We start from the raw sequence: 255,200 nt of genomic DNA, 5'->3' as shown, positions 1-255,200 counted from the left end.
CTGGGATGCCTCAGGACACTTGCAGGGGTGCCTCAGATTGGGGGTCCAGCACCAAATCAAATTATTTATGGTCAATGTAATGTAAATATGTGAACAAACAGTGTAAACCTGTCCACCACCTCATAACTGAACCTAAGGATGACAGGACAGCACAATTTACTTCACATTACTACTTTACTACATTTTTTTCTGACTTACTCAATAACAAACTTAAACTTAGGGGTGCCGTGAAAACAATGCTAATACTCCTAGGGTGCCGTGATTCAAACAAGTTTGGGAACCATTGGTATAAACTATTGTATATTCTGAAATAACTTTGCTTTGTAGTCCATGACCCTTATGGTAGATCTGACTTGGTAGAAGGACCTGCGACATCAGGAGTAGGGGCAAGGCCGGTGGTGACGTGCAGTGAGGTAAATGGCTGGGGAGGCACACGTATAAAAACACAGTTTTTATATCAAAACTCTGGAGCATAACAGGGTGTATGATAGGGGGGGAGGGGAGTATGACAGGGGAGGCTCTGCCTCCCCTGCCTATCCTGACTGCACATCCCTGAAGGCCGGTGAGCTTGCAGTTTTACTATCCACGTGGACATAGAGTGGGAATAGTAACTGTGCCCGAAGCATGGCGAGCGAAGCAAATCCCAGAGGGCACACTTTGGATTCCAATCTGAACCTTGCTCCTCCCCTTACCAACGCGGATCACGTGGTTGTGACGTCAGAGGTCCCTCAGCCCAGTTCACATTAGACCTAACCTTATGATAAAGGCGGTGTTGTGCCTGCATTCAAGTTGGCAGTACAAAGAGGATACAGGATAAATAAAGTCACATTTTGTCCTACACTGCTCTCTTCTGGTGGATACAATATTTTGCATAACTATATTTGCATTCTCCAGGTTTCCAAAGTTGAAACATAATAGTATTTACTAATGTATTAATATACACTTATACTTATTTGGTCTAAAACACAGTAACAATTTATATAGATTTACATGTTTTACTAATGCTCATTGGGTTATTTTGTATATCTGTGGTGAGAGCAGGGAGAGGAACATAGGGCCTAACAATACTGACTTTAAACCTCTGAACAATCCTGCCTATACCTTCTAAACCTTTATACGCTCCTGCCTATACCTTCTAAGTTGACGCTATTTGCGTATGCAGTCATACAGTAAAATAAAAACCTTCAGACATTGAAATGTGTTTCCAACGCACAAAGTGTAATATTCAACATAAAAACAGTAGGTTACACGCTGTGATCTATAGACAATTTAGCGCAAAGAAATTATACAGACCCAAGGTACAGTTATACATACGCACGCGCCCTGGAACCAGTTACCGGCATCAGCAAGAAACCTCTGTCTACAGCATCAGCAAGAAGACTCGAGATTGAAGTCTGTACGCACATTTATACCATTGAAGGGATTGGGAATACAATAGATAAGTTTGGCGTGATTCCATTGGTTCTTCTTAAAGTTGTCTTAGTTACAGGATCATTTATTGGACAATTTCAAGTGTATACAAATGGTCTCCAACCTCCCTTTGTATCCTTTTTCCCACTGCATGCAAATCTAAGCTGCTAACATTACACAGTACATTTTAGTGTTTTAACTCTCTACAGTCCATAAGTTGAGAATGCATGTCTTCTCACCGATGATACCGGAAAGTTGTTGAGACAGAGTAGATCAGTACGACACTAAACACGGTTTACTTATCATGTACTAAACCTTAGTTGTAGAAAACAGTCATTTCTTTACATGCTGGCAATGTGATTGAATTGAATAATAATAACCCTTTTGCGCTACGGAACTATTGCTTTAAGTGTATGTACGCATGGGGGAACGACACTAAATAGCGTTGTGCGTCTGGGGGTCTGTGGGGTACTTAGTGAGCAACACTAAGCTGGAAAGGTTTCTCTGAGTGTATGGGACTAAGTCGGTATTGGTTGTGTAGGAATCGTTAAAAAGCTGAACATGCTAATAATTAGCTATTATGCATTGTGCACTGTTTAACCGCGTGTATGTGTTAATGTGAATGCAGGGAAAACACCACTAATTTGCTACTTTTTAGTGCTGTTCATTATTTAAGTTTGTGGTGATTTTAATGTGTTGGAAAGTCATTTTTATGTATGTCAGACACCGTCGGTATGTGTTTGGGGAAGATTGTTAAAAAGCTCACCGTGCTACTTATTAGCAATTTTGCGTTGTGTTTTGTGTACTATGTGGTTTTGACAAAATGGCGCTTTTGACCTATTTCTAAGATGGAGTCTTGTCGCCATTCGCAAGATGGCGTCGCTCCGATCTAATTTTAAAACTGATTCTGTCAGTTATCCAGCTTCGACAGGCCTGATTCACTACAGATCGCTATTCTGCTTATACGCATGTAACACAGTTGCTGATATCAGCAGTGTTATTTAAATGTTTGCATTCGCATTGCAATCGCAGCCTGACATAAGGACGCCCACTTCCCCTTACTCACATCCGGATACTAGGAAAATATAGAGAAACAATCGGTAACATCGAGTAACATCGGACAGTTAAGGAAGCCCAGACCTTACTCAGGAATTGCTTACTTCAGCGCACACTATGAGACCTCAGTCGGCATCTGGTATCACAGTGGCTAATTTATGCACGCCCATGGAACAGCGTTGAAACGCACTGGCACGCCTGCATTCGCCTGACCCCCACCTCGACACCACCCCCAAATGGCACTTCCTGTCAATCACTCTGCCATGGGTCTGCGTATCCTCTGTGATCGCAGTCCTGAGTGCAGTGGCTAGATCGTGCACGCACACTGTTGTGCATACGTATGCGCAGTGCGCAACAATCGATTGTGTGCGCATAAGCAACTGCGTTCCCTGCAGAATCAGGCCCATAGAATCTTGCCCGATACTGCTGTAAATACTTTGTATTGTGACTTGTTTTTATGTAATTTAAGGGTTATGTATTGAGTTTCTTAAATGTTGCCAGGTGAGTTCTATACATTCTGCTATAGATGCGTCCGCATTCGCCGTTGCAGCAATTGCGCCAAATAGCCTCACTTGGTGTTCCACTGACTTTGTGTCCGTGACTGCACTGGCTACACTGTGACTGGAGGTGGCTTCCCATTGGAGCGCCTCCTGCCAGTCACGCACAAGCAGTCCCAGAGGGTGGTGTCCCCTCCACCTGGGACTGCCAGTTCGGGCTGCCTGTCGGGCAGCCCTACACGACCCCCAGAAGCCAGTGTTATGCGCATGCATGGTCCCCCGCCGCGCATGCCAGATCTATTGCGCAGGCGCCGGACCCGGCCAGCCACAGCAAGACTAGCAGCAGCCCCCCTCAGGTAAGAGGGCTGGAGCCGCTGCTGATGAGGACACATCTGTACCTTCTGCAATGACTCCTAAAAGAGCTATTAACACCTGGGATTATTAGGGCAATAATCATCCAGAGGCACCATGCGAATTTGCACCAACCGCTAGTTAAAGACTTTAACGATCTTCCTCCTCTAGTGAACGGCAATGTTGTTTCAGAAGTGCTGGTCAGCTGGAGAACCACTTTTAAGCAGAAAGACCATCATAGGTTATTCTGGGAAGTGACATGAAATTAAGTGGACTATACTTTATGATCTGACAAGTGGTTGCTCTTTGTGCTTGGGCATTTTAGTGCCCTCCTCCTCCTCCGCTAATGTTGATATTAGTGACTTCTTCTCCACCTCTTCTCAAATAATACAAATTTAAGAAAAATTTAAAAGTGGCAATAAAGTTATAGTCCACATATGCTTTAAGTATTGGAGGGTCTTTAACTCAAATACCAATTTCCACAATTAGAGGCGATTTAAGAGAGAAGAGGGCCCATCTGCAGGTTCCGTGCGGGCCCCCTCCTCTCAGGCAGTGCAGTGGAATCTGGCTTTGTGCGCAGGTCTCCAGGAACATGGAGCCCATTCCACGTACTCGGAGACACCTCTTTTGCGCATGCGTAAAACACAGAGAAATGGTCACCACGCCATTTTCCCAGTGATTTCTGCAATATCGCAGTGCAGACTGACTCTGGACTCCGGAGAAGCAAGTATATTTATGGGTGCAGGGTGTGCAGTATGGGCACCCCTGGACCTAGGGGTCCGTGTGCACCACACACCCCGCACCTATTATAGATACGTCAATGTCCACAACACTTTGAAATCTGCTGGTGACTGTAAATGCTGGTAATCTGGGTCACACCTGAGCCGTTGTGTGCACGTTGGTGCCCTTATAGTGTCTACACAACTAGGAGTTAGCAATATTGCAACGCTGATCTGTATACTGTATAAATGTATAACAAGCTATGCCTGCACCACAACAATGAATGCTAATGGATATATCAATGGTTTTATTTCCCCAGTGTAGTATACTGAGTCAGGATGCTACTTCCCCTCCCAGAGGTAAGTACATACAGCTCTCACTTCAGCGGGAGTCTCTGCATGGAACTACAAGTCTCTCTTTGCAGTCTCTCCCTCTCAGCTGCTGATCTCTTTACAGTATCTGCCTCAGTGGTGCCCCCCAGCTCTCCTCTCTCCACTGCTCCAACTGTCACCCCTCCAGCTGCTCTTTTGTTTTATTTTTAAATCTACTTTGTTTAAAATGGCACTGACCTTGTGCCCTTTTCCAAAATGGCCTAATTAATAGTAATTAATAATAGTAATTAGTAATAGGATCTCACTAGTTATGTAATGGCTGTCATCAGAACTGCTTGTAAAGTAACAGTTTGTGACGGAAGCATATTATCTGTAGGTGGAACAGGTCTTCAAGTGAAACCTCACAACTGCAGGGTATCACACATGGTCCCAATCCTACCATTAAATAATGCCATCACCCCAATATTTGTATAAAATTTCCGGCTCTATCTTCAATTACCCCCCTCAATACCCCTAAATTTCAATATGTTTTCCCATGGAAAAATCCCAAAAACTAAAATTTCCTTCTCAAACACCGTGGCAGCCGTAAACAATGGGTTAACTCTGATCTTTACTGTTATCCCCCCACCACTATTCCTGTTATCTCCCCGCCACTATTCCTGAGTAGGTCACATGAGAAGTGTCAGTGGGGGAGAGCCAGTGACAGTTGGAAGTGACTGGCAGTTGGTCAGGGCAGAGTCTCTGAGGTTCCCTGAGAGCCAGAGAGGAACCTGCACTGCTGCTGCTGAGGGCTCCTGTGAGGAGATAATTCCTCAGTCATACTACAGAGACAGTTTTCTTTTACCTCAGAGACAGTTTCAGTATAGAGTCAGTCGTTTGTTCCTATAACCCATCTCCGTAATGAATTTCCTTGATTTATCGACAACGGTTAAAGTGCTTGATTCACTACGGTTGGCTATTGCGATCGCAGCTGCGATTACGCGTGCAGGTCTGCTGCGAAAATATGCTAATAACTGCAATCGTAAAGCTAGTATAAAGTCACTCAAAGCCAGCATAGAGATGTCCACTACCGGTTTCGCACATACGTAATACCTTGCAGTCCTGCATATACATCGGAAACAGTGAGTAACATTGGCCCCTCACGCACAATTACAACAGGTCCATAGGCAAATGCAGGGGGGGTTTCCTTCTGCCTGCAAACCCCCCTCCCCAGCCCACACCATGACCACAATAGAAATAGTAATATAACAGAATTTTACTAGTGCTGCTTGTTCTTCTCAGTATCACAAATGAAATAATTAGCACCACCCATGGATCTTTCGACATCTATCAGCCAGTGATAAATAACCTGTGCACCAACTAGGGGATCTGGAAAACTTTCACTGTTAGAGATGCACTGCTATAGAGCCCAATATGTACATATATGTCCAGGGCAGTGCTAGGTTATTCTGCTGCTCCCCTATACTCCCAGACTTGCTCTAATACTCTGGAATGGTGCCCACATCTAAAATAAAAACATTCAACTCAGGCAGGATGGCCCTACTGCGATCACTGGTCCTGTATATGCTGGAATTATGACACACAATATACATTGTATGATGCATATTAAAGCTGGATAAGTGCTACGGTAATTCTACCCTACTTATGGACTGGCCACACACACTCTAAAATCAAGCATTTGGAAACCCCCCTCTAGAAATCCTGCGTTTGCCACTGAGGTCTGACCTAACTCAGAAATTGCTAACCTCGTCACACGCAGCGGCGTTCAGATGGACAGGCACGCCTGCGTTTCTCCGACCACTCCCCTGTCACTACCCCCAAACGCTGACCTGATGTCACTCACTTTGTGATGGCTTTATATCTGCGTAGGTGATCGCAATGCTGACGCACGTATGCGCACTGCAGTGCATACGCACCATTGACCGATCTGCGAATGCCGTTGCAATTTGCAATCCATGCTGAATCAGGCCCAAAAAACGAGAAATGGCAATACGCCTCTTACAACTAAAAGGAGTTTTACATGTGCAAAGAAATTCCTCCTCAGGTCATGAGAGGACATTGGGATTAACAGGATGGAGATGTTCTAAACAAGGATGACGAGAAGAACTAGCTTTACATTCTTTGCTTACACAGTTTGTAACAGTATGTTGCTCGGGAATAGTGGCAGGCAAACAGGAAAGATCCGTTAACTCGGTAGTCAGCTGAGTAGAATGGAAAGGATACCATAAGGTACGTAGTGTGACTTCACTGGGTTCTAGGCAAGGCAGATGTATGTATTTGAGTGTAGGCTGTTTTTGGTAAGTCCAGTAGGTCCTACAATGCACCTTCATAGCATATTCAGGGTCTGGAGCCTTTGTCTTCCTCTTATATAGAAGGTGAACACCAGTGATGTGCTGTGAGGTAAATGGCTGGGGAGACACTGGCTAGTATCAGAGCCAGATTTACAGATACCAATATGAACCTGAGAGTTCATGTGGGTATTATACAAAGGTGCAGCAGTTTATAGTGCTGGAAATTTGGTGTGTTCTGATCAGGGATGTGCGGAAAAGGTAGACAGGGGAGGCAGTGCCTCACCTGCCATACACTTTTTACTCCAGAGTTTTGACTATAAAAATTATTAAAATAATACAAAGAAGGGAATCAGTATGAATTACCGCCGGCCCTAAGCCCGGCGGATGAAATACAGACGACGGAAGGCCGCATATGAAGATCCTGTCTGAGGTGAGTAAGACCCCTAACCCCCCCTCTCCCCTCCTAACCCTCCCTTAGGGGTGCCAAGCCCTAACCTCCCCCCAGGGGTGCCTAAACCTAACTCCCCCTCCCCGCACCCTAAACCTAACCCTCCCGGGGGGGTGCCTGAACCTAACCCCCCGGTGGTGCCTGATGCTAACTCCCCTTCCCCCTAACCTAACCCTAACCCTCACGATGGGGGTGCCTAACCCTAAATCCCCATGAGAGTCCCTAAATCTAAACCTCCTCCCCCCATTGTTATCAGCTCCCGATGCCCGGCATACCTATATTCAGTATGCCGGGCGTCGGGATTTCAGCGTGGGGTTTATGATAGGCGTCAGTATGTAGACTCCTATCATTATGCCAGGATTTCACTATCGGGAAGCCGGCGGTTGGCATTTCGAACGCCGGCTTCCTGACTACATCCCCAAAGAAGATATTTATAATATTTTCTTATAATTTTTCTTATCATTTTTACAGTAAAAACTGTAGAGTATACCTAAGCATGACAGGAAAGGCTCTGCCTCACCTCACCGCACATCCCTGGTGCATACATGCTGTCACTTCTGGGTCACTCACTATGTAGACCGGTGGTGAAGCTGGTTACAGCGTGAGGAATCTGAATTGCTCTGCTGATAAAGATTATGGGGGAGATTTATCAAAGCTTGGAGAGAGATAAAGTGGAGAGAGATAAATTACCAACCAATCAGCTCCTAACTGTCATTTTTTCAAACATATCATGTAAAGTGACAGTTAGGAGCTGATTGGTTGGTACTTTATCTCTCTCCACTTTCTCTCTTTCCAAGGTTTGATCAATCTTGCCCTATATTACACAGCCTACTGTATCATCATGGAGTCTAAACCCACCTCCAATAAGACAAGGAGCATCTGTTCTAGGTAAGCTCCACTAATACCTCTTTCACATCGCAAAAATAACCCGGGATATTGCCCGGTCGACCTCGGTCGAGGTGCAGTGTGAACGCGCCAACCAAAAAAATTTCCGTGTCAAGCGCATTTCAACTCTGCAATCGAGCAGGGTTGAACACGAGAATAAGCCGGGTTGAAGTGCAGTATAAATGGGCCCTACCCAGATTATGCTACCCGGAATTCAGCAAACAGCGGTGATTGGATGTTCCTGTGTCTCCCTTGACGATGTCAGCAGCCAGAGCCCTAGACACACGTGCAGCACACTGCAGACAACAAGAAGCTGCATTCCTGCAGTAAAGAGGTTTACTACCATTTTCACCACTACAGCCATATCCATTTGGAGTAATGAAGAGGTGAGGGAGCTGCTGGTCATAAGGGACGTGGAGGAAATTAGAGGACAGATGACAGGCTTAGTCAAAGATGCTGTTGTTTACAAAAATATAGCAAAGATGCTGGAATCCTACGGCTTCCACAGGACAGTGCAGCAGGTGGTTAATAAACTTAAGGCACTACAGAAACATTTTATGAAAGTGCATGACCACAATAGAAATAAAAGTGTAGTTGCCTGCTTAGATTGGCAATACTATGACCTGTGTGCCAGTGGTTTTGGACACACAGCGTGCCAGCCTCACAAGCATGCCCATCCTCATCACTGTTACTACCGGATGACCCAGCTGACAGCATTCACCAAAATTCTGCGGCCCATGATGACAACATTTCTGCAAGCATTGAGGAGGTTGTTGAGACACAGGGCCTGATTCAGAGCCGAACGCTCTGACCAGAGCGCTCGCTCTGAGGGCCTGATTCAGAGTTGAACGCTCTGACCAGAGCGCTCGCTCTGAATCAGGCCCCTCCTACCTTTTTTTGGAGCGTCCTCATGGACGCTCGCATAGCTGTGGGTTACGACCCACAGCGATAGCGAGCGTCCATGATGATGGTCGCGATGGTCTTGACCATCGCGACCATCGGGCTTGCGACGGAGACCCTGCAGTAGGGTCTCGCTGCCGCAAGCCCTGGAGTGATTTTGGCTCTATCAGAGCCAAAATCACTCCCACTGACATCACTAGTGTCTCTCCCACTGACATCACTCGCTGCCGCAAGCCCTGGAGTGATTTTGGCTCTATCAGAGCCAAAATCACTCCCACTGACATCACTACTGATGTCAGTGGGGCCGGCTTCAGACGGTAGGTGTTCCCATGGGAACGCCTCCGTCTGGCAGCCACGCCCCCGGCACGCCCACCAAAGGGGGGGTGCTGTCAATCAACATCGACAGCACGCCCCCTTTTGTGCGAGACCCGGAGCGACGGGTCTCGCGCATGCGCACGACGGAGCTCCCTCCATGCGCAGTGGGGCAACATCGACCCGCTTGCGAGCGTCCTACGCTCGCTCGCGAGTCTGAATGACCCCCACAGGCCGGTGCCAGTTGGACGCCCCCAAATACCCAAAACCCAAGCTTCACGTAGGAACAGTAAGTATTAAATTAAAACACAACACACATAACACACTGGATTACATGTATGAAGCAGTGAAAAAGGTGGAGTGGTGTGCCAGTGGAGAAGTTGCCCATGGTAACCAACTAGTTCTCATGGCTAACTACTCCACTGGCACTGTTCTCCACACTAAATTCTTTTTTAAAACACAAACATCAATAAATATAGTTCAAATTAAATTTTTAAAAAGCAAAATGATATCTGTTGCAGAGTGTAGCTTGTGTGCAGGTGGGAGAAGGCCACAAACACATGTTTGCTAACACCACTGCTATTTTATATTTGGTCACTGATTACTCTAATTTTTTTTTGTTTCTTCCCTCCACAGTATATACGGTATCGCCAAGAGAAAAAGACCCAATAAAACCGAACAAGCCGTCCGAGTTATGATTGCAGCCCTGGTTGAAAAATGACAGGAAATGGACGCTGCAATGTCTGCACAGGAAGACGCTCATCTAGACAGGTTTCTGCAGGCAGAGCGTGATATACAAAATTAATTTATTTCCCAGCTCATGAGCATCTCAGTAGGGAATCGTACGCCAAAAGGAATCCCAGAAATTCTAGATGGCGTTTCTAGAGCGAATGTTGACTTGCAGTCAAGGCCAAGCCACAGTCCCACTACATGTCAGTGGGAGAGCTTTCGGCTCTGTTAGAGCCGAAAGCTCTCTGGGGCTTGCGGCAATGAGACCCTACCACAAGGGTCTCGTCGCAAGCCCGATGGTCACCCACAGCTATGCGAGCGGCCAGGAGGCCGCTCTAAAAAACAAGAAAGCCGGCCCTGATTCAGAGCGTCCGGCTCTGAATCAGGGCCTCAGTGTGAGAGGCTGGCCGCAGCTGGCAGGTAGGGGGAGCTGCTTTTAGCAGCTCCTCTCAGGCTGCTCTGTCATGTGGGATAAGCGGCGCATGTTCTGTGTCCTCCAAGGTGGCTAGTTGTTCACGCCTGTATGGGGTCAGCGGGCGGGCGCCGGTAAAAGCCATTCATCAGCTTGATAGTGGGGAGGCAGGGAGGGAAGCAGGGGGGAGGGGAGAAGGAGGGAGGGACAAGGCAGATAATGATGGTGGTAGTGCTGTCTTTTGATGGGTGGTGCTGGGGTGGGAATGGACATGGTGGCTGTGGTGTCTGTGTATGGGGGGCTGGGGGTGCCATCTGTCTATGGAGGGGGGGATTAAGCCACATACTTTAATTTCTGATGGCAGCTCTGGTTAATGCATTTAATTTTTCTAGCGTTTGCCTTCAGCTTTGCTCATTGTACTATGACCGTAGTCAACCTCCTGAAAGCCAAGAAAATCCAGAGTATCCTGTTTACAGGAATTTACCATAACTCTGCATTTTGGTTTTAAATATTTTGCATATTTTTTACATATTTATGGAGATTTTATACTTGTTATAACATGTACATATCATGTTAGTAGGCAATGTTTTTGCTACAAATATGCTATTTTGAATGTTATATTTTTGTGCATTTTTCCAAAAATCGCTCCAAAATTGTTTTTTTTATGAGTGAATTAGGTGAGGAAAATCCATTTTAACATATGGTTTCATAAAAAAAAAAGTTTTTGTTATTTTTTAGATTTGTAAAAAAAAAAAAATAGTTTTTTAAAATAACTGAACATTGGAACAACCATTGGAACATCGGTAACATCGCGACCATCGCGACGTTCAACATGAGACCAGATACAGGAACCAGGTATGTCAGGACATGAGGGGGCAGGGCCGGTGCAAGGTTTCCGGGCGCCCTAGGTAACATTTCACCAACCGCTCCCTCCAATTCATAATATGCCATGCATCAGTCTCCCCAGTTTAATGACATGCCACACAGCAGTGTTCCAAATTCATAATATACTATATAGAGTATTATACACAGCAGAGCGCCAAAATCATAATGTATCTTATAACACTGCCGCAAATTCATAATATGCCACACAGCTGTGCCACAAATTCATTATATGCCACTCAGCCATGAATTATGTGATTCATTTTTTTTTTTGTGGACTCAGCGGCACCCTCCAGTGGCTGGCGCCCTTAGGCGGCCGCCTAAGGTTGCCTAACGGTAGCTCCGGCCCTGTGAGGGGGGAGGTTAACTTAGTTTTCCTGAGCGACTGCTCAGTTCTGCAGGCGCTGGGTAGGGGGGTCCTGCTTTGCTGACCAATCAGCAGTGAACGGCAGCACTGCAGACAGAGGGGGAGAGGGAGCTGACAAGCAGAAGGACCGGAAGGTCCCTCTGAGAGAAGCAGCTGTGGGAAGATTCTCTTCCTGCAGCCGCCCTAATGTTTATGTGACTGGATGAAATTTTACGTCCAGTACAGATAAAGAACTGCCTGGTGTGGTCAGAAAAGTGCGTCCATGCCAGGCAAGTGGTTAAAATGTATATGCAAAACCCTTTTGAACAATATAACACACACATTGTAATGTGTGTTGAAGTACATAATTAAAAACAGATACACTGGTTGAACCAAAAAACAAACCAGTTTTATATTTTCAACAACAAATTTGCCTTTCTTTAGCTAACTAGTGAAGGAAGGATGGCTGGTAGAGCTGCTCGGATCTGTTCTGCAGCACAGCTATGGTCCCCAACATAGGCCATAGATTCACGGTCAGGGAAATCAAAATCTGACTCCTGCACAGTCCACTCTGGCAGAAAATGCTCCTTCCTAAGCTCATATATGTTGTGCAATAGACAACACGCAGCTACAATGTCAGGCATGATCATGAGATCCACATAATTGCGCTTCATCAGACAGCGTTAACGTTTAAGCATTCAAATGCATTCCCCGCGGCCATCCTTGCTGAACTCAGGGTGTGAAAAATTGTAATTTGTTCTGGGCTCAAATGTACAGTACATGTTATGTGAAGCCCTTCATCAGCCAGCGCTGTACAGGGTAGGCTGCATGCCCAGTGATGTGAACCGGGATCTTCACCCCATCAACTGTAGGCGGGGCGGTGGGTGGTTTCACAAACAGAGGAGTTCCTTAAGGAACACCAACTGGTTTGTGGGCGGCCACACTGACATCAGCTGTCTTGACACACAGCTTAGCTAGCGACCAGGGGGCCTCACTAGAAAAAGCAAGCGGCCGCCCTCATTCAGAGCGAGCGGTCGCTTCTTGCCACCGCCTCTGAATGAGGGCCATAGTCTGGAGCACGTAGCACAGCATATTTGTGCCATTTAAAATTGTTGATACATCAGGGCAGCATCCAATAATATTTGTGTCTATTAGGTCCTCAATCTACACATGCTGGTTGTTTTTAGCACATGACATAATTGTAATAGAAATTATTTAGGATTAGAAATCACAGTATGTACCATTGATAAATTGGTGGGTAAGTTTGAGCTGGGCAGTGGATGTAATGCTAACCATCACATACACCGTGCTGCCACAGCTGACAACTACAGATAAAAAATAAGTATAACAGCGGCTGTCCACAAATTGCATGCTATGACAGATGGGTTGAATCATACGTGCCTACTCTCCCAATTTGGCCAGGATCCTCCCGAAAATCGAGTGGCGCTCCTGGCCCCCCAGAAAAGTAGGCAAGACTCCCGCCCGGCCGTCAACCCCATGGACCCCTCGCAATTCCCAGACAAACTCCCGCAGTAGGGGGGCAGATGATGCAATCTGAACCACATCATCATTACCCCACCCTCTGCTTCACAATGCCGGTCATTTCTGCATTGTGTAGTAGGGGTGGGGCCAAAATAATGTGATCGTGTGGCCACAACCTCCCCGCTCTGCCCCTATTGCCACCGGGTAATATCCCCGCCAGTGCCCCCCTATGCTGAGCCACGCCTCCTGCTTGGCTGACCTGGCTGCCCCCTCCCAGAGGGGACTGCCAGAATGTCGGCAATCCAGGTTGAATATGACACAATCTGAAAATGAATTATATTTTATTACCTCTCTTGGGAATAGCCCTCTGCCTCAAATTGGTACATATGCACACATTATAAAACACACACTGGTCAAAAAATGCTTACCAAGACTTGTGGTCCACTATGGCCTATAAGACGATGGAATGCCAGCCCTTACTATTATAATAGTCTGCCGGGTTATCACGGGGAGCAACGATGGGGATATGTGTTCCCTCTATGGCACCTGCGCACTTTGGATACCCACGCCTCAGGAAACTTTGGATTGTATCCTCTAAGCGCTCTCCTTGCAGCGTGTAGATGAACCGCTGGTAGACAGTATATAGCAATGCCTGCGTCACCTGGTAGACTATGTTGCAGACTGTGGATATCCCAACTCCAAACAAGCAGGAGAGTGTACGGTACTCTCCAGGGGTAGAATACCACCACAATACAATGGCTCGCATCCTGCTTGGCTCTGTGGGTCTCCTGAAGTTGGTGGACTGCCTAAAAAGTGCTGGGGTCAGTAGGTCCAGCAGGTAATAGAACTTCTGAAAGTGGGGCACTTTCCACTGCACATCCTGAAAAGCTTCTACAGTCACCATGAAAGCTTTTCCGTGATTGCGGTCTCTATGCCGCACAGTGTCAGAAGCTGCATCATGCTCTCACTGGCTGGATAAAATAGTAGTAAAGCACAAACACTCATGAACTCAGGGCTACACACAGGAACTCAATCGGCCATGATTGCTGCAATGCTGTGAGCAGTCCCCACACCTCCCTTTTGTTCCCTTTTGTGACCTCATCTATGTGAGCCTGAAAAAGTTATTTTTTAATTACATCCATAGGGTTTTACAGGGCTGACCCTGGTTCAGTGTGAACGGGGCCGACCCGAGAATAAAGGTTGGAACTGGCATCAAAATCCCGAGTCCGAGCTGGGTTTGCGATGTGAAAGGGGTATTAGAGTAGCTTTCATAATATTTTAATGGGTAGTTAGCAGCTCTCACTTATACCCTTTTCACACTGCCAGCAATAACCCAGGTTATTTCACGTGAAAGTGCAGCAAACAGGGATATTGCTTAGTGTGAAAGGGCCCAGTTTAAATAACCCTTGGTCGAGTGACCCAGCATTTCAATCCTGGTTACAAGAAGGGTTGAACAAGGGTTCAACCTGGCTCGCGGTGCAGTTTAAACGAGTAACCCTTGTCAATGCGACCTGGGACCCGTTCACAGCATAGGAAGAGCCAGCGCTTAGAGAGGATCTAATCTCCAAGCGCCAGCTTGGCATGTGATGACAGTGAAATCATCAACCCGGCAATAAGCCAGGTAGGGCCGCCAGTTTGACAGGCATCTTACACTGGTCACTTGGACAGATGGACTCGTGCAGGGGCGGATTGGGATTGAAAACCATCCCAGGAAATTTTTGAAAGCAGCCCTGATGGGGGCGGGGTCTGCTGAGGGAATGGGGGGCTCCCTCATTCTGATTCTAAGTTGGACGCAGTCGCGGCTGCTACTAACCCCTTGCATGGTGCACAGCCATGAGTCCGAAAGTGAAAGGACTGAGACACCCACTTTTGCATTTAGACATTACCATTAGATGCACCATCTGCTAGATTATCCATCTAAGTATGGCCTATGGTCTACAATGTGAGTGACTCAGCGCCTCTGCACGCACCTACTTTCAGCAACAGTCCTGTGTGTCACTCTAATAACAAACCCATCATTGCAATTATATATATATATATATATATATATACCCATACACAGTATATATACACACACTATATATATATATATGGAACAAATTCCAGCGATGCTCCCATATGAAGAACATCAAGAAACTTTAAAACTTTTAGATTCCAGTAATGCCCCTCTAGAAAATGAAGAACTGAAAGAGTCTTTTACATTCCAGAAGCAAAAGAGAAAATGACACAAAACTGACATTGTGGTTTATTATTAGAGACCCAATATTCTATATATTTATTGTTGATACTTCTTAACCTTCCACTTAACTTGGATATATATATTTAATTGGTTATACCAATTATAGTTTATGATTTTTTACATGCCTGGTTTTAGATCTATTATTCATATTGTGATTTATGATAACTTAGTAGTTAATTTTTCGAATAAATAATATGAAGAAGGGGATGGTTTTATCTAAATATCTATAATAGGACCATATCCTAATATTGTATATTTCTATTTCTAAAGTCTAGATTAAATTGAAGAAACTATGAATTTAAGCCCGTTTTAAGTGTGGGCAGAAATGATCCCCACGATGTATAGAAGAAGGACGGAAGTTTCGCCTTACTAAATAATAGAAGGGCGGAATAACAACATAGGAGAATGCGGAGGAAGGGCGGAAGTGACGCCTCACAATGCGGTCAGCTGAGAGGCCGGTTTGTGATGATTAAACACGTGCATAGAGACGGAGATGACGCACACCGCTATGGATGATGGAGGTCACGTGGACACAGTCTCCGCGCGCCCTAAACCTACGTGGAGATACAATGACCGTATATGATGCGCCTGAGTGAGGGCGGAAGTAACGTAAATAAGGGCGGAAGTAGCCCTATTAACAATTTGAAGAAAAGGTGTTTAAAACTATGAACGAGCTTAATATTTGAAGAACGATTACTGTAAAACATTAGTTACAAACTGAAGAATCAAAGGGCTATAGCTGTACTGCTAAAAGGACATGTATAGACGCACCTCTGTATACAGGAAGTGACGCAGATGTCTGACCTTAGTTGAACTCTTAATGCGATATAAGTACCTGATCTTTTCAGTTACACACTATCCCCTTGATGAAGTCATAGGACGAAACGCGTTGGGAGTGACTGCTACTTGCCTCATGAACTATTGAGAAAACTAACTTTTCTACATACTCAGATAAGCTGCTACCATCTACTACCCATTTCTCTTTTAACTATTTATATTGCACTTTGTTTTACTTCTATTATGTTTCATACATTTTGCCTAGCTATGGGCATTTTTTATTCTTTGTTTTGGTAAATAAATTTCCCTTGTTTTTATATTACTGCATTTGCACATTATTTCCTAAAGTGATCTTAGGTTATAGGTTCTATTTCCCATAGAACGTCGATTGTTTACATACCTATTTATTTATTTATATATTTATTGATAACGCACAGGCACTTTTTATCTCATTGATTATATACATTTATTGGTTGGTTCACCAGATTATTGATTGCATGTTTTGAATTTTTAGTGATTGCACTAGACACTTTATATTTGCTGTTTGTCACTTTATTCATAAAAATATCCATTTCACTGAGTATACCTGTCGCTTAAGGGTTAATTCCAATTTTGTTTATATATATATAAATATATATATATACACACACATATACACACAACAAGAAAAAATATCCGGCACTCAAAAAGCACTGATAATACCCCATTGCCCTCCGCAATTAGTGTAAGCATACACTGCACATATCATCCCCTCTAACGGCAACACTCAGGGATTTTTGATCTCCTGATGATGGCTGTGTCGTCTTTTTTAAAAAAATCCCTGAGTGCCGCCGTTAGAGGGGATGATATATATTTATATATATATATATATATATATATACACATATATCTATATATCTATATATATATATAGCAAGTGGATGGGCGGCACTTTGGAAGCACTGTATGTGTGTGTGTGTGTGTGTGTATATATATATATATATATATAATATAGTAAAGACTGCGGCACTCAAAGACTGTTGTAGAATGAATATATTAACATGTGTCACAAATATAAACCAACGTTTCGAAGCTCTAAGCTCCTTTGTCAAGGTGTGAATTCTACAACAATCTTCAAGTGCCACAGTCTTTATTATATTTCGGATCTACCTCTCACTGAGAGCACTGAAGCAAATTTGTTTGGAAGTTAGAGGAGTGCCGGACACACACATATACATATATATATATATATATATATATATATACTGTATATTCAAAAAAGAGAGCACTCACCAATCTCCATAAAGTAGGCAGGCAACTTTAATAACTCACGTCATCAGGATAACAATTCAGAAAGTCGGATGGATATTTGTGGCTGCCTATGGATGGACTCCGTCGGGTGACCTGAGATCTGCACCCCAACAAGTTGGTTATCTGCTATCTGTGAGTGCCATTCTTACATTGGATTTAAATATATATATATATATATATATATATATATATATACACACACTGTATATATATATATATATATATATACACATACACACACTGTGTATACATATATATATATACATACACACACACTGTATATATGTATATATGTACACACACACGGTATATATATATATATATATATATATATATATATATATATATATAAAGTCCAGTATTAGTCCACACTCACGTCTGAAAATCCAATTGCTGGGGTAGCCACCCAAAAGGGATCACCTGTATCCCTGCATACAAAAAATGAACAAAGGGGGTGCACTCACCAGTCTTCTAAAATTAGTTTTTATTTCATCTTTTTAAAAAAAAATTTACAGCATCATAGTAAAGCTCCGACGTTTCGGTCCTAGCCATGGACCTTTGTCAAGGTACAATTCCAAGTAGTACTTTGCATCAATATATACCTGAGTCCAATTAAGAGACTCCTCCCTCACAATCATGTGAGTACAAACAATACAAACATATAGAGACATTTGTAATTGTGCAATAATACCAATCAAAGACTAACTAAAAAATGAAAAGTAATGAAAAAAAAAACATGTTAACAGACACATATATAAAAACAAACCTTACAGGTATAATCGAGCTGCATCCCCTGCTAGCGTGCGTGTCAATTCCCCAAACTTCCTGCCAAGTGGAACGCAAGTCGGTACCATTTCCTGTCAAGTGGCACGCAAGCTAATACAGCAGTCATGACAACCGCTGTTAAGGCTTCCTGCACTTCATCCGTCGATGCTAGCGCCCGGATCAATCAAATCACAAAGTAATATACAAGAACACTAGGGACCCGGTGACGCAGACAAACAAGTATACGTCACCATATAACCCATTAATTTAAATGAAGATGTAACTAACAGAGTTTTCATATATTGACTCATCAAGCTAATATCAATCGGGCAGTCGACACGCACGTCCATCAAAAAGACGCAGCCTGTAAGCAAACCAATATTAAACACCTCCTCATAGATAATATAATGATAGGACAATGTCTATCCATCTGGATTGAATTACATATGCCTAAATTATAATGTATACAAAAACATGGTTTGTCAACATATGTGTCGACATTTTTTAAAAAATTTCAATTATAAACAACCAAATTTAGACACATTAAATAATTAAAAATAAATAACAAATAAACAAACTCCATAGGAAACCCACATTGCCACAACACTCGAAAAAACAAAAAATAAAAAATAAAAAGAATTGTATCATTACAAAATCTGATGATGCACCCCCACTTGAGATCCAAAAATACTTTAATCCAAAAACATCCCAAGGTGTATAGCTTCATTAAGGCCGCGAGGGTGGACCGTATCCAATTTATGTATCCACATCGCTTCTCTCTGGAGCAAGAGTTTGGCCCGATCGCCTCCTCTCTTGGGTGGAGGCACCCAATCGATAATCATGCATCTCAATGTTGCTAAAGCATGCTGTGTTTCAAGGAAATGTCTTGCTACAGGTTTATCAGAAGAACCATTAACAAGCGCGGCTCTAATAGAGGATCGATGGTTAGCCATCCTCTCACGAAGTGGACGTATCGTCTTGCCAACATAGACCAGAGAGCACGGGCACACCAATAAGTAAACCACATGGTCGGAGGTACAGGTGACTCGATGTCGAATGTAGATCTTGGTACCTGTGTGTGGGTGATGAAAAAATTGACCCACCATCATACTCCTGCATGTAATACAATTTACGCATCGAAAGCATCCTGGCTTCACTTGGTTCATCCAAGTTTGAACAGCCACAGCCTTTGTTCTATCAGGACGCATTAGTCTGTCCTTTAAATTCTGGCCACGCTTGAAGCTCATCAATGGTCGTTTAGGTATACAATTTTTTAAAACAGGATCTGTAGCAATAATATCCCAGTGCTTAACCACTGCATTACGGACAATCGAACCAGCAGAGTCAAATGTTGTAGTAATTACAAAAGGATCCTCAATTTTAGATCGCTTTTTCGCATTATAACCTTCACAAAATGTCTTTTTGGCCTTTTGTAAACATATATTCAGGGTGATATCTCAGAGCAGTGGATTGATAAATTAAATAAATTGATAAATTAAAAGTACAACTAGATAAATATCAGAAAGATTTGATAGCCTTCAAGCGGGTTAAACTTGAAAAAGTTAGTAGGGACTATCAGGAACATCGTGTCTATCGATGGTTGACAGGTACTGATAACCAGACCTATAGATTTAGAAATATAAGATCTAGAAATCCCCATTTTCAACTTGATAGCTATACTTCCTCTGATAGGGACTCCTCTGACACGCAAACCAACACTAAACCACCCTTACCATGGGTTAATACTCGCTCCCAGTTTGACATTGCTTTAAACGCAGAAGGCCCCACCCGAGGCGGGGCAAATACAAAGGGAGGGAGAAAACCGACGAAAACGCAAAAAATTCGGTCATAAATTTGTCTTCTTATAAATTGAATATAGATGAGATGAACCTTCTATCGAAGGGTTTATCGTTTGTCCCCACCACCAATCATAACGATTTTAGGTGGAGTATTGACAAATATAAAATGAACCGGAAATTAAGATTGAAGGAGAGATTTAATGAGAATACTAGTACACAATGTAATGTATTTAAAAGGAAGAGCACGTTCGATCCACCATCGCAAAACCCTAGCATTAAAACGTTTTCTAGGTTATTGGATCAAAGTATACAAGATTCTCTCAGTGTACAACAAAGAGTGAGACACAATCTGCCTTTAGCTGAAAGAATCGCTTTACGCGATCTCAGTAAAAATTAGCAAATTACGATTAGAACAGCGGATAAAGGCGGGGCAGTGGTTGTGCTTAACACTACTGATTATGACGCTGAAGTAAGGAGACAGTTGTCAGATACTGGTACTTATCGATTGTTAATTGGTGACCCGATAGTGGGTTTTAAAAACAGATTGGATTTGGTCTTGGATGGTGCGTTAAGAATGATTGGATTAATGAAGCTGTTTTTGGCTTTTTGACAACGGAATATCCGATATGTCCGATTTTGTATTTACTGCCCAAGATCCATAAATCCCTTGATCATCCGCCTGGACATCCGATAATTTCGGCACGCAATTCTTTGTTTTCTCCAATTGCCCAGTATCTTGACAGCTTTCTCCAGAAATGTGTCATTAGGACTGACAGCTACCTTAGGGATACACAAGATCTGATTACTAAATTGAGGTCTTTACCTTTAATACATAATGGTTTTTTGGCCAGTCTCGATGTATCGTTGTTGTATACTGTGATTCCCCACACGGAGGGAATGATGGCAGTTAGGATGGCTCTCTTGAATACACATGTGGGATCTCCACCCATTGAGTTTCTAATGGAGTTATTGGAGATGACGTTAACATGTAATTATTTTCGATATGGTGACCAATACTATCTCCAGATGGCGGGGACGGCGATGGGCAGTAATATCGCGCCAGCCTATGCAAACATCTATATGGATTCGTACGAAAAAAATTACCTGATTCCGCCGTTTGGAGATAGTATCGGTTTTTACCGTCGATTTATCGATGATATTATTTTGATCTGGAAGGATTCTGAGGATTCTTTATTGAAAATGTTGGAATGTCTTAATCACCTAGATTCGCCAATACGATTTACCATGACTTATGATAGTGTCAAAATTAATTTTTTGGACATTACTATTTTTGTCACTGATGCTGGCTATGGCTACAAACTCTATAGGAAACCCACCGACCGTAATACGCTTTTAAACTACAAAAGTCATCATCCAGTTGCTCTTAAGAGAAATTTGCCAATTTCACAATTCTTACGAGTTTTTCGGAACAAAAATCCGAGATGGCAGATGTCCAGATCGGTGAGATGCGACGTTTCCTTCAAAGAGGATATAACTTGAAAAATTTGAATATATGTTTACAAAAGGCCAAAAAGATTTTTTGTGAAGGTTATAATGCGAAAAAGCGATCTAAAATTGAGGATCCTTTTGTAATTACTACAACATTTGACTCTGCTGGTTCGATTGTCCGTAATGCAGTGGTTAAGCACTGGGATATTATTGCTACAGATCCTGTTTTAAAAAATTGTATACCTAAACGACCATTGATGAGCTTCAAGCGTGGCCAGAATTTAAAGGACAGACTAATGCGTCCTGATAGAACAAAGGCTGTGGCTGTTCAAACTTGGATGAACCAAGTGAAGCCAGGATGCTTTCGATGCGTAAATTGTATTACATGCAGGAGTATGATGGTGGGTCAATTTTTTCATCACCCACACACAGGTACCAAGATCTACATTCGACATCGAGTCACCTGTACCTCCGACCATGTGGTTTACTTATTGGTGTGCCCGTGCTCTCTGGTCTATGTTGGCAAGACGATACGTCCACTTCGTGAGAGGATGGCTAACCATCGATCCTCTATTAGAGCCGCGCTTGTTAATGGTTCTTCTGATAAACCTGTAGCAAGACATTTCCTTGAAACACAGCATGCTTTAGCAACATTGAGATGCATGATTATCGATTGGGTGCCTCCACCCAAGAGAGGAGGCGATCGGGCCAAACTCTTGCTCCAGAGAGAAGCGATGTGGATACATAAATTGGATACGGTCCACCCTCGCGGCCTTAATGAAGCTATACACCTTGGGATGTTTTTGGATTAAAGTATTTTTGGATCTCAAGTGGGGGTGCATCATCAGATTTTGTAATGATACAATTCTTTTTATTTTTTATTTTTTGTTTTTTCGAGTGTTGTGGCAATGTGGGTTTCCTATGGAGTTTGTTTATTTGTTATTTATTTTTAATTATTTAATGTGTCTAAATTTGGTTGTTTATAATTGAAATTTTTTAAAAAATGTCGACACATATGTTGACAAACCATGTTTTTGTATACATTATAATTTAGGCATATGTAATTCAATCCAGATGGATAGACATTGTCCTATCATTATATTATCTATGAGGAGGTGTTTATCATTGGTTTGCTTACAGGCTGCGTCTTTTTGATGGACGTGCGTGTCGACTGCCCGATTGATATTAGCTTGATGAGTCAATATATGAAAACTCTGTTAGTTACATCTTCATTTAAATTAATGGGTTATATGGTGACGTATACTTGTTTGTCTGCGTCACCGGGTCCCTAGTGTTCTTGTATATTACTTTGTGATTTGATTGATCCGGGTGCTAGCATCGACGGATGAAGTGCAGGAAGCCTTAACAGCGGTTGTCATGACTGCTGTATTAGCTTGCGTGCCACTTGACAGGAAATGGTACCGACTTGCGTTCCACTTGGCAGGAAGTTTGGGGAATTGACACGCACGCTAGCGGGGGATGCAGCTCGATTATACCTGTAAGGTTTGTTTTTATATATGTGTCTGTTAACATGTTTTTTTTCATTACTTTTCATTTTTTAGTTAGTCTTTGATTGGTATTATTACACAATTACAAATGATGTCTTCATGTCTCTATATGTTTGTATTGTTTGTACTCACATGATTGTGAGGGAGGAGTCTCTTAATTGGACTCAGGTATATATTGATGCAAAGTACTACTTGGAATTGTACCTTGACAAAGGTCCATGGCTAGGACCGAAACGTCGGAGCTTTACTATGATGCTGTAAAAAATTTTTTAAAAAGATGAAATAAAAACTCATTTTAGAAGACTGGTGAGTGCACCCCCTTTGTTCATTTTTTATATATATATATATATATATATATATATATATTCAGGTGGGCTGATATATGTTGGCTATAAATAGGAGAGGGAAAGGCGGCCGCCGGCCCCTAAAAGGCATAAAAAGGGGCCGGCCCAGCGGGACACGGCCCAGCGTCCCAATCCGCCCCTGGACTCGTGTACAAAATCCCGGGTGCAACCTGGCAATGGCAATGCGGTGTGAAGTGGGTATTACAGCACACCCTCAGATCCTGTTAAAGCAGCAAGTCACATCGTCGTGTTGGGTGAGCATGTGATAATATTTTGTTTGAGGATTATTTGAGGACTTTTTATGTGGATTGTATTCCTCAAATCAAATAAGCCACAGCACAGCCTCCTGAACAGTTTAAACAGTTGTTTCCTGGATGAAAGATTGATGAAAGATCCTTCTGTCACTAAAGATGATTTCTACGCTAAGCACTGGCTGAAGAGACCTATATCAAAGATTAGTGTGGACCTGGATGATATAGGGGCCTATTCATCATCACTTAATTTTCACAAAAGCAGGTGAAAATGCTCATTATCACCTGCAATTGTGAAAATTAAGTTATTGGGCTATTCATCAAGAAGGTAAAGCAGGAGATATCACAGATATCTCCCACTTACCTTCGACTTGCAGAATGGCCCGCTGTCCCCATACACTAGTATCACAGATATCTCTTGGTTACCTTCCTCTTGCAGAATGGCCCACTGTCCCCATACACTAGTATCACAGATATCTCTTGGTTACCTTCCTCTTGCGGAATGGCCCGCTGTCCCCATACACTAGTATCACAGATATCTCTTGGTTACCTTCCTCTTGCAGAATGGCCCACTGTCCCCATACACTAGTATCACAGATATCTCCTGCTTACCTTCCTCTGGCAGAATGGCCCGCTGTCCCCATACACTAGTATCACAGATATCTCTTGGTTACCTTCCTCTTGCGGAATGGCCCGCTGTCCCTATACACTAGTATCACAGATATCTCTTGGTTACCTTCCTCTTGCGGAATGGCCCACTGTCCCCATACACTAGTATCACAGATATCTCCTGCTTACCTTCTTCTTGCAGAATGGCCCGCTGTCCCCATACACTAGTATAACAGATATCTCTTGGTTACCTTCCTCTGGCAGAATGGCCTGCTGTCCCCATATACTAGTATCACAGATATCTCCTGCTTACCTTCCTCTGGCAGAATGGCCCGCTGTCCCCATACACTAGTATGACAGATATCTCTTGGTTACCTTCCTCTTGCAGAATGGCCCGCTGTCCCCATACACTAGTATCACAGATATCTCCTGCTTACCTTCCTCTGGCAGAATGGCCCGCTGTCCCCATACACTAGTATCACAGATATCTCTTGGTTACCTTCCTCTTGCAGAATGGCCTGCTGTCCCCATACACTAGTATCACAGATATCTCCTGCTTACCTTCCTCTGGCAGAATGGCCCGCTGTCCCCATACACTAGTATCACAGATATCTCTTGGTTACCTTCCTCTTGCGGAATGGCCCGCTGTCCCCATACACTAGTATCACAGATATCTCCTGCTTACCTTCCTCTTGCGGAATGGCCCGCTGTCCCCATACACTAGTATCACAGATATCTCTTGGTTACCTTCCTCTTGCAGAATGGCCTGCTGTCCCCATACACTAGTATCACAGATATCTCCTGCTTACCTTCTTCTTGCAGAATGGCCCGCTGTCCCCATACACTAGTATCACAGATATCTCTTGGTTACCTTCCTCTTGCAGAATGGCCTGCTGTCCCCATACACTAGTATCACAGATATCTCCTGCTTACCTTCCTCTTGCAGAATGGCCTGCTGTCCCCATACACTAGTATCACAGATATCTCCTGCTTACCTTCCTCTTGCAGAATGGCCTGCTGTCCCCATACACTAGTATCACAGATATCTCTTGGTTACCTTCCTCGGGCAGAATGGCCTGCATGGCCCCATACACTAGTATCACAGATATCTCCTGCTTACCTTCCTCTGGCAGAATGGCCCGCTGTCCCCATGCACTAGTATCACAGATATCTCTTGGTTACCTTCCTCTTGCAGAATGGCACGCTGTCCCCATACACTAGTATCACAGATATCTCCTGCTTACCTTCCTCTGGCAGAATGGCCCACTGTCCCCATACACTAGTATCACAGATATCTCTTGGTTACCTTCCTCTTGCAGAATGGCCCGCTGTCCACATACACTAGTATGGGGACAGTATTCATCAAGCTCTGAAAATATAATATATTTGGAGCTTGACTGCGGGAGCATTTGCCATCTTCAGATGACAAATGCTCCTGCTCTGGCATCGCAACCCGCTCTTTCCCTATGGGAAGAAGGTCTGGGTTGCGAAGAGGAATGCCCGGCTCTTTCCGCCGGACGTCGGGTGCGCATGCGTGACCTGTAGGTCGTGCATGCGCACTCCTGTCACTGCTCCGAAAGGAGCAGTGAAAGGATTCACTGCTCCAAACAGGAGCAGTGAAGCCGCTCGAGGGGGCAGCTGATATCGCATCAACTGTCACCACGCCAAAGCAATGATGAATTACTCTAATAGCAGCGGCGAGTTAGAATGTTAATTATCGCGGTCTGATGAATAGGCCCCATCCGTCTGCCTGTGTGTTTATCCCAACCTGGTCTGGCAAAGATTGGAAGAGTGTGCACAGGGACACAATCCTTTCAGCAGATTGTTTCAAAAGACATAAATCTGAGATCTGCTGCAAAATTGGACAGGTGTGTAGGCATATATTGGGTGTTGAATCTGTGACCAGGACTCATGTAGGATTATGTCAGCAGTCTCGTCTGGAATTGGATCCCCGGAGGATTGGACAAGTGTGTACCCATCTTATGTCATGCAGTGTCACACTAGATGAATAATTTGCTTTATCCATTGTTTCTACATTAAAAACTTCAGATAAAACTTAGGGAGATGTCTGAAGGGGTAAGTGTGATATGCCACAAGTTGTTATATAGGCCTTACCTAAAGATGTTCTTAAGATTTTTTTTCTGAAGCTGTTGTTGTTTAGGACCTTATTGGAAGATGTAATCCAAAGTCCTTATCAGTAGTCGTTATCCAAAGTCACTTAAATAAAGCAGGAACTACTCAGAGAGTATCAATCTAGGACAAAATGTCACCACAAAATGGCTGCCAGTAGCTGGGCATCCTTTATATAGGGCTGTGACCTGCATTGTGACATCACAATGCATGCAGGCAGCAGCTAGAGATGGCTGTAGCTGAGATCAGCTCTGGGCCCTAACTACCACATGTATATAACATCAGTAAATGTTTGTGAAGGCTGGTGCTTCCTTGGTATCTGCAGTTGCTGCTACTCATGGGATACATAAATCCTAGATCTGTATCCCACAACCAGAAGAGGATGGAGAGTCAGTTATTATAAATGCAGAGGACTGTTATGACTATTTTAAGGTTTCTACAAGGCCTGGTTCTTGTTTTGTGTTTTATTGTGTCACCCATGTTGCAGCATCCGTTGCAGCACAGGTAAGACATTCACCAAGGATAAAGCTACTGCCTTATAATAACAAATCGCTTTCACGTTCATCTGCTTCCATTGTTATAAATAAATAGCAATATAAATCCCTTCATTGTGTATCAGGAGTTTCCCAATCCCTGAGACTGTAAACTCATTGGGGCAGAGCCGGATTTATCTTTTATTTTAAGTTGTTTGTAATTTGTTTATGTCAAAATATCTTCAGTGTAGAGTATGTCAGTACATTATAAATAAAAGATAATAATATAAACTCCTATATAGGGCTTGTTTATTTGATTAATGGACTTATAAAGGTAGGGACTCTGATGTGGTATTATTGTCTTTGTAGCTTGATTGGAGGACCTATGCTCTGCTCAGGGACAGATTAAGGACTGTAGGGAACGCTAGCTGAAAGCTTCAGGAGCTCTCCAGACTGCTCCCACAGAGAGTTAACTGGCCCCATAAATGGGAATGTTATCCTTATATAGGCCCACTTATTACACTTTAGAAATAAATGTTTTTGTCACCCTGGTGGAATTGAGAAAAGGAGAAATTATTGGTTTTGATTATTCTTTTGAATGTACACTCATTTGTAGGTATTCCTCATTTGCTATAATACTTTTAGATTTTGTGTTATTGTTTTTATAGCATAATACATATTTATATACTATAAAGAACTCTCCATTCTTTACAACCTTCTAACCCCAGCTCCACTAAATACATAACATGGGGGGGTGGCCTGGACGACAGCTTGGACAGACATGGCTTTTTGCAACCCCTGCCTTACCTGTCCCTTTTAGTGCCCAATCTGCTCTATATTGTGTCCCTCTGACCCCAGTTGGAGACCTTGGGATATCGGGACCACCCAGGCTCATTTTCCAGAACTCTTGGGCAGATTTGGAATCTCCCCCTGACTGAGGTCTACCTCACCCTCTGAAGCCGCGGTCTGGAGTACAGGACGCCCGCAGACCGGCGATTCCGCTCCCTCTCCCGCTTGCCTCTACTACTGACAGGGCAGTACTGCTACCTCTCCCTGTGGGACTTCTCTGGTGCCTGGCCAAGCTGCAGAAAGCGGCTCTATAACAAGCTGCCCCTCCATCGCGGTGGTGGCCGCGGTTCTCTGCTGCATTGCGGGAGGTGCCACTACCACTCATCGTGGGTTCCCTCCTAGTAGCTCCCCTGCTGCCTCATTAAGAGTGTATGGTTTTCAGCTTCCTCTACACCCTGCACTGTTACTGCTACCTAGCTCTCCCCTCTGAGACCTCTGAGAAATTGACAGCAAGAACCTGCTTCATGCCTGTGGTGAGGAGATAGTAAATACAGCTCTCCTTGTCTGGCACACTTATTGCCACTTGCAGCAGTGTGGCTTCTCCTGTGCTCTTTACTGCATAGCCCACTATACCATTATTTTACAAAAGCAGATAATCCATGCTGGATCCAGCAGTTGCCTTTCCTCAACATTGCTGAGTGTATCCTACACTTCAGGCATCCTGGAACTCCACCCTGTGGTAATAGCTTCTATTGCAGGAATAAAGGCATTTGATTTCAATTTCTCATATTTATTGCCGACTCCTTTGAGCGATATTCATGTAATGGTTGCACATAACCACACCGACTGTCCCTACCATGCTACCATGAAACTAGGCTTCATACATCCATGATGGATGCATAATAATTTTCTGGCCTCTGGGGGTTAGTGCTCGATTGCCTCACTTCTCCATATGACATCGTAACACTACTACGTACGTTTCCAACCCATTATTAACCTACTTTTACTGATTCCTACATGCCATGGGCAAAACTGGGAAATCTGCTCATAAGAAAGAAAATCCTCATCCTAGAAAAGAGTCATCTCAATCGGGTCTACGTCCATTTCTATTGCCAACCCCTGTTAAACAAGACTCTACCCCTGACTCGGTAGCTTCTTCACCAGATCCATTGAATCCTTCAAGCCCTTTGCCAATGGAGACTTCAGCTCCTCAACCCTCTGCAAAATCCAGCAACGACATACAGGAACTCCAGGCATACGTTAAGACCCTACCAACAAAATCAGGTATCCAAACACTCTTCGACAGGAACTGACTTCTGTTAAACAGGAACTCTCCTTACTTTCGGACAGTCTCGCATCCCTAGAAGATGATCGGGAACCCATAGATACCATTGTGTCTAAGCTGACAACTATAGTATCTCAACAATCTATGGAATTACTCTCGCTTAAAACTAGAATGGAAGATTTGGACAATCGTGGCCGTAGAAACAACATACGCATAAGGGGTGTGCCTGAAGATGTCCTCTCTTCGAACTTAATCGATGCTTTAACAAAGATTTTTAACGAGATACTCGGCAATGACCCAAATGACAAGCTACAATTTGACCGAGCCCATCGAGCTCTGCGGCCGCGTAGTTCCTCCTCCGATCGCCCAAGAGATGTAATCTGCCGACTACACTACTTTGCCCAAAAAGAGGAAATAATGCGGAAAGTCAGGCAACTGGATGGAGTGGACTTTAATGGCGATGTAATTCATATTTTCCATGACTTATATTGGCACACTCTGCAACAACGCTCTATGTCCACTAACTGATGAATTGCGTAAACGCCAATTAAAGTACAGATGGGGTTTTCCTTTCCAGTTGCAAGTGACTTTCTCGGGCAATACTCACACACTTTGCAAACCACCTGACCTACCATCCTTCTGCTCCTCTCTGGGTCTTCCGAAAATTGAGACTCCTGACTGGAAGGAACCATTAGCACAATGGGATTTGCCCTCAACTGCGCCCTGTCCTTCCTCTTGGCAGACGGTCCGGAATCCCCAACGCCGACTCAGGTCTTCCCCAGCTCAATCCGAAACAGATGTTACCTGATTGTTTAACTCTTTTCTTTTCTTCTAGGATATTGTTCACTATATTCAGCTACTTTATACTTAATATTACTACTGTTACATTTCCCATAATGTAATGATTGCTAATCTTATTGTGTATTGATGTCTATATTTAGATTTTATATCTTGCTAATTGTTTGAGGTTAAAGTTGTATCAAAGTCAGATTTATATTAAATACAAAAATAATGTCTTATATCCAAAAATCTTATGCAATAACTAGCCTAGTATTACAGATTTCAAAGTAATAGATAATTATAGTTTAGCCAGTAACCCCCAAGGAGATATAAAATCAATGTTTGCTGGCCCAGGTTGGAACAAAGAACAATGGTGTCATAAAATGTGCAATTTCTATTCACCAACATTCCCTGTGTTTGTGGTACAAATAAGCTGACCCTAACTGGACAATGGATGAACTAGTTTATGATCACCCCAGGTCTTAAGTATACGTATTGCCTACACACACACCTGTGTATACGAGTGGCCAGTCCAGTGTCTTACGAGATAAGCAGGGAAACTTGTTTACTAACCATGGTCAAACTAGTAAGAGATATGCATCTACTATATATGTGTATTGAAATATATATGTATATTATATTTATATATATATATATATATATATATATATGATAAATGACCAGATTGCCGGCACTCCCGTCCTAAACTTGTTCAATTGCGTCCGGTGCCCTCCGTTTAAGCTCCCATACAGGTGGGAGAAAAATGTATACAGTCACTGTAGGCGGCACTCAGGGTGACTAATAAATAAAACACACAGACCGCAGGTCTAGCAAATCGACGTTTCAATGCGTCAGCATTTTCTTCAGGATACAAAGGTATAAGTGAAAACCATCTTACCTTTATACAAGACAAACACCCGGTGCACGAAGTCCCCCGGAAGACAGCGCTGTGCGGGGATCTGGTGACGTCACAACAGTAATGACCCTCCACCAATACAAAAGTTACTACGGAAGCCTGGACAAGGCAAACTATGGAAAAAAGCAAAGTCAGTAATACAGTATTAAGCATGAATGCTCAGTACCAGCATGCATTATAAAGGCAATAAAGCAAGAAGGAACTCTGTAATGCTGAAACATTATAGAGGCTGTAAAACAAAGAGAAACTCTGAACTGCTGAGACATTAGAGAAACATATAAGATGGATATCTTGCAATACTGAAACTCTAATAAAGATTACAATCCTTTTACATGGTACAAAAAATTATACAACTAAAAGAAAAATTGAATTATATACTACACTAAAGCAATTACTTATAAGAAACATTGTATGCCTAATTGTTCATTCAGCCCTTTTGGGGCAAGTGTATCAAGCTTATAAATCCAACGGGATTCCAGTTGGAGCAACTTTAATGATCTATTGCCTCCTCTGACCAAGGGCGGCACATGATCAATGATCCTGTATTTGAGAGAGGCCAGGCTATATTTGGCTGTTAAAAAATGCTTGGCCACTGGTTGTTCAGCATGACCCTTATCGAGCGCCGCACGAATTGCGCTTCTGTGAAGGGCCATGCGTTCTTTAAACATTCTATCAGTCTTGCCGATATAATATTTACTGCAGGGGCATGTTATCATGTACACCACAAACTTTGTGTTACATGTTACAAAATGCTTTATCACCATTCTTTTTCCTGTTTGAGGGTGATGGAAACTTTCCCCACTGACCATATATGTACACGTCGTGCAGTAGGCACATTTGAAACACCCTGGTTTCAAAGGTCTAATGTGAGATTTAGCCTTGTCCTGATGTTTAGGAGTTATACCGGGTTTGACCAGTAAATCCTTCAAATTTTTGCCACGAGAATGACAATGTAAGATGGATTGCTGACGCAAGCCAGGGAGATCTATATCTGAGGTGATTAATGGCCAATACTGACGTACTTGTTGTTTTATCTTAGAACTGCCAGTGTTAAAATTAGTAACCCATGGAATGCGATTAGTCGTGTTAGTTTTTTTAGTAATTTCCAATAACCTGGCCCGTGGCTGAGATAAAGCTTTAATTTTTTGTTTTTGCATCGTCTGGCGATCATAGCCTCTTTTCTCAAATTTAGAGATCATTTGATCTATCTGTGTTGCTATTAATTCTGCAACATCTAACAAACTGGGAATAAGGTAGACTGTTTTTTAGACTGGGGGGATGGAAACTTGTACCATGTAGGAGATTATTGCGATCTGTGGGTTTTGAGTAAAGTGTAGTTTTTAAACCTGAACCATCTTTAAATATTAGGACATCCAAATAATGGATCGACTCCTGACTAATCTCAAAGGTAAACTTAACTGGGTGTGAAGTGTTGTTATGAATTTCTAATAACTGCACTAATTTATCATAAGGACCTGACCAGAGTAAAAGAAGGTCGTCTATATACCGGACGAACAAAAGAATGTCTTTGGCAAGATCTTGGTTGGAAAAAAATATATCGTTCTCAACCATAAACATATAACTATTGGCCAGGGAAGGGGCCACAGCTGACCCCATGGCACACCCTGTAAGTTGAAGATAGTATTCCCCGTTGAAATAGAAATAGTTATTCTTCAACGTTAATTCCAATAATGTCAAAAAAAGGTTAATGTCTGGCCCTTGGTATGCGGTATTGTTTGTAATTAATAATCGAACCGCTGCCAGGCCAGCCGAATGCGGAATGCAGGTATACAAATTTCTAACGTCAATAATACAAAGAAAAGTCTCCGATGTCAATGATGTAATTATGTTCAAAATTATTAATAAGGACGTAGTGTCCTTCAAATGAGTTTTTTCTTTTTGTACACATAGTATATATATATATGCAGTGATTTTAAAATAGCAATTAGAGATGTGTTGTTTCTAGCGATGTCTCTCAATCCTCAGATTCCTAGAGATGTATCCAATTTTTTGCAAGTAATATACCAGCTAGCTGCAGTACCAAGGTTTTCCTTGAGAGATTGGTTAACTTAGATATATCCAAATGCATTTTGAGGCATTTCGAGTAAAACTAATCTTTCCTTTATCTTACCCTTTAGAAATTTCAGTATATGTATATAGGAAGAAGTAGACATATATATTACATGTCCAATGTATTATTATATATCCCAGTGTTTATGGTTCACAAAATACATTATAGTTCAGGGATAAAACCATATATTAATATCATGTCTGGGGTCAAAATGTGCAGAATTATGCTAGCAATAATCCAGTGTTTGCAAATAGATTATCACACATTGTGGCAAACAGATATTAGCAATGCCGGATTTATGTTTAAATATAGCTTAAAACAATAGGTTGATTTGAACTCATTATTGGAGGGAATCCAGTGGTGAATTCCGGTAACAACACCCTGAGCCTAGGCATCACCCACTGCTTGAATCAGTCAATGACCCCCAGTGAACTGGAAACATCTCGCCCCTGGACCAATGTAAGGAGATACAACTTGTCATTAGGCACACCCATATTTTAACAGTATAAGAATGCGCTCCCCTGATCCAGGAACCAGTAGCTGAAATTCTACTAGTTATCTGGTGACGACTGTACTTTCTGGAACCGGGGACGCGCATGCGAACGTATGTAAACTGGTTTGTAACTCTGACTCTTTCTTGAACTGTATTGTACCACTGAATTGCTTGTAATATTAATGTTATATATTCTTTCAATACAATATTTACTTTTGTGCTTTGGACCACAGAAATTGGTGTGTGTGTGTGTGTGTGTTTTTCACTTGCTTTCACATAAGGTTAATATATTGTGATTTATTTTACACTGTAATTCACATTGTATTTATGAAATAAGATAGAGACTGTTGTGCATACTGTTAGAGTTACAGTAAAGGAGGGTATTGTGCATACATCACACGTTGTGTACACTGTTCATCCTCAATTGCGTGTCACCATACGCTAGGTGCGTCCACATAGTGTCAACAGCCGTAGAGAGATATATATAGGATTTCATAGTTGACATTACCCCCCCTGTACCCCCATGCCCGCTTGATGTATACTACTACTGAGACCTAGGACCATCATTTTTGTTCCGTGATCTGAGACGCAGGTTTTTCATTATTGTCTATTTTACATATCTTGTTAAATGTTTGTATTTTACTGCTTCTTTACCCCTTTTATTTTCTTTTTTCTCCCTCCTTCCTCTCCTAGGGTCTTTGATTGCTACTATTCTTCTGCCCTCCCTAATGTCCCTACCAACTAAGCTTTTAGTCTCCTCCGTAAATGCCCGGGGACTAAACACACCCAAAAAGCGATCTCAACTGTTACGTTCTCTATGGGCAAACTGAGTAGATGTAGCACCGGTCCAGGAAACCCATTTTAAAATATCTGCTCACCCCCAGTCTTTGTGTGATAGGCATTATCCTACTGCCTTCTATAATAATAACCCTGATGGGAAATCTAAAGGTGTGGCAATCCTTTTCTCAAGGAAGCTCCCCATCTCTGATGTAACCATACACAGATTGATTCCAGGTAGACTCTACTTACTTACATGCCACATATATAATCAGGTCTTCACATTCATCAATATGTATGCCCCCAACCAAGGCCACTATAACTTCCTTAGATCCGCCCTGGACATGCTTGACCCATTACTTAAAGGTATCATACTTTTGGGAGGGGATCTCAACTGCTCTTTAAACCCTTCACTAGATATATCTAATAGGGTACCTAGATACCCTCCCACAAAATATAAACAAGTCAAGACACTGCTTCACAACTATCTGTTGTCAGACTCCTGGAGGACTTTATATTTATATCCCACAGGCCGCAACTAATGTTTTTACTCTCATCCACACAACACCTACTCTCGCTTAGACTACCTATTCCTCAGTCATAGACACCTTCTTATGCTCGCTGAAGCTGATATTGGGCCAATAACATGGTCGGATCACGCTCTGGTCTCCCTGACTTTGATTCTCCCACATTTTTCCTCTAAGCAATGGACATGGCAACTTAATGAGTCCCTTCTACAAGACGCACACTGTAAATCTGAATTTGATACCGCTCTGTCTGACTACATTACCCATAATGTCATCCCAGAAACTGCCCCAAATTCAGTATGGGAAACGCATCCGAGGTAAGCTTATTCAATTGGGCTCATATGTTAAAAAACAAAAATCTGCACAGATTGCGGCCCTTTTACAACAAATTCAGTTGCTGGAGGCATCTCATAAGTGGACCATGTCCAAAGAGGACTATCGTAAGCTTTTGGAAAAGCGCAATGCTCTTAGTAAATCACTTTCAGACAACATCCAATCATCTTTCAAAAAGTGTAGAAGTCGCTTTTACCAATGGGGGAACAAGCTGGGAAGACTTCTGGCTAGAGTGCTGAGAGCCCAGCGAGCATCTGGATTTATACACACACTTAAGGATGACCGGGGAACATCCCATGTAGAGACCTCCAAGCTTGCAGCTTGGTTCTAACAATATTATTCTACCCTCTATAACCTACCTGACCTTAACCTGTCTCGTCTAATCTCCTTACTTCACAAATTGTTCTTGACTATCTCGCCTCTATTTCCTTCCCTACTATCTCACCTTCCGATAAACTCGCTTCTTCACCTGCAGGTAAACGCCCTAGACCTGACGGCCTAACTGTAGGCTACTACAAGATTTTTAAGGATAAACTAGCCCCTATGATGCTTAATGCTTTCAATAATGTCTCAGTGGAATCTCAATTCTCTAAGCAGTTTCTGGAGGCACACATCTCAGTCATCCCCAAAGCAGGTAAGGACCCCTCCCTGTGCCCAAGCTACAGACCCATCTCGTTATTGAATGTGGATCTTAAATTATATGCAAAATTAATAGCCAAAAGACTAAGGACCTCATTCAGAGTCGGTCGAAGCGGCCGCACGGTCGTACGCCACCGATGTTCGCTATACTGCGCATGCGTAAAGTTTGCAATGCGCGTGCGCAAACTAGCCGCTACTATCAGAAATATCTCTCTCCTTGAACACAGCCAGGTCGGTAGTTTGAGTGACAGAATGAGGCGTTTGTGGGTGGTAACAGGGGAAGGTGCTTGAAAACAGGGGAGTGGAGAGCCGAACACAGGCGTGCCTAATTATGCGAACAGTGTTTTGTGGGAGTGCATACGGTTTATGGGAGTGCATAATTAACAAAGTAGCGTCATGGCACATGTGATATGGGAGGTTTTTACACTGACATGATCGTAGAGCTTAAGAGAGGGTATGGTCAACCTTAAGCTCTATGACCAGTTTCGATGGTTCCCGATGGTCTCGATTAATCCTTATATGCCCAGAGATGACGTACAATGCGTACGAGAAGTGGGCGTATTTTTTTGTCTTCTGACCGCTTCCTCCCCTTGGTCGGCCAGCTGCCGATCTGAACTTAGGGACGCAACTTGCGAGGGAATCATTTGCATATCCGGCCCCTTTTCCCGTACGACCGTGCGGCCGCTTCGACCAACTCTGAATGAGGTCCTAAATCCCCTCATTCCTCAGTTGATCCATAATGACCAAATTGGATTTGTCAAAGGGCATGAGGCACGTCATAATACCACGAAAGTCCTTAACCTGGTGCATCTTGCTACTTCTCAATTAAAGACCCCAATTATCTTACTCTCCACCGATGCTGAAAAAGTGTTTGATAGAATTAGTTGGTCTTTTATGAAGTATGTGCTTGTTCACATGGGATTGGGTCCTTTAGCCCTTCATAGGATTCTGTCCCTTTATTCCTGTTCTTCAGCGAGGGTGAGGGTTAATGGTGAATTATCTGGATTTTTCCATACACAATGGCACGCGACAAGGCTGCCCTCTGTTGCCATTGATTTTCATCCTTTGCATGGAGGCATTGGCAAGATCTATACGAGCTAACCCCCATATTTCTGGGATTCTAGCAGGCGAGCAGGAACACAAACTGGCCCTATTCGCAGATGACCTACTAGCTATAGTTTCACATCCTGTGACGTCTTTGCCTCATTTGATGCATGAATTTGAACGTTTTGGACAGTAGTCCAACTTCAAGGTTAATTTCTCAAAATCATGGGCTTTAAATCTGTTTGCTCAAACCTCCACAATCTCAGGTCTACAGTCCGCATTACCATTCCCTTGGCATCCTTCCCATATCACATATCTAGGGGTTAATTAAAATGACTAAAAACATGTCGCAACTCTTTGCTACCAATTTCTCCCCCCTCCTTTCCTCCATTCGAATGGATTATTCCCACAAATGAAGCATATTTCTTGGTTAGGGAGAATTAATGTAGTAAAGATGAATACGCTTCCCAAGTTGCTTTACCTCTTTCAATCTCTACCCATTCAGATCCCAGATTCTTGGTTTCATTCGCTAAATACCTTAATACAACAATTTATTTGGTCTAGGAAAAAACCTCGGATTGAACGCAATCTTTTAGTTCAGCCAAAACAATTGGGTGGTCTCCAACTTCCAGACATCAAATCATACTACCACACTGTCCATCTTAATAGAATCCTTGAGTGGACCAGATATAGAGAGGTAAAGCAATGGGTCGCCCTCGAAGGGTGCTTCATGAAACTCCCCCCTGATATTACACCTTGGATTCCTTCTATTCCTAAATTAGATGTCCCCCATACAACAATTTCTCCTTCTCTCTCCATTTGGAAATCTTTAGGAAACCTACCCCACATTTCTTCACACTTTGGCCCTCTCACTTCATTTCTGGCTAACCCTGATTTCCCCCCTGGTATTAATTTCACTCATTTCCGTCATTGGGTGCAAGAAGGTCTTTTTCGGACTGGCCAGCTGGTGACTGCGTCAGGCCTTAAAGCATTTACTGAACTCCAGGAAAAGTGGTCAATACCTCAGTCTGACTTCTGGATGTTTCTACAGGTTTGCCATTTCCTGTCCTCCGTGGGTAGACTGAAAATTTCCAGTAGAGATCTCACTGCATTTGAAAAACTTTGTATCTCACCAACTCACCCCTCCCACACAATTTCTGCCATATACCAGATACTCTTAACGAACCCTTCCTCTTCCTTACCTCCTTGAGCAAAAAAATGGGAATTAGATTTGGGTATGTCCCTCACAGAGCAAGAATGACAAACTGTATTTCTCAAGACACACTGTAGCTCAGCTTGCACAACTATCAAGGAAACTCAATATAAGATTTTAATGAGATGGTATAGGCACCCTACTCTACTCCATGCCATGTTCCCAACAAAATCCGGCTCTTGCTGGAGATGCCTCAAAGCCCCAGGATCATTACGGCATATATGGTGGAATTGTTCCAAGTTATCTAAATTCTGGTCAGAGATCATCTCCATCTCACAACAAATTTTAGGTGCTCCTGTCACTATTGATCCATCATTCTGGCTACTTAACTATTCACATTCTTCATTGGGATGCTACAAGAAATCCTTACTGTGCCATTTAAGTAATGCAGCTAGGGCCATCATTCCAACATTTTGGAACTCCTGCAACCCACCCACTCATAAACATTGGTTCCAGAGACTTGATTACTATATGTAAATGGAGGACCAGTTAATTCTTTCCACCAATAGCCCTTCTACTTTCACTAATACCTGGTTTCCATGGTTAGAGTACAAAACCTCTGTGGAGTATAAAAACCACATGTATCCAAACATCCTTATCCCGTAATATATATTCTGGCTTACTTACATCTGGCTAAATTTACTATTTTAATATGAAACGACCCTCCCCTGTGCTTGATACTCCTTCTGTATTTTTCTTCCTCTATTCTATTTTTTTTTTTTTGTTATTCGAGATAATTATTGTTTTTATATAAATTTGTTCTACTGAGTTCCAATTTGTATACATTTTGAAATGTATACGCTGATATTTTTATGCTTTTGTAACCTGTACGTTTTCTCTTTTGAAACCTTTAATAAAAACAGATTGCACAAAAAATATATACATAATATGGTGTAGCCAGGGGGTATTTGTGTTTCTATGTTTGTATCCTTTTTATTTGCCTTTTAAAGTAATTATGAAATTGGGAAAATCATTTATAGTTTTTGAAGAGCTGGCCATCAAATCTGTCTAATAGTACAGCAGGTTGCAAATGTGCAACGGGGGTCCTTTTGCTCTGCAATAATCCTCTACATGTTATCAATTACTTCAAAAGAATCCCTTCCCTCCACACTCCCTCCCTCTCACGGTTTTCTCCAATATACTGTTATACGGGTATATATAATTTGCCACCTTGCACATTTTCTAAAAACAATAACAAAATCTAAAAATATTCCTTATTTGCTGTAATATTTTTAGATTTTGTTATTGTTTTTATGGCATAATGTAGGACGGAGAGCATGGAGGTAATTAAACATCCGAGCCTGTCCGTGTCGGCCTCTGGACAAGAAGGTGCTAGTTGTTTAGTGAGGTAGTGTTGTGGGGTGGGGTTAGGTTTGGTTAGCCTATATGATTGGCAGGGGATGGGTTTTTCAGTGCTATTTCAGAGTTGCTGGTCAGCTGTGTTAGCAGGTGCTGTGCTAGGTACAGGAATACTTTAATTTATGTGAATTACTGTATACTACTATGTATTATCTCTGCCTACTTTTATTTCTTCTCTCTTTTCATCTCCTTCTCTCTGCCCCTCTGCCTGTTTTAACTGTTCTTATACCTTGTATTTTGCCTTTTTCTCTTTCCATTTATTTCTATATCTACCTTCAAATCTGTCCTGTATTCCTTATTTCCATTGTATATATATATTTAGTCATTTTACTGAGGTAATCACTGATGGTATACACACTGCTATGTATAATAGTACAGAGTATACACAGCAGGGTTGCCTACCTTTAATATTCTCTTCCCGGGAGAAGCCCGGGTAAGAGAAGCAGCAGGGGGCTGACGGGGGCGGGGATTGGCGATTCGCGTCATTAAGCCCCGCCCCCTCGTGGTAAAATTGTCGCGATTGGGCACAATTTACATAGGGGGCGGGGCCAAATGCTGTGATTCATGCAGAATCACAGCTTAAGCCCCGCCCCTTCACGGAGACCCGCGATTGCCGCCCACTTCACTAGGAAGTGGGCAGAATGCGGGAGAAATGCCTACCCTTCCGGGGGTGCGGGGGGTTACCCGAAAAATCGGGAGCCTCCCGCGAAAACCGGGAGGGTAGGCATGTATGATACACAGTGTATAGTGATAACAATGAGGTGAGCACACTGCTCTCTATAATAGTACCAAGTATACACAGTGTATAGTGATAACACTGAGGTAAGCACTGAGTATACACAGCAGGGTTGCCTACCCTCCCATTTTGGCCGCAAGCCTCCCAATAAACGCGTACAGCTCCTGGCCCTCCGGAAAGGCAGGCAAGCATCCCGACTGCTGCTGATCTCCCCCGGTCCCCCCTTTCCCCCTGCGAATACATGTTAAACCCCCACAGCGGTGATGCAATTCACACTGAATTGCGTCCTTTAGACCCTGCCCCCTGCTTGAAAAAGCTACCAGGTGGTAGTGAAACGCGTTGGTGGTTCTTCCTATCAGGCACTCATCATTTGGACACTATTCAGGAACTGCATTGGAGTTTTCTCAACTTGGGACGCCATCCCTGGTTCCAGCATCAATCTTTCAGAGGTCTTTCCGTGCGTTGGATGTTCGCCGGTGTGATACCATCGCTAATTTTGGGACCCTCGTTTCATCTGGACATAAGCTGGTAAAATCTTTCCCATTGTTGGATTTACAACTATATCCCAAGTTACCTTGCGAGACATTACATCAGTGCCCATCCAGTATATTGCTGCAGCAATAGTGCCTATAGGATATTATGCATGCTTTATGAGGTTGTTATTTGGACCTCCATCTACTATCGCAGTGGATCCACAATATTACCACACAAAAATACATTTTGATATGTTTTTATTTCTATGATTGTATTGTTTTTATATTTATATTAAACTGCATCTATTATCAGCGCTGCATATTTTCTTTTCTATATTGTCATATAGGAGGCTGACTACCTCCCCTTTTTTGCAGCTGCTGGGAAGACTCCTCACCACAGCGCCCTATTTACTATCTTTATAGTTCTATTCTTGCCCCTGCTTCACAATGCCTGTTTTATCAGCATTGTGTTGCGGGGGCAGAGCCAAAATGACATGATCGCGTGGCCCCACCCCCCATCATGTCTGCAAATGACATCTGCCCACCTGGTCATGCCCCCTTTTGCCAGCCACACCGCATGCCCTGCTGATCTGGCTGCTCCCTCCCGGAAGGTGCAGTCAGATAGTCGGCAAGTATAGTGATAACACTGAGGTGAGCACACTGCTATGTATAATATTACTGAGCATACAGAGCATATAGTGATAACACTGAGGTGAGCACACTGCTATGTATAAGTGTGCTTATACACAGCATATAGTGATAACACTGAGGTGAGTACTCTGTATATAACACTGAGTATACACAGTGTATAGTGATATAGAGCACATTGCTATGTATAATAGTACAGAGTTTGCATAGTGTATAGTGATAACACTGAGGTGAGCACACTGCTATTTATAATAGTACAGAGTATGCACAGTGTATAGTGATAACACTGAGGTGAGCATACTGCTATTTATAATAGTACAGAGTATGCACAGTGTATAGTGATAACACTGAGGTGAGCACTCTGTATAATAGTGCAGAGTATACACCGCGTATAATGATAACACTGAGGTGGGCACTCTGTATTATAGTGCTGAGTATACACAGTGTATAGTGATAACACTGAGTTGAACACTGTATAATAGCATTGAGTATGCACAGTGTATAGTGATAACACTGAGGTGAGCATACTGCTATTTATAATAGTACAGAGTATGCACAGTGTATAGTGATAACACTGAGGTGAGCACTCTGTATAATAGTGCAGAGTATACACCGCGTATAATGATAACACTGAGGTGGGCTCTCTGTATTATAGTGCTGAGTATACACAGTGTATAGTGATAACACTGAGTTGAACACTGTATAATAGCATTGAGTATGCACAGTTTATAGTGATAAAATTGATAATAATATTAAGTATACACAGTGTATATTATAACACTGAGGTGAGCACACTGCTCTGTGTAATAATGCTGAGTATACACAATGTATAGTGATAACACTAAGGTGAGCTCACTGCTCTGTATAATAGTACTGAGTATAGATAGACAGTGTATAGTTATAACACTAAGGTGAACACACTGCTCTGTATAGTAGTACTGAGTATACACAGTATATGGTTGTAACACTGAGATGTACACACTGCTGTGTATAATAGCACTGAGTATACACAGTTCAGTGCTCTGTATAATAATGCTGAGTACACACAGTGTATAGTTATAACACTTAGGTAAACACACTGCTCTGTATAATAATACTGGGTATATACAGTATATAGTTATAACACTGATGATGAACACAGTGCTTTGTATAATAGTACTGAGTATGCACAGTGTATAGTAATAACACTGATGATGAACACACCACTCTCTATAGAAATACTGAGTATGCACAGTTTAGTGATAACACTGATGCTGAATATACCACTCTGTATATTAATACTGTGTACACACAGTTTATAGTGATAATACTGATGATGAACACACCACTCTCTATACACCACACTCTGTATAATAATACTCAGCATACACAGTGTATAGTTATAACACTAAGGTGAACACACTGCTCTGTATAATAATACTGGGTATATACAGTATATAGTGATAATACTGATGACGAATACACCACTCTGTAGAGTAATAATGAGTACGTACAGTTTATAGTGATAATACTGATGATGAACACACCACTCTCTATACACCACACTCTGTATAATAATACTCAGCATACACAGTGTATAGTTATAACACTAAGGTGAACACACTGCTCTGTATAATAATACTGGGTATATACAGTGTATAGTGATAACACTGATGATGAACACACCACTCTGTATAGTAATACTGAGCACGCACAGTTTATAGTGATAATACTGATGATGAACACACCACTCTCTATACACCACACTCTGTATAATAATACTCAGCATACACAGTGTATAAATATAACACTAAGGTGAACACACTGCTCTGTATAATAATACTGGGTATATACAGTGTATAGTGATAACACTAATGATGAACACACCACTCTGTATAGTAATACTGAGCACGCACAGTTTATCGTGATAACACTGGTGATGAACACACTCTCTATACACCAGACTATGTATAATAATACTCAGTATGCACAGTTTACAGTTATAACACTGAGGTGAACACTGATGGTGAGCACACCACTCTGTATAGTAATACTGAGTATGCACAGTTTATGGTTATAACACTGAGGTGAACACTCTGCTCTGTATAATAATAATAATGAGTATACACGGTTAATAGTCACTCCAAGGGCTATTTTTCAGCAGGAACAAGCAGGACCTCATTTCATGAACTTCTCATTAACTATAATGTAAAAGATAATAAATGTAAAAGATAATAAAGTCCCTTTTGAGTGCCTTCTTGTCTAGATTCTGTTTGTGAATATGGTATGTATGTGGATATGTGTGTGTGTGTGTGTATGACTATGTATGTGTGTAACTGCAAACGCCCCCCCTCCCACACACTTTGCATTTATGGGTGCCATGGCTAATGCTGTGGCACCTTTGTTAACAATACCCCAAGTGGCGCCTGTGAAGGCACACTATTGATTCGCAGCATTTGGGGGCTCCTTTGATTGTGCAGTTTTGTTTTCCAGATTTTGGTGTTCAGCTCTGACGAGTCAATTTTCGCGCTTTATGCTGATTGGGTGGCTTACTTGGTCAAAGCAACGGCGAAGGCGTAATTCTTCCAAATTTGAGGATCCGGATGAAGCCTTACATTGTGCTAACATTCTATTTAGAGCCAGGCATGCCCCTGGTGTTAGAACGTGCTTGCGTATGCCTTGTCGCATTTTGATTAGCTGCATTTTTGCGATTTGGCCCTGCTAGCCTGTCAGATCAGTGTTTTTTGCCCTTCTGCTCTACAGCATGTTATCGAGCCTGCATGGAGGGGATAGCGTATCGGTCCTTAGCTCCCGGCACCTTGCAATTTATCAGGTTGCTTGGTTAGCATGGAGATGATTTTCTGCCCATGGAGGGAACCGAGGTAAGACCAGTAGAAAGTTTATTCTTGCTTTTGTGTAGAGCTTGTTTGCATTGGGACAAGTCCAGTGCTATAGTGGTAATGATTTTAGCAGGCCTGTCCCAATTTTTTCTGTGCCTTGGGCCTGGATGACCTTGCAAAGTGTTTCTTGGTCAAGAGAGCTTTGAAGGGGTATGCCAAGTTGGTCCCTGCTCCTCCTGTCGGTCGGTGCCAAATCTATTTGCGTCTTCCTGTGTGGTTATTACAAGTTTTTTTCGCAGTTTTTCGGTTTTTAGAGTCCAGATCAGTGCAGCTGCATTGACTGGCATCAGGTTTTTTCCATTGATCAGAGTAAGGCCATGGGCCGATGGAAGTCTAGTGCTTTTAAATGTACCTTAGACTTCGGCAAAATGTTGCTTTGCATCCTAACTTGAGGACTAGCTACTCGTCATATTTGGGGGTCCTGAGGAATTTTGTTTTACCACTAGTTTTTAACTTAGGCTGCATGCCAGTTGGTGGATGTTTTGTGTTTTGCCTCAGGTCAAGTTAGGATGCCCCCTCCATGCCCCCCTCTGTCCCTGTATTAGGCTTCTGTCTTTGCTACTCTTTTCTTTCCTATATGTGTTTTTGTTGCGTATTTATTTTATATACAGGATTTATTCACAGTTTTGGAGAGGGTTAGATTGTTTAGGGGTTTTGGGGTGTTCCATTTCAGCTCATTTGGAGACAATCATTGCCATGTGCCCCCTATTGTTTAGTTTTGTGGTTTGATATCATCAGGGTGGTTCCGGTGGAGCATGAGCTCCGGGCGCTAAAATGGACAGAGGGCACCATCCAGGGTTTGGGAATTCATGGGGCCCTGCATAGTATGACGGCCACCTGTTAGTTTTATCTCGGTTTGTTTGCTCTATATGCTAAATAAATTACGGTTCTAAGATCTGTTTCTACATTTTATGCTCCCTCGAGCTACCCAGATTGTCTCCCCTCCGGCCCTCCCTTCTCTGTGATCATTTTCTGTCACCTCCCCTTTCCTGTCAGATTGATTACATTCACTTCTCACCTCTTTAATTCCCTCCCCTCTCTACCCTGTGATCGGCAATTTCCCCCTGTCCACTCCTTTCTTATTGGTTTCTGTCACCACTACTCTCTGATTGACTCTTCTGTCCCCCCCTGCTTTCTTATTGGCTTCTGTCACCTCCCCTCTCTGATCGACTCTTTGCTCTCGCCTCTCCTCTTTGATCCCTCTCTCCTTCTCTCCTCATTCATTCATTTTGCTTCAATAGATTTAAAAGTGACACATCGGAGGTAAAGTCCTAAACTTCAATTATAAGATATGAGATTAAACAAAGTCACTGATTTGCTATTTAAAGTAATGGAGGTGTTCCCAGGCATGACCACACAGTGTTGTTTGAAAGGTCTTTTAAAAAATATTAGGAGAGCTGAAATAATAATAATGGTGGTAGACAGAACATGATTAGTAGTACTCACATTAATATAGGTGCAATGTATATTTGTGAAGTAGGAGCATAGCTGAGAAGGGAGCTTCCCATAGATCAGGGGTCTTCAACCTTTGGCCCTCCAGCTATTATGGAACTACACATCCCAGCATGCTCTGCCACCATTTTGATATAACAGCATGCTGAAACTGTGGCATCCTGGGATCTGTAGTTCCACAGCAGCTGGAGGGCCATAGGTTAAGGACCAATGCCATAGGTGTTCCCACTCCAGTAAAAGCTGCTCGGGGCAGTAATTGCAGTAATAAGCTGTGCACCCTGTGGAATCTCACTCTAGCACATGTTTTCTGTCAATTTCAATTAAATGATCACAATATATAATACAAACTCATGTATTGACTAATAACAATGATTCAAATGATATAAAAGTCAGATCCTAGGTGCTATACATAAATAAAGCAGTGCCAAAGGAGCTACCCCTTAATGTCAGATAGTGCATCACTGAAGCAATCTATTCCCCCAATGACACCTCCATGCCCAACATGATACTGCCACTGCTGTTTTTCTCTTCACTGCAATATTCCCACGCAGGCTTGCCATACCTCACTGGCACAGTTCAGTACAGGGGGGAAGGGGGTGCTAAGGCATGCACTTTCTCTGGGTGCCATGGTTCCATGCTACTCCTCTGGATATCATTCCACAGCGGGTCTGGAGAGCTGGTTTTGTTTCCTGGGGCCCTGGAGGTGGTCAGAAGATAACTAAACTTGGTTGTGAGTTGCAGTGTTCAGGAGTTTTGGAGGAGTGGTCCTTTTACATCCTTTGATTACTGTAGGTCCAGGGATGTTCATCTTCAAAGAATGGATGGTGCATTGGAATGTCAAACAGAGGCAGATCCAGGGGGGGTGATTGGAGCGATCTCCCCCCCTAGCACAGTTTGTCCAACCTTTATCATCTCTCTCCTCTGCATCATTCTGTCACCCGGGAGGCGGGGAGGAAGAGATCACAGCCGGCTCTTCACAGCCTGTGATCAGCTGTGTGGTCTAAACAGAGCACATGCTGATCACTGCTAAAGAAATAAAAAACAACTTACCTCTGTCCAGGGACCAAAGATTGGGGCTCCGGTGATGTCCTCCCTCTAGTAAGCTGGTCTCCCGGCTCCTGAAATGTGACCCTGCAGGATGGGAGAGCAGCTGAACGAAGTCCAGAGGGAGAACATCACCGGAGTAGCGGTGGTAAGTGAAAGTAAAAGGGGGGTGGAGGGGTCACATGGGTGCCGCGAGGGGGGGGGGTCGCAGGGGGGAGGGGGGGTGCCGTGAGGGGGGGTCACGGGGGGTACTTAAACATATATTGATTGTAAAAATCAATGTGGCCAGCAAAAAAAAACCATGAAGGGGAGGAGCTGGGACCAAAAAGGGGAGGTGACAGTACAGGAAAGAGGAGGAGTTGGAATTCATCATTAACTCACCCCCCCCTAATAGAACAGTCTAGATCCACCCCTGATCGGTGTGAGTATGCAGTTGGTGATCTTGCATTGTGGGGCTGTTCTTTCTGCGCCACCATACTTTATCTGTCTTTCTTTCTTCTTCTATTAGTTAGTTCAGTTATACCTTAAATAGTTTAATTAGTTTAAAAATAAATAAAGCTGACCTTCCTTTCCCCTTACACAACTCTCTGTGTTGTTATTTCATTATGATTGTGGTTGATAGTTTACTCTGCACTGTTAGGAGGGAACACTACTCAGGCGATGGGGAGTTTAATATATTTATATACTATAAAGACCCTCCATTCTTTACAACCTTCTACTAACCCCAGCTCCTCTAAATACGTAACATGGTGTAGGCGGGAGGTATTTGTGTTTCTATGTTTGTATCCTCTGTAAATGCCTTTTAAAAAAATTATATAATTGGTAAAATCATTGACAGTTTTTTTAAGAACTGAAAACAGAAAAAATTGGTGCACTCTGTATAGACTTCACAGACCACTAAATTAGGTAGCCGCTATCACAATGGGGTCTGCTCCTCACAATAACATATATAAAGAAAAAGTGAAGCGCTTGTCCCAGATTTAGTTGATGAATCAATTAAAACATTAATTTAATTAAAATAAGCGACAAATGACAGTTCTGATGTAAATATATTAGTATTGACGCGTTTCTCCGGGTATTTCTTACCTTCTGATGAAACCGGGGGTCATAATACCTGGAGAAACGTGTTAAGGATACAATAACTACACTGCACAGTGATCTTGTTTGTCAGCAGACCGATTGGGCACTTTGGATTGTGCCTCCATTTTGGTCCACTCAGCCGCTTGCCCCAGGACAGCTGTTACTGGCAAAACCCTCTCTGGAATCCCATGAGGACTATCAGTACTACGGGGAACCATAAAGGATAGAGCCGACATCCAGGAGTGGCAGGTGGCCGCGTAAGTGCTGCACACAAGATATACAATATAGTGCATACACCAGAGTTATTTGGATTTCTGGACTCACAGATTTCATTTCAAAATGACTGTTATTGCTTTATGCCGGAGTGTCAATACTAATATATTTACATCTGAACTTTCATTTGTCGCTTATCCACATAGGAACACTGTTACCAAAGCTAAAAAGGATAATTCCTCTATTCCCTTACCAAAGGGTACATGTTTGCAAATACTATATACATTGTATCAGTGTGTTTATGCTGCAATTGAAAGTATACATTGTTGCAATATACCGAACGCAGTGCAATGTTTATCTGAATTTATTTTAATATTCAGAGATTGTTTTATATGAAAGTTTTACTATACAGAGTGTATTTATACATGCTTTTCTACCTCAGGGTCCTTAGGGATCCACAGGGATACCTTGGGGTATAGGTCTTGGTATAGGAGGCTGGGGCCTCCCTGGGGATGGCAGTATAGTGGAGCCAGGCGGATGCCTGCGCTCTCCACTAGACCACCAGGGATACGGGGCAGGAGTGTTGCGGAACACGCTCCAGCATCCCGGGGGGTTAATGGCCTGCCAGGGGAGGATGCCTTCCCTGTAGCGCACAGGAGGCTCCTCCCCATCACTGCTGTCGGCGCCTTACATTAAGGTTTTGGCGGGCTGAGGCAGTGATCCTCCTCAGGCCCGCCTCCCTTCATCCTCCGGCAGCCATTTTATGTGTCCCAAGATGCTGTGGTGACAGGGTGGGGAGCCTGGGGTGCCCCTTACATACCTCTCCTCCAGTAAAGATCAGCGTATGTAGCGCTATCACTACCAGACTGTAAGTCTGTGTATGTGATAGTGCACTTAGTGCAGGGTTTTCTGCATGGTATGTGACTTTATGCTAGCTCTGTGTGCCTGATTTTTCTCCTGTCAGCCATTTTAGCTATCCCTATTTCTTCCTCCTGACCAGCCCTCTCAGTGCCAGTACTGTCAGGGTAGGAATTTACCTCACAGTTTATGATTTATTTCTGTGAGAGGAGAGTCACATACCACTATGTCCAGTGAGGACTCTGTTAGAGGAGCACCTCTCCTATTTTCCTGCTCCAGATGTAAAGCAGGTGTGGGGGAGGGGGCGGTACTCCAGGATGGGCTATGTGCTGCATGTTTGGCCGTCCCTGGTAACTCTGCTGTACCCAGCACCTCTCAGGAACCACCTTGGGCTTGTTTTGCACAAGCCCTAACTTTTCTTGTAAATAGGCTTGCAGCCCCTCCTACGTTTCCACAATTGGGGTTTGCACAGCAGGCGGTAGTCCCGCCTCCTGTTCTGGGAGTTCCGGGACCGATAGTAATGCAGTGCCCCCCGCAACAGGTCCTTAATCAGGCTGACCCAGGTTTGTCTGATTCTGGGGTGCGGAGCACACAGCAGGATCAATCCAGACCTGCTAAAAGGACCGTTATTGTCATATCCATCCGCTGAGGATGATGACGATGACGGGTCGTCTGATGAGGGCGAAATTCTAGATTTGTCGGACACTGACACTCCTCAAGCAGAGGCTAAGTCTAGTATTTACATTCCAGGCCTCATACGGGCAGTCCGTGCGGCCATGGTAATTACTGACGACAACTTACCTGCAGCGCCTACTCATGCTTATTTTAAAGAGGTTAAAGGAGCTGCAGCAGTTTTCCCCCTATCTGGTCAGCTAGTTGATCACATGGAGGAGGTCTGGAAATCTCCAGGAAAAGATTTCAACCTCACAAGCATCTGGCACGTACTTATCCCTTTGCGAAAGATTATTTCACTAAATGGGAGTCTCCTCCTCAGGTGGATTCTCACGTTACGCGCTTAGTAAAGAGCGCAACTTTGCCTATGCCGTCTATGTTTTCTCTGATGGATACTACAGACCGTAAGGTGGAGGTGTGTCTTAAGTCCATCTATTCCCTTGCTGGAGGAGCATCTAGACCAGCTATGGCTGTCTGCTGGGTGGCCCAGGCTATGGAAAGGTGGGCGGACGCTTTGGAGACATCATTCGCTTCTGAGGGTACCAGCGAACAGGTTATGTTAGTGGGTAACCTTCGGGATTCCGCTACGTACATTAACGAAGCAGCTTTGGATTTGAGCCTGCTTACTTCTAGGATTTCTGCGGCGGCTGTGGCCGCTCGACGCTCCTTGTGGTTACGTTCGTGGAGGGCGGACGCTGAATCCAAGAAAGGCTTGGAATGCTTACCCTACAATGGACAGGTCCTGTTTGGACCAGCCTTGGACAAAATAGTAGACACGTTGGTGGCTGCCAAATCTGCGTGTCTACCCTCAGCCCCGACTCCGTCTGGGTCTAAAAATCCGTCCTTTCGGCCCTATCGCCCTCCGGAAAACCTAGGGTTCAGTCCTTTCCGAGACCTTCAGGTCCCAAAAAGACCACTAAGACCAAGAAGCAAGCATGGAGTACCAGACGTCCAGCTGCCAAACCGGACGACAAACCCTCAGCCTGACGGGTTGGGCCTCCCCTTGGGGGATCCCAGGGTGGGAGGCCGACTTCTGCAATACGCCCAGTGTTGGTTCAAAACCACCACAGACACTTGGGTACGGGAGGTGGTATCTCAAGGATATGCCCTCTCCTTCCGCAGAAGGCCTCCTCATCAGTTCTTTGTAACAGCAGGTCCTTCAGATCCAACGAAGGCTCTAGCGATCCAAGAGTCGGTGCGTTCTATCCTTCAAATGGGAGTAATAGAACCTGTTCCGTTATCCCTGAGAGGGACCGGATATTACTCCAACCATTTTCTGGTTCAAAAACCAAATGGATCATACCGACCTATACTCAACCTCAAGTCCCTGAACAAGTTTTTAAGGGTCCCTCGGTTCCGGATGGAGACTCTGCATTCTATTGTTTTAGCTATGCAGCCTGGGGATTTTATGGTGTCCCTGGATATTCAGGATGCTTACCTGCATATCCCCATTGCCAGGGTTCATCAGCGCTACCTCAGATTTACAGTGTTGGACCTCCATTACCAGTTTCAGGCCCTACCGTTTGGCCTTTCCACGGCTCCTCGGGTGTTCACAAAAGTAATGGCGACCATGGCGGCACACCTGCGGTTGCAGGGAGTTCGCCTGTTACCTTACTTGGACGACCTTCTGTTGTTGGCAGGGTCGCCACAAGTCCTTTGCAGCCATCTACAACTGACAATATCGGTATTGCAGGCTCACGGCTGGATAGTGAACTGGAAGAAGTCCTCTCTAATTCCTTCTCAGAGAATGGTCCATCTCGGGGCATTGTTGGACTCTCAGCAACAGAGGATCTTTTTGACGGAGGAAAAGATAGCCCTGTTGCAGTCCAAGATACGCAATGTTCTAAGCAGTCGCCGAGTGTCTCTTCTCTCGGCGATGAAGTTACTGGGATCCATGGTGTCAACGTTCGACATGGTGGAGTATGCCCAGTTCCACTCCAGGACTCTACAAATGTTGATCCTGTCCAGATGGGACAGAAATCCCCGTCGAATAAAGACGCAGATGATCAAGCTCACTCCGGAAGTGCGCCTGTCTTTGACGTGGTGGTTACAAAAGTCTCATCTCAGCAGGGGACGTCCGTTTTGGATTTCGGATTGGGTCCTTCTAACAACGGATGCTTGCCTTTGGGGCTGGGGCGCTGTGACAGGCCCACATGTCTTCCAGGGCCGGTGGACGTCGGAGGAATCGAACCTGCCAATCAATATATTGGAAATTCGAGCAGTGTTCAGGGCGCTGCAACATGCAAGACCATTCCTGCTAGGGAAACCTGTGCAGGTTCAGTCAGACAATGCCACCACGGTGGCTTACCTAAATCGTCAGGGAGGAACTCGAAGCCAAGCGGCTCTAAAGGAGGTGTCCCGCATTCTAACTTGAGCAAAAGGCAATCTGCCGGCCATTTCGGCCGTCTTCATTCCGGGTGTGCTGAACTGGGAGGCGGACTTCCTCAGCCGCCACGATGTACACCCGGGGGAATGGTCTCTTCACCAGGAGGTGTTCCAACTCCTGGTGGACAAGTGGGGTCTTCCCGAAATAGACCTCACAGCCTCCAGACACAACCACAAGCTGTGGGCGTACGGATCCCGAACAAGAGACACGGGAGCTCTCCTGGTGGACGCTCTGTCGGCACGGTGGAACTTCCAATTCGCGTACCTGTTTCCTCCATTCTCCCTGCTGCCTCGAGTAATTTGAAAGTTCAGGCAGGAAGGAGGCAAGAATCTGCTGGTGGCCCCGGCGTGGCCCAGAAGGAGTTGTTGGTACTCGGATCTCCAGTGTCTATCCATCGACACTCCTTGGCTGTTACCTCAGAGGCCGGACCTATTGTCTCAGGGTCCTTGTCTCTACCCGGACCTGAGTCGGCTATCTTTGACGGCGTGGCTCTTGAGGCTTCCCTCTTGAGGTCCAAGGGTTTCTCTAGAGCGGTGGTCAATACCATGTTACATGCTCGTAAGCCGGCTTCAGCTAGAATTTACCACAGGGTGTGGCATACCTATTTTGAGTGGTGTCGCCCTAAAGCATACGATCCTCGCGAGTTTAGAATATCAAGAGTGTTGGCTTTCCTTCAGGCAGGCTTGGATTTAGGTCTACGCCTTGCTTCACTGAAGGTGCATGTTTCTGCCCTGTCGGTTTTGTTTCAACGAAGGATTGCCACGCGGCCTGATATCCGTACCTTTATGCAGGGTGTCCTTCGCATCCAGCCTCCCTATGTCCATCCGGTAGCTCCATGGGATCTGGCTGTGGTCCTGAAGGCGCTACAGGATCCTCCATTTGAACCTCTGGGTTCTGTGGATCTGAAATGGCTTACGGCAAAAACAGTGTTCCTTCTGGCTATTGCTTCAGCCAGAAGGGTGTCGGATTTGGGGGCTCTTTCGTGTCGTCCCCCATTTCTAATTTTTCATTCGGACAGGGCGGTACTTCGTACCCGTCCCAAATTCCTTCCTAAAGTAGTGTCTAGTTTCCACATTAACGAGGAAATTGTGGTCCCAGCCTTTAATTCATCTGATCTCTCAGCTGGTGAGGCTTCTTTGGATGTGGTACGGGCTCTGCGGATTTACGTGGACCGTACCAGTTCTTTGAGAAAATCGGACTCTTTGTTCGTCCTATATGGATTTCATAGGAGGGGTTGGCCTGCCAATAAACAGACTTTGGCACGCTGGATCTGCATGGCGATCTCTGAGGCATACACTCACGAGGGACTCCCAGTGCCACCCTCTGTGAAAGCTCATTCTACAAGATCGGTGGGACCTTCGTGGGCAGCTCGACGTGGCGCCTCAGCTCTTCAGCTTTGTAAGGCGGCCACGTGGTCCTCTGTCCATACTTTCGTCAAGCATTACGCCTTTGACACATTTGCTTCTCAGGATGCTTCCTTCGGGTGGCGGATTCTCCTCTCAGCACAGGAGCGTCCCCTCCCTTAAAGGATACTGCTTTGGGACATCCCCAAGGTATCCCTGTGGATCCCTAAGGACCCTGAGGTAGAAAACAGGAGATATGGTAAGAACTTACCTTTGTTATCTCCGTTTCTACGAAGTCCTTATGGTCCACAGGGCGCCCGCCCTGACGCCCTGTGCTTCTGTAGGGGGGTGTTCTGGTCACCAGTTTCTGTCTCCCTTTTCTATGAGAATGTGAATCTTATGTGTTCCAGACTTTCTTCTTCCTTTTTCCTCTATCCCGGCCTATGGCTTGATACTAAAACTGAGGTGCCTTGGCCTGGGGGCGGGGTATAGGAGGGGGCCCAGTGCATCCTGGGAGGACATCTTTAACTCTGTGGTGCCCATGGCTGTGGAGCCAAGACCTATACCCCAAGGTATCCCTGTGGACCCTAAGGACTTCGTAGAAACGGAGATAACAAAGGTAAGTTCTTACCATATCTCCTGTTTTTTGCACTACATGTGAATTTTGTGCATTTGATTACAATTATTATTGAGACCTTTGATAAATGTTTTCATTAAATTAATGTTTTAACTGATTTATCAACTAAATCTGGGACAAGCGCTTCACTTTTTCTTTCTTTTTAAGAACTGGCCATCAAATTTGTCTAATAGTACAGCAGATTGCAAATGTGCAATTGGGTTCCTTTTGCTCTGTAATAATCCTCTACATGTTACCTCAACAGAATCCCCCCCCCCCACGGTTTTCTCCAATGTACTATTATACGGGTACATATAATTTGCCACCTTGCTCATTTTGTGCTCCCCCCCGCCCTTCTCCATCATGCTATAATTTTTGGAGTTGTTTTAGGCATGGTCCTATCTGCCTACCATCCCTATATAGTTATTTAATTTGGACCTGGTACTCTCTCTCTCCCCCTCACCCCCCTAATATTTTTATTTATTTGTGTCTGTACCTCTCTACTGTTTTCTCCTATGTATTTTTTCATTTGGGCCCGGTTTTCTTTGCCTCCCGCCCCTTATATATATTTTATTTTCATTGCTTTAATGTTATCAATGGAGAGCAGAGGATTTTAGATGTATGGAGGATTAGCTTGGTATTGTAAATATTCCTACTAATTCATCCCTGTGTTATCAGTGTTTACCCAATTCATCCCTGTGAGAGGCAGCTGGTCTGCCAAAGATTGGAAGAGTGTACACAGGGACACAATCCTTTCAGCAGATTGTTTCAACAGACATAGATCTGAGATTTGCTGCAAAATTGGACAGGTGTGTAGGCATATATTGGGTGTCGAATCTGTGACAGGACTCCAGGAGGATTGTGTCAGCAGTCTGGTCTAGAATTGGATCACCGGAGAATTGGACAAGTGTGTACCCATCTTATGTCATACATTAGATGAATAATTTGCTTTATCCTTTGTTTGAAAGTTAAAAACTTCAAATAAAACTTAGGGAGATGTCTGAAGGGGTAAGTGTGATATGTCACAAGTTGTTATATAGGCCTTACCTGAAGATGTTCTTAAGATTTGTTTCCTGAAGATGTTGTTGTTTAGGACCTTATTGGAAGATGTAATCCAAAGTCCTTATCAGTAGTCGTTATCCAAAGTCACTTAAATAAAGCAGGAACTACTCAGAGAGTATCAATCTAGGATAAAATGTCACCACAAAATGGCTGCCAATAGCTGGGCATCCTTGATATAGGGCTGTGACCTCCATTGTGACATCACAATGCATGCAGGCAGCAGCTAGAGATGGCTGTAGCTGAGATCAGCTCTGGGCCCTACAGGCCACATGTATATAACATCAGTAAATGTTTGTGAAGGCTGGTGCTTCCTTGGTATCTGCAGTTGCTGCTACTCATGGGATACATAAATCCTAGCTCTGTATCCCACAACAAGAAGAGGATGGAGAGTCAGCTATTATAAATGCAGAGGACTGTTAAGACTATTTTTAAGGTTTCTACAAGGCCTGGTTCTTGTATTGTGTTTCATTGTGTCACCTATATCATACCATCCGTTGCAGCACAGATAAGACATTCACCAAGGATAAACCTACTGCCGTATAATAACAAAACACTTTCACATCCATCTGCTGCATGCATCTAAGTTGCACTCTGCATGCACCAAGGTACATTTATGTGGTCGCTTGCAGGTAACTAGGAGGAGTGGCAAAGAACCCAGTCATAGCGTGACCACTTAGGGGGCATTTTACATACTGCATCTGTGATCCCGTACCCAAGAACGAAATGTCTCTGGTGTCTCAGTTCCCGTGCCCATTATTCGTGAAAATAGGATTACTTAGAAGACTGATAACTAAATTAATTTCAACTGATGCTGAGTGTTTGTACTCTAATGCTTGGATTTGCAAAACCGCAGGTGGGCATATATATACATTTTTCAGCATCTGCAACATTTGCACATTTTCGCACACACATGCAGCAGCAGCATTAGTGTACAATACAGTCAGGACCAGGTGCGCTGACAAATCAAAAAGGTACCCCCTTGAAATACCAGCAGCTCACACAGCAGGTTCAGCACCTGCTAAAAATCAAGACAATATAAGAGAAAAAATGGGAGCGCTAGTAAGATGAAGTGGCCACACTAATTAGTATATAAAAAAACATTTATTTCAAAGCAGTAAAAATTAACCACATATCTATAAATGCACACAACTGGGGAATAAAACAGGGACTGATGGAAATGAAGCACAGGACCACTTGACGGTCTTTGTCCTATGAATGTCCGCAAATATTGTTACATATAATTCCACTGTATATTCAAGTATTCCTCTTTAATAGAGCGTAGCTGATGGAGCAGCGGTAATATAATATGTAGATAGCCCACAAGTAACGGAGTGCAAAAGTCACCTGTATAGTTCTGCCAGTAATTACGATTGTAATGAGTCAGACTGCTACTGCTACAACGGGAAGGAGGTAGCCGGGACAACGGCTGTCCCCTCGGTAAGTAACCGAGGGGACAGCTGCTTTTCGGAGCAGTTATCCCCGCATCAGAGCAATGATGAATTGCTCCGCTGTCATGTTTTCCCCGCTGCAAGTTGGATACTTAAGTTCAATACTTCATCATCGGAGGCCATATGGAGGCCAATCTCTTTCAGCTGGCCCAATAATTGTGTGTACTTTTAACTTGGATATAACTGTATGCAAGCCAAATAAATTAAAATAATGGATAAACCAATGCTTTAGTTAAACCAGGATTGGCATGGATCTCTGCAGGACCAGGCCACATGACAAACATTTGATAGTCAAGGTTGCCCAATCCTTCACCCATGCGGCAGCTATGGAGGGTATCATTGCTTTTGCTAGATCATGGTTGGGCATGTTGCAAGGGCATAACTACTATAGGTGCAAGGGGTGCAGCTGCTATTGGTCTCATACTGAGGGGGGCTCATTTAACTTATCAAAGTTACATGTGTTATTTAAATTTTTCACCATTGGGTGGTACCAGGGGCGTATTATAATGGGTCCAGGGGGGGCCCACACCTGCACACATATTATGTAATACTTACCTCTCTGAAGTCCCATGTCGGCTGGAGCAGCGCTAATCAAAACGCCTGGAAAATGGCCACCGTGGTCGGAGTCTACTACTGCTGTCAGTGCTCTGGTGGCTGCTGGGGAGAGAGGAGGGGCCCCGGATGGGGAATGCACATGGGCCTCCTCCCTTGGGTGCTACATAGGGGCCCTTACAAGCTTTTGCTATGAGACCTTCAAATGCCTAGATGTGCCCCTGGCATGTTGTGTGTGTGTGGTCACTGCTGGTTATAATTTGTGTTGACTAAGAACATGAGATTTTAGAGTGCAATATAAATATCATGGTTACACTCAAATATTCTTTATTTCTGGTGTGCACAAGCTATTCCAGCTTAACTTTGGTTCAGCCTTTAATTTTTAAGACTAATCTTGGGCTATATAGCAACAAGTCATATGTAACCGATCGTTACTCAAAATTGGCTGTGTGGCCATAGCCTTAAGCAGCAGTGTGTTCTCACAGAACACAACCTGAGAGGAATAGGTCATATTGAATAATTGAACCTTCTTCAAAGTTGTATTCTTAACCCTGCGTCAGGCTTAGCTGGCCTGATAGGCTCCACAAAGCTGTTCTCGCTCACCTCTCCGCTGAAAGGGGGAACAGGGGCCTGCCCCTCCTAGTACCTTCCTATCTCTAGGTGCTGTTTGAAACCCCCCTAGTCAGTTTTCCCATCGCCTGCGTGGAGTGCAGTAGTGACCTTTCTGGCCTCTCAGGCTCATTGCGCCCGAACTCGTCCGACTTTTGAAGGTACGTATTTCTTTTTATTTTCTTAACAATTTTGTGTATTTTGCTCATTTTATGAATGAAAATTACAAAGGTTGTGGGTATTTTGCGGAAATATGTAGGTTTGTCCAGGGTGGCCTCTTAGGCACACTGCGCCTCTTAATATTTAGTATGTTTTGTTTTACTTGCTTTAAGGTTAATAAATGTGATTTTGTGAATCAGATTATCATATATTCTCTCTTTGTACATCCTAATGAAGGTCACTGATCACTTTAAGAACATTAGAATTCAGTTAATTAGGTGCTAATGATGATTTTAGAACAGGCGCTAGTCAGACGCACTGTGCCTGACTAGCGCCTGTTCTAAAATCATCATTAGCACCTAATTGACCAGGGAGTCCCAGAGGTGCACCTGACGCAGGGTTAAAGTTGGAGTGGCTTTTTTGTGTAAAGCAGGGCATCCACTATACAATTTTCTGTCAGATATCTGTCCAATCTGGCTGGTTGGAATGAAAACCTGGTAATGTATGGGCGCTAAAGATAATCGCCCATTTGCTCACAAACACTGGAAAATAGCCAAAAATGGTTGTTCAGACAAATTGGTTAAAACTAGGGGTGAGCGGCTTTGGATTTCTGAAATCCGAACCCTCCCGAGCCCCCTCGATCCGAGGCAGATCCGAGTCAGGCTCGACTTTTCCCACCTGACTCGGATCTGAAATCGAGGCAAAACGTCATCATCCCGCCTTCCAGGTCTCGCGGGTTTGGGTTCCTATATAAGGTACCCGCGTCGGCGCCATTTTCTCACTCGGCTGTGGACAGTGAAGAGGGAGGGTGGGAGTTAGGGCTGGCTGGGCTGTGTAGTGTAGTGTAGTGTAGTGCAGAGTAGTGTTGTGCTGTGCTGCGCTGTGCTGCTGTTGTCCATAGGGGCTGTGTCCACTACTTCAAAGTCCATAGGGGCTGGCTGTGTTGTGCTGTGCTGCTGTTATCAATAGGGGCTGTGTCCACTACTTCAAAGTCCATAGGGGCTGGCTGGACTGTGTTGTGCAGTCAGTTGTCCATAGGGGCCACTCCAAAGTCCTGTGCAGTGTCCCAGTCCTAAAGGGGTGCTGTAGTGTTGTCCAGGGGGTGCTCTGTTCGTCAGGGGTGCTCCCCCCAAGTGCTAAAAAAAAAATATTTTTTCTGTGTTTGTGAATTGTGTGCGCAGTAGCCGCACGTGCATCAACAAAGTAGTGCCAAGTGTGCGCCTGTGTCATAAGTAAAGGGCCGGCTGGCTTGACCGTTAAAGGGTGCTGTAACCCCCAAAGTACACTCCAAACCAAATAAAAAAATATTTTCTGTGTTTGTGAATTGTGTGGGCAGTAGCCGCACGTGCATCAACAAAGTAGTGCCAAGCGTGCGCCTGTGTCATAAGTAAAGGGCCGGCTGGCTTGACTGTTAAAGGGTGCTGTAACCCCCAAAGTACACTCCAAACCAAATAAAAAATATTTTCTGTGTTTGTGAATTGTGTGCGCAGTAGCCACACGTGCATCAACAAGGTAGTGCCAAGCGTGCGCCTGTGTCATAAGTAAAGGGCCAGCTGGCTTGACCGTTAAAGGGTGCTGTAACCCCCAAAGTACACTCCAAACCAAATAAAAAAATATTTTCTGTGTTTGTGAATTGTGTGCGCAGTAGCCGCACGTGCATCAACAAAGGAGCAGCGCCAAGCGTGCGCCTGTGTCATAAGTAAAGGGCCGGCTGGCTTGACCGTTAAAGGGTGCTGTAACCCCCAAAGTACACTCCAAACCAAATAAAAAAATATTTTCTGTGTTTGTGAATTGTGTGCGCAGTAGCCGCACATGCATCAACAAAGGAGCAGTGCCAAGTGTGCGCCTGTGTCCCATAAGTAAAGAGCCAGCTGGCTCATTTCTTAAAGGGTGGTGTAACCCACAAAGTGCACTACTCTCCAGCAAAAATAAAAAAATATTTTCTGTGTTTGTGTGCGCCTTAGCCGCACGTATATATCAAATCGATATAACATAAATGGAGGACCAAACTTTCTCCGATAAAAATAAAATAGAGAAAGATCAAGAACCACTTCCTCCTAGAGCTGCAGCTGCTGCCACTAGTCATGACATAGACGATAACATGCCATCAACGTCGTCTGCCAAGGCCGATGCCCAATGTCATAGTAGAAGCCACATACAATCCCAAATGACAAAGTTCAGGAAAATGACCTTAAAAAAACCATTTAAATCATCTGAAGAGAAACGTAAACTTGCCAATATGCCATTTATGACACGGAGTGGCAAGGAACGGCTAAGGTCTTTCCCTATGACTAGTGTGTGTCATACTAGTATGACTAGTATGTTCATGACTAGTAGTTCAGCTTCACATGACGATGGAAGCCCTCCTCCCGCTAAAAAAATCAAACGAGATAAGCTGGCAAAAGCACAGCAAAGAACTGTGCGTTCTAAGAAGATATCACAAATCCCCAAGGAGAGTCCAAGTGTGGTGGCGGTTGCGATGCCTGACCTTCCCAGCACTGGACGGGAAGAGGTGGCTCTTTCCACCATTTGCACGCCCCCTGCAAGTGCTGAAAGGAGCACCCACAGTCCACTTGCTGATATACAAATTGAAGATGTCACTGTTGAAGTACAACAGGATGAGGATACTGGTGTAGCTGGCGCTGAGGAGGAAGTTGGCGAGGGGGATTCTGATGGCGATGTGGTTTGTTTAAATCAGGCTCCGGGGGAGACAGTTGTTGTCCGTGGGATGAAAAAGCCCATCACGGTCATGCCTGGGCAGAAGACCAAACATTCCACCTCTTTGGTCTGGCAATATTTCTATCCAAATCCGAACAACAACTGTCTTGCCATATGTACCATATGTAAAGGTGGAATAAGTAGGGGTAGGGACGTTAACCACCTAGGAACATCCTCCCTTATACGGCACCTGCAGCGCGTTCATAATAAGTTACTGTCAAGTTCAGAAACTTTGGCTAAGACCGTAAGCAGTCCAGGGACACCTAAATCCCGTTGTCCTGTTGTATCCAAGCGCCTGCAAACTACACCGTCAACTCCCTCCTCGTCAATTTCCTCCTTAGTCAGGATCGGAAGTAGTCCTGCAGGCCATGTCACTGGCATGACTGACTTTCCTATCCGGGATTCCTCCGGAGGATCCTGCATTGCTACGCCTCCTGCTGCCGCTGCTGCTGTTGCTGCTGCTGGGAGTCGTTCATCATCCCAGAGAGGAAGTAGGAACACCACTACTTTTACTAAACAATTGACCCTCCAACAGTCCTTAGCGAGGAGGATGAAGTACAACAGCAGTCATCCTGAAGCAAAACGTATAACTGAGGCCTTGACTGCTATGTTGGTGTTAGACGTGCGTCCGGTATCCGCCATTAGTGCAGTGGGATTTAGACAATTGATGGAGGTAGTGTGTCCCCGGTTCCAAATCCCGTCTAGATTCCACTTCACTAGGCAGGCGATACCGAGACTGTACAGAAACATCAGAAAAAGTGTCCTCAGTGTCCTGAAAAATGCCGTTGTACCCAATGTCCACTTAACCACGGACATGTGGACAAGTGGAACAGGACAGACTAAGGACTATATGACTGTAACAGCCCACTGGGTAGATGTATCACCTTACGCAGCAACAGCAGCAGCGTCACCAGTAGCAGCATCTCAGAAACACCAGCTCGTTCCAAGGCAGGCTACGCTGTGTATCACCGGTTTCAGTAAGAGGCACACCGCCGACAACCTCTTAGAGAAACTGAGGGAAATCATCGCCCAGTGGCTTACCCCACTTAGACTCTCCTGTGGATTTGTGATATCTGACAACGCCACCAATATTGTGCGGGCATTACATCTGGGCAAATTCCAGCACGTCCCATGTTTTGCTCACACAATAAACTTGGTGGTGCAGAATTTTCTGAAAAGCGACAGGGGCGTGCAGGAGACCCTTTGGGTGGCCCGAAAAATTTCTGGCCACTTTCGCCATTCAGCAACTGCGTGCCGAAGACTGGAGCACCAGCAAACACTCTTAAACCTGCCCCGCCATCACCTGAAGCAAGAGGTTGTGACGCGGTGGAACTCAACCCTCTATATGCTTCAGAGGATGGAGGAGCAGCAAAAGGCCATACAAGCCTATACATCCACCTATGACATAGGCAAAAGAGGGGGTATGCACCTGACTCAAGCGCAGTGGAGAATGATTTCCGTGTTGTGCAAGATTCTCCAGCCCTTCGAACTTGCCACACGTGAAGTCAGTTCAGACACTGCCAGCTTGAGTCAGGTCATTCCCCTCATCAGGCTTTTGCAGAAGCAGCTGGAGAAAGTGAAGGAGGAGCTAAGACGGAGCGATTCCGCTCGGCATGTGGGACTTGTGGATGAAGCCCTTCATTCGCTTTGCCAGGATTCCAGGGTGGTCAATCTGTTGAAATCAGACCACTACATTTTGGCCACCGTGCTCGATCCTAGGTTTAAAGCCTATGTGGTGTCTCTCTTTCCGGCCGACACAAGCCTGCAGAGGTGCAAAGACCTGCTGGTGAACACACTGTCAGCTGAAGCGGAACGTGACATGTCAACAGCTCCTTCTTCATTTTCTCCCGCTACTGGGGCTGCCAGGAAAAAACTTAGCTATCCTAAGCAACCCGCTGGCGGTGATGCAGGGCAGGCAGGACCAAGTTTGGACATCTGGTCTGGACTGAAGGACCTGGCAACAATTTCTGACATGTCTACTGTCACTACATATGATACTGTCACCATTGACAGAATGGTGGAGGATTACATCGGTGACAGCATCCAAGTAGGCATGTCAGACAGTCCATACCTGTACTGGCAGGAAAAAGAGGCAATTTGGAGGCCCCTGTACAAACTGGCTCTATTTTACCTGAGTTGCCCCCCTCCAGTGTGTACTCCGAAAGAGTGTTTAGTGCAGCCGGGAACCTTGTCAGCGAAAGGCGTAGGAGGTTGCTTCCACAAAATGTGGAGAAGATGATGTTCATCAAAATGAATTATCAACTCTTCCAGGGAGACCAGCCTCCAGAACGTAAAGAGGGATCTGTGGTGGTGGATTCCAGTGGGGACGAGTTAATACTCTGTGAGGATGAGGATGTACACAACACCGAAGAGGGTGAGGAATCGGTGGATGAGGAGGATGAGGACGACATCTTGCCTCCGTAGAGCCAGTTTGTGCAGGGACAGATTAATTGCCAGCTTGTTTTGTGGGGGCCCAAACGAACCAATCATTTCAGCCACAGTCGTGTGGCAGACCCTGGCGCTGAAATTATTGCTTTGTTAAAGTGTGCATGTCCTGTTTATACAACATAAGGGTGGGTGGGAGGGCCCAAGGACAATTACATCTTGCACCTCTTTTTTTTCTTTGCATTATGTACTGTTTGGGGCCTAGTTTTTCAAACTGCCATCCTGTCTGCCACTGCAGTGTCACTCCTAGATGGGTCACGTGTTTGTGCCGCCCACTCGTGTCGCTTAGCATAGTCATCCAGCTACCTTGGTGCAGCCTTTTGGACATAAAAACACTATTGTGAGGTGTGAGGTGTTCAGAATAGACTGGAAATTAGTGGAAATTAAGGTTATTGAGGTTAATAATAGCATAGGAGCAGAAAAACCAACACATTCTGTGATTTTAGCTGTTTTTATGCTTTTTTAAAAAAAAATACAGATCCAAAACACAAAACCCAGAACCCAAAACACGGAAGGGTGGTTTTGGCAAAACCAATCCAGATCCAAAACACGAAGAAAGATCCAGATCCAAAATCAAAACACGAAAAGTGGCCGATGCACACCCCTAGTTAAAACACACAAATTTAACCAATTTGAACAATTTTTTTCGTCCCTTTTTCAGTGTTTAAAACCATATGATCGACTGTCATTTGCTCCCATATATTACCAGGTTTTCATTCCAACCAGCCAGATTGGACAGATATCTGACAGAAAATTGTATAATGGATGCCCTGCTATAGTGTGAGTGGACTACCTACCTAACACTATGTGGATTTGATCTTAAAGGTGATCTTAAAGAGCTTTTTACTTTAGATATTAATATCCAGTTTTCATTCATAATATATATCACTGTAATACCTTTTATTTGTGAACACTTGTTTTTGTTATTATCACTTATCTGCAGGCCCTTTGGGTGGTGTGTTAGAGCTGCACTGGGTTTTTTATGTCACAGATATTCTTTTTTTTTTCACCGATGTTTCAGCCCAATAGAGCGATCTTATAGAAATAGTCCTCTTTGGGGGAAATTCCATTCTTTGCTCACATATCTGCCAGTAGTGCTAGTGCCGACATTGCTAGTTTTCCCTCAAACCACTACAGGGTGCAAGGGAAAACGTACAATGCCAGGTGGCGCAATGTGCCATTCCATAACATCGCCATTCCATAACAGCATAGTGTGCTGATGCTGGGGAATTAAATTCCCCACATTGTGTTCCGGAGTGTTTAGAAGTGAAACACAATTGCATTGTGTATGCGAGCTAAGTTCATCCCAACTTACTCTTCTTATTCAATCATCGATATAGCATATTTAGTAGCTTTCTCCGAGAGCACCATAGGAACCTAAAACTTATGCTTATGGTCCTCTGCTTCCAAATGTAGATTATATAGCTATGATGAAAGAATTAAAAGATATGTTCACCGACCTAATTTGAATATTTTTGTTGTAATATTAAACCGTCAAGTCACCTGCTGTCATTTATCTTTTACCAGATTGAATCAAGTTTATTAGTTGCTGTAGGTTACTGCATATTCATTCTTAGCTCATACATGGCTGGCAGTGACTCTAAAGATGGAGAATATTCAACGCAAGTCACAAATGATTTATAGTAGAGGATCATTGACATTGGAGTGAATTGCAATGGATGTTTTCATGCTCTAAAGAACAGTCCTATATTCCAGGAAACCTCTCAGAAATATATATATATATCCTGATGATAGGAAGCTGCAATCATCTCCTTTGTATGGTATGAAATTATGTAGCAGGTGAAGTGTCTAGTAACATTGCATATGGGCTTGTGTGCAATTATTGCTGCAATTTACTGTGTTGTACACGCTATTGTGTTATTTAACTGCCGTGCCTCATTTGGATTTTGAGTGTTATATCCCCTGTAATTCTGCTTACATTATTTCCAATATGAAAGGCTTAATGCAACTAGGCTGCTGTGTTTCAACTATGTCTTTTATTCCACATGTTGCGTCATTAAAACGCCTTTATTAAATGTTCATCAATAGCATGTGCTGCTTTTTAGATCTTAATTTGTATTGTTTTTTTGTTTTTTATATTTGTTTGGCTGCTTTAAGTGCTGTGTTCATATACTGTATCTAAATTCTTAATATTTTTGAATCTGTTTATGTTCTCTATTTTATGATTTGAAAGAAATTGTTATCCTTTGATGTTTTGTTGTATGTTCAGATCCTTGTTGTGAAGATAAAATACATCAGCAGATATTTTGGTGTATTTCTGATTTCTTTGAACAAATATGGGCAGCACGAGGAGGGACTGGGTACATTTATAATTGTATTTTTTATATATATTTTGGCCCAATGCACCTAATTATGGAAACATCCTATAGAAATCTCAAAACTGCATTTCAAATAATGGAGTCTATTTACTAAGCAGTGTTAGGAGACAGAGGGCCTGATTCAGAGACAGACGCTCTGAAAGAGCGCTCGCACTGAATCAGGGCGTTTTTGTTTTTTTTGTGCGGCCTCCTGGCCGCTCGCATAGCTGTGGGTGACCACCCACAGCTATTGCGAGCGGCCAGGATGATGGTCACGATGGTCAAGCTCCAGAGAGCTTCTGGCTCTAATAGAACCGTAAGCTCTCCCACTGAAATCACTTGTGATGTCAGTGGGGCCGCCCACAAACGGCAGGCGTTCGCATGGGAACGCCTCCGTTTGTGAAGCCACCCCCCCGCCACGCCTACAAAATGGGACGAGCTGTCGATCAACATCGACAGCCGCCCCTTTTGTAGTGAGCCACAGAGCAAGAGCACACCATCAACCCGCTCGCGAGCGCTCAAGCACTCGCGTGCGGGTTTGAATCAGGCCCAGAGTGAAAAGTGATAAGGTGCCAGCCAATCAGCACCCAACTGTCATTTTTCAAACACACCCTGTGAGATGGCAGTTAGGAGATGATTGGCTGGCACCTTATCACTTTTCACTCTGTCTCCAGTCCTAACACTGCACTGCTTAGTAAATAGACCCCAGTATGTTATCTCTAACTACTTTCCTGAATGCCCATAACATGTCATTACAATGTACTACAATACAGTGACTGTTTTCGACTGGAGCGTTTCTAAAGGAAAAAAGACAATACTCGTAACAATAAGATAAAAATGACTGGTTTATTTGATTCTCCTTTTTAATGTGATTAACTTCAAGATACCATGGGTGTTTACTTGTGCAGGTCACACACTTGTACTGTAATTGCAACTGTCAGCAATTCTGAGTAAAATTTACATTATATAGCACGCTGTACAGATAATATGTATAACTCGAGTTTTCAAAAATGTAGTGCTTTAATTGAAGCATCAAGTAAATAAATAGTTTAACTGTAAACCACCTGTGCTATGCGTTGATGCAAAATGGCTGCCGAGGAAAAAAAAAGAAGCCATGGTATGTTATTGGAAAGCATTTAATCCTAACTTTTAATAGATTGAGTCAATGTAAATAAATGAAAGTTAATATAATACACTTTGTTTTCATGAATGAGTTAATAGTGGTAGTTCATGACACCTTTTCATTGTTGACAAGTAACCTTGCATTTGGTCCCCTCTGCCACTGAAAGGTCCCTTGTATACATAGTCACTGCTACATGGTAGGGTCCTGTTGGCAAGTAGAGCCTTTGCTAACATTAACTGGCTCCATGAGTGTGTGACACAGAGAGAGGGGGGACTGTGTGTTGGCGACCAAGCCCAGTTGGCCATAATTATTACAACGTCGCTCCAAGATTTCCGCAGCTCGTTTTCCCATGGTGAGAATGCCTGCAGCCTGGTTCCCTGAGCCTTGCAATAATCTCTGAAGGCGTGTTTGTAGCATCTGGGAATTGCTCTTCCGCTTTCCCACGGTCAAAATCCCAGCAGCATGGTTGCCTGAGCCGTGGAGTCGATCGTATATACGGCATGAGCAGGTTTTCTGCCGGCAGCAGTCCGGTGCGCTGTCTGATATCAAAGCTAGTGAGCAGAGAAGAGCCAGGACCAGCACACAACAAGTCTTCTTGACCTACAGAAATCAAAAAGACTCATTAACACCCAGGCTTCTGTATAATCTGTTTTAGGGAACTGCTTGCTTAACTTTCAGTCATGCAACTAAACTGTAAGTGGTATATTTACTAATTTGCAGTTTTGCATTTTCAGCAGTTTCACTGTAGTATTGCACCCCATTGATTTACTAAAAGCCCTTTACTAAACCCCTGAGAAGCAAGACTTTAGAATACAATTGAACATTGGGTCACCATCAATGTTTTAACATTAGCGGTATAGAAACCCCCTCATTTACTAAGCGGTGGTTTTAGAAACCGCTGCAAATCTGTCCCAAAACCTGCCCAAATAAATGACCTGCCACAGGCAGACATGTTTGTAGAAAGTGACAAATGCACCCGCCACACACACACACACCACACCTCACAACTTTTGAAGCCTAGGCTGTTAGTAGAAAAATGGAAACATTAGTGGGTCAAAGAAAGTGGTGTACAACCCAAAAAAAATTTTTTCACTAACCAACACTAGACTTAACCAGCCAGGACTGTTTCACTAGCCAACACTAGACTTAACCAGCCAGGGCTGCTTCACTAACCAGCACTAGACTTAACCAGCCAGGACTGTTTCACTAACCAGCACTAGACTTAACCAGCCAGAACTGTTTCACTAACCAGCACTAGACTTAACCAGCCAGGACTGCTTCACTAACCAGCACTAGACTTGACCAGCCAGGACTGCTTCACTAACCAGCACTAGACTTGGCCAGCCAGGAATGGTGGAACCATAGAGGTGAGATGCAAAGTGTGATGGTCCCACCGTCATGATTCTACCAGCTCTAAACCAATTGGCACCACGGGAGTGGGGTCTGCAAAAAAAAGTGTGAGCCCCCAAATTGGATACAATTATCTCTAGTGCCAATAACATTAGGACTCTTCTCTGTACTCCAGGGCAGTGGGTACAGAGGTAATGAGAGTTAATAGTATTAATAATATTGTCCTTTGATGGCACGCTACAGGTCCCAGGAAGCCCAGTTTTACCCAGTTTTAGGGCTGCTGCCAGCACTTGGAGAACCAAAAGTGCCAGCATGCCCTTGGAAGACAGGGCCCACTGGCACCTGTAGTGCACATGTAAAGGAAATATTATAAATTAAAATTTTCCATTATTCACATTTTTTACAATATAGCCTTCACAGATCATAAGGATCTGTGCGGTGCTTGGGAAACATAGTGGATTTATGGCAGTTTTACGTCAGGTTTCCGTGGGATAGTGGCTTAGAAACTGCTGGACTTCGACAGCAGTTTTCAAATGACTGCCAAAACAATTAGTAAATACTGCATTTAATTTTTTACTACTTCCAGAAATGTCCTGGAAACTGGCCAGCTACATCTCCTTTCTGGGCTTCTACAAGACAGGAGTTACAAAAAGTTGGCAAGTGTGCTGCACTTTGAAGCTCAAAGCTGCCAGCAATGCCCACCGGTTTTGAATTGACGGCAAAGTTGCTGCTTAGTATATTTAAGGGGTATATTTACTAAAGTGAGAGTTTTTAGAAGCAGAGATGTTGCCCAGAGCAACCAATCAGATTTAACTTAACATTTAATTAGCATCTTCTAGAAGATAATAGCTAGAATCTGATTGGTTGCTATGGGCAACATCTCCACTTCTAAAACTCTCACTTTAGTAAATATACCCCCAATAATTTGGAGCCCCATGCATACAATATACTCAGTTCAATTAAAAAAATAAGCTTTTTGACCAGCAGCAGTACTGCTTATTCTAGATTTATTAAATTGTTTAGCAGTGACTATGAAGAAATTGTCATTGATTTTAACTGCATTATTATTTTTTGTTACTTTTCTGTCTTTATAATCTTCACAATTGTCTCCACTTTGCCAATTATCTAAACAGTTTTGCAACATTTTTATTTTCAATTTCCCTATTTAACGTATTTTTTTTTTTTAAACATGAATGGTCCCTATTGAGCGCAGGCATTAAGTCTGCACATGACCAGCCATAGCTTTAATAACATACTGTAATCAGGTAGCGCAGGCATTAAGTCTGCACATGCCCAGCCATAGCTTTAATAACATACTGTAATCAGGTAGCGCAGGCATTAAGTCTGCACATGCCCAGCCATAGCTTTAATAACATACTGTAATCAGGTAGCACAGGCATATATGTACATGTACAGTAGTTATGTAGCAATCACAGCACGGAAGGATGTTTTTTTGTGCATAGAGAAATCTGATTTTTATTGCCCTATCTTGTCAAGAATATGCCATAAAAATTGACTCAAAGACCTGTCCATGTGATGAATGGGATACCATAATTCTGATATAGTTTTTTGTGTTGTAAGCAGGGGCACCGTGAGGGGTGCTAGAGAGGGCGGTTTGTAATTACACATGCTCGGGCTTGTTGGTGTGGCCCGGTGGGGGCCCAGGTCCACTGCAATCCCCCTTCCGCTTACCTGTCAGCTGCCTCTCTCTCTAGCTCAATACACGCTGCTGTGTGCTGGGCTGCAATGGGGTCAGGGAGGCCACTGGGCAGCAGTCTCCTCTGCCTGTACGGGGGTGAGGGGGTGAGATCGCACTTATCACGCCCCCCTCCCTACCCCTGGATTTGCCCCTGGCTGACGGGATCACAGCACCCGCATGCAAATACTTTTTGTATCTGTTTTTTTTTCTAAGGGGATCGTGGCCACACCTTCCAGCTCTCTACGGACCTGGTTGTATGTATATGGTTACATTACACTCTGTTATATATAAACAGTGCAAAGTCGTAGCAACCTATCAAATATTTGCCGTCATAGACTGTCTTGTACTAAGTGGATCAAAGCTAATGTTTGATTTGCTTCTGCCAATTTGCACATTGTTAGTAAATAACCCTCTTTTCTAAGGAAAACACAGTAGAAGACCATGTGCCAGGTGAGTCTGGGTTAAGACATTTATGGGCATATTTATTAATTATTGCAGCAATATGAAATTACGTATCATTGAGCTGTAACATTATTTACATGGAGAGACAGATGTTCTAGTAGGACCCCATCTCTGTGATGTGTTAGAAGTAAAGCAATCGTTAATGCAATCACTTTAATTCTGGATCAGGGAAATGTAGCCCATGTAACTTTACATGACAAGAAGTTTACATTTGTGTATAAATGGAGAACTCTGCATTATAGTATGATCACTGGATATTTAAAAAAAAAAAAAAACAACAGTGGAAAGACTGTCATTCAGGATGGGAAAACATTTCAATGGGCAAGTGCCAAAGGGGGTCATTCAGACCCGCTCGCGAGCGCAGGACGCTCGCAAATGGGTCGATGTTCCCCCACTGCGCATGCGCGAGACCCAGCGAGTGACGAGGAATACGTCGCTCGGGGTCTCGCATCAAAGGGGGCGTGTTGTCGATGTTGATTGACAGCACGCCCCCTTTGGTGGGCGTGCCGGGGGTGTGCCTGCCAGACGGAGGCGTTCCCATGGGAACGCCTACCGTCTGAAGCCGGCCCCACTGACATCACTAGTGATGTCAGTGGGAGTGATTTTGGCTCTGATAGAGCCAAAATCACTCCAGGGCTTGCGGCAGCAAGACCCTACCGCAGGGTCTCCGTCGCAAGCCCGATGGTCGCGATGGTCAAGACCATCGCGACCATCATCATGGACGCTCGCATATGCTGTGGGTGGTCACCCACAGCTATGCGAGCGTCCAGGAGGACGCTCCATTTTCATGGAGGAGGGCCCTGATTCAGAGCGAGCGCTCTGGTCAGAGCGTTCAGCTCTGAATCAGGCCCAAAGTCCTCTCTCTTTTTTATGTTCTGTTCCTATATTTGCACATGGTTTTAACATGTAAAGACGACACTTAATGGAGGGAAAAATTGAGCTACAGTATTTGGAGGAGCTGATCAGACATGGGTAACCAGGTTGTTTAAGCATCCAAGTACAAAAAGTGAGATTTGTCTTTTGAGGGGCAAAATACTTAAGGGGCACCAGTGCTATTGCACTATATGCAAATACCGCTTGCTGACAAGTGCCAGAGTCATGGTCAGTCCTGTATGGCCTATATCTCACACCTTCCCTGCATAGTGATCTCAGGGACTGTGTAAAACATACTTTTTCATTAATTTGACAGTCTCTAATAAAGGCGTGTTTCTGCAAACCAGAACTTGCAGCACTCACATCTTTTCTGTATATGGAATTTACATTTAAGTTTGCTATCTTATTAAACCCCTTAGTAATATGTGTTTAGCAAATACTGTTGATGTATGCTGATAATGATCATGTTCCCATTTTTAACTCTACAGCATTGCTCAGTGCCTTATTTCATAATAGGCTGGGAAGGCGAATAAAAAATTAGATTTTTATGAACTACATATGATATTTTTTCATTTGACCTGGCAGAGGAGAAAATTAAGTACGGCCCGCACAAACGTTAGTCTTTTCCTATACTCTGTGAAACAAACAGTTTGAAATAAGTGATATACCAATAAATAATTATCTCCACTGATTATTTTATATTACATTATATAATACAAGTGGCTGTAGCTTTTAATTGAAAATGAACAGAATCTGGTTCCTGTTTTGGACAAAACAAGGGGTGAAGTCAATTACGCTGCACTTATGGTAACTCTAGATCCAACCATTTTTATTTACAGCCCACGGAGCAAGATCGGCCACGAAGGGGGCAGTGTTTTCACGCTATCATAATGGCAACTCGCCCCCCTCGCTGGTAATTAATTGACCCCTATGTGATTTCGGGTTGGGTATGAAATCCCAGTTATCAGGATGCCGCTGTTCAGAATACCGACAGCGGCAACCGACACCCATAGGAAGGCACGGAAGTATTTTCCCTTCCCCTACCCTAACCCTCCCTCCCCGGTGCCTAAACCTAACCCCCCCCTTTCTAGTGCCTAAACCTAACCTCCCCCTCCCCGCACCCTAAACCTAAGAAAGCCTCCCTGGTGCCTAAACCTAACCTTCCCCCTAATGCCTAAACCTAACCTCCCCGCACCCTAATCCTAATACCCCTAATGCCTAACCCTAACCCCGCTAGCTAACGCTAACCTCCCCATAACACCCCAATAATTACCTTCGGGATGCCGATGGTCGGGATACTGGTGCCGGGATCCCGACCAGTCGGGATTTCGGCGCCGGTATTTGGACCGCCGGCATCTCGCATGCCAGGATGCCGACTACATCCCGTGATTTCAACTGAAACAAAAGGTTTGCACTCAAATAGTAAAATGCAAAAAGGTGATTCTCAATATTCTGCAATTTTTTTCAGTATGATAACTTTCAAGCAACACCCTCTTACCTCTCTGAGGGTAATTCAATTAGGGCCCTTCATTTAACAGAGGTGAAAAAGGGATGTAGCCGGAGGCTTATCAATTAGACCCTTTTTCACCCGATACCTTTATCAACGCCTGTTAAAATGAGTGTTAACGGGTGTTAACATGGGTTAATGGGCGTTAACACACAGATCTGTAAAAAAGTTCACGGATTCGTGCGTTAACAGGGTTGTGGAACCCATTAACCACCTAATTATCAGGGTTTTTTTTTCACTGCCTGTGCAGTCGTGACAGGAAAATCCCCTATAAGTGCTGCACTTCGAAGCAAATAGAATAGCCCCGGGGGATCAATAAGCCCACGGTAATTTACAGTGGATAATTAAATTCCCCCCTTTGCCTGTTAATACCATGGGCCTATGTATTAAGCATTTTAGTCATAAAATTATGTAGAAACTGTAGTTTTTGTATTATTTTATGAATTGTTCCTAACTTCCTACGTAATTACCAATAGTACAATACAGGAGGTTTTACAGAATTCTCCGGGAGAGTGCTAATTAGTACTGCAGATTACAGTCCCCATTATTATGAATTGTTCCTAACTTCCTACGTATGTACTAATAGCACAATGCAGGAGGTTTTACAGAAATCTCCGGGAGAGTGCTAATCAGCACTGCTGATCGCATTATTATCAATGGGGAATACGATCTCAGTCCTATGTATCAAACTACAAAAAGTGAAGCTTTTTGGAGTTTGTCCCTGGTAGTTTACACCATCTTCAGATGGTGTAAACTGCTTTAAGCTTATGGAGACTTACAAGCAGGAGAGAGATCTTTGGATCTTTGGAACTCTCTCCTGCAGCCTCTGGTCGGCTTCGGAAGCTGGCGCTGTGCGCATACCTCCCTTGAAGCTGTCGCTGTGCGCAGTGTCAGCCTTCCCCCGAGAAGTCTTTCACAAAAGTGAAAGACTTCTACGTATCAACAGTGATATGACTTGCAGTGATAGCGGTTGTAGGGACAGAGGTTCCATCTGCTGTCCTTGCAAGTTTACCATAGTATAGAGTGGGGGTATTTTCATTAATAATTAAAATATCACCCGCGATATGGAACCTTAATAATGGCACCAGTTCCATAATTATTAATAAGTAGATCCCACAGTCTATATATAATTACTGTGTACAAAATATGCTGCCACTACATAAATAAAAGTTAATAAATAACTATATATTGGGGCAGTTTCAATTAAACGTGCTACTGCTACCACACTTGGCAGTGAGCAGGATTAAGGAAGACAGGGGGGGACAGCTGAATCATTTACACTGGCAAAAGTCAGCTGTCACAGATATCGTCAGATTTTGATGTCAGAATGTGCTGAATATCGAAGTCTCAGTTACTTTAGACTTTTAATTCCTAGTAAAATTCTCCACTGAGTAGACAGCCTATAAGTATTTAATATATACAGAAGTACCACATGAAACTAAACAGATCTATTCTACAGTTTGATCTCCTATCAGGTGTTCCCATATACAGTATGCTATGATCACTAAGAGAAGATTTTTACCTTGTTGTTGAGAAACTCCATGTCTTTTACCCTTTTGTAGGGACTGCAACTGGTTCTGTGCGCACCGCAATCAAAATCCAAATCTTCTTCAAACTGAGAAGCAAATCTCACTTTATTATATAGATGATGACCGTCATTCCGTTATTTCAATGACAATGGTGCAAGGTCTATTTTTGCTCTGACATTCTCTACAAATTTGTCCGTATCCCAAAAAAACCCTGATTATTTGTCGTGCTCCTAGGAAGGAATGGTGGACAAAGGAAAGGTACGATTATAATTACATCGCTAGATTTGGTCAAAAGGCGTCTCCAGGATACTTGAGGAACGTTTTAAAGCGTAGGATGTAGTTTTCATTGTGAATAATCTCTTAATAGACATTTCTTAAGAGTAACCTAGAGTTAGAAGGATTTTATGATGGATGGAATGCAGGATATGGTTTTATGATGCTCTTGTTTAGGTCAGACTTGAAAAATGGTCATAATGACTAGAAAATATTTTTTTTGTGGGGTGTTTTGTTATTATGCCTATAATCAAGTTATTGACCACACCAATGGACATGACCATCAGGCACCCTATTACACTAATGAGTTTCTTTTCTGGAATGTTTCTCACCGAAACCCTGATTATAGCTGATTTTGCTGCTCCAGGCAACTATTGCATTGTACTTCTGTAATGCCAGTAGACTTTTTTCTAATAATGAATTGTCATAGCCCCGGATGATGTAGAATTATCTCTGCAATCATTTTATAGTATACAGATTAGGGTTTTTTTAAAAATAAAATAATACTTTCTGGCATGTATTTTTGTATTTCTTTGATACACTTTCTAAAATGTTTTTTGTATAATTAAGTTCCGAAACATTATTTAAGTTCCTAATTAAGTTCCTAAACATTAGTCTAGTATGAGCCACAGTCTCATTAACCAATGATACCCATGCTCCTATAGTTGGTCCCTCAGGGGCCATCCATGATCTGGCTATGCATACTTTTGCAACCATGCAGAAATGAATAACATATTGCTTAGTGAGTCCAGTTTATCCTCCTCAATAACAGCCAGTGTACATACTATAGGAGTTAGCACATCACAAGGGACACCCGTGGATACCATTGTACAAATTACTTCCTCCCAGAAGGAACTAATAATGGGACAAGCCCATAATAATAATAATTTACTGTGTTCTGATGACATTTAGTACATTTTGAATCAGCTCTACCATCAATTCAGAACAAACGTCCGGGCGTTAGATAAACCCTGTGAATGAGAAATATTTTGATTTGTTGATATACAATTGCTGTAGAAGACACACGTGGACAACCCAGAGCTTCCTTCCATATTTCATCAGACTGTTTTGCCAGGTCTACTTCCCACTTTTGCTTAATACGCTGTAAATCTGTATTATGATGCGCTCGCAACATGGTTGAATATAGTACAGATACCAGATGCTGAGGACCAACAGAATGCAGTAATTGTTTGACAGATTGCTTGCTTAACTAGTGAAGTCCCTACCCCCTTCACAATGTCACTCAATAGCATTTGTAGAGGGGTGTGTTCCGGGGGTACCTGCATCACCATAAGAGCAGGTAAAGTGTCTACACCCGAATCTTGCAACCATAACCACAAATGTGCCAATTCCGATGCATAAATAATAAAACTGAAAGTGAGGAAGTGCAAGTCCCCCGCTGTCACAAGACCTGGTAATTGTATCCAGCTGAATACAGGCTCTACGATTAACCCAGATCAGGGAGGATATTAGACCATCTATTTGCCTGAATACTTTTTGTGGAATATAAATTGGGGAACGCTGAACTACATACAGAAGTTTAAGTTGTAGCACTATTTTAATTAGATTCACCCTGCCAGTAATTGTTAATGGTAGTTTCCCCCATACTGTTACCTGGGACCTTAAATAGTCTATCTGTGGTTTGATATTTAATCAGTGTCGGAACCATAGGCGTCTTTATAATGGGTGCAAGGTGTGCTGTGCACACAGGCCCCTGGGTCCAGGGGGGCCCACACTGCACACCCTGCACCCATAGGTAATTATACTTACCTCTCCGCCGATCCCGAAGTGCTGCTCCGCAGCACTGGAACGGCACTGCAGAGCAGCAAACACTCTGATCTGCGCATGCGTAAAAAAGATGTCCCCGGGAAAGTAGGCGGGGGTGCCTATTTCCTGGAGACCCACGCATGTGCAGTAGATTCTGGCATGAAGCGAGAATCTACAGCGCTAAGTGCGCCGAGCTGAGCCGCTGACAGAGAGGAGGGTGCCCAAATGGAGGCTGCACACGGGCCCCTCTTCTCTTAAAACACCCCTGGTCGGAACTGTGGGAGACAATGGAGTCAGTTGCCGCCGGGCGCCAACCCTGAAGGGGGCACCTCCTCCTCTATTGTCCCCCGTTCCATTGTCCCCAGTTCTATTGTCCGCTGCGGCCATTCCATCTTCCTGTAACAGAGAGGAGGCACTGAGCTAAAGCTAATCGGCGCTCCTCCGTGACCTGCCTGTGTGCTCTGGTCTGCCTGACTGAGTAGCCGGGTCGGGAGACAGCGCAGCCGGGACCAAGTGTATATACAAACTGCGCTGCGGCTGTCACTGGGGAGTGGACGGAACTAGGAGTCAGCGCGGCACCGGCTGCTGTCACCGGGCAGTGGAAGGGAGTCAGGAGAGCAGATAAACCAGCGGATTAGGATAAGCAGCAGTGGCTGGAAAACATAGAAAGTGTACACTGCAACCCCAATGGGGGTGGGGTAAGTGCTTGGGGAGGGGAAGGGGGAGCACTCCATATTCACATTTAAAGAGCAAGATAGTGCAAATATAGCGTAATAATATCTTTAAAATAGATCAGATGCACCTTCAGTGCTGTTTGTTTTAAGTCAGGTTTTAAATTGGGGGGGGACACAACATTTGTCTTGCCTCCGAGCAACTGGGATTAAGTTATGCCACTGTATTTAATGAAACATAACTGTGTGGATAATTAGATATCCACACACCTAAATATTTAAATGAATCCACCCATTTCATCGGGAGAGGAATAAGTGGATTATTAGGACATGCACCTCTGAGAGGGAGTATACAGGATTATCCCAGTAAATCAGTAAGCCCGAGAAACTGCCAAAAGGATTAATGATTTTAAGGGTACTGGGCCTAGAAGTGTCATAGTCAGAAACAAAAAGCAAACTATTGTCAGCGTAAAGTGCTATTTTATCGTTCTATGTTCCAGTTGGAATCCCTGCACTGCAGAACTAGCTCTAATCAAACATGCTAAAGGCTCTATACCCATGGCAAAGATAATAGGTGATAGGGGTCAACCTTGATGAGTACCCTTATATATATATCCATTCACCGATACTCTAGCAACAGGTGCTGAGTAAAGCAATTTGACCCATTTGATAAATCCAGAGCCTATCCCAACAGACCATAGCCTCCCACAAAAATAACCATTACACTGAATCAAACGCCTTAGCGGCATCTAACGAAACATTAATAAATGTGGAGGTATCTTCATGAGAGACCTGTAACTGCGTAAAGAAGCGTCTGCGATTAATTGATGTTTACTTGCCCAGCATAAATCCAGTCTGATCAGCTGGGTAATCACCTGGCTTAGCCTATTGGCCAATACTTTAGCAAGTATTTTAATATCTGTGGGAAGAAGAGATATAGGTCGATATGAGTCTGTCAGTTTGGGGTCTTTACCTGGTTTCGGTAAAACAATTAGTAATGCCTCAGACATGGAATGAGGGAGAGAATTACACTCATAAATTTGATTGAAAAGATCGAGCAAGCGGGGAATCTAAAATTTATTGTGTTTTTTTTACAATTCCGTGGGGATCCCATCTAACCCCAGAGTCTTTCCACCTGGACAGGATCATAGTGACGTGCGGTGAGGAAAATGGCTGGGGAGGCACTGGCTAGTATCAGAGACAGATTTACACATACATATATGAACCCGAGGGTTCATGTGGGCATTATACAAAGGTGCAGCAGTATATAGTTCTGGAAATTTGGTGTGTTTTGATCAGGGTTATGTGGAAATGGTAGACAGGGGAGGCAGTGCCTCCCCTGTCATACACTTTTACTCCAGAGTTTTGACTATAAAAAATATTAGAATAATACAAAGAAGAGATTTATAATATTATCTTTACATTTTTCATATAATTTTTATAGCAAAAATTTTGGAGTATACCTAAGTATGACAGGAAAGACTCACCTGACCGCACATCACTGAAGGGTCGTACAGCTACACCTATTTCTTCCACAGTCAGTGGGGAGTCTAAATATTCCTTTGCCTCAGAGGACAAAGTGGGAAGAGTTATGGCATTAATCGGGAACTATACAATTGCTGATAATAACGAACAAACTCCAATGCAATGGCCGGAGTCTGGACATTTGTTGCATCACATGGACCATTAATCTCCACTATTGTTATCGAGGGGCACTCCGACCTCGTTAAATAGCTCAGTGGTCTGTCACCCGTGGCATATCTAGAATGTGCATTGAACATCAATTTGTATTGAGTTTTATCCAGCAAACAATCTTTCCATGCCTTCTGGGCAGATAGCCATGCTGTTCTGGATAATTCCAGCCCATCAGTTAGGAAGGTTAACTCTAAGGATCAAGATGATGTCTCTAATTCCAGATCCTGTTTTTTATAGAAAGCATTTAAGTCTGCAACATGTTTCATCAAAGACCCCCTAAGAAATGTCTTAAGGGCATCCCAAACTACCGGTACCCTTAAAAAGTGGGAGGCACATATAGAAACCGTTGTAATTCCTACACCGTTCACCTGATTTGGATGTAACTACCCTCAAATTAAATCTGAAAGCCTGCAGTTAAAGCACATCTTGTCCGTTTCATTTCAAAGCCATTGTGGTGGTGAATAGAGGCCAAAATATGACAATTCTGTCAATGCCCCAATATTTATGCACCTGACTGTATATATATATATATATATATATATATATATATCACAGTCTTCATACACATAAGGAGAGAAGAGACAATCTAATATAAAAGAAAAAATAGTAAAAACATACAAAACACAGTCAAAATAAATCACAACAGAACAAGATCAAGAAATCCTCATAGTACTGTTAAAACTAAAAGGGAAGCAAAAAACTTAAGTTAAAGAATAGAAGGAAAGAGAGACAGAACTGCAGAAAGAAAAAGAGGGGTGGGGAGGAAGAGGAAAAAGAAAGAACAGCTCAGGTCCTACAAATACAGATGAGGAGTGAGTTCCGCACAATCAATTCGAAATGCCAGACCTAGTGTAAGAAGACCAAATCAGTATCGAAACAAGGGGACCAAGGACCCAGAAGGTCCCGCAGAAAATAAGGAGGTTTAAGAGGGGTGAGATGCAACAATATCCTTAAAGATTTTTGAGTCCTTGAAGTCCATCCAGCAAAACCATGTATCCCTGAAGGCTGTATTGGTACCTTCCGCAGAAGACAATATATCTTAATTTTCCACCTTTCCGAGATAACTGAATTATAGCAGCGTTATTCAAGTGACACCATAGGAATTTTTTATATCTCGACATAAGAGCTGGGGACAGGTGAAACAACCAAAACGATGGATCAGAAGGAATCGGTTCTCCTATATTGATAGTGGAGAGTTTAAGAACTTTCGACCAAAACGGATGGAGGCGGGTGCATTGCCACCATATGTGAAATGGGTTTCCAGGGGTTTTTGAGCACTGCCAACAAGTATTGGACACACCAATCCCCATCTTGGAAAGGACACCTGGACACCTATACCAACAAGATAATAACTTCTATTGGTTCTCCCGAACACCAATACTAGGAGAGCAAGCATGTGCCAAGCAAAATATTTTAACCGAGTTGGCCTCCCTCACTTCCTTACCCAATTCTAGGTCCCATGTTTTAGTAAAATATGGAAGAAGGAGACTCACGTCCTCCAAAAGAAGATTATAAATCAAAGAAATAGTATGCGAAGGGGCCGAAGGACCAGCACATAGGAGTTCAAAAGGCCTTAGGGCGCCATGCAGGGTGCCAGAGGGACCAAGAGAGTGGAGGAAGTGGCACACCTGTAAGTATTGCCAATATTCTCCCTGAGCTAAATTCCAGTTACCCTGTATGTCAGCAATTTGGATGCAATTTTGCTCCCACTCACCAGCTGACCGGCGCGAGAGAGGCTCAAACCATATTTTTTTAAGCTGCTGCAGAACCAAAGAACGCTTAATTTTCATCATTAATACCTCTCACGTTCCAAGAAAGGATATTCATTTTGGCGGCTGTTACCATTACTTAACACTATATGGAAAAAAATTGACATCCACCATTGCACATGTACCCCCAGAAATTACAAAAGGAGACCAGACCACTTAAGATCTATACCCAACGAAAACCCCCACCCTGTATATCTAACACCAACTATACCTATACCCAAACCAACTTACGAAAAGAAAAAGAAAATATAAATATAAAGGGCCAAATGTAATAGGGTGAGAGTTTAGAAAATGTGAGAGTTTAGCAGTAAATCTCTCACATTAATACATTGATCGAGTTGTAGCTTCAAAACAGGAAACATCTTGATGAGAGTTTAAATCTTGAGAGTTTTTTGAGTCTGAAAAACATGCAAGTTTGTTTGTTCTGTGATTTTATTACATTGGCTGAGTTTAAAAATGTGACAGTTTTCTCTCACATTTTCTAAACACTCACCCAATTACATTTGGCCCAAGGTGTACAGTACACCCTCCTAACTACGTGGGGGCAAAGTATATGATGACCCCTAAACACATGAGGCCCTCCAGTACTATGTACCCCCAGAACAAAAAACAGAATACCAATGTATACATAGAAAGGCACAGAGTTATCAGGTTAGAGAATGGGAAACCCACATAGAATAAAAAAGACCCACAGAACAAACTTATGCCACATTCCTACTAAACAGCAAAAATATGAACATATTGCATAATTAGGGCCATGGCATATGCAAACATAAAACATACAAAAATGCTACCTAACGTAGTGATGACACATATAAAGAACACTATAAAGAACTCAGAAAGGGAGGGTTAGTTTTAGGTTAGGTTTAGGCACTAACATGTGGGATTAGGGTTAAGCTGCGGCGAGGTGGGGTTAGGATGCAGGGGGGGCTGGGGGTGAAGGGGGGAGGGTTAGCATATTTACTGAGCCAGTCGGGATTCTGAGCATTAGGATACCGCTGTTGGTCTCCCATATGTAGTCCCTTATCATTAGATAGGTCCATTGGGATGTATGATAATTTAGAATTTATAAATATCGATAAAAGTGTTAGGTCTGACAATTGGGGAATTTACTTTGAATGGGTTAACAAATCTGCCACCACCTCCATGGAGCAGATAATGAGGAGTTGAGGCCTTCAGTAAACATATGGGGCCTGATTCAGAGCCGCTCGTAAGCGGGCGCTCGTTCGCTTCAAACGATGTTTGCCCAACTGTGCATGCGTACGGATTGTTATACGCATGCGCGAACCAGTCAGTGCGGTCGAAATTCATGTACTCGCAAAATAGCGAATGCCTGCTATTTTGAGTGACAGGAGGAGGCATATGTGGGTGGTAACTGGGGAAGGTGCTTGAAAACGGGGAGTGGAGATCCGAACGCAGGCGTGCTTAAAGGTCAAAACGGGCGTTTTATGGGTGTGCATAATTAAAACAGCAGCGTCATTGACCACGTCACTGGGTTATTTTATAGCCAGAACTGCTCGCAAGATTGTGGTAGCAAAAACCAACCACAAGAATAGCGAGCAGTTCATACGCTGGTCGATGTACTCGATTAATCTAATAAATAGCGGACATGACGTAGGATGCGAGCGGCCAGGGGGCGTATTTATCAAAAAAACGACCGCAAGTTTTGTTCGCTCGTTCAGACCTAGAGGCGTGAACAGACCGCAAAGAGCGAACGGTTCATTTGAATAGCCACCCCTATTTTCTGGACGAGCGAGCGCTAATTGCATCCGGCTCTGAATCAGGCCCATGGTTGGGAATAAGCTGAAAAGGATCTTGCTGGGTTGTGGTACCCATAAAAGGGAAAAAATGTAAGGTTTGGGTGGCTGTATTCCACTGGACACATTGGGCTGCCACTGGCATTGTGCCTTTTGAAAATTGGGTCACTAATCCCACCACCTTGGACCAGGGCCATTGAGAGCTCTTGGGGGTGTGGCCAAATCCAGAAGAAATGGCCACGCACCTTCCAATAAAAATCTTGAGAAAGTAGTAGACAAGGTGCCTTTAAGCACAGGAGGGAGATCGCCCCCGCTTGTAACACTTCTCCTCTCTGCCCACTACTACTGTTTTTATTTTTTGGTGATGGGTTTAGTGATGCAGGCACAGTTTCAGGATACTAAATGACATAATGCAACATGGAGAGGTTGTATCTATTACCCAATCTATTAGTAAAGGATGAGACCTTCAATGTCCACAGCCACTTGCTGAAAAGGTCCCCCATCTGTTGGCAAATATGTCAGAAGAGTGGAATAATTTGAGTGCCAAAGTTGCTGCCAAGTGCCATGGAACTAAAGAATGCATGTGATTTCTCCAGGCCAGAATACAATTCTGTGTAAAATGCTTATTTTTTTGCTCCATGACATCTGTTGGCCGGCTCCCAGCCTCACTGCAGCTCGCCCATGCACTCTGACCCCTGCTTTATCATATATACTGTTTGATTTTGGTTTTCTTTTTTTTTTGCAGCCTTTCAAAAATAATTGTGCTTCAATGTCATCCTCCTCCAGTACACATGCAGCCTAACATCTACCATCTAATTTCCTGGCTAACATGTAATCTTGGCCTCTTCACATCCCCGTCCATGCATCCATAAAAGGCCACTGGCAGTTGTGTTATCCAGTAAGCTTGCCCTCAAAATGGGAGATGTATCAAGCCTCAACAACCACTTTGTAACTCAGCAACCATTTTTTTTGTAAACTAATCTACATATAAATAATTTTATGCCCTATAAATCCTCTAACTTCATGTGGAATAATCCATTTGATCAATCTGAATCTATTCACTTTGTGGTCCAATTAAATAGGCTCTCACATCATATTTGTGCAGTAAGTTGCTGCTATTCTACTCTGGACTCGAAGCAGATCTCCAGCTATAACTACACATATTATACAAAATATAGTCCAAACAATCTCTAGACCCAATGCTGGAGGTTGGAGCATATATATATATATATATATATATATATATATAGCTTCTGTATCTGTATATAAAAATGTCATGTTTGGCTACAGTAATTCTTGTTTTTTTTCTATGCGCCTGATTCAGCACACAGTCCAGTAGCAGACTGTCAGTGATTGACAGACTGCCGCTGATTCATTGCGGGGAAGGGGCGGCGACGGCATCCGTTTTTCGAAATGGAGGCATTTTGCTGCCATTGGGGGGAGTGGAGAGGCCAGGTTCTCCGTCGGCTGACGGAGATTTCCTGGCCTCTTTTAAGCACAAAAGAACCAGCGCTAAAAAGATGGACGGTGATCTTTAAATAATGAAAATAACCTTTATTATAAAAGACCAAAAGTGAAACAGTTCATGCCACACATGATAATTAAATGAATGAATGACCAGCACTCTTAATGCGGAATTCCAATGAAAAATATGAACACAGTGTTAAAATATATCTCTGATCCTGTGTATTGAACAAAATGTATAGGACCTAGGACTCCTTCCACTATATCCAAGGTTTGAGATTTCAAGCAGTCATATGAATAGTCGGTACAATTGGTTTCAACACAGTATTTAGCATTCAAAGTGCAATTGAATAGGCTGTTAATAATCCACCTGTATTATGTTCCGGCGCTGCACTCAGGGTCCAATGTTTGCAGGATTCCCAGAGCAATCACCTCAATGTGTTTCACTAGACAAGAGGCACCCAGCTTCCTCAGGAGTGTGTGTTGGTTCATATTGTTGGGGTAGTTAAATACCCAAGAATAATTAGTTAATTGAAAACACATGTAGTGGCAATAAAAGTGATAAATGAAAAGAAAAAACATCCATCATACACATTTTAAAAAAGCCTAAACAAGGCTTAGAGTTTTTGGATGATGACCTGGGGGAACAATATAGAACATTTCTGTTAGCTGTATTTCCTTCATACTTTCTCACAAATATATTTATTTTTCTTGGCACTTATTATCTTCAGGTGATGGATGATGGGAACCAGATTTGTGCCCAGTTACGCCAACCTCTATATGGGAGACTTTGAGGAGACCCATATTTGGAGGGGCTGGGCGGCAAATCTGGTTTTCTATGGCCATTATATAGATCTATTTTTTTGGGGGGATGGGGATCTATCGTCAGCTTCATCTTTTGTCACTTTTCTCAACACTAATTCTTATAATATTCACTTTACTTACACTTACCATAAGAGCCATATTGATTTTCTGGATATAACTCTCGAAACAATAGATGATGTAATCATCACGTCTAATTTCATGAAGCCAGTAAACACAAATGCGCATTTACATTTTGATAGTGCACACTACGCACACCTTGGAAACATAACATACCAAAAGGCCAATTCATGCGCCTATGCCGTAACTGTACAAACGTAGAGATGTTTTCTAGACAGGCTTCTGATATGATTGATACTTTAAAAAACTGGGGTTACCCAGATACTCTATTAGAAAAATCTTATCGAGATGTACTTCAGATGGATAGACAGAAATTGCTGAAACCTAAAGATTTATCTGGATACCAGACTAATGATAAAAATCAGAATAGGGATCTATCCTTTAAATGCAAGTATAACAACAGTTTTATAGAAATTAGAGATATTGTAAAAATAAATTATAGGGTATTAAAACAAGACAACATCTTGAGAGACATCCTAGAATCAGAACTTAAAATTACATATTGAAAAAATAAATCATTAAAAAAACATTCTTGCACCTAGTCATCCGAAAAATATGAAATCTATTGAGAACAACAGGAGTGGATCTGCTGAGAACTGGAATACCAGCTAGCTATCTACAAAACCTAGATGCATCATGTGTTACCACACGGCGAGACGTACCACTGAAATAGACAAACCGGTATCCAGAGATTATCATATATTTGGTACTTTTATGAATTGCAATTCCAAATTCATCATCTATTTACTGAGTTGTGATTGCAATATTTTGTATGTGGGTCGCACAACTAGATCATTAAGAACAAGGTTTATGGAACATCGTAGGAATATTATTAATAAAAGTACCAAACATAGTGTCCAACGTCATTTCAATGACAAACATAATGGTGATCTATCCTGTTTGAGAATTGTAGGATTAGAAATGATACCATCAACAGCCAGAGGGGACAATAGATTTAATAAACTCTGTATTAGAGAAGTGTACTGGATGTTGAGATTTAACTCTCTGTATCCCGATGGCCTCAACGAGTCCATTGAACTTAATTCTGTTATCAATTAATATGATCTAATGTCTCCAGTCACTTTTCCTTTTCATGGATTCCCCATATATACATTAAGTTAATCTTCTTTTGCTTTTTGGTCACTGATATTTTGATTAAATGAACTAATATATTCTTTCTACTTATTGCTTTTATCTAAAAAATTTTTTTTCTTCTTTGTTATACTATTAATTATTTATTGTATAACTATTACGGATATGAAGATTTATCTATTAGCATATTTGTACTATTGTAAGTATTCAGTCTCTAGTCTGTATATAATATTAGCTTTTCCCTCTAAGGATCTCAATGATGATAAGCTAATTGTTAAGTGGCTAACTATATATCTCTATGTTATGATGTAATTTTGAGGTCCCGATCATGTGATTAGCCTCATCACGTGATCGGTCTATTTACTATTGGCACTAACACGTAAATTCCTGGGGTGAGTCCACATGCTCCATCCTATCCGGCTGGGAATTGCAGTCCATGGTGCAAACCGTGGTGACAGGTCCATTTGCGACCATGTGACCTGGTTGACGCGACCGGAGGGTGGCCGGCTTCCTGTGAGAATGTGTGCGATCTTTCCCATCCGGCAACGTGACTCGTTACATGGTCGGATGGGAGATTGCTGGGTCTCGCAGTCTACAGCTCAAGCCACGGTGATTGGCCCTTTGTGGCCATGTGGTCCAGTTATGGCATGCAATGTGACGTGACCTAACACAGGGCCTATGGAGATCCTCATCCCTTGCTGGTGTCCCGCTGACGTGATTCTGGGCCAATATCCGGAACACGTTACTGTATTGGTGGGGATATATACTATATGATGGAGCCCAGGAACTTGATAATATGTTATGTATGGGTGCTACTCCTACCTAACCAATGAGAGTATGGCATGCGATCATGTGACACTAGGATGTCACATGATCTCATTGCCATCTATTGTACAATATAGATTTTGATTAAGATAAACATTTCTTAGATTATTTTATTATTGCCTACTCTAGTTTAACTACCCCAACAATATGAACCAACACACACACTCCTAAGGAAGCTAGGTGCCTCTTCCCAAGTGAAACGCGTTGAGGCGATTGCTCTGGGAATCCTGCAAACATTGGACCCCCACAATCTTTCCAGAACTGAGTGCAGCGCCAGAACATAATACAGATAAACATTTCTTATATTATTTTAAGGGTAAGTGGGATTGCCTACTCTTTAACTACCCTAACAATATGAGGCACCCAGCTTTCTGAGGAAGCTGGGTGCCTCTTGCCTAGTGAAACACGTTGATGTGATTGCTCTGGGAATCCTGCAAACATTGGATCCTAACTTTGGACCCCCACTATCTTTCCAGGACTGAGTGCAGCGCTGGAACATAATACAGGTGGATTATTAACAGCCTATTCAATTTGCACTTTGGATGCTAAAGACTGTGTTGAAACCAACTGTACCGACTATTCATATGACTGCTTGAAATCTCAAAACCTTGGATATAGTGGAAGGAGTACTAGGTCTTATACATTTTGTTCAATACAAAGGATCAGAGATATATTTTAACATTGTGTTCATATTTTTCATTGGAATTCCGCATTAAGAGTGCTGGTCATTCATTCATTTAATTATCATGTGTGGCATTAACTGTTTCACTTTTGGTCTTTTATAATAAATGTTATTCTCATTATTTAAAGATCACTATCCATCTTTTTAGCGCTGGTTCTTTTGTGTTTTACTGTGTTTGATTGCAGGGTGTGACTACCCCTGCACCAGCTACTTTTGTGTTAGCGCATCCCAACAGATTTGTTTTCTGGCCTCTTTTACTCGTCTGCGGTGGCCGGCTTGTGTGACCCCCATGGTCACTCAGCCGGAATATGGTAGTGCAGATGAATCGATGCTGCGTCCAAAGACACAGCTCGGATCAGTAATCAATGCAGAAAGCCTGGCGCCTCCTGCTGCATTACCATATTAGTGCAATCGCAACTGCTACTATGTTAGCAGCTGCAATACCAAATCCGTCCACTGCTGAATCAGGCTCTGTATCTGGAGTTAATGTCTGAAATCTAAAATAATAGTAAAATGTCTCTATATATAGAACAAGCACTGTTATATGACAGCCTTCTTGAAGGATTGCAACAAAAGACCTGGAACATTTCTTCCTACCCAGCAATTAAGTCCTTGCTACAGTACATGCTCTTAAAACAGTGGTCAGTCACCTTGTCAGTTGCATCCCTGAGTTATTTAATGAATACACATGCCTGACAGTGTGTGCCATAGTGCTAACTGACACATATGTATTTCTCCCATGCGTGTTCTATTTCCTTCTGGATGAGCATTAATCCATATGTGCATGCATTTTCTGATTACGCAGCCTGTATTTTCATCCTAGTCTAATCTATGCAGGTTCCATGTGGAATGCAGTGGATCACGTTGGAGACACAAGACTGTGAGAATAAGCGTATGATCTACTGGGTTACAGAAATTGGGTGCCTATGCTGGCTGCTAGTGCACAAGAAAATAAAGGATCTGACGCGTGGTTGAACGCAAGTCACTTATAATCGTTCCCACATTGTGTGCACGGAACTAAATGTAATATTTGCTCATATGCAGATTTGTACGTATCTTTGTCAGTAAGCTGCCATTATCTATATGTTTACTTTGATCATCACTGTGGCGCACTTGTACACGCCTATAAGTGATGCAAATGATACACCTGGAAATGTGTATATTTGCTTCCGCCCAGCTCTGCATTTCTTTGACATGCCCTCTCCGAACATTGTCTACATGACAATACCACGTTAGACCTATTTAGTCGCAAGTAGAGAGGCGCATCACTCATACTTGCACACGGTTGGTTCCGCAATATGGGCAGTGCAAAAACATGTTAAGATATGCTCCGCAAACAGTTATACATTCTACTCTGCATCAGGCCCAAAGTGTGTAAGTGCTGAGGGCCTGATTCAGAGATGAATGCTATGCCAATGTTTTCGCAGTTGGGTGATAATTGGCCATTTGCGCATGCGTCTGAGTCATACTGCGCATGTGTGAAGGTACATTACCGTAGTCGCTCACAGCGAGTATGTATTCTCAGGGAAGTGTCACATCCTGCATCTGCGATCCCGTATGCAGTAAACATGGCTGATCTCAGTTCCTGCAGCCATTCTGCGTGACCATAGACTTACTCATGGCTGCTAACATCGAAAGATCTGCGGCCGATGCGGATGCTTGGATTTGGAAAGACGCCGGTGGGTGTCTGAATACATATGTCGGCATATTTTCGCACAGCAGTTATGTATGGGATCGCAGCTGCGGTGGAAATAGCGTACAGCTGTGTATCAGGACCTGAGTTCATCTGTTTAAATTATGCAGCCGCACAAATAGCTTTTATGACATTAGGCTTAAGGTAGAGTGTGAGAACGTAGAATGACTTGTCAGAGATTAGTCAGGGCCAGTGATCCAGGAATGTAATAAACCTTACTGAGAAGAAGGGATGGAGCTGTGTATGTATTCCGTGACTTCATATTATCAGTGAACCATTTTGTCTCACAGCCCAGTTTTTGCTAACGCTATATGGTAACACAATTGTCTTAAACATCATTAACACCAGTAAGTATAGAAGACAGACACTACTGTAGATCTAAACAATTGTATTTAAACCACAAGTTATTTTTTTTACAATAAATGGAGAAAGGGGGCAAGGAGAAAGTGAACAGAGGTAGCAATACCATCCTCCCCTCCCAACCCCAAATTTTCACGTTTTAGGGAAGGGTTCAGATAGTGGGAAAGTGAGGCTGGTCTCAAAGTGCACAAAAATAAAATATATGTATTTCCACTACACATCTGTCCTGCATTCCTGTATTATAGGATCATCCTTCAGATATTCACAGGTCAAGTTCATACTCCTCAAGAGAGGGAGGTTCTGGTGTCAGTATACAGGGAGATCCTATCATTTACTCTGTAGCCATTGGGACACGTCTGCAACACATTGCATGGCAATATTTGACCTAAGTGTCTGCTATGCAAGGGGTTAAGTTCTGGGCTATGCTGGCATCTGAATGTATCTTCATGAGGCAGTTCTGCCTCCACTGTCTGCTTCAGGGATGGGTTCCAGGGCCCCTCGCGGCCTGAAGACATCCAGGGAAGGGGAATGGCAGCTGGTACGGCTTATGCCACAGGACTGGCCTGAATGGTGGATCTGCCTCACGTGGTCCACAGCTTCGTTCTTGGCATGTTTGAGGAGGTCAGCTTGGCCCTGAGGGATTATAGAGAGAATCAGTGAGAAAGCTGAGTGAAGTTTATGTACAAGTAACTGAAGTTCTAGAGAGAGATTAAAGGAAACACTGACTGCAAAATGTGAATTTTAGAAGAGCCTATCTATGAGGTGACATGGAAGTCAGTTACTATTCTGTATGGTGCTATTAAGCTCTATAATAGCAGAATAGCAGATAACATTGAACATCAATAATTAAATATAATGATATAATGTAACTTTTGAAGATATAGAATGTGTGTCAGTGATAAATACAGTACTGTGCAAAAGTTTTAGGCAGGTGTGAAAAAAAAATGCTGCAAAGTAAGAATGCTTTCAAGAATAGAAGTGTCTATATTTTATTTTTATCAAGTAACAAAATGCAAAGTGAATGAACAGAAGAGAAATCTAAATCAAATCAACGATAAAAACCAAAAGATTAGCCCTTGAAAACTCTTGGGGCTGCGGTTACAGATAACTGTTATGTACATGACAGATTTTTGAGAATGACGAACGATATTGCATGACATCATTCAGGGGGTGGATTTTTTTTAATGTTTCTGTGAATTTTCATAAAAAATATCGTTCGTCGTTTACTGCTTATAAACTGCCAGATATTTCTAATATTTGGCATCGATAAGCGATAATTGACCAACATGTTTTAGAGACGAAAGACACAATTTATCGGCCCGTGGGAGTGCGCATCTGTCATCGTTCAGGGCCTATCCATTAGCAAATAAATTCAACAACTGAACGATATATCGTTCAGTCGTTCAATTTATCTGCTAATGGATAGGCCCCTTAACTCTTAGCTTCAATTTGGATACAACTGTGACTTTCTCATAGAATCTTTAATATGCTTATAGTTCATCAGAGGTGCATTTATTAGATCTAATAGCACATATTCATCATTGCCGTTCCGTGTGTAAATTCCCCAGGCCACCTTCTATGTCTCCCTAAACATCGCTGGCCAGGTGATCTCTGCTATCAGTACTGTGCAGGTATCTTGCATTCACATCTATAGACCTGCTTTGCCTGTAATACAGCATGCATTCTGCACAGCCCACATTCACAACGTGGTGACATCACAGGCTGCTGAAAATAACAGCTGTCAGGGTGTAATGAGAGGTTTAGAGAAATAAGGTACTGATGTCATAGTTGACGCAGGATTGCCCACTAGCACCATAATTACATTTAAAATGATGTGGGTATGCAATTTATCTATAGAACTATAGTTGCATAGACAGAGATAGTAATAATCTGCTATTGAGCAATGACAAATTACACTTTACCTTCAACATGACAGGTACACGTTACCTCACTTACTGCGCAGTTAACGTAAAAGACTGGTAAATGCAAGAAATAAAAACCATAATGGGAAAAGTGCACAATTAGAAAACAGCAACTGTCAATGTCTAGGTTATCTACACACCTAAATGCAGAAAAGTCATGATGAAAGTGGCTCATTGAGGTTACCATAGGGATTTAAAAAAAACATTATCCATTTAGTATACATCTGGTCAGAATACTGGGACTACACTGTATGAATAATGCATTAAATCATGGTGTAAACATGTAATTATGATGTTACTGTATGCAGTCTGTGTGCTTCTGGCACTTATGCCAGCCTGCATTTGGAGAGGCTGGACGGGGGAGGGAATGGCGCTCTAGCATAGGTCCAGTATGGTAAGAGCGTGTTTACAGTATTGCAAACAAATGCAGAAGAATATGTGTCTGAGAAAGCCGTGTTATTGACATACTGTGCCATATCAGAACACCACCTATACTGATTCTGCTAAAATCATGTTACCACCACATATTGACTTTCCTTCATAACATGCCCCTCGGTAATGATGCACTACCATACCTCGCTGCACCCCTGTATTCATGTACCCCCATATCAGGCCCTACTCTGTTAATGTTCCCTCACATTTGCCCATCTGTATTGATGATAACTCATATTTCCCTGCTTTATTGATTCTACACCTGCCCTCGGCAGTGGCTCCTGTAGATCGAGTACAGAATAGATGTTGTTTGTAGCCTTGCAAGATGGGATTTACAAGACTGAGTGCTCTTTGGTCTGTACTGAGAGACTGTGTGGCAACAAACCAGAATACATCTGACTTGTTGCCAGCCTGACGGTCATTGGCTGTTCACAAACTGTAACATGAGTCTACTTGTATTTACAAGCTGAAAAAAATGTGCTTACTTGGATAGAGCATCCCATTTTAAGCCCTGCCTACATGTTTTGGATAGCCAATAAAATAGATTTGAACTTGAGCTAATTTGGCTAAACGAACGGAGTAGCACTGAACCGCTCATCTCATATTTATATGTTAATCTAATTATATTTGTATTTTTATTTTGACATTGCTAGCCATTTGTAAATAAAGCAAGGAAGGGGACCTAATTACCATTACCAGCAAATTGGTGACAAGGGATATAAGCAACCATTCGATCTCAACAGCACATACCTCTGAGGAAGATGTGGGTTGAGCCATGGAGAAATGCATGAGGTGCATGCTGCTTGCGGTCTGCTCTGCAGGAAGGTCGCTCATACCAGACCATATACTTTACACCACTCTCCACAATTACACAGTATATAAGATATAAATATGTACTGGAACTCAGGGCCTGATTCAGACCCGCAAGCGAGCGCTGAGCGCTCGCAAGCGGGTCGATGGTGCCCTAGTGCGCATGCGCACGACGGAGGGAGCTCCGTCGTGCGCATGCGTGAGACCCTCATAGCGACAGCCAAGCTGTCGCTCCGGGTCTTGCACCAAAGGGGGCGTGCTGTCGATGGTGAGTGACAGCACGCCCCCTTTGGTGGGCGTGCCGGGGGCGTGGGAACACCCACCGTCTGGGTCCGGCCCCACTGACATCACTAGTGATGTCACTGGGAGTGATTTTGGCACTGATAGAGCCAAAATCACTCCAGGGCTTGCGGTCACCGAGACCCTACCGCAGGGTCTCGTCGCAAGCCCGATGGTCGCGATGGTCTTGACCATCGCGACCATCATCATGGACACTCGCATAAGCTGTGGGTGGTAACCCACAGCTATGCGAGCGTCCAGGAGGACGCACCCAAAAAAAAAAACGCCCTTATTCAGAGCGGGCGCTCGTTCAGAGCGTCCGGCTCTGAATCAGGCCCTGAGTTCCTATAACCCGAGCTTTAGCTAGGAGCCGTGATGCCCGGAGCAAGGGAATGTTGTGGCGCCACCTTTGTCTGTACAGAATTGGGGGAATGGAAAAAAAGAATCCTAAATTTATGAAAGAGCCTGTTCTGTTGTATTATTCATAAATACAATAGATAAAGATAGTTAGGTGTTGTAGTCTAAATTAATATATATATATATATATATATATATACACATACACAACAATTAATTAGCAGAAGCAGCCAGCGCGCACCTCTTTGTCTTTCTTTTTTTTATTGCGGGAACCGGCACATTCACGGCTCCTCTCTCAGTGCTTGTACTGCACCCGATGGCCCGGCGGCTCTGGGCGTAAGCTTCGCTCCCGTACTTAAGCCCCGCCACCCGTTGCCACAGGACTTAAGCCCCACTTCACGGCGACGTCAGACGTCAGTCTCCGGTAAGGCAGGGAGAGGGCTGGATAGGTGGAGAGGTAGTGACGTGGACTAGATGCATCACTGCAAGGGCGCATGGTTTCCTGCATGCGGATGTATTATAATCCATTGGGACCTAAGTCTATAAAGACTCAGGGCTCGATTCAGACCCGATCGCTAGATGCGTACGCTCGTTCCCAGCATATGCAAATTCGTCTAAGTGACAGCAAGGCAGGCAATCGCACGGCAAGGCATAAGCACGCTCACTATGTCCTGGCGTGCGATCGCTTTGTGTATGCAGATGCCTACCAGCCTGTCTTAAGACGACCACTTGCGCATGTCATCTCCAGGAAGTGCATGCTACCATCGGTACATCGGGTACCATTGGATGCATTCACAGCACTTGAGGTTGAATATACCCTTCCACAAACACTGCGAGCACTTCAGTGTAAAATTCAACCAGGTGACGTGTACTATGACGCTGATTATTAATTATGTACACCTCTGAAACGGCATTAAGACGCTCAGGTATGCCTGCGTTCTCACCTCTGCTCCCCGTTTCTAGTGGCCTGCCCCTGTTACCACCCACAAACGGCTTGTCCTGTCACTCATTCAGCTGGGCAGTCTCTGCTCGGCGAAGGTACGCTTCCCGATCGCTTGGACTAGTTTGCGCACTGCGATGCATACGCACCATGCGAACCATCGGCAGCTACGAGCGAACGCTTACTAGCAACCGGGTCTGAATCAGGTGCTCAGGTCCGAGGTCTGCCCGAGTCCGACTTGGGTTAATCTAGCTCCCTCTGAACTTTTCAGCACCCGGAGCTCAAACTCCGCTGTAGCCGGCCTCCCTACTCCCCTGCCTATAACAGACAATTACTAATTTAATAAAACAAAATAAAATACATTTAACTAGGCTGCAGGCACTAAAAAGTCAGATAATAAATACAAACACTTAAAAACGTGAATCAACTGAAAGATTAAAAAAACAAAATAAGAAAAGCAGAATCGGGTCAATCAAATTAGTTTTGAGTTGCTGATTTCTCTTTGAATTCGCATAGCGAGTTCATTTTGCAATCCAATAAGCAACTTGCACTGAACCAGTCAGAGTGAATTTGCATCTTTCAATCCGCACCTCCCTGAGGGTGAGGGATGTAAAGGAAAATCTTTATTTTAAGGTTAAAATGTCGGGACACTGTGCTGAACTCCTTGGATAGGGCCGGCTCTAGGGGTATTCGACCAGTGCAGTCGAACAGGGGCGTGACCCATAGAGGGCGCACCCCTCCCCAACATCCCGAAGTGGCCCGCGGGTGTTGAAATCGGGAGGTTGGGGACCCCCACCACCGCAGCTGTGTGGCGATGCCGGACCCCCGGAGTGTGAATGGATGCTGCGCGCATGCGTGCGGCATCCATTCACAGACGGGAGAGGGCTGGGGGAAGCCCAGCCAGTGACGGAGGGCTGGACTTTACCCCTAGCCTGACGTTACTTGGAGGCGTGCCATGCGGGCACGCCTCCAAATAACGTCACATAGGGGGCGTGGCCTATGGCAATGAGGCCACGCCCCAGTTTAGGTCGCGCGCTGCAATAGAAGGGCGCAGCGTACCGGGCCGGCACAGGGTGCTCAGACCCCTGGAGCCAGTCCTGCCCTTGGACACCCCCCTAATGATTAATTAGGCAATTGGAAGTTTCCAATTAGCTTAATTAGTCCAATAATTACATGTCATTTATTGGGGTTAAAAAAATGGCCTCAAATTACCCCAAAATCATATTTTCCGTTAGTTTAGGTACCCAAAATTTTATTGCAGTATTTTTTAATTGATAATAGATTTTTTTAATCATTTTGAACAATTTTTCAATGCGCCCTCAAAATAATTTTTATTACTTTTTTGTATTTTTCGTTTATTTTTAGATTTAACGAAAAAAGTTAGTTTTCTTAAATTTTTTTGCATTTAAAAAAAAAAGCACAAATCAGCTATTTGACACCATTTAAAAACCTACAGTACTTCCTAATGCCCACAAACAGCCTTCCATACGGTCCTGCTAATGAAATTATCAATTTTGGGGGGTCCAGGAGGGTCTCCCCACTTATTTATGCACATGTCTCACATCGCATTTGTCAGTCATTTCGCAAACCTCCGTGGCGAGTACCGCAAATAGGTAAATTTAATTGGATTGGAGAATTCTCGGGTGTTTGCATTCGTGCGAAGTCCTCGAGTTTCATGAAACAAACTTGCTACTCGCATTATTTGGAATCTTACAACATATTTCACAACTCTGCCTGAGGAAGCGGTTGAGCCGTAAAACATGTTGCAAGATTCCAAATAAGTAAGACTTATTCTGTTTTTTTTTCATTCAATTGACTTTCATTTTTAAGTGTTTATTATCTGACTTTTTGTGCCTGCAGCCTAGTTAAATTTATTTAATTTTTATTAAATTAGTAATTGCTGTTATAGGATCTGAGGCCTCGATTCAGACCCACTCGCTAAATACGTTCGCAAGCTAGATGCGTATGCAAATTTCGGCAAAGCAAGCGGTCGCACTGCAAGGCATTAGCACGCCCACTATGTCTTAGCGTGCGATCGCATTGTGTATGTAGACGCCCACCAGCCAGTCTTAAGATGCCCATTTGCGCACGTCATCTCCAGGAAGTGTGGGCAACCATTGGTACCATCAATAACCATCGGATTCATACGCAGCGCTTGTGGTTGACTATACCCTACCGCAAGCACTGTGAGCACTTCAGTGTGAAATACAACCAAGTGACGTGTACTGTGACGCTGCCTGTTAATTATGTACGCCTCTGAAATGGCGTTAGGACGCTCAGGCACACCTGTGTTCGCACCTCTACTCCCCCGTTTCTAGTGGCCTGCCCCTGTCACCACCCACAAACGGCTTCTCCTGTCACGCTTCCCGATCGCTTGCACTGGTCCGCGAACGTGCATTCCTATGCGTTCACATGCGCAGAATGCATACAATCGGCTGGCTGCGTGCGAACGCATCCAAGCGAGCGGGTCTGAATGAGGTCCTGAGTTCCAAGACAGATATATATTTTATATACTGTGTAATTTAGAATAAAATACATTTCTTTCACACCTAAACTACTGAAGTGGAAATGTGCACAGCTCATATATTGTGAGTAAAGAAGGAGGTTCTTCATTTGACAAAGTCCTGGTCATACAGGGAACTAATTCTCCACATTTAAAAGGTATTCAAAGTTACATTCACATACACAAAAGCCAGAACCAGAGATGATCTTGTATAGTACCTTGTATTGTATATACGTCTTTGGAAGCCATTTAGGAAGCTTGTGTTCATCTCCTTGGCTGTGGTCTTTAGATGCTGTGGCACCAGCCATTTCTGCTCTGACAACTATATGCAGTCATAATACCCAAAAAAGCAGCGCTGCCTGAACCCAAATGTCTGGCATCCTTGCTGGCATTGGGGCAGAGATGATGGTATATGTGAGGGAGGGAAAAGCACATGAGGAAGGAAGGCCCTGCTTGTTAGACCTTACAATATCACTATTTCTGAAAATGGCTACCTCCATTAGATTTACATATTCACAGTTAGGTCACATGCCTTTGGCAAGTATCTGTGATATCAGTATGTAAAATTGTAATCACAAATTGTATTTTGATTTTCTACCAGTGGATGGCAGCAGTGGATCACAGTGTTGCCAATTAGGTGTCCGCTACATACCTTCAGAACAGTAATATTCCAGGCAAAGCTTTCCATGGCTTTCTGAAGCTTCCTGCCCTTCAATCCTTCTTTGGCACCAATCCGATGGAGGTCTTCATGAAATCCCATTCCTAAATCAGCAACAAAGCAATAAATAAACTGAAGAATACACTTTACAAATATATAGATACAGAAATATATCAAGTATGAGTTTGCAGTCTCTAATTTTCATAGATGTTTTTTTCTCCTGGAAACACACAGGGGTGTACACAATATAGGACTTTTGCGTCATCTTTTTTGTTTACATTCTGTGGTGGCAAAATGTATAAGCTTGGTGGATTCCAGTCTCACGCAATCAAACCCCCCCCTGTCATGCCATTGCAGTATGTGTGGCAAGTTTATCGAAAGCCAATTAGATTTATCCGATATTAGAAAAAAAATTGCCCACGCACATCCCCAGCAGTCTAGATCAGCATGGGCATGTAATAGCGATACAACGTACAGAAGCCAGATCACAACGCACATTTCTAACTCATGGGTGGTCATCGTTCAATGCAGTTTTCTATTATAATGAATTAATTCTGACTGGATTTCAGTCGGCAAAATGTGAGGTTGGCAACACCTGCAGCAGATATATTATATACTGGTACCTAAGGCACAGGCTTGGAAATTTTATTGTGGATACAGTCTGGCAATATGAGCCCATGCATATTTGGTCTGTTTGTGACGAATTTACAATCCACGATTTAAATGTGTGTGGACGCGCCTTACACTATTAAAACAGGTCTCTAAGGCTATGGGTCATTTACTAAGTGCGAACTTGTTGCACGAGTACCTTGTACATGGCTGAGACTACTGCTTTTCCCTATAGTGTTCCAGCTTATAACAATTGCAGATACAGATTTACTGTATTAGGGATTTCCATCGGGCACAAAATCCATCTATGGTGAACCATCAATGGTTTGCAACCCTCAATGGCCACCGCTGCTGGAGGCACAGCGGACGGAGGCCAATCAAAAAAAGAGGTGGGGCTTAGTGGCTACTAGGGTGCGGGGCTAAGCTCTATCCCATCAAGACAACAAAAAACATTGGCTCCCACTCATCCATTGATGTCGGAGAACCATTGCCTCTCTGCCATCGATGACAAATCCATCGGTCATCGACAGTTAACCATCGATGATTGCTAGCTATTGATGGCCGATGGCCATCCCTATGCTATATGATAAGACTTTGTAGTGCACACAATACATCATCACTGCTGTGTTGCAGGTGACTATGGGCCTGATTTAGCAAGGATTGCAATTGCAAAGCTGCACGCAGGCAGCTTTGCAATTGCGATGACACCCCCTGCTCCATTTGCGCTTCCGGCACTGTGACGGAGGTCGCGGGCTGGGATCACCATCGGTGGCCAGCTGGCCAACTGAGTAAGCCTCAGCTTACTCGGGCTGGCCGGCTTGCGAGCCCAGCAGACTGTGTACATCTACGCAGTCCCTGGGCTGTCCACTCCTGGAAAACGGGGCGGAGACGCCCTGTTTCCGGGAATGACGGCCGACCCTGCCCCCACCCTGACCCTTAAAATCCTCTGCCTGTCAATCAGGCAGAAGTATTCAAGGACTTGCATGCGTCTTAGAAGGACCCATTCTGCACACGCGCAGATTCCCGATAATCATGAATCTGCGTTCAGCAGTGCTGTATCAGGCTCTCTGTCTGACACAGGCATTTCTTATTAACAAAAAAAAATGTGTCACTGAGCAAAATGTTATTTATTATTTTATTGTGTACATTTTCCCTATTGTGAGCAATGGTTTGCAGAGATAATAATAATAATAATAATAATAATAATAATAATAATAATAATAATAATAATAATAATAATAATAATACAAATAGCACAGACATTTTTGTAACAACTTTTATATTGAAACTGTATGAATGCATGTTCTCTTTAGGAGGAATTCACTTGTTTTTAGAGCGTCTGTAAGCCATGGGGGCCCAATCGCGCTATTCTTTTGCTGATCAAGCACCCATTATTTCTGCTCGCACCCTCCTGAGAAGACAAGCAGAAATGTGTAAAAAGTTGGGCTTTTGGGTATGCCCAATAGCTTAGAGGGGTTAAGCTGCTTTACACATCTAAAACCGGTGCATTTCAGCGTGACATGCGCAATAATTAATGGGCACCCAGTTACTCACGCCCGCCGGCACAAGCAATTGAATATCGTCCCGTCACTTTAGGCGGGAGATCGATCCCGAGAAGGCACGCAAATACAATTCAATTCCTCCCTTTGAGTCTTGTACTTTTCACAAAAGTATATTCCCATCTGTATGAATGCAGTGTATCAAATATAGACTCTATCAAATGAGCAGTTTAAATATTTATATTGAATTCATTTAATGTAGTTTGTGATGTCAGGAGACCACTAGACATGCATGCTCACAAATAATGTCGTCCTACCACCCTGAATTGCTATTTATGGTAGGGCATACTTCTTTTCATTTCAGACGGGTGCATAGTTGAGCATGCAAGTGCCTTGTAAATTAGTATCTTTTAAGTCAAGACCTATATAAAAGACATGTTATACCATGCACATCATTACAAACAGTATAGTCCAGTGAGCAGCAATATTTTTGAGACCGAATGTAAAATTGATTGTCCTATAATTTTCCGGTATCAAGTTTGTTAGTGACAATCAACTAATTTATTTGCCAACTTCAATGACCATTCCAAGCCTACCTAATCCTTCCAGCCACTCAGGTCTAGCAAGTTTACATTAATGGGAGTCCTTACTATTGAATAATTGTAGTTTGGTTTTTTTAGGGTGGGTGTTGGGGGGGGGGGTTGTTTGCTGATCAGAAAAAAATTAACTGCAGTAAATTACTTGTATATGTGAACAATACCACCTAACAAGGAACTGCAACAAAACACAGGATGTCAGAGACTGAAAGGAGAACTGGGAACAAGGGCTACTTCCTAGGAAGATTTTTGTAGTGGCCTGATCAGACATACAATATTTTATCTAATATACTATATTCAAGTAATGAATGGATTGCTGCACCAGTGGACCTCCTAATGTATCGGTTAAGGGAATTTTCAAGATTTTCTAGCACCATGCCTAACACTACACATTTAAAAACGATCTTTCAGCACTGCACTGCCCCCCATTCTCCTCATTAGATTATATTGTTTGGCAATTCTCCTCACAGTGACAGAAAGAAGAGGCACTTGGTTATTATGCTTGCACCAGGGATGGTCATACGCCAGTGATTTGATATAAAAATGATTAGAATAATACAAAGAAGATATTTATAACATCTTCATTGTTTATTGTAATAATTTTTATAGTTAACACCTACCAGCTTTGTGTGGAGCTCCCTGGGACTGCAGGGAGATGAGAGATGAGGCAGCAACAGCTCAGCCTCACTTCTGTATAGTCAGACACTGCTTGCAGAGCTGGGGGAGGGCACTCACCACGGGCAATAAACTGCACAGAAAGAGATCTAATAGAGGCATGCCGCTGAGTCTGGGGGGGGAGTGCCTTGAGAACTGATGGACACCTTGGATGTGTCATGTGGCCAGGAAGTGCACTGCAGTGTATAGAGATCAGAGCTCAGTCAGAGGAAGCATAAGAAGACACAGTTATGCAGATAGGAGAATCAATGGACACTGAAGCTTAGTGTAGTGAGGGGAGAGTTACAGTGAGCAGGGGGTGAGAAGGCTCCTAGCACTCAGACCCATCTCCATGTGTGCCTCCCCAGCCATTGACTTCACCGCATGTCACTGGCTTGCACATATGACATTATCACTGAGCAGCATTACTTATTTACATACTGTTTTTGGTACACTCCAGACACCAGTCTGGATAAATAAGCCTTGGAGAGAGTTAAAGAGGACAGAGCTAAAGTACCAACCAATCAGCTCCCAGCTGTCATTTTTCAAACACAGTCTGTAAAGTAATAGGAGCTGATTGGTTTATCTCCGTCAACTTTCTCTCTCTCCAAGGCTTAACAGATAGACCCCTTAATGCTTAAAGAAGGATATAAACAATAGGAAAATATGATTCTATTAATATATTTTAAAATAAGCTCCACAAGTTGTAAGATTCAGATAAATGGGCATGAGCTATCAGAAGGTTCATTATTAACTAACTTTACTTATTTTGTAACAGTTATCTATATAGTGTAATGTGCATTCTAGCACCCTGCAACTGTCACAACCTGTGCAGGTTGTCTTTCCTGACTGGGAGTGTCGCTCTCTGCTCTAGTGCTTCTAGCATAGTTGGCTAAGGCAACAAACAGCTGAGATACAGACCAGAGTGTGCTAGAAGCACCAGAGTAGAGAGCGACACCCAACAGGAAAGATGAACTGCACAGGTTGTGACAAATGCAGGGTGCTAGCATGCATTTTCCACAGAATTTTGTAGCCATTCAAATCAGTCCTTGCCCCAATGCAGCGTACAATCGATATTCTCTATCACATGGACACACTAGAGTGTAGCCAATTAACCTACCAGTATGTGTTTGGAGTGTAGGAGGAGACCCACACAAACACTGAGAACATACAAAGGGCTTGATTCAGCTGCAGCTCCATAATCACATTATTATTATTATTATTATTATTATTATTATCATTTATTTATATGGCGCCACAAGTGATCCGCAGCGCCTTACAAAGTACAAAAACAAATTGTATACAAGTGACTTACAGAACAGTACAATACAGGACATGGATAATATATATTGCTACATTAGCGACCATATAACCCAGATAAGCAACAGAACATAAACAACCAAGTGTTGGGTGCCCTAGTGGTGAGTAAGAAGTAAATGACACTATAGTAAGGAGAAGCACAAGAGGGTAGAGGGCCCTGCTCGTGAGAGCTTACAATCTAAATGCAGGTCTGTTGCGAAAATATGCTAGTGATTGCAATTGCAATCATGGAGACGCCCACTGTCTCTCACTACCGCTATCTCACATCCGTAATACTTTGCAAACCTCCATAAACATCGGTGACATCGAGTACCATTGCCCCTCACACAGAATAACAACAGTCCTGACCTTAAACTGCAATCCTCGTTGCACGCAGCGGGCTCTCAAGCTGTGTATGCAATCGCAGTGGCTAATTTATGCACGCCCATACAACGGCATTCAAACGGACAGACACGCCTGAGTTTCTCCGACCACTCCCCCGTCACCACCCCTAAACGCTCAGTGCCTGTCAATCACTCTGTGATGGCTCTCCGTGGCCTGTGTGATCGTAGTGGTGCTTTCGCGCACAGCGACGCAAGCGCAGTACGCAATAATCGGCCACCTGCGTAAGCTTTAGAAATAGCGATCCTTAATAAATCAGGCCCAATGTCCGCACAGAAAGGGAACTCATGACCTCAGTGCTGTGAGGCAGTAATGCTAACCATTATACAAACTTAAAACCAAAAATAGTAACCCTGTGTTAGTGTCCATCGTAAAGCCAGACTACGCAGAGTAATGACGCTGCTCTTTGCCTGGCGCTCTGGCTGTGTTAGAGCAATGAGACTTGGCAAGGAAACAAAATCTTTCATGCAACAGGTCTGTGGGAATTACATGGAGCTGCACTAAAAATAGATGGATGGATGGGTGGATGTGATTAACTGGAAGAGACAATAGTGGGGGCGGTGTTAGATTCTTAACCCCTCACCACAGGAGAGTGCAGTGGTGTGTCATAAGGCATACAGTACTTCTTATTAGTAGACTGTTCTTCAAAGGGAAAAACAGACTGATCTCATCATTATACCCTGTTATGTATATGCTTATACAAACATCTATTAAAAAAAAGAAAAAATAACACACAAAAAAATGAAAGGTAATAACAGTAGCTCACAGGTTTTATTTTATGCCATTGCCTTTTCCTGTATATCTTATTAAGTAATGCTTTTGTTTCCTCAAAGAATCATAAAATAGGATAAAAATTATCTTTTAAAACCTGTCCCACCGTAAACGGGGATTAACCAAGATGAAACGTACTTCGTGCTGTCTGTTTCAGAGAACATCCCACTCAACAGGCAATCGTGTTCCAAAGCTGTTAAATGTACAAAGCTTCTGCAACTTTTGCCAAAAAAACTGTAAAACTGTAGCATTCGTTTTTCAACAAATTAACTACACTTGTTTTTTTGTTTTTTCAGTGTTTTCCATATTTTTTCTGACGCATACCTTGCTAAGCATACCTCCCAACAGGATGTGGTCTCAATCCCGACGCTGGAATCTCGACAAGGGAGTTCAGATAGGCGTCAAAATACCGACGCCTATCTTAATCACGACGCCGGAATCCAGGAGGATGCGTGCCCGAACGAAGGTAAGCCGGGGGAGCCCTTAGTGTTAGCGGCAGGAGGCGAGGGTAGGTTTAGGTAAGTTAGCGTTAGGTTTGGGGGGGGGTTTAGGATTAGGCACCTCTAGGGAGGAGGGTTAGGGTCAGGCACCTCTGGGGGGGTTTAAGGTTAGGCACTAAGGGGGAAGGGTTAGGTTTAGGCACGAAGGGGGGAAACTTAGGTTTAGGCACAAACAGGGAGGGTTAGGGTGCAAGGTGGGGAGGGTTAGGCTACAAGAAGGGAGGGTTAGGCGGAGAAGGGTAAGTATACTTACCCAACCCCTATCGGGACATCAACCATCGGGTTGTCGCTGTCAGTATTGTGACAGGAGGCATCCTGACAGCCGGCATTATATACCCATTCCCTCCCAACTTTCCTTACTTTAGTGGGACAGACCCTATATGCCTATATGAGGAAACCACCCCACAGGAAGTTGGGAGCATACTTGTCTATTTTTGAAAAAGCATTTCAGGGAGATTGTGAAAGCAACACCTATGAGCACGGCGGTAAAGTGGACGTATACTGGTCCTTCTGATGAGAGGTGTGTCATAAAATTGCCACAAAATTGACTTACATCCAAATGTACACAAGCCCCAAAGCAGTTAGTAAGATCTATATGTTGATGAAAACACATTGATACTTTTCAGGGCTTGCTCATGTATTGTGTTTTAGGGTTCCATATGAATGGCCACGAGAAACCTTATATGAAAATGCATGTAGCCATAAGGATCACCGTGCCTTACTGTATAACCAATGCAGGGAATGGCACTGATTATACCATATGAATGTATATATCTCAGATTTCTGTTTCTTTCCAAGTATATAACAGCTACATAATAGGGGAAAGGTGCAATAAGGGAGATTGCTATACTATTCAGGGAGACAGGGAGATTGCTACTGTTTCAGGGAGTCTCTCTGACAATCAGGGAGAGTTGCAGGGTTGGGAGGTATCATTGACAGGTGCCTCCGAATGCATGGTGCAAATCAATGGGCCTTGAAGAGAAGACAAGGAGCACTGGTAGCAAGGATAGTGCTAGGGTTGGAGATGGAGTGTCTAGCTAGAGGGCAGCATAGCATTTCAAAAGTGCTTAACATGGCCCCTGTGGGACATGGCTACAAACAATGTGGTGCAGAAAGGCCCATAACATGCCGTGGCCAATTCCCTACAGTATGTTCCAATGTTGACTGTAAATGTTAGGTGGTATGTGATAATAGCAGCAGCAGCTATACCTCTGGATTGAATGGACTGTTGCAATATTGAACACCATGGGGTACATTTATTAAAGGCATTTAAGTTAAACTTTCTACTTTTCTACTACAGGGTTACCACTATTGCCGGTTATAGACCATGACAGAAACTATTAAATGGACTTCTAAAGCTTGGATTTAGCAAAGCATGGAGAAGTCGGATTGCCCACTACAATCCTCTTATTACTATCGCCATTTTAGGGTGGTGGTAACGAGGGCAGCCTACTGGGGAAAAGAAAGATACAGATAATTTCTTTTCTTTTCTATTTTTTTAGCTATTTAATTTATGTTTAAACAAAGTGGACCTAGACCCCAAGTCCCGGGTTTCCAGTCCACTGCACATGTGTGAACCAGGTCATGCAAGCACAGATACAGTACAGGCAGGACTGGTTGGTGAACCTACCACTGCCAGCCAATATCATTCTACTGCCATTTTAGAAATTGTGGTGATAAGTGATTTTCTCCTTCATTCACCTTGGCAAACCTAACAGAGTTAAAGCAACATGGTGTCAAGCTGTGGCTACGTCTGGAGGATGTTCAGGTATTGGATAAACCAAAACAGGCAATAAACAAATCAGAACATCACAAGTGATAACATTTTTGCAGATGGTCAGCTCATTCCAACACAACACAACAGATATTATGAGCATTAGGATAAATAATATTCAAAGCAAAGTAAATGTATCAGTATGTCTCAAGATATTGGACCTCATTCAGAGTCGGTCGTTGCGGCCGCACGGTCGTACGCCACCGATGTTCACTAAACTGCGCATGCGTAAAGTTCGCAATGCGTGTGCGCAAACTAGCGGCTACGATCAGAAATTTCTCTCTCCTTGAACACAGCCAGGTCGGTAGTTTGAGTGACAGATGGAGGCGTTTGTGGGTGGTAACAGGGGAAGGTGCTTGAAAACAGGGGAGTGGAGATCCGAACGCAGGTGTGCCTAATTATGCGAACGGCGTTTTATGGGAGTGCATAATTAACAAAGTAGTGTCATGGCACACGTGACATGGGTGGTTTGTACACTGACCTGATCGTAGTGCTTAAGAGAGGGTATGGTCAACCTTAAGCTCTACGACCAGTTCCAATGGTTACCGATGGTCTCGATTAATCCTTATATGGCCGGAGATGACGTGTAATGCGTACAAGAAGGGGGCGTATTTTTTGTCTTATGGCCGCATCCTCCCCTTGGTCGGCCAGCTAACGATCCGATCTTAAGGACGCAACTTGCGAGTGCATCATTTGCATATCCGGCCCCTTTTCCCTTACGACCGTGCGGCCGCAACGACCGACTCTGAATGAGGTCTACAGTGCCTAGCACAGATTGAACAATGTCCAACTGTGAGGAAATGCCTGACATGATTGTGAATGCTATCTTCTACTGTAGGAGGACATGGTGGCACAAACTACAGTCAGAACTAATAAGACTGAGGGATCAGAAACAGACTTCTCTGGGATCACAACTTCAAGTTATCCATGAGCACCAAGAAATCTGATCTGGTGGCAGTAACCAATAATAAAGACACAATGTAGACCTCTATTACACCCAGACTGGCTAATTGTAGTAACAACAGATTCCCGTGCTCCAGGATGAGGAACCCATCTCCTCTAAGATATAGCACAGGGAACATGATCAACAAAAGAGAGGAACCCTCACTTAAATATGCTACAAATGAGGGCAGTGTGGAAGTCACTCAAGCAGTCTCACCTACAGAGGAGGGAAAGCATGTCAGAATATTCTCAGACAACAGAAAGGGGGTGGCCTTCATAAATCACTAAGAGAGCACGTGAGGCATAACAATGAAGGAGGAAGTAATACAACTGTTATTTTTGGTCAGAAATAAACCATGTCGCAGGCAATAAAAAAATGATTATCTGAGCTGCAGACAAGTGATTCCATGAGAATGATCACTACATCAAGAACTCCTGGTAACAACAGTCAGTCTTCCATAAATGTATCTTCCAACGGAGGTTCCCATTAGCTGATCCGTTTCCTTCCATTTTCTCTTTTCTCCCACATGCAGAGAAAACAAAATAATAGTAATCCTTCCATTTTGGCAACGGTGTCCATGATTCTTGGTAGTCTTGGAGATGCTTCAGGAAGAAACCCAGCCTCAATTACTTCCTCCAGGTCAAATATAGAGCAGCTACAATTAATGGCATGGAAACTGAATGGAAAGTGCTCAGAGACAAGGGACTGTCAGAGTCAGTAATTAGCACCCTCATGCAAGCAAGACAAGAGGAACTCTTTCATACCTTATTACAGAGTTTGGAGAAAGTTTATTTGCTGCTTAAGTTTCTATGGCATACACACTTTATAATTTGGACTCAGTGTGTGTTGCTTTTATCAATACTCAATGCTCAGATATCAGCATTGAGTGTCTTTCTGGGGGAGTTTGATTCAGAAGGCTCAATCCATTTATTTCCGAAGCAGTAAAAATACCTTGACCTTCTATCGAGCTGTTTGTGGCTACATGGGACATCAATACATTAAGCACTCACTAAAGGCCCATTTGAACCACTGAATGAGGTTCTTTTGAGATGACACTGACAGTCGTGTTTAAAGGTGATGATTACTTCTGACAGCAGAGTGGGTGAATTACATGCACTATGGTGCAAAGATTTATTTTAAATATTTTTGAAGATAAAGTGGCCTTGGGAGCCAAGCCAACACATCTGTCATAGGTTGTATCAACATTTCATATTATCAGGAGATTGTATAATCATCCTTTTATCCACTGCCGGGGAATGACAAAGAAAATTCATACATTGAATGGTATATATTAATCAGAGACAGCTTGGGAAGTCAATTGAAACACAGAGGAAGAGTAGATGCTCTATTATATACCATATATATACTGTACTACCAGTCTATACCTATCTTGAATGGACTCATACCCAATGTAAGGGCTGCCATAGAGTATTTAGTAGAAAATGAATTATCCGTAAATTAGAATTAGAATGAGCAGCAACAGAAAATCTTTGTTGTTGTCGCAACATGATAAAAACTCGTATTTCTATATAACACTCAAACATGAGCATATTGGAAGATATGTAAAGAAAATTCAACATTTTGTGGTTTTAAAATAAGCAAAATATACCTCAGAAACACGCAAACAATAAATTGCAATGCAAATGTAAATCCAGAGAAGTACCCTTTTGTCACGGTCAAAATCTATGATTGTCTTGGACACTTAGGGCCATATTCAATTTGAGGTGAAAAAGTCTGTTGCCGCACTTTTCGCCATCATCAGTAAAAACTTATAACGGTCATCCCCGCTATTCCCCGTATTCAATTTAATTTCAGCGAAAATGGGACCTGGCGAAAGGAGATCGGCTAAAAGTCCTGTCATTTTAGGGGAAATCAGCCTAACACCCCCAAAAAGATGCTCTGACATGGGGGATCACTATGGGTACCCCCGAATAGCCCTGCTAAAGGTATGTGGTGTCTTTAAACAGTCTCAATAGGTGCTGTATAGCATCTTTGGGAAAGTGGTGAAGAATAGCATTTAGCAACTTTTGGGGGGGAAAATAAGGTGTCCCATCAAATTTGAGGTACATGAAAATGGGTACTAGCATATTTTAAAGTGGCTAATGTGAAGTTTTAAAAATCATGAAAAATCCACCATCAAAAAAACACCTGCCACATACTTAGGGACCCCCCTGAGTCTATTTTGCTAGTTTAGAAGTTTGTCCCCCAATTTTTTTTTCACCCCCAAAATGAAAGTACCTTTTTTTGGGGTGTCCTGTGGTCCTTTTTAAAAAAAAAATTTGACACAGAATAACTTTCCAAGGGGTGAAGGGTGGTTTTTGGAAGTCTGCACCAAAAAAACCCAATTCTGCACATGTTCTCGCCACCTATTCAATGGTGATACTTTTTCGCAGGTCCCAATGCATAGACTTTTCACTCCGGCAAAAAGTCGGGAAAATTGAATACGGGAATAACTCAAACCTGGGAAAATGACGTGTTTTCGCAGCCTAATTGGATATGGCCCTTACTGTAAAACATTGTTGACAAAACTACTAGCTGGCTCTATTATACAAAAAAAGGTTAGTTTTATAATTGGGTGCACTGACAACAGATGTACAGGGGTGAGTAATGCACAGTGCCATACTGACTTCACACTAGGAACTCTACCCACTTCACAAGGAAACTAACACCCGTTCTATATTTCATTTTTCCTGTACTGAGACGCCATCTGGTCATTCATTTATCTCCAGTCCCCAAAGGTAAAGGTATAATTAAATACTAAATGGCAATAGATCAAAAATGTTAAATAATTTAACATTTTAATGTAAAAGAATAACTCAATGATGTCAAAATATCAAATTTATTCCATAGAGTGACATCTACATAATTGTGATTGATTTGATAATAATGATGATGATAATAATAATAGACCAGCCATATTTATAAATTGCTACCTGCATATAAGACAGTGTCAACATATCTTGTGGAATCATACATACATACAAACTGTACATACATACATACATAATCCCAGTTAAACCCTTACAGCACTTTATGGACTCAGGCTCACGACATCACTGTTGAATTTGGCCAAAGGCATAGGGTAAGCAGATGGGCCGCTTCAGGTTCAGGGCCTGTTACTATTGTCAAAATATTAACTCACACTCACATAGGCTAATACAGCATTTTGTACACACCCAGTTATAATGCTGTCAATAAGAATTGGATTATTGTCATGGATAACACCCATATTGGGGTTGCACTCTGTAATATGAGGCCAATTGCACTATGGCACAGCCGCACGGGTGACACTGCAGTGTATGGCCAGTTTACTTATCTCCCTCTTTGTCTGCCTTCATCTACTTTACCTAGATTTATCAAATATAATATAATCTTCTAACTGTACTAAAGGTGTGTGTGGAATTTTCCAAGTATTTGTCCCCATTAAAGGTGCTACTTTATTGGATTTAGTGTACATAGGTTGTACAAACCCAACCCATTAGAGTAGATGTCTATTGCTGGGTTTGACAGTGACTGGTGGAAAAAGTTTGAAACAGCGGGCAATGTTTAGTGGTACAAAGAGTGGTTCAGAACCAACAGATGATGCCACAGTATCCGTATTAAGCAGTCAGGAAGCCGGCGGTCGGGATTACGTCCGTCGGCTTCCCGACTGCTTCCCATCCGCATAACCTTTTATACTTCTTTCTTACAATTGCTGCTAATACTGCTTTGATACTCTTATCTTTAACAAAATGATTGCTGAATTCCAATAATGCCGACACAGTAAGGCCCTATGGAATCTTACACATGGCTCTGGAATACAACAGCTGTACCTGGCCCTCCCAGATGTCCTCTCTGCCTATATAATTATAAAGCATTATTTATAGAAGTTCTTTCCATAGAAAGCAAACCTGTGTTGTATATTATTACTGTGATTTTCCCCATTTAAACTAAAACACATTGGCCCTCATTCAGAGCCGTTCGCTATTTGCGGTCGTTCATTCAAAAACAAGGGGTGGCTATTCAAATGATCCGTTCGCAAATTGCAGTCTGTTCACACCTCTAAGTCTGAACGAGCGAGCAAAACATACGCTCGTTTATTTGTTCAAAAAGCCCCCTGGCCGCTCGCACCATACGTCATGTCCGCTATTTATTAGATTAATCGAGTACATCGACCAGCGTATGAACTGCTCGCTATTCTTGTGGTTGGTGTTTGCTACCACAAATTTGCGAGCAGTTCTGGCTATAAAATAACCCAGTGACGTGGTCAATGACGCTGCTGTATTAATTATGCACACCCATAATACGCCCGTTTTGACCTTTAAGCACGCCTGCGTTCGGATCTCCACTCCCCGTTTTCAAGCACCTTCCCCTGTTACCACCCACATACGCCTCATTCTGTCACTCAAAATAGCAGGCACTCGCTATATAGCGTACAAACGATTTTTGTTCGCACTGACTGGTTCGCGCATGCGTACTAAAAACCGTACGCATGCGCAGATGTGCAAACATCGCTCGGAACGAGCGTACTGCCGCTAACGAGCGGCTCTGAATGAGGGCCATTGTTCCCTAGTTTTAGCACACACAGTGACAAATTACTGTATGCATGGGATGTATTTCTATTTAACTGCATTCCCTAATAAACTTCCTTACTGCACCGAATTAGAGGGACTAGCCCAAAACTTCTGCTCAGTTACGTCGCCCTTGTGCACAACTCCATTTCACCAACTGCAGCAAATGCCAGGGTCATTAATCGGTAGAACTTTTGAAAAGCATACCTAGACACAAATACAAATATAGGGCATCCGGTTTTACTATTACGGCAACATGCCCAAATAAAAATAACAGCATTTATAAAGTACAAACTGAATGTTCTTTTAAATGGAATGTGCAATATGTATATACTTTATATATATATATTGTTCTCTACAAGGTTGAACTTCAGGGAGCAAGCAGTAACCTTGTCAAAAACATTTTCTCTAATGTCATTCTTTTAGAAACAGAGAATGCCCATGGCAGATAATGACTACTGACCCATCAAGTCTTAAGATGTGCTATTCTTGGGATAGATCTGTGCCAAGGCACATTATATGTATTCACTATTGTGTTGTCCACTACACCTGCATCTACTACCCCTTTAGTAAACAAAAAACATTTTCTATTATTACTCCGGAGTGGTGTTCTTTATTAATTTGTGACAACATCTTCTAGCATTAAATTGGTTTAGAATTAAATTGTCGGAACAATTTATATTTGTAATTTTTTTTTTTACTTTTTTTTATCATTTTTAAATATTGGACATAAATTTGCTCCATTAATCTTTAATGGTAAGCTTTGTGGTTAAGACCCAGCACCATTTTTGTAGTTCCTACTCAAGTTTATCAAAAGCAAGTGATGTCTGTCTAACGAAAGCTTTCTGCAATGCAACTGACACAGGACCTGATTCAGAGATGTACGGTATTCTCATCGCTGCTGCGTCTTTGGACACAGCAACAATGAGAACATCTTTTAATGTAGCAGGAGGCGCTTGAGGACAAAAGATGCCCCCTGACAGCATTGCAGATCCGAGTGCTGCGTCTGGCCATCAGCCATCTGAGTAAGCCTAAAGGTGCGTACACACTAGACGATATGCTCCCTGAGCGATATCGTCTAGTGTGTCCCCGGCAGGCTGTGCTCAATGTCGTTCATGACATTGAGCACAGCCGCTGAACGATATCATTAACGATATCGTTCAGCGCCGGGCTCTCTCCCCCATTCCCTGACATGCAGCAACCTGATGAGATCGTCAGGTTGGCCTGCATGTCAGCCCGATGAACGATGATGACGAACGACCCGCGGGAACGCGCGTCGTCGTCATCGTTCATCTTTTTGGGCTTAAAAATGGACGATAAAGTGGACGACTGAACGATAACGATATCGTTATCGTTCAGTCGTCCACTTTATCTCCCAGTGTGTACGCACCTTAAGTCGGAACTGCTCAGCCGGGGCCAGAAAATCTACTTCGGAAGACACAGACCTTGTCACTCCCAGAAAATGGGGACAACACACCCCCATTTTTGGGAAAGCTGACTGTACCCTGCCTATTCCCTGCCCTAAATGTCCACAGCATGTCAATCATGCCACAGCTTAGGGCGTACTCGCATATAGAGACATGAACAGACCTCTGTCGCACTTGTACACAAGTCATTCAGTTTGCGTACAGGATGGAATCAGGCCCATTGTTCTACTGATAATCCTTCTGGTTACACAGCCAGGTATTCTACTAGCCTGCAGCCTGGCCGTACAGTTCATTTATCTCACAGTTGTCTATTTGTCCTTTTAAAACTACACACACACACAATATTACAACATATTGAAATACAATAGTAATTTTCCGAACTGACGGCACAAGACACGGAGGCAGTACAATCACGTTCATGCTTCTGTTTTCCCTCACAAATATAGTATCCATCACAAATAAAAATGTTGGCTTTTAGTGAGGTATCAAATATTCATAACAAAAGTATTGTTGTTCGCCTCCATAGTACACTGGTTTCCTATTACATAAGCCACAATATGAGAACCAGCAATTGCGGAATTGTTCATCTCACCCAGGGTGGGATGTACTAAGCATCTCATCCGTGATGCTGTACATTCCGCCACTTATCGGGTACATACCGGTGATATCACCGGTATGTACTTAGAAAGTCGCAAAGGACAGCTTTCCAGTTAAGAGCTGTCCTTTACGATTCAGGGGCTTCCAGGTGTATGACCCAAAAGTCACTCTGGTATCCTTCTGCACATGCATAAAATAACACGAACACAGCTGGGCATACTGGTAGGGATCCCTGTCAGTGCAGTACGCAGAACGAAGCCCATAGGCTTCTATTGCGTAACACCATCAAATGGCATTACCCACTGAGTCGAAGCTCCAGAATTTTCGGGGGTTTGACCACATTTCTGCCCTTTGTACATCCCATCCCCAATGTTCTTGCTCAACGTTCTCAGCTCCTTTACTAATGAATATAGCATGACCTAGTCCTTGTTGCTTTCCCCCTTTGCGATTGTATGGCCTGACTACCACTAACCTATCTGGAAAATAGTTTGGTAGTTAACTAGCAAGAATGCAGCAGCCTTCTGTTTTCTAGGTTGGGCATTTGTATATAGAAGTGGAGGTAATGATGACTGCTGGGTAAGACATGCTATAGTTGAAAGAAACTGTAAAATGTACTAACAAAAGGATCAGGGTTCGGATGGTAGACCTAAGTCTTGTTCCCTTCTCATCTGCAAATCTCCATACATGACTGCTATGGTAATGCTAGGCACAGTGGTGTTGTGTAATAAGAATTGCAGGACATTAGTAGAGTAGTGTAGGACAATTTATGTAGTGGTGAACTTGATAAGATAGGGAGGGGGGAGAGGGCTGCTCAGACTGGATCCAAAGATTTGAACTGCCAGGCAAATTTTTGCTTTACATCGAGGCTAATTCCTTAGTTGAAAAGTAAAAGAATAACAACTTAGAGACTTACTAAATTACTATGCTCTTACATTCTTACTCCTGAACTTTCACTCTGGGGGAAACTGCTACCATACGTTATAGAACTGCCATTCTGGAGCTAGACACTTAGTGGGGTAACAAATTCAAAGTCCCCTCTATAACTCATCCTTACTGGATATACAGTTTCAACTAAGTGTCCAAGGAGTTTTGGTAATTTTCTTTAATAGGCTTTTTATTTTGCTGCTCTTCCAGCATGGATCCCTTCCCTTCCTCCTTCCAATTCTCTATGGGAAGGAGGGGAGCCAGTTTCCAGCTATAGCTCCCCTGCCCCCATGTATCGGATGCAGAATCCCACACTTTTCATGGAGAGGGATAGCACACATTGTATTGGATCTGGTGAGAGAAGGAGCCTATCCCTGAATGTAGGTTACTCCTCCTTGGCAGCCTTCACCTCAAAATGGCAAAGCTTGTTGGAATTCAACTTCACTGACATTCCCGTCAGGATATAAGAGAATATCCCATGTTTCTCCATTCAGGCTTTGCTGAAGACCCTCTCCTCCTCCAGATGACCCCCGTGACTTGCCTTTTGTGGCAAAGTACCTTTTTTTTTGCCTTGCAATTTGAAAGATTGTGTGTGTGAGAGAGACTTATGGGTAATATCAAATAATTTGTATCTGCCAGTGTATTCTGAATATTATTGTTCTTGTTTATATGTGTACTTGTATATGTTTATTCATTCTATGTGTCAGTTTTCTCCAATTTCATTTTTTTTTCTTTTTTCTCTGTGTCCCTTCTACAGTGTCGGATAAAAAGATTAGTTCCAAATCTAAACCTGGTGGAAGGAAATTTAGCTAATTATTTAAATTAGTCCAGGTGCCAGACAATATTTCTTAATGGAACAGTTATTTGGTGTGCGGATTGCAAAGTGGAGGACTGAAGGGCCACGTATGCCGCTAAGATGGCTGAGCATGCTTGGACAATATCAATATCCCTGTCTTTGTAATCCTAAATTAGTTCAACTTGATGCATGTCCTAAGACGGTGAGTGGAAATTCTTCTTCAGTCTCCTAGGGGACGTCCACCCATAATTTGTCAGAATCTGCCTCAGTAATACAAATTGAACCACCCTGGGAAAAAGCTTTAGAAAAATCTGTTATTTTTCATGTAAAAGCTGATGCTCCCTCACATCAAATCGCCTGCAGCCCAAGTTCAGTTCAAGGAGGATTATGATTCAGAGTTCTCCTCACATGAAGAGGGTGAACTAATCGAATATTCTAATTTGGATAACTCATGAACTGACAAACTAATTATTGCAGTTTGCCAAGCACTTAGTATGGTAGACATGGAGGAGTCCCTAATAATGCTTTATTCTAAAGAAAAAAAAGAAGTAATATTTCCATCCTCAGACCAACTGTCTGAAATTTGGTTGTCGCTTTAAGGCCCCCATACATCAGATATTGCCACAATCGATTGAAAAAGGGAAAGATTTTTATATACAATCGATTGCAAATTGCACGATTGCTGCAATCAGTCTCTGATGTATGGGGGCCTTTAGTCTAACTTGTTAAAGGATTGCAATTTGACTGACCAAAGGCAGATTGCAGTCGTTGATTGAACATATTACAGAGGCATCAGAGTGGCTCTGAAAGCTTCTTTATTTTTGTTCTAGGATCTCAGGGCCTAATTCAGCAAGGAACGCAGTTGTGAATACGCACGCAATCGGTCAATTATTTTCGCATGAGTATGCATCGCAGTGCGCGAACTAGCAATTGCAATGTGAACTGCGTCTGCAGAGGCTACACAGGTCCAGAGCAGAGTGATTGACAGGAAGTGCCGTTTGTGGGTGCTGATGGGGGGGTGGTCGGGTGAACGCAGGCGTGCCAGTGAGTCTCAACGCCGTTGCAGGGGCGTGCATAAATTATTTACTGCGCTACCAGATGCAGCCTGAGGCCTCATAGCGTGACCTACGATAGCAATTCCCGTGTGAGGTCAGACCTGCCTTAACTGTGCGTATGGGTCCGATGTTACCGATTAATTCGCTATGTTGCCCAAGTATATGGATGTGAGTAAGGGGAACTGAGCGTCCTTATGTTAGGCTGTGATCGCAATACGATTGCAAACATTTGCATTTCACCGCTGATATTAGCAACTGCGTAGCATGCGTATTAGCAGAATAGCGATCCTTGCTGAATCAGGCGCCCTCAGTCTTACCAGTAGTCACTAGACATTGTGGCTTACATCATGGGATGCAGATGTAGAATCTAAAAAGCCTTTGGAGTCTCTGCCTTTTGGGGGTAGAATACTTTTTGGACCTAAACTTGACATAATCATCTGCCAAGTCATGATGGGGCAGTTCCTGCCTACCTGTAAAAACATCCAGAATAAAAGGTCTGACATTTTGGGCGGGATGTAAATGACTTGCCTTGTAAATGACTGCAACTTTAAAAAAAGATTGAGATCAGTCTGCATCCCGCACCTCCAGCAGACTCGATCTACATTACATCCCACCCTAAGTCTCTTCTCTTCCCTGTTGAGTCAAATTGTTCTGGGTCAACATAGCAGAAGACAGGCATGGGATGAATACCTTGTGAAGAACAAACTTAATCATTGCGACTTGGACAATCATTTCCTCAAATCATACTTGTCTTCTTCAATCTCACCTGCTGTCACAGTGCACTGGACCCTGGCTATTACTTACCGGGTCCAGCAGCACTGGAAACTACATCAGCGGCGGGCAGCGGACAGGGAGTCCCCGGCGGCCGCTGCTGAGGCATCCTCCCCCTTGCTGTGCAGCTGCATGTGCAGGAGGCTGCAGCTCTCCTAGGAGCAAGCACGCCGACCTGCAGAGGAATTTAAAGGGACGAGATTTGAACTCCACCCTATAAGATGGAGTCTCTGGCAACAAGCAGGTGCCAGAGTATAGGCTACAATACCTTATTCCAGCGTTTTTGTGCATTTCTCATTACCTGTTGCTGACCTTGACTTTGTCCGTGACTCCGATTTCGTCTGATCCCTGGTACTGCGTTGATAATCCGGTTCTGACCTTGGCCCTGATTCAGACCCACTCGCAAGCGGCTGTCCGCTCGCAAGTGGGTCGATGGTCTGCACTGAGCATGCGCACGACGGAGGGAGCTCCGTCGTGCGCATGCGCCAGACGCGACGGGCGAAGGAAAGTCCTTCGCTCGTTGTGTCTGATCAAAGGGGGAGTGCTGTCGATGTTGATTGACAGCACGCCCCCTTTGGTGGGCGTGCCGGGGGCGTGCCTCCCTGACGGGGGTGTTCCCAAGGGAACGCCTCCCGTCAGAAGCCGGCCCACTGACATCACTAGTGATGTCAGTGGGAGTGATTTTGGCTCTGATAGAGCCAAAATCACTCCGGGCCTTGCGGTTGAAAACCTCAACCGCAGGCTCCGGCTCGCAGTTTCGATGGTCGCGATGGTCACGACCATCGCGGCCATCAAACTGCACGCTCGTATAGGCTGTGGGTGGTGACCCACAGCTATACGAGCGTCCAGGAGGACGCTCCATTTTTATGGAGGGCGGCCCTCATTCAGAGCGTGCGCTCTGCTCAGAGCGTACGGCTCTGAATGAGGGCCCTTGTCTATCCTCTGTGACCTGCAGACGTCTGCTTCCTGGTACTGTCTTGTCTGTTTGGTTCTGACTCGGCCTTTCGACTATGCTGAAAGTCTTCTCCGCTACATCCGGAGTTCAGCGCGACCTGTGTGTTGGACGCAGACAAGTCCATATCTTCGTCCAAGAGTCCCTTGTGTACACCGCCGGCACATTACACTCTACGCCTCAGAAATAGGTCACGTCAATCCCTAAATATGGGTGGCATCCATTATCCACCTGAGAGCTGTGACACCTGCACATCATTGTTCAATTATTGGAGTCTAATAAATAGCTCATAAATTGTCTAAAATCAAGGATTCCACCCAAACGATAGGATGTTCATTGGCTTGTTGTTCATCATCTAAATACAGTGAAGGACAAGATCCTTGGATTACAAAGTCATTTTTTGCAAGATTTCTGTTCAATGGTCCTCTTGTGGATTCTTTGGCCTTCATTGGGCAATGATATCTACAGTAACCAAAGCTAAAGATCTTGGACCTTTTTCTGAGACGAACAGCTGCATCTATTGGTTGTAACCCATCTGCGACTTTATGCAAACACATATGCAAATACTCACATGCTCACCATTAGCTTCTGTATGCGCTGTAATACCGATAGGTGCATCCTTATACCCCATTGGTCGCACCATCAAAACTTGCACAAGGCCTATGGCAGGTGCAGCTTTTGACTATGGCCTTGCATGCAGGTCTGCCATCAGGGGGGACTCCCGGGACCGGAGTCCCAGGCCCAGACACTTGAAGGTCCTATCCGGCACCTGCTACATACTGCCCGCCCGCTACTAAGCCCCTGGCTGAAGGTAGCAGACAGTGACAGACCCGGCTGCGCCCAGCACACACTACTATCCACACGGCCCTTTCCACCGCCGCACATTAGACTAAGTAAGTGACCAGTGTTGAGTCACTTCTCAGCCGCTTTCCCGCTCCGCCTCCTACCTTACTGCATTGGCCAATCACCAGTGTGCCCACTGCCCTCAATAAAGTTTTTCTACACTGAAGCCGGCATGCGTGACGTCATGCTGCGCCACTGAATGACAGAGGACCTGCGGCGGGCGGGTGGTGTGAGGAGTCTGAGGGGCTGCCCGTCGCAAGGAGAGTGAGACAGTGACAGAAGAAGGATGCAGCGAGCGAGGTAAGGTAAAGTGTGTGAGGACCTCTAGGAAGCAATGCCTTAGACTATGGGTCTCCTGCTACCTTTCTTAACTAAAACATACACAGAATATATATATTCTAGTGTTATAAGCTCCCTCCAAGGAAGAGGAAAACAAGATCGCCACATTTTACACCTACAATAGAAGTTTGGAATTCTGGGTTTTCTGAGCTGCCCAGCTTAAACTGTAAATAAAGAATTCCGGGTTTTCCAGGTCGCACAGAGCCAACAGGAAGTCAGCAGCACAGGAAGGGTTTAAAACTCACACACACCTAATGCGTTTGCTCCTTGCTCCTGATGCCGGACCAGCTGGCCAGGCATTTACCTTTATGTTTACTTGCAAATTTTCTGTTATGTGCCTGTGTGTATTCAGGCCTATGCTCACGTATGCTAAGATGCAGTGTTTGCTGCCATTAAAAGCCACTGCTTTACCAAGTACCTGCCTGTCTGGAGTCCTCATTTCTATACCCCGTCTTACAATATTATATATATAATTATATATATTTTGTTTATGAGTAAGATAGCAGGGGAAAGGGGGTGTGGGAGGGGGGGTTGCAAGGGGGGGTTTGTGCAGGTTGAGGGGGGGAGACGGCCCTGCCTATTTTGACAGTCCTGGGCCCCACAATTTCTGATGGCAGCCCTGCTTGCTTGTACGTTTGTGAATGCAGCCACTTGCATAGACACGCCCACTGAATGGACCATTTGTGCGCATATCAAACCACCTCCCAGTCACCATCCCAGAATGCCCATCACATGTCCACAAAAATTCTGATACTGTCTTGATTGCAACAGTGCCTTTGTGCACACGATCTGTGTAACAGATGCAATGTCTGAGTTTTTCAAAAATGTTCAACAGTTGCAAAAAATTTCTAGACTACGTGAACATCGGCATTGCGTGTGGATTGTGTGCAGCTCTGAATCAGGCCCCTTTTCTCTTAGATAGAGATGTATCAAGCCTTGGAGAGAGATAAAGTACCAACTAATGGGCTCCTAACTGTCATTTTGCAAACACCTGCAACATCATCATAATTTGTTGTATTGACTATCTCAGTGTAAATATTTTTGGGGAAATGTATCAAGCTTTGGAGAGAGATAAAGGGGATGGAGATGAAGTACCAACCAATCAGCTCCTAACTGACATTTTCCAAACACAGTCTATAATTACATAAGTCTATAATTATAAGTACATCACCCCTTAATTGTATTGTCTGTGAATTGAATGGAATGTCAACGCTAGTGCAAAGCTTTGTATGAAATGTACTACTAATAATAGTAGTGACCATGTAGTCACCCATAAAGCCCTGTATTTTTTTCTGTAAAATTTGCACCAAAAAATGCTACATTTCCAGGCAGTTGATGGAGTTAATTTCCTGCGACTTATGTCTGAGGGAACATACTGAAATCTGCTGTACACTTGATACTTTCATTTTCAGAACACACAGTAATTAGGGTAATCAGCGTAATTACTGGCTGGCAGAAGTCTGCTGCAGAGGAGAAGGTAAGAGGGATAAACGAAGACGAAGAGAAAGTAATTGTGTAATGACGGGCAAGCTATTAACTGTTAAATAGATATTGATCTAGGCTGCTATAAACATCTGCATCTTCCATATAAATGAAAACAATTGTGCTTTTCCAGCTAGAGAAGAACAGCATTTGTTCTGTGGTATAGGGGGAACAAACCTCTTCAGTCACATAGTAATAAAAATAGGTGGATGCTTCTTGCATTAATTTCACAGCTGAATCACTGTTTTGTGACTAATCACCAAAGGACACTCCAGCACTTTTGAACATTGCACTTTTCTAGTTTTCTCCATGCAAGTGCTGCCATGTGACACCACACTAACCAAAGGCAGGGTAAGTATGTATGAGAGAGGAACAAGGAAAATATTGCAGATGAGTAAAGACCCAATTGCTCGTCGTTTTGATGTATACCCACCATAAGAGAAAGTGGAGTGAGGTATGTGGGAGAGTAAAGAAAGGAAGGTGAGTAATGCTGGGTACACACTATAAGATTTTGCCCAACAATGCTAACGACTAGACCGACCAAAGTGATCCCGAAAACAGTAGATATACACCATACACACTACCCAATAATGGTTTTGTTCTAAATGATCCCTTAGATTCCAAATCATCTCTCGCCTTCAGAGGGGAACGCTGATTAATTAGCAGACATCAGCCAAGGTCCATACACACTGCACTTTCTGAACAATACCAACAGGTCCGACATAATGTGTGCAGCACTCGCTGTATCAGGAGCCGATCCAATGGGTTTTAGACTGACCATCAGGCCCAGGGCCAGATTAACAATGGGGCGGATGGAGCTACAGCTCCAGGCCTTCACATAAAAATAGGCCCATTGTCATGACAACATGATGTTGACTGACCATCTGCTCTCCACACAGTCAGCCATAAATCATAAGTATAAAAATTGTATTTCTATTTACCTAAAAAAATAAACCTTTTTTTTCTTTTATATATTTAGGGAGACATTGGGTCTGAGAGTATAGGGGGTACACGCCCACATGGCAATGGCCACACCCACACAGCACTGGTCACACCTCCTCTCTTCTCATAATAGGCCCTTGGTCATTTTCAGCTCCAGGCCCATGTGGCCCTCAATCCGGCCCTGATCAGGCCCTGGAGCTGCGTACACACTACACAATTATGGTCCCTATCTGGAATGAGAGTGGAGTGAAAGAAAAGAATAGAGTAATGCTGGGCATACAGATAAAATGTCTGTCAGACCAAGATACCTTTTATCTGACAGCCTGACAGCCAGCAGTTATCGTGGCCATACACTGTGAGATATATGCAGGGTATGGCCGCACTATATCTGCTTTCCTGGGTAGGAAACATTTCCCCCTTCCTCCCCTAACAAGGAATAGGGTAAATGTCAGACGGGCAGCCACAGCAACGCATACACTGCCAGATGTGCCCAACTAATGATCGGATCAGCGTGTTGGAAGATTTCAGCATGCCCGACCATTTGGTCATCACTGATAGGTCGCCCCAATACACTATGCAATTATCGGCCTGGTCCTCCGATAACCCATGGATCAGGCCATAATTGCATAATGTATGCCCAGTTAAGGCATGTAAGAGAGTAAAGAAAGGGAGGTAAGTTATTGTGAAAGAGAAAATAAGGTGGGAATATGAGAAAGGAAAGAGAGTTAGATATAATAGAGGAAAGATAGTAAGACAAGGAAAAAAAAATGAGAATAAGGTATAACACAGAAGTGAAAGAAGAGTAAGGTATGTGAGGGTAAATAAATGAAGCTGAGTTCGCTGACAACAGCCAGGGAGAGAGGAGGGGGTCCCACACGGGTAGTGAACACGGGCCCCCTCCTCTCTTATAATGCCCTTGTCCATACGCACAACTCAGAACTGCATGGAGCTTTAAATACACTCCTATCACCTTCCCATGAATCTTCCATGGCATCCCCAGAAGTAAGGTTGGGTACACGCAATCACATTGTCACTGCCCAGTTCCCACCCCAAAACACCCTATTTCACCACAGTTCTGTCTGACTCAGAATAGGACGGACATATGCAAAAATACATAAATCTGCTTCTGCACATGCGCTGGATGCAAAACTCGCTGTTTGCATCCGTGAACAGAAGGCCTGATTCATACCCACTCGCAAGCGCTATGCACTCGCGAGCGGGTCGATGTTAGGCCACTGCGCATGCGCATGCCGGAGCCGGCTCGGACGTGCGCATGCGCGAGACCCAGCTAGCGACGGGCGCTCCGTCGCTCCGGGTCTCGCACGAAAAAGGGGGAGGCTGTCGATTTTGATCGACAGCTCGCACCGTTTTGGTGGCGTGGCATGGAGGTGGCTTCACAAACGGAGGCGTTCCCATGCGAACGCCTGCCGTTTGTGGGCGGCCCCACTGACATCACCAGTGATGTTAGTGGGAGAGCTTCCGGCTCTATTAGAGCCAGAAGCTCTCTGGGGCTTGCGGCCACGAGACCCTACCACAAGGGTCTCGTCGCAAGCCCGATGGTCGCAATGGTCTTGACCATCGCGACCATCATCCTGGCCGCTTGCAATGGTCAACCACAGCTATGCGAGCGGCCAGGAGGCCGCTCCAAAAAAAAACAAAAAACGCCCTGATTCAGAGCGAGCGCTCTTTCAGAGCGTCCGGCTCTGAATCAGGGCCAGAGATCCATACAGCTCAGAATCAGCCCCATAGAGTTTGCCTTATAACCAAAATGTATCCGCTCCTGTATTGGACAGTTTTCCTTTTAATTTTACTGTTTTAATAAATGACTGTATGATTAGATACATAGATAGATGGTGGGAATCCATGTTGTTTGAAATGTATATAGCCTAGGAGGAAAATGTATTTGCTAAATTAATAGTGGCAAACTCACCAGTGACTGTTTAAGGGGGGTTTTATCCTTCACCATAAACTCTTTGAGTAGCACAGTCAGGTTGTAAATCCCCAGTCTGGCGTTCGCTTGTGACTGTCAGTCACCATATATAAGTAGGATGCTTGTGACAGTTTACAATGAAATAATGGCACAGATTGAATGCAGCACAGTAATATTTGAAGGACTTAAACTAAATCCACAGAAACAAAATGTCTAACTGTAGGGATAGTGAATCGTTATATCACTGCAATTCCCTTCTGTAAAGTCCAGCAGAGGCAACAACATTACTTCACTGATATAAGTGCTGCTGCTTATTATTATTATTATTATTATCCTTTATTTATATGGCGCCACAAGTGTTCCGCAGCGCCTTACATAGTACATAGAACTAATAAGTGAACAAGAAACAAGTAACTTACAGTACATTACAGTGCAGGACAGGGACACAACTTATATACATTGCTGAAATAGTGATTAAAGCACTCACAATAAGCTGCCGGGAGTTGGCGGTCCCGTGTTAGGTGCCCTAATGGGGAGTAGAGAGTAGAAGAAAATGTAAAGAGAAGCACATGAGGGAAGAGGTCCCTGCTCATGAGAGCTTACACAGGTCTCTGTGAATGTGACAGTATCTTCAAGAAAACATTGCACTTTTCTTTACAATATCAAATCAGAAAACGAAAAACTAAAAAGTGAAGTTGTGTTCAGAGCTATATGAATACTTACAGCCAGAGGTGTAGCTAGGTGCCATGGTGCCCGGAGCAAGGGTATGTTTGGCGACCCCCCCATACTGAATTGGGGGCGAGGCCAATATGTGGGGGCATGTTACATTTGAAAATAGAAAATAATATGAGATATGGTAAGAACTTACCCTTGTTATCTCTATTTCTACGAAGTCCATAGGGTTCCACAGGATACCTTGGGGTATAGGTGTGACGTCAGTCGCAGGGCACCAAAGAGTTAAGCTTTCAGCCTCCCAGGATGCACTAGGTCCCCCTCCTATACCCCGCCCCCGGGCCAAGGCACCTCAGTTAGTTACCAAGCCATAGGCCGGAGGAGGAGAAGGAAGAGAGAGAACAAAGATCTGGACACATACAAGAATCACATTCTCACCAGAGGGAGACGGAAAACCGGTGACCAGAGCAAAGCCCATCTGCAGCACAGGTGCGACAGGGCGGGAGTCCTGTGGAACCCTATGGACTTCGTAGAAATAGAGATAACAAGGGTAAGTTCTTACCATATCTCATATTTTCTACTTCAGGGTCCATAGGGTATCCACAGGATACCTTGGGGATGTCCCAAAGCAGTATCCTTTAAGGGTGGGGACGCTCCTGTGCAGAAAGGAGAATCCGCCGCCCGAAGGAAGCATCCTGAGAGGCGAAGGTGTCAAACCTGTAATACCTCACGAAGGTATGGACAGAAGACCACGTAGCAGCCTTGCAGATCTGAACTGCCGAGGCACCACGTCGAGCTGCCCACGAAGGACCCACAGACCTAGTGGAATGAGCCTTCAGAGAAGGAGGGACCGGTAGGCCTTCATGAAGATAAGCTTCAGAAATAGCCATACGGATCCAGGCTGCCAAAGTTTGCTTTGAAGCAGGCCAACCCTTTTTACGGAAGCCATAGAGGACAAACAAAGCGTCCGACTTCCTAAACGAAGAAGTGCGGTCAACATAAGTCCTTAAGGCCCGCACAACATCCAAAGAGGCCTCACCCACGGAAAGACCCGGTGAGTTAAAGGCCGGAACAACTATTTCCTCGTTAACATGAAACTGGGAAACAACTTTGGGAAGAAACTCGGGCCGAGTGCGGAGCACTGCCCTGTTCCCATGAAAAACCAAGAAAGGGCCCCTAACTCAGAAACACGTCTGGCCGAAGCAATGGCGAGAAGGAGAACAGTCTTAGCTGTTAGCCATTTAATATCCACTGAGCCCAGTGGTTCAAACGGCGGTCCTTGGAGAGCCCTCAGGACCACAGCCAAATCCCAAGGCGCCACAGGTGGAACAAAGGGCGGCTGAATACGGAGAACACCTTGCATAAAGGTGCGCACATCCGGGATTGTAGCAATCCTACGGTGAAACCAGACAGATAGGGCCGAAACCTGTACCTTCAAAGAAGCAAGGCGAAGCCCATGATCTAGTCCCGCTTGCAGGAAGGCGAGAATCCGAGACAGACGAAACTCCCGCGGTGCATAACCTCTCGGTCGACACCACTGGAAGAACGTATGCCACACGCGATGGTATATCCTCGCGGAAGACGGTTTCCGAGCTCGTAACATGGTACGCACCACAGAGCTGGAAAACCCCCGGGACCTCAGCATGGCCGTCTCAACAGCCACGCCGTCAAAGACAGCCGAGTCAGGTCCGGGTGAAGGCAAGGACCCTGAGACAGAAGGTCCGGTTGTAGCGGCAACCGCAGAGGAATGTCCACGGACAGACCCTGAAGGTCTGAGAACCAGTGCCGTCTGGGCCACGCGGGAGCTATCAACAGGAGCGTCCCTCCTTCCTGTTTGAATTTCCGGATTACCCGTGGAAGAAGGGAGACCGGAGGGAACAGGTATGCGAACCGGAACGTCCACCGGACGGACAGAGCATCCACCAGAGACGCCCCTTCGTCTCTTGTGCGAGACCCGTACACCAGCAACTTGTTGTTGTGCCGGGACGCCATGAGGTCGATTTCTGGAAGACCCCACCTGTCCACCAGTAGTTGAAAAACGTCCGGGTGCAGGGACCATTCCCCTGGATGAACGTCCTGGCGACTTAGAAAGTCCGCCTCCCAATTTAGCACTCCCGGGATGAAGACCGCTGATATGGCCGGAAGATTGCGCTCCGCCCAAACCAGGATCCGAGAGACCTCTACGAGAGCCGCCCGACTGCGAGTTCCTCCTTGCCTGTTTATGTAGGCCACGGTGGTAGCGTTGTCCGACTGGACCTGCACCGGGTGACCCTGGAGAAACCGCTGTGCCTGCAGGAGAGCATTGAAGACCGCACGGAGTTCCAAGATATTTATTGGAAGCTCCGCTTCTGTCGGCGTCCACCTGCCCTGGAACAAGTGTGGACCCGAAACTGCTCCCCAGCCCCAAAGACTGGCGTCCGTTGTCAACAGGACCAATTTGGAACCCAGAACGGACGTCCCTTGTTGAGGTGGGTCGTCTTTAACCACCACGCAAGGAACAGGCGAACCTCCGGGGTGAGCACAATCGTCTGGAACTTCAGAGACTGAGGCAGCCCGTTCCACTTGGACAGGATCAGGTGCTGCAGAGGTCTGGAGTGAAACTGGGCGTATTCCACCATGTCGAACACCGACACCATGGAGCCCAGTAACCTCATCGCCGAGTGTAAGGACACCCGGCGGCTGTGCAGACAACTGCGCACCCTTGACTGTAAAGCAGAGATCTTGTCCTCCGTCACGAAGATCCTTTGCTGTCCCGAGTCCAATAAGGCTCCAAGATGCAGAATCCTCCGAGACGGGATTAGAGTGGACTTCTGCCAGTTGATTAGCCAGCCGTGCCGTTGCAGCAGTGCAATGGTCAGGTCCAAGTGGTGTAACAGGAGCTCTGGAGATCCTGCCACCAATAACAGGTTGTCCAAGTACGGCAACATGCGGACTCCTTGCAGCCGCAGAGAAGCCGCCATGACCGCCATCACCTTGGTGAAAACACGTGGTGCTGTCGCCAGGCCAAAAGGTAACGCCCGAAACTGGAAGTGGTCGCTGCGGATTGCAAACCGAAGGAACTCTTGATGGCGCAAAAGAATAGGGACATGCAGGTAAGCGTCCTGTATGTCCAATGACACCATGTAGTCCCCAGGTTCCAGCGCCAGAATGATGGACCGTAGGGTCTCCATCCGAAACTTCGGGACCCGCAAAGACTTGTTGAGTGCTCTGAGGTTGAGAATCGGACGATATGACCCATTGGGTTTCTGTACCAAAAATAGATTTGAATAGAAACCCTGGCCCCTCTGGGAGAATGGAACAGGCACTATAACTCCAGCCTGGAGCATAGTGTGCAATACCTTCAGCAGCTCCGTAGCCTTGTTCCGGTCTGATGGTAGACCCGTGGTGAAGAATCGAGCCGGGGGTCTGTGCCGGAAGGAGAGGGCGTACCCGTGGGAGACCACCTCCAGAACCCAAGTGTCTGTCGTAGTGAACGACCAACACCGGGAGAACTGCAGCAGGCGGCCTCCCACCCTGGGATCCCACAAAGGGAGGCCCGGACCGTCAGGCCGCAGACTTGTCATCTGGCTTGGGGGCCGGACGTCTGGTACTCCATGCCTGTTTCCGGGGCTTGACCGATTTCTTAGGGCCAGCCTGTCGAGGAAACGACTGTGGTTTGGGCCTGCCCTGGGCCCTAGATGACCGAAAGGACGATGGTCCAGAACCAGAAGGAGCAGCGGGCGACGGGAGACAAGCAGATTTGGCTGCCGCCAGCGTGGCCACAATCTTATCCAGATCCGGACCGAAGAGAACTTCTCCGGTAAACGGCAACGCTTCCAGACCTTTCTTGGAATCTGCGTCCGCCTTCCAGGATCGCAGCCACAAGGTGCGACGAGCAGCTACCGCTGCTGAAGAAATTCTAGACACCAGAGTACTAATGTCTAGAGCCGCCTCGTTGATGTAGGTGGCCGAATCACGGAGATTGCCAATCAACTCCGCCTGTTCGGCCGGACAGTCGGATTCAAAAGAAGCCTCTAATGAATCCGCCCAGCGCTCCATCGTTCTGGCAACCCAGCAAATGGCCATAGCCGGCCGTGCTGCCCCCCCTGCAAGGGAATAAGCGGACTTCAGGCAGATTTCTACCTTGCGGTCCGTAGCATCCTTAAGGGAGGACATGGATGGCATCGGCAATGTGGCACTACGGACAAGACGGGTCACGTGAGAATCCACCTGTGGAGGGGATTCACACTTAGCAAAATAATTATCCGCGAACGGATAAGCCACCGCCAGGCGTCTCTGCGGCTGGTATCTTTTGCCAGGTTATTTCCACGCCTCCTCTAAATGGTCCACCAACTGACCCGAAAGAGGAAAGACTGTGGCATCGCCCTTCACATCTTTGAAAAAGGCATACTTAGATTTAGCCGCTGGGGGAACTTCGTCCTCAATCACCAAGGCTGTGCGGACCGCCCGAATAAGTCCAGGAATATATACTTTGGACTTAGCATCAGCGTCCTTAGTATGGAGAGGTTCCTGATCGTAAGGATCCAGAATCTCCCCATCATCAGACGTCCCTTCGTCATCCTCATAAGGAGCGGACAGAGACGCCACCGGCCTTTTATGAGGCCGCATCACAGACTCCCCTTGCAACACATCCGACAAGTGCTGTACAGAACTCGTCAGGGAGTTAACCCACGCTGGCTCCTGAGAACCCGGGAGCGGGGAAATAGGGAGACTGTGGGGTACCACCAATTGTCGTGGGAACCCCTGCATTGGTGACGACACCACAGACTGCTGGGACAAACCCATCGGAGTAAACGCGGGCTGCGGAGCTAACTGGCCCACTAAAGCTGTTAACGCCTGAGTGAAACAAGCCCAGGGCGGCTCCTGTACCGGTGCTGTAACCGTAATAGGCCGCGCCATGGACAAACACTGGCGGCAAAGGCCCTCCGCGCTACCCTCCCCCTCCGCTAACGGTACTTTGCACGTGGTACACTGTAGCCGGAGGGGAAAATCACTTTCAGACATGATGGCACCACGTATGTGACCTCTCTCACCAATTAAGTATTAAATAGGCGAGAGACCACCCTGCAGCACCGCACTGCAAGGGCTTTAGCAGAAAGAACAGGGACAGTAATAAAGCTGACAGTTTTGAGAAGATAAAGTTACAGGCAGCAGCGCTAGCACAGTCACATACAATGCAGAGAAATAACAATTCCTGCAGTAACAGCGCTGATCACTCAACTACACAGACACAGGGCCTGGTAGGACACAGCGCTGCATACACAGACCTGAGCCACAGCGGAGGAGAGGTATGCGGGGGGACCCAGACCACGATGCTTCCTTCCAGGCTTCCAGCAGCGTTCACCATGCGTTGCAGAGAAGATGGCCGCCGAGGAGCAGAGAGAAGCTGGCCTGGGGGAGGAGCGCTGACACAGGACCAGTCAGCACAGTGCAGAGAGGGCTGTGTGCAGCGGGGGAGGCGCCGGCTGTGAGACAGGGAAGGCGCGCTCCCCTGGCATGCATTTAACCCCTGGGACGCCGCAGCGCTACCGCTCTGCTGCGGTCCGCTGTCCCAGGGGGTAGTGGAAAGCGCAGGTTCAGTACCTGGCTCCACGCTGCAGCCAGTCCCCAGGGAGCCCCCTGCCTGGGGACTTAGGACCATGTGACCAGCGGGGACCCACCGCGGGACCCCGCTGCTTACCTTTGTCCCCCTTGGATCCGGCCATGGTCCGGAACATCTGGGGTCACCGCTAGCTGTGACCCCAGATGCTCACCAGCATCCCCGGATCGGTACCGGCGTTCTGGTACCGGCGGGGGTGTAGGGAAGACAGCATGGACGTCAGGACTGACTGTCCATGCTGTACATCCAGATGTGCAGCCACAGCTGCACTGAAGAAAGCTTCAGGGGCTCTTCTAGCCCCCACTCCGACAGGTGCACCCGACGCCGGCCGGGCACCAAACTAAACTGAGGTGCCTTGGCCCGGGGGCGGGGTATAGGAGGGGGACCTAGTGCATCCTGGGAGGCTGAAAGCTTAACTCTTTGGTGCCCTGCGACTGACGTCACACCTATACCCCAAGGTATCCTGTGGATACCCTATGGACCCTGAAGTAGAAATAAAAAAATCCTAAATTGGTGACATATGGCCTGATTCAGCAAGGATCACAAATGCAAAGCTGTACGCAGGCTATAGATATGATGTATGCACGCAGGCAGATTTGCAATTGCGATCCTTGCAATAATGCAAATGCAGCAGGTGTATGACACCCCCTGCTGCATTTGCGATCCCAGCACTGCAACCGAAGTTGCAAGCTGGGATCACCATCACGACCATCGGTGGTCGCGATGGTGGACAGCGCCGGGCGGCCAGCCAGCTGAGTAAGCCCCAGTTTACTCAGTCTGGCCTGCATACGAGCCCATAAAACTGTGTACGTCCACGCAGTCCCTGGGCTGGCCACTCCTGGAAAACGGGACGGACACACCGTTTCAGGAGACGGCAGCTGCCCCAGCCCCTGCACCGCCCCTTAAATGTCTCTGCCTGTCAATCAAGCAGAGGCATACAAGGGTCTGCGTGTGATTAAACAGAACCAAGTCTGCACACTCGCACCTGCACAGATTCCCAAACATCAGGAATCTGCGTGCACTACTGAATCAGGCCCTCTGAGTGCTGCCTTTGCTCCTACTTTACACAGACACACACACATATATCACGAGAAGAGGCAGCGTTCACTTTAGTTCAAAACGTATATAGTTCACACATTATTTTTATATAGTACATGCATTTTTTACGACTCAGTGGTAGTGCCTCCCCCCCTCACCGATTGTAGCAGGTCCTCATCCCTTATATTTATTATTAAACCCATCAGTCAGTGACCTGTTACTTATATATCAGTGGGACACTGATATATAAAAGGACACTAGCTGATGCGTGCAATAATAAATATAAGGGATGGGGACCTGCAACAATCAGTGAGAGGGGGCACTGCCACTGACTTTCCTCCCCCTCACTGTTTGTAGCAGGTCCCCATCCCTTATTTTCAATATTGCACCCAACAGTGACCGCCCCTATAAATTATAATGTACAGACTGTAGGTAGCCAGCATATAAACAGTCCAGCCAGGGCGGGATAAAGGCATGTGGGGGCTCCGGGGCAACTAAGTTGTGGGGGCCCCATCAATAAAATTGCCACAGCCTCAGGCAGTGACTACTATGCCCCTTACCTTGCCACTGGACTCTCCACTAACCAGCAAGGTGGCAGCATAATAAATCATGATCGTAACACTGCCGGAAAACCGACTCCCAGCAGCATAGCAGACATGCTTTCTCTGTCCTGCTACAGTTGTTATCTTGTGCTGACAAGCGCTACGCTCCCGGCTGTCTGACCCAGAATCCGGGTCTACCTAGAATGCAGCGCGTCAGCAGATCTTGCGCTCCACTGGAGCTGCCCTCCCTAAGCCCCTGATAATACCTGGCTCTGAGTTAGCATTCCAATTCCTCCCAAAGGTGTTCAATGGATTTAGGTCAGGGATCTGTGCTGGCCAGTCAGGTTCTTCCATAGCAAACCATTTTGTGATAGACCTTACATAGTGCACAGAGAATTGTCGTTCTGAAACAGGAAAGGGCTTTCCGCTAACTGTTGCCACAAAACTGGAGGCACACAATTCTCTAAAACAGTGTTTCCCAAACTTAAGGTGCATACACGTAACTAATTTTTGAACGATTTAACTATAATAACGTCGTTATCGTTCAATCATTGAAAAAATCGTACAGTTTCTGAGTTATGAGAATGAACAATTATCGTTCATACGCGTTCCCGTTTGTAGTTTGTAGTTCATTCTGACTGACCACCTGAACGATTAAGGGAAGTTACAAAAATTGTTTGTAGTTCAAAAAATCTTTCATTACACTTTAAAAATCTGACAAATAATCTGACAGAAAATCGTTCTTAAAATCGTTGGTAACAAAATCGTTGTGTGTGTATGCAGCTTTACAGGGGTATTCAATATGGAGCGAAAAATCATTTTTTGCGATAATTTTGCACCGATGACGTCATTTTCGCTGGTTTTGGTTTTACACCGTATTCAATTTCAAAGACTTTTCGCAGGTTCGAAAAATCTTTGAAAAAAAAAGGGGTTAACTTTTCACCACTGAATAGGTGGCGGAAAAAAGTGCAGAATTGGGGTTTAGGGGTGCAGGCTTAAAAAAAATAGAATGCACCCCTGGGAATGTCATTTTAAAATAAACTTTGTAAAAAAAAGTTTAAAAAAAAAATAGGCACACCCCAAAAAAATTATTTTAAATTTGGGGTGAAAAAAAAAAAATGGGAAAAAAGTGTTTAAAAATAGGGAAATAGGTTCAGGGCTATTCTGCAAGTATGCAGCAGGTGTATTCTAGAATAGGCTATTAGAGGCAGGTGCATATTTGCAGAATTATTAAATACTTTAGGGACTTAAAAATATGCTAGTACCCATTTTCATGTACCCCAAATTTGATGGGACCACTAAAAAAAACTAAAAAAATAACCTAAGTGCTCTTCTGCAACACTTCTTCAATGTCGGGAACAAAAACACCTGCTGCGGCTATTTAAATTCCCGACTTTCATTTGCAGGCTAAAACGGGGGTACCCATAGTGATCCCCCATGTTTTTACCGTTTTAGGGAGGTCGTACAATTTATTCCAGGTATTCCAGGCGTTTTTTTACGCAGATCCCACTTCGCAGGTTCCCGTTTTCGTAGCTTTTATATTGAATACGGGGATAAAGCGGGCGCGCGCCCGATACTTTATCCCAGGAAAAGCTCCGATGTGGAGCGAAAAGTCCAGCACGGACTTTTCGCTCCCATATTGAATACCCCTGTAAGTCTTCAAAGTCCCCTTATAGTCCTGGTTTTAAGGACAATTGTGCTTGAGCACAGATTGTTAAATCAAAATCACAGAGGTATTAATTAAATCACCTGTGTTCAAGCATGCATATTCTTAAAACAAGGACTGTTAAGGGGCTTTGAGGACCGAGTTTGGGGAACACTGCTCTAGAATATCATAGTATAGTGTAGCATTAAGATGTCCTTTTACAGAAATTAGGGGGCGAAGGCTAAACCATTAAAAAGAGGACCAGACCCTTATTTCTCCTCTACCAAACTTTACAGTTGTCAGTACACATTTGGGTACTCCTGGTATCTTTCAAACTCAGATTCACTGTATCAGACTGTCCGTGAAGTGAGGTTCATCACTTGGGTACTCCTGGTATCTTTCAAACTCAGATTCACTGTATCAGACTGTCCGTGAAGTGAGGTTCATCACTTCTGAGAATACAATTCCACTGCCTCAGAGTCAACAACTTTACACCACACCAGCCGATGATTGCACTGTGCACTGAGGTTTGTGGGGATGCTCAGCCATAGAATCCCAAACAATGAAGCTCCTAATGAACAGTTCTTATGCAACTGTTGCTTTCAGGAGCAGTTTGGAACTTGTTAGTGAGGGTTGTGACCAAATACAGACAATTTTTAAGCACTATTTGCTTTAGCATTCACCCAACCCAAAAACCAGCAGTCTAGGACAAAGCCATCAAATATGAGGGGGGTTCCCTAAAGTTCCTTTACCCTGCTAGCAATTCACAGATGTCCCTGAAAACATTTGCAAGATTAATGCTGGGTACACACTAGACGATATGTGTACACGGTCGACGCACAATGCGATGAACGACATATCGTGTGGTCGTGTGACAGCACACGATATGTCATTCACCAGCCGCATATACAAGAATGTGGTCATTCACTAAATTGACAGATTGAGCAGCATGTAGATCTGTTGATGCAATGAACGACCCCGCAGGAGCACGCATGGTCGCTCATAGTGCATACACACTTACTTGCCAACATGGACGGTATGTCGGCCCAATCCGCCAGATCTGGCGACAAATCGTCTAGTGTGTACCCAGCTTTAGTTTGGGCATCGGTACCTAGAAAGAACATTACTTTAGAGTCATACAAAAAATAGATAGCCACTGATCATCATTACTTACACTCCCCAAGTCTCTATTCCAATCTTTAGTAATCTTTGACTAAGTAGGGAAATTATTTTCTATTAGCAATTTATAAGTATATGTGGCAATAGATGGATAGGGTAAGCAGAGATGGGCCTGATGCAGAGGAGGAGCAATTATATTTGTCCTGTGCATGCATCTGAGTTACACTGCGCATACTTCCCGATGGATTACTGATGGAGGTCGCAGTGAGGATTTGGATGCAGCGATTAACAATCAGTGAGTGAAAGGGGGGGGGGGGTGGCGAGTCAAACGCAGGCATGTCGCGTCCATTTTGGGGGCAAGTCTTAGACTGCGTCTATATACTCAGTTACAATGGCTCCGGCGGCAGACTTCCAATGGACTTTCTGAACAACAATAGAGATGTGCGACCTATTATGCGTCTCTGTATGCAAGAGGCGGAACAGAGATGCAGCCAATGGGCGTCTCTATACAAACCCCGCCTGCAGCACTTTTATATTTCCAACAAAATGATGCGTACGGAATCGCAGCCACAATGGGGTTTGGTTCACTTCTGAATCAATCAATCTTCATTTGTTTGAACGTTGTCAATGCCCATCTCACTGCTTTATGGACCGTATTATTATGTGGAAAATAATTCAGCTGCAGATAACGCCAGATTCCTGTATTTTGCAGGTGCCACTTAGCCTGTATGCCGCCAAAAGGGCCGGGCATTTTTTTTTAGAACGGCCTCTTGACCGCTCGCATAGCTGTGGGTGACCACTCACAGCTATAGCGAGCGGCCAGGAAGATGGTTGCGATGGTCAAGACCATCACGACCATCGGGCTTGCGACGAGACCCTTATGGTAGGCTCTCGTTGCCGCAAGCCCCAGAGAGCTTTCGGCTCAAACAGAGCCGAAAGCTCTCCCACTGACATCAGTGGGGCCGCCCCCAGACGGTAGGCATTCTCATGAGAACGCCTCCATCTGGGCAGCCACCCCCGGCCGGCCAACCAAAGGGGGCGTGCTGTCACTCAACATTGAAAGCACGCCCCCTTTGGTGCGAGACCCGGAGCGACGGCTTGCCCGTCGCTATCCGGGTCTCACGCATGCGCACGACGGAGTCGGCTCCGTCATGCGCAAGCGCACTGGCCCACCATCGACCTGGTTGCGAGCACACAGCGCTTGCGACCAGGTCAGAATCAGGCGCAGAGTTTAAATGCACTTTTTGAGTTGCCAGGGCGAAAGGTTGGGTTAGCAAATAGTGGGGACAGAGAAGAAAGAGCAGTAGAGATATATCTGAGTCCTGTAAGTCTTTTTCAGAGGGTCAAAGTGGGTCCCACAGTTGGATGATGTATGGTTGGTAATCTAGATAACCAAGGGAGCATCGATATAGGGTCTGTAGGAAAGAACCATCAAGAGTAACCCACTGTTTCATGGATCCTGCCCTTGTACAATCTAATATTGTACTTAACATGACTGTCTCATGGTAGGTTTGAAAATGTGGCAGTTATGGACTCACAAGTTGCCTGTGCTGACACTGAATGTCATTTTTGAACATTGGTTGTCTCCCACTCATAGGGCCTTATTTAGACCCGGTCGCAAGCACTGAGCGCTCGCAACCGGGTCGATGTTTGCCCACTGGGCATGCGCATGTCGGAGCCGGTTCCGACATGCACATGCGCGAGACCCGGCTAGCGACGGGTGCTCCGTCGCTACGGGTCTCGCACCAAAGGGGGCGAGCTGTCGATGGTGATTGACAGCTCGCCCCGTTTGGGAGGCGGGCAGGGGGGGTGGCCGGCCAAACGGAGGCGTTCCCGATGGCATGCTTGCCATTTGGGGGCGGCCCCACTGACATCAGCAATGATGTCAGTGGGGAGCTTCCTGCTCGATCAGAGCAGGAAGCTCCCTGGGGCTTGCGCTTGCCGAGACCCAACCTTAGGGTCTCGTCGTAAGCCCCGATGGTCGCAATGGTCTTGACCATCGTGACCATCACCCTGGTCGGTCGCTAAGCTGTGGAGGCTGCACTAAGCTAAGCTGTGGAGGCCGCACTAAAAAAAAAAGAAGCGGCCGCCCTCATTCAGAGAGAGCGATCGCTTCTTGCGACCGCCTCTGAATGAGGGCCATAGTCTCTGACAACCTGATGCAGAAAACCACCCAAAAGGAACAAGCACCAGTAGTCTTAAGGAGGTAGAGAATGCGAGGAAGAATGTTAATTTTAGTAACATACAGTACCTTGCATGTTTTGTTGCCTCACAACCTGGAATTAAAATGGATTGTTTGAAGGTGTGCATCATTTCATTCACGGAACATGCCTACAACTGTGAAGTTGTGTTTTTTTTAATATTGTGAATCAAACAACATTTAGGACAACATAACAGAAAACTTCAGTGTGCATAACTATTCACCCCCCTAAAGTCAGTACTTTGTCGAGCCACCTTTTACAGCAATTACAGTTGCAAGTCGCTTTGGATAAGTCTCTATGAGCTTGCCACATCTTGCCCCTGGGATTTTTGCCTCAAGGCAAAACTGCTCCAGCCCCTTCATGTTGGATGGTTTCCGCTTGTGAACAGCAATCTTCAAGTCTGACCACAGATTCTCAATTGGATTGAGATCTGGGCTTTGACTAAGCCATTCCAACACATTTAAATGTTTCCCCTTAAACCACTCGAGTGTTGCTTTAGCAGTATGCTTCAGGTCATTGTCCTGCTGGAAGGTGAACCTCCGTCCCAGTCTCAAATCACAGGCAGACAAACAAGATTTGCTGCCTCTCTGATTAATGCCCTCCTTGCCCGGTCTTTGAGTTTTGGTGGGCGGCCCTATCTTGGCAGGTTTGTTGTGGTACCATGTTCTTTCCATTTGATGATGATGGATTTGTAGGTGCTCCGGGGGAGATTTGGATATTTTTTTTATAGCTCAACCCAGAATTGTACTTCTCAACAACTTTGTCCCTGACTTGTTTGGAGAGCTCCTTGGTCTTCATGGTGTGATGCCTCTTGCTTAGTTGTGTTGCAGCCTCTGGGGCCTATCAGAAAAGGTGTGTTTAATACTGACAGCAGGGCCATCTCTTCCATTGGGCTTGTTGGGCAGTTGCCCAAGGGCCCGAAGCTTGTAGGGGCCCGCCAACCCACCCCCCTGCAGCCGCGGCCAGTTGGTAAATTTGTAATATTTTTATAAGCCGGCCGCCCGTGCACTGTATTCTGATCTAATATCCCCCACCCCTTCCCCCCATGACGAGAACTCACCTCAGTCCCAGTTTCACTTAACCCGCTGGATTCAGACCAGTCAGACAGAGTCTCTCTGCATCTGTGGGAGGTCTGAGGGGCATGCAGGAGGGTTTAATTTTAATGACCATTTAAATTTTTTTCCCGTGAATTGGTGGGTAGGGTCCCCAGTGCATTGCTTTGCCCAGGGCCCACACTGCTGTTAAGACAACCCTGACTGACAGATCATGTGACACTTAGATTTCACACAGGTGGACTTCATTTCACTAATTATTTGACTTCTGAAGGTAGTTGGTTGCACCAGAACTTTTGAGGGGCTTCATAGCAAAGGGGGTGATTACATATGCACATGCCAATTTTCAGATTTTTATTTATAAAGATTCTTTTTTAAATATATTTTTCTCATTTCACTTCACCAAATTAGACTATTTTGTGCAGATCCATTACATAAAATTCAGATTAAAAAAAATAAATAAATTACAGGTTGTAATGTATCAAAAAAGGTAAAGAGCCAATGGGGGTGAATACTTTTGCAAGGTACTGTATATCCTCTCCATCCAGGAGATGCCATCACGTCGCCACTCTCTCAGAACTAGACAAAATTTTATCTCTCTTGGTTTTAGGAGGTATCAGGATAACAAACTTTGTAAGGTGGACTTGTAGATTAAGTGGCTCCCATGCAAAGTAGGTATTACATTTCCTAGGCAAAATAGGTCATTCATTTCACACATTACTTTACATATATTAGGCATTGTTAAGAATTCCTATTCAAAGCAGGTAATCATTTACTACTTTACCTAACACATGTCAATCATTGTGTACAAGGCCTAGACATTCCCTAGAATGCCTGATTTCCCCCTGTGCCTGTAACATACAGTACTGTATATACCGCCAGCATCCAGATGCTTTCTTTATTTTGCTACACAAAACCAAGGGTTTTCATGGAGTTACAAATACTTGCCATTCCTTTGTGATGGTATAGTGTCTAACATCTGTGAAAGTGTATTATAGTTGCCTTGATGAGATTTGTTAAGTTCAGAATCCATGGTCCTGTTACATTTACTTAACATTTGATTGAAGTAGCTTTCAAGCTTCTTGTTTCCTTGTGGTATCTCAATATAATTATACAATCTTTTCCTGTTTGATACCATTAGATCATGAATGTCCTTTGCAGTGGCTACTGGCCAGACTTCAGTGGTATCACCCTTTCTGCCTATATATAGCAATCCAACCTTTCAACACGGAATCATTTCAAAGACTGCGAGTATAGAAGCTGAAATGAGCTGTGCAGCTATTAGATTTCACAAATCACATATTGGTTTTCTGTTTCTATGCTCTTAGAAAAAGATAGTAAATTCCACATAGCTAAAATAAAATGGAAAACTAAGACATGACATTACTAATGTGCTTCTTGACAACCTGCAGACATGCACCTCCTGCCAGTCTTACGCTTTAACCCAATGCACATTTGTTTCTCAAATATTTTTATTGAGTCTAGACGGCAGAATACCCAATGTGACAGGTGGAAAAAGCACATCACCATCTGCATATCTGTAAGATCTCCTTGCAGAATTGGGTACGATCATGAATCTCTCTTGACTTCAGTTCGAAAAATATCGTAAAAATGTTATTTAATGTTTTTAACAGTTTCCCATTGCAACACAGTAAAGGAGAGTCAGATTATAGAACTTCGTGTAAGGAATGCTCTTCCCCAAATGGTGATTTGTTTTAGATCTTCTGCAATTACAGACAGATCAAGATACTTTGATAGAAGGTGTTGGTCTGCTTTACACATTTGGTGGGTGAAATGCTTCCCTTAGACCAGATTCCTATGCTATGTTTAAAACTGTTATTGTTTCAAGTTTCTGTTCTTAACTAGCATAAACCAGGCTCACTGGTTATGCTGATTGCAGGGATTGATTGACTGTCATTTCTGCTTTGGTGGTATGACTCCTCATCGACCAATCATCTGATTTCTATTTGGTGTTATGATGAAATGTACTGCCTTGCCAATAAAAACTATTTGAACTACAAAAAGTTCAAATAAAGTTGTTGTCTTCTAAAGCACAATAGAATATACCGGCTCCATCTAAATAAATGTTATTAATAAATAAATAATGGATCCCTCCCCCCAAACTGGCTGGACTGGCCATCTAGAAAATGCCAGAAGGGCAGATGGCCTAATGGGCTGGTGCGCCGTCTGCATCTCTGGCCAAGCAGCTCCGCTTCCCTGCGCTCTGCCCAGCCGGCATGCTTAGACAGGTTCACACACAGAAAAAATCTCAGGGGGCAATATTTAGCCCCAGTCCATCCCTGCCCCAAAGTGACAGGACATTGGAGGTGTTCATCCACAGCAGTTAAACCCTGATGGTAATTACATATTGGAAAAGTATAAATGAGTAGTATTCTTAGTTTAGTATTTTCATAATTCTGAATGGAGAACTTCAATTACTAGGCATCATTATTGATAATTTTATTTGGAGTCTTTCAGTAATGGGCAACTAAACCAGAATACATGTATACTCCAATATAAAGAGGAATCAGTAACATTAATGGATGTATCTGCAATAGCTCCCATAGAATAGTAGTGGGTAACTGATATTGAAGTCAAATATCTTACCCTTGCTCAGTGGGTACCAAGGTAATGAAAGCAGGCTCTGACAGGCCATGAGCTTTCTTACATGCTGGCACCTGTAGAACTACAAGAGCCAGCAAGCACGTCAGTAGTGCTTACTTGCACTTGTAGTTCCATAACTGTGTACTTCAAGTGTTAACCCTGTAAGAAAATGTGAGAAAATAGCCCCATTATTTATAAAATTCTGGGGCAGTCATTATCCATACACTCAACATCGACAGCACGCCCCCTTTGGTGCGAGACCCGGAGCGACGGTTTGCCTGTCGCTATCCGGGTCTCGCGCATGCGCACGACGGAGCCGTCTCCGTCGTGCGCATGCACACTGGGCCAACATCGACCCGCTTGCAAGCGCTCAGCGCTCGCAAGCGGGTCTGAATTAGGCCCAGTATGTGTTCAGCATAAGTTCAAAAGGCATTTCTCAATTGTAAAGTGTTGTGGAGTATGTAGTCTCTATATAAATAAATAAACATTATAAAGAAATAAGTCACCAAATCCTTTATAGCCATTGTGACCCATGTTTTAAGAGAATTGAAAACAAATTGGATAAAATGTATTGTGCTAAAAGATTTTTAGTTTTTTCTCCTACGGGAGTGTTTGCACATAAATCAACACAGATTTGTTTCTGTAACAACAGACAGACAAGGTTGCTGCCAATTTTTCTGCTACAAAACAAACCTCACATTAATTCTGCAATCTGCTGACAAAGTGTCCCCACAGAGACTCATGGGATTCCCCTCTCCAGGAAATGATTAGCTCCATAAAACATGCCCTATTAATGGGTCTCACAGTAAGTGGGGTTTGCTCGCACATCTTAATATTCATGAAGTCTGTTTACAGAAGGTGGTCTATCACTACATTATGGGGCTGATTCAGAGTTAGGAGCAAAAAAAGAGTAACTGTACACCTGGACAAACCATGTTGAAATGCAAGAAGTGTAAACACATTTATTTATTTATGTTCTTGCATGCAGGGTAAGCACTGGCTGCTCTTGTATGTAGCCCACAAATACTGGGCAGCTTTAGTTTTACACTGCAATGTAGAACTCAGCTGAGAAATCCCCCCCCCCCTCCTAACTCTGTCCCACGAGCAACTTAACGTGGTACACATTTGCTCTTTTTTCTTTTGGTGTTGTTGCATTGCTCCCAACTTTGAACCAGCCCCAATATCTCAAACTATAATGTCTTTGAATAATTAAAACAGGGTACACACTGGAGCGATGTGTACCTGGATAATATGGCGGCCGAAGGGACGATATATTGTATCCGCAGTACACATCAGAACTATGTAATGAACAATCCCTCGTTCCGTCTTTCCTTAACTTGCACAACACCGCATGCGTTGTCCGGTTGGCCGTGCAGCACTAACGACCGTGGGAGCTAGCGAACGCGGGAGCGCGCAGATTGGCCGTACACACTGAACAATCAAGCCGTCAAGTCGTCTCTGGCTGAAATGGAAAGACATATCGCACAGATATCGCTCCAGTGTGTACCCAGCTTAAGACTTCCCGTGTATGAACATAGGAAGCATCAAACGTTAACACACCGTGAACATGTAATTTGCCCTCAGAGAAATTAATGGCATCTCCCTTTTTAGGAACCAATTTGTTTTCATAAAACCTCTATTCACGGTTATCATGGAAAACGCTTGGAAATCTAATTTATGTCCCTGCATGCATAGCAGAGGTTATTACTGAATGTGGGAGAGAGAAGACATGCATAGCAAAACAATTACTTTCTGCTTTTAGTTTCATGCTCCTTTGTTAGCACTCTTGCATCTGTTCTGTCAGAACACACGTAGCACATTAGCACAGTTATATGGTGTCAACAGGAAAAGCAAAATCCTTCTTTTGATAGCTGTGTTTACTGGAGATAGGCAAACAGAATAAAGATATAGCTACAGTAATGTGCACAATTATGTGCAAGAATAGAAATAGGAAATTTCATTTTGAGGCAAAAGATGCTCTAATGAACCTATTGGGGTAGAGCTATGCATGTAGAGTTGTTTCTGATATAGCCAAAATATTCTTTTTAGCCTTGCAAAATTTACATATTTTAAAACCACCTCAGAGGTAAGGGTCAGCCAGACCTCATTGACGTGTGTTCTGCTTGGTCAGGGCCTTAATTAGAGTAGGCTGCAAATTTTACACTTGAACGTAAGAATAAACTTGAAACTACGACTTAACATGTATATTTTGACTTGTATCTCAAAAATATGAGATATGGTAAGAACTTACCTTTGTTATCTCTATTTGTACGAAGTCCATAGGGTTCCACAGGATACCTTGGGGTATAGGTGATGACGTCAGGCATCGGGTACCATAGATTTAAGTTTTCAGCCTCCCAGGATGCACTAGGGTCCCCCTCCTATACCCCGCCCCCGAGCCAAGGCATCTCAGTTACGTACCAAGCCATAGGCCGGAGGAGGAGAAGGAAGAGAGAGAAAAAAGATCTGGACACACACACAAGAATCACATTCTCACCAGAGGGAGATGGAAAAAAAACGGTGACCAGAGTAAAGCCCATCTGCAGCACAGGTGCGACAGGGCAGGAGTCCTGTGGAACCCTATGGACTTCGTAGAAATAGAGATAACAAAGGTAAGTTCTTACCATATCTCATATTTTCTACATCAGGGTCCATACGGTATCCACAGGATACCTTGAGGATGTCCCAAAGCAGTATCCTTTAAGGGTGGGGACACTCCTGTGCTGAAAGGAGAATCCGCCACCCGAAGGAAGCATCCTGAGAGGCAAAGGTGTGAAACGCGTAATACCTCACAAAGGTATGGACAGAGGACCACGTGGCAGCCTTGCAGATCTGGACTGCAGAGGCACCACGTCGAGCTGCCCACGAAGGACCCACAGACCTAGTGGAATGAGCCATCACAGAGGATGGAACCGGAAGGCACTCATGAAGATAAGCTTCTGAAATTGCCATACGAATCCAACCTGCCAAAGTTTGCTTTGAAGCAGGCCAACCCTTTTTACGGAAGCCATAGAGGACAAACAAGGCGTCCGACTTCCTAAACGAAGAAGTGCGGTCAACATAAATCCTTAAGGCCCGCACAACATCCAAAGTGGCCTCACCCACTAAAAGAACAGGTGAGTTAAAAGCCGGCACAACGATTTCCTCGTTGATATGGAAACTTGAAACAACTTTGGGAAGAAATCCAGGACGAGTGCGCAGCACCGCCCTGTTCCTATGAAAAATCAGAAAAGGGGGTCTACAGGAGAGAGCCCCTAAGTCAGAAACACGTCTGGCCGAAGCAATGGCCAGAAGGAATATTGTTTTAGCTGTCAGCCATTTAAGGTCCACTGAGCCCAGTGGTTCAAACGGCGGTCCTTGGAGAGCCCTCAGGACCACAGCTAAATCCCAAGGCGCCACCGGTGGAACAAAAGGTGGCTGAATTCGAAGAACACCTTGCATAAAGGTGCGCACATCAGGGATCACAGCAATTCTATGATGGAACCTGACTGACAGAGCAGACATCTGCACCTTCGTAGAAGCAAGGCAAAGCCCATGGTCTAGCCCCGGCTGTAGGAAAGCTAACACTCTAGACAGACGGAACTCCCGAGGGTCATAACCTCTCGGTCGACACCACTGGAAGAACATATGCCACACAAGATGATATATCCTTGCAGAAGATGGTTTCAGAGCTCTTAGCATAGTTTGTACCACAGAGCTGGAAAACCCCCTGGACCTTAACATGGCCGTCTCAACAGCCACGCCGTCAAAGACAGCCAAGCCAGGTCCGGGTGAAGACAGGGACCTTGTGATAGCAGGTCCGGTCGTAACGGCAACCGCAGAGGAATGTCCACGAACAGACTCTGAAGGTCTGAGAACCAGTGCCGCCTGGGCCACGCGGGAGCTATCAACAGGAGCATACCTCCTTCCTGTTTGAATTTCCGGATTACCCGCGGAAGAAGAGAAAACGGAGGAAAGAGATAAGCAAACCAGAACGTCCACTGGACGGACAGAGCATCCACCAGAGATGCCTTTTCGTTTCTTGTTCGAGACCCGTACACCGGCAACTTGTTGTTGTGCCGTGACGCCATGAGGTCTATCTCTGGAAGACCCCACCTGTCCACCAGAAGTTGAAAGACATCCTGGTGCAGAGACCATTTCCCCCGATGTACGTCCTGGCGACTGAGAAAGTCCGCCTCCCAGTTGAGGACTCCCGGGATGAATATCGCTGATATGGCCAGGAGATTGCGCTCTGCCCAGACCAGGATGCGGGACACCTCTACGAATGCCGCCCGACTTCGGGTTCCTCCTTGTCAATTTATGTAGGCCACGGTGATGGCGTTGTCCGACTGGACCTGCACGGGGTGACCTTGGAGAACCCGATGTGCCTGCTGGAGAGCATTGAAAACCGCGCGGAGTTCCAAGATGTTTATTGGAAGCTCCTTTTCTGCCCTGGAACAAGTGTGGACCCGTGATAGCTCCCCAGCCCCGAAGGCTGGCGTCCGTTGTTAACAGGACCCAGTTCGCCACCCAAAATGGACGACCCTTGTTGAGGTGGGTCGTCTGCAACCACCAGGCTAGAGATAGGCGAACCTCCGGAGTGAGCACGATCGTCTGGGACTTTAGACTCTGAGGCAGTACATTCCATTTGGACAGGATCAATTGCTGCAGAGGTCTGGAGTGAAACTGGGCATATTCCACCATGTCGAATACTGACACCATGGAGCCCAGTAACCTCATCGCCGAGTGCAGAGACACTCGGCGACTCTGCAGACAACTGTGCACCCTCAACTGTAAGGCAGAGATCTTTTCCCCCGTCACAAAGATCCTCTGCTGTCTGGAGTCCAATAAGGCTCTGAGGTGCAGAATCCTCTGAGACGGGATCAGGGTGGACTTTTGCCAGTTTATTAACCAGCCGTGACGTTGCAGTACTGCAATCGTCAGGTCCAAGTGGCGTAGAAGGAGCTCTGGAGATCCTGCCACCAACAGAAGGTCGTCCAAGTACGGCAACATGCGGACTCCCTGCAGCCGCAGGTAAGCCGCCATGACCTTGGTGAACACTCGTGGTGCTGTCGCTAGGCCAAAAGGTAACGCCCGGAACTGGAAGTGATCGTTGCGGATTGCAAACCTGAGGAACTGCTGATGGCGCAAAAGAATAGGGACATGCAGGTAAGCGTCCTGTATGTCCAATGACACCATGTAATCCCCAGGTTCCAGCGCCAGAATGATGGACCGTAGGGTCTCCATCTGAAACCGCGGCACCCGCAAGGACTTGTTGAGGGCCTTGAGGTTGAGAATCGGACGGTACGACCCATTGGGTTTCTGCACCAAAAATAGATTGGAATAGAAACCCTGGCCCCTCTGGGAGAATGGAACAGGCACTATAACTCCAGCCTGGAGCATAGTGTGCAAAACCTTCCGCAGTTCCAAGGCTTTGTTCCGGTCTAAAGGAAGGCCCGTGGTGAAGAACCGGGATGGGGGCCTGTGCCGAAAGGAGAGGGCATACCCGTGAGAAACCACCTCGTGAACCCAATTGTCTGTCGTGGTTATCGACCAACACGGGGCGAACTGCAGCAGGCGGCCTCCCACTCTGGGATCCCCCAAAGGGAGGCCCGGACCGTCAGGCCGCAGGTTTGTCATCTGACTTAGGGGCCAGACTTAGGTACTCCAGGTCTGTTTCCTGGGCTTGGCCGATTTCTTGGGCCCAGCCTGTTGGGGAAAAGACTGTGCTTTAGGCTACCCTGGGCCCTATAAGGCCGAAAGGACGACGTACCCGAACTTGAAGGGACCGCAGCAGACGGGAGACATGCAGATTTGGCTGCCGCCAGCGTGGCTATAATTTTGTCCAGATCCGGACCAAATAGGACTTCTCCATTAAAAGGCAAAGCTTCTAAGCCCTTTTTGGAATCAGCGTCCGCCTTGCTGCGACGAGCAGCAACAGCTGCCGAAGATATCCGAGATGTGAGGATACTGATATCCAAGGCCGCTTCATTGATGTAAGTGGCCGAATCCCGGAGATTGCCTACCAACTCGGCCTGTTCAGCCGAACAGTCAGAATCCAAAGACGCTTCCAAACTATCAGCCCAGCACTCCATAGCTCTGGCTACCCAACATACGGCCATAGCCGGTCTGGATGCCCCCCGCGATGGAATAAATGGACTTTAGGCAGATCTCCACCTTGCAGTCCGTAGCATCCTTCAAGGAGGACATGGAGGGCATGGGCGAGGTGGCACTTCAGTCTAGGCGTGTCACATGAGAATCCACTTGTGGAGGGGAACGGATAAGCCACAGCTAAGCGCCTCTGAGGCTGATACCGTTTACCAGGGTGTTTTCACGCCTCCTCTAAATGGTCTACTAACTGACCCGAAAGAGGAAACACTGTGGCCTCACCCTTAATATCCTTAAAAAAGGCATATTTGGACTTGGACACCGGAGGATCGTCATCCTCAATAACTAAAGCCGTGCGGACTGCCCGAATAAGGCCAGGAATATAAACCTTGAACTTAGCGTCTGACTCTTTAGTACGGAGAGATTCTTGGTCAGATAGATCCAGAATCTCACCATCATCAAATGCTGTACCGAATTTGTCAGTGAATTAACCCACGCAGGCTCGTGTGAAACCTGGGGAGGGGAAATAGGGAGACTGTGGGGTACCATCAGTTGTCTCGGGAACCCCTGCATGGGTGACGACACCACTGACTGCTGGGATAATCCCATCTGGGAAAACGCAGGTGGCGGAGCTAACTGACCCACTAGGGTTGTAAGCGCTTTAACGAAACAAGTCCAGGGCGGTTCCTGTACCGGAGCCGTGACCCTCCCCCTCCACTATTACCTGCCGACATAGCCCCTCCGCTTTACCCTCCCCCTCCACTATTGGTACATTGCACTTAGTACACATAAGCTGGAGAGGAAATTCACTCTCAGACATGATGGTAAGTATGTGACCACTCTCACTGATACTCGTTAGTATAGTGGGAGAACCACCCTACAATCACCGCACCACAAGGGCTTTAGCAGAGGAAGAGCAGGGACAGTAAAATGGCTGATAGTAGAAAGTGAAAAGTACAAGCAGCAGACGCTAGCAGAAGTCACATACAATGCAGAAGAAATTAATCCCTGCACTATCAGCTCAACTACACAGACACAGAGCCTGGTAGGACACAGCGCTGCATACACAGACCTGTTTCAACGGAGGAGAGGTATGCCGGGAGACCCAGACCGCGATGCCACCGTCAGCAGCTCCAGCAGCGTTCACCATACAAAGATGGCCACCGAGGAGCAGAGAGGAGGCCGGCCTGGGGGAGGAGCGCTGCCACAGGACCAATCGGCAGCGCAGAGAGGGCTGTGTGCAGCGGGGGAGGCGCTGGCTATGTACAGGGAAGGCGCGCTCCCCTGGCATGCAATTAACCCCTGGGACGCCACAGCGCTTGCCGCTCAGCTGCAGCCCGCTGTCCCAGGGGGGTAGTGGAAGCGCAGGTTAGTTACCTGGCTCCACGCTGCAGCCAGTCCCCAGGGAGCCCCCTGCCTGGGGACTGTGGACCATGTGCTCAGGAGGGACCCACAGCGGGACCCCCGCTGCTTGCCTGCAGCCCCTTGAATCCGGGCATGGTCCGAAACATCTGGGGTCACCGCTAGCCGTGACCCCAGATGCTTACCAGCATCCCCAGATCAGTACCGGCGTTCTGGTACCGGCGGGGTGTAGGGGAGACAGCATGGACGTCAGCAGTGACTGTCCATGCTGTATACGCAGATGTGCAGCCACAGCTGCCTTGAAGAAAACTTAAGGGGCTATCCTTAGCCCCCCTCTAAACATGTGCTCCGACTACGAGCCGGGGACCAACGAAACTGAGATGCCTTGGCTCGGGGGCGGGGTATAGGAGGGGGACCCTAGTGCATCCTGGGAGGCTGCAAACTTAACTCTATGGTGCCCGATGCCTGACGTCATCACCTATACCCCAAGGTATCCTGTGGATACCCTATGGACCCTGATGTAGAAATACACTGTGGCCCTAATTTCTAGGTAGATCTAATGTGGTCAGGTAAGATAAGGCAGTCATCACATGGTCTTGATGGCAAACGCTATGCTATTGCTAAATATAGAATAAATAAAAATCTGCCCACCTCTCACGCTTTCTGCCCAAATTAAGTAACCAGTACCTGTGCTGTACCATGTGGTTCACCACCAAAAGAGGCAATCAGTGCCAGGCTATACCAAGCTGGCTGGTCATACTATAACAGAGAGACATAGCATATGTCCCTCAACAAAATGTGAAACCAACAGCAGGCTAGTCTGCACATAGAAGAATTAATTGCAGGAATCTGTTCAACGAAAAAAAAAATTGTGACCCTTCAATCTTGGCAAGTCCCACGCTGAATAGAGTTAGGGTTCATTTTGTCAACTCTAAGTACATCTGTGACCAGGTGTAAACAAAGGATTTCTAGAGGGGGCAGTTTTCCACTTCATGCAACCAAAGTGGGCATGGCTATTGTCAGGTGTACACAGCTTCCCCTTCACAAAGCGTAATGTGAAGCATATCCCAACTGTCCCTGTCCTCATAGACAGCCACTGGCCAAAGTGAGGAGCAGTAGAAATAGGAATATCAGTTTCTCTACCCTGAACTTCCTAATTTTTCAGTATTAAGGTAATCATATAATGGGGGCAAACTGATGTTTTAGAATTGTGCAATCAAAGCCTAGCATGTATTTGAGATCATATCCTAAATATTTTGTCTTTGGATATAAGATAAGAAGCGTTTGACATTTCCTACCTTGCAATAATGATTTATGAATGTCTGAAATTTTGTCTTGGACAATTACATAAGAAATAGCGTACCATGATATTACTTCACATTAGGGATGTGCAGGCTCGGATAGGTTCGAGTTTGCACGTGGAGTTCGGATTTTTCCCTCCAAAAAAAACGGAACTCAGAAAGAGGCAAAACGTCATCTTGCACGGACGAACATCATCATTCCTGGACAAAAGTCCAGGAATGATGATGTTCGTCCATGCAAGATGACGTTTTGCCTCTTTCTGAGTTCCGTTTTTTTGGAGGGAAAAATCCGAACTCCACGTGCAAACTCGAACCTATCCGAGCCTGCACATCCCTACTTCACATATTATCTGTTCAAACTTTCGGCCATATGATTGCCAACATTTAGGAGGTATAAATATCATATCTCTTATTATAATTATGTTATTCATATATAAGGGGACTAACGTATTGGAAATAGTGTGCATTTAGAATTTTAAATTTGCGCCTTGAAACTTGTCAAGTACGATAGAGATATATATTAACCATGATGCATTAAAAGTTATACTTTAAATTCAATACATTTTCATTTATAATGAGTGCTCACACAATTTCTCTTCTTAATTTGCCATAGCTTTACCCAACTCTAGTGAGCACCACCCCTACCCATTACTTGACTAGCAATAACGTAATGGTTAGGGAATAGTGGCAATATTTTCTACCTATATTCTCTCCTAAATTTGCCTGTGCGATGATCTACACATCCCCTTTTCTAAACTATCGTAACCCCACCATTAAATAAATTGCCTTGTCACCCCACTAATTAATATTACCCATCCAGCATTAATGATTAGACCCCATTTTCACAATAAAAAGACTATCCCATGCCCCTACACCCACACACCTCCATCCATTCGAAACATTTCAGAGACAGACTCATCTGTTATCTCAAAACAAAATCTTGACGTTATAGTAGGATTTGCAGCTAGCAATGTAATAGCGAGGCAGTCTTGTAGTGCAGTGTTAGCGCTACAGTCAGATGACAGCTCTGTCCCTGATTAATGTGCCTGACTAACCGGCTGTCAGGGAGGACTATAAGATCGCAGATTCCAGCACACTGTGGAGCAATGTAAAGAGAGCGGCGCTGCAGAAAACTGGAGCCCAGGTTGCAGAAGTAATCTGGCTGCAAAACGGAGATCTGTTAGGATACCCAAGGTCATGGCACTCCCGTCAGTGGCTCAAGTGTCTTGGATGCCCAATATTCACACCAGGCTAAATTGGTGCCACCTCCTATCAGTAGTTCTGCACATACAGTCACGCTGTCAGCCTCCGGTTATCATTATTAGGCACCCATGCCTGTGAAAACTGCAGCCTGCAGGTAGTGTTGGTTAATGATGGGCCTTGTATAGACGGACCATGGATGGGCAACTAAGCCACGCTAGGCAGATCGAAATGGGGCCCAAAGTAAACACCCCCAATGGGGAGCAGCCCAACCCTCATGGAGACTGAAGTGTTTTCGTCTAAAAATTATTTTTGTCTTCCAGGAGGGGGTTCCGATCAGTCAGTGCTGCCAAAGCATGCTGTGTACTTAATGATATTTTAGTCTTTCAAGCTTCATGCTGAAACCCACCATTTAAGGTGTGCCAGAGATGAGCCCCAGAGATTTGGCCAAGGATGAGTAGACTTTGCGGGTCTCCCTGATATAGCTTGGCATAACCTGGTGCTGGGGCAGCTTTTGCAGGACACACCCCACTAGTGCCAATTATTTATTTTTAGAAGTGGTTTATTTTATTTCTATGAAATCCTCATCCTGACGTATGTGTACACCAGTAAAAAACATAAAACTTAAATGGCAGATAACCCTAAAGAGTATTGGTCTAAACATATATATTAATTTCTAAACACCATTAAACACTTAAATAAAAATAAAATAGTCACATATTAAACATCACCTCCATACCTACAATATACATAAAATATCTGTATCAAATGAAGTATAGGAGCTAATCTTGCACTTAGCGCAGTAACCTTCAATATTAAGTTGAGTACAGATGCCAAAGCTCTGCATACAAACTTTAGAATCTAGCAAATGACCGCCATAGCCACATGCAGACTTTCCTGAGAAATAAGAGCTTGTCACATAAAGTGAATAGCCAAAATACCTATAATTACAACATGAGCCATCTAACTAGGAACAGAACAGTATTATAAAGCAGATCTGTGAACAGCTACAAACTTTACTTTCTCCAATTAGTAGCTAACTACATTCAGCATCATAAATCATCAAGACCGTATGAAGTACAATGACAGTTCTTTTTAACACCACTGGTGACTTGATGGTGTTAAATGTATAACACTTGTTATGTATAATAATACATATCTCACTGCAGGGTCATAAGCAGGCAAATGTCTCTGCCTTTTTAGTTTCTGCAGTACTGCTCCTAATGAATAGCTTTCAATAATACTTCAGATATGTGCAGTGTAACAGTTCCTGTAATTACTCTGATGTGTTTCGTCTCATGACTGAAACTTTTTCAAAGAGAAAGTAGCCTGTTCTAACATGGTTTATATTCAAAGAGGTTTCCAATTCTATTTCAGGTCCTTAGCCTTCTAAGGCAGTTTTAATTAGCTGTGTAGGTCTGCTAATCTTACCAAGCACACCATGAATAATATCATTCAATGCCGATTCACTTTTTAGTATATTAAGCAAGTTTAAACTATCTAATATATCCAATTTAATAATTTTTGATACTTATTAATAGCTATGCAAAAGAGCTCTAACAATTAAACTGTGGATGATGCTAGTGTGTGTGTATCTGTACCTGACTATATCTGGTGCTGCTGTCTATTAAGAGAGGTGTGCACTCCTCCCCAAATAAGAAAAAAAGAGAGAGAAATATAGACTGCGCACTCAAGGGCTATTCAGAGCCAACAAGTCTTTAAAGTACTCATAAAAACATATTTTAATCACAAGAATAATAAATTGGTATATAAAGAAACCATACACTTTAAATAAACACAATTAATTAGTATCTTACAACAAGAAATACATATCGATTTATGTTGTGCTTTTTAATATATATGTATTTCTTGTTCTTGCCCTATTGGCCCGGAACATAAATATGCAGAAACTAACATTTTCACATGATTACCGGGCCATTTAAGTTATGATGAATAGGCGAAATAGGTGAAATTGATATGAATAGCCCCTAAGAGATAGAAAAACAGTTGCACTAAAATCACTACTACTGGTAGATATGGGTAGGTAAACCAGAGACCCAGCTTTAGAATAACTTTTCATACTGCTATTATACACATTTTGTGGATGATATAATACAAAATAATAGCAGCTGGTCTGACAGAGCATAATAGTTGACTTGGAAGCTGAGCTGAGTAATTAACAAACTGGGAATGCTATATTACAGGAGACTCATCACTGCAACCATCTCTACACATTCCGCCCAATCCTTAGCCCACATCCCAGCAGTCCATAATGAATGAGTGTTAATTATATTGACACTTGTACTTATACCAATTAATCCCAGAATGCCCTCTCCCACACACTGAGCAGCTGTTTAACTTTTGGTTTACAAAAGTACTTTTCAGTTACCACTTAAGATCCTCGTAGTATTATTATTATTACAGGAGAATCTGAGGGCAAGAAAAAAAAATTATACAGTTAAGCCCAATTTTCATTTATTTTTGGCTCATGTTTCAAATAATGTACTGTACTTCATTGGCAGATAGCCTGAACTGCCACACAGATGGGTGTTTAGATTGAAGAGCAAGATCTCCTCTCCTGAGCTTTAAAATTGCCAAAGTTAATTAAGCATTCATAAAACAGGGCTGCAATCTACTGTTCAGGTGGAGTACATTTCTTTTAGATGAGAGGCCAATCATCTGAAGGCCCCCATACATCAGAGATTGATTGCAGCAATCGTGCAATTTGCAATCGATTGTGTATAAAAATCTTTCCCTTTTTCAGTCGATTGCAGATTGCAGAGATGCCACAATCGATTGAAAAAGGGAAAGATTTTTACACACAATCGATTGCAAATTGCACGATTGCTGCAATCAATCTCTGATGTATGGGGGCCTTAAGGCTTAAAACAAAAGACAATTTCAATGGTTCATTAGTTCTAAATAACTGAATTGATCCATAGGAAAGTAGAATAAAAAGTCAATGTGACAGTTGCCAATTTAGTATCACTTGTGAATTCCTCAATGAAAGACATGAGAAAAGGAAAGATTCTCAGGATCACTTGCCCCATTGTGTACTCTATTATCTATAGCTACATATACTATTCTTGTAAGATAGTCATCCGATCCATATTTAAATTCGTTGTGAATTTGCCATCATCACCACCTTATGTAGTAAGAAATCCCACCCATAAGGCCCCCATACACCTACGCGACTTGTAGACGATCACACGATTTCCGACTCGACGTACATTCAGTTTTGTTGAAATCGTGCATTTTTTCATACGATGCGCGCTCCCGTGGGTCCTTCAATCGTATCTTATGATCACATGTGCAGCACATATGTTCCATCGTATCGTGTTCAGAAAGTGGCATTTTTTTTTTTTCATGCGATCCATCGTGTGGCAATACAGTCATTTCAATGACTGTTTGTCCCTATTCCCTAATGAGCGCATGAGGCACAGGATCGATCTTACGACAGATCCTGTGCTAAGAAAAAAAAGAAATGGTGACGACGGGACTGCAGGGTTATCCGATGTGAATCGGATCGGATGCTGATCGCGTAGGTGTATGGGCCCTATTAGGGGAACAGATGTGTCCTCGTACACTGTGGTTTCAGTCACAGCTAACAGCCCCTCTCGGCGCGCCAGGTCCTGGGTGATTCGGCCATGCTGGGCGACGTTTTAGCTCAAAATGTACATCTTATTCGCACAAATAAAAACAACTGGAAAAACGACTTTGCTAGATTGCACTGATTTGATATGCGACACTTGTACCTGTGTACGAATGGGTCTGAATCTGTATATATATTGCTACGATGCAGCAGCCGCAGCTTTTTCTTATGTCAAGTTCTGTTGTGTTTCATCTGTGACTTTTGTAAACGTTTAGACCTAAGTCTTGTGCAGTTAAAGTCACTGTGTCCGCGCTGCAAATTTTAAAGAAAAAGGTGCACCTTAGTTGCGCCGGGCATCTTGCGCTGTATGGCGTATTGAGGCTCGGTGTATAAGGGCACATCTGCAGCATGGGGATGGTGCAAGTCCCGATGATTGCGTCTGCAGCCTCTCAAAGTAGGCATCCCAGCCCTTGCGCATTGAAACGCACAGTTGTACAACCCTGGAAGAGCTATGTCGAATTACGCTAACGCAGTTTCAGCAGCATGCAACTTAGAATCAGTCCTTAAGTATGTATAATCCTCTATTCTTTATCTAGCTTTCTACCTGTTTACATACTTTTCACTCTAAGGGGTCTATTTTCTAAGCAGTGTTAGGAGACAGAGTGAAAAGTGATAAGAAAGTGATAAGGTACCAGCCAATCGGCTCCCAACTGTCATCTGACAGACTGTGTTTGAAAAATGACAGTTGGGAGCTGATTGGCTGGCACCTTATCAGTTTCTTATCACTTTTCATTCTGTCTCCTAACACTGCTTAGTAAATAGACCCCTAGATCTTGTACTCTCATCTTACGTACCACACTGTAATGGGAAACACTAGGTGATGCTTTAGCAAAATCAAAATATATCACATTAATTACTCTTATAAGATCCAGTATGAAATATAACTCATATAAACTGATCATAGGTCTTAGCAAGACCAGTCCTCCATTAAACTATGCTGACAGAGTTATCAATATATCTTCTACATGGCGTACCATTCCACAGAGTCCCTTCAAATTATTTATCCATGAAATCCGGTCATAGGTCTATAATTTCCTAGTTCCACTCTTGTTCCCTAAAACTTTGTGCCAGATCAATATTGGAAACCATGGTGTTTCTACTACTTTTGCCGCTACGCACGCAGTTGAGTCGCACTACACGTGTGTCAAGATACCTTACTGTATTCGCACGCTGCAAGTCTTTATTCTCAGAGTGATTGACACGCAGGGAGCATCTGGGGGAAGCACCGGGGAGTGTCAGCTAAAAATGCAGGTGTGTTGCGACCGTTTCGGTGGGTGGCACATCCTGCGATTGCGATCCCGTATGCAGGAAACATGGCTCTGGCGTCTCAGTTACGGCAACCATACTGAGTGACCATCAGTGAAGGAGTCGATGTTTGCATGATCTGTGTTCATTGCTGAGTATGAGTACACAGTTGCGGACAGCTGCGATTGCTATAAGAGTTGTCCTTTGCGATAGCCTTGGGCGCAGAAGGACGTGCGCCACGGGGGGAGCTGGGAAGGATCCCATTGGATCCTTCTCAGTGCACGTCCCAAAAAGAAGCCCATAGGCTTCTCTTGGGCAACGTCAGCTAAAGATGGCGTAACGCACCAGGACGGAGCACCGTAATGCATCGCATTCCGCATTTCTGCCATTAGTACATCCCGCCCTCTATATTGCCCAGGTGTAATTGCACATCCTCCTGTGTTAGACAAGATGTCCAAATACAGTTCAGATATTGTTATGCAGGAATAGCCCAGGGCGTGCATGGGCTATTCCCACCCAACAATATTTGGACTGTTTCCTCCTTTTTGAATAGAGCCAAAAAATATATATATATAAAAGAACAGATTTATCTTTATCTTCCACATATATTTTCCTTATTATATAATATAGTAGCCCAATATTATAAGTTTTACTTGTTTCAATGTACAAACTTGACCATAGGAGATTACATGTTAAAATAATTGGGGAAGACTTCTATATGACGGAAAAATACAATGCATGCACACCTGGCACTTAAGAACTTTAACATTACTGAGGGTAATTCATTAAGAAATCTGTCCCTATAAAGTCATTTGAGATAATATTTTAATGAAATGGTTTCTCCTGTAGACTCTCTAGCTGCCCCTCTGTCAGTGCAATGGTTTATTCCTAACATACTGTGAAACGCAATACGTCAAAAAGGATTACATTCCCCTCTCTCTCTTCCGCTGCATTAAATTCACAATTTTTGAACATTTCTGGAGAGCAGAGAATTTCATATAAGTGTGCACTACATGCCAGTGGCAACTCTTTCTGCACCACAATATCCGAAAGCAGGGTTTCAGCCATATCCCCGTGGGCACATCTGCCTTACGTAAATGTGCAGCTTAGGTTAGTCTGTACTTTTTTGGTCAGATCTCATGTAACCTTTAACCAGATGAGATGCAAACTGTAACCCCTCCCTCCATACATCTGACGCAAGAGTAGGAAATATACAGGTAAGGGTTAATTGGCGGTTCTGGGGATGAAGAATAATTAAACTCTCCTACATTGGGGTGTCACTGACAGCCATATATTCCGATAAGGTAATTAGGTTAACAAAAAAGTCAAATAATCTCCAAAGATCTCAAAAATCTCAAAAGATTTGAAATTCGCAAACGACCAAAAAAATCCCAGTGTAATTAGTAATTAGGAATTGTGCCTTCAGCACATTGTTTTGTAATTACTCTAGCCAAAATAGAAGCTTATAGGCTTTGGTAAAACACACCAATAGTAATAATAAAACACAGTGGTCCATTATAAAAGAACAAACATGTCTTACCTGTTTTTTGCACTTGAATTATTTTGCTGTAAACAGCATCTGAAGTCTCTATTAATGTTCGGCTGGCCTGTATAAACTGAAAGGAACAGAAGACCACATCAGACATGGGTGGTGTATAACACAATTTTACATCAGCATCTGGCCAGCTTGCAAGCAGGATATGCTTGATGAACTGTATGCATGACAGACAAAATGTCATATGCACTGTAGTGTTTAATTAGATGTATTCCTGAACCATGACAGCAGTTATCAGCACTGGAGTTGTGTGGAGTTGGAGTTGTGTCCTTACAGGACAATAAAAAAATAAATAGTTTGCGTATAGAAATAGTAAAAGGAGATCATGGACATGTATGATGTAGAGGGAGCAGACACGACAGCTTCTTAACATATGATCAAGGTGGGAGAGTGGTACAAAGCAATGAATAGGGATAGGCAGGAATATAGAATCCTCAGGAGCACAAAACATGAAGAGAAATGTTTAGTTTTCTTTATTGAACCTGTTTTCCTAAACAGCTGTTGTACACTCTTGGTGCTGTGATGCACAGTCACAACCTGCTCCGTTCTTGGCAGATACTGATTGCTTCAGCTAGCCCACTGCTTTAGAGGCAATGTAAGGTCAGCCTTTCTAATGTCATGACGATTTGGAGCATCTCAGTTACTGAATGCAAGTCCAGTATGTATTTATTACAGGAATAGATACAAATCCCACTCACAGCCTTCTATTTATAGCCTTATATTCAAATACTGTGGCCACGCCAACCTGTGTACTCAAAATATATGAATGAGTGACCTTCTCAACATAGTATATAGCGTATGCACTGTGTGTGAGGTGTTTTATTTGCAACTTGCTGACTCATATTACTTGTTGCAGCTAGAGCCTCCATTGATCTACTGTGAGTGCCGCACGGCTTTCATACAGATTTTCAGTCATTCACAGAGAAAATTAATTTTTCTTTCAGATTGATAAAATAACTAAAAAGATTATTTTATAATGCAGAGTAACAAAGAGAGGGATCTGTATTCTGTAAAATCAGAGCACAGTTAATACAGTGCAACAGAAAACTTATACCCCTTTCAGACAAAAGAACCAGGTAATTTTCCAGCTCTAGCCGAGTCGACCCGGGTTTTTTTTTTTGTTTGAAAGGGTCAACACGGGACCTAATTCCCGATACTTCGACCCAGGTATTTACCTGGGTTTTTCCCGGGTCTTACACGGATTGGCGGCTGTCTGAAAGGTGCCGACCCGGGTTTTTCTACTCCAGGCATAGTAAGCAGCGCTTATTGGCTGAGATGGCGGTGCACGGGCTGCACTTTTCATGACCTCATCTCTGTGTGCCATAAAGCAGTCCATTTATTATGACACACTGTATATTGCAGGGATAATCTGTGTTCTGTGTGAAAGGGATCGACCCGGGAATTTCCCGGATCTTATGTGCTGTGTGAAAGGGGGTTAGGAGCAAATTCCCGGGTCCTTCCCGTTTGAAAGATACGGGAAAAACCCAGGTTTTAGGGATTTTTCTGTCTGAAAGTGGTATTAGGGGTCTATTCATCATCTAGGGCCATATATGAAGTATCCACCTCGCCACGGGGAATACTTATCAGCGGAGCAATTCAGAATTACTCCAGTACGGGGACAGCCGCTTTCAAAAAGCAGCTGACCCCGTGATCAATAACAGTGCTACTTCTGTAGCTGCGTTACTTACCTGTCCCCATCGCTGGCTGCTGCACATGTGTGACCTAAGGTTAGACATGCACAATGCCGCTGGGGAGGCAGTGAGCAGGCAGCGTAGGGATCCGCTCGGATCCCTCTTCACATCCACGGGGCTCCAAGAACAAGCACTATCTGAAGACGGCGTTTGTTCTCGTAGGCAAACTTGAAGTTTTTGGAGTTTGCTGAATATCAGGTAGTCCTATCGGAGCCCTGACGATGAATAGCCTGTTACCTTAAATATGCGGAAACTAGAGTTTCCACATGTGTAGCGGGCCATTAACGGATGATGAATGGACCGCAAAGTGTTTTGCTAAACTAATACATTACATGAGATGTGAAATGCAAATCTGCAAGGAGCTACCTAAATACCCCTAGCTAAAAGGTTACCCTTCATAGCTTCAAAACATTTTCAAAGTGCAGCTAATAATTACATACCATTGTCAGATCACTCGAACCAAATAACAGTATATAACAAATAAAAAATACATACTATATTAGGGGTGTTGCAAGAGGTGGTTTAAGAGAGGAGAAGGCCCGTGTGCAGGCTCCGATAGGGCAGTCTCCTCTCCGGTGGTGCAGTAGACTCTGGCAATGTGCCAAAGTTTACTGCGCATGTGCAGGTCTCTGGGAACATGGTGCCCGTGCCGCATTCCCGGGACATCTCCACTGCGCATGTGCAAATAACCGGAAAACGGCTGCAGTGGTCATTTTCCCAGTGACTTCTACAGCCAGTGTCGGGCCGGAGCGGTAAGTGTATTTATATGGGTGCAGGTTGTGTGGTGTATGGGCCCCCTGGACCCAGAAGTCCGTGTGCACCGCACACCTTGCACCCATTATAGATATGCTGGTGCCTATAGCGGCCCCATTGCAATATCTTTCCATAGGCCCCTGCCCTCCACAACTATGCAAAGGAAGGTGTGCTACTGCAGGGCAGCATATCTGCTGTCACAGGTGCAGCCAGCTCCATCTCTCATCATTAATGCTGGGAGGAAGAATGGCCAGAAGTGTTATATCCTAATCATTAGGAATAGAGAGACTATATAATTTCTCTCTCTCTCTTTATATATATATATATATATATATATATATATATATATATATATCTAAAAAGCGAATCAGGCAGCACTCAGAGACTCCCAATGAAGTAAAAGAGAAAATTTAATGTGTCAACGTTTCGGAAGACGAGCCTCCTTTCTCAAGACAATACAACATAGCAATGGACAAACATACATATAAATACCTTCCACCGTGTCCCAATCACTCCTCCCCGCCCGATCAGCACGCGCACCTGACTTCCGGCATCACGAGGGTGTGCGTCACTGCATGGCGCAGCCCCCAGCTGTCACCTGGTAGCGCCCACTGATGACATCAGACATGATTGGATTATGCCAGAGCGCTGGCATGGCAACCGTAAACAAAACGGGAGCCAAATGACAGCCGATCCAGGCAGAACCCCACATGTCATAATATAATAAAAACAAAAATGAAAAACATATAGCCATCTGACACATATATAGTAAAAATAAGAAAAAGAATGAGAAAGCAAAAAATATATAATAGAATGGCAAACGATATTCCAAAATATAAACCACAGGTAATACACCAATACAATGCAAAGAACAAGAAGGCAAGCTCCATGTCAAACCAGAGTAATATACATCGATGCTGATATAAATACAAAAATTTAAACAAAAATCTATAAATACTACTCATAAATCAACATACAAAGATATAAAATATAACCAAAATAAAAAAATAAAAAAAATATAACATATATATCCAATAATACAAATAATACACCAAATCCAAAAAGAAGGTTACAAGAAACAGGTCAAACCCAAGGATTCATTCAAACCCCTAGGAGCCAAAGTATCCAATAAAAAAATCCATTTGGACTCCAACTGCAACAAACGTTTAGGTCTGTTGCCACCCCGCAGTGAAACAGGTACGTGGTCAATCATGCGGTAGCGTAATGTCGCCACCCCATGTTGCGCCAAGGCAAAATGACGAGCCACCGGCTGATCGCTAACACCCGTGGAGATGGCTGCCCTGATAGCGGAGCGATGTTGCGCCATACGCTCCTTGAACTGTCTTTCTGTCTTGCCCATGTAGTGTAATCCACATGGGCAAGCCAGAAGATAAACAACAAATCTGGAACTGCATGTAAGGGAATGGTAAATTTTAAATTTCCTGCCTGACATAATAGTTTCCATCCGGCATCTACTATCAAGAGCTTACCTTACTCCCAGATGCTGAGGGTCCGTAGAATTTCTAGTGACCCTATTGATAGAGGTGAGAAATTGGAAGTGATGGTTCAAAAATTCATGGCAAGGGGTTACCCCCTGTCTGAATTATTGCAAGCTAAACGGAAAGCCTTAAGGATTGCTAGGAGAGATTTATTACAGCCATCTATTAAGCCAGTGGATTCTAATGTTATCACTTGAGTTAATAGGTTTAGTACCAGCAGTAAGTTTAGCAATAGTAAAGCCAAACAACTGTGGCCTGTCATTCAAACGGATCCTGAGTTACCATCTTTGGCTAACTCTAGGATTCGTTCATGTTATACCAGGGGTCGTAACCTCAGTGATTTTCTTGTCAAGACTGACATCACAGGGTTTTCACGACAGTTGCCCACTCATTTTTTGCATCGCAAATTTGGTTGCTTCAAATGCATTGGTTGTCTAACCTGCAGATATATGGTAGTGGGGGATATTTTTCTTCACCCATATTCAGGCAGGAAATGTAAAATTTACCATTCCCTTACATGCAGTTCCAGATTTGTTGTTTATCTTTTGTCTTGCCCACGTGGATTACACTACGTGGGCAAGACAGAAAGACAGTTCAAGGAGCGTATGGCGCAACATCGCTCCGCTATCAGGGCAGCCATTTCCACGGGTGTTAGCGATCAGCCGGTGGCTCGTCATTTTGCCTTGGCGCAACATGGGGTGGTGACATTATGCTACCGCATGATTGACCACGTACCTGTTTCACTGCGGGGTGGCAACAGACCTAAACGTTTGTTGCAGTTGAATGAATCCTTGGGTTTGACCTGTTTCTTGTAACCTTCTTTTTGGATTTGGTGTATTATTTGTATTATTGGATATATATGTCATATTTTTTTGATTTTTTTATTTTGGTTATATTTGATATCTTTGTATGTTGATTTATGAGTAGTATTTATAGATTTTTGTTTACATTTTTGTATTTATATCAGCATCGATGTATATTACTCTGGGTTGACATGCAGCTTGCCTTCTTGTTCTTGGCATATTTGAGTCATTGTATTGGTGTATTACCTGTGGTTTATATTTTGGAATATCGTTTGCCATTCTATTATATATTTTTTGCTTTTCTCATTCTTTTTCTTATTTTACTATATATGTGTAAGATGGCTATATGTTTTTCATTTTTGTTTTTATTATATTATGACATGTGGGGTTCTGCCTGGATCGGCTGTCATTTGGCTCCCGTTTTGTTTACGGTGGCCATGCCACGCTCTGGCATAATCCAATCATGTCTGATGTCATCAGCGGGCGCTACCAGGTGACGGCTGGGGGCTGCGCAATGCAGTGGCGCACACCCTCGTGATGCCGGAAGCCAGGTGCGCGTGCTGATCGTGCGGGGAGGAGTGATTGGGACATGGTGGAAGGTATTTATATGTATGTTTGTCCATTGCTATGTTGTATTGTCTTGAGAAAGGAGGCTCATCTTCCGAAACGTTGACACATTAAAGTTTCTCTTTTTACTTCATTGGGAGTCTCTGAGTGCCGCCTGATTCGCTTTTGCTATTGGAGGGTGTTGTTCGTTCAACACACAGGAGGGCACCGGAGCAAGTTCTGTGCTGGAGCACTGCCAACGGAGTGCCGGTCCATTGGATTGTGTATATATATATATATATATATATATATATATACACTAATCACTATTAATTTACAACTTTGCCAATTAAGTAGGCAGATAGTGCAAACATTAGATAATTTATAATTTTCCTGCTTAGTTTACATATAGAATTAAATGATGGAGATTTGCATATAGGATTAAATGATGGAGATAAGCATATAGCAGAGGTTCCCAAACTCTGCCATGTAGCAGCACACTGGTGAGTATAGAAAAGATGTAACTGGGGGCAAGCGGAGGGCCGGGGCCCTGGAGGCAGCCCGGGGCCCATAGCAGCCGCACCCCTTGCACCTACTGTAGCTACGCCCTTATAGTATATATAAATCAACTTATGTAGTGTATTAAAATTATTTCTCTCTCATTCAATGAAGTGTAGTTTCCAGCATGGAACGCATCATCATTTTCTGTATCAAAAGCAGAAAATAATGCTAGTGCTAATAGGACCCGGCTCAAACTATCACATATACACATCTGCACGTGCCCAATCTGAGCTGCGCTGTCAAAATCAGTCAACAAGATAGCAATACAGTGAGAGAAAAGGAAAGGCAGACTAGTCATATTGTAACATATACATAAAGCTCCAAACTGCGAGTCTTAGCCATGTGTAAGAGAGAGAGATCATGGTACTACACTATAAGCTGATTTATAGTATGTGTTTTTGACAGATGTCGGAGGGTAACCTATTAGCTAGAGATAATTAGGTAGCTCCTTGCAGATTTGTATTTTACATCTCATACTGCTCTGGATCTGAAAGGTCTTGGCAAGGTCCAGTCTGGGCTAAAACATTGACCAGCTAATGGTGTATACTCTAACCTGCATGATATATGGTGCATAAAACTGTACTTTTTATGAAGATGTGTGAGTGCCCTGTTTTTCTTTCTTTTCTTTTTTTTATTGTTGATGGGAACATGACTCGTTTTTGCACCTGCATGCACCCCAGCTGTTGTGGAACCTATGTATGTACTCTAATTTGTTTTTCCTACATACAAATTCCATGTATAAGGGGTATGGCTGACACATACTGATTTATTCTCTGGCTGTAAAGGTTGGTATTGTATGTTGCTGGCTCATGTATCATTGTGTACATGTTCAAATCTATTACATGTGCTATTTTATAAGATGGAAAAGGTTAACTTTTGATATGCTTAACTTTTTTTATTATGTTATAATAAATCTATCTTGTTTAATGCGCTATGAAGCGTCCCCTGTTTGATTTATTCTAGATTGAGGTTTTCAAGCACATTCGGTTATTTGTAGGGAAGACACAGACAATTTTTTTGGATACAGTCTTGGAGCAACAGGATTATCTTGGACTGAGGGCCTGATTCAGACCCGCTCGCAAACGGGCCGATGGTGGCCCAGTGCGCACACCGTGCCCCATAGCGAGTGAGAATTCACTCGCTCCGGGGCTCGCAACAAAATGGGCCGGCTGTCGATGTTTCGCCCCATTTTGTTGGCGGGGATGGGGGGTGGCTGAACAAACGGAGGCGTTCCCGAAGGAATGCCTGACGTTTGTGGGCGGCCCTACTGACATCACTTGTGATGTCAGTAGTGGACTTCCTGCTCTATTAGAGCAGTAAGTTCACTCGGGCTTGCAAGACCTGAGACCCTACCACAGGGTCTCCTCGCACCGATGGTCGCGATAATTGTGACCCTCTCCTGCCTGCTCGCACTAGCTGTGGGCACCCACAGCTTTGCAAGCGGACAGGAATAAAAAATTAAAAATTCCTCCCCGGCCTGATTCAGAACATGCGCTCGCAAATAGCGAGCGCCTCTGAATCAGGTCCTGAGTCTAATAAAGTACGCGAAAGCTAGCATGAGCTTGAGAGGAGATAAGCACCCTGTTTTTTTATTGTAACATTACTGGATAGAACTGTTTTTTGGTTGCAGTCCTGTTAGTGGTTGGTTTATTGGTTCAATCAATTTTGATAGCCTATCAGGGTTCTGTGTAGGCGGGCTCTTTCAAGGAACATTAAGGCGGTAGGAGGAGTCAGCTTACTCTTTTCCAGTTTGTGATCCCACCCAACATTTCTGTAATCGGTTTGGGCCGATTTTACCGTTGGAATGTATTTCTATGTTTTTTGCTTCCAGCAGGTGAGACGCAGCTGGCGGAAATCAGTGCTCCTCGGCGGCTCAATTTAGCGCAGTAGAGCTTGGCTAGCATCCCCCCTTTGAGAAAGGCAAGTCGGTTGCTGCCTTAGGTGAGGACCAGGCCTCCATCCTACGGAGGGATCAGCACTGTGCTAGTTATGGGGAGGTGGTACTACCAGAGATGGCTTGCACTGGGGGGTGAAATCTCCACCCCCCAACCTAGTAATAAAATGTTCATATGGGCTGTAGCCGAGTTGCACTGCTTTTTCGCCACCATGCTTGAATCTTATTACAATTCAATTACAATTCGATTAAACAAATTTGGCTGTGACCTCTTTTTTTCCACTGTATTCAGTTACCAGTGTGAGTGTATTTATATTATATTTAGTTAAGTTTAAGTATGGTGAAAATAATAAAACTATGGGTGACTTAATAGATCTCAAATAGAGGATCTCTATTTGACTGCCTTTAAGACATCCAGAAAATGGTGGACTTTCTATGGTATTTTAAGTGATGCACACTGGCCCTGATTCAGAGCCGGACGTTCTGACAGAGCGCTCGCTCTGAATCAGGGCCTTCCCTCCTTCTTTTTGGAACGGCCTCCTGGCCGCTCGCATAGCTGTGGGTGACCACCCACAGCTATAGCGAGCGGCCAAAATGATGGTTGCGATGGTCAAGATGGTCTTTGGACACAGCATCAGTGCTAAAATATGCTAATCAGCCAGGAGGCGTTTTGTGTAAATAGACGCCTCCTGCTGTTAGCATCGTATCACACCATCAGTCATCTGAGTACCCTTCAGGTTACGAAGTCAGCAAAGTTGTGTACAAGGATGCAGCCACTGGCATCAGCACGCCCCGGTTTTCTGGAAAGCTGCCTAATGCCACCACAACTACTGTATGCCCCCAAATGGCCGCAGTGTCTAGGCACTACGAGCGAACTCGCAGACACTAAACTGCATGTGCAGTACAGATATTGTGTATGCGCCGATCAGGTACCACCGGAGTTGTCCGCAAACCAACTCTGAATCAGGCCAACATATATTTATTCATAAGATTCTTAAGGGTTTCTAATGAATGCCTACTGTAGAAGGTCCTAAGAAGCATTAATGGGAGGTTTTACATCTGCCAGTAGTGCTCTTACGCTCAGAGTATTCAGCTATAACACACATCTCTCTGATAAACATAAATATACATCTCATTTTCACATTCATTGTACAGGTATACTCTTACCGCCTCATATGAAGTAAGAACCTTTTTTAAGAGATCAGGTACTGGGCCTTGTGCCTCCAACAGTGGGTACTGGGAATGGAGGTTGAGTGTAACAGTGAGAGGACTGTCGCTGTTCAGAAGCCATGCGGACACAGTAAGGATACACTGCTTCATGTTAGCGGCTGGGCTTAGGCCACACAACTCCTTGAATGAGACCAAAGCATTCTGTAACAAAAACAGAGAACTAAGGATGAGTTTTTTAATTAATTTTAGTTAAAAAATAAGGGTCGTTTTTACCTTTTTTTTAAAAAAAAACCTTTAACCGACTGCCCTGTTAAAAGTATACCTGGTACCCAAAAGACATGGGTATGTAGGCAAATATAGTTACAATATATACTGTCACCAAAAATGTATCTTCCTTCCACCATTATTCTCGTGGGAGTGGGTCCAACAATATGGATGAGCAGCATGCTAAGTAAACCCAAGAAATGTTGTTATCACTGTTTTACCATCACTGGTCTGGCACAGATGTGCATTTTCTGTATCAGTAGGAAGCATTGACAGTGCTAATGTAAAGTAGATGGTGGTAGCGGTGGAAAACCAGATGGCTGTCCAGATGAGTAATTTGCATACTGGGCACACAACTTGCACACTTCTCCTGGGCTAAATGTGTGGAGATGGGCAGTTTTTTGTAAAATACGTTTCTACAGTCACTGCTCATTTAAATTGTGCAAGTTGAGTTGCTTACAGGGGATGCAGTCATAATCACACCACAATGTCGACAGTTATGATGTCATCATTGTCAAAATGTTGACATTGAACATGTTACCATCTGCAGAATGTCGACGTGAAATGCCGACATTCTGCGAACACCAGAGGGCTAGGGTTAGGTTACAGGATGGGAAGTTAGGGTTAGGCACTAGGGGGAGGTTTAGGGGTTAGTGATAAACACCATTGGAAGCGCTGCAGGATCAACTGAAGGTCAACGTCAGCTGACCTCCGACTTGGAAGACATCACTAGAGCCACCAGACTCGCAAACCAGGTAAGTCATCACTGGACCACCAGGGATGTTTTGTCGAAATTCTAATTATATCAGTGTTGACATGATGAATGTCGAAGTGGTCAATGTCAACATGCCAATGCCGACATTCTCGTGGTAACATGATGGAATTTCGACAAAATTTCACCAAACCCGGGTACAGGATCTTTTAAGTATCAGTAAGTGTGGTCTTCTTGTGCCCCTCAGCACAACCTAATTGCTGCAGAAAAGGTTCTCTCAGGACAGACTTGAGTTTCGCTAGCAGAATGATCCAGTATTAGTGTGTTATAATTACAATACAAAAAAAAAGCTATTTGTGAAACTCTGTATTAAGACTCCTGGAGAGCTCCGCAGTATTTTAATAACCCGTTCAGCTTAGTTTAATTAAAAGGCCAGAGCAGGAGAAAGGCAAGAGAATATAAAAAATATATTGTGGAAAAAACATGTTTGAAGGTATAAAGCTTTTGAAATGATTATAAAAACAGTGTGTAAATGCATTACCTGGACATTTTCTCGAAGATCAGTTGCTTCTCGTAGAGGCTGAGTAGCCGTCCTAAACACTTCATCAATAGCTTTGATTCCTGTAGTCTTTGTTGACGTATATTCACGAACCTTTTTTCCCTTGCGCACAGAGAGCCCCCTCTTGTGAGCCTTTCCTCCACCTCGCCGGTTGGTAATAGCAATGTGGACAAACAAAGTGGTGTTTTGAAGAAATTCTCCTGTCAAAGACTGCAAAGGAACATGTCTAAAGCCAGTTTGCAAACACTCAAATGGGATAGTATATTGGGCTATGAACTCATCCCCAATGTAGTCATCATCTAGAACCACAAACCGCAGGATAGCCAACTCTGGAAGATTTATGTGAAACTCGAAGCTTTCATCAAATATGGGATTATCTCCATTCTGTGTTACCGTCTTTGTCCGGTTTTCTGCACAATCAGCAGGTATTCCATGTATCTCTACATACACATATGGTTCCACCACATCACCCTTAGCACCCGACCCTTTAGGTTTTGGGAGGTTTTGCCCACTAATAATTTTGAGATGTAGCAGCTGAGCTGAGACACCAGGCAAAGAGTCCTTAGCATTGGCGCTGAAATATGATACTTCTTCCCTCATTATTGAGGGTCGTAGGACATAGCCACAGTTTCCATTCTGGCGGAACCATCCAGTATTCAGGTCCATCATAAGTCCTGGAGTTTGGTAATTCATGGCCACAATTTGACAACCACACTTCCAGAAGTCTTGTGGATTCATATTGCTAGAGTCTATTCGCATTGAACTTGGGTACACCCTTGAAAGGAATCTTTTGTTATACTTAACAAACTCTTCAGGGTACTCATTGGCAAAGCGACTGGCAGTGACCTCATTAAACGAGCACACTTGCCAGTATTTTTGGTTTCTTCTAGATATTTCAAAGTCCTTAAAATGTATTGATTGGCACAGGTTAACTTGGTCTGATAGTTCTCTACAGAGACGCAACTTTCTGTGACCAGATCCATTGAGATGCTCTCTGTCATCATGTCCGAGTCTCCTGGCTATCTCCATGCCTTCATCTTCATCGGTCACATCCCCCTCTGAGTCAGAGATATCTGGTGGCAGCTTTTTACCTTTTATTAGAATCTTGCCTTTAAGTTGTTCTGGGGAAGGCAAGTAATTTTCATCAGGACATGGTGGATTCTTGTAAAGTTTGTCTCCAAGAATCTTTTTCAAACATTGAACCATGATACGCTGTTGTCTAACAGAGCAATGAACTACCAGGCAAAGAATCAAAGGGTACTCTGAAGCTTCAAATGCATATTTGTCTATGACACTTATAACACTTCGGAAAGCCACCTGTGATACCATAGAGAGACCAAGGTATATAAGAGGTTCATTATCAGGACCATCCCAAACTACAAGTTCAATACTGCGACACCCCATTTTAAGGGCATGTATGTACCCACTGATATCTGATGTACCCCAGTAGTGGTCTTCTAGTTGACATGCAGTGTGAGCAGAATTTATGTAGTAATGAGATAATGGTCTAGATGTGTCTTGACAAACCACTTTATGAATAGGGTCAAAGATATTACAGTCTGAAGAAAGGAGATAGCGAGTGAACCCATCAATTGTAAGGTAACCTTTTTCACGTCCTTCTTTAGAGGGTTCATACTTACTGATGATTTCCAGAGATGTGTTTTCATTAACCTCTTCCATACCTTGTTCCACCTCCATGAAGATCATAAGGTCTTTTAAGTCCAAGTATTCTTTATTGCTAGAAAATTGCACCAGTAGAAAGAAGACCTCAGGTCTGGTACACAGATCACAGTAAGCCTCTATAAACACATCACAGGTAACATTACCTCTACATTTTTCACTGACTTTCTGAACTTCTTTAAACTTTAACTCTACAGTTGCTGTCTTCATACCTGGATTAAGCCCTGTGATAAATTGAATGGCTCTAGACAATGGAATCTGACCTTGTTTTTCTACATCTGCAATCTCAAATAGAGATGAGATCCACAGAGTCCTCAAGCTTGTTTGATTGGCTCCTGGAACATCTGGAGTGTGCTTTCCATAAGAAACCAAGTACCTAAGCCCCATCACCCAAGTGTTAACAATGTCAGCTGTACTGGCAACAAGATCCAGTGATTCATAGTTCTCCCCATAAATGATAGAAAAGGCACATTCTTCCGGAAACTGGTCAGACAAGCCATTGCTTCTCAGAACTGGAGTTTTCTTACCTACACGCACCTCTCGAATAGATTTTATCTCCAGTTTGGCTTTCTCTGAATCTTTTTTAGAAGGCTCCCACCGTAGAAAACGCATATCTGGGTCAAGCAGGAAAAAACGATTGTACATCCTAGAGTTGGAGCGCACTTTCTTCATCTCACATCCTTCCATCATAAAGGAGATGCACGCAGCAGTACTGTTAATCTTCCGGTTACTGGGCATTGTGCTGAAAGACACGGTTTTCTTTTGCTTCTGTCGGGATCCATCCTATGAAGGACAAAGAAGTGGGTCAAGAACTTTTCTGCTTACAACACAACACAAGTGAAGTCCCATTCTGGAACTTAATATGCAAGTGTAATGTTTACATACTGTATAACTATCTTTAGTTGCTGTTGCAGTTTAAAATTCAGAGCAGCATTCTCTGTCTCTCCAATGCAGTTGTGTTACATATTTGTGCTATAGGCTATATCTCCTCTTTCACGGACATATACAAGCTACTATGAAATCAGAGTAGCAGATACCATGAGTCACAGCCACTGAATGAGGTAACTATTTCCCTTCCCTACATTTATTCTGAGGATTTGCATAATGAATCTTCAAAAAATAACTAACATTCATCGTCAATCTTCCTATATCTATGAACACACAGAAGCTAAAAGTGACATTAAATAAAATAAATATGAACATAGTATAATCATGATGACTAAATATTTATGTGCCGCTATGTAAACTGTAAGAAAAACATACCACTGCATTAAAGTGCATTCCCCTCCTATACATGACTAAAAAATTGCCCCTTGTCCCCTTGCCACTAAATCTCACTGCAGCTGTGACATGCATCTCTATCACCCCCCTGGGCATCATTAAATCCCACAGATTAAGCAGAACTAATGAGCCCATTTACAGCGAGATAAGCAGAGATTGCTAGCTAATGATCCCATTTTGGAATAAACAAGCAGGCTTCTTCTAGATTTTATACCTATTAACCCATTGACAGCACAATCAGGAGGCCCCTCACGTTATCAGTCAGACTTGTGTAATAGAACAAAAATACGGGCAAAGATGAGGCGGGTGAGTCATGTCACTAAACTCAACATTTATGATTTAAGGGTCACAAAAATAAAGAATGTCAAGGTTTAGAATTCTTAAAACAGTCTGGGATTTATTAAGAGGAGATTTAAAAACATATTCATTTATAGCACATTAAAAAAAATATACACACACGGAAGGAGCTAGTAGTTAATATTCATGTGGAATGGACATAATTGCTCTGTGCTATACATATTTATTATTCTAAAAAGTACATCATATTTTTTATTCTAAAAAGTACATAGCTGCTAAATGTATGTGGTAACAAGTTCTCCTTGACTCATATCCAGAAATAACTGATAGAATCATCCCTTTTTCTCTCACACAGTTGAACCTTGAAGTGGGACCACCCATCCAGCTTGTAAAAAGACAAGTCTGTAAAATGGCTGAATGGCTCTTTACTACTGTACTTTACATCACATATAATATATTGTCAAATGTTGCTGGGCATCTATCCGATATATCAATTTTGGCTAGTCTAATGTATAATCTGCTCATACTAGTTCCACATGAACGGAGAGAATATTAGAATGATAAACACAGCATCAATTATTAACAATTAGATAAAAATGAATGTGGTTGCAAAAATGATAGAATGTGAATTTTAGACCAAGGAGCTTAGGGTCTGATTCAGAGCCGCTCGTAAGCGGCCGCTCGTTCGTTCCGAGCGATGTTTGCACAACTGCGCATGCGTTCGGATCGTAATACGCATGCGCGAACCAGTCAGTGCGGCCGAAAATCATTTGTTCGCTAAATAGCGAATACCTGCTATTTTGAGTGACAGGAGGAGGCGTATGTGGATGGTAACAGGGGAAGGTGCTTGAAAACGGGGAGTGGAGATCAGAACGCAGGCGTGCCAAAAGGTAAAAACGGGCGTTTTAAGGGTGTGCATAATTAATACAGCAGCGTCATTGACCACGTCACTGGGTTATTTTATAGTTAGAACTGCTCGCAAGATTGCGGTAGGAAAAACCAACCACAAGAATAGCGAGCAGTTCATACGCTGGTCGATGTACTCGATTAATCAAATAAATAGCGGACATGACGTAGGATGCGAGCGGCCAGGGGGCGTAGTTTCCCAAAAAACGACCGCAACTTTTGTTCGCTCGTTCAGACATAGAGGCGTGAACAGACCGCAAAGAGCGAACGGTTCATTTGAATAGCCACCCCTTTTTTCTGAACGAGCGAGCGCAAATAGCGTCCGGCTCTGAATCAGGCCCTTAATTTTTTCTTTACTTTTTGTACTTTATCAAAGGGAACAGTAGGCCTGATTGGAGTTTGTACGCAAACCCGATGGTTTATGTACAAACCCGATGGTGGGGCGCCTGCACATGAGCAGGACCTGTTCTGCACATGTGCAGAAGGGTCCTGTGTGATTGCACGCATTGTTCCCTAATACGGAGCGCCAGTTGGGGGCGGGGAGGGTGCGGTGACTGGGTCCGTTCCACAAAATGGAGGCATGTTGTCTCAGTTTTGTGGGAGAGCTTCTTAGGATGCAGATTTCATTGCCCCTGCAGCGTGACCAGAACGGCCATCCTGAGAAATCTGAGGGTTACTCAGATGGCCGATGTTCACGCAAGCGATACAGTGGCTGCGTCTCCTGACAGAAGCATGCAGGAGGTGTCTATTTACACAAGACGCCTCCTGCTGCTTTTGCATATTAGAGCACAGCCTGTGTTACTCCGTACAAATGTGAAACAAGCCCAGCGTTCATTAACTTAATCTGTAAAAAAGCGACGATATGCAATATATAAGGATGATTATGAAGTGTTGCAAATGGATTTGGAGACGTAATCTAATGGTTCCAATTACCCCATAACCACTTTCCCCTGTGGTCGGGAACCTCATGTTCACCTAAAGGGACCCAAAGGGTCAAGAAGGTGTCCTCCATTGACTCGTTTGACCACAGGTAAGCACTGGTTACAAACTACATGCAAATTGATAATTTAAAAAAAAAATAACAAATAAATATCAGGCCTTGCATACTATCTCATCTTCCATACAGCATCCTAAATCCAGTATCTTTTTTTGTGGTCACAGAGACAGACATGCCTCATCAGTTTCAGATATAAATTACCCACAGCTAAAAATACTGCAAAGCATTGAAACATATACTGAGATACATGATGTATTATAGTATAAAGTAGTATTTTTGATCAGTCAGTCACTGGGTAGATCGCTATTGTGGTCGCTGTTGAGTTTTTATCCTCTCACATTTTCTACTATTCTAGTCTTATCCCTCTTCTTTCTTCCTCTATTCCCTTTGTCTCCATCTCCCCCCTCTCTCTCTATTCCTATCTTCTCCCTTTCCGTCTTCTCTCTCCCCCTATTACCGCCTTCTCCCTTCGCTTCTCCTAGTCCCATCTTATTCCTCTCCTATCTCTCACCATTCCTATGTTCTCCCTCTCCCATCTCCCCCGATTCTATTCTTCTTCCTCTCTATTTTCTCCTTCTATTTTAGTCTTCTCCTTATCCTGTCTCCTTCTATTACCATCTCCTCACTCTCTGTCTCCCCCTATTCCAATTTTATCTCTCTTCCCCTATAACCGTCTTCTCCCTTTACCTTCTCTTCTCCTATTCCCATCTTAGGGCCTGATTCAACAAGGATCGCTAATCTGGTTATACGCACGCAACTGCGTTGCTAATATCAGCGGTGATTTTTAATTGTTTGCAATCGCATTTCGCTCGCAGCCTAACATAAGGATGCCCACTTCCCCTTACTCACATCCGTATACTAGGGCAACATAGAGAAACATCGAGTAACATGGGACCCACACGCACAGTTAAGGCAGGTCAGACCTCACTCAGGAATTGCTAACTTCAGTGCACGCAATGAGATCTCAGGAGGCGTCTGGTATCGCAGTGGCTAATTTATGCACGCAAAAAGGTGTTGAAACGCACTGGCACGCCTGCGTAAACCCGACCATCCCCCCGTCACCCACAAACTGCACTTCATGTCAATCACTCTGTCATGAGTCTGCATAGCCTCTGCGTATGCAGTTCTGAAAGCAGCGTCTGGCTCGTGCACGTGCGCTGCGATGCATACGCATGAGTAGTGCGAATTAATCGATGAATTGCGCACGTATTAGCAACTGCATTCCTTGTTGAATCAGGCCCTTATTTCTCTCCTATCTCTCCCTATTCCTATGTTCTGCCACTCCCATCTCCCCAGATTCTTTTCTTTTCCCTCTCCATTCTCCCTTTTTAATCTAGTCTTCTACTTATCCTGTTTCCTTCTATTCCCATCTTCTCAATGTCTCCCCCTATTCCCATTTTATCTCTCATCTATCTTCCCCTATAACCGCCTTCTCCTTCTTTCATCTCTCTGTTTCCGTCTTCTACCATTTCTGTCTCCCCCATTCCCATTTTCTCAAGTTCAGTTCTCCCCTATTCCCATCTCCCTTTTATGTCTTCCCTATTCCCATCTACTCCCTCTTTTATTTCCTTATTCCTTTTTTCTCCCCTTATTCCTGTGTTCTCTTTTCTTCCATTTCCCCACATTGCCGTCTCCATTTAATTCTGTCTTCTACCTCTCTCTTCTCCCCAATTCCCATCTTCTCCATCTTTTGTCTCCCCCTCTTCTGTCTGCCCTTATTCCCATCTCTCCCTCTCCCATCCTCCCCTATTCCCGTCTTTTCCCTCTTCCAGGTCCCACTATTACTGTCTTCACTCTCTCCCATCTCCCCTTATTCCAGTCTTCTCTCTCCTGTTTCTCCTTATTCTCGTCTCCTCCTATTCCCGTCTTCTCCCTCTCCCCCTCTTATTAGCATTTAACCCCTCAATTCCTTTAATAATGTATCCCATTTCAGCACCCCCTAACGTTCTACTATATATGCATAGTGTGTATTTCTTAAACACAGAGGGTCTCATTCAGACCCGCTCGCGAGCGCTGAACGCTCGCAAGCGGGTCGATGTTTCCCAAATGCGCATGCGCGAGTCCCTAATAACGACGGGGTAGCCGTCGTTATGGGTCTCGCACCAAAGGGGGCGTGCTGTTGATGATGATTGACAGCACGCACCCTTTGGTGGGCGTGCCGGGGCGTGGCTGCCCAGACGGAGGCGTTCCCATGGGAACGCCTACCGTCTGGGTCCGGCCCCACTGACATCACTAGTGATGTCAGTGGGAGTGAGTTTGGCTCTGATAGAGCCAAAATCACTCCAGGGCTTGCGGCAACGAGACCCTACCGCAAGGGTCTCGTCGCAAGCCCGATGGTCGCGATGGTCTTGACCATCATCATGGACGCTCGCATAAGCTGTGGGTGGTAACCCACAGCTATGCGAGCGTCCAAGAGGCTGCCTCTCAAAAAAAAAAAACACTTTCTGATTCAGAGTGGGCGCTCGTTCAGAGCGTCCGGCTCTGAATCAGGCCCAGATTCCCATGGCTGCAGTATAACAACAAATTTCTACAATATCAAAATTACATTTGTTCTTGTGCATCTACAACTTTTCATCCCACAATTTTATTAGCTCTTGCAGAAGCTGCCTGACACTGGGTTCCATACTTTTCCATTTTAGAACTCCCCAGCACTATCCCATAAATGTATAGGTAGCACAATTATTACCAAAGATTTAATCTATTACTTTACAATTTTCTACAGTAAACCTCATCTAAAACCATTTTCTGTTGAAGACATTATTTGATCCAAGTCCTTCTGCAGTGACTTCCTGCCATGTGTTAACTATCTTATAAAGCTTAGGGCTTAGGGCGGTACATCCTGCCACTAATCGGGTAAATACCAGTGTTAATTACACCGGTATGTACTTAGAATTGCGATTAAAATCGCAAAGGACAGCTCTACTGGTAAGAGCTGCCGCTTGCGATAGATAATGCTAGAGGGACTTCCCAGGTTAATTACCCAGAAGTCACTCTGCGCATGCAAAGAACAGCGCGCACTGCCGCGGGGAACACTGGGAAGGATCCGATTGGTGTTGTTAGCACATTATTATTATTATTGTTTATTTATATGGCGCCACAAGTGTTCCACAGCGCCTTCCAAAGTACATATACAAATAAATGAATAAGAAACCAGTGACTTACAGTACAATACAATGCAGGACAAAAACATGGTGTATACACATTGCTGCATTAGCGATCATAACACTCTAATAAGCAACAAGGAGCAAGCAACCAGGTGTTAGTGAGGAGTAGATGAAAGTAATAAGTAAGGAGAAGCACAAGAGGATAGAGGGCCCTGCTCATGAGAGCTTACATTCTAAAGAATTACATTACTGAGTGTCAGCCTCTTCGTCAGCACTGAAAATAATTTGATATCACCACGATATGCGGGGTTCAGAAATGATAGTTTATGTTCCTGTTGCCAACAATTATAAAAAGACCTCTTAATATTATTTAGTTGTAAATGTACACTTCCCTGAGTTAGAGCAACAGCATGTTATGGAGTATATGTTATTGCTGTGCAATCTGTATTCATGGCCGTAGAGTCGACTCGGGCCCCATTAGTAATGGTGACGTGGCCTAATCACAGGAGGCTTGGCCACATCCCCTTAGGGTAAAAACCATACGCTGGCGAAGGGGCGCTGTGAGACCCTCAGCTCAACACAAAACCAGAGGGGTTGTGGCGCAATCAGTCTGATCGCTCCCTCCCCTTGCAGAGGAGGGGAGACTGCTGCTGCTATGTGAGCTGTCCTTTGCGATGCTGCCAGGCAGAGGGACTTCCGGGTTGAACACCCAGAAGTCCTTCTGCGCATGCGCAGAAGGACGCGGGCCGCGGGGGCTCATGGGAGGGATCCGATCGGATCCCTCCCAGCCCCGAGCGTCGCGCTAAGAAGCCCATAGGCTTCTATTGGGTAACGTCACCTGAAGGTGGCGTTACCTAGCGACGCGAAGCAGCAGAATGCGCTTAATACATATGGGGAATGCGGTAAAACCCCCGAAAACTGCATTTTCGGGGGTTTTACCGCATTTTGCCATTAATACATCTCCCCCATACTGCCACCACCTGCGACTTCACATTAGCCACAGCTGCAGAGTTAGGCTTAGCGTACTTATCGGCGGAACAGTCACACCAGTGATTGTCAACGTTGTTAGTAGTTGATATTTCATCAGTGTTTACATACTCAATGGCTACATGGCCAATGCCGACATTCTAACAGTTGACAATATATACTGTACCCAACTTTATAGGAAACTGCTCTTTGTTTCCAATGTCAATTTTCCAGAACTTCTTGTCATTAGGTATATACAGTAACTACAAGAATACTTATTTAAAATGTTTTTGAAAAGTGTCACATTTGGCTTCTGTGCATCAAAAACAGCAGTCAAGTAGCTTGTTTTGAGCTGATTAATGAATTAATGGTTTTCGTAGTTCCCTTAGGAGGAGCGTTTGTGATAAAATATCACAGTTTTATATCTCCCCTTTCTTACCAACCCTGAATTCCAAAATGGAAGAGCCATTTAACATCTGGTGTGCCCATCACATAGAAAATATAGGCTTGCTTATTAATAAGTCCACTAAGAGGCCTCTCATGTTCCAGGAAGCTAGAGAGCGTTACCCCACATTGGCAGCATTCCACCTTGCTTTTTTACAAGCCCAACACTATATTATTTCTATTGTACAAGTTTTCTCAAATTTAGATTGGGGTAATCCTATAGATACTCTTTTATGAAGTTTATCAATGACAGCAAGAGCCATTTTTATAATTTATACTGGTCTCCGCCCTACATTTATACATGATACATCTCCTACAAGTCTTACCTCTTGGTTCTCTCGATTCCCTAATTTATCTGCCGATGACCTACTCCGATCCCATGCCGAGGCTTGCACACTACTACCTTATTTTCCCTACACTGCAATTTATTTGAACATACTAATAGAGCCTACCTTTCCCTACTCCAGAGGTTTCTGACTGGAGACTCGCCAAATTCAAATTGTTACAAATGTGGAACTCAGTCAGCAGATTTGCAACACTGCCTTTGGTCATGTCCCATGATTTGAGGCTTTTGGCTCCAAGTTCGTGCCTATTCTATAGATAATTTGGTCAATTATATCTCTTTTACACCTGAATGGGCTCTGTTTAGAATACTTCCCCATCATATTCGCATTACACAGGGTGGTAGATGCCTCTTGCTGGCATTAAGTATGGCAGCTTGCAAGGCTATCCTGCAGACCTGGATACACCCTCTCCCTCCTTCACTATCGCTTTTGAAAGCTAAACTACACTATTTGTTTAGAATGATCAAGGTCACCTTGGACAAGGAACTTTAAACTGAAAAGTTCTTTCTTATGTGAGAAAGCTACATAGTTACACTTTCTACCACTATGAGGACACAAATCCATCATAGCATGAAAGATTCATCCTGGTACCTTTCACAACTTGCAGCTAATGACCCTCCAATACAACTATAGACTTGGGATTGTAAGAACACACACTGGCGCAACAAGCTGCCAAAGTCTATAAACCAATGTCCCCACTGAGAACAATAAATATAAGCAAAACAAAAGAAGTGGTTATACACACAGGCGCTAAAAAAAATCAATTATATACACAAAACATAAAGAATAAAAAATAAAAGTCTCTCATATATTCCTCCTTTAATCCGTTTTCCTTGAATTCAATAATTCTTATTGATGCAATTCAAGTCCCATATTCCTCCAGAGCATATATGTAAGGGAGACAAGAAAGGAGAGAAGGAAACCGCAATATAGTGTAGTCATTTTCAATTTAATAAATAAATAAAAGTCCAAACAAAATATTTTCTATGGTGATTTTTCAACAAGAAAACAAACGATTGTAAAACTATAGGCACTTTCTGGGATCACCCCATTGAATGGCCTGGGTTTGGGACCATCTCCACCCTTCCTGCCTGCAGTGAAATCCGGACCAGCTCATCCTCCCTGAGCTCCAGCAATAGCAGCTGGGATTTATCTGCTCTTAATTATTAGAAACTTGGAACTGTGTCTGGCCGGCCGTACCAGAGGCTAATAGGGACAAGGGGGATCGTCCGGAGATCCCCCGTTTGTGTTCTCTTGAAGCACCACATCTGGTGCCATACACGGCACAGTCCCAACCTTTTACTTCTTTGGATATTATTTGTATTCTGGGTGATCCCAGAAAGTGCCTATAGTTTTTACAATCGTTTGTTTTTTTGTTGAAAAATCACCATAGAAAATATTTTGTTTGGACTTTTATTTATTTATTAAATTGAAAATTACTACACTACTGTATATTGCGGTTTCCTTCTCCTTTCTTGTCTCCCTTACATATATGCTCTGGAGGAATATGGTACTTGAATTGCATCAATAAGAATTATTGAATTCAAGGAAAACGGATTAAAGGAGGAATATATGAGAGACTTTGATTTTTTATACTTTATATTTTGTGTATATAACTGATTTTTTTAGCGCCTATGTGTATAACCACTTCTTTTGTTTAACTATAGACTTGGGACTGCGTTTATTTCTTATGTAGATATTGTGAGCGTGGGTGGGGATGGGGGAAATGGAGAGACACCTCCTTTCTATTGCTTTTATAATTCTTTTGTATCATCTTATCTTGTACTGGATCTCTGTGATGGAGCCTATTGGCTCTGTATTTTCACTGTGATGGTGATGTTATGTGTCTTAAGTACTGTTACATTATTGTTTATAATTGTTTTGTCCTATGTACTTGTACTATTGTCCATTGTAATATTTGAATCTGGGAGACTTGATGTTTCAATAAACCTTGTTTAAAAATATGCTATATGCATGGTTCTTATGCACTGGATGCATTTACATACATTTTTGAATGTATTCAGAATGCAATGTGCACAATACTTTTCCCATTCAATTCAATGGGGTTCCTGTGTGTGCACTACATGTAAAAGCCCCGTTGAAATTAATTGGAGAAGCTTTGTACAGAAATTAAAATAGCAACGTGCACCACTAAATCCAAAACCAGCATGGACTGGTTCCCCAATATTAACAGGCAAATCTCCATATTAGAAATTAAAAAAAAAAATTCTGAATATAGGAAAAATATAGAGGAACATTGGGAATTGGGTCCCCAAGCGGGATTTGGGAAGCTTTGCAATTAGGCAGTGCTTTATTTGAAGCTACAATAAGTTTCATGCAGATCATTGATGTAACAATAGAAGCAAAGATACCTGATTTCTACTGTAACTTTTTCCCCAGTAAAGACTGCCTGCACTAATCTATATGTCACTGCATTATTTCACTGACTCCTCAACTTCCCTGTCTGCTGTTAACTGTTTTTCAGTTTTAAAATTAAAGTTACGCTCAAACAAGGCATACATTGTAAGCATCAGTTACCAGATTCGGTGGCATCCTTGATGTCTGTCTCATTGCTCTATTAGCTAATAGCAAATGCCCTTCTCATTTCCATAAGTAAGAAGGTTACAGGAGAGAACCATTTCCATCAGGTTAGCCTGGTAAGCAGCTACAGTACAGAGCAGAGCCACAAAGGGCCATTACGAGTATCGGGAACCCTGGGGGAATGGCACATACAAGGTAAGTATGAGTTGTAAATAATTTATTTCTACCCAATACTTACTTTTTAGTTTTTGGCAGACATATCTTTTACAGGACTAAAAAGGTGCAGCATGCAGAATACAATTTAAGATATCTGCTCAGCCTATTTATTAAAGCAAGCTGGTAGACAAGCTACTTCTTCAATGTTTCTGGAAATTGTTATTAACTATTGTCAACCAATAGCTAGCATATCCAGCAGCCTTCATTTTTTTACATTGTCCAAGCCTATAACCTGGATAACTATGCAAATTAGGAGTAAATGACAGTGCAGGCAGACATATTTTAATACAGTTTGGAATGGGGTATATCAGGAGCAGACTGATTTACAGAACAGAAATCAGTATCCCTTCAAAATCACTTGAGATAATCATGAATGTGCGTGATTCCTGTTACTGCATCCGCAGCTGAATCACCCCCCTGAGATCACTCAGCAGACCAACATTGAAGACCATGTTTAGCAGGGCTGCCTTAATGGGGGGAATGCTGGGACTGGAGTCCAGTTCCTGGACAGAAGGTGGCCCACCCATAGTGGCACTGTGTGGCTACAATCAATCTCCCCTGCTGTTTGTAATCTCTGTATGCTAAGCTTTGCCAGGATCAAAGAAGGTGGATTGATTATGCTGCCTGCCACAGTTTGAATGTATCAAGTGTTGAGCTGCTCATGAGCCTGCCAGGCACTGTCACAGTGTATGAATTCAGCCCCTCAGCCCCAGAACCTGTGTACTTTAAGAGTGTCCCAGTTTTATGGGATTGTGTGACAGTGTGTGGCCATTACGAAGTTCAAACCTAGGCAGAAACCTAGTCCTGGTCAAACTACACCAGCATGCCAAATTTAGTGGAGCTAGGTACAAAACTCTGGCCGTGCATAAAGAACAAACAGACAGACACACATATAGATGTTATATTGCCACTATGTTTTCACCCATAGCAACCACAGGCTTCATTTAATTTTCTTAAGTTTATTGAAAACTATACTGAAAAAATGACAGGATCTTGGTGATTGCAGTTTTCATAAGTATCCCCACAGTTCCCACAATGACAAAAATAAACCAGCAATAATAGCTATTGGATTAAAATATCTTTCCCATTATTTATCTCAAATGAGGAACTGATCCATAAACTTTCAAAGCACATGCCCTCATGTCAGGGCCTCTTCCTGAGGGTGGGGTCCAGCAGTGTAAAAATAAAAGCCGGTACAATAGAGGGGTCACATCTGCTGTCAATAGAGACCCTGCAGGTCAGCACGGAGGCATATGTGAACATCTGTGTGTAGCAGCAGGAATGTCAGCATCCTGCAGCAGCATACAGGAAGGAGAAGGTTTGCAGTGCTTGTGTCTGGAGCAATAGTCCATTGTGTTAAGCATATGTGCATTTGTTTGTGTGAGTGATATATGTGTACATATTTGTTCAACTTCAATACTGTGCCTTGGACCAGGAATATTATACTATTATATATACTGTTAGTAAGTATAAAATGTAGTCTATTTTATGGCGTGTTATAACTGTACAACAGGAGTCGGCAACCCTAAGTACACATGCCAGTGTGACATGCATAAGCCTATACACAAGTCATGCCCTGGCACATCCTAATGTCAGCAGCATTCCTGCCAGCCTCAGGATTTTCTCATTTCAAAAAATAAAATCAGCTGTGCACATGTGCACATCTCATTCCCACTCCATGAGTTCTATGTGATAGCACTCAAAGAGAAGCACTGTGATGTCCCTGTCTGTGACTGCTGACACCACATGTACTGTACTATGTCTGCCTCAGAATGCCTTGCCATCAGCATCCTGGATCGCCAAATAGAATCGACAAAGGGATGACATGGCTAACCTACACAGTACACATACCAGTCAAAAATCTTACAACAGACTAATTTTTCCAGTTTTTTATTGAAATGTAAGTCCGATGAATAATCTGAAATGGTACAAAAATTACTGTGAAACTGCTAGAGGATAAAAGAAAAAAGCTTAGGTTAATAAAATTGGAAAAAAAAAATGTAGATTTCAGAGTTATAAAAAAAAGTGCCTTTTTCAGGGAACAAGTAGTGGGTTAACAACTTACAGCTGTTCTGGAGCAATGGAAATAAATTAGGTATTTCCAAATGAAAAATACTGGCTAAATGGTGAAGTTCGCTCTCTACTTAGGGAACGGGATAGGGCCTTTAGGTCTGGTAACAAGGATGATTATCGAGCTGCTAGGCCCGATTTAAGGAGAGGAATTAGGCGGGCTAAAATAGACTATTCAGCTAAAACGGACGAGAAACTAAGTCAAAACATTAATTCCAGGCATATGACTCAATGTATGCATAATCTTACAGATTATAAGGTAAAAACAGCTGATGTTAGGAAGGTGAACAGTTCCTTGGTAGAGGATTTGAACATGATCTATTCTAGGTCAAAAGGAGATAACAATTTGAATGCTTTGATACTGGAGCAGAGGGTAGATGTGGATCCATTGCTGCTGGACGAACTGGCTGTGAGGCAGTGCCTGGGATCTGTGGACCCTGGAAAGGCTGCAGGTCTGGATGGCATCCAGGGGAAGGCCCTTAGGGAATGCAGCGACCAGTTAGCTGGGATTTATATGCTAATATTCATTTTTTCTCTGGCTTACTGTTTGGTCCCTAAATGTTTTAAGGCCACTACCATAATTCCTATCCCTAAAAACGGCTTACTAAAATGTTTAAATGTTTACATTTTAAAATGTTTAAAAAATATCGGCCGATAGCCTTAACTTCTCTGGTGATTAAGGGCCTCATTTATCAACGAGTTTATCACTCAAGACTAGTGATAAATATCACTTTTTATGATAAATGGTGCTCAGCCAATCAGCTCCCAACTGTCAACTGTTAGAAAAATGACAGTTGGCAGCTGATTGGCTGAGCCCCATTTATCATAAAAAGTGATATTTATCACTAGTTTTGAGTTATAAACTTGTTAATAAATGAGGCTGTCAATGCTTTGAGAGTCTGGTGTGGAAACATGTTAAATCACATTTCCCAAGTGGGTTTTACCCCCTTCAGTTTGCCTATAGAGCAAATCGTTCGATGAATGATGCTGTCTTGACTGGTTTACACCAGACTCAATTACATTCAGTAGATAGGGGGGCAGATGTATGAATGTCTGTGAAGTGATAAAGTAGAGAGTGATAAACGACCAGCCAATCAGCTCCCAACTGACATTTTTCAAACACAGCCTTTAAAATGACAGTAGGGAGCTGAGTGGCTGGACGGTTATCACTCTGCACTTTATCACTTTCCAGAGCTTAATACATCTGCACCAGGAATACTTATGTGAGAATTTTATTCACCGATTTAATTTTGGCATTCAAAACTATTGTTCTCGGTTCGTTGATTGCTAAGTTATTTTATTTGGGGATAAATAGTTTTACCTGTAGGTGGTTGTGGCCCTTTTTAATCAGAATGGCCCCAGTTGGTTAAGCTGGGTGGGACAGTTTCAAAGGAGGCAGATTTGAACGTAGGGGTTCCGCAGGGGTGCGTTCTCAGCTCGGTACTGTATTTGCTATTCACCTATAATTGCAAGTCAACTTCACAATCTGTTAAGATAGTCAAGTTCGCGGGTGATACCGCTATTGTTGGCTTAATAAGCAATGAGGATGAGTGCGCATACAGATGTGAGGTCAGTAGATTCTTTGAGTGGATCAAGGAGAACTACCTACTTTTGAACACATCCAAAATGAAAGAGATGGCTATTGATTTCAGGAAGCGGAATACAGCTCCCAAAGTACCTGTCTGTTTGGATGGGTTGTCCATTGATGGTGGTATCTTTTACATTTTTGGAGGTCTTTATCTCTAATACTTTAACTTTATTAACTCCGCTGTTTTGGTTAAAAGGGCGCAACAACGTTTCTTTTTTCTAAGACAATTAAAATCGTCTTTTGTGAGCAAAGATATCCTGCTAAATATTTACAGCAGCATCGTGGAAAGTGACCTGACCTACGGGATAGCAGAATTGCGTTATGGGAACTGAACTGTTGCAGAATGTAAGGCTTTGGATCGGGTAGTTAGGAAGGCTGGTAGAATAATTGGTGTTGTGTTAACCATTTTCTCAGGAAATCTACGATAAGAGGGTCCTGAAGAAATCGAAATCTATCTTGGAAGATCCCAGCCATCCAAACCATGTGATCTTTGAAAAAATACAGTAAAATAGGCGTTTTAGAGCTGTTTGTTCGTGCACAAAACGGTTGCACAATAGCTTCTCCCTACTACTGTGCGCATGTTAAATGATCAAAATGGTTTTGTTTGAATTTTATTGAAATGTCTTGTTGATTTTTTATTGGAACGCAACTGCTGTCTGCTCTGTTACTTGGTAATGTTTAAAATATTTTTTCTCCTATGATATCACTTGCTGTGAATGACAATAAAGGTATTCGTAAGCCTTGAAACATTTCCAATAGGTGCCCCAAATTCTGTTTTTATACTTGATTACAAATCTCCTGTCTATATTAAAGCAGTGTTGGAACAGGCTGTTATTACTCCCTCTGGAGCATTATTTAGACAGTATTATACTGCAGGAAGTAGTATATTGCTATCATAATGGTGAGAAAAAGGCGAGTAACAAATATAACAAGGAAAAGAGAAATTGCAAAGAAAACCAAGATGTTAGTGAGTACAGTTTTTCTGCACCATCAAAAAGCATTTGGAAACTGGACTGGACCTCTTCCTGACTGGAAGAGGTCTGGCAAACCCAAACCAACAACAGAATCTGGAAGACAGGTTACTGAGAGTCAACAATTTAAATTTACTTGAAAGGCGCCGGACAAGACAACAGCTTCATACACAGCTTAACGCTGGTCAAAGTAAACATATATCAGTTTCAACTATGAAGAGAAGACACTGAGCTGCAGGTTTCACTGATCGAGTAACAGTGAGCAAGCCATTGCCAAAATAAGAGGCTTGGGGTCATTAAGCACCACCAGTGGACTACTGAAGACTGGAAGAAGGTCTTATGAACCTATGAATCAAAATGTAAAATCTTTAGTTCATCATCAAAAATTGTTATAGGCGAAAGGATGGTTCTTCTATGTATGGCATAAACTATCAAACATGGAGTATGAAGTGTGTTTGATATGTGTCTTTTTTGCTTGATTCCGAGTCAGCGCCTTGCACAAAGTGACTGGCAGCCTCTGTATTTTGCCCGTACAATACCCTTTGGTCTACAGCTAATTAATCAAGGGTTTATCCTACAGCAAGATACTGACCCAAAACTTACCTCCAGGATATGTCAGAACGACCTTAGAGGAAAAGAGCAAGATAGTAGACTTAAGGTCTCTAGACCTAAACCCCACTAAGCTGGTTTGAGATCAACTGGACAGAAGGGTAAAAGCAATGCAACTTACAAGTGCAACACATATGTGAGAACTTTGCAAACAATATTTGATTTCCATTGTATAAAGAAAGTGTTTTCAGAGATTAAATTTGCAAAAGGATAACATTATTGTATGATTTTTTGATGTGTTGAATACTTTCAGAGAACAATTGGGAAAATAGGGGTGCTCTAAAAGATTTGACTGGAAATGTAAAACTAGCACACAGAGCTTAACTAGATTTTAGCTGGCGCAATATAATTTGAGACATTTTTAGATGTGTTTTGCCTAAAACCAACAATTGCATTTGTTGCATTGAACCATGCAACTGTCTATATGTCCTCAAGAATCAGACCCAGTGGCGTAACGTGGTGGGGTGAGCAGGGCACATGCCTGGGCACCGTCGGCAGCAGTCCAAGTCCGCAGCACTACACATTAAAACAAACACGCTGCACTACTTTGGGCACTGCAAAGGGGGCACTATATATTAGGTACTACTGGGGGCACTGCATAGGGGCACTACTGGGGGCACTGCATAGGGGCACTACTGGAGGCACACTATAAGGGGCACTACTGGGGCACTATATAAGGGGCACTGCATAAGAGGCACTGCATAAGGGGCATTACTTGGGGCACTATATACTGGGCACTGCTTTAGGGGCACTATATATTGGGCACTACTGGGGGCACTGCGTAAGGTTCACTACTGGGGGCACTGTATAAGGGGTACTACTGAGGGCATTGTATATGGGGCACTGCATTGGGGGCAGTGCATAATGAGCACTACAACAGGGGGCAATGCATAAGGATCACTTCTACTGGGGGCACTGCATAATGTGCACTACAACAGAGGGCATTGCATAAGGGGCACTACTACAGGGGACATTGCATGCGGGGAACTACTACAGTGGGCATTGTATGAGGGGCACTACTACTAGGGGAATTGCATAAGGGGCACTACTACTGGGGGCATTGCATGAGGGGCACTACTACTGGGGGCATTAAGGTGCATATGGAATGAGAAGGAATGTTCACAGAGTGACGAGAAATAGTTGTTTGTCATGTTGCCACTCCCCCCAATTCCAGTGGACACGCCTATGTTTTTGACGTGCGCACATGGGGGGGGGGGGGCATTTTTCATCTTGCCCTGGGCTCCAAATACCCTAGTTACGCCACTGATCAGTCCCCATATGATATTGGTAAGTTTATATAGTGTTGTATAAGGAAATGGAAATGTCAGTTATGGCAACACATCCCGACGTAGGTAACTCCAAAGAAGATCGGCGGTAAGGTAGGGACAGGATGTACCGGCATAGGCGGACCATCATCCGGACCGGGCTCTGACCTTCCTCCCAAATCAGTCAAAAAGACTATAAACATCAATGTCAATTTTTATGTTACCTGTTTATTATGCTTAATTTATCTACACAGCGCTCATTCCTACTTTTAAAAACCATTAACAATACTGAGCTGCTTTTACACTACAAGCGCATTGCACTCATCCATTATCTAACATCTAGCTTTGTACTTACCTTGGAAAGTCTTTTTAAGGCTTCAAAGGCTGCACACTCTAGTGCCCAGAGTCTATAACTCCGGCGCTTTCTGTCGGAGACTGCACACAGGCCCCCTCCTCTCTAGGAATGCCCCTGCTTAACATTTAATTAGGTGGCGCACAATGTAGGCAGTGGCACAGATAGGTGAGGTGGTGGTGGTCTGGGCGGATAAGGTAGTTTTTACCTGGGTCAGTTGCACATGGGGCAGGGAGAGAGAGGAGGCTGCTGGTCAGCGGCAGCAGCCTCTCTCCCCAGTCCAGCAGATGCTGCTTTGTGCTGGGCTGTGGAGTGTCCAGGGATGATGCTGCTGTCTCCTCTCTTTTCCTGCATATGTTAGGGGGGGACTGGACTGATCCCACCCTGGAGCATGCCTCCCTGAATTGTCCATGCCCCCCTCCCTGTACCAGTTCCTGTCCCCACTTTCGACGGCCTTGAATGTAGGAGCAAACTATCTGCAGCTATAGACACATGGGTTGAGTATGAGATCCCTGCGGTCGGGATGCCGCTAGTCAGAATATTGACAGCGGCATTGCGACAGTCAGAATCCCGATACCCATAAGGAAAGAAGGTAAAGGTGTCCACACACTGAACGACTCGCAAATGATGTGATGTCGTTAACGATTTCCCTTGAACTCCCCGGCAGCTCAGTCCTGGACAAACTATATCATGCATAAAGTGTTCATTTTGACAAATGATCTATCGTGCGTCCTTAACGATTCCAGTGCGTCATGTATGAGATTGGCAGATTTTGCCTGCAATAGGCAAGATCTGAAGATACGAAGGACGACACGCAGGTACGCATCTTTATCGTCAGTGGACACTCACGTTTTGCACAAATTTTGTACGATTTGTCATTCCGATACGCAGAAATCGGCAAATCGTGCAAAATATCTGACAGTGTGTGGGCACCTTAAGACTAACCCTTACTCCTACCCCTAACCCTCCCTCCCCGATGCCTAAACCTAACCTCCCCCCTTTGTGCCTAAACTTATCCTCCACGCACCCTAGACCTAACACTCCCTCCCGGTGCAAAAACCTAACCTCCCCCCTAGTGCCTAAACCTAACCTCCCTGCACCTTAAACCTAACCCTCCCCCTATTGCCTAACCCTAACCCCGCACTCTAACCCTCATCCTAATGCCCGATACTTACCTTCTGGATGCCGGCGGTCAGGATTCTGGTGCTGGGTTCCCAATGCTGTTGGGGATGTAGTCGGCATCCCGCACACCGGGATGCTGAGTACATCCCCATACATATATTATATTTCTTCTTAATAAAACTGAAAAATGCTGCCTAAGTATTCAGCTCCACGTTCACACAAATGAAAAATATTACCATAACAATTGACTTTCAATTAGCCTCTACCTGTGAATCATTGAAAAAGGTCAGCTTTTATGGATAAAAGACCCCCTATCTAAAATAACATTGGTCATACTGTGAAGCTGAAGGTTGTGAAAATAAAGACCAAAGAGCATTCAAAGATAATCTAACATTATGGGCTAAATGTAATAGCTTGCGGTCTTCAGCCACTGCGGGGATGTATGCGAGACTCCCCATATTTTTAAAGCGGCAATCATTTGAACCAGCTTGGTTCAGCCTTTAAAATGATTGTCACATTATAAATATGGGGAGACATACATACATCCCCACAGCAGCTAAAGATCGCAAGCTATTACACTTAGCCCAACGTTACAGACATGCACAAGATAGGAAAAGGCTACAACATAACATACAAGTGCTTGGATATCCCAGTCAGCACTTGTGGATCTATTTAACCAACCAGCTACTGCATAGGCAAGGCCATCCCTCAAAACCCCGCATCAGAGCAAGATGGAGACTTGTCAGGGAAGCATCAGAGAGGCCATCTATCACTTTGAAGAAGATACAGATTTCAGTTGCTGAGACAGTAGTGAGGGTGCATCAGTCATTCAAGAGTCCTACGTACAAATATAGCGTTCCCGCTAGGCTGTTTTAGCGGGGCGCGGCGCCCTGCCCTCCTTCTGGAGGGCAAAAAGCACCCTGCCCTCCAGGAGTAGAGCAAAAAGCGCCCTGCCCTCACAGCCTGCGGGTGCCGTCCTCACCCGCGGGACGCAGTGTCCCGCGGGTGAAGAAACGTGCAGTGACCCGGTCACCGCCGGAGAATAGACGCAGGGCGCATGCGCCCGGCATCTATTCTCCCTTTCTGCAGCGCTTGGGGGCTGCCCGGCGTGTCCGTAAGTGCCGGGCACGCCCCCAACTATGAGGAAAAGGGGACGCGTCTTATACACGCCCCCTTTTCATGACCACGCCCCCTTTTCGGACGCACAAGGTTACCCTCTCTAGCTCTGGCGCCCCGCCTGCCGCCGGAGCAAGAGTGAACACTACAAATCTATGGGTGCCTGGTTAGAAGGAATTTGTTACTGAAGAAAATCCAAATCAAAACATACCTAGAGTTTACCAGAAAACAATTGTGTGACCCAGCTAAAATGTGGAATAAAATTTTGTGGTCTAATAACACTAAAATGAACAATTAGTTCTCAATTCAAAATGCTATGTGTGGTGCAAACCTAACACAGATAACTCCTCGGCAAACACCATCCTAACAGTGAAGTATGGGAGTGGCAGCATCATGTTGTGGAGATACTTTTCCTCAGAGGGAAATGGGCATTTTGTTAAACCTAAAGACCAATGGATGGTGCAAAATAGTACAAGACAGCCTAATTCAGTCTTCTAGAAAACTAATTCTTGGGAGAAAATTCAACTTTCAGACAATGATCCCAAATATAAGGCCAAAGCAACACTGTCGTGGATGATCAACAAAAAGAAGAATGCTCTACAATGTTAAAGTCAAAGTCCAAATCTCAATCCAATTGAGAATCTGTGGCACTATTATGAACATTTCAGTCCAAGTCCACAAGCATCATTCAACCAACCTGAACAATTTGAAGCAACTCTTCAAAAAAGAGTGGGCAAAAATTATTTTTCATACAAAAAAAATAAATCCACAGAAAAATAAAAAAGACGTATTAGTTTGAAAATTGACGTTCACAATACAAATACTGTATGGAACAATCTATTTAAGTCTTATTTTAGCAAAGGCAAATCTGTTTTTTGAAGGGTTTGAACACTCTTGCAAACAGCTATAGATCCCTGAGGGAGTTTGGTTCAAGTGAAACGCAATGGAGGTTCCAGTCTACTCATCATTATCACTACTCCATAGAAAGGACTTCTGCTTACTGGGAGCTCCCGTTGTTCCAGAAGGAGTTGCAGATTTAAAACATTCCTTTCATGCAAGTCAGGTGATTTATATGTGAATCTTATGCTGTTTACCAAGATTCTATGCTGTACGTGCTTTTAATTATATTAAGGGGTCTATGTACTAAGCCTTGGAGAGAGATAAAGTGGACAGCGATAAAGTACCAATTAATCCACTCCTAACTATCACTTTACAGGCTGTGTTTGAAAAATGACAGTTAGAAGCTGATTGGTTGGTACTTTATCTCTCTCCAAGGCTTAGTACATAGACCCTTATGAGTCATTTTTCATCTGTGCGCTGTATTGCAGATTTGGAGACACTGAAAGTGGATGTTAAAGTACCCTATGAGAGGACTTTTCCTTACCATCCCCCAAGTGGTTATATGATTGGACCAACAGAACTTTAATTAATGATAAGTACATTGAATATTTATTTTATCATCCAAGAAGTTGGGTTTCCTACATACTACTCCATGAGCTCCTTCCTGTTTCGCTGTTATTATATATATCTTCCTATATATATTTTATGGATAAAAGACCCTATATATATATATATATATATATATATATATATATATATACACGCAACCATATCAGCCGGCACTCATAAGAGAAAGTCCATCTGATCCTGGTGCCAGAATCATCATATTGCCAGTCTCCAAAAACGAAAACAAAAAACGGCACTCCAAGATGTATGTAATTTACATGTGTGTCCTGACAAAAGGGCAGGAGCCCTGAAACGTTGATTTTATATATATATATATATATATATATATATATATATATATATATATGTATATATATTCTACCTTTGGTCATATACACATTGTTTTTATATATACATTCCACCTATGAATAAACCAAAACGTTGAATCCTGTGAATTCCTGGTATATGACCTGTGAGTGCTGCCGTGATTTGTTGGATTTATTATATATACACAGGCATATATACAGTCAGGTCCATAAATATTGGGACATTGACAGAATTTTCATATTTTGGCTGAAACCGTTGTAATTCCTACACCGTTCACCCGATTTGGATGTAATTACCCTCAAATTAAATCTGAAAGTCTGCAGTTAAAGCACATCTTGTTTGTTTCATTTCAAAGCCATTGTTGTGGTGAAAAGAGGCCAAAATATGAAAATTCTGTCAACGTCCCAATATTTATGGACCTGACTGTATATATATATATATACACACAGTCCAAATGGCCTGTCCTGCACAGTCAATAATGCATATACTTCCAAATGGTGCAGCATTCCTGGATACCACAGACATCACGATTACAATGCATAGATGGCAATTTTAATAGTGTGGTTAACCTGATGAATGTGCCACACAATTAAAATTAGGCACTGAAACGTTGCCATCTATGCCGTTGTCATCGTGATGTCTGTGATATCCAGGAGTGCCGCACCATTGATGGCAAGGCCTCAATGGTCTTTAAACATTGGTAATAAAGCAACTTTTTCCTGTTTATGAAGTCCGTGGAGTGCCGCCTGTTCATGTTACATATGGACACCGGTATACTATATATTTTATATATATATATATATATATATATATATATAGGATCCAAACGGTCCGGCACTCTCAATCCTCCAATGATTTATAGCCTCCGTGCCTTCCTTATAAGAGTATGTGCAGAGGAAAAATGTAGGCGGCACTGAAGGTCTTAGATGCATAAATAAATTTAATCCAACGTTTCAGGGCATATACAGCCCTTTTGTCAGTGCCGCCTACATTTTTCCTCTATATATGGTTATCTGAAATCCTAGGAAAAGTAGTCCAATACATCAATAAATGGCTCCAACTTCAGTGGGACAACCAGATTTGTGCAGATAATTCTCCAAAGCTAATAGAAATGTGTAGTCTGTATATATATATTCCATTTATAAAAAATCTTACGGTTTCACATGTCCCATTAAGGCTTCTTAGACATGATCTGAAATTTCACAAAACCTATTGAATTTCTGCCACTCAAACTTAAAAAAGTAATGAAATTCCGATCATTAAGGCTGATGCCTTAATGGACGTGGTCCTTGCGCAATACATTATCCCCCGGCTAGAAGATACAAGCAGGATACGACTAGTACCATCCAGCAGCCCCAGCTCCCGGCGTCACATGACCGGGATTTCCGGACGCCTACCCGGAAGCGAAGGAGGAATGCAGGCCAGCGGTCCCCAGCACCACCAGCTAGGAGGAAGGAACGGTCCCCCCCCGCGACTAACCCACAGAAGGAAAGCCGTGGCCAGACTGAACCAGCCGACATCCAGGCAGCCCAGTGTGCCCAACGATCCGGCCGCATCAGGCACGTCATTTGCAGCCCACACTGCAGGGAAGCCGGCATACCACCCCAGCTGACAACCATCCAGCGCCCCATCCGAATAAGGCATACCGGGAACTGAGGCTATCTGCAAAGGTACTTGATCCACTTCTGCCGAGACTGATTCACACTCTGTCCTCCCCCCTGTTCTGTTTCTACCTCACTCTACAAGCTATCCAAATTATTGTGCATTAACAGCCACTACCATCATCTACAGTAACTATTCCTGGCCACGTTTCTTCAACCTTTTAACAATTTATTTCTATATCTGATCTGTGTACCTTATTGGATCGTGCATATCCCTTGTTTTTCACCACTAACCACCGACTTCATTATTCTATACGCATGCCAACTAACTGTAACAGCACTGCGGGACGCCGCACTCTGCCATCTACTGCCGGTCAGGCATTTATATTCTTGTGTTAATGCTTTATTCTGACCTACTGCAACTGTACCATTCAGAATGTATTCACTTGTATGTTTGTATATTTGTGTGTAATACTTTGACTTTATTCTTTGACACATAAAAGTCCATATCGTATTGTATTAATAAATTACATTATAACCCACATACCAGTTTGATCTATAGACACACAAGCATCAAATACACCATCCAGGGGTTGAGCGCGGTAACCACTCCCTTCTATTTGCAAACCTAAGAGGACGAGGCACCTCTGTTCTACTCTCAGCACACCCCGCAACAACTAGTGTCAGTTATCCAGTGCGCAAGGGACCCATTACTCGTTTAACTGCAGATTCAGCACTCTCACAGAGTGAGATTGCTGTCACTCACAAAATGGTGGAGCTGCTAATTCACAGAATTGTGTGCTCATTGGAATATACATATGCAGTCCAAAAAGAGCTTCTGGCTGCCGCACCCCAGGTGAAGGTGCAGGAAAATAAAATATTAAATAAGTGTCCTTGTTTTATTTTAATATTTCTTTTACAGGGGTACTATAAGTACCAGTGGGCCCTTAAATCACCCGCTTGCTGGTACTTGTGGTTCTCCACTGCAAAAGACAATATTTTTAACTTTCATATGCACCACACTACACTATCATCCCACTGGCCAGGGGTGCCGGGAATAGCCCCAGGCTATTAATCCAGGCCTGGGGTGCCCTGGAGAGGAGGACCCCTTTATTGGGGGATCCCCGGCCTGGGCTGACTGCAGTCAGGGGTGATGCTTCGGCTGGGGGACCCGGTGCTAGGGCTCCCCTGTCTGTGGCATTATCCCCCGGCTAGAAAGAGTCCGGTGCTGGCTCTGGTAACTACAGGGGAACCCTACGCATTTTTTTTCCTGTATTTCCAGAACCAGGACAGGCTCAGAGCCCAATGCAGTTTCGCTGAATACGGGGACCCCTACGTTGCTGTCCCCCATATTTTGGCAACCAGGACTGTTTCTGAATAGCCCAGCGCTGGTTGTGCTTAATACGGGGGACCCCTACATCACTTGTCCCCAGTATTTAGCATCACCAGGACTGGATATGCAAAGCTTGGTGCTAGTTGTTCATATTGGGGGGAACACGCCTTTTTTTATTTTTTTTATTTTAACTCACTTATTTTTTTTAAACATCGCAACACTGGCGGATCTAACTGATCCCGTCCGTGCATCAGTGTTTATTTTCGTCACACACAGATGCAGGCACCATGGATCTCCCAGATTCGTGCATGCTGCATCTGTCTACCGCCACCGCCCGCACTGCCGCCGGGTCTCACAGCCCTCACCGCTAATACCCACTAACCCCTCCCCCGGCTGCAACTAACGGCCGCCTCTTTCCCCCAAGTCCCACCGCCGCTACCACCCGTACTGGTCAGCCATCTTGGTGCACCCAAATGCAGCCACAGAGGGTACACCTGCTGGAGGCACCTACTGAGGCTGCGCAACAAGTTCAGGCTTCCCATCTCTATAATGCCTCAATTGTGAGGTAATAGTTTAAAAACTATAGGACGTTCGGTGGGAGGGGCACCTAGAGTGGCTGCTTTTTACATGGGCTCCAGACCTTGCTAGTTTTATTGCTATAAAATCGGGCATCTACCATAAAAAAAATACCTTTAGTTGAGTGCCTCAGCTATATTAATAGTCTAGCAAGGACTTTGACCTTATTCTTAGGTTTGGAGTCACTTTCTGTGACCCAGAGTCACCTTCATGTAGCGTGGGGGCCTTTTCAATTTTAATGGTTACTATTAAAGGTTCTATTTTATGTGAATTTTGATCTTAAGAGAGTCCCAGCAACAAGGCCTTCTGTTTTCTATTTGATATACCGGAGTCAAGTCTACAAGGAGTTTGGCGTGTATGACCGCCCTAAGCCATCTTTGGGTGCAAAAACTAGTAGTAAATGAGAATCTCTCCCTTTGTGACTCCTCTACTTCTAGCTATGAGCTGGTGTGATCAGTGCTCCTGGTGATTGAGAGCAGTGCCCCTGTACAGCTCCCAGTGCCAGATCACACTTTTCCCGTCGGCGGGGTCCGGCTAGAATCTCCACTGGACTGTCTGGGATTCGGTCCTCCTCCTGGACCTGGTTACCTGCGGTGCTGTCCGCAAAGGATCTGTCCCCCCTGTACCTGATATACATGTCGTGCCTCCTGCGTCTGGGAACGCTGCCTTCATCAGTAAGGTGTCTTCTCCTGGAGCTCTCATCCCTGTGGAACTCTGCCTCGCCTTGCACTACCGACGAGTAGTAACTTCTGCATCCTGTTGTTTACTCCCGTTTGCCTAGAGCTCCGGGGCTGCTGAACTACCTGCCCCTGTAACTGTCTCTGGAGTGCTGGTTCCCCTGGCTCTACCTCCCACTGTGGTCACTCTACGTGCTGCCTGTCATCCTCGCAGAGATCCAGGAGTGAAGTGTGGCTGCCCGCAGTCGGGTGATTGTGACCCCACCTCCCTTTTTTCCTGGTGTTTCCCTCTTTCTCCCACGCTAAATCTTGCTCTTTCCCACTCTCTTGCTCCCTTTTTCCTTAACCTGTCTTCCAATTTCTTCGTCCCACCTTTGCCCTATCTGTCTTTCCCCTCTGGTTTCCTTTTTTCCTCTTTGAAAAACGTTTATTGATAAAATTAAGCTATCTCATTTTGCTATATAGCCTGCATCTGGAGACAGCAGAGGTGGGTTTTACTTTTATTTCATTTAGTGTGATTCACTATTCAGATTGCATACTAGTTTTGTGTTTGTTTCACTATATGATTGCGCTGCTAAATTCTGTTGCAGCACAAGTGGTGAATATTACTACACAGTCTTTGTTTGAAGGTCACTGTAACTGTAGTCCCCTGTTTAGCACTTTGTGGGATCTATCCCTCCCTATCTCCTTCATTTTACCAGCAATGGAGGCCATATTTTGAGCAGCTGACGCTACAGCACGCGCTACTCAATTGGCATTGGAGTTATCGAAGATACTGATACCCTACTTAGATAACTGGTTTAATCGCTTGTTGTCTTTTATAGACCCTGGCCCAGTCCCATTGAATGCCCAAACCCCTTGTCTAACTATTCCAACTCAGTTACAATGTAACTCCGAGTGTCATGTATCTGCCCCACTTAGCCTGAACTTTGAGTCTGTAACCATGCCTTCATACCTTTCTGAGGATACCGGCGCTAATTTTGCCCTGCCATCCTCCCAACATTTAGTATTTTGTAGTCGTGAGGGTAGCCCTGCTTCATGATCTTTTACAACTCAAGACCTACAGTCAGGTCCATAAATATTGGGACATTGATAGAATTTTCATATTTTGGCCTCTATTCACCACCACAATGGCTTTGAAATGAAACAAACAAGATGTGATTTAACTGCAGACTTTCAGATTTAATTTGAGGGTAATTACATCCAAATCAGGTGAACGGTGTAGGAATTACAACGGTTTCTATATGTGCCTCCCACTTTTTAAGGGGCCAAAAGTAATGGGACAAACTAAACAATCCTAAATCTAACTTTCACTTTTTAATACTTTGTTGCAAATCCTTTGCAGGCAATTACAGCCTGAAGTCTGGAACGCATAGACATCACCAGACGCTGGGTTTCATCCCTGGTGATGCTCTGCCAGGCCTCTACTGCACATGTCTTCAGTTCCTGCTTGTTCTTAGGGCATTTTCCCTTCAGTTTTGTCTTCATCAAGTGAAATGCATGCTCAATCAGATTCAGGTCAGGGGATTGACTTGGCCATTGCATAACATTCCACTTTTAAGCCTTAGAAAACTCTTTGGTTGCTTTTGCAGTTTGTTTCGGGTCATTGTCCATCTGCACTGTGAAGCGCCGTCCAATGAGTTCTGAAGCATTTGACTGAATATGAGCATATAATATTGCCCGAAACACTTCAGAATTCATTCTGCTGCTTTTGTCAGCAGTCACATCATCAATAAATACAAGGGAACCAGTTCCATTGACAGCCATACATGCCCATGCCATGATACTACCACCACCATGCTTCACTGATGAGGTGGTATGTTTTGGATCATGAGCAATTCCTTTCCTTCTTTTCTCTTCCCATCACTCTGGTACAAGTTGATCTTTGTCTCATCTGTCCATAGGATGATGTTCCAGAACTGTAATGGCTTTTTTAGATGTTGTTTGGCAAACTCTAATCTGGTCTTCCTTTTTTTGTGGCTCACCAATGGTTTGCATCTTGTGGTGAACCCTCTATATTCACTCTTGTGAAGTCTTCTTTTGATTGTTGACTTTGACACATATACATCTACCTCCTGGAGAGTGTTCTTGATTTGGCCAACTGTTGTGAAGGGGTTTTTCTTCACCAGGGAAATAATTCTTCTGTCATCCACCACAGTTGTTTTCCATGGTCTTCCAGATCTTTTGGTGTTGCTGAGCTCTCCGATGAGTTCTTGCTTTTTAATAATGTTCCAAACAGTTCATTTGGCCACACCTAATGTTTTTGCTATCTCTCTGATGGGTTTGTTTTGATTTTTCAGCCTAATGATGGCTTGCTTCACTGATAGTGACAGCTCTTTGGATCTCATATTGAGAGTTGACAGCAACTGATTCCAAATGCAAATGTCACACCTAGGATCAACTCCAGACCTTTTACCTGCTTAATTGATAATGAAATAATGAGGGAATAACCCACACCTGTCCATGAAATAGCTTTTGAGTTGATAGTCCCATTACTTTTGGCCCCTTAAAAAGTGGGAGGCACATATTGAAACTGTTGTAATTCCTACACCATTCACCCGATTTGGATGTAATTACCATCAAATTAAATCTGAAAGTCTGCAGTTAAAGCACATCTTGTTTATTTCATTTCAAAACCATTGTGGTGGTGAATAGAGGCCAAAATCTGAAAATTCTGTCAATGTCCCAATATTTATGGACCTGACTGTACATCATGAAGTAAATTATGTATCAACGTATGCTGCACACTCCTCACCCCATTGGCATGTGAACAGTGGGTTGTTGTATCTGTTTATTTGGAAGAAAACTGCTCCAAGGCTACAACTATTCTCATTTTTATATCAGTGCTCTCGGCCTCACACTGAATATCTGCCTCCACATTCTGTCTTGATACTCAGCCCTCTTGTTGTTTCTGAACACCGTTGGCTTTGTGACATGAATACTGTGCAAACACTTTATTTTTTAGGCCTGTCTACTGGTTTTCTTGGCAAGATTCCTCCAACGATCCCATGATTAAAATGTATTGGTCTGTGTTCCATAAATTATGCCTGTTGCATTTCTCATTTAAATAGTCTAAACTGGTCTGGCACTTAAATATATTTTCCATATTCCATAAATGTTATTGTTTAACTGAGATTATTGTTAATATTTTTTTTGTATATTACAGAATTATACTAACATTGTTATTCTTTAAACATAATATAATAGGGAGTTTTATTCAGCTTGTTGGTCTAGTATTCTCTTGGTACCATTTTCATTACTTTTATGCAGTGTTTATTTTTGCATATATTACTTCTTTATTATACTGCAGACTGTAGCCTAAATACTTGCTTATAGCATTATCTATCTACATTGACCAGTTGAACAGACAGCCTAATATTGTCTCCTACTAGTTGTTTTCATATATATATTTCACAATGTTTAGTGTAAGGTTTCAAGGGATGGAGGGGGTCATTCAGACCCGGTCGATGGCCCCCCACCGAGCATGCGCACGACGGCGTCGGCGCTGTAGTGCGCATGCGTGAGACCCGCTATGACCGACAGCGCCAGTCGTAGCGGGTCTCGATCCAAAGGGGGCGAGCTGTCGATGTTGATTGACAGCTCGCCCCGTTTGGAAGGTGGGCCGGGGGGGTGGCAGCCCAAACAGAGGTGTTCCCATGGGAACGCCTACCGTTTGGGGGAGGCCCCACTGACATCACTAGTGATGTCAGTGGAGAGCTTCCGGCTCAGACACAGCCAGAAGCTCTCCGGGGCTTACGACAAGGGAGACCCTACCCTAGGGTCTCGTCGTAAGTCCCGATGGTCGCGATGGCATCACCGGAGCGGTCGTTAGAGCTGTGGGGGCCCGGAGACTGCTGCCCAGCAGTTACTTCCCACTTTATATTTTGGTTGGAAAAATTAGAAAAAGTAGTGGTGAAGCTGAGCATTATGTGCACTCATTATTTTGTATATTTTGTATTTTTCTCTAGTGAATTTTCTCATTGCGTCTAGCAATATGTTTTTATTTCTAATCTATACTTCTTTTTGTATGACCTAACATTGTACATTGCAACAATTGTAATCCATGTGCCCATGTCAACTTGTTACATATGTAGTATCTACTATTTGTAGTATCTGTAACTGATGCTTATGCTTCAATAAAAAAACGTAAAAAAACCTGTAACTTTCTCAATTACCTGAACCCCAAAAGGCCCTACCCTGGAACAATAGCTACCTAATAAAACAAACCCCAAGTCTAAATACGCATCCTACCCTGAGTTATGCCTTCCCAAAAACAGCAGAAAAGTGGTCCTAACTGAGGGCCTGATTCTGTAAGGATCGTAATTGCAAAGCTGCACACAGGCTATAGATATATGATGTATGCACGCAGGCAGCTTTGCAATCCTTGCAGATATGGTAATGCAGCAGGAGGCATTACGCCTCCTGTGCATTACTTGACCGAGCTGCGTTGTCCAACGCAGCATCGATTAATCTGCGTACCATCGGCCGGCTGCGGTGACCCATGGGATCCCGCAGCCGACCGCCACAGCTTATGGCAAGAAGCCAGGAAATCTCCATCAGCCGACGGAGATCTTGGCTTCTTCCCTCCCCCGCAACGGCGGCACCACGCCTCCGGTTCAGGAAACCGAGGGTATCGCCGCCCCCTCCCCGCCCACAAACATTAGCAGACTATTAATCACTGACAGTCTGCTGCCAGTTTGCGTGTGGCCTCGCAGACCCGTTCTGCACATGCGCAGAATGGGTCTGGCGCCTGCGCAGATTCCCAAAAACTAGCGTGCACTGCTGAATCGGGCCCTAAGTGTGTCAGAAAAAAACTGACAGTTGGAACTTTAGATTACTCCCAAATCCTTATTTTTTATTTTTTTTGCCCTGAAATTTGCAGCACCGAGCGACAGTTCTATCTGTCCATGCCAAATTTCAACTCGGTACCTCCAATAGCTTTTGAGGTGTAGTCCCTTAAACACCATGCCCCCTCCGGAATTCTCTATGGAGAATTCAGTTTTTTTCGATTTAGCCTTAGATAATCTACTGATCAAGTACATGGGATGTAGTTATTAGACCGCCTGACGAGATGCCGACGGTTCAAACCCGACACGGGACTTAAGATAGGCGTCGAAATGGTGACGCATATCTTAATCCCGACGCCGGAATCCCGACTGACGCCACCCCGAACGAGGTAAGTCCGGGGCATCTTAGGAGTTAGCCGCGGGGGAGATTTAGGGTTAGGCACACCCCGGGAGGGTTAGGCTAGGGAACGGGGGGGGTTAGGTGCCACTGGGGGGAGGATAGGGCTAGGCACCCCCCAGGAGGGTTAGGTTTAGGGTGCGGGAAGGGGGTGTTAGGTTTAGGCACTACCCCAGGAGTTTTAAGGTTAGACACCACCAAGGGAGGGTTAGGGTTGCGGGAGGGGGTTGTTGGAGAGGAGAGGTTTAGGATACTTATCAGCCAGCGTCAGGATCTCGTCCTGTAGGCTTTCACAGTCAGGGTATACTCTGCTTCTGTATATGCCAGTTGCCAGTATGCATATTTATACAATTGCATTTTTGCACAGGATATCATCTCCCTACCATCTATCAGCTGCAGTGATGGCCGTTTAGAATATAATAATATATACAATATTTGTACAGACTTTTGTATATATCTTACTGTTTGCCACAAGTCAGTATCTCCTACAAATTGGAAACACTTCACACACACTGACTAGATCATTGTTACCATGGATAACACCCCTATCCCTCTCCTATTAAAGGCAGGACTCATTATCCAAGCCCATTAGTTCCATCTAAACTTGGAGGCAGCAGTGCTTGCTCTAATGGAACAGACACAAGTGCCATATCTAGTTAAGATAAAGCAGAAATGGTGGAGCAGCTGCCTGCATGGATTTGAAGCTTATTGAACTATTTCTAGAGGGGCTTCTTCTTTCAATTGGCTTTAGCTAGAATTTAAAATTATTATTGTGCTTCCAGAATAATAAATTAAGAGTGACAAAACCTGTGGTACTTAGTAGTTGAATAGTGCAAATGAAGGTGTTGTTGCACTTGTATGATTATAGTTGTACTGCTTTCTGGTGTGTATAAAGATGCTTTCTGTGCCTTTGCAGCCATTGCTCATTTGGCTCTATGCGTGTCTGGCCTGTGTAAGTAATTCTCTGATGTCCATGCAAAGATGCACAAATCAAACTGCATTATACACACAGAGATCTGAACAGACAGAAATAGCCTCACTGACGCGTACTGCTGCTCTCACAAGCTGTAAAAGGGAGCAAGTTTCTCCCAACCCGCCTAGAATGCTTCTTTCATGATGTGAGGTCTCAGGTGACTGGTGAGTCTGGGACACAAAATGGCAAAGGTGTCTGTAAGAAAATGTAGTGTAAATGCATTACAAGTCGTATGGTTAAAATACTAAGGGGTTTATTTACTAAAGGTCAGTTTTGTGTTTTTGGTCAATTTTCCATCGATTTTGCAAACCAACCAAAATTAGCCATTTACTACAGTCAAAACTAATGGAAAACAGACCAAAAACAGATGTTCTTCCGAGGTAGAACATCGGAACAACAATCGCTACAACAAGATCCACAGATCGGCGTTCCCACGCTCTCTCAGCCAATCAGTGCTTCCCCATTCAGTCCTATGAGAGTGACCAGCAGTAACCTGCCATCATGATGTGAAGCACTATACACTGTACAAGGCTGTCCGGGGGATCTCGTTTGGTTCACTGTTTTCCGAAGACCAATGGATACAACTTGGACTGAAGACGAGCCCATCCGTGGATTTGGCAAGTATTTATTTTAAATAAAATACTATCCCCTTCGGTGTGTGCTTATTCTAATAATTTACAGGCGAACTTTACGTGCTAGTGGGCCCTTAATGTCCGGGCATGCTGGAACTTGTTGCTCCACATGTGCTGGCATGCAGTGGCTGCCTTGCTGGAACCTGAAGTTTCCCTGTAAAGAACAGTATTATTTTTAATTTTTACACCATTAACGCCGCATCCACCGTCAACAGGGGTCCCGCACTCACTGCCACTATGGGTCCAGCGAATAGCCCTAGACTTCCAGCCCAGGCCAGGAGGTTTCTCGGGAAGGGGGACCTCATTTTATTAATGGGGTCCCAACTTCCCAAGAAATTCCAGGTCTGAGCTGACCAGACTGGGGCAGGTTTACAGTATGGCAGGGTGACCCCACACTATGTGTCTCCCTGCTGTAGCTTAAGCCTCCCAGCTCGTCCAGCTCGATGTTGGTTAATGGAAAATCGCATTGCGGCAGATGCATTTTCATGAAAAAAAGATGCCCGACGTTAGCAGAGTTACACGGAACCTGGTGGCTCTCCCACACCAGACAAACCATGCTGCGTGGCGTATTGTGGCTAGATCTAAGAGGACACATCTGTATGTAGGGAATGGCACAGTGGCCAATAATCTGCATTTTACAGGGAAGGCTTGAAATATGAGATAAAATAAAATGAAAGCATCCAGCGCTAAAAACCTCTATGAGTGTATATGATTCGGTATCAGTCTAGAATAAGAATATTGGATATATGTTCATGATACATATAGCTATAATGCATAAAAAAGGAAATACCAAATACCAAGAAAAATCTAATTTACTAATATAAATGCTAAAATCATACGTTATAAATGGGATGTAGTTATGAGACTGGCGGCCGCATGGCTGCCGGCCTCAATACCGACACTACAATCCCGGCAGGGGATTGAACATAGGCATCGAAATACCGACACCTATGTTAAACTCGACGGGATCCCAGACTGATTGTCCAGCGCCGAAAGTAACGATGTAGCTGGGGATGGGGGGGTTAGGTTTAGGGACTCCCAGCGGGGGGACTTAGGGTTAGGCAACCCCTCGGGGAGGGTTAGGGTTAGGCTAGGGGAAGCAGGGATTAGGTGTAGGCACTAGGGGGGGAGGTCAGGGTTAGGGACCCCCCGGGAGGGTTAGGTTTAGGGTGCGGGGAGGGGGGGTAAGGTTTAGGCACTAACGGGGAGAGGTTTGGGTTAGGCAATAGGAGGGGAGGTTAGGGTTAGGCACCCCTAAAAGAGGGTTTATTGGGGGGGAGAGGGTAGGGTTAGATTACTTACTTCCGCTGTCGGGATTTCCTCCGCGTCGGGCTAGCGCTGTCGGAATTTGAATCGGCAGCTACACAGCCGCCGGCATTTCAATCCCATTCCGTTATAAATGCATACAGTCTCCGTATCACACCGTGTACTGTGTAACAAATGTAAATTAGTAATACTCAATACACTAAGTGTAATGATACAATATAAGGGAGGGAGGATAGCGGCGTCCCGCTCATTCCTCTGATGATGTGGATGTGGTATCAGAATGGCTTAAGTGTTCAATAGTACTGCTTAGTAGTGTTGTTGCCCTGGATGTCTTCTGAACAAGTGTGAGGAGACCATTCGGATTAGGAAACAGGGGCTGCACTGGCTGGAGCCAGGGTGAGTGAAATGTCTAATTAAAGCCAGTATCCTACACTCCAGCTGTCTGACCGCGCAGTCCTCTGCCTCTGGGGGGGGGGAAAGCTGGACATGACCTTGCAAGATCCCTGCCAGCTCCCACTCCACATACGAGACTCACCTGTCTCCCGTCTCTACGAGTGGCTGGATCCCTCCTCCTCCTGTCCACGCTACATGTTCTCCAGTCGGCGGTTGCGGGTACCCGGCTCCGGCGTCTGGAAGTCTCTATTACTTCCTGGTCACGTGATCATTTCAGGTCATGTGATCAGACTCCTCTTCAGTGAACAGCGTGTTGTTCGTAGGTGATAGATTCTCGGGGACAGTGTTATATTGGGTTATTAGAATGGTCTCCAACGCGTTTCAACCCGTTAGGGTCTTCCTCTGGGAGTTGTAGTAGTGTCACATATGATGTATTGGGGCTTAAGTTAGTAGTTTGTCTCTGTCCCTGATCTAATTGGTCTTTGGTTGTCATTTCTAATTGGATGCTTAGACAGTCCTTAGGTTTCGTAATTGGTTGCTTGGACTGTCGTTCAGCCTTATATTCGGTTGTTTAGCCAGTCTTTCAGGCACTTCTTGTTTATGTTGTTCAAATTGAATGGCCTAATGTACATCAAGATTACCGTATACAGTATAGGTACATGTAATGGATAGTGAATCCCTTAGTTGGTGCGAGGTGTCTTCATCATAACATAATAGAGAATTGACAATATAATGGATATTATAATAAAAATAAAAATTGATTGGGACCTCATATTGTGTTACAGCTCTGGCAATCTCTACTCAGAAATCATTTGATCTAGATAAGTGGTTATTAACATGTCATTCCATGATACAATTAGGAAAGGTAATGTTATCTCTATGTTAACTTTATGTTGATTTAGCTCTGATTATTACAGTGGATCATGGGTATACATGGTATATGTTGAATTCTTTCCTGGAATAGCTGTATGTTCTTTTGTCCAGTGTTCCAATTTAGCAAGATGCAGTTTTCAATCACAAATTATAGACCTCACCACGTTTTCAATATTTAACCCTTTGGGTGTTAAGGTATCTAATGTAATTATTAATCTAATCTCTTCTTTATTGATTTGTTTAATAGTCACCACCCCCTCCAGTTGAGTTTTACTAATTTAAGAGCTGTGAAATCTAATCCAGTGAGGTCCAATAGATGGAATTGTATAAAATGCAGTGACATGGGATGTTCTTCACTGCCACTCTTGATGTTCCGTAGATGTTCTCCTATTCTTTGTTTAAGTGGGCAGATGGTGCGGGCTATGTATTGTTTCTTACATGGGCATTCAAGGATGTAGATAACATCCTTACTATGACAGGTCATGTTGACCTTGGTTTTCCATTCAAAATGATTGGAAGTCGATCTAATTGTGCTTATCGGGTTTGTGGCCCTTTTCTTTGTTGCGGTGCAAGCTATGCATTGACCGAAGAAATAAAAAAAACCATTAGTACCTTCCTTTTTCTTATTCCATATGTTGGTAAGAATGATTTGTGTGTGGTTGTTGGGGGCTATATGGTTTCTTACCAATGTAGTTTTCAAGTCAGGGGCTTTCCGGAATACCACCATATGGGCCTCTGGTAGTATTTCCGCTAAGGATTCGTCTTGAAGTGATATAGGCCAATGTTTGGTAAAAATCTGTTTTACGTGCTTAGCTTGACTGGTGTAATCTGTTACAAAATAAAAATCCTTAGAGTCTCCTATTTGTGTGTTTTTTATTTTGTATTGTAGTAATGGATCTCCTTCTGTTTCTTTGAATCTGTAAAATGCTTGTTCTACTTTTGAAATATGAGATACTGCATTATACAGGTACATTGGATTATGAAGTAATATATTCTACAGGGAGGGCTTAGAAAGTGAATCTGCATTCTACATGGAGGCACTTGGAAAGGGAAAAGACTGCATTCTACAAGGAGGCCCTTGTAAAGGGAAAGACTGCATTCTACATGGAGGGCTTAGATTGTAATAGACAGAGGGCCTGATTCAGAGCCGATCGTAAGCGGCCGCTCGTTTGCTCCGAGCGATGTTCGCACATCTGCGCATGCGTATGGGTCGTAATGCGCATGCGCCAACCAGTCATTGCAGTCGGAAATCGAGCGCTCGCTAAATAGCGAGTGCCTGCTAATTTGAGTGACAGGATGAGGCGTTTGTGGGTGGTAACAGGGGAAGGTGCTTGAAAACGGGGAGTGGAGAGCCGAACGCAGGCGTGCCAAACGGTCAAAACGGGCGTTTTAAGGGTGTGCATAATTAACAAAGCAGCGTCATCGACCACGTCACTTGGTTGTTTCTTAGCCTGAACTGTTCGCATGATTGCGGTAGGAAAATCCAACCACAAGCACTGCGAGCAGTTCAGATGCCTTTCGGTGTACTTGATTAATCAAATAAATAGCGGAGATGACGTAGGATGCGAGCGGCCAGGGGGCGTCTTTACAAAATAGCGAGCGCATGTTTCATTCGCTCGCTCAGACATAGAGGCGTCAACAGACCGCAAAGAGCGAGCGCTCTATTTAAATATCCGGCCCCTTTTTCTGAACGAGCGAGCGCAAATAGCGTCCGGCTCTGAATCAGGCCGAGAATTTTAAAGGGATATGCCAGGAATGTGAGAAACTGCATTCTACTGGAAGGGCTTAGAATGTAAGAGACAGCATTCTACAGGGAGGACTTAGAATGTGAGAGACAGCATTCTACAGGAATCCCTTGGAATGAGAGAGACTGCACTCTGCAGGAAGGAACTTGGAATGGGAGAAACAGGATTCTACAACGAGGGCTTAGATTGTAAGAGACTGCTACAGGGAGATGCTAGGGATGTGAGAGACTGCATTCTACAGGGAGGGCTTAGATTAGAAGAGATGGCGTTCAACAGGGATACACTTGGAATGAGAGAGACTCCATTTTACAAGGAGGGCTTATATTTTAAATGAGGCAATCTTCAGGGGAACAGTGTTCTGCAAAAAAATATGAGATATGGTAAGAACTTACCCTTGTTATCTCTATTTCTACGAAGTCCATAGGGTTCCACAGGATACCTTGGGGTATAGGTGTGACGTCAGTCGCAGGGCACCAAAGAGTTAAGCTTTCAGCCTCCCAGGATGCACTAGGTCCCCCTCCTATACCCCGCCCCCGGGCCAAGGCACCTCAGTTAGTTACCAAGCCATAGGCCGGAGGAGGAGAAGGAAGAGAGAGAACAAAGATCTGGACACATACAAGAATCACATTCTCACCAGAGGGAGACGGAAAACCGGTGACCAGAGCAAAGCCCATCTGCAGCACAGGTGCGACAGGGCGGGAGTCCTGTGGAACCCTATGGACTTCGTAGAAATAGAGATAACAAGGGTAAGTTCTTACCATATCTCATATTTTCTACTTCAGGGTCCATAGGGTATCCACAGGATACCTTGGGGATGTCCCAAAGCAGTATCCTTTAAGGGTGGGGACGCTCCTGTGCAGAAAAGAGAATCCGCCGCCCGAAGGAAGCATCCTGAGAGGCGAAGGTGTCAAACCTGTAATACCTCACGAAGGTATGGACAGAAGACCACGTAGCAGCCTTGCAGATCTGAACTGCCGAGGCACCACGTCGAGCTGCCCACGAAGGACCCACAGACCTAGTGGAATGAGCCTTCAGAGTTGGAGGGACCGGTAGGCCTTCATGAAGATAAGCTTCAGAAATAGCCATACGGATCCAGGCTGCCAAAGTTTGCTTTGAAGCAGGCCAACCCTTTTTACAGAAGCCATAGAGGACAACAAAGCGTCCGACTTCCTAAACAAAGAAGTGCGGTCAACATAAGTCCTTAAGGCCCGCACAACATCCAAAGAGGCCTCACCCACGGAAAGACCCGGTGAGTTAAAGGCCGGAACAACTATTTCCTCGTTAACATGAAACTGGGAAACAACTTTGGGAAGAAACTCGGGCCGAGTGCGGAGCACTGCCCTGTTCCCATGAAAAACCAAGAAAGGGGGTCTACAAGAAAGAGCCCCTAACTCAGAAACACGTCTGGCTAAAGCAACGGCCAGAAGGAAAACAGTCTTAGCTGTTAGCCATTTAATATCCACTGAGCCCAGTGGTTCAAACGGCGGTCCTTGGAGAGCCCTCAGGACCACAGCCAAATCCCAAGGCGCCACAGGTGGAACAAAGGGCGGCTGAATACGGAGAACACCTTGCATAAAGGTGCGCACATCCGGGATTGTAGCAATCCTACGGTGAAACCAGACAGATAGGGCCGAAACCTGTACCTTCAAAGAAGCAAGGCGAAGCCCATGATCTAGTCCCGCTTGCAGGAAGGCGAGAATCCGAGACAGACGAAACTCCCGCGGTGCATAACCTCTCGGTCGACACCACTGGAAGAACGTATGCCACACGCGATGGTATAACCTCGCGGAAGACGGTTTCCGAGCTCGTAACATGGTACGCACCACAGAGCTGGAAAACCCCCAGGACCTCAGCATGGCCGTCTCAACAGCCACGCCGCCAAAGACAGCCGAGTCAGGTCCGGGTGAAGACAAGGACCCTGAGACAGAAGGTCCGGTCGTAGCGGCAACCGCAGAGGACTGTCCACGGACAGACCCTGAAGGTCTGAGAACCAGTGCCGTCTGGGCCACGCGGGAGCTATCAACAGGAGCGTCCCTCCTTCCTGTTTGAATTTCCGGATTACCCGTGGAAGAAGGGAGACCGGAGGGAACAGGTATGCGAACCTGAACGTCCACCGGACGGACAGAGCATCCACCAGAGACGCCCCTTCGTCTCTTGTGCGAGACCCGTACACCGGCAACTTGTTGTTGTGCCGGGACGCCATGAGGTCGATTTCTGGAAGACCCCACCTGTCCACCAGTAGTTGAAAAACGTCCGGGTGCAGGGACCATTCCCCTGGATGAACGTCCTGGCGACTTAGAAAGTCCGCCTCCCAATTTAGCACTCCCGGGATGAAGACCGCTGATATGGCCGGAAGATTGCGCTCCGCCCAAACCAGGATCCGAGAGACCTCTACGAGAGCCGCCCGACTGCGAGTTCCTCCTTGCCTGTTTATGTAGGCCACGGTGGTAGCATTGTCCGACTGGACCTGCACCGGGTGACCCTGGAGAAACCGCTGTGCCTGCAGGAGAGCATTGAAGACCGCACGGAGTTCCAAGATATTTATTGGAAGCTCCGCTTCTGTCGGTGTCCACCTGCCCTGGAACAAGTGTGGACCTGAAACTGCTCCCCAGCCCCGAAGACTGGCGTCCGTTGTCAACAGGACCCAATTTGGAACCCAGAACGGACGTCCCTTGTTGAGGTGGGTCGTCTTTAACCACCACGCAAGGGACAGGCGAACCTCCGGGGTGAGCACAATCGTCTGGAACTTCAGAGACTGAGGCAGCCCGTTCCACTTGGACAGGATCAGGTGCTGCAGAGGTCTGGAGTGAAACTGGGCGTATTCCACCATGTCGAACACCGACACCATGGAGCCCAGTAACCTCATCGCCGAATGTAAGGACACCCGGCGGCTGTGCAGACAACTGCGCACCCTTGACTGTAAAGCAGAGATCTTGTCCTCCGTCACGAAGATCCTTTGCTGTCCCGAGTCCAATAAGGCTCCAAGATGCAGAATCCTCCGAGACGGGATTAGAGTGGACTTCTGCCAGTTGATTAGCCAGCCGTGCCGTTGCAGCAGTGCAATGGTCAGGTCCAAGTGGTGTAACAGGAGCTCTGGAGATCCTGCCACCAATAACAGGTCGTCCAAGTACGGCAACATGCGGACTCCTTGCAGCCGCAGAGAAGCCGCCATGACCGCCATAGCGTCCTGTATGTCCAATGACACCATGTAGTCCCCAGGTTCCAGCGCCAGAATGATGGACCGTAGGGTCTCCATCCGAAACTTCGGGACCCGCAAAGACTTGTTGAGTGCTTTGAGGTTGAGAATCGGACGATATGACCCATTGGGTTTCTGTACCAAAAATAGATTTGACTAGAAACCCTGGCCCCTCTGGGAGAATGGAACAGGCACTATAACTCCAGCCTGGAGCATAGTGTGCAATACCTTCTGCAGCTCCGTAGCCTTGTTCCGGTCTGATGGTAGACCCGTGGTGAAGAATCGAGCCGGGGGTCTGTGCCGGAAGGAGAGGGCGTACCCGTGAGAGACCACCTCCAGAACCCAAGTGTCTGTCGTAGTGAACGACCAACACCGGGAGAACTGCAGCAGGCGGCCTCCCACCCTGGGATCCCCCAAGGGGAGACCCGGACCGTCAGGCCGCAGGCTTGTCATCTGGCTTGGGGGCCGGACGTCTGGTACTCCATGCCTGTTTCCGGGGCTTGACCGATTTCTTAGGGCCAGCCTGTCGAGGAAACGACTGTGGTTTGGGCCTGCCCTGGGCCCTAGATGACCGAAAGGACGATGGTCCAGAACCAGAAGGAGCAGCGGCCGACGGGAGACAAGCAGATTTGGCTGCCGCCAGCGTGGCCACAATCTTATCCAGATCCGGACCGAAGAGAACTTCTCCGGTAAACGGCAACGCTTCCAGACCTTTCTTGGATCTGCGTCCGCCTTCCAGGATCGCAGCCACAAGGTGCGACGAGCAGCTACCGCTGCTGAAGAAATTCTAGACACCAGAGTACTAATGTCTAGAGCCGCCTCGTTGATGTAGGTGGCCGAATCACGGAGATTGCCAATCAACTCCGCCTGTTCGGCCGGACAGTCGGATTCAAAAGAAGCCTCTAATGAATCCGCCCAGCGCTCCATCGCTCTGGCAACCCAGCAAATGGCCATAGCCGGCCGTGCTGCCCCCCCTGCAAGGGAATAAGCGGACTTCAGGCAGATTTCTACCTTGCGGTCCGTAGCATCCTTAAGGGAGGACATGGATGGCATCGGCAATGTGGCACTACGGACAAGACGGGTCACGTGAGAATCCACCTGTGGAGGGGATTCACACTTAGCAAAATAATTATCCGCGAACGGATAAGCCACCGCCAGGCGTCTCTGCGGCTGGTATCTTTTGCCAGGTTGTTTCCACGCCTCCTCTAAATGGTCCACCAACTGACCCGAAAGAGGAAAGACTGTGGCATCGCCCTTCACATCTTTGAAAAAGGCATACTTAGATTTAGCCGCTGGGGGAACTTCGTCCTCAATCACCAAGGCTGTGCGGACCGCCCGAATAAGTCCAGGAATATATACTTTGGACTTAGCATCAGCGTCCTTAGTATGGAAAGGTTCCTGATCGTAAGGATCCAGAATCTCCCCATCATCAGACGTCCCTTCGTCATCCTCATAAGGAGCGGACAGAGACGCCACCGGCCTTTTATGAGGCCGCATCACAGACTCCCCTTGCAACACATCCGACAAGTGCTGTACAGAACTCGTCAGGGAGTTAACCCACGCTGGCTCCTGAGAACCCGGTAGCGGGGAAATAGGGAGACTGTGGGGTACCACCAATTGTCGTGGGAACCCCTGCATGGGTGACGACACCACAGACTGCTGGGACAAACCCATCGGAGTAAACGCGGGCTGCGGAGCTAACTGGCCCACTAAAGCTGTTAACGCCTGAGCGAAACAAGCCCAGGGCGGCTCCTGTACCGGTGCTGTAACCGTAATAGGCCGCGCCATGGACAAACACTGCCGGCAAAGGCCCTCCGCGCTACCCTCCCCCTCCGCTAACGGTACTTTGCACGTGGTACACTGTAGCCGGAGGGGAAAATCACTTTCAGACATTATGGCACCACGTATGTGACCTCTCTCACCAATTAAGTATTAAATAGGCGAGAGACCACCCTGCAGCACCGCACCGCAAGGGCTTTAGCAGAAAGAACAGGGACAGTAATAAAGCTGACAGTTTAGAGAAGAAAAGTTACAGGCAGCGCTAGCACAGTCACATACAATGCAGAGAAATAACAATTCCTGCACTAACAGCGCTGATCACTCAACTACACAGACACAGGGCCTGGTAGGACACAGCGCTGCATACACAGACCTGAGCCACAGCGGAGGAGAGGTATGCGGGGGGACCCAGACCACGATGCTTCCTTCCAGACTTCCAGCAGCGTTCACCATGCGTTGCAGAGAAGATGGCCGCCGAGGAGCAGAGAGAAGCTGGCCTGGGGGAGGAGCGCTGACACAGGACCAGTCAGCACAGTGCAGAGAGGGCTGTGTGCAGCGGGGGAGGCGCCGGCTGTGAGACAGGGAAGGCGCGCTCCCCTGGCATGCATTTAACCCCTGGGACGCCGCAGCGCTACCGCTCTGCTGCGGTCCGCTGTCCCAGGGGGTAGTGGAAGCGCAGGTTGGTCGCCTGGCTCCACGCTGCAGCCAGTCCCCAGGGAGCCCCCTGCCTGGGGACTTAGGACCATGTGATCAGCGGGGACCCACCGCGGGACCCCGCTGCTTACCTCTGTCCCCCTTGAATCCGGCCATGGTCCGGAGCATCTGGGGTCACCGCTAGCTGTGACCCCAGACGCCCACCAGCATCCCCGGATCAGTACCGGCGTTCTGGTACCGGCGGGGTGTAGGGAAGACAGCATGGACGTCAGGACTGACTGTCCATGCTGTTCATCCAGATGTGCAGCCACAGCTGCATGAAGAAAAAGCTTCAGGGGCTCTTCTAGCCCCCACTCCAACAGGTGCACCCGACTCCGGCCGGGCACCAAACTAAACTGAGGTGCCTTGGCCCGGGGGCGGGGTATAGGAGGGGGACCTAGTGCATCCTGGGAGGCTGAAAGCTTAACTCTTTGGTGCCCTGCGACTGACGTCACACCTATACCCCAAGGTATCCTGTGGATACCCTATGGACCCTGAAGTAGAAATGGGTTCATTAGTTAAAATGCAGCATTCTACAGGGTACAATCTGGAAAATCCAAGAGACTTAACTATACAAGGATGGGCTTTAATTTTTAATTTTCCAATCATTGACATGCTGCTTAATATTCATTGCAGGGCAGGCTTCAATATACAAGGAATGAATTTAGGCCGGGTACACACTGGGACAATATTTGCACAGTTTGTTGTTTGTAGGCAAAATGCAATGACAAATCGCGCATATTGTGCAGTGTGTATGCACAACTGCACGCTCTTGTGCTACACAGTTAATCAGAAGATATCATGTATGAGGTGGTGCAGGCTAATGAAGGACGGAACTAGATTAAGTATCCTCAGTGTGTACGGGCAATCACAGATGGTCTGGGACGAAGGGAATTCATCCCGACCATCGTCCCGATTGCCCGTCGTTCTGATGTGTACCCACCCTTACATTTTAAGAAAATTACTTTTTGCAGGAAAGAGAATGCACTCTAAAGACAAGCTTGTAGAAAGTGTGGGCTAGTGTATAGACAATGCATGATATAGACATCATCAATATTATACTAGCAATGCAATAATTATATAAATACACCAGATCACAAAGTTATCTAGGAAGGAAAATTTTACAATGTCTATTGAATACATTTTCCTTCATAAAAATGCAAAACAATAATAACAATAGAGATGCATATACAACAAAAATAACATTGCAACTTCAAGCAACATATATACTCACCTGTTTTTCAAAATGCAACTAACATCATGCCCTATTTTGCAGGGGCAGGGAGGGAGCTGCTATGGAAGTGGTTGGCACTGAGAAAACTCAATAAACAACCTCCCATCTACCCCTGACCAATAACAAACAATTTGTGTCTATAATCAATCACTGCTGCCCTACTGCTGAGTTCCAAGGCATACATAAAACACAGGAAGGAGTTTAATAGAACATTTTGTTCTTGTAAAAATTACTTTATTATTTATTTATTACCAGTTATTTATACAGCGCACATATTCCACAGCGCTTTACAGAGAATATTTGTCCATTTACATCAGGCCCTGCACCAGTGGAGCTTTCAATCTATATTCACTACCACAGGTGGATGCAGTGTCGATGTTTGCGCAGTTCAGCCAGCATTTCTACTGCGACAATATGCTAATGTCTGCAACTGCTCACCCTGCATAGAGACACCCACTACCGCTTTCACACATCCATAAGACCTCGCAATCAGTAACATCGGCCCCTCATGTAGATCTGACCTGTTTCAGAAATTGCAACTCTTGATGCACGCAGTGAGTACTCAAGCTGTGAATTCGCAGTGGTTAATTTATGCACGCCCAGGAAGTGGTGTTCAAACCGACAGGCACGCCTGCGTTTCTCCAATCACTCCCCCGTCACCACCCCCAAACGCTGACACCTGTCACTCACTCTGCGATGGCTTTGTATCTGCGTACATGATCGCAGTGCAATCGCAATATTGGGCGGTGCACGCATGCACAGTACGCACCAGCGGCCGATCTGCGTACGCTGTTGCAGTTGCAATCCATGATGAATCAGGCCCTGAGTTTGCAACCAGTTACGCGACACACACGTGACACTCCCATAACACGCCCATAAGATGGTACATATCTGTGTGTCTAAATAGCCACCGCCCAGGAACGGAAAAATACAATTGTGAGACTGCAACTCTGTGCATGCACAATGTGGGATGCATGTGCTACTGTATGTGACTTTTTAGTTACTAAACCTGGGTACACACTATACAATGGTGTGGGTTGGGTGCGGGATGCCGGTGCTCAGGATCCATGCGGTCAGAATCCCGATGATGGCATCCCGACAGAGTTAGGATACAGACACCTGCAGGTAAGTATCCTAATCCTAACACTAGCCCTAAACGTGACACTCCCTCTCTGCAGCCTAAACCTAACCCTCCTCCCCTCACAGCCTAAACCTAACCCTCCACCTAGTGCCTAACCCTAAAATTTCCCCTAACCCCAGTACTTACCGGCAGGATGCTGGTGTCGGGATTCTGAGTGCCAGCATCCCGACAGCCAGGATATAAACTACTTTTCGGACAGAAGAGCTATATGAGTTTCCACATCCAACTCATCCCTGACAAGTGACGGAACCCACGAGGTTTCCTGCACTTGCAGGCCCACCAGCCAATCAGAGGCCGCTAGTAGAGCATCGGCTGCTGATTGGCTGTGAGTGGCCTGGCTTTCAATCAATAGCCAGGCCGCTGACTGGGCAGTCTGTTGGCTAATCAGCGGCCTGGCTGTTGACTGACATCGGTCGCTTACTCTAGTAGCGGCCTCCGATTGGTTGGCGGCCCGGCAAGTGCAGGAAACCTCGTGGGTTCCGTCACTTGCCGTCAAAGAGCTGTATGTGGAAACACATATAGCTCTTCTGTCCGAAATGTATCGGGAACACTTGTTTTTTTTTGTTTTTATGGCTGGAATTTACAGAGGGGGTACTGGTGCCGCACTTGTAGTTCTACAAGTGCCAAAGGGCAGGCACGCTGAAACCTGTAGTCCCACTGTAAAAAACAATAGTACACATTTATTATGACTATTACCCCTGCACCCACCCGTCATGGGGAACAGGGAAGAGTCCTGGGCTTCAGCCCAGGCCTGGGTTGCTCAGGAGAGGGGTGCTCCCAGTATTGGGGAGGGGCCACCTTCGCTGGGATCCCCGGCCTGGTCTAACTAGTTTGGGGTGTTAATGCTTTGGCCGGGGGCTGGCTATGCTTTTGGGGAGAATTTAACTTAATTTAACCCTTTCTTTGCTTATTTAGAGGCAGAAACATACACGAATCACACTGATTTGTGTATGTTTCTGCTGAACACGCTGCTTAGTAGGTAGTCTAATTAAAACTTCTATTTTTAACAGAGTTTGCTTAGATTACACCAGTGATTATAATCGCGATTCTTGGTAAATTCCTGTGTTGTATTCCTGTCTATGGAAAGTACCTGCGAGTTTCGTCAATGGTGTATTTAATCCTATTTGAGTTTTTACTCGTGTTTTGCAGAGAGTTTAAAGTTTTCTCACCAAAGTTTGCCTTTAGTAAAATTGAGAGTTGTAAAAAAATGGCCAAACACACCCATGATTGACATTTCGAGAAAATACGATTCTTAGTAAATTTACCCCTAAATGTGAAAGCTAGGTGATATGGCTGTTGCTATATAAATAAATGTTAACAATACTAATAGTCACTCTCCATGTGTACCCCTATCTTACCGAGGCAGTTTGTTGACTAAAGCAATGTCAGCCTAGAAATTTAGTTACGTTGTCATATTACAGAGCTTCAAAGATGCCATTATATTTCCCAGTGAATTAGTAGGCTGTTTAAAAGAATAGTCTTTCATGCCACAATAAGTAAGTCTTTACTGCTTCTATATGGTGGGACCACTTTAAAATTTAATGACTTACCTAATGCCAGTGTAAATTTAAAAGCCAATATAAAAGTTTTGTGCATGTAAGACTAATGAAAATAATGTCCAAATTGTTGCTATGGGTTGCACCCAATGTGGACAATTTGCATTATGTTAATAAATAAGCTTTAAAAATGTATTTTCTAATGTACTGGTTCACAATCCAAATTTACATTTTATTAGTCTTCTGTAATTGGCACAATTTCTCAGCTATGATTTCTCCGTAAGCAGCCATTTTAAGTGACATACTTAAAGCAAAATTATTTTGCCAGTAACAAGAAATTCAGTAAGAGGATTGGAAAAGTACCAAGGAGACAACATGTAAACTGTGTGGATATGGTAAATGGAGCACTTAATGCTGTAGACTTCCTGTTTCATGTTACACTTTCTATAGGAACATCATCCAAACGTCACAAAAAGAGGAAACTGTAGCAAAAGCTGTGACTCACATTCCATATAACACTCATTTAAGAAAAGGATGTGTGATTTAATATTGACTGCATTATGACTGCAGGCAAATTATAAGAGATAACGCAACATTATAAATATTGTGTAGAAGTTAAGGTGAAATCATGAGTGCAGTTGATCTTTGATTCCCAGCCTGTGTGAGACATAATAGTAACTCATATATAGTTTTTGTACATTTAAACCACTTGAAAGCTCAATAAAATTAAGTTCTTTGTAACTTGTGGTTTGGAAACTGGTTATAAAAACACCACATTTACATAGGAGAACTGAAAATGAATAAATATTTGTAATACAAGCTCTACTTTATAAGATCTATAAAAATTGTTGCAGAACATTCCTTTGTACACTTATATCCTCAGCAAGTTTGTACTCTAGTTATTATGGTAGACTTTCCAAAGCAAAAATCGACTCAACTTTTTGGTTCTCCTACTGATCTCGTCAGGTCTCATCAGGCTATACCAGTGGTTCCCAAACATTTTGGTATCACTGCACCCTAGAGTATCAGCATTTTTTTCCATGGCACCCCTAGGCCAAAAGTTTCCTATTCAGAAATTCAGCAAAATATAAAATTAAGTAAATTGTGCTTATATGTCACCCTTAGGTTCAGTTATGTGGTGGTTGACAGGGCTGCCCTTCTTTTTGTCCACATATTTTTTGATTGGCATTAGCACTGTTTTGCCTATCACACTAACTAAAATCATTTTATTTGGTACTGGACCACCAACCCGATGCACCCCTGCAAGTGTCCAAGCTTGGGCTATACCGTTTTGAGAGTTCTGTGTTATTTGTTACAGTTATTGAACTAGAAATTACCTTTGCTTATATTTGACTCAAGCAGAGGCTGATTGGCCATAGTCACAAACTATACTTTTTCTGGAGTGCCGCTAGTTTTATATTACTTTTAACAAACACTGAAGAGATGATGTTGTTATTATTGGGTACTGTTTACTGTATATTTGTATCAGTACTGGGATACCCAGCATTGCCCGGGTTGAAGAATGGACCTTAAAGTACACCTGCAGCCTTAATTTTTTACATTGTCCTCACCTATAACCCAATTCCACTGACCCTGAAAAGAAACCCCACTCTTTGCTAACATGATTTTAGCCCTGAAAAGGACCTCAACACTGAGGTATAACCAATGTTGTCCATTAGGAGCCAGAATGAAAAGGTTGTTGGAAGCCCCCACTCTTGAACATGCCACATACAACTGCCCATGGGAAAAGCAAGGAGTTTGTAGGTCAATACGTGCTACTTTCAAAGATTGACCTTGGGCCTTATTCACGGTCATTGCAAAAGAGAGACGGATTGGAAATTGCAATCTCTTGAATTCAAATGACATGTCTGTTGGTATGAGTGGGATGCGAGGAATGAACACATCCTATCCTGTACCACATCCTGTTATAATAGTGGCTTCAATGACATGGGCTCTTAGAGTTTTTATGCAAAGTCTTATACCATTGCAAAGCTTTGAAGCATCCATATTTCTAAGCAGTATGACTGGTGTACCAACCTTCAAAAGTAATTTGTGCAGAGGCATCCCTGCCAGTTTAGAAATTCAGTTGGATAATGCACTGCTTGGTCTGGGTCAGTGACAGAGTCAATTGATCTATAATTGACAAATTCACTTGGCATTTCCTGCAATATTGTCTCAATGATTTTGTTTACTATCTCATTCTTTGATGCAAGAATAGTAATTTGTGATCTCTGAAGTGTTGACGTATGTGTGGATAAACACTTACTTGCAAATTTTGCGCTGCTTACATACTTTCCCTGATGGTGCATACACACGGTCAGATAAACTTGACGATTTAAATGATAATGATCTTATCGTTATCGTTCAAATCGTCAAGTTTATGGCCCCCTCAAACGACCAAACGATGATCGATGTGCGGGCACGAATGGTCAATAACGATATCGACCATCGCCCGTGCATGCAGGCCAACATGGTCGATATCAACCATGTTTGCCCTTCTACTATAGAGACCCGTGATCGTCGAACAGGGGTCGTTATAGTAGTTGGGGGGGATGCTGCATGTGCTGGATGTTCGATCCAGCACATGCAGGACGATCAGATAACGATCGTTATCTGACTATCGAGCAGTCTGACCATGTGTACCCTCCATGAGTCTGCAGGAATGGTAACCTGTCCACTGGAGAGCATGGCATATGGAAATGTGCTTGGAGGAAATGAGTAACTGTCAGTGCAGGTGCAGTGTGACAGTTGATCCTCCGACTCACTGCTCTTCCATTGGAGCTCTGCCTGCTCTCCACTGGTACATATCAGCCTGTGCTTTCAGATCAGTGCAGTTTTAGGCACTGGAAGACATCCTGAGCAAACTTGCTTAAACCAAAATTTCAAATTAGAGACTCCACGACCATACTACACCACCATGCCAAATTTAGTTGATCTAGGTACACAACACTGGCCACACAGAGGACAAACAGACACAAACACACGCATACACTTTCTAGCTTATTATATAGATGTGTCACTTCAAGTGAGTACAAAAAAAAAAACACACAACACATCTGCAAACTATGGGGGACATGTATCAAACCTTATAGAGGGATAAAGTACCAACCAATCAACTGTCATTTTTCAAACACAGCCTGTAAAATGGCAATTAGAAGCTGATTGGTTGGTACTTTATCCCTCTCCAAGGTTTGATACATCTACCCCAATGTCCTTATTTAGTAATCTCCGGCCTACGGTTAAGCTCCATGCTATTCGAACTGTGAAATTCAGGACAATCGCGCGGAAATCGGGACATTTTTTGAGGTACAAATCCTAACATTCAGGCTTATTCCTACATATCCAGCCTTTTTAAATGCATGAACATCACCACCCTTGTGTTCTAAAACATCAATGGACTGTTTAAGCTTTTTAATTGCCTCACAACTTATTGCTCATGCGTTAACACACATTGCCAGTGTAATGGATTTTATAAAGTGAAAAGCACATGGGAAAATGTGTTAAAAATGCAACACGAAAAAAAAACCATCAAAAGCATGTGTGATATTTCCAAGTTTCCCCGTTTCCCAGCACATGTGCAAATGAACTCTTAAGGAGCACTTTTCTTATGCTTTTATGAATCAGACCTGTAGCTGGTGTGGTGGCAGGGGTATTACTTGGCACTGGCATCACATGCCCATACCCTATTATAAAAAATGTAATTGACTTATAACAAATGATCTGATATACTAAGTTGTGTGACTTCAACACAAGGACAGCTAAATTAAGCAGTAGTCCCCTCCCTTTATTAGTGTGACTTGTAACTGTATAGTGAATAATGTGCATTGTAGAAGTGGCTATACATTTAGATAACTTGATTGTGAGGTCAGTCTCTAGGTATTTTGAGAATATAGCAATGCCCATTTAATTGAACGTAGTCCAAACTTTGAAAACCCCTTCAACCTTAATAGGCTAATGAAATGATTGAATGGATAAGCTTGGTACCGCCAGCATTCTCTGGGTATCCGCAAACACATTTCAAAGTTTTGAGCAGATCCCAACCTGTATGTGGACTGCATATTCATTAACAAATGCATAATACTTAGATTTATTCAGTTTGTACCCTTTTTTTGCATTATACAATGCATTACCATTATTTACCTTTATGCAATACAACACCAATCTCACTGATACACAGTACGAAGCAATGACTTCACCCCCTGTGCTATCATCACCATTTAAGAGGACGATGTGCTTCCATGGATGTGGCAGCAGGCTTTCCTGCAATGAAGAACCAACCACAGTTTACTGATATTAAAGCCGAGCTGTCATCTACACACACACACACCTGCATATTAAACAGGTTTCACAAGCATAAATGCTACTTTGTGTTATTATTATTATTATTATTATTATTATTTATTTGGCGCCACAAGTGTTTCGCAGCGCCTTACAAAGTACATAGACAAAAAAGTAACCATTGACTTACAGCACAATACAATACAGGACATGGATAAACATTGCTATATTAGCGACCTTAACGCCCGCATAAGCAGCCACGTGTTAGTTGCCCTAGTGGGGAGTAAGAGATAAATTAAATTACAGTAGGGAGAAGCACAAGAGGGTAGAGGGCCCTGCTCGAAAGAGCTTACATTCTTTAAGGGAGGGGCAGACAAACAAGAGTGACACAGATGGGGTAGAAGGGGAGGAAGGAAGATGTAGCAGCAAGTTAGGATGAGAGCTGGAAGGCTTTAATGAAGTAGTGGGTCTTAAGAGCTCGTTTGAATGATTGTAGGGAGGTGCAGAGTCTGATGGGGGAGAGGGAGGGAGTTCCAAAGGTGAGGAGCAGCACGGGCAAAATCTTGGAGGCGGGAGTGGGAGGAAGCAATCAGTTGGCATGAAAGGCGGCGTGTATTAAGTGAACGAAGAGGGCGGACAGAAGAGTGAAGGGAGAGGAGATCAGAGATGTAAATGGGAGAGGAATGGGTGAGGGCTTTGTAAGTGAGTGTGAGAGCCTTGAATTGGGTTCTGAAAGGGAAGGGGAGCCAGTGGAGAGCTTGCAAAGGAGGGGAGGCAGATGTAGAGCGTTTGGAGAGGAAGATGAGCCGAGCAGCAGCATTGAGCACAGACTGGAGAGGAGAGAGATGGGATTTGGGGAGGCCAGCTAGGAGAAGGTTACAGTAGTCCAATCTGGACATGACCAGTGAATGTACATGGGTTTTGGTAGCATCCTGGGTGTTACAGCTGTATAGGTTATTACTCATTTCCACAATGTAGTTACATTTAGTTTGGTCAGCTATTGATGTTATTCATGATGAGTATAAACTGAGTGACGACTCCTTGTACAGTAGTGACATGAGCATGGTCAGTATGCTCCAGAGAAACATCCTGATATCCTAAGGTACACTGGCTCTACATGCTTGCCTGCCAATAAGTAGTATGGGCCCCCTGACAGGTTCTGTTCCTGGGCCAACCTCTTTAAAAGATGAGCTTGAAAAATGTTTATATAGTAACTTTTACTGTACTGTAAATAACTTGAATGTATGAGAAGCAGCAGAACTGTATATCCATAGTGGAGTGATACAGAAATGACAACACAGCATGCCGGCAGTCACACGTCACATGAAAATGTGCCCGTGACACACCTGGCGTCAGGATCAGCATGGCTGAATGCCGACAGTGTGCCTGAGTTCTTCCGTTCCCCCAACAGATTAGCTACAGTAGTAACTGCAGGGCCCTCATGCGATTCATATCATCATGCTGTGTTGGTGGAGCAGTGTTGACAAAATCCATGCCACTATGCCCACTCAATCCGTACATTGAAGGGTGACTTTAGGGGTTGGGGCAGCTGCACTTTATCTGTAATTGTCCAGGAGCATGGAGATGCAAATCCAAGTTAAGGTAAACTCTGCATTACTCAGTGTTTTACTGCGCCTGAGCAGTAAAACAAAATGCAATTTACAAGTTTGGCCATACGTCCAAATGCACATGAATATATGAGGTCTTAAGCTGGTTACACACCATACGATGGTGGGACTCAGCGACACAATGTAACTACACCGTGACATTCATTGCATCGTCTCATCTGACATGCAGCACAGCAGATGGGATGATGTGATGAACGACCGCTTGGAATGACAGATTGGGCTTACACACTATACGATGTGTACGATATATTGTTACGATTCGCATCGTAACGATATATATCGTATAGTGTGCACCCAGCTTTATTCACAAAACCAAGTTCATCACCACTACAAAGGTAGGAAATTACTAAGGCACAACAGCAGAGGTTCCCAAACTCCGCCATTACAATCCAGGTTTTAAGGATATCCATGCTTGAGCACAGGTTACTTAGGGCATGATTTAGAGACAGACGTAATGGCGATTACGTACGCAGATCAAGCGATTGTTTGCCAATGCAAATGCATATAAGCCGCACTGCGATTACGGGCGCACATAGAAATCCATCGCAGAGTGAGTGATAGGTTGTCAGTGTTTAGGGGTGGTATCGGGGAGTGGTTAGAAAACGCAGACATACCTGTCCATTTTTCTACGCCGTTACATGGGCCTATATTAATTATCCACTGCGACTGTAGATGCAGCTCTGCGTGTCAGAAGAGCTCCCAACGCTGCCGATGTGCGTAGATGTTACCTATATTTACGCAGGTATGTGTCGTCGCACACAGATAAGAAGGCAGTAGTGGGCGTCTTTATGCTCTGGTGATCTTTGCTAACATTACCATATTTTCGTAGCTGCGTTGCATACGAAATCGCAGCTGCAATCGCATTAGCTTCTATCTCTGAATCAGGCCCTTAATTAGCACCTCAATGTCAATTTGATTTGACCATCTCGGCTCAAGAATGAATATCCTTAAAATTTGGACTGTAAAGGTGGAGTTTAGGATCCTCTGCACTAGAGCACAGCAAATTAGTTCATTTGTGGCCCATTTAATAAAGATGCACAAAAAATCACCAACAACATCATGAGCAGGAGAACAATAAAGGTTGTGTCTCTCATCAGAGAATATAAAGTAGTCTGAGGGCCTGATTCAGCAAGGATCGTAACTGCGAAAGAGTACGCAGATGGTCGATTGTTGTGTACTGCGCATGCATCGCAATGCGCTAATGCCTCACTGCAACCGGGACTGCGATTGCAGTGAGTACACAGACCCATCGCAGAGTGATTGACAGGAAGTGATGTTTGGGGGTAATGACGGGGCAGGGGGGTGGTCGGAGAAACGCAGGCATGCCTTGCTGTATGAATGCCGTTGCAGGGGCGCGCATAAATTAGCCACTGCGATGGCATACGCAGCTTGAGCACTCACTGCGTGCAACAAGGTTAGCAATTTGTCTGGGCTACTGTAATTTTGCGTGAAGGGTCAATGGTACTCGATGTTTCCGATGTTTGAGGAGGATTGCAAGGTATTACGGATGTGAGAGAGGGGAAGTGGGCGCCTGCATGTTGTTCGTGCGATTGCTCTGCGATTACAAGCATTAGCTTACTTTCGCAGCAGATCTGTGTGCGCGATTGCAGCCGCAATCCTTGCTGAATAGGGCCCTGAGTCCTCAAATAAAATTAAAAATCTCACATAATAAATGCTAAGTTAATATAGATTTGTAAACAACAAAAGGGAGAAAAAAACCAAGCGCCAGAACGAAGTATAACTCAACAGACAAATAAGCAAATATCCAGCTGTGTAAATAGCTGCCCACCACCTGGGAGTAATGCCACCACTCCCAAACAGCACAAAAAGTGCCGGAAAGCACAGGAAAATAAATAGGTGGAAAGGCGCTGTATACACAAAATGACACTGATAATCATAAAAATGTAAAAAATATTGTTTTTAATGTAGGTAAGTAGATATAAAAGAGGAAACAATTGAACAAAACACATAATTGACAATCTGTAAAAGCTATTATCTAAATAATGAGTAATATGTACTGAACATCCACAAGTAGTGCAGGTGGGTAGAGATACAAAGTTGTAACAGTATCTACTCAATGAGAAAATGTCTCACTCCAGAGACAAATGTTTCACTCCCAGGAGCCCGTAACCTAGCCCTCCCCCCCTGCAGCTTACCTTCGTTCGGTATGCGTAGGGATAATGATTGGCATCGGGAATTCGACACCTATCATTAGTCCTTTGTCGGTATATGACAGTCGGGAAGCCGGCGGTCTGCATTTCGACCGTCTGCTTATTAACTACATACCCCGGGGTACACAGTTGTCCAATCTGCAGGGGATCCAACAGAACAGACTGTTTATACAATCCTACTGCAGACCTGGACACAGATTCTACAACCAATCTATGCGTACACAATTTTTCAGCAGATTTCCAGACTGCATCTGCTGAAACAATCTGCTGAGAGGATCGTGTTACCGTGCACCCCCTAGCAACAACTCCCCCTGCACCCATGGCAGTTATGTCCCTGGTAATGTTCTTATTAAAGAGATTAAATGGTTAATTGTTTAAGAAAAAATATGCATCCCCCCCAATCAATAACCAGCCCCGGACCTCTGAGCCTGCTCATTTGCACAGCTGTGTGCGAATGAGTCTGCATTTCTATACGAAGTGCTATGGAAAAGCAGTTGCAGCTTTTTCTCACGCCAAGCTCCATTGTGCTATATCTTCGACTTTGTATGTGTTTAAAACTAATTCTAGTGCAGTTAGTCGCAGCCCAGCGCCTCTAGTGCACTTTGGGCCTGATTCAGAGCCGGACGCTCTGAATCAGGGCCCTCCTACCTAAAATTGGAGCAGCCTCCTGGCCCCTCACATAGCTGTGGGTGACCACCCACAGCTTATGTGAGCGGCCAAAAAGATGGTCACGATGGTCAAGACCATCGTGACCATCGGGCTTGCGATGAGACCCTGTGGTAGGGTCTCGCTGCCGCAAGCCCAGGAGTGCTTTTGGCTCGATCAGAGCCAAAAACACTCCCACTGACATCACTAGTGATGTCAGTGGGGCCGGACCCAGACGGTAGGCGTTCCCATGGGAACGCCTCCGTCTGGGCCCCTGGCACGCCCACCAAAGGGGGCGTGCTGTCACTCACCATCGACAGCACGCCCCCTTTGGTGCGAGACCCATAGTGACGGCTTGGCTGTCGCTATGCGGGTCTCGCGCATGCGCATGACGGAGCTCCCTCCGTCGTACGCATGCGCACTAGGGCACCATCGACACGCTTGCGAGCGCTCAGCGCTCACGAGCGGGTCTGAATCAGGTCCTTTGAGTGGTGTTTTGCTACATCTGCAAATAAGATGAAAAATTTTAAGAAAAAGACGGTACTCTACTAAACTCAAAGCAGCTCAGTCGCGATGGGCGTCTCGCGCCATATGGTGTATAGGCGCTAAGTGTATGAGGACACATCTGATTGTCAATACAATATATCACAGTTCTAGCAACCTTGAAAACAATCCCTTTTGTCTCAAATGCCTATGCTTTCTCAGTTAATGCTATGATCCCAATGGTATGACTCTTTGTGCAGGGGACACCATAGGGACAGGATATCTGGGCAGGACACTGTTTCAATTAGGGTGTCCCCTCAGCTCTGTTTGGATTTATATCTGGTCTTTCCAGCAGGGCAGTCGGAGCTCTCCTCACTCTCGTGCTACTATTGTGGCACAGGAGGTGCAGGGGAGTTGCGGCGGATCGTAGTCGTTCAAATTGTGGTCTGGACGGCGGGCCATAATTTGGATATCCCTGTACATTTTTAATTGTTAGATGGAACAGAAGTAAAGGAACAAGTCTCTATATTGTAATATGCACAGAAGAGCTATATAAAACAGACACCTTAACAAACTATGACATCACTATTTTAATAGCATTCAGCCCACAGTCACACTTTTAATGTAAATATTTTGAAAGCAGTGAACTGTACTGTTTCATATATAATCTCAATAATTCTTTACAGAACAGTAAATGTAAAAGGCAACATGAGAAATGTTCAGCTTTGCAGTCAGTATGACATGACACTGTAACACTGTAGCTTGTAAACTTGAACAGTTAAGCAGGCCATACACGGTGCGATAAAAAGATGTACAATATGTCTTATAAAGTTTCCCTTGTAATTTTCCCTTGAAATTTTACATACGATGTGTTCAAAGGGTGTACTATTTTTCATATGATCATACGATCCCGATGCTTCGTTTCACGATTACAAATCGGAAACGAGCGATCGGTTGTGTACATAACCATTACGATGAATCTTGGTGGTAAAGTGGTATATAAACAATGGCAGGGCCAGAGGGGGACAAATGTACTCAGTGCCACGATGTATACTCACTTCAGCACACACGCTGCGATGTGATGTTGCTGCTCGGAACACCGTCTCTCATGACAAAATGGAGGAGGGGAGTGGCTAGGGATTTTTATACACCTCGTAATCAGACATCGGATCATATTACCTGCCAAAAGTTATACGATGTGTGTCACATCGTGGTAAGATAGGTCACCCTCGTATGGTGTTCCAGTACGAGATGCAATCCAAATATATGACTGCGGGGACGTGCATCACCATCGTATGTACACCAAAACAACAATAGTAATGAGCAATCGTGCACATCGTATAAAAAAATCTTACCGTGTATGGCCGCCCTTATGGCAAAAATAAATGAGTAGGGCCATCTCTGGTTGTCTTATGTGGACAAGGCCAGTCTTTTATAGTTTGGTACTCCTTTCAGTTTATTCCAGTCTTACTGACACGTAACAATGCTCTGACCATTACCTATTTGTTTCTTAATTTTGTTTGGAACAACATAGCCCTTATATAGGCTAGAATAAACTATTTTAAATTAGCAGTCTTTTAATTGGCAAAAGCACCTGGGACTGGTTATGCTTTTAGAGGGGGAACCCCACACCATTTAATTTTTTTTTTTTTTTACATCTTACTATTTTTATAGACCCGGATCTCACGGATCTGTGCATGTTTCTGTGTAACTCAGACCTACTCAGGCTAGACTCGCTATCCTGTAGCAGGTCTGTTTTTTTACAAGTTTTCAGTCAGTAATAATGTGCGTGTTAAACACTCACACTTTATTACATTGCCCGACTTGTATCCGCACAATGGTAAAAGATTTGGATGCGTGTTTTGCCATTGCGAGTTGTTGGGTGTGAGAAATGAGTTTGCATGTTCTCGCACCCTATTGCATAGTGTGAGTTGTAAAAATGTGCGAGTTTAGCTCTATACTTGCACATTTTACAAACTCGTACCCTATTACATCTGGCCCCATAAGTCATTGCTAACTAAGGACCCGATTCAGAGATGGACGCTAATGCGTTCACAGCTGTGATTTCATAAAGAACGCAGTTGCGAAAATATGCTAATGGTACTAAAAATCACCCGTGCATAGGGACGCCCAGTGCTGCATTCTTACCTGTGTACGCCGTCGCTTTCCAGCGTAAACATCTGTAATATCGACAGACATGGAGCGGCCGCCGACTGGTCGGCACTACTATGCACTCGCAGTGGCTAATTTATGCATGCCCATTTAACGGCATTTAAACGGCCAGGCATGTCTGCGTTTCGCCGACCACCCCACCAAACGCTCACTTCCTGTCAATCACTCTGCGATGGGACTCCGTGGTCTGCATGATCGCAGTGTGAGTTGTCTTTGCGCACATACACTGTGCTGCATACGCAATGGCAAACAATCGCTCGATCTGACTGAAAATTGCATTAGCGTCCATCTCTGAATCAGGCCCTAAGTCAGCAGCCAGTTTACGCATTAAAATCAAAACGGCTGATTGTTTTCAACACACAGTGGATTGTAGCTTTTTTTTGTCCCTGTCTTGATGGCTCCCTGCTGCACCCATGTACATACAGAGTATTGCAATGTGTATAAATATTTAAAATGTTTAAATGTGATAGTACTTAAAAGTAAAATGCACTTATCTATTCTCTGGTGGTCTAGGGGGATCTGAATCCCTCAGTGGGCTGCTGGTTTCCTCGGTCCCCAAACCAGGGAACCGGAATGACTTCCCCCACAGTCTTTAACTTGCCTTAAAAGGCTCCAGCTTAGTTGCAAGGAGACTGCTGCCTGGGAAACTGGTCACTGTGGAGATGGTTAGGTCCCCCTAACAAAATCTTGGAAGTGAAGCCTCCATACATCAGCGATGGATTGTTGCAATTTCCTGATCCCCAGGCGCTGGGGTCGGGGCATCAGTGAAATCCAACAATTCCTTGATTTGCTAACCCCAACTAAAATATAATTGTAATCAGCAAATCGAGGATCTTTAATATGAAGAATATTCATCGAATCCCTGACGGATCGTTGATCATCGATGGCCACCAATCTTCGCATCGGGGTATCAGGGAACCGGCAGGATGATTTGGGGCCCTTAAGTCTTTGAAGTAGATGAAGAGATAGCATCCACTCTCCATAGTCTAGGCACCAGTGGTGTGGTCAACTCTGCAGGGGTTCTCATGCACCGAGGAGCGACCGTTCCCCACTGTCCATAAGACACATTGTTAAATGTACACATGCACAGTACTTAAACATAACTTTATTGGCTATGAAAACCTAGGCGGATTTATCCCATTTGGTAGTGTGTGTTAGAACTGATTAAAAAGGGTCTCCGTGAGCTCAGAGAGATATCCTCTGACTATCTGAGAGGAAAGAACTTCTGTAATATATTGTATGCTGTTGATTCAGACATACCTTTTGAGCAATAAACACACACTTGCTTTAAGATGCCTCCATCTGCTTGTATCCTGTGACTAACAGTATAGCACCAAACACTATTCCATTCTTGGGATGTTCTGGATTGAGCCAAGTGTATTCAAGCTCAATCCCTCTGCCAGATACCCAGTGCAGACTGATTCATAATGAGTTGAAATTTGCAGACACCAGGCAGTGTTACAGCAGAGTGACCACACATACCCAGAAGTAAGCGGGTCCAGGTTCCGATGGTGGGAGCCTGGGAAAAGCGGTTCCGGGTGCCAATATAGAAGCCTGATGATGGCAGTGAGTTAGTCGCACACAACACATTGGTAGGAGGAGTCAGTACTAGGCAGTTACTAACGAAGGGAATCCCTAGTAGTGGTGAAGACAACTCAAGTTCATCAAGGACGAGAAATCACTTCCATCTACCTACAACGAAATCTGCCTTCGTCTGATGGAGCGAGGTCATCTGGTCACAGTACTGAACCCCGTTTAATTTGTAGTTTGGGCCCGTATTCAATTAGCGGCGATGATTTCGCTGCCGTCAGCGGAATCTACTTTTCACCGACTTTAGGTGTTTTGGAGGCAAAAACTTTTCGTGTGCGGCCCTGCTTTTCGTCCTATTCATTTCCAAAGGACGTAAAAACGGGACCCGGCAAAACGCAAACAATCGAAAAGGTCGATTTGGAGAAATCAGCCTGACACACCCTAAAAGATTCACTAACATTGGGGATCAATGTAGATGCCCCCAAATAGCCCTGCTGAAGGTATTTGGGGTACTTAAATGCTCTCAATAGCTGCGAATTAGCATCTTTGCACAAGTGGTGAAGAATAGCATTTAGCAGTTTTTTGGGGAGAAAATAACTAGTCCCAGCAAAATTGGGGTACATGAAAATGGGTGCAAGTATGGTTAAAAAAAATCGCAAATGTGAGGTTCTAAAAACTTAAAAAACTCACCTTCAGCAAGCACCTGCAATCCAAAAAACACCTCCCCCATACTTGCAAACCCCCCAAAAGCTTATTTCGCTAGTTTTTTTAAGTTTGTACCCCAACTGGTTTTTTTTTGCCCCCCTTTTTCAAATACATTTTTTGGGGTGTTCTTAATTTTTTTTTAGGATTTTTTTGACACAGTTATGCTTTGGGGGGCTGTCCCAAAGGTGCTGAGTGGTTTCCCGATGTTTGCACCCCAAAACCGCAATTCTGCACTTTTTTTCACCACAGGCGACTCTTTTTCGCCTATTACATTGCAGTGTGTTTTCGCGAAACTTTTTCGGCAATAACGGCTTTTCGCGCCTAATTGAATACGGCCCTTAACCTCAGTAGGGTTATTTATTAAGGGGTGTTATGTTACGGGTTAGGGGCATTATGTTATTGTTGGGCTCTACTAGACACTAAGGGGTATATTGTCTAAAGTGCAAGTTTATAGAAGTGGAGAATCTTATTGGTTGCTATGAGCAACACCTTAAATTCTATAAACGCGCACTTTAGTAAATATACCCCCTATTATCTGCTACTGATGCTGAGAAATGGAATTCAGATAAGCAAATGCTGTACATTCATATGGGGAGTCAGTTGCTTGGTGGCACTATAATCAAGTTAACTCGGGCACCTGTTTCATGGTATCCAACATATGGGGAATTAAGAAAAAATATAGATTGCTACTTTAATAGATACAGTGACACTAATGCTAGCATTTCTGCCTCACAGGGCTTGTGCTTTGGGCTGCAGTTCTAACAAGGTGCTATTTGCATCACATTTGTATGAGTTTCCTTCTGCTACCCAAAGACATAATGGTAGTTAAATTTGCTTTTGGCTAATCTAATGGGTATGTGATACTGGAATTTAATTGTAAAATATATTGGGGTGGGGTCTGAATAAAACAATTATCTGATTGTACAGAGCCTAATGCTGGGTACACAATAGATTGATGGATCGTCCATTATGACAATCTGCCATCCTATACAGTGATCACGCTGAGTTGAAAAAATTGTGGTTCCCACTTTTTCTGGGTCCCATCATATATTATGGGGGGTGAAGGCAGACAGCAGCTGCGACAGTGCAGGGGAGCAAGGATAGATAGCAGCTGGCACAGTGGAGGGGGCAAGGAGGGGGTTAGTGGCAGGCAGAACTCAGGGTAAGGAAGGTGGTAAGGGTAGATAGTAGCTGGCACAGTACTGGGGGCAAGGAGAGGGTTACGAGCAGGCAGTACTGGGGGTAGGAAAGTGGTAAGGGTAGATAGCTGCTAGGACAGTACAGGCGGCAAGGAGGGTGTTAGGGGAGGTGCTGGGGGTATGGAGGAGGGGTCGGGATAGGAGCTGGGGCAGCACTGGGGGTAGGGAGGGAGCAAGTGTAGATAACAGCTAGGGCAGTACTGGGGGTCAAGGATGGCGTTAGGGGCAGGCAATACTGGGGGCAGTGCTGGGGCAGGAAGGGAGTCAGGATTAGCAACTGGGGCAGTACTGGGGGTAGGGAGGGGGTAAGGGTAGATTGCACTTGGGGCAGTGGTTACCTCCTTTGCTTCTGCTGGGAGCCCTTGGCCTGGTCACTGTTGTGCGTCTGCAGCTCCCTTCTGCCCCATGCAGTGTCCACATCCCCGCTTCCTGCACGCAGAGAGCTCAGCTGACTGCTAGAGGGTCCCGGCACCACTGACAATGCTGCTGCAGCCAAATCGCCATCGGACTTCTGGACTGTCGCCGTCCTTCATCAGGGACCTGCTCCATCTGCATCTACTTCTGATGCTCTGCCTCCTGCCCAGCCTGCAGGAACAGCGCTCCTCTCTGCTGCTGCCCAACCTATGCTGGCTTTCCCACTTCTTTACTCTCCCCGGCTAGCTCCGCCGGGAATGGATGTACTGCGGAGTGCACGCTGGTGGGAAAGAGGAGGTGTTAGGAGTCAGGACTCAGGCGGTGAGGGCGAATGGCTGGGAAGACGCCCCCTTATCGGCAGTATTTTGCGATCACTGCTATCTGATGATTGGTAAGTGCATACACACTTACCTATCATCGGCTCCATGTGTCGTGCCTGACGTTACAACTGGGCGGGCATTTACATGTGCCCGTCCAGTTGTGATGTCAGTGACCGGTGACCTGTGCTGCAAGTGTCTGGGTGGTCGGCTGACCACCCGTACAGACAGCACAATGTGCCGATATGTCTGCAGATCCACCGACGCACCCGCAATATATCGGCCATTCAATTGAACGGCCGATTTATCGCCCAGTGTATACCCAGCACAAGAATATGTTGGTGCTTAATATATCTTACTCAAATAACTAAATAGAGATTAGTTTGGGTAAGGCATCAAAAGGGCTTAATTTCACTTAGTTCCCCAGTATAGTTCGGTACTCCACTATGCACAAACACAGGGGGTGACTCAGAGGTGGATGCAGGGAAGCCATGAGGTGCAAGTGGCCAATGGTTTCCTTCTGTGCATGCGTCTGATCCGCACTGTGCATGCGTCTGATCCGCACTGTGCATGCGTCTGATCCGCACTGTGCATGCGTCTGATCCGCACTGTGCATGCGTCTGATCCGCACTGTGCATGCGTCTGAGGCACAGAAACGCAAATTGAAATTGCAATTTTGACCGAAGTTTCCAAGTAGTAATTGGGGGAATGTGGCTACCTGATGCAAGCGTGTGGCGGGCATATATATATTCAGGGTGTGCAGTCTAGGATCCCCTTTCCCACATATGTCAGTGTCAGCGACTGCTCCTAAAGACGCAGTTGCATTGACACCTGTGGCCATGTTCATTCGGACATTCTGTGAATGCTATAGGGCAGGTGCAATGTCTGATGGTGTGGCTAATGGTTCACCAGTATTACAACTTTGTACACACACCCGCGGATTCCTTTCATTTCTATTCTAGGTCTACTGACTGTCTAGCCATGAGAATCCCATTCCCCCACCCCTCCCCAATGCAAGGACATTCTTCTATCATCATGACTGGACAGGTGGCCACTATAAAAAGTTTCTTTAGCAAGGACGGAAGGGTCACTTAAAATACTACAGTCCTATTCAGTAAGAACAGTCCTCAACACAATTATGAAATAAAAATGAAAAAAAATACAACAATGAAGAAAAATACACAAGCTTCACATCCCGAATACCCCAAGGTGCTCACCCATAAATCTCAGCATGGTTCTTATCCTGCTGTGCGCGGAGACTGGTATTATTATGCAAATTTACCAGAGCTCTCTTTCTTTATCGCCTCACCATTATGCAGAGAAAGTGCTCCAGTAAATGACATGTATAAACTAGCCAATATGAGCATATCTGCTTTGTAAATCATATCTTATCTATTCTGACATGTGGGATTTCATCAGCATTTGTGAGCATGTTCCAACTTCACTGGCAGATCTTTCAGTCAACCTCCAACATGCCTACTATGACAATATAGACGAGTCCTAAATAATAGCCAAAAATATCTATCTTCGTATAGGCCTATACAATAGACAAATACCCTTATACTATAACACTACATATAAGCATATCAAAACAGCAATAGCAAGAGATTTGAAGGAAATTCATATAACAGACACAATATAAAACATAGGTTTATTGACAAAGGTCCTGATTCAGACCCGCTCGCTGCCGGAGGCAGCTCGCAGGTCTGAAGGGTGTTTTGGGGTTTTTTTTGACCGGCCTTCTGGCCACTCACTAAGCTGTGGATGGTCGCGATGGTCCCAACCATCGGGCTTGCGACAAGACCCTTGTGGTAGAGTCTCGTCTGCCGCAAGTCCCAGTGAGCTTCCGGCTCTAATAGAGCCGGAAGCTCACTACTGACATCACTCGTGATGTCAGTAGGGCCGCCCCCAAACGGCAGGCGTTCCTTCGGGAACGCCTCCATTTTCAAGCCACCCCCCCCGACCCGCCTACAAAACGGGGCGAGCGGTCGATCAACATGACAGCCGCCCCGTCTTTAGCGAGCCCCGGTGCAAGTGAATTTCTCACTCGCTCCGAGGCTCGCGCGTGCGCACAACTGCCCAGCAATCGACCTGCTTGCGAGCATGTCTAAATCAGGCCCAAAGTGCAATAACATAACTATACCAGACATTTGCTTTCATTGGTTAGCTTGCTTTAAAGTAATCAAAGGTAAGTGCTGATTGGTTTCTTTTAATTACAACAGATGCACTACAGCACTGAAAATATACTCTAAATACAGTTTCATTATATAGAAAGGTGACAGTAGCTATTTCACTGAACTTCTTTGACTCATGTAAATAAGTATGTGTCTGGTGATATTTCAGAAGGATTCTAGCCATCCCTCATTGTCTTAATATACTATGCTATATTGGCGAATCTTCTCTTTCTATACTGAAGAACTGCAACAAGAGGGCTATGGAGTATAAGAACACAAAGATACTCACCACATATAGGGACATGTGTACTAAGCCATGGAGAGTGATACAGTGGAGAGAGATAAAGTATCAACCAATAAGCTCCCGACTGTCATTTATCAAACACAGCACAGCCTGTAACATGACAGGAGCTGACTGGCTGGTACGTTATCTCTCTCCACTTTATCACTCTCCATGGCTTAGTACATCTCCACACACAGATAAGCCTTTCTTTTTTTGTGTGTGCATAATCATTTTCACTTATTCACGAAAATATGACTCTCTCTCTCTATATATATATATCATACTTGCCTACTATCCTGCAATGGCTGGGAAGTCGGTTGGCGCTCCCAGAGTCACCGCCGCTCGTCCCTGTCCCTTAATACCTAGTGGCAGATAACGCAATTCACGCAATTCAGAATCGCCCCACTGTACAATGCCGGTAATCTCTACATTGTACAGCAGGTGGCGTGCTCACATTGACGCGACCGCCCCCTATGTCGCATCACAAACCCACACCGCCCCATGCTGTACCGACCTAGTTGCTCCCTCCCGGTAGGGGCATCTAGGAAGTCGCAACTATGAGATAGATATTCACAGCGCTTCACTTTTTCCACATTTTGTTATGTTACAGCCTTATTCCAAAATGTAATAAATTCACACAGTACCCCATAATGACAACGTGTAAAAAGAAATCACATGTACATAAGTATTCACAGCCTTTGCCATGAAGCTCAAAATTGAGCTTCATGTGGTAAATTCAGTTGTTTGGACATGTCTATATAAGGTCCCACACTTGACAGTGCATGTCAGAGCACAAACCAAGCATTAAGTCCAAGGAATTGTCTATAGACCTCCGAGACAGGATTGTCTCGAGGCAGGGTTGTCTTAACAGCAGTGTGGGCCCTGGGCAAAGCAATGCACTGGGGCCCCCTACCCACCCATTCACGGGTCAATAAAATTAAACCCTCCTGCATGCCCATCAAACCTCCCACACATGCAGAGAGACTCTGTCTGACTGATCTGAAGCCGTCGGATTAAGTGAAACTGGGACTGAGGTGAGTACTCATCACCGGGGGGAGGGGGGGAGGTTAGAACAGAATACAGTGCACCATTGGCCGGCTTATAAAATCATCACAAATTTACCAACTGGCTACGGCTGCAGGGGCCCCTACAAGCTTCGGGCCCTTGGGCAACTGCCCAACAAGCCCAATGGAAGAGATGGCCCTGTCTCGAGGCACAAATCTGGGGAAGGTTACAGAAAAATATCTGCTGCTTTGAAGGTCCCAATGAGCACAGTGGCCTCCATCATCCGTAGATGGAAGAAGTTCGGAAACCACCAGGACTCTTCCTAGAGTTGGCCGGCTGTCTAAACTGAGCGATCGTGGGAGAAGGGCCCTAGTCAGGGAGGTGACCAAGAACCCGATGATCACTCGGTCAGAGCTACAGCATTCCTCTGTGGAGAGAGAACCTTCCAGAAGGACAACCCTCTCTGCAGCAATCCACCAATCAGGCCTGTATGGTAGAGTGGCCAGACGGAAGCCACTCCTTAGTTAAAAGCACAGTGCAGCCCGCATGGAGTTTGCCAAAATACACCTGAAGGACTCTCAGACCATGAGAAACAAATTTCTCTGGTCTGATGAGACAAAGATTGAATTCTTTGGCGTTAATGCCAGGCGTTATGTTTGGAGGAAACCAGGCACCTCTCATCACCAGGCCAATACCATCCCTACAGTGAAGCATAGTAGTGGCAGCATCATGCTGTGGGAATGTTTTTCAGCGGCAGGAACTGGGAGCTTAGCCAGGATAAAGGAAAAGATGGAAAGATGGGAAAGATGAATGCAGCAATGTACAATCCTGGATGAAAACCTGCTCCAGAGCGCTCTTGACCTCAAACTGGGGTGACGGTTCATCCTTCAGCAGGACAACGACCCTAAGCACACAGCCAAGATATCAAGGGGCTGGCTTCAGGACAACTCTGTGAATGTCCTTGAGTGGCCTAGCCAGAGCCCAGACTTGAATTCGATTGAACATCTCTGGAGAGATCTGAAAATGGCTGTGTAACTACGCTTCTCATCCAACCTAATGGAGCTTGAGAGGTGCCGCAAAGAGGAATGGGCGAAACTGCCCAAAGATAGGTGTGCCAAGCTTGTGGCATCATATTCAAAAAGACTTAAAGCTGTAATTGCTTCCAAAGGTGCATCAACAAAGTATTGAGGAAAAGTTGTGAATACTTATGTACATGTGATTTCTTAGTGGGTTTTTTTTTTATTAAATTTGCAAAAATCTCAAAAAAACTTTTTACACATAGTCATTATGGGGTATTGCGTGTATAATTTTGAGGACAAGAATGAATTTATTCCATTTTGGAATAAGGCTGTAACATAACAATGTGAAGCGCTGTGAATACTTTCCGGATGCACTGTAGATAGATAGCCTATCATTGATCATGCTACTGAAGTGTAATATGTAACCTGATATATATATAATATATGCGTTTTGTGATTCAGTCTATTTATGACTTTGTCTGCAAAGAGGATTTATTTTTTGATATGATGTACTACTTGCTTAAATCTGCCCTCCCAGCTTGCAATGGCATTATCGTTCACAATTGGAATGGTTGCCTATTTGTGTGTTAGCGATTGGACAAAGGACCTTATTCAGGTTGGATCACACGGCAGCATTCGCACGCACCCGCTACCTGCGAAAATATGCTAATGAATGCAATCCCGCGGCAACGCGCAGCACTATACCAAGATGCCCACTTCCATGACATGCATCCGCAAGTCAGCGAAAACATCGGTAACATCGGAACCATTCGCACAGTTGTGGTTGACCTGCCCCTACCTCACAAACTGCTAAACTTCCTGTCGCCATCTAGACCTCTGCCAGCGTATATAATCGTGCGAACGCAGCCGTGCGATCCAACCTGAATAAGGCCCAAAGTGTGCTGCTTTATATTGGACCGTGCAGCCACACCCCTGCTTTCCTGCCATTACACAAATTACAGAGCCCCGGAAAGCACTTTGCATGAAGTAGCCAATCAAGTAAGGGTTGTTCTGGAACGGGTGATTTTATTTAATACTGCAATACAGCTTAAAAAAAACGCAAACAACAAAATAAAACAATTATTAAAATTTACAGACACAAATATATTTTATAACTTGTCATTTTTTATTCAGGGCATAGAACTTTATATGACATACTGTATATACACATTTATACTAAGTTGTTGACATCAATTATTAGCAGACAATAAGCCAGCTGAGCTTAGGTATAAGCAAAGATAGCACCTGCTGTATTCCCCCATGTAATCAGACTGAAAACCCACTCTAATTTGAATTTAAATGGCAAAGCTCCCTTCGCCAATCCCAAGTGTATTTAGCTCATTAGCGTTGCATGTTGTCTGTCGATGTGAGATGCTGGCGTGTTAGCTGTACAAAGGGACTGATTCAGCAGAGGACGGAATTGCAATGCCGCACACAAGCAGCTTTGCAATTCTGTCCTTGTAAACATGCAAATGCAGCAGGAGATGTCTGACACCCCCTGCTGCATTTGCGATCCCAGCAATGCAACTAACGTCGCAGTCTGGGATAACCATATAGTAGATGGCGCCGGCTTGTGAGGCCAGGAAACTGCGTCCATGGACACGGATCCTGACCTTTCCACTCCTGGAAAATGAGGGTGACATGACCCCGTTCTCTAAAATGCCTCACCCGGTCAATCAGGCAGAGGCATAGCAGGGGCTGTGTGCGATTGCGCAGGATCCGTTCTGCACATGCGCAGAAAGGGTCCTGCGCACACGCAGATTTCCGATAATCGGGAATCTGCATTCTGCTGAATCATGGCAAGAGAGCTGTAAGCCCCCCAGTGTAACAAGAGGTAAAAGTGAAAAGCATTTTCTTTACCATTTACATATTTCCACGTACGTACACTTTTGGGTGAGTTAAACCAATAGCTTCAACCATGTCTGATATTAGGAAGCAAAGTGATATTTAGCTCTTCATGCGTAAGAGGACGATGGTTTTTTTTTATTTCTAATCCTCTTTAAACCATATTTGTTACCTACAGAAACTGGAGCAGCCATTTTGTGCTTTGAAACAATATTTATGGAAATGCAGCCTTTTCATTCGCTAGAAACTAGGGACATTACTGAAAGACATAGCTAGTGCAAAAGCAATGTAAGTACATGATTTGTGTAGCTAACCAAATGTAGCTTGGAGCTCTACAACCTTTACTGTAAAACTAGTAAAAGGGACCCAAAATATGTTGGGTCACCACGGTCCACCCGCCGCCCCTTACCCGGTTCCCAGTGCCCGCAGTATGGTCCTCCTCCGTCCTCTAAGATCTGTCCCATCGCTGCAGTGAGACCTGCAGCGTGACCTGGCTCCCACTGCGCATTTCGGAGACAGAACAGGCTTAGCGGATTATTATACATATATAAGTTTTATGAAGTTAGTTATTATCTAATGTTTGCATTTTAAATGGTTAATTAAATAATAATAATTTGGGTGGAAATCTTTAATTACCAAGAACAGTCATGTTTTGGAGATATGTGTTTGGAAATTCTCTTAAACAACAATGGGCCTGATTCAGACCCACTCGCGAGTGCATAGCGCTCGCAAGCGAGTCGATGGTAGGCCAGTGCGCACGCGCAAGCCCCATAGCGAGTGAGAAATCACTCGCTCGGGGCTTGCAACAAAACGTGGCGGCTGTCGATGTTGATTGAAAAGCTCGCCCCGTTTTGTAGGCGGGGAGGGGGGGTGGCAGAAGAAACGGAGGCGTTCCTGAAGGAATGCCTGCCGTTTGTAGGTGGCCCCAATGACATCACTTGTGATGTCAGTAGTGGACTTCCTGCTCTATGAGACCCTACCACAGGGTCTCCTCGCAAGCCCGATGGCCGTGATAACAGCTTTGCGAGCGGACAGGAAACAAAAATACTAAATTCTTCCCCGCCCTGATTCAGAGCGTGCGCTCGCAAATAGCGAGCGCCTCTGAATCAGGCCCAATATCCCTAGTTTTCCTTATTGTCCAACAACTAAACATTAATTCCATGGTTCTGTTTGCAGTTTACAATATAAGGTAAAGCTATATTTTATTCAAATTATATTATAATCATGTCCAATGATCATTATGTTGTGTTCATGTTGTGCCCATGTCTGTATAGCGTGTAATAGAAATGTATTGTCACAACACTACAAGGATTGACACTCGGGTCGGGACCCCTTGGGCTGGCTGGGCGTACTGGTAGGTTAGTGAAACAAGAAGACTTGGTGATGCTGTTTCTCAGGCAGACCAGTAGGAGGAGAGGGAGGTGCTCTTCTGCAGGACTGTGGACTGTACCGCTGGAATGCAGCTTGGATGAATGGTATAAGCCAGCAGCAGCAGCTACCTTCTGGGCTGAGGGGGGCTGCCACTGCCCCATGACAGGAGGAGACAGTCCTGACCGGGAGGGGCCCGGCGCCTGCGCAATGACTCTGGCAGGTGCCTAACCCGGCACAAGCCCACATGCACCGGTGCGCCGCACAGGCGGAAAACACAGGCTTCTAGGAACTACATCAGCTGCAGACACTAGGTAGGGCTGCCCAAAATGCAGGGGTGGCTGCCTACTGGAAGCATGCTCTGTATCAGCTTTGTATCAGCTTTCCAGCATGAATTACCTAAAGTGTATGTATGTTTTTTGTCTCCCTGGCCTTCGTTCAAAATTCCTCGATCCCTTGGCTTCCTGGCTCTTAATCTTCAAATTGGCTCTCAAGACCCATTTCTTCCTCAATTCTTTCCAGCGCTCATCCTAACCCCCTACTCTATGCTCCTTCCTCACTATCTTGCCCACCTGTGTCACCCCTGTTTGTCTGACCCTCCCCTCAGAATGTAAGCTCTCGCGAGCAGGGCCCTCTTCCCTCACGCGCTTCTTCTTGCCTTACTTTTACTTTCATTTACAATGGCACCTAAAACTTGGTTACTGACATCCTGCTGCTTATTTAGGTGTTATGCAGCATTGTTTATAAATCATGAACTTGTCCTGCATTGTCTGAACCGTTAATAACTGTTGTCTTGTGTGCTCATTTGTTTCTGTACTTTGTAAGGCGCTGCGGAACCCTTGTGGCGCCATATAAAGGATAATAATAATAATAATAATAATAATAATATGTACTAGAGTGGAGTGACAGGATGCTCATATGAAGGCACTTGAGGCAAGTGTCACTGATGCAGGTTATCAGAATATCCAGTGTAGGAACACTGATGCAGGTTATCAGAATATCCAGTGTAGGAACACTGATGCAGGTTAGCAGAATATCCAGTGTAGGAACACTGATGCAGGTTAGCAGAATATCCAGTGTAGGAACATTGATGAGCAGAATGCAAAGCAGGTGTCAGTCACACTTCTCTGCGCTGACAAGATTCCTGACTCTCGCTATCAGAGTTCCTTACTGGGGTTCCAGTTCCAAGTCTTGTGTCAGAGCGGTACCAGGGTTTTAGCTTCCTCAAGTTCTACTCCTTGCCTGAGTTCCGCTATGCTGGTAATATATTGTTCTGAGTTCCAGAGGTCACCTTTGTCCCTGGAATGTGTCCCTGGTCTTGCTGGCCTTCGCAGGTCACTAGGCTAGGGGCCACCGAGAGAATCTGTTCTGTTCACTCTGGTTCCGGTTCTGTATCCATGCATATCACCAGTCTGTGGTTCCTACATAGTCACTAGTGTGCTTATTCTCCTGTGTAGACTCATGAGTCAGAGTATCATCAAGCCTCCACATTTCCTATGCACTTCAGTTATACCCAAGGATCCTTGGCCTTATCTAAAGAATACTAAAACTGTGACAGCAGGACCCTGGAGCCTCTGTGAGAGTAGTTGTGCACAGGGCCACGGGGTCTGGGTACTGGAGGGGTTATGACTAAAAAGGGAGGTGTGGTCACATCTCCTCTGGTAAAAAAAAGCATGGGAAAATACTATGCGCAGCACCAGGAAGCTGAATCATGCACTGCAAAAGGGGGACATTTGTTACTGGCCCCTTCCGAGACCCTCTAAGCTAACATAATTTCATTACTTTTAAATAGTCTTTCAACCAAAACCTCTCTTTCCTATGACTTCACTGATAAAGTGTTTATGTGCTAATAAGTTTTTCACAGTGCTATTTTTCAGCAGGAACTCAGGGCCTGATTCAGAGGCGCTCACTATTTGCGAGCGCACGCTCTGAATCAGGGCGGGGAGGATTTTTTTTTCCTGTCCGCTCGCAAAGCTGTGGGTGCCCACCCACAGCTAGTGCGAGCGAGCGGGCAGGAGATGGTCGCGATTATCGCGACCATCGGGCTTGCGAGGAGACCCTGTGGTAGGGTCTCAGGTCTCACAAGCCCGAGTGGCCTTCCTGCTCTAACAGAGCAGGAAGTCCACTACTGACATCACTCATGATGTCAGTAGGGCTGCCTCCAAACGGCAGGCGTTCGTTCGGGAACACCTCCGTTTGTTCAGCCACGCCCCCTCCCCGCCTACAAAACGGGGCGAGCTGTCGATCAATATCGACAGCCGCCCCGTTTTGTTGCGAGCCCCGGAGCGAGTGATTTCTCACTCGCTACAGGGCTTGCGCGTGCGCACTGGCCCACCATCAACCCGCTTGCAAGTGCTATGCACTCACAAGCGGGTCTGAATCAGGCCCTCAGTTCCTGAACCTCTTTTCTACATTATATATATAGTTCCTGAAGCTTTTTTTCCAGAAACATAGCCCTGCTTTTACTACTCTTTCATGGCCCATTCTGGTAACACACACTTTTTATAAATAATTCTATAACTAGAATATCTCTCTTCTGAAGCAAAACATAATAACATTCATTAGACAAGTTATGGTTTTACATCCATATGCCAGGGAAACATGACTGTATTAAATTAATTCCTTGGGAAGACACATTTAGTGCATGGGCTGCCAAATACAAACACTGCAGGTTTTGCTGCTCTCTAGGTGCTATATAAGCTGCTTATTAACCCCAGCGGTGATTACATCATGGTTTTGTATACAGTAAAGGTGCCCACAAAGCAGCCGATCCGACGGATTGGTACGATTTGGTTGCTCTATTGTACCGTGTGTTCGGCATGATATCGGACAGAGGGGCTGATTCAGACCCGCTCGCGAGCGCAGGACGCTCGCAAACGGGTCCATGGTGCCGAATTGCGCATGCGCACGACGGAGAGAGCTCCGTCGTGCGCATGCGCGAGACCCGAATAACGACGGCCAAGCCGTCGTTATGGGTCTCGCACCAAAGGGGGCGTGCTGTCGATGGTGAGTGACAGCACGCCCCCTTTGGTGGGCATGCCGGGGGCGTGGCTGCCAGACGGAGGCGTTCCCATGGGAACGCCTACCGTCTGAGTCTGGCCCCACTGACATCAGTAATGATGTCAGTGGGAGTGATTTTGGCTCTGATAGAGCCAAAATCACTCCAGGGCTTGCGGTCACCGAGACCCTACCGCAGGGTCTCGTCGCAAGCCCGATGTGCCGCGACCATCATCATGGACGCTCGCTATAGCTGTGGGTGGTAACCCACAGCTATGCGAGCGTCCATGAGGCCGCTCCAAGTTGAGGGAGGAGGGCCCTGATTCAGAGCGAGCGCTCTGGTCAGAGCGTTCGGCTCTGAATCAGGCCCAGAGAGCGCTCCCGTGGGGTGGTACATCGCACCTCCAGATCTTACTGCAGGTTCAGTCGGTCAGTGGATGCGATGTGCGGTCCCTTACAGCGCTATGCGGGTGGGGGAGGGAGGTGCCGGCATATCGGGAGGTCGGCCACCCGATCGCACCGTGTGTGGGGAACGCCCGATAGGTCGGACGTCGTATCCCCCGGCGCGTCACACCGTGCATATCGCACCTTGTATGGCCAGCTTAACTGTTCCTTATCAATATTGAGGGATCAGGTTTATGATGAAAACTATTAATTAATCTGATCCCAAAGCACCTATTAAGGCATTTTCCTGGACTTGTTTTGTAACTAACAAACAATTGCTTGTTGTGTGTTTTAATAAAATGTATTCATTATTTTTTTACAGTAGTTAACACCAGCATGCCTTGTTTTTATTGTACTTGCTAGGTTTGTATACAATGTAAAATAATTGTATTATGATCATGGCTAATGGACAGGTCATGTCAGGTAGGTGGTGGTGTATATCTGTATAGAGTGTAATAGAATAGTCTTATGATCATATTAGGTGGTCAGTTAATGTTGCGTAGCCGTAGTTTCCCATGTCTGTCTACAGTGTGAAATAAAATAGTATTATTGTCACGTACAGCGGTCAAATCATGCTAAGTCTATGCCTGTATTCAGTGTAACAGACTAGTAGTATGATCACGTCCAGTTGTCAAGACATGATGCATAGATGTAGTGTCCTATGTCTGTAAATATTGTAATTCAGTTGTATTATTAGAATCACATTCAAGTCATGTTGTAGAGTGCAATGTCCCAAGTATGTATACCATGTAATGCAATTGTATTATGAATATGTAAAGTGGTCAGGTCATGTTAGATAGATTTAGTGCCTAATATCTGTATGGAGTGTATTGTGTTCTTATCACATCCAGTGGGCCATTATTGCAGTGTTGGTGACATGTCCTGCATATTGTGTTATACATACAGCACTAACAGAATCATCTCTACAACAGAAGAAAAAAAAATACACATATATTGTTAAAACTCAATAATAATATCTAATTGTGGCAAAAACTTTGGGCCGGATTCATTATAGGATCGCAACTGCAAATGGAATAGCGATTACACAAGCAGTTCAACTGCCATAGTATACTAATCCACTGCGATCGCTATGCCGCCGCATCACTACATAAGGACACTCACATTACCTTACACGCATCCGTAATGTTTAGCAAGACTGCGAAATCATCGGTGACATCAAGTACAATCGCAGCCTCACGCACCCTTGCACAAGGTCTGACCTTACTCAGAAATTGCTAACATCATCGCACACTATGAGGCCTCAGGCTCCGTATGGCATCGCAGTGGCTAATTTATGCACGCCACTGCAATGGCGTTCAAACGCACCGGCACACCTGCGTTTCGCCGACCCCCCTCCATCACCACCCCCAAACGGCACTTCCTGTCAATCACTGCGATGGGTCTGCGTAGTCACCGCGTTGCATATGCATGTGCAGCGCGGAACAACCAGACGATTGTGTGCATATTAGCAACTGCGATCCTTGCTGAATCAGCCTCTGTGATTCCAGAAAAAGGTATTAACCAAAAGGGAAAAGTACTCCTGTCACATCAAGGCAACATGCAATTTAATAAACAAAGATCCAACATAGGATTATTTTTTCATTGTAATTGTGGACATGTAAAAAGAAGTGGTAGAGACAAATTAAGTGATTTTTCAAGGGTAAAAGTGTGAAAGGAAATGAGATACTTTTCATGGGATACAGGAGTCAGAACTGGAGCTCAGCATATATACTAAGATACAGATAAAAATATATAGACAGAAAGAAAATAGATAAGAGACCGATATCATAAGAAGGGAAATATTTGGCTATATATCAGACTGACAGATATATATATACAGTCAGGTGCATAAATATTGGGACATTGACAGAATTTTCATATTTTGGCCTCTATTCACCACCACAATGGCTTTGAAATGAAACAAACAAGATGTGCTTTAACTGCAGACTTTCAGATTTCATTTGAGGGTAATTACATCCAAATCAGATGTACGGTGTAGGAATTACAACAGTTTCTATATGTGCCTCCCACTTTTTAAGGGGCCAAAAGTAATGGGACAAACTAAACAATCCTAAATCTAACTTTCACTTTTTAATTCTTTGTTGCAAAACCTTTGCAGGCAATTACAGCCTGAAGTCTGGAACGCATAGACATCACCAGAGGCTGGGTTTCATCCCTGGTGATGCTCTGCCAGGGCTCTACTGCAAATGTCTTCAGTTCCTGCTTGTTCTTGGGGCATTTTCCCTTCAGTTTTGTCTTCATCAAGTGAAATGCATGCTCAATCAGATTCAGGTCAGGGGATTGACTTGGCCATTGCATAACATTCTACTTTTTAGCCTTAAAAAACTCTTTGGTTGCTTTTGCAGTATGCTTCGGGTCATTGTCCATCTGCACTGTGAAGCGCCGTCCAATGACTTCTGAAGCATTTGACTGAATATGAGCATATAATATTGCCCGAAACACTTCAGAATTCATTCTGCTGCTTTTGTCAGCAGTCACATCATCAATAAATACAAGGGGACCAGTTCCATTGGCAGCCATACATGCCCACGCCATGACACTACCACCACCATGCTTCACTGATGAAGTGGTATGTTTTGGATCATGAGCAGTTCCTTTCCTTCTCCATACTCTTCTCTTCCCATCACTCTGGTACAAGTTGATCTTTGTCTCATCTGTCCATAGGATGTTGTTCCAGAACTGTAATGGCTTTTTTAGATGGTCTTCCTGTTTTTAAGGCTCATCAATGGTTTACATCTTGTGGTGAACCCTCTATATTCAATCTTGTGAAGTCTTCTCTTGATTGTTGACTTTGACACATATACACCTACCTCCTGGAGAGTGTTCTTGATTTGGCCAACTGTTGTGAAGGGGTTTTTCTTCACCAGGGAAATAATTCTTCTGTCATCCACCACAGTTGTTTTCCGTGGTCTCCCGGGTCTTTAGGTGTTGCTGAGCTCTCCGGCGCGTTCTTTCTTTTTAAGAATGTTCCAAACAGTTGATTTGGTCACACCTAATGTTTTTGCTATCTCTCTGATGGGTTTGTTTTGATTTTTCAGCCTAATGATGGCTTGCTTCACTGATAGTGACAGCTCTTTGGATCTCATATTGAGAGTCGACAGCAACTGATTCCAAATGCAAAGAACACCTAGAATCAACTCCAGACCTTATACTTGCTTAATTGATAATGAAATAACGAGGGAATAGCCCACACCTGTCCATGAAATAGCTTTTGAGTTGATAGTCCCATTACTTTTGGCCCCTTAAAAAGTGGGAGGCACATATAGAAACCGTTGTAATTCCTACACCGTTCACCTGATTTGGATATAATTACCCTCAAATTAAAACTGAAAGTCTGCAGTTAAAGCACATCTTGTTTGTTTCATTTCAAAGCCATTGTGGTGGTGAATAGAGGCCAAAATATGAAAATTCTGTCAATGTCCCAATATTTATGCACCTGACTGTATATATATATATATATATATATATATATATATATATATAAATACACTCTAAATGTCGATATGTGGGAGGTGGGTTATGACACACACACACACACATATATATATATATATCTATCCCATTTGTCTTCTCTACATAATTATGCTCCTTTCTCACGTATGTATACCTTGCCAGTTTTAGCCACATGTACGGTGTACAGATAGATAGATAGATAGATAGATAGATAGATAGATAGATAGATAGATAGATAGATAGATAGATAGATAGATAGATAGATAGATAGATAGATCCCCAAGATACTGTTAGAAATACAGTGGCATGAAATGAGATAGTCATATGAGAGGTAGATGATATATGGTTAGAGGTGCAATAGATGGTGATATATATTTATAGGGTAACATGGTTGCATATTATTGAAGCTAGATATGAAAATGTCTTTCACTAGCAATTACCCCCACCAACACACTCCATATCCTGCAAGATGTAATTTAAACCTTCCAAACAATTTCGCAGACCTCTGTTCAGATTAATTTGTGCTATATTGCAGTTTGCAATCTGCTGTTATTATCAATGATTTACAATTAGCATTAAAGGTCTGTAATACCACTGATGTCTCTATCACTTTGCAGATTAAATGCAGCTCATGGAGATGATATTATATTTTGGACCAGACAAGCCCTGTTGTGTAAGAGATTGTCGTCTCTGGAGGTCGATCTCTCAGCTTTGTATCCTGCTCTCAGATCCTGCTCTGCAATGAATAATTAACCGCACTGCCTTCTAATGCAGGGCTTGCATTGAAGATGAGTATGAAGAACAGCTTGTCCTTCCTTCCATCTTGTCCAATGGCAAAGCATCCATCACATTACTAGGAAAACTTAACCTCTTCCCACCACAAAGAATTGATATAGGTAACAATAGTTCTCTCAAAACTAGTTGACCAGTATTATACAAATAATAATAATGATGGACACAGGGCCTGATTCAGCAAGGATCACAACTGCGAGTACGCACGCAAACGGCTGATTTGTACGCACTGCGCATGTGTCGCAGTGCGCGAACGCTCCACTATCGGGACTGCGATCGCAGCGGCTACGCAGACCCTTCGCAGAGTGATTGACAGGAAGTGTCATTTGTGGGTGGTGACTGCGGGGGTAGTCTGCGAAACGTATTCGTCCCAGAGCATTCGGACGCCGTAGCAGGGGCGTGCATATATTAGCATATGCCGAATGCAGTCTGAGGACTCATAGTGTGTGTGGAAGTTAGCAATTTCTGAGTAAGAGGAGAGCTTGTGCAAGTGTGCGTGAGGCCGCAATGGTACGCGATTGTACCGATGGTTTTGCAGTCTTACTAAACATTATGGATGTGTGCTAAGTAAAGTGGGCGTCCTTATGTAGTGATGCGACAGGATAGCGATCGCAATGAATTAGCATACTATCGCAGTTGAACTGCGTGTGTAATCACAACTGCATACGCAGTTACGATCCCTAGTGAATCAGGCCCACAGCCTGGTACTGCAACTGCTACTACTAATCCGGCATCACAAAACGTGTGAGGAAATACAGACTGGAGCTGTGTTCTCAGGGCCTGATTCAGATTTGGGAATAGAGTAAGAAAGAGCAAGTAGCTGTGGGCCTAATTCAGTAAGGAACGTAATTCTGCGTATACGCACGCACCGCAGTTGCTAATATCAGCGATGTTATTTAAATATGTGCATTCACATTGCGTACACAGCCTGACATAAGGACGCCCACTTCCCCTTACTCACATCCATATTCTAGGGCAACACAGCGAAACAATTGGTACCATCGAGTAACATCGGACTCGTGCACAGTCCGATGTTACTCGATATACTGTAACTAGGGTAACATAGCGAAGCAATCGGTAACAACGAGTAACATCGGACCCAATCGCGCAGTTAAGGAAGCCCAGACCTCACTCAAGAATTGCTAACTTCTGCGCACGCTATGAGTACTCAGGCTGCATCTGGTAGCGCAGTGTTTAATTTATGCACGCCTCTGCAACAGCGTTACAACGCACTGGCACACCTGCGTTCACGTTACCACCCACAAACGGCACTTCCTGTCAATCACTCTGCCATGGGTCTGCATAGCCTATGTGTACGTAGTTCTGACTGCAGCGTCTGACTCACGCACGTGCGCTGCATGCGCTGTGCAAATTAATTGAACCAAGTGCGTGTGTATCCTTGCTGAATCCTTGCTGAGTACCTTGGTAAAACCATGCTGCACTGCAGGTGGGGCAGATGTAAATTGTGCAGAGAGATATAGATTTGGGAGGGGTGTGTCCAAATTCAATTCTAAATTGCAGTGTAAAAATAAAGCTGTTCAGCATTTGTGGGCTACATTTCATTTATCATTAAATATGTGCTACTTATTCCCATAAAAAACAGCAGTTTCCGTGGGGTAACCACAAATATTTAGTATCACCTCCATTTATGAAGGAGATACTGCATCAGACATCTCCGATACCTGCTGCGATTCCTCCATTCCCGACTGCAGCCGCAGCCGATGCTGTCAGATTTACCAACTTCCCTTATGTAAAGCTTTCCGTAGATTAGCCCCCGAGGCTAACGAAATCTGAAGATGGCATTAGCCTGTTGTAGCCTATGGGCTACACTTCGCATAATTAGCCGGCAGAGGGTTGCCCCGGAACCCTCCCCGGCAATGGCAGCGAGCATGTGCAGTCAGCGGGACTGTGAATGTGCAGTACTCTAGGCACATCGAAGGGACGGGCTAATTTCTGAGCCCCTGTCCCTCCGGTGCCAGATAATACATTACAGCGCTATGATCACACCTTGCAATTCGATCATTGGCAAAAATATCATGCACAGATCGCAATGCAAATGCAATCATTAATAAATGGGCCCGATAATCATTTATCATTATTTTATTGATTCCCCCATACCTTATTCTACTCTGTTGCTGTTGTCTTTTTGGCACTGTAGAAAGTATCAATCTATAGATCAGATTAAATTAACCCAGCGCACAGTGGGGCTTTCATGTCATAAGACGGGGGTGTGGCTGTCTGTTTTATTGCCCTGCCCATGAAAGACGCATGGATAAGCGGTCTCCTACAAAAGTGCATTCTTAGTATGATTTCAGAGAACAAAGCAATCAAATCTAGCATATGAGAGGAAAACGGAAGAGAACATTCAAAGTGGGAAATGAGAAATTGATGGGCTGTCATTAAAGGTTATGTTTTAACCATTTGGATGACCCTTTAATAAATAAAGGCAAACTGCTGTTGAAAAGGTAACATGTTCCTTGCATCACAGTGTTTTAATATGTTAAAAGGTGGAAGGTGGGTTATGGCACTTAATATTGGGAGACAATATTTTACTGTATTAACATCTTCTCCTCCTTGCGTCCACCCATATACCCTATTTAATATAAGCTATCATGAGCAGTGCCCTCTCCCCTTTGCTTGGGTATGGGATCCTGGTGGTCAGAATACCGACAGTGGCACCCCAATTGTCAGAAAACCGACAGAATTTTGTAGTATACTGACCGTTACCCTAACCCTCCCCCTAACCCACCTTTCCAGGATCCGATGTGTTGGGCCGTCACATTGGCTGAGTACACATAGCTCAGTATGTACCCAGCCTAACCCTAAACCTAACCTAATACTCACCGTCAGGATGTCAACGGTCGGGATTATGGAGCCGGGATTCAGACTGCTGTTAGGATTCCGGCGCTGTGATTCTGACCGCCAAGATGCTGACTACAACACCCCCTCTGTTTTTGTCAATTATGCAGTCTGCGTATTGTGAGTATGTATATATGTAATGCTGTGAACGGTCTGTCAGTCTGTACATATAATGCCTGTGTTTTTTCTTTCCACAATCTATAGCGCTACAGAACCCTTGAAATATTTTGAATAAATAAGTAAGAATAATAACAGGGCTATAGAAATGACATCCAGACAGTTTCCAGGATGTCAGCAATTGGGTAACTATTGTTCAAAAGAAAGACCACCATAGACAATGCTTACATCCTTCAATGACGCAAACAATACATAGTGGGGCTGCAGGCAGGATATGTTATTTTTTAAAAAGGAAATACATTATATATTAAAAATGAAGAATTTAAAGACAGTATTTCAGTATATTACTGATGAGAATATTTCTCACAAAGAAATGATTAAGTAGAACTGCTTGGGGTCAGAGTACCTTTCGGTGAATTAATATATTCAATGTATAATTTGTTAGAATAGACTATAAGAGATGAACATGAACAGCTTAGAGGAAAAAATGTACAGAGGTAATAAAAAAAACAATTAAATATATTAAAAAGTTCAGGCTGGCAGTAATTTTAAAAATAAGGTGATTTCCAGATCAATGGATTTTTTTTGTCTCTTTAAAGAAAAGGTGATAGAAACATCTGCATGGAACAGTTCTCCCTACAGTTGTGGTGGGAACTCCTACAGGAAAAGAATTCAGGAATTTCTGGGACAAACATTGCTACTGTAAAAACTTCAAACTGGCTGAGTGTATAGACCTGGAGGTTATTTTCTGACATCCAATCCTCATACCCCCTAAAAATCTCAAGTTTTCAAGATTTCTTTAACCATTTAACTGCCACAGTCGCATGTGATGCAACCGCAGCTACTTGGACTCTCACTGTCACAGTCGCATCCCATGAGACCATGTACTCCGTATTATGGAGCATACACACAGTCAGATGTGTCAGATGAACAATTGAACGATTTGACCAACGATTGAACGATTTTGCAAACGATTTGAACTAAGAACGATTTTGACTGCATTAAAATGACTGAAATTGTCCAAATCTGACTGCAAACACATCAGATGTCAGATATCGTTATCTGACCATCGGGAACGCGCATCGTTCAAATCGTTCAGACATGTCAGATATGTCAGATTTCCTTCAAATATGAATGATTGAACGATTTTTGAAATCGTTATCGTTCAGATCTGAAGAAAAATCTGACTGTGTGTATGCACAATTATTCTCCCGGATGTTACTGAGGAAATCCATTCTACATGTGTATAGAATGGATTTCCTCCTGCTGCCCTGGATCCTCAGCAGTGAAGTAACGGACCCTTAATGAAGACCTGACGCCACATAATGCCATGCAAAGGTCACTCTAAGACGCGTGCGCAGCTACCGATAGTGCGAGTATGGGAACGTTAGTACCCCGGGTACTGTTAGGCTGATCACTGGATGTGCAGAGATCAGTTGCATAAGGGGGGACTGATCCAACACACAGTCTGATGCGCTCTAACTATTGACTCTGGAGAGCGGGATGTACTGTTACAATGGGGGGATACGAACTGGCAAATAAATGTAGTTATCCACTTTAAAATGACAGCAGTGTGCAAGCAGGAGAAAGACACTCACAAGGTGCTCCCCTATATATAGGTGGTTGCACCAGCCCCTATTTTTGGTCAGGCTGTGAGAAGGACCAGAAGATCTATGGGAAAAACATTCCCAGTACTCCGGATAGGGAAATGAGAAGGTTAGTGAAATGTATAAAGCAGAGAGTTATACAGCTTTATCAAAAAGATCATATAGAACTTGGTGAGGGTTAGGGGAGGTAATTGTGAAGACGCCTACCTAGTGTATATGTCTGTCTGTTATTACCCAGTTTTGTTCAATGTTTCCAATTGTAAAGCGCAATGCATACCTCCCAACATGACCCTCTCCAGGAGGGACACAATGCTCTGGTCCTGGACTTCCCTGGTAAGAGCTGGGGCTGCAGCACAGTTCAAAAGTCAAATAGGGGAGGAGCCACACCAACTGTCATTTCACACACTGCCAAACATCACTGGCAGTTGGTGTGACTCCCCTATTTGAATTTTGGACTGTACTGCAGCCCCGCCTCTGGAGCCTCCACCAATCATATATTACCAGGGAAGTCCAGGACCAGAGCATTGTGTGCCTCCTGGAGAGGGTCATGTTGGGAGGTATGCGCAATGGAATATGGTGCGCTATATAAAAAACTATTAATAAATAAGTTGCAGAAGGTTTATTTATTTAGTTATTTATTTAGGTAGATGAATGATTTCTAGAGCTTGAGGTCTTACCTTCATTATACCAGGTGTTCTCAGTGATCCCTGTCCTCTTTCTCCTGAGTGGTCCCTGCTGCTCCTCCCCGAGTGAGGACTATCCTCTGCGCATCTTCCATTCACCACCAATTCCTCTCCAGTGCGCTCAGTCACCTCCAGGCCCCCGGAAATACAGCTTCCTCCATCTTGTATCCCCAAAAGTCCCACCACAGCAGCTGCTGCACTGGATGCAGAGTCTCGTCCATCCGCCATACTATAGCGCTCAGCACCTCAGCCTGGCATAGTAATGATCCTGAGGAAATGAGCCACTGCTTCTGTAACCAGAGTTCTCAGGCAGCTGACACTTCCCACACCAAGCAATAGACAGGGATCCTCACGATGCCCTTCAGTCTGCCTGCAGTCTTCTATATCCTCCTGAGCATGCCATGAGTGGTGCCCAGTCACTCAGAGGTCTGTGTATGCCACTGATCTCTCACATACCCTGAGCTGTACTATAGGACCACTGTGCTAAATGTGATCTGGTATCACCTGTCATTGGGGAATCTATGCTGGTGGTTCAGATAATTAGCATGTCTATGCAGTAGGTTATTTTAATAGGTAGGGGGTCATTACTTTGGGGTCACAAAAATAGTGGGGGGTGCGCTTTAGGATAACCGAATTAAAGGGAAACCTTTGCTGTGGGGGTGACTGAATTAGTAAAGAATCTGTGCTGTCACCGGATTAGTGTTGGGACTGTGCTATTAATGGGGTTGCTACCTGCAGTCGGTCCCCGGTTTAGCAGTGAGACGTGCTGGCTGTGGGACATTTCCTCCTCTGCAGTGTATCTCACACGCCGCATGCTGTAGCTGCACTTCTACATGGCCCGCAGCGCTGATGTTAGGTGCTGACTGCTGCTGCTGCTGCTTCTCTGGGGGGTTGTCACCTCCTGGCCAAGGGCTGGTTGCATTGTGCAGCAGAGTGAGTGCCGCTACCCGGTGGGGTCCCTGTTGCAGGACGGCTCTCTCCTGATGGATGTTGGCGCTACAGGAAGGCTGCCGTGCTGGCCAGTGTCTCAGCTAGGTCCAGGGTGATGGGGAAGCAATGCTTTGTTACGGGATGTCAGGCATAGGACGGGATGTGCGCTGTGTGCGCTCGGATATTCCCAAGCAGTGAGTCTCTCCCCGGCATCCTCCCGTGTACACACCGCCGCCTCCACCCCCCCTCCCTCCTTCTCCCGTCTCCAGAGGCAGAGCTGCTGCTGCCGGAGCCCGGGGACTTCCTCACCCGCACGTGCTGTCTGCGCTGCGCCCGGGACCCGCACACACACAGTAACCCCTCTACTGCCAGGCTTCCTTTATCTACAAGCAAAGGCTATATGCAGTTATGGCACCGCCTGCTGCATTAACCCCATAAGCAGCAAATAGACTTGTCACAGCTTGGGTTGGGTGGCCTATGTATAAACGACGTACATATAATAGTATTGTCACTATATAAGTCTATATGAAACTATAGTCATTGGCTACATTTATTTATTACCAGTTATTTATATAGCACACACATATTCCGCAGCGCATGTGAACGCACGTCAACCTGGGATTTTGGTCGGTGTAAACGAATCAACCCGGGTCCGGTGACCCGGGGACCTGACCCGGCTGGATTGCAGGGTTGAGCACGGGTCATTCCCGTGCTACCCTGCAATGTAAACGGCGTGACCCAGGTGATGATGACCCGGGTCACGCCGCATGCCACCCGATTGGCTGGCTTCAGTTGCGCTTGGAGAGGACATAATCTCCTAGTGTCCACTGTCGGGCCGACCAGAACGGAACAATGCATCCCACCCGCCCTCCGTGCCTCCAAACCGCTTTGGAGTAAGGTAAGGGGGTTGTGGAGGGGGAGGGAGGGTAAGCGCTGCTCACCTGCGCCGGAGAGCCCGGTCAGTGCTGACCCGGCTCCGTTGTGAAAGACCACCGCTAATATGTGACAGCCTGGGTTATCCTATTTAGGTAGCCTGGAGTGGCATTCAGTTTTGTAAAATTTGCCACCTTATTGCAGTTTGGATTAGCACAGCTATAGCTAAGAAATGTGCACAGCCTACAAACTATCTCCTCTGCCTGTATTAGCCCATCCAGCCTAACACTACAAGTAATCATGTAATACTTTTATGTAATAGCTAGAGGTTAACATTCATTAACTAATAACCAGGAGACTATACTCAACCAGACTCATTTGACTAGCCACGTGATAAACAGAACCTAAGCAGAGTTGACTGATACATGTCTAATACCTACAAAATCTGATCAATGGGTTATCTCATACATACTGTAACAAGTCCATATATAAACTAACCACAATATGAACTCCTACATATGTAGGCCCCTACAAAGCCTCAAGACAGTTAACAAATTTATGACTATCCCCTACACAGTTTGAACATAAAGTTAATTTATACATAATCTAAGTGAGTCTCAAAATGAAATATTTAGTTAACACATGAGAAATATGTAATCTATATAAAGTAAACGCGTACATTGTTTCTATGTACACAGCAGAGGTTCCTATATATTTTGATCACAAAATTAATAGAAGGGGAAATCATTCATATAATGGGGCAGTGTTAAGGCACACATACACTAGCAGACCAAAAAACGACTGCACGATTACATTGTAATCGTGCAGTCATTTGACAGTGTGCAGTGCCTACACTGAACGAGCAGTCGTTCAGTGTAGGCACATCAATCATCCCCTTACATGCTGAACCTGATGTTATCGTCAGGTGGTTTGGCCGATGATTGATGTCGGAAACGACCAGCAGGAGCGCGCATCGATGGTCGTTTCCGACATTAATGTGGCTGATTATTGAACTATATTGTTATCGTTCAATCGCTCATAGAAATCGGCTAGTGGATGTGTGCCTTTAGACTCACTTATAGAAATATGTAAATATATCACATTACGAAGGGATATGATCAAAGTCCTAGAAACTGAAGCCTGAAACAGAGTTGAAATACATTCCCAAAAAGAAGCTAGCATGGAGAAAAAGCACATACTTGTCGATATACAGAGTTGTACGGATCTGAGGGCCTGATACAGCAGGGAACGCAGTTGCTTATACACATGCAATCGGACGATACTGTGATCGCAGAGGACACGCAGACCAATGGCAGAGTGATTGACAGGAAGTGCCGTTTGTGGGGGGTAGTCGGGCGAACGCAGGCTTGCCAGTGCGTTTGAACGGCGTTGCATGGGCATGTATAAATTAGCTACTGCAATACCAGAAGCCGCCTGAGGTCTCATAGCGTGCCCTGAAGTTAGCTATTCCTGAGTGAGGTCTGACCTTCCTTAACTGTGGGTATGGGTCCGATGTTACCGATTGTTTCGCTATGTTGGCAAAATATACTGATGTGAGTAAGGGGAAATGGGCACCCTTATGTTAGGCTGCGATAGCAATGTGAATGCAAACATTTAAATATCACTGCTGATATTAGCAACTTTGTTGCGTGCATGTAAGCAGAATAGCGATCCGCAGTGAATCAGGACCTGAGTGCATAGTATGTGGGTCTGGTTTGTCATGTTATTGTCATCAGCATGTACTTGCACCTGCCTTATACTAGATGCAAAAGATACACATCCAACCAGGTGTATGTTCATTATGAAAAGGTCTACATAGCCCACGTGTGTGGATACGCCTTGCTGAACTACATAACGCCCCGTCACACCTCAGCTTCTTCTGTTTGGTCAAACGTGTAAATACAAATGTGTACAACTATATGGCTCGCTGAGCATTCACCTGTGGCCCCTAGCTCCCTTCTGCTTTATACTATATCAGTTTTTTTCCTCTGCTTTATTCCCCGCCAGCATCATGCCCTATCTAGCGAAACTCAGCATTTCATACAAGCAGAGAAAAGGACTGAACTTGATTATAATTCCTGCTTACTTCATTTCCGCAAGGTTTGGGATTTTTAGGCCATCTCTTCACTCCTGTACATGAGTGGTCTACAGACCACGCACGTGCGGCGGCTGGTAATTTTTGCGATGTGTAGCCCATAGACTACAACAGCACTACTACTTTAGTCATGTGTTCCATATATGATTATTTATAAACTATTCCTTCTTGTTGGAGATACCTTGGGCCTGATGGTGAGTCACGCGCACAGTGGCTGTAATTACGGGAGCTGTGGAAGCCCGATATACTACATTATGCTAATCCAAGTATCCGATTAGCTAATGCGAGGGTCCGTGCGTCTGCAAGCAGAACCCCATGCCACTGATTGATTGTATTCCAGCCGCCGTAACTATCATCATTAGTATCTGCACTTACACCAGCCCCATCTGGTGTAAGAAATCCATCAGAAACAGGCTTCCCTTCCCCGTACACATGCCTCAGAATCGCACAGAGCTTTTAATACATGCACATGGCACTCCCACAAGTCAGGGCAGTTACGTGGAGTCACATTGTTGCCACCTAGGTCCCGCCCCAAAACGTCCAATTTCAAAGAAATACTAATCTGGCCAAGTTTCGTCTTGATGTGTCCTGCTACATCTTTGCCAATGCTACACGCATGCCGCGAGTTTGACGCCCGTGAATGGACGCCTGCGGCTTGTTTGCTCCCGTGATCCATAGGATTGCATGGTGTGAACGCTGCCGTGGTGCTGTATCATATGTGTGCACGGCAAGTCGCATGCTGTGATGAGTGCGCACGTTTGCCGCATCGGCAGCAATCTGTAGCAGGACACATCTGTAGGACGAACAAACACACAGATGGGTAAATGTGCATTGGCGCATGCACTGTATGTAAAAACGTAATGTACAGTATGCATTCGTGCTCAGAGATACATCCAGCTCAGAAACAGCCACCTGAATCAGCATTCTCATAGTTTAGAAACAAAATCTCTACCAAAACAAGCAAACCGTTAATGCAACGCCATAGAAATTTGTGTTACTTGGCTAATATTACATGAACTAATGACATTTGCAGGGCCGGTGCTAGGGTGTTTGGTGCTCCCACGTGACCTCCCTCTAATTTTTTATAAAGGGACAGCACACGCCAAAGGTCTCACAAGAAAGGGGCGTGACTACACAATAGTACACATTTGTATATGTTTTGATTTCTGATTTTATTTCCCAACTTTTAACAACTTTCTGCGTTGAATGTTATGTGTGAAAATTCAAATATTGCATATATTGTAAAAGTCGGGTTTTGTATAAAAGTTAGACAATTAAAAGGTCGACAATGTCTAGGTAGACACCAGATATTAGACAGGCAATAGATCAACAGGGACAAAAGGTCGACACACTAAAGGTCGACATGGAAGATGGCCGGCAGGGTCAAAGTGTCAACACAATAATGGTCGACGCATTTTTATTTATTTTTTTGAAACCCTAAACATCACCCTAACCCTCCCTCCTGGTACCTAACCCTAATCGTCCCTTCTACTGCCTAACCCTCCGGTAAGTGCCTAACCATAAAAGTCGGGGGATGGGGCTACCCCTAACCCTTCGGTAAGTGCTTAACCCTAACAAAAAAAACATATCGACCATTTACGCGTCGAACTTTCGCGCATT

The 255,200-nt window shown here is 44.3% G+C and overlaps 1 protein-coding gene across 1 annotated transcript; it reads right to left on the bottom strand.

Annotated features, from left to right (window-relative positions):
- Positions 1-88,200: 88,200 nt before the first annotated feature.
- Positions 88,201-250,828, bottom strand: LOC148540635 (inactive phospholipase C-like protein 2). Its single transcript, XM_088442459.1, has 6 exons — positions 249,677-250,828; positions 165,022-167,502; positions 163,502-163,705; positions 154,573-154,648; positions 96,053-96,162; positions 88,201-88,790 (listed from the first exon to the last, which is right to left on the bottom strand). The coding sequence occupies exons 1-6, from the start codon at positions 249,908-249,910 to the stop codon at positions 88,602-88,604; spliced, it is 3,294 nt and encodes a 1,097-aa protein (XP_088298585.1). The 5' UTR covers positions 249,911-250,828; the 3' UTR covers positions 88,201-88,601.
- Between the last annotated feature and the right edge of the window lie 4,372 nt (positions 250,829-255,200).

The sequence above is a fragment of the Taudactylus pleione genome, unplaced genomic scaffold (assembly GCF_031769625.1).
Source record: "Taudactylus pleione unplaced genomic scaffold, aTauple2 ptg000018l, whole genome shotgun sequence".
Classification (NCBI taxonomy): Eukaryota; Metazoa; Chordata; class Amphibia; order Anura; family Myobatrachidae; genus Taudactylus; species Taudactylus pleione.
The sequence above is the reverse complement of the archived record's forward strand: the minus strand, read 5'-3'. Positions and strand labels throughout refer to the sequence as shown.

Excerpts from the sequence above, each read along its gene's own strand:
- LOC148540635 (XM_088442459.1), bottom strand. The coding sequence starts at position 249,910 with ATGGCGGATGGACGAGACTCTGCATCCAGTGCAGCAGCTGCTGTGGTG. Across the intron at positions 163,706-165,021 it reads ATCTTCGAGAAAATGTCCAG|AATGCTTTGGTCTCATTCAA; the intron begins GTAATGCATTTA and ends TTTTTGTTACAG. Across the intron at positions 154,649-163,501 it reads TTCTTACTTCATATGAGGCG|TTTATACAGGCCAGCCGAAC; the intron begins GTAAGAGTATAC and ends TGTTCCTTTCAG.